The 247500-nt window shown below is 37.3% G+C and overlaps 6 protein-coding genes across 15 annotated transcripts in view; all 6 read left to right on the forward strand.

The window, feature by feature from the left end:
* The window catches only part of LOC141283014 (uncharacterized), an 81954-nt gene extending 66437 nt beyond the window's left edge, over positions 1 to 15517 (forward strand). Inside the window, exon 3 of the mRNA XM_073816278.1 lies at positions 15235 to 15517. Coding sequence (XP_073672379.1) covers positions 15235 to 15517 — 283 coding nt within the window. The remainder of the gene's footprint in view (positions 1 to 15234) is intronic.
* A 12011-nt stretch (positions 15518 to 27528) lies between these two features.
* Positions 27529 to 119819, forward strand: cacna1ea (calcium channel, voltage-dependent, R type, alpha 1E subunit a). Of its 4 annotated transcripts, none has more exons than XM_065248445.2 (46): positions 27529 to 27629; positions 28107 to 28246; positions 52268 to 52371; positions 52466 to 52624; positions 55645 to 55835; positions 58471 to 58574; positions 59522 to 59637; positions 59834 to 59887; positions 61457 to 61546; positions 61734 to 61943; positions 63836 to 63948; positions 74110 to 74222; positions 74364 to 74495; positions 74954 to 75023; positions 76573 to 76690; positions 76900 to 76967; positions 77054 to 77145; positions 85592 to 86395; positions 87017 to 87270; positions 87440 to 87548; positions 87651 to 87780; positions 90136 to 90195; positions 91981 to 92087; positions 92406 to 92417; positions 92523 to 92619; positions 93897 to 94057; positions 94246 to 94380; positions 94514 to 94715; positions 94842 to 95006; positions 95219 to 95332; positions 96766 to 96855; positions 98290 to 98406; positions 98572 to 98637; positions 99207 to 99298; positions 99390 to 99561; positions 99771 to 99898; positions 102064 to 102160; positions 109978 to 110083; positions 110171 to 110278; positions 110395 to 110495; positions 110615 to 110721; positions 110830 to 110953; positions 114533 to 114649; positions 115091 to 115235; positions 117312 to 117487; positions 118169 to 119819. In XM_065248445.2, the coding sequence occupies exons 1-46, from the start codon at positions 27537 to 27539 to the stop codon at positions 118658 to 118660; spliced, it is 6555 nt and encodes a 2184-aa protein (XP_065104517.2). In that variant the 5' UTR covers positions 27529 to 27536; the 3' UTR covers positions 118661 to 119819. The 4 variants fall into 4 exon arrangements, with proteins under 4 accessions (XP_065104517.2, XP_065104523.2, XP_065104518.2 ...); XM_065248451.2 differs by lacking the exon at positions 102064 to 102160 and adding an exon at positions 106716 to 106812; XM_065248446.2 differs by lacking the exon at positions 102064 to 102160 and adding an exon at positions 106716 to 106812 and having other exon boundaries at positions 115094 to 115235.
* A 5299-nt stretch (positions 119820 to 125118) lies between these two features.
* Positions 125119 to 157463, forward strand: LOC135730484 (uncharacterized). 4 transcript variants are annotated; one of them, XM_065248453.2, is made up of 65 exons: positions 125119 to 125347; positions 128530 to 128631; positions 130580 to 131564; positions 133445 to 133515; positions 134144 to 134197; positions 134309 to 134428; positions 134695 to 134733; positions 134822 to 134875; positions 135605 to 135658; positions 136228 to 136335; positions 136635 to 136688; positions 137204 to 137257; positions 137344 to 137388; positions 137957 to 138010; positions 138101 to 138145; positions 138239 to 138292; positions 140117 to 140161; positions 140281 to 140334; positions 140592 to 140636; positions 140741 to 140794; positions 141891 to 141935; positions 142085 to 142138; positions 142229 to 142336; positions 142411 to 142464; positions 142529 to 142582; positions 142679 to 142723; positions 142991 to 143044; positions 143242 to 143286; positions 143506 to 143559; positions 143643 to 143696; positions 143767 to 143820; positions 143962 to 144015; positions 144152 to 144205; positions 144575 to 144619; positions 144708 to 144752; positions 145572 to 145679; positions 145752 to 145805; positions 146414 to 146467; positions 146645 to 146698; positions 146800 to 146907; positions 147000 to 147053; positions 147130 to 147237; positions 147332 to 147385; positions 147490 to 147543; positions 147766 to 147819; positions 147894 to 147947; positions 148288 to 148395; positions 148805 to 148858; positions 148952 to 149005; positions 149089 to 149142; positions 149366 to 149419; positions 149561 to 149614; positions 150143 to 150196; positions 150295 to 150348; positions 150427 to 150480; positions 150563 to 150616; positions 150734 to 150787; positions 150867 to 150884; positions 151082 to 151144; positions 151300 to 151362; positions 152034 to 152187; positions 152486 to 152592; positions 152708 to 152776; positions 155206 to 155415; positions 155589 to 157463. In XM_065248453.2, exons 1-65 carry the CDS (start codon positions 125306 to 125308, stop codon positions 155736 to 155738), a joined length of 5190 nt encoding a protein of 1729 aa, XP_065104525.1. In that variant the 5' UTR covers positions 125119 to 125305; the 3' UTR covers positions 155739 to 157463. The 4 variants fall into 4 exon arrangements, 3 of the variants coding, with proteins under 3 accessions (XP_065104525.1, XP_065104526.1, XP_065104527.1); XM_065248454.2 differs by lacking the exon at positions 136635 to 136688; XR_010525982.2 differs by lacking the exons at positions 152708 to 152776; positions 155206 to 155415; positions 155589 to 157463 and having other exon boundaries at positions 151300 to 151366.
* Positions 157464 to 158058: 595 nt separating this feature from the next.
* On the forward strand, positions 158059 to 170785 carry soat1 (sterol O-acyltransferase 1). Its single transcript, XM_065248456.2, has 16 exons — positions 158059 to 158207; positions 158612 to 158739; positions 159769 to 159827; positions 162255 to 162397; positions 162488 to 162547; positions 162762 to 162869; positions 163898 to 164180; positions 164883 to 164961; positions 165031 to 165112; positions 166123 to 166168; positions 166468 to 166597; positions 166732 to 166829; positions 166933 to 167031; positions 167548 to 167683; positions 169316 to 169461; positions 169558 to 170785. The coding sequence occupies exons 2-16, from the start codon at positions 158619 to 158621 to the stop codon at positions 169633 to 169635; spliced, it is 1668 nt and encodes a 555-aa protein (XP_065104528.1). The 5' UTR covers positions 158059 to 158207; positions 158612 to 158618; the 3' UTR covers positions 169636 to 170785.
* A 602-nt stretch (positions 170786 to 171387) lies between these two features.
* Positions 171388 to 201936, forward strand: abl2 (c-abl oncogene 2, non-receptor tyrosine kinase). 2 transcript variants are annotated; one of them, XM_065248457.2, is made up of 11 exons: positions 171388 to 172095; positions 192445 to 192609; positions 193601 to 193896; positions 193973 to 194245; positions 195618 to 195702; positions 195786 to 195963; positions 196889 to 197073; positions 197151 to 197303; positions 197407 to 197496; positions 197763 to 197909; positions 199378 to 201936. In XM_065248457.2, exons 1-11 carry the CDS (start codon positions 171867 to 171869, stop codon positions 201090 to 201092), a joined length of 3516 nt encoding a protein of 1171 aa, XP_065104529.1. In that variant the 5' UTR covers positions 171388 to 171866; the 3' UTR covers positions 201093 to 201936. The 2 variants fall into 2 exon arrangements, with proteins under 2 accessions (XP_065104529.1, XP_065104530.1); XM_065248458.2 differs by lacking the exon at positions 171388 to 172095 and adding an exon at positions 191479 to 191687 and having other exon boundaries at positions 199378 to 201933.
* Positions 201937 to 207717: 5781 nt separating this feature from the next.
* The window catches only part of fnbp1l (formin binding protein 1-like), a 58313-nt gene continuing 18530 nt past the window's right edge, over positions 207718 to 247500 (forward strand). For 2 of the 3 annotated variants that reach the window (XM_065248460.2, XM_065248459.2), the window contains exons 1-4: positions 207718 to 207902; positions 240095 to 240210; positions 244828 to 244878; positions 247468 to 247500. The exon at positions 247468 to 247500 is cut by the window's right edge and continues 115 nt beyond it. In XM_065248460.2, coding sequence (XP_065104532.1) covers positions 207879 to 207902; positions 240095 to 240210; positions 244828 to 244878; positions 247468 to 247500 — 224 coding nt within the window. In that variant the 5' untranslated portion in view covers positions 207718 to 207878. The remainder of the gene's footprint in view (positions 207903 to 240094; positions 240211 to 244827; positions 244879 to 247467) is intronic. The other variant, XM_065248461.2, reaches the window with a different exon arrangement.

The raw sequence follows: 247500 nt of genomic DNA on the forward strand, positions 1-247500 counted from the left end.
CAAAGCATTCACATAATTTGTCTATTAAATATACTTATCTCGCAATAGTTAGCCTGTATGGAACAAAGCATTCACATAACTCGTCTGGGTAATATACTAATGCCGCAATAGCTAGCCTGTCTGGAAGATATTAAAATTAACAACACTGATATTAAACACAGATATTAAACCACAACACTGTGTGACACTTGCATTACATGCGAACGGGTTTTTACCCTCCTAGGACTTTTTTCCCTCCTAGACTTAAAAAGTCGGGAGGTTTTTCTCCTATGGGGTTTTTCAACCCCGGGAAGTCAGCAGACATTGGCTAAAGTTAGCACCCTCTTCTATACGTAACATTATTAATACGCTCGCTTGTACAGTTTATTCATAGCCCCTGTATTTTGCTACGTATGTCTGTCGATTTTTCTGTGTTTTCCCTGCTTCTATTAATGTAAAGCTGCTTTGAAACAATTACCAATTGTGAAAAGCGCTATATAGATAAAATTGAATTGAATTGATGTCCAACTAACAATAAGAGGAACTTAGATGCAAAAGCCGCTAAACGCCATCTCTGTGAAAAATTAGGTAATGATATTAACCGAATGCTCACGGCACGTATTATACATTTATCAAATACCTTTGCTTTAAATCCGCATAATCCTGGCCTCAGGCCATTCAGAAATACCACTATGTTGTTAGCGTCTGCTGAATGTCGATTTTTCAGCAAAATCCTCTAAGTGCGCTATAGATATACTAAGATACATAAGAAGATATACTGGATGAACGATGACGCACGCGAAATGAACATGGATCACATTTACACTTGTGTCCCTTGTTAGTACTTTGATCTGAATACAACCTGAATGTGGCAGTCAAATGGATGGCAGTGCCCCCTAATGTGTGGTTCAGTTTCTTCATTTTACATTCTGACTTTCATAATTTGCAATATTTCTAGTTGCATCTTTACTGCTTTTGCAACTGTTTACTGTTTAACTGTGGATTTTCAGTGGATTTTTTTTTTAAAGTGACTTAGGGGCTGTTTACACTTGGTTTTAAGATGTGTTTTCATCGATCGGATCACAAGTGGACGAGAGAGATACATTACGTTTACACCTGGTATTTAAATCCGTCTCTTTTGTCCACTTTCGACCGCATCTGTCCTGAATACTGTGAGGGGGTGGTCTGTGAGACGGTGGGCGAGTCTCTCTGCTGTCATTCAAACGCGAGCGGGAGTAATTATGAGTTTATATGGACGCAAACTTAAATTATGTCGGAGCCCGCTGCTTGTTTAGCAAGTATACATGCTGCACAGTGTTTTGTACGTTTATTTGTTGGAGCTTTCTCTGAATTTTCAGCGCAATTGATGAAATAGGATCGCGCAACTTTCACGCTTTCAAAACGAAACTACGGAGAACACCCGCAGTAGTTTTATCAATGAAAGGCTAAAAATAGCGCTGTTCACCGTATGTTCACGGTAGAAGTAAAAAAAAAGACGTAAAATTAGTGTTTAATACCTCAGATTAGATAAATGGGCGGAGAGAAGGCGGTCACGTGTGGCTGTTCGAACACATTCAACCACATGTGTTCCGCAACTCCAAAGCGATCCGATCGAAAGTGGTTTCGACTACCTCTGGATGTGGTTGAAAGTGGTCGAAAGTGGACGCGTTCAAAACGTTTTGAACACCGTTTACACCTGGCATTAACGTCGTCCACTTGTGATCCGATCGACGAAAACGCATGTTAATGCCAAGTGTAAACAGCCTCTTAGAGGGTTTTGCATCAAAAACAGTCAAATTACTAAATGTTTATGCATTCACAAAACATGATCTATAAATATTAAAGTGCATTGTCGAGTCAAGTTCATGATTTTAATACATTTTAATATTTAATATTTAGGACATCATTGCGTATAATGTGCAATGATCGTTTTGTGTTGGGTCGCTTCAAATCAAGTGTAAATCAGGACACTTTTTGGTGCAGGGTTACTTACGAGCAAGTACAAAGCATGGGACAATGGTGGGGGAGATGGATACAGAGAGGGGGGGGTGCGGACCTTTTTAGGAGCAATGCATCATAGGAGATAAAAGTGGTGAGAATACAGCAGGCCAAACGAATGTCAGATCTTTCCTTTGCTGTGGAATCATTCACACGCACGTTCGCACATCATTTAAATATCAAAGGTAATGAGGTGTCCGGAAACCCCCGGCATACCAGGGACACGGATTTGGGAGAGGTTTGACGAAAGCATTGGCATTAATCTCTTATATATGGTTTTGAAAAGTAGCTCTCTCGAGTAGTCATCACAAATCAGATCTTAATTAATGTGGCTGACCTACCTGTTGTTCACCTGGGATTTTTCTTCGTAAAGCCTATATAATTCATCATCGTGATTCTTTATACCTCTGTTGGTAGGCTACAGTAATTGCTGGTGTGGTGAGTAATGTTTGTTTTGAGAGCTCATGGATAGATGGAGATAGCTCATAGGTGCATCTCGCACCTGCTTCATCTCAACATTATAACAGCTCATCGGTGCCCCCTTGTGTTTCATTCAACTGATGCTTTCAAATATTTATTTGTTACTTAAAGGGATAGTTCACTTTAAAATGAAAATTCTGTCATCATTTACTCATCCTCATGTTGCTCTAAACCTGTATGAATTTCTTTTTTCTGATGAACACAAAAGAAGATATTTTGAAAAATGATGGTAAACACACAGCAGATAGTGTGCATTGACTTCCATAGTAGGAAAAAAATATTTTGGAAGTATTGTGATAAATGATAAAGAAAATATTTTGATAAATGATGGTTAGCACACAGTTGACGGTACCCATTAAATTCCATCATATTTTTTTATTCCTACTATGGAAGTTAATGGTCACTATCTGCTGTATGTTTACCATCATTTCTTAAAATATCTTCTTTTGTGTTTATCCGAAAAAATAAATTCATACAGGTTTAGAACAACACGACGATGAGAAAATGATGACAAAATTTTCATTTTAAGGTGAACTATCCCTTTAACCTTAAAGTGGTATTTTAAATCGTTTTATTACTTTTATGAAACAGAAGTAATAGGTTTTGTGGAAGAATGTTTATTTCCATAGAAAAAAAACATTGTATAGATCTTAAGAATTTACAAGCACCATAAAGCAGTGGTTCTCAAACTGGGGGCCGTGCCAGGGAGTTTTGAAATGTTTTAAAACTTTCTGTGAAGCAACTTTATATTTTCTGAACATCCAAAACGAAATATTATAATATAAATAACAAAAACATTCTGGGTGTTATGCCGTTAGTAAAAACTTCAAAATGAATAAGGACACGGCACCTTATCAATTTTAAAATCTCTGATTCACCACCGTATTTAATACCCAAAAATACTGGCGAAACGCACAGAAGTGAGCACAAATGGACAGCTGTAATTTAGGTGATTTTGGCGATAATGTAATTGTTTTACCTGTAATTGTAATCCCGATTAGTTTTCGATTTACTGTACAGTATAACAGATATAGAAGTTTGGTGCATGAGACTCTATTAGACAGGCATGTATTGGTGTTTTAAATTCTTAGTAGCACATTTGTTTTTCTTTTCTATATTGAATCAATTTCTATCACATAAATTTCTTTCTGATAATTTAATTACATAAAGTAACTCTCCGGTTACAGGTATGATCACACTCTTGCAACCAGAAACATTGTCCCAGACCCTGTGACCCACTAAGATCCTCTGTAGTGTTGCCCACTCTTCCAAGCCCTTTGAACACAGGGACAGTGCATGCACACATGCATATATGCTCACAACATTGCCAGGTTCCTCCACCTCATCTTCAGCCCCATCTGTCAATACCCTGAATCTATGCCCCCGTCACCCTTTTCTCTGCCAGCGGAGTGAGAGCCAAGCGTACTATCCATCCTCCCCGCCATGTGGGTTTTAAACCCTGCCAGAGCCGTCTCTCATGGGGACCTTTGAATGTCTGCCGTACAGGATCTGTAATTTACAACATTGCTTTGTATTATTGATATTCTTTGTAGATGCCAATATGCATGGCCACATTAATTTAACTTCATTAAAATAATCAGCACAGTATTTTATTTTAAGATGGATTAATCAATCGCAAAAATAGAGGGGGCGTACGGCTTTGATCAGAAGATTTGGCCAGCTTGTTAGAATTTATTAGAATTGCAGATTACAGCTCATTTTAACCATAAGGTTTCTAAGCAGTAATTAGAAATTGCCTCAACTAATCTTGCTTTATCCAGTTTTTCCCCCACTAAATAGTTTAACAAGCCAGAGGGATGGTAGTAAAATCAATTAGTTATAGATTTGTGTCTGAGAATATTTTGTTTTTGTTGTGTAATTAACAACTAAGTATATGTAGTTACAATAAAGTGTTTTGGAGGTATTATGTACAGGGAGGTGGTAATACCTTAAAACTTTGATATATTGCACATACATTTTTTCATTATTTTGTCTGCGTTTTCCAAATAGGTTTATTTATAATTATTTGAATAGTTTGGTACTCATTGGCATGGATGTTTACTAACTTTCAATAACAGTGTTCACTGGAAGTTTCTTTTTTCTGTGTTGTTGCAAGCTGCTACCACTAGATGGAGCCATGCATTCATCCACTACAACACCCATAGAGAAAAAGGTAACAGGTGTTTCATAATAAAAGCAAATGCAATGCAAACAGAGACGTTAGATAGACATGTATTATGTTAAGGTACAGAAAATGATAGACAAGATATTAAATATTCTTATTTTTCTCCTGAATACTTAAACAGTTCACAATGTACATTTCATGCCACGTATAGTTCATTACAAGGTCTACATTGTATCAGTACTGTATGTGTGTTCCCTAAACATCAAACTCATGATGTTTGTGCTGTTAACCAGTTAAACCTTACAACACAAGATTTTACTTTGAAAACATCAACAATTTAAGGACAGGAAGATGGAGCAATGCATGTAATGTTCGACCTGCACTCACAACTTTCCCCTGATATGTTTTTAATTTATTGTAAGAAAGCATGGAAAAGCTTTTTTGGGAATGTAAACAGCACTTCAAGTATAGATTACAGTTGTCATACTGTATCTGTATATAATTATATGTTTAAGGATTGATGTACGCACTGTGTACAACAATTATTATCCTGTTTGATGATGTTGTTGACAATCTTTCCTCTTGCTCTGTGTAATTAAGTTTTTCTGCATCAATGCATAAGGTGACAACTTCAACCTCAAGCATAACATGAAAATAAACAACACGTTTATATATTTATGCCGATTTGAGCAAAACAAACAGTGTCGTCTTTCGAGCGACGATCGATAATACATACACAAAAGTAAAATTGAGCTCATTGTCTGAATATGCGGTTTATGTAAGGCTGAGTTATGGTTCCAGCCCAGTCGGCTGAGATGAGAAGACGAGCGATGCGGTTGCTAGGTAACAGAGCACAGAAAACACAAGCCAAATCGCTTGAATTAGGGCTTGGTTGAGATGCCGCAGTGATCCCAAAGATGGGCTTTATTTAGTCTCCGACTTGTGATCAAGTGCTCTCGATGGAGCGTTGTGTCTCTGACATTTTCGTGGTAACAATTCTCAGGTGATTCTCATAGCTGAACTCATTGTGCGAAAGAGTTTAGATTGTCCGAGATAGCAGAGGGGTGTGTGTTGTTTCTCCTAAAATAGCGTTTCTCCAATTACAAGAGATTTGCAGTATTACAGACGATGGATGGAATTTTTAAATGGAATAAAGAAAAAAAACTTTAGAAAGTAAATGTGTGAAATTTTCAACGGATACAATTGTTTAAAGGTGGGGTGCATGATCTCTGAAAGCCAATGAGAACATTTTAAATCACCTAAACACACCCTTACCCCAATAGAATCTGGACATTCTTTTGATAGACCTGCCCCCCACATACGCAACAATGTTGGTTAGTAGACACGCCCCTTACTGCTGATTGGCTTTTAGTGTGTTCTGCCCTGACTCCCTTTGCCGAAAGTGTTTTTCAAAAATCATGCACCCCGCCTTTAATGTGTGTTATTGGGCCCTATCTTGCACCCAGCGCAATTGACTTTGTCAGTGACGCATGTATCATTCGTATTTTGCAGCGGCGCACAGTGGGTTTTTCCCTCCACAAACGCACGTCGGCAAACTAGGGAATGAACTTGCGCACCCTGGACGGTTCAGCGCAAAAAAGGAGGCGTGTTGCGGCGCAAACCATCCCTGATGCTATTTTGCAGTTTCAAAAAACAAATGCGCCACTGACCAGAAAAAAAAGTTTAAAGTCAGTGGCGCGTTGCGCGTTGTTCATTATGCTATTTTAAGGGCGCATGCTTGACCATAATGTATAGCGTGCACAACGCGCACACACTTTGCTTATCTAATCTACACAGATGCAACAGTTATTTTTGCAAATCATAAATTGTTACAATAAAAAATATTAACACATGAGATAAGGGAAATCATAGTGGTGAGCATTGTGCTGCTGGCGTCAGGTCCTGAGGCAGATCCACCTCCCGGTACACGGCGTGCCCGATTTATGCTTGCAAGCCTGGGATTCCCCCGTCTCCTGACATCATTGTAGCGCTTGGCGCAACGATGGGGATGCCAGCTGATGAGACTATTGTGGCTATTTCCTCTCACGCCTGTTTCACCTACGCTGATTTGGGCGGATTTCTCCCATCCCCATACAAAACAACTTCTCTGTCTTTGACTGCTCTTACAAGAACGTGGTTCTCCTCGGCTGTGAACCGCTCCTGGCGTATGCCTGGTAAATCTATCATAATAATAGCAACCCGCCATGGAACTTGCGCCCTTGCATTTAAAGGGAATGTTGGATAGCGTTCTGATTGGCTTATTTGATGTTACGCCCAAACCACACCTATGAATAATGAACCTACTTCAGACCAACCCCTTATTGATTTGTGCCCGGCGCAAGAGTTATTTCTCCCGCCGGGAAAATAGCAACAGCGCCCAAGATCCGCCCACAAAGTCACTTGCGCATTGCGCTTCACACTTACGTTTCAGATCGTTAAAATAGGGCCCCTTGTGTCATGCCTCTCCTGCCAAGTGTCATTTGAGTTAAACTGCAAACACATTTACATTTAAGCATTTGGCAGACGCTTTAATCCAAATAATTAACAGTGCATTAAAGACACCATTATAGGAAATAATAATACTATGAAAGTCAATGGTGCTCCAGATCTGTTTTGTTACAAACATTTTCCAAAATATTTTAATTTGTGTTTAGAAGACCAAAGACATTTATACAGAGTTCGTATGTAAGTTTTAGCTCAAAATACCATATAGATAATTTATTATAGCATGTTAAAAATGCCTCTTTTTAGGTGTGAGCGAAAATGTGCCATTTTGGGTGTGTCCTTTAAAATGCAAATGAGCTGATCTCTGCACTAAATGACAGTGCCGTGGTTGGATAGTATAAAATAAGGGTCTGTATTATCTCCTTCTGACATCACAAGGGGAGCCAAATTTCAATGACCTACTTTTTCACATGCTTGCAGAGAATGGTTTGTCAAAACTAAGTTATTGGGTTGATCTTTTTCACATTTTCTATGTTGATAAAAGCACTGGGGACCCAATTATAGCACTTAAACATGGAAAAAGTCAGCTTTTCGTGATATGCCCCCTTTAAGAACCTTTATAAAACTGCCCCAGTGACAGCTCGGGTACATATTTTAACCATTTTTATTAACAGTGCATCTGTTTGCTCATGTAGCTTATTATTTTGGTGTGTTAGTTTTTTTTAATATCACTTGTTTTAAAAATGTATATGCTGCTGTTATGGGAAATATACTTTGTGCTTTTGATATGCCTGACAAATTAAGATGTTTAGTATTGTCAATAAAATGTGTAAATAAAAGTGTTACACCTTGTTGGGTGCTTAAATATGAGGGTCAAGAGCAAAAACAGCGATCTCTGTGTTTGACTGTGAAAGATCACAGTTGCTAAAGGTGTCGTTTGCCGAGCGAACCCGGAGCAGCCAACAACGGGAGGAACGGATTAGAAAATCAAGGGTGTATAGTCACCATGGAGACCACTATTAGGATGACAAGGACACTGCATTATGTGGGAGCCGAGATGTCGCACAGGTTCATGTCTCATAGTTCGCTTTTAATTAGTGGAAGATAAATACAAACTTAAATGGAGAGGTCAGAGTTCGCCTATTAATATTAGATTAAGTGCTAAAAGAATTAATTTAGTATGCTCTATGATCGAACAGAGACCTTTGGGAGAGAGAGAGAGAGAGAGAGAGAGAGAGAGAGAGAGAGAGAGAGAGAGAATTACTCAGTTTTCCTAAAAGACAAAAACTTATGAATTATAAATGTGTATATATTTTAATTAAAGTAAATGTAAAATGTAAGCTGAACTTCTCACATGCTCACAATTTGTTGTTTTCTAAGTGTCTGCGTCCATATTATTATCACCTTGAGGCATTTCTCTTTGAAAAGGGAACTATAAGACTTGATTTCACTCCCTGAACACAGTCGAGCAAGCTGCCGATCTGACTCCTCCCATGCTTTCCATAGGGCTTATTCAACAGATTATTATGAAAAAGTGTTGACATTTGATGAATGCATATGCTATAGTAGTTACTCCCTGCTTTTCTCCATCCTCCATTGTCTCTTCTCTTTTTGTGACACACGTTCACACTAACAATTTTTTTCACTCTGTCACATACACACGCGCGCACACACACTTTTTCCACCCCCTCTGTGAAGCCAAACTATACTTTAACATTCTGTGGTGTAATTGGCCATTGAAAAAGGACTTTGGCAGCTCTAGAGGGAGTGTGTTTTTTGTGTGTCTGTGTGTGCTTGCTCTGTCTTATTTATAGTAGTTCTTTATTTAGGGCACCTTCCAAAGTCTTCTTCCTCACCTACTCATCTCAGCTGTACTAACCAAGCATTCCTGGATTCAGGGTAGGGTTTTGAAGATGCTCAGAGCCATCAAATCATTTTTCATCATTTTATTCTCTCTGCTTCAAATCTTCTGTTTTCTAAACCATTCATTTCTAATTACCTTTAGGGAGTGAGAGAGAGAAAGTGGAGAAAGGCGGCTATTTTCATCCATCTTGCTGTGCTGATGATTACCTCAGTCTGGAACGATCTACTGGGTCATTGGACTACTGCAGTTTACATCATTTATAGCTTCATGTATATTTCCCCTCTCTGCGTGAGATCTCTTATTTTGCAGTTGGATATTATTAGCAGACCCTTTCTGGCCCCTAAACCGTTCTGCTCATTAATTTTAAACAGATTAAGTGACAGTAAGCAGAGCCTCATTGTCTCGCCTCACATTTCTCGAGTGAAGTTTTCGTGAAAATGTTTTGGGGAGTTTGGTTGGGTTTGTTGTCAAATGCAAAATGTTGTTTGACGAATTCTACCATTCAAATTATAGAAAGGATAAAGAACACTATGCTGAAAACTTAAAGAAAAGTTTTTGATCAAATGCACTTATTGGTACCAGTATGCAGCTTTGAGATATGAACTATTTAGGTGCAATGTTGCACCAAAAAAAGGGACCTTTTTTGACTGTTTTTTTTTTTGGACAGTGTACTTAAACTTCACTCAAGTCCAGAAAGATTGTTCAACTGGTCATGTTTTTGTTTCTTTGTGTCAATTAATGTTGTTGGCTAAACGGTCTAATCCAACATGGGCTGCTACGGTGACTATAAAGCACAAATTATCTGAGATGTCAGTGCTAAACAAGCCTATTCAGTATTTTTTGCACTTGTTGCATGAAATCAGTGTTTATTTTGAATAATATATATTTTTTTACTGCTTCAAAGAGAAAAATGCATTGGTATTCCTCATAAACCTCTGGGTTGAGTTTAGTTCTGAAGTTAGTTTGAAGTGGAATAGAAACTTATACATGAACACTCATAAACAAATATATAGGACAAGGCTTATTTTCTATCTGTTGGTAGCCTATTTGATCTTTTTATTATACATTTAGTCGAATGTATTGTATTGATATATATGCTTGGGGGGGATGAGTTAACAAAATCAAAGGTTGGTGACGTCAGCTTAAAGGAAAGTCGTCGAGGCGGAAGTTATAACGTTTTCATGACAGATTACGCAAACTTTTTTTTTTTTTTTGATAAATACTTCGCGTCGATGCATCTTTTATAATAATATTATTAAATATAGCTGCAAGCAGCAACACGGGGTCAAGCACCTTCGGCGCAATGCACACACAGCACAGCAAGCACACAAAGCACGGCAAGCTCACAAAGCAGAGCAATTACACAAATCACAGCAGGCACACAAAGCACAGCAAGCTCACAAAGCACAGCAAGCACAAAAAGCACAGCAAGCACACAAAGCACAGCAAGCACACAATGCACAGCAAGCACACAAAGCACAGCAAGCTCACAATGCACAGCAAGCACACAAAGCACAGCAAGCTCACAATGCACAGCAAGCTCACAATGCACAGCAAGCACACAAAGCACAGCAAGCTCACAAAGCACAGCAAGCACGCAAAGCACAGCAAGCACGCAAAGCACAGCAAGCACACAAAGCAAAGCAAGCACACAAAGCACAGCAATTACACAAAGCACAGCAAGCTCACAAAGCACAGCAAGCACACAAAGCACAGCAAGCACGCAAAGCACAGCAAGCACACAAAGCACAGTAATCTCACAAAGCATAGCAAACTCACAAAGCACAGCAAGCACACAAAGCACAGCAAGCTCACAAAGCACAGCAAGCTCACAAAGCACAGCAAACTCACAAAGCACAGCAAGCACACAAAGCACAGCAAGCTCACAAAGCACAGCAAGCTCACAAAGCACAGCAAGCTCACAAAGCACAGCAAGCTCACAAAGCACAGCAAGCTCACAAAGCACAGCAAGCACACAAAGCACAGTAAGCACACAAAGCACAGCAAGCACACAAAGCATAGCAACAAAAAAGCACTGCAAGCACACAAAGCACAGCAAGCTCACAAAGCACAGCAAGCTCACAAAGCACAACCAGCACACAAAGCACAGCAAACTCCCAAAGTACAGCATGCACACAAAGCACAGAAAGCACAGCAAGAACCACCACAATGCAGAGCAACAACAGCAAACATGGAAAAATAGAACACATTTGAACTACAGACAGGTTGAGAAGAACTGATGAGGAAGAACAAAATACCTGACTCAGGTGGGATTCAAACCCAGGAACTCAGAATCTCAATACATATGATTAACTTGATGCGCCACTCAGATGACACAGCTCATGAGGCAGCAGAAAAGAGATTAGAGAGCTACAAGGATTAACAAATGTCAAATTAGTTTATAAATCCTAGGTGGCGCTGTACTTTGACTTCACAGGTACATTCAGGATATCATGTCAAAGCTCCTTACCAATTTTTGTGCGGATATGTCCAATAGTTCAAAAAATATAACAAATTATGTGAAATTTTAAAATGGCGGACAGGCGGTTTGGTTAAACCTGGCATAATACACATCGACAGATGCGGCATGAGGTAAGCAATCCATAGACATCAAGATAATAATTTTCTGACAAACAGTTCAGTAGTTATGGGCAAAAAGAGCCTTTTTTATATCTCATGACCCATAGGTGGCGCTATCACCAAATTTGGCATGGACCCCAAGTTCATGGTCCACATGAAGTGTACCAAATTTCATTTCAATTGATCAAAGAATGACCGAGCTACAGCTTCAGAACCAATTTTGCGTCAATCTCGTTAAGTTCACGCATTTATTACTTTTGAACAAAGAAAAATATCAAAATTCTGTTCAGTCATTTCTATGCGGCTCACTCCAAAGATCACTTGTGCCAAATCTCATAAGAATTGAACCAAATTTGAAGGAGGAGTAGCGAAAAATCGAAATACTGTACATTTCAAAATGGACGCTACTGTAATGGGTGGAGTCTTACTGTAAAATATCAAATTTAATAAGCGAGATGAGAGCAATCACATGTACTAAATAGAATTTTCATAGATCTAATGGATCACGAGTTATAACCATTTGAATATTGAATTTTTGAGATGATGGTGGCGCTATAGAGTTACTGCTAGAGACCCCATTTTTGGCCAAATGACTATTTATGACCACCACTACAACTGTGCCAAATTTCATCATTTTCCTACCTACGGTTCATAGGGCTGCCATAGACTCCCATTGGGGAAGAGGAAAAATTTACTAACAGAAACAATGACCAATATAGCTGCAAGCAGCAATTGCGGGGTCAAGCACCTTCAGCGCAATGAGCACCCAAAGCACAGCAAAAACCACACGACGCAGCAAATGCGCAAAGCGCAGAAAGCGCGCAATACAGAGCCCGAACCCGAAGCAAAGCAAATGCAGAGCAGAACCACTGCAGTGCGGAGCAACAACAGTAAAGATGGCAAAAATATAACACGTGTGGAAAACCAGACAGGTCGAGAAGAACGTGTTAAAGGGAACACAAAAGGAAATCTCAATAAGTGAAAGTAAGAGCTGGGATTCGAACCCATGACCTCAGGTTCCCAAAGCAACGCACTAACCGCATGCGCCACTGAGTAAACGATTAAACCACTGAGTTGGTGTGTCCAAGCTATAGAATAGAGATTTAGAGCTGTAAACATTGATATCCAGCAATTACCAAACGTGCAGAAATAACAACAGAGAGCACAAATAACTGAAATACAATGTATTGTATGAAAATCACAAAACTTAAGTGAGAAAAAAGTTAAGACAAAATATCACTGCACATGGGGTTTGAACCCATGACCTCAGAATCTCATGGCATGTGGTTAACCAGATGCGCAACTCAGCTAACACAGCTCAAAGGGCAGCAAAAAACAGCTTAGGTGCTTCAAGGATTGACGTGTGCCAATCAACACAGATGCAGAACTGACAGTGCAGAGCAGAACTATCAGAAATACAATGTATATGGGAATCAAAAAGCTCAAATGAGATTGAAGACAAGAACATCATTCTGTATAGTAATGCTATACAATGTAATATACAGTCACATTAATTTACTATGACAAATAGACAACGTCACAGGCACGGTCAACTTTGGAGTGGTATTTCTAAGAAAGAGAACAGAATATCAAAAATCTGTTCGGTCATTTCTGTGCGGATTGCTCCAAACATTATACGAGCAGTACCTGGCATAAAATAAACAACATTTGTAAAAGGAGTAGCGAAAAAATAATCTACCATATGCTTTACAATAACACATGAACAGAATGTTGGAAAATGACAAACGAGGCATCGTTGCAATCGGCATAAACCAGTGAATACAATTTCACAAAGAAATTAATATCAGACAAAGTATTCAGAAGTTATAAGCAGTTCCATGAGAACTGTTATAGTTTATAACCCCTAGGTGGCGCTGTACTCTGACTTCCCAGGTACCTTCAGGACATCATGTCGAAGCTCCTTACTAATTTTTGCGCGGATATGTCCAATAGTTCAAAAAATATAACAAATTATGTGAAATTTCAAAATGGCGGACAGGCGGTTCGGTCAAACCCGGCATAATACACATCGACAGATGCGGCATGAGGTAAGCAATCCATAGACATCAAGATCATAATTTTCTGACAAACAGTTCAGAAGTTATGGGCAAAAATAGCCTATTTTATTATCTCATGACCCATAGGTGGCGCTGTCACCAAATTTGGCATGGACCCCAAGTTCATGGTCCACATGAAGTGTACCAAATTTCATTTCAATTGATCAAAGAATGACTGAGCTACAGCTTCAGAACCATTTTTGCGTCAACCTCGTTAAGTTTGCGCATTTATTACTTTTGAACAAAGATAAATATCAAAATTCTGTTCAGTCATTTCTATGCGGCTTACTCCAAAGATCATCTGTGCCAAATCTCATAAGAATTGAACAACATTTTAAGGAGGAGTAGCGAAAAAATGGAATACTGTACATTTCAAAATGGCCGCTACTGTAATGGGTGGAGTTTTACTGTAAGGTATTAAAATCAACAAGCATGAGGAGAGCAATCACGTGTACTACGTAGAATTTTCATAGATCAAGCGGATCAGAAGTTATAACCCTTTGAACATTGAATTTTTGAACTGCTGGTGGCGCTATAGAGTTAGTACTAGAGACCCCATTTTTGGTCACATGACTTTTTAAGACCACCACTACAACTGTGCCAAATTTCATCATTTTCCTATGTACGGTTCATAGGGCTGCCATAGACACCAATGGCTAAGAAGAAGAAGAAGAAGCAGAATAATAATAATACTAACAATTCCAATAGGTGTCTCAGCACCTTCGGTGCTTGACCCCTAATAATAACTTAGTAAACAGGGTCACGAGATTTCGTTAGTTAAAAATCATCAGTCGTTCTTTTTTCCTCACAGGATCATATGCGGTTTAGCCTACAGACATTTTAAAGCTGCTGTTCATCCTTTACAAAGATTCGTAATCTTACAAAAACATGTTTCTACTTCACCTTTATTACTACAGTAAAACCATGATTAATTTTATTTTGCCATGACATCGTTTTATGTTGTTTTAAAATAGAGAACTGCTATAGCCTCTATATTGTTGTACGTTAGTTTTAATAATACGCGTAAAGCAGTTTTTTTATTTATTTTAGTAGGTACACAGTTTATTCGCTTTCCACAGTCACGCTGCAAATAACGGTCGAAGTGCGCGGAAAAGCCAGCGCGCGCTTTGGCGAGGGGTGGCCAGGTGCGCGTGCCAAGCTTAAACAAGCCACACGCGCGCCTCCCGCGTACACACAGTGATGATGGAGCTTGTTGAACACTGTGGTTGATGCTCGGAAAAACATATCCAACAATCAAAGATTAAGTGAGACGGGAAGAGTAACGAATGAAGGAGAGAAGCACAAACAATGGAGTTTGTAGTTTTACCGTGATGTTTTAGAAAATTAAACATGGACAGTGCCGATTCGTACTGTTCACCAGAAAAGTGTTGCTCTCCTGTCTTAAAGAACACCTTCATGGGATGTACGACTGGATATTGGGATTAAAAGGAGTTTTATTCCCTATTTTACTCTCAGGTAATGATACTTCTGGTGTTTTAAAGGATGTCCGTTGGAATAAACTACGTGTTGCGCGTGCTTGGAAGACGCGAGCGTTTATTTACTTCTCGTTAAAGGAAAAACACCGGACTTGTGAGATCACGACAAACTCGTGCAGTTTGGATAAATATTTGCAGCTCGCCATGTGGATGTGATCGCACTTTTTGTGAAACACCGGGCTAAGCTTTATTTGTTTTTGCCTCACACAGAATGGCTCGGTTCGGAGACGATGTTCCCGGTCTGTTGGGAGCCGGGGATGGGGGATCGGAGCGCAGTCGGAACCGGGAGGCTCCTGCGGTATCCACAGGTGGAGTTTCACCAGTCTTCAAACAGACCAAAGCGCAGCGAGCTCGAACCATGGCCCTGTACAACCCAATTCCCGTCAGACAGAACTGCTTCACCGTTAACAGGTCTCTCTTTATCTTTGGAGAGGACAACATCGTTAGGAAGTATGCCAAGAAGATAATAGAGTGGCCATATCCTTTTGTCTGAACGGTAAAACACGCCCTATCCCATTCAACACACGCACGCACGCACGCAAACAATGCTGAGAGCAAGCAACACTCTGTTGTCAACATGTATTTACAAAAGCACATGCAATTCTTTTACTGTTTTCTTCGCTTTTGAAATGGATCAGGATTGGCTAATGTCCAAGTGTACTGTACTGTATATAGACAGGCATATTTATTAAGTCTCCAGAAAATCCCAACTTGTTTTGGATTACATTAGATACAAAGTTGAAAGTTGGTTTTGTCTCAACTAGTTCTGTAAGTTGTTACAAACAAAGTTGCAAGTTTTTGTTTGTGTGCTTTTCACCTTAAACTTTCCAAATCCTGCCACGTTTACACAACATAATTAAAGCACCAACATACTTTCAGGACCATGGACAGGGACACAATGATGGTTTTTAGAGAGGTGTATGCATTCCCCATAGGAGGAGTTTGGCTGCGTGCAATTGATTATAGACTTTAATGTGCCACAGATAGCTTTTCTTTAAGATGAATCAGTGTGCAACACAGGAACAATTGTTGGTTTTATGCCACAACGGACTTTCCTTTGAATTTTTTTTTTTTTAAAGAGCAAATTTGATGCTATGGTATAGTTAAATGAGAACGGATTGTTATGTATTAGATGTAGTGCAGCAAGTTTTCAATGGTGCTTGAAAATCGTTGTCAGGCAGATCATAGTGTGTGCATGTGCATACATTCACTTTTAACATAGCTATGAGAAACATTTGCATTTACACTTGAAAACCCAAAACAATTATAGTCTGTAAGATTGTTTATGTAATTATTAAAATGTTTAAATTTGCTCTGTGCAAAAAAATGTAATGTCGAAACAGTGCAAGTAAATGTTTTAAAGCTATGACTTGCTGAAAAATCTATTAAAGAACATCTTTCCTTTTTCGCTGAAATGCCAAATGAGTATGCATGCTAAAAACAGAAATTTCTCGCGCTATGCAGGCGAGGGCTGTAAAGTGTGAACCAATCTGAGCCTTATACAGAGGCGTCAATTCAAACGGAGAGAGTCTTTTGAAAACGTGTCAGCGTATGTTTATCCCTGTTTTCACATTACTGAAATCCCTTTCTTGTTTTGCTATTTCTAATGCAATGAAGGGGAATTTAATTAGAGCAGCCCCATGCAATCATCATAAGAAGTTTTTTTGCATACAAATGCCTGTTTTTAGAGACCAATGTGCTAAATATGACAAGCTGTATGTATAGCAACCCAGCGCGAACAATTCAGGGCAGTGATATCATGGAAACCTGCCCTCCCATGTTGATTGATATGCTTTTGTGCGTTCCCTCTTTCAGTCGCGAGAGCGTGACTCAGTGTGCCCGCGTGTTAAATTCAATTACAGCATCTATCTGGACTCAGCTCTCCATTGCTCCTAATGGCTCTTGTGACATAATGCAGGTGTCAGTGTCGGCCATCACTTTAGGCAGATTTGAGGCATATGGTCAGTCACACATTTCTAACTCTTAGGCGGGGAGCTTTAGGGAGCTGAAGAGACGAATGCCCCGCTAATGGTACTGTAATTACTTGGCATTGCCCCAGAACAAATGCAACTGCAATCTGTCCCATAGAGAATAAAGAAAACCACGTCCCTATGGGAGTGATATTCAAGTGTACTACAAAAGATTAGTGTAATTAAATGTATATTATAGACTCATTATTGTTCAGATTTTATGTCAGTAAGTATGTTAGATGCCCAAAAGAGCTAATCAATAAATCATTGTGAAAATGTCACACGAGGTGAATAAAACATGCTAGTATGTCTGTAGGTAGCCTACATCATTTAATTCAGTACGTACTAAATTATTTGATATAGGTATAGGTCAGTCGTATAGCATTGTGTTAGTAACACAATCCACAATGGGTTCAAATTCAATTTATGCTATACATAAAAAAAAGAAGTAAAACAGACATATCATATATTCATCGCTTCTTTCATTGAAATCTGTATTGTAAATCACATTTTCTGTCAGGACATGAGCAGCACTTGAATGACACAGATTTACAGCAAAGGTGAGTTTAAGATCACTTATGCTGTTGTTTTCATTAGTAAGTTGCCTTGGATGGTACGAAAGCTATAAGACCTTCCCAAGGGCAAACATGCTCCCATGTCAGTCACTTACCAATGCTTTTTGAGTGTTTTTATAGATGCTGTTGACTTGATGACACAAAGACGTTTAGGATGCTGTTTATGCTGCCATGGTTTCACCAAGGTTATTCTGAAGCTGTCACTTAGGGTATTAGTTTTGACAATAAGACAGTGCCATCCTTGTCAATCAAACAGAATTGTGTTAAGAAAGCTACATCTTGTTCTCATTTAGATCTATGTCTCCCACACAGTGAACAGAAGAGCATTTACTGGTGGTGTTGTCGGTGGGTAGTTTGTTCAAAAGTGTTGTTTCTTGAACATACACTGTCAAAAAAATGCAGCATGAACTTAAAAAAATTGTCAATTCAACCTACTTTTTTAAGTTTTTACCTGCGACTTAACTCACAATAAGGTGAAGTTGTTTAACTTCTGTTAAATTTTGTAAATGCTGCATTTTTTTTACAGTGAAAATAAACTTTCCTCTAATAGATCAACCAAGTACCACGAAATTACGTACCTATGGTCACGTAAATTTTTTATCCTTTTTCGTAACACTGTCACGTATTTCCACGTTTTTGCGTGACCCTATCACGCATTTTTGTTTAAGTGTCATTTTTCATGTATTGGTTACTCAACTGTTTTGTCCTATTTTTTACCATTGTCATTTCGGTTTAGAGTTAGATTTACATAAAATGACATCCTTACCCAAACCCAACTCTTAACCCTAACGCCAGGCGACAATGGTTTAAAAATCAGAAAATATAAAAAAATAAATCTGAAAAAAATAGTATAAACCAATACTTAAGTGACATCCTAACGCAAACAGCAAATCTAACCCTAAACCGAAGCGACAATGGTTTGAAAATAACCAATACGTGACAATGACACGTAAACAGAAATTTGTGATAGGGTCACACAAAAACGCGGAAATACGTGACAGTGTCATGAAAAAGGATAAAAAATTTACGTGACTATAGGTACATAATTTCGTGATACAGAGTTGAATAGATTTACTCACACGACACCTAATTATTAAGGTTTAATCCTTAATTTCAAATTGTGGGAGTTAATATTATCTCACTTTGTTACAGTCAAGGAGATTTATCATTGGATTATGAAATAGATTGGAGAAACTTAAAGGGACACTTCACTTTTTAACATAGCTTAACGGAAAATTAAAAGTTGCAATTTTCTAGGCCGATATGGCTGGGAACTATACTCTTATTTTGGCGTAATAATCAAGGACTTTGCTGCCGTAACATGGCACCAGGAGGTGCAATGATATTACGCAGTGCCCGAAAATAGTCCCCTGCCATTGAAAGTTACTAAGGGGACTATTTTCGGGCACTGCGTAATATCATTGCGCCTCCTGGTGCCATGTTACGGCAGCAAAGTCCTTGATTTAATTTTCCGTCTGTCTTAGTACACGATGTCACTACAGAAGAGTTAAGTTTTAAATAGGAAAAATATTGAAACTCTTTGGTTATTTTTGAGCGCGATGCTAATGGTCTAATCAGATTCAATGGATTGTGCTAAGCTATGCTTAAAGTGGTACCGCCAGACCCGGAGATCAGCTGGAGTCCAAAACAGTAAAAATCAAATGTTTAACTCTAGGGGAGCTGGAAAATTAGCATATTTTTAAAAAAGTGGATTGTCCCTTTAAGCTTGTTAATATGGCTTTCCTTGGATTTGTGTTATATCTTCAGTACATTTATAATAGATTTTAAGTAGCTCAGTAGCTCCCTTTTAGCCCTTTTAACCCGTATTTACTTGAAAATGTCTTGACATGTTATCCACTCCATTTACTTGACAAATTTACTTTTGAATTGTATTTGTTGATTTTAATGGAATCCATAATGTATAGATAATAAGTTAAAAAGACAAACCCCTTTACATTTTTAACACACACTTACACCTGCAAAAGCCTGTGGCATAACCAAAGGTCACACCAGTTTGCAGAACAGCATGTTCACAAGCCTTGCCTGGCGCTGCATTGACAACCTGCATGTGAGAGCTGTAATTTAGCATTGGTTTGTTTGAAGTGCTGGGGAAGATGGTCAGGCATTTGGTGTATTGGGTGACTTGCCATCTGAGAAGATCATGTGTGTTAGGGTGCGCAGTGGATGTTGCATATAAACTGATGATGTCATGATTTGGCTTCTGGGCCAGATTTTGCGGTAGGTCAGTTGGACAGGTGGATGTAGGGAATCGATGGAGTCTGCTGGAGGGACAGGGGCTTAATGATGCGAGAGGGCCGCTGTGCCACTCGGCCGGGGGTAAATCTGCAGCTGCTAGTCCCTCTGATCCCCACTGTGTGGCGGAGAGAGGAAGTTCCCCACCGCGCTCATACTTACTCAATAATTGATCCTGTCACTTGGCACTATGACTCCCCCTAAAGAAAAGGAGAGAGAGAGAGACACAAAGAGAAAGAGGATATGGGTGGGAGGTGTTAAGGACCTCTTTATTTACCTTAATCAGGTTGGGAAACCCCGTGAGGTATGAGAGCTTTAAAATGCTTGGTCTTTCTTTATTAGATTTTTTTCCGGCCATCATGGTATAGTAAGTGTCCATCCAATGCATATTACAGTCTTGGCAGAAGCAATAAACCATCTGTATGTTTTTGCATACTGTTTATTTACATACTGTGTAGTATGGAAGTAGGCGATTTCGGACACAGTGCATGCGTTTATAGTTCATTAGTTCCCTGTGTGTGTTATTGGCACGAGTTACGAACAACATACAACTCTTACTATTTTTGCAGTCTGTAGGATTATTTACACTGCAAAATGTGCACATTTCTTTTTTCCTGGATGTTTGATGTGGACCAGGAAGTTGTATTAAGAAAGTTAATGTTAATCAATCCCAGTGGCGGCCGGTGACTTTTTTTGAGGGTGCTCGATGCGAAGTTTGTCACAACATGTATGTAGCTCGTCATGTGGGTGGTTCGTAATTTCAAAATATATGTTCTGCTCGTCAAGCGATCCTGTGTGCATCAATTCAATTAAATTTGATTGATATAGTGCTTTTCACAATTGGTAATTGTTTCAAAGCAGCTTAACATTAATAGAAGCAGGGAAAAACACAGAAAAATCGACAGATAGCATAACATAATACAGATAGAATAAGCAGCATAACTAATGTAACCTATAGAAGAGGGTGCTAAGTTAGCCGGGGAAAAAGTCCTGGGAGGACAAAAACCCTTTATATATATATATATATATATATATATATATATATATATATATATATATATATATATATATATATATATATTAGTGATATATATATTAGTGATGCAACAATACACTTATTTTAGCATCAGGCGCATTCTCTTCTTGAGTTGAACCTTTTCAACTTGCGTGGAAGATGTGTTTGAGGCGAATAACGCGCGTTTGCATCAATAACAAGCCCAATTTGCTTAATTCCCATTGCCCCACGTGAATTTGCATCTTTACATTGATGTTGTATGTAATCTACACGCGCAAATCATTAATCCACACCTCAGATTTAAAAAACATTCATGCTGCTTCTTTTTGTTGTCGTACTTCTGTTGGGTGTGGGCCTGCGCAAATGAAATCTGACACCAGCATTGCAAGAAAGGTTCAAGCAGAGTTAAAGCAGCTAGCGCACATTGACTGGATATCAACTTGCTGTGGCGTTTATAAGCGTGCAGATCACGCGGATGCGCACATTAACAAAAGTGCAGGGAATATAAAACCGACAGATTTGGATGGATAAACCGAAAAACCGCAATTCACATGCGCGTATTGGACCGTGGGTGTCGAACCGAAAGGTTCAATAATGTATTGAGAATTGTGGCATCCCTAATATATATATATATATATATATATATATATATATATATATATATATATATATATATATATATATATATATGTAAAAGAATAAGGAGATTAAACAGGTTCTGCCGGTGGTCGTTGGTCAGGCATCAAGTTCCGACCTTTACATTTACCGGAACTGGGTCTGTATGTCTCATTTTCCTCGGGATCAAGAAAGAGACAGGGAGAGAGAAACAAAATCCTATTAGTGTAGGGGCCATTCACATGTAATGCAAGTGTCACACACTGATGTGGTTTAAGTCAGCTTGGTTCCAGACAGGCTAACTGTTGCGGCATAAGTATATTTCCCATAGTTGAGGATTTAGCAAGTTTGTGGGCCCAGGGCAAATCTATGTATGGGGCCCCCCATCTGATCTTTAAAACAGAAACAGAAACGCGTTTGACTAAGGCCAGAAGCCCCACTGTCGTCGTTAATACTAACGTTCAGTGGCAAACGGTTCTGTATGATATACTATTCTCAAGAACATGGGAAAACGCCAAAATCGCAACCCGACCATACGTGCCAAATTAAGACTCAACCATCTACTAATTAAAAGTTTCAACATATTTCTTAAAAATATTAATAAAATTTACCATGCTTTGAAGTGTTGGTGATAATAAGGTTTTAATTTATTTATTTTATTAGGTTGTACAAGCTAGCTTTTGTGAGATAAGTACGATTACTAAACGAATTACGTGAATGCTTTGTTAAAGAGAAAAGTCTTAAGTCTAGATTTAAAGTTATCGACTGTGTCTGATTCTCGGACATCGGTTGGTAAATCTTAGGGGCTTAGGGGCTAACTAGGAAAAGGATCTGCCACCTTTAGACACTTTAGATATTTTAGGGATAATTAAGAGACCAGAATTTTGTGACCGCAGTGCACGAGATGGATTGTATTCTGATAGTAATTCTCTAAGATATGAGGGTGCTAGGACATTTAAGGCTTTGTAGGTGATTAGTGTTGGGTGCATCACATCAGACATTACAATTTTGACAAGACAGTGCATCACGTGTCTTGTCAAAATAAGTGCCTTCTGCAGACGCGTCTAAAGGGTTTATGATAAAAGAGACGATTGCGTTTGCCAAATAATCACATAATCTCATGCGTAATCAGAGTTTACTGTTAAGGGAGTGTCTTGCATGTATTTTGTGAACATGAGCGTCTCTTTTGTCATAAATGGTTTTGACGCGTCTGCAGCAGGCACTTATTTTGACAAAACACGTGATGCACGTAGGATCACTCGACGCGCAGAACACATATTTTGAAAACACAAGCAACACACATGACACCCCAAACTTATTTTGAATTTGTGGCCCTCCTCATGAGCCGCCACTGATCAATACCCAAAAGCTATTTAGAGATGTGTTTCGACTATTGGTGTGTATATAATGCAGCCTTTCTTAAATGTCAAAACATTAATTTCATAAAGGTTATGACTTATATAAAAAAATGATAGATTTGAATAATAAGATCATGAAGGTGAACTTAACCTTTAGCTTTCATCTGCCTTCTCAGAACCGCCAGTGTTGGTTATGTTTTTTCACAGTTGATTCTGTCGTGGAGTGTACAGTTTTAACAATCCAATCAGTTCCCATACTGCATTTTTTTCTTTGTGATTTTATTTTACTTTAATATACATCACATTTATTGAAGTGGAAGGGATTGTGTATGCTTCATTGTAATGTTAATTGCTGTGCTGTGTATCGGTGCACTGTATCTATTTCTGTCTCTCTTTTTCTCTGGCTCTCATCTGCCTGGCTTTCAATGAAATGCGATTCATTTTTTCACTCAATGAAAAACAAATTATGTTGCATAATGTGAACTGCATCACGTTTCATTGCAACATCTTTTGCACAGCTATTTTAAAATATATAACAGTAAAACATGAAAAAGAAGAATAAAAGAATATTATAGAGAGTTTGTGACAGTGATGTAAGATGTTTGTGAACAGAAAAACTATATGATCCTTTATACTTATTCAGCATCACCCATTTTTCTTAAAAAAAATTGATCTGATAATTTATGCATTCCATGTATTATTAATAAATACAATGTATACAGACATAGTGCATAGATTGAATAGATGTTTGGGTTGATCAGCTAAATAAATCATATTAACTCTGAGTATCGACTTATGGCAAAGAGGAGAGAGCCTGTTGCCACGGATACCATTCTCTCACTTTCTCCCTCTTTTGCTTTCTCTCAAACACTACCTTGTTTTAAAAAAGCCAATTTGTCTCGGTATTAAATAACTACAAATTAATCATTTAGTGAGACAGTAGAGTGAGAGAGCGATTTATTCTGCATCACAGGCCTGTCATATAATTTTTTAGGTTGACGACTGTTTTTAAAAGAGAACATCATGTTATGAAGTTTTTCTTGTTTTTTTACAGTCATTGTATGGCCTACTTTAATCAGCAGCCTTGAATCAGTATTAATATTTTTTCAGTGGCCCTGACATAATACTTGTTTGGCATGTTCTCTTCTTGGCCTTTTGGTTTGTAACCTGAAGGTCGCCGTTTTGAGTCTCACGATCAGCAGGTAGTGACTGAGTTGCCTTTTAGCAGTGGCGGCCGGTGACCTCTTTGTTTGAGGGCGCTCGATGCGAAGTTCGTTACAACATGTATGTAGCACATCATGTGTGTGGTTTAGGGGTGGGCCGATCCAATACTTTGGATCGGATATCGGGTCAATACGGACCTTTTTTGCTGGATCGGGTATCGAAAAAACGGGGCTGATCCAAATCCGATACTGTGCATTACTTGTGGTTGTTACTGTCATGCTACAGAAAAGTCAAACTATTATAAAAGCACCATAAATGTTATTATACACTATATATTCAAAATCTTCCTAATATATTCAACAGCCTTATGCGAAAAACAAATGCAAATATGAAGATATTTAAGGTCACAAAAACTGAATGGTTTGGTGCTCGCCGAGTTAATACACTGGAGTAGCGTGAATTAAATATGTCATACACACACACACAAACACACACAAAAGCCGTATTTTAAACATCTGATTAAAAAGTCTTTCATGTTGTGACAGTTTGCGCAATTAAGTAAAAATGTACTTGAACTTTTTATTTGCTCAGTCGTATGTCCACTCAAAAACAATTATTAAATTTGTAAAAACACTTAAATTCTTTTAACTTGTATCTCATTAAAAAAAAAATTCACTTGACATGATATTCTCTTGATTTTGTGCAACATGTTTTGTGTGTATATGTGTGCGTATATATATTTATGTGTTTATACACACACAATTCTAAATGGATCAAGAAAAATACTAGTATTGGATCGGGATCGGTATCGGTCGATACTCAGAATACAGGTATCGAAATCGTATCGGTAATAGAAAAAGTGGATCGTCCCAGCCCTAGTGTGGTTCGTAATTTCAAAATATGTGTTCTGCGCATCGATCGATCCTATGTGCATCACGTGTCTTGTCAAAATAAGTGCCTGCTGCAGACGCGTCTAAAGTGTTTATGATAAATGAGACGCATAATCTCATGCGTAATCAGAGTTTACTGTTAAGTGAGTGTCTTGCGTGTCTTTTGTGAACGTGAGCGTCTCTTTTATCATAAACGGTTTTGACTTCAAATTTGTTCAAATTTGAACGAGTAAAAAAACACCAAAAAAGTTATACAAATCAGGGAGGATTTCCTGTTCTAATATGCTGGGGGCGTGTCCGCTGACATCGCTGAAACCACGCCCACTCGTGGGAAAGCTGCCGTCTCTCTCAACTTTCAAATTCGACTACAACCTAAATGTATGCTCTAGGGATGCTAAACAATTAATCGCGATTAAAATTTTTGTTTACATCACATATGTGTGTAAACTGTGTATAATAAATATGTATATATATATATATATATATATATATATATATATATATATATATATATTAGGGGTGGGAATCGCTTGGACCCTCATGAATCGATTCAGAATCGATTCTTAGGGTCCCGATTCGATTCAAAATCGATTCTTGACGTGCTAATTTGCATATCTGTGACGTCATAACGTCGCATTTGCTTTCAAAGCCAGGTTAATGTTTGCGCTTTTGCTAGTCTCTGAACTGTCATATAATGTACTTTAATGCAACTAGGGATAAATAATGTCATTCTTATATACATACATGTCCTGTTTCTGTTGTAAGACATTAAAACCAGTAAAAATATTAATTTAACGTGACATATTAATTCTATATGTTAACCGGCATTAACTTCCACGAATGTTAAGCGTCTAATCATCATCATTATACACAGTGATTGGCAGTATTACTGTATTTATATAATGCAGCGCACCCAGCGACTGAATAACAAACTATGTGCATATTTTTACAGAAGTATATTCATGTTATATCTAAACAGTCAGCGGATGGTTTAGGGCATGGGTGTCCAATACGTCGATCGCAAAGGCAATGCCGGTAGATCGCACAACTGCAGCTCCACGCGCAAAATTGTCATTATGGTCTTTTGGAGTAATTGTGAAACATGCAGGTCTTTTTGAGTTGCTGCGCCTTTCTTCTCAAATGTGTTTTGCCAGGCCACTGCAGCTCAGTCGTCTTTAACTTCCAAAATTCACATGGATGCGCATTCTTGTCTCACGCAGTTCCTGATTCACACGCACGGTGTGTGTGAGCGAGCAAACGAGAGGGAGAGAGAGGCAGCGTGAGGCAGCATAGCGCTGATTTGTATGCTTCTGATACAGTTGTAATTTTCTAGTTTGTTTCACTAAACCGCATCTCCGCTATTTTAAGGAGTACTCGACATGTACTCAAGGATTTTTTAAAAACTCCTCAAAAAGAAAAGAGTAATGGTGACAGCACCAAATTAAATGTAGAGATATATGCAGTATAGTCCTACAAGCATTTAAAGCGTTCTTTCTCTTCTGCTCTTGTAAGCTCCGCTATGCACTCTTGCAGGGCGCGCTCTCTTAAGTTGTCCGTGTGCATCACCGCTCCCCCAGTTGAGTTCCACCTTTTGGTTCTGATAACGTGACGTTATTTTGTAAACTAACATTTAAGAATCGATTCTTGACATTTGTGAATCGATTCAGAATCGGCCCACGTCCGAATCGCGATTCATCTAAGAATCGATTTTTTTGCCCACCCCTAATATATATATATAAATATGAACACATTTATGTATAATTTTAAGAAAAAAATTATATATTAAGTATTTATATATAATATAAATTATACATATGCAAATGTATATACACATGTAAACATTTCTAAAACATATACATGCATGTGTGTACATTTATTTATACAAAGTTATTATACACAGTTCACACACATATATGATGTAAACAAAAACTTTTATTCTACTAACGATTAATCGCGATTAATCGTTAAGCATCCCTATGCTCACAATTGTTTTTAAGGGTGGGGTCATGCTCGGTGGCTCATATGCGTCACCATTTTAGCCCCATCCAAATGATCCTGACACAGAAATGTGGAAAAACTTTTTAATGGTGTAACTTGAACGTTTTTAACATTTATAATGTGTTTAGAGACAATTAATAACGGTACACAGACTGTTTTTTATAAAAAAGGTACATCAGAAAATATTAAATGTAATGTTTCTGATTATATTTGCTCAAGCCAAGGAGTTGAAACTAGAATTCTTTAACTAGAGCTCACCCAAGTCTATTGAGCGGAGCTGAATTTAATTAAATGAAGAGAGAGAAAGCGACTTCCCGAGAGATCTGCCCTCTATTTGCCTTTTCGGTTTGTACTAAAATCTCTCTGTCTTAAACAGATTTGTACTCTATTATTTACTTACACTGTTTTTCATCCACGCACACACTGCCCACGCTGCAAAATCTGACGTATTTCTGCGTACATGCAAACCAGGTACCTGAGCAGCTTGTAAATTCGGAGTTAGTAGCCTCGTTCTTTCAGTTGTTGGGACAATGATATTCCCAAACATTTGATATGGGTTCAATTTCACACTGATAAAATGCATACTTTGTATTGTAATGCACTGTAAGTCTGCCATATGCATAAAAAAGTGTGTGTCACTTTCTTAACTTTTCTGTTCAACTCCGTTTGAGTACATGATCCTGGCCACCATCATTGCCAACTGCATCGTTCTGGCCTTGGAGCAACATCTGCCCGGAGAGGACAAGACGCCCATGTCAAAGAGACTTGTAAGGACCTACAAACTGCTCAGTTATTCTTTAGAAAAGAAAATATCTAACTATAGCATTTATTATAGACAAAATCATTTTGGTTTCCTCATCCACTTACAAATGGATGTTTAGCAATTTGTGTAACTTAAAAACCTAAAGTTATTCTGGACGAGTCTGGGGAATTTAAATGGAGCACAACCTTCTCTCACCCGTCTCTGTTTCTCCTGTTCTTTTCTTTTTACTCTTTGTTCTTGACAACCTTATTCAGACTTCAGTTTCCTTTCCAAAGACTAATTATTCCCATAGAAAGCATGTCAGTATTTTATTTCTATGACATCTATGTAAGAAATGCTTGTTTTAACAAAACATTCATACTTTGGCCTTTATAAATATAACTTAATTGGCTGTTAAGACCGCATGCATTCCTTTTAACACAGTTTTAAATAACGTCTGTCACAGTTCTTATTCTTATGTGTTCTGTTATTTTTCTCATAGGAAAAAACAGAGCCCTACTTCATTGGAATGTTTTGCTTCGAGGCTGGAATAAAAATCATTGCCCTGGGATTTGTATTCCACAAAGGCTCATACCTGAGGAACGGCTGGAACGTCATGGACTTCATTGTCGTCCTTAGTGGGTGAGTGACAGGTGGCGTTCTCTTCTAGTGATGCTGTGCAAGCTACGCAGATGAAAATCTTTCAGTGGTTGGACAATCTTTCTTGTTTAATTTGTCAAACGGCTTGAGTGACATTTGCTCCCATGTGTGCTCCCAGTTTTGCTGAAATTTGCAGGACTTTTGCCTTATTTCATCAGTTAAACTTTTGATTTAATCATCTGTGGTAACTCCCAGACCAGACTGAGTGGACAAATGAACAGCACTTTTCAAGCACTCTATCACCAAAGCAGATATTGCTTTACCGCGGTCAAAACAGCCATGTCAAGAGGAGCTCTCCTCAGGGGAACGACTTTTGCTGCTTTCATTTCTAGAGTAAGCCTCAATTTTTCAAGCCCGAGTCAGGAGCAGAGGCCAATCAAATCAGTACCATATTGTTCTTCACCTGTGTTTTTTAGTGATGAGAGTGAACAAATGGGGTTTTAATATTGAAATTAATAGAGGATTACTCTGCATGATCCTGAAAAGTCGCATTACTCTGGGTTAGTGATTATTCTTAAGGGGACGTCACACTAGACTTTAAGCATACAAATATTTTTTGGACGTTTCTGCGAATATGGGCGGGGAGCGCTTTGTCCATCTTTGCTTTACAGTAGAGAAAAAGGTGACGCCGTGATGTCTCTATGTGATACAAGTACAAAGTTGACCAGACTTTAAAGGAATATTCCATTTTCTTAAAAGAAAAATCCAGATAATTTACTCACCACCATGTCATCCAAAATGTTGATGTCTTTCTTTGTTCAGTCGAGAAGAAATTATGTTTTTTGATGAAAACATTGCAGGATTTTTCTCATTTTAATGGACTTTAATAGAGCCCAACATTTAATACTTAAATCAACACTTAACAGTTTTTTTCAACGGAGTTTCAAAGGACTATAAACGATCCCAAACGAGGCATAAGGGTCTTATCTAGCGAAACGATTGTCAATTTTGATAAGAAAAATAAAAAATATCCACTTTTAAACCACAACTTCTCGTCTAGATCAGGTCGTGATGCGTGATGTGACCCCACGCAATACGTCATAACGTCAAGAGGTCACAGAAGACGAACGCGAAACTCCGCCCCAGTGTTTACAAATGTGTTGAAAGAGGACCGTTCCTACATTGCTGTATGTCAACTGATACTAATTAATGTCTTTGTGTCAGTTTATTGTTTACAATGGTCTGCAAATTTGCGTTTTATATATGTAACACGTGACCTCCCTACGTAGTATCTTAAAGGTACATATTGGCACCAAATATATACATATTAGGACCTTTTTAAGGGGTACAGCCCGGTGACAGTGTGTGAGAGAAAGCTGGAGAGAGAGAGAGAGAGAGAGAAACACACACAGATGTTCACACAGCGCAATGCAACGATATACATCAAATATTAATGACTGTCATAGTGTTAAAGTACAAAGGGAGATGGGCTTCTTACAGAATTTTACATGATTCCAGTTCACTTTCATTATTGATGAGCTCTGGATCTTTGTCTGGTTTAAGAGAGAAGAAAAACGAAAGGAAGATTTTAACTTCTTCACCTGAATGTTATAAGCCGGTGAGACAAATACACCTGGTGATAATGCACGTCATTGGCCTTGTGAGTACATACAGTCGTGACCGAGTTGGTAATGGACTTCATAAAAGAAACTAATCATCAGAAGAGACCGCACAGGAGTAGCGCTGAGGTCTCGTAATCGTAAAAAATTGAGTTGGCAAGGACAAAGTGTGTAATTAATATAATGATTGAAGGACGTTTTTATCAGTTGATGCACATCATAGCTCATTGTGTCTTTCAACACAAGTGACGAGAGGATGTTATAATGTGAATGCATCATTTTCAGCAATTTAAGTCATGATTTACAAATTTGTAGCAGTTTCGTGTTTCGATTAGTTTCTACTTTATTTTTAGGCATTTTTGGATTTATTGGCTAGGAAAGAGTTGACGGGGAGTATAAAGGTGAGCAGGACTGGGAAAAGACTTTAAACTAGAAGTTAGAATTTAAACTTGGCCTCCTACTAGGAGAGATGTATAGTCTTTAACAGAGTATCAGTCTGTCTCCTAATAATATATCATGCAATTTGTATTCTGGACGGGTTTGGAAAGGTCAAAATGCTTGACTTGACTGTAACACTGTAACCTGACATTTCACTTTGCTTTTGGGTTTAATGCGTGGGAAAAGACTATATGAAAACAGGTATTCAAAATGAGACATTTCTTTTTAAAGGGGGAAGATGTGTATAGTTTAAGTTTTTCACACCTGTTTTCTATTGTTAGTTACAGTGAACTAACGTTGTTTCATTAGGAAAAGATTATAAGATTTGTGGGTATCAGAAGATGAGTCATCATAACTTATTAGATTTTAATGAAGTCATGTGCACACTAAGATCAGAGAGAAAGAACGGAGAATTAGAGAGAGACGAGGACAAAATGTTCATCATGTGTAACATCATTCTTACTACAGTACATTTAAAATTATGCTTCCTCTTTACCGTAACATTGCATACTGTTTGTTCAAATGTATTAGATGACCCAATATTAATATAAACTCACAATGAACAATACTTTTACAGCATTTTTTACTTTTAATCTTATATTTAAAAATATTCCTCTGTTACATTAGAAGTAAACATTTGTTATTTGTCTAAGGCAGGGATTCCCAAAGTGTACACGAGCTGCCACCAGGGGGTGCGCGAAAGGAAAAATGTTATGGCGGTCTATTTCTTTAAGTGGGATTTTTCATTTAAAACTTGACTCTTCTGTGGTTACTTTCAATAGCAGGGGACTATTTTCTGCTAGTGCGTAATATCACTACGCCTGTTGCAGCCATGTTACAGCAGCAAAGTCCTTGATTATTACGCCAGAATTAGAGTATAGTTCCTAGCCATATCTGCCTAGAAAATCGCAACTTTTAATTTTCTGTCGCTCTTAGTACACAATGTTACTACAGAAGAGTCAAGTTTTAAATAGGGAAAATATTGAAACTCTTTGGTTATTTTTGAGCGCGATGCTAATGGTCTAATCAGATTCAATGGATTGTGCTAAGCTATGCTAAAAGTGCTAGCGCCAGACCCGGAGATCAGCTGAATGGATTCCAAAACTGTAAGATTCAAATGTTTAACTCTAGGGGGCCATAAAAATTAGCATATTTTCAAAAAAGTGGAATGTCCCTTTAAACGCATGGAAAAAAGAAGATAGAAATTTCTACATCACTACGCAATTACGTGAGGTCGCGCTGGCGCTTCACAGGACCAGAGATAGACGAGTTGTTGTGGTTTAAAAGTGCATATTTTTTATTTTTCTTGTAAAAATGACAATCGTTTCGCTAGATAAGACCCTTATGCCTCGTTTGGGATCGTTTAGAGTCCTTTGAAACTCTGTTGAAAAAAGTTGTTAAGTGTTGAGTTAAGTGTTAAGTGTTGGGTTCCATTAAAGTCCATTAAAATAAGAAAAATCCTGGAATGTTTTTCTCAAAAAACATAATTTTGTCTTTACTGAACAAAGAAAGACATGGTGGTGAGTAAATTATCTTGAATTTTTTTTTTTTAGGAAAATTGACTTATCCTTTAAGAACGTAACTTATATTGTTCAAATATAAATTGGTTGCAAAGCAAATAGTTTCAGAACAATATTTAATTAAAAACAGGAAGCTTTATTGTGAAAAGAAATATGATACTATTTCGATTTCATGTTGTCTGTAAATATACATCGGCTAAGCCTCCTCTTGCTTTTGGCAGGCATATTTGTAATTGTGGCATTGAAGCATTTGTGCTCATGAGCTTTCAGCTTGTCCTGGTGTCATTTCCAGTGGCACGGCATTCAGTGTTATCCAAGCTTGCGGGCGTGCTTTTGTGCTAGTTATCGTTCCTCTGCTCTTGAGTGAGCGTTAACAGCGCTTTGTACAGGAAGTACAGATTAGCGCAGTATGGTGGTGTGGTGCACAAGTCTGATTGTATAGTCACCGTGAGTAGGTGGATAAATGGGTTGCCAGTCCTTCCTTAAAGCCTATTATCGGCTTGCTCGGGACTCTAGTTATTTACATGCAAATGGAATCTTTGCAATCCTTGGTCTGGTTGCGAGTCAACATCCAGCTCCCAGAATCTTGGGGAATGAGAGCGCCTCATCCACAGTGGCGTTAATAAGCACTGGTGTCTACTAGTTACCCGCCCCCTCTTTAAGCTGTGGGCATAGTGTACTCCCCTCACACCCGCAGTGTATGCCCGAGTGTCGGTGCCAAATATGCAGTGCTTCCTTCAAGAGCCTGATAAGCACCGATGTCAGCATGTGCTGCTGTTTTAAACCTCTTAATTTTAAGCGTAAATTGTATTGCATTGCAACAATTTATGTCCGAATGATTCAGTTTTGTAGATACTTGTGTAAAAAAGGGCCAATGTTTGTAAGCAATGCATTATGCTATCTGTTTGGACCAGTGGCGTAGCATCTGGGCATGCAGGGTATGCACGTGCAAATGGGCCCGTGCCAATAGGGGGCCCGACCCAGCTTTTAATAAAACATTTTTTTTTTCAATTTAATTTTTATTTGTGGCCCCAATAAATATATTTTTGTATGCATATCATGTGCAGTGATTTCTTATTCCTCCATAATGTCTAATTTCTCCGTCATTTCTTGTTTGCGTTTATTATTTTTTGCACTCCACAGCTGCCGTAAACTACTACGCCATCAATTTTTTAAATGACGCATCGCCGCGCCAAAAAAAAAAAAAAAAAAGAAAACACAGTGTGAGAGGTTACTATCCACATGAACATTAAGGATGGACTAATATAAACATAAAAGTGGGGCCTTAAAGAGAAGGCGGAGAAGTTAGTCACGAGTCAAAAACTAGTTTTTCTTTATTTAAATCTACCCTTAAAAGTAAAAAAGTAAAGTAAAAATATTTGACTACCTTATTAAAAGTATATGTTGTTAACAGACCTGCGTGCCACAGTTAACAGTGCCAACGGGGAAGATTGGGGGGTGCTTTGGCTTAAGGGGGCCGTACATTTTTTTGCATAAGGGCATGGGACTGACTTGCTACGCCACTGGTTTGGACCCATATTTACTGTAGCTATTGAATCCATCTGTTATAATTATTGAAAAAACACGCTTGAGTCTAATTATTGCTATCTATGCCTGCCTGGTGAAAGGCAGTAAACAAGCCAATGAGATTGGCCTGTTTCAAATAAACCCAGCGGCAGCATAATTATCATAAACAGCTTTTGATTATTTGATTGATCAGTTTAAACGGCCACGCCCCGTCTCCCACGGTTGTTGACACTAAGAAGCCGTAGCACAGGGCTTTTGTAATTTCTACAGCGGAGCCCTGGGTTCTGACAGGAGTTACAATTTCATCTGCCGGGAGCCTGCCGGAGCACCGCGGAGGTGTCCGTGCTTTAACAGGACAGACAGCTGTCATCCGTTCACGGCCCCCCCCATTGTTCTAGCAGGGCTTTACACCTACACTATTTTTAAGATGTGCAAGGCTAGAAGGGACAAGGCGGAGAGAAAAGATCTTGCCTTAGTTTTATCGCAGCACAACTGTGACAGGCTTGCTGGAGGAAATCCAGCTGATAGATTCATAATGAGAGGCATCCAGAGACACCATCAGCTGGACCAGTAGATAGCTTCTGGCTTGTGTTTTGGGAAACATATGGGCTGCATATTCAGATAGACACTCCACACTAAAATGAATTCAAAACACTGGTGTAAAATATTGTTTGTGTTCCTGTTAAAAGACTCCAGAGAACACGTATAATAATAAAATATAATCTGAATGCACTGTAAGTTGCTTTGGATAAAGCATCTGCCAGATGCATGAATATAAATATTGCAAACACTTTAATAAGGCTATAGGCACATGATATTGGGGTCACCCACATGCTTTTTGCTCTATTAATGTCTAATTGCAATTCTGCTAGCTGGGTCTGATGTTAAATGATGACAGTCAATATATAAAATGCACTATATTCAAAGTCTTTTAATACACTCAGTAGCTTCATGTGAAGGAAATTTTTTTTAAAGATATTTAACTTCACAGAAACACTGTAACTTACTTGCAAACTGGGTTGATATATACACTGGTGAAGCGGAGGGATGAAACTCGTCATTCACACACGCACACATAAGATGACTGTAGGCTATTTTAAAGATCTGATTTTAACAAGTCTCAGTAAGCCGTTGGATGAATGCAATTCACTATGTGCTAAGCACCTGACGCATCTATTCTCTTTGTGTTTTAACAGTTATGAACTTTCCATTGCAGTGCGAGGATTTTCATGAGAGGATGATTCAAGGGCATCATTTCTGCGCCCAGGAAGCCCATAATCGTAGTGTACAGAATGATTTAGGCGCGTTGATTCTGTACCCGAAATGTGCATAAGTCATTTTTCCCAAAATAACCATCTGCTTTTTTTACTATGACAGTTTAAAAAAAAAATTAAGCATACTTAATTGATCAAATGATTAATAATTACTAATGTTTCATGTAACTTGTAAATCATTTTAAATTATTGATTTTTACATTTAAAATTATATTAGATGTAGCACAAAGCACTATAGACATTTAATTACAGTAGTATCAGGCAGGTATCGGTATCGGCTGATATTCAAAATTATCGGATCGGAAATGAAAAAGTGTTATCAGTACATCCCTACCTTAATTCAGCCCAGTAATTGTATGCCATCCATTTTTGATCACATTATGATTTGGAACACACTAATGCAAATGTGGATTGCAACTTATATGAGAACATAAATGTGAATACGCACGACCCTTTTATTTGTGCGAGTTAATTACAGTGCCTGTCTGCTAGCTGCTCTTTTATTGCACCACGTGACTGTGCATTACAGCTTCTTGTGTATAATGCGATCACACAGTCTATCATTACCTCAGCTGCTGATGTAAGAACAGCAGGCTACAGCTTTGACTATGAAACACAGATGCAACAGTGAGCAGGAACAGGGTGAACCTCACTGACACTCGAATTTCAACCATGTTTTATCTAATTTTATTATAATTGTGTAATTGTGGCACTTAGTCCACTGCATTGATAAAGCTACTATTTTAAAGGGCACCTATTTCATTGCCAACAACATTATTTTGTGTGTTTGGTATAAAACAATGTGTTCACGTGGTTTATGGCTCAAAAACACATTATTTTCCACATAGCGTTCATTTTTGTAACTCCATATTTCCCTGTTTTCCTTAAACGCATTGATTTTGAAAAGCGCTGTGTCCCTGATTGGCCAGCAGCTAATCTGTATGTTGTGATTGGCCTGAATACCTCTGACGTCAGCCGGAAATGTGACGCTCCTTACCATGTTTGAAAGATTCGCTCACGATGCAATGCTAACAGGAGTTAATTTACAGGCTGCGTCCTAAGCGGCAGGAATTATGATAATGTCGGTCTTGCCTGCATAACCAATCCCAGGAAGTAAACTGTTGCCTACAATCTCGCATCATCGTTTACTTTGGGGTATGTAACTTAAATACTAATATACACTTTTGCACCAAAGGAAATGTAAAATAGTGAATCTGAAGATATGCTCTTTAAGTTTTGGCTTGTAAAAAGTTGATTTTAAAGTTAAAGTTACTTTTAAGACTTGTTAGTGACCTTATGATTGGATCACCTCCGCCTACCAGTTTAAGTCTATATATCAGAGCATACACTGTTAGATAAAAGATAAAAAGCTGTCACTGGGATGTTAGCCTTGTTGGTTTTAGCTGGACGGTTGATTCTTAAGGACTGGAGGCAACCTGCTGTCAACCAAACAGCTGTCAGCTTGATTGATGTGTAAGAAGGGTGCAGGGGCCTGAGCTTGAAGTTCATGTCCTAAGGTTGTATTTTGATGTATTGGATTATGTTTGTTGTGATGCTGGAGGATTCAATCTGCTGTTATTATTAAAGGAATACACCACCGTTTTTTTTATATTTTACTGTTCTTACCTTAATTTAGACAAATAAATAAATACCTATCTTTATTCAATGCATGCACTTAATCTTTATACAGTGTGTCGTGAATGTGTTAGCATTTAGCCTAGCCCCATTCATTCCTTAGGATCCAAACAGGGATGAATTTAGCCACCAACACCATGTTTTCTCTATTTAAAGACACTTACATGAGTAGTTACACGAGTAAGTATGGTGGCACAAAACAAAACTTGGCGTACTTGGAGTAACACATATGGAGTAACATCTTCACTTCCGACTCCTCCCCCTCTTGCTCAAACTTCCGTCAATATTACTGCACCCGAGGTCGAAGTGCTGCAAACTAAGTGCTCATCCCCCATACAATATAGTTCTCAATTTTTATCCGCTTAAAAAATCGTCACGTTTTATTTTGTGCCACCATACTTACAGGTACAGTACTCTTTCAAAAGGAAAAACATGGAAGTGTTTGGTGGCTTCAAAATTCATTCCTGTTTGGATCCTTAGGTGTTTTCCTTTAAATGCATCTGATAAAATAAACAGAAGCATTATCTACCATTTTTGACCGTGTTTTCTGATAAGTATTAACTTTGTCTCTGATTTTCTCCTAATATTTGTTGAAACATTAATATGGTTGACATAAAGAATATATGGCTGTAAAATAAATGTGGATGAATCACCTGTTCTTGGACCAATTTGATACATTTAATAGTTTTTTAATGAAATCTGTCTTTTGATAGTATTGTGACTTGGAAAAATATAATATCTAGACATACATGGACAGTTCATATCCATGAGTCACTGTGAAACTGAACATATTCAACGCCTTTTTATTTAATAGAAAAGAAGTGAATGAATGGTTGTGAATTCATGCTGAATTTGCTGAATGCACCATGGTCAAGTGTGAGAGCGACTGATAGACTGTTTGCTTCAGCTGAAGTTGTTCTGTGATATTGTAATGGGCTTGTGCCAGCGCTGTTGTCTAGAAAAGCGCGTAGGCTGGTGTTTCTTGCCAGCAGCTGTTACTTTACTCCTGTATAAGCTGTGTCATCACATAAAAAAGAGAGTTTTTAATGAATGGCTCCGTTTTCAGCCATGGTCAACACTCATAGTTCACAATATCTTCATATTATTTTATTAAGCATCAAAGATTTTCTGTTTCTGCTTTTATTTATTCTTAAGATAACTGATTTGTAAAGGTGCACTTAAATACATTATGTGATGTATGGGTCATATCAGTAGCATAATTATATTTTTTTATTTAACACAGAGCACGAGGACTTGGGGGTGGGTCTTATTTTAAACTGTTTTATTTGGCTTTGAGCAAGAGTGCATTTGCACCATCAATGCAAGTATAACACACTGTACTAGTGACACCTGTGCACTGTACTGTAGGTAGTTATCTTCCAAAAACATAAAAAATGGAAAATTTGTTGTTTAATCATGCTTTAGCATGAATTCGCTTTAAAGACTTATTACTTAACTGACTTAAGTATGAACTCTGTACTCCGTTTCTTCACTCTAAAAATTTCTGGGTTATTTTTTACCCATGCTGGGTAAATATTGGACAGAACACATGCTTGGTTAAAAAATGACCCAATGCTGGGTTAAAATTGACCCAATGTTAGGTTGTTGTTATGCAACCATGGGATATAACAACCCAGCAGTTGGGATAAAACAACCCAGCATTGGGTCAATTTTAACCCAGCGGTGTGTTCTGTCTGTAAAGTATTCCCTGGCATCTACAGTACCCTCACTCAGCAGACTCCACTACCCATAATCCTTTGCACCCTGTCAACCACCATCTTTGGTTACCGTCTTCACCTGTTCACGATTACCTGGACTCTATACTAACCATTGTCTTTATTCTTTGTCGGTTTTCATAAATGTTATGTGTATTATTGACTGTCATCTTGTTCATCGTTCCACATCTTGTAACAAGTCCAGTATTTACCCAGCATGGGTAAATATTACTCTACTGTATGTTAAAAGGCTCTGCACTTTCCTTTTAGCAGTAAAACTGCAAAGGTTTGGTAATAGTAGCTGGTGTGATTCTGCTCTTTGGCAGTGTTAAAAGTATCGTTTCTGGTGATTTTTTTATTACACCAGTGGGTGGTCTCCACTGCCTTTATCATCAACAGAACCTCCACTTTTATTTCTGCTTTAATGATTTGCTAGCATAGCCAAACTAAATCTGATGGTGTGAAACCTTTATAAAATCATTAAATCAACATGTTGTACTGTGAATCAGCTGTAAACAGTCTAAAGTGTTAGCAGTGCAGTAAAAAGAAAGTTGGTTTAACTTAAAAAAGTAAGTTATCTGGTTGCCCTAAAAGTTTGAGTTAATTAAACTTAATATTAGCTTTTTTGAGTTAACTAATGTTTTTAAGTTAAATTAAGTAAAATGTTAAGGCAATCAGGTAATTTACTTTTTAACTCTTTCCCCGCCATTGATGAATTATCTTGTCAATTAAGAGAAAATATTTATCTGCTAATGACGCTTTCCTGACAAATTTTTATGGTAAAATGGTAATGTAATTCTGCTATCATTCCCTAGATGGCGTTCTTACACAGTTTATAAAAAAACTGAAGCAAAAACTAATTTAATCCATTTTAAACTCCATGTATGTTTTGATAATCATTCTGAGTCTGATCTCTAACAAAATTCCTTTACAAAATTGCACATTTTTCAGCTTTTTGCTCAAAATTTGGTATTTTTGAAGAAACCTATACCCATATTTAAGAGGTTATAAAAAATAACAAATGAAGATATGATTTGCTGTTTGTTTGTTTGAAAGCAGAGGGTCTGTTCTTTTATTTGATATATTTGTATGTTAATATATTTATAGAAGAAAATTTTCCTGGAAGGTATTTTGTGAAACTTTCATGAAAATCACAAAAAATTTAATAACTAAATAAAGCCTGAATGCAGGGATTTTTCCTCATGCTAACCTCTGCTCGCTATTTTAAGTCATTCTGGGCGATGACCTGTTCTGAGGCCTGCAATTTTTGCATCACTGGCTTGGCACACTGACAGGATGGGTAATCAGAGGCTTAGACACTTTATCTCGCTGTCTGTCTCATCTTTCTCTCGCTTTGGTATCTGTCATATGCCTCCATCTGGTAAAGTAAACCTTTCTTGAATGGTCTGTCGATTACCCAGTTTCATATGAAAAAAAAAATTCATTAACACTTTAAAGTGAACCAAGATTTCTTACACTTGCTTTTAGTGCCTTATCAATTAAACAGTTCTTCTTATATCACATCATTATGAGGTCACGACTTACAGCATTAGCTAGCATTAGGTAGGGTACCAATACGTACCATTGGGGTACTAATATGTACTCTTTAGGTGCAAATGTGTAATTTCTGAGAAGATATCACAACAGTGAAAGTTTTATACCTTTTTTCTGAGAGTGTAGCAGTGAAATTATATAATATTAACCTATCCAGTGTTACCATGGTAAATACTGTACCTTTAATCATCAATACGGTATTATCGTAGAATTCTAATAATAGTACTAATGATAATTAGATGGACATTTTGTTTGTTTCAAATTATGTTCACTTCAATAAAAAATAAAGCTAATGAGCGGCAATTCAGATTGGACCTGGGGGTTGCTATGGTGAGATCAGGGGGTGTGTCATGGAGCCAGATGGAGGGAAAATTTCGCCTGCTGTTGTGTGAAGTTGATTTTAAAAGAAACGTTTCAACCTCATACGAAGAGATAACTGACATACTTTTAAGTCAGCATAAGGTTGTTACCCAATGATGGTATAATCCAAAGGATGGGAATATTGTCAGTTTAGCAAATTCCAATAGCATGGACACACATACAGTACACTTTGAATACTGGATCAGGATCTGATGATCTGGTATACCCTCACACCAGTGTCGATGAAGACAGAAACACTGTAAAAAATCCCTGCCTTTGATATTTAGCACGAGGACATGGTGCTGAAACATTAGTGTTACAAAAACTGTGATATCCTCGCGTTGCTGCTGGATGCATCCTTTACTTTGTTGCTTTGCATATTTGTGTTGAACCATCCATGGAATGCATGAGTCTGTATATTAGTGTCAGTCTGAATATTTACGAGAATGAATGTCAAATATTTCTGTCGTGAGTATCTTTCTGTGCCAAGCAAGCAGCTTCTGTTGCTGTTAAATGATTGATATTGAAAAACACAACTAATGCGATAAAAGTTGTGCGTGTGTCTAAATTGTGAAATGTGCAGAAATAGGCATGTTCAAGGGAATGAAATGCAGATGATGCACACTAGTCAAGTTCTGTGCCAAATTTCTCTGTTGCTAGGCAACAATATACAGCTGACAATTAGGCTTGAAAAAAAGATTGTTGTATTATTAATAAAGTAATCTGTGAATGATTGCACTTTAGTAACTGTCATCATATATTGCTCCACCTCTTTTAACCATAGTAAATTCACTGTATGTGGTCTCCCGTACAGTAGGTTTTTTAATGCCAAACCGTAAGAGATGTGTTTAGCGCTCTATCATTTTATTATCGGCTGCTTTTTGCCGAGCTCAATCCAGCAGCTTCGGTCAAGGGTTAAAACGCTCTGATTTGGCGTCATTAGCTCTCATTTGTAATTTATTGCGACTTCAGATGTCTTGACACTGCCTCTCTCTGTCTTTATCTCTCTCTGTCGTTCTCTCTCTTTGTCTGTTTCTCTTTGCCTGTTTGACAATTAGTTAAGTGTTTGCTCTTTACCCATGATGAATAATTGATCTACTGGTGTCTTAATGATTCATATGCCATCTGTCACAATGTAACGGCTGCATGTGTGAGTCAGGGAGCCATCAAACAGGCGTGGATCTATGGCGGACGGAGAGGGATAATTATCCAGCAATGTCTGGCTAATATGAAATGTTATTATATCAACAGCGTACAGGCTGCATGAATGCAGTGTCATCAGTGTCAGTACCTTGAAGAGTGATTTTCATTGGCATATTAATAATTGGCTTGCGAACTGAATGCGGTGTTATTTTATGCGGTGGCACTATTATGTATTTTACATTTACAGTACATTTACTGTAGGTCAGTAGCTACGTAAGATTATGTAGGCTGACATGCACACACAGGGTTTATACTGTATGGCTTAATTGCTTGCTAAGGTGAAAATCACTATTACTGTTGCTCACCGTTATGAGTTGAGTTAGTATTCGTACAGATCTCTTTCTCTTTGCTTTATTAAAGGATTTTCTTAAAAGAAAATCCAGATAATTTACTTACCACCATGTCATCCAAAATGATGTCTTTCTTTGTTCAGTCGAGAAGAAATTATGTTTTTTAGGAAAACATTCCAGGATTTTTCTAATTTTAATGGACCTTTATGGACCCCAACACTTAACAGTTTTAATGCAAATTAAATAGCAGTTTCATGGCAGCTTCAAAGGACTCTTAACGATCCCAAACGAGGCATAAGGGTCTTATCTAGCAAAACGATTGTCATTTTTGACAAGAAAAATAAAAAATATCCACTTTTAAATCACAAATTCTCATCTTCCCCCAGTCCTGTGACGCGCCAGCGCGACCTCACGTAATACGTCATTATGTCAAGAGGTCACAGATGACGTTACGAAACTACGCCCCAGTGTTCGACCGTTCCGACACTGTTGTATGTGGAATGATACTAATTATTGTTTTTGTGAATTTATTGTTTAAAGGTAACATAGAATGATTGAACGGGGTATTTATCCTTGTTCTGTGATGTCACATGTAGACAAACATTTTTTTGTTTGGGTCTGTATTGTCTTAGAAGCTTCCTAAAAACCTCTCTCAGATAGCTCTATTAGGGTGGGGGATTTTAAACAAGTGGTTTTGCACCTATTTGGCTCCCCCTACTGGCTTAACTTGCAATCTCATTACTGATTGGCTGACTTTGCTGCCACTCAAAAATTGTAGCCAATTATTTTAAAGTGGAGGGGCAGTGAGATGCCTGTGATGTCATAAGCATCAGTTTTTCAGATTGGGCCGTTTTCTGGCTGACATTTCTGAAAGAGGAATTTCTATGAGACTGAGATGTTTAGCATGTCTAGCACTTTTTGTATGTTCGTGAATGCGGGTAGACTACCATTATTCAACAAAGACAAGGTAAAAATGGTTTTTCATTCTCTGTCCCCTTTAAAATGGTCCCTAAATATACGTTTCATATATGTAACATGTGACCTTTCGAGAAGTTGTGGTTTAAAAGTGCATAATTTTTATTTTTCTTGCCAAAAATGAATGACAATCGTTTCGCTAGTTAAGACCCTTATGCCTCGTTTGGGAACATTTAGAGTCCTATGAAACTGCAATATTAAACTGCATAAAAACTGTTAAGTGTTGGGGTCCATTTAAGTCCATTAAAATGAGAAAAATCCTGGAATGTTTTCCTCAAAAAACATAATTTCTTTTTGACTGAACAAAGAAAGACATCAACATTTTGGATGACATGGTGGTGAGTAAATTATCTGGATGTTTTTAAGAAAATTGACTAATCCTTTAATAAATGAACTAGAGATACACTGATTGCTATTTTCTTGATCCATTTCGATTTTCAATGTTTCTTACTTACAGTAAAATAGTACAACTAAATGATTTTATTTTGTATTCATTTGCGCTATAAAGTTAAAGTAGCTTTCCTCTCTAGCCAACTAGACCCATCAGAAGGCTTGCAGGAGGCAGGACAACTTTTTTAAAGGAACATGATGTTACACGAATGCGTCAGTGACAGCTATGACCAGGACAGTAATCATTCTGCCACTTTTATAAATAAACCTTTACACATGCATGTTGACAGATATCTAAGTATCAAAACGAATCCATAGATTTATCAGTTTGCATTATGAAATATTAGCATTCTGAATGCACCAATTGTGGCTGGTTTCTCTGAATCTCGCACATCCAGGCCACTATCTCTATAACCTGTTGTCCTCCAAAATAACCATGGCCCGGTTCCCCGATAACGCTCACTCTTAGCGTGCTAAGAAGACTCAAAAAGATATATCTTACCAAAGTTGTTGATGTTCCTAAGTGTGTTCCCCGAAGTGTCTCTTAGGAAGCTTCTTAACACGCTGCCTCTAAGAACGACGTACAATGGCGCTGTCCCAAATGAAGGTGCTGAATTATTTGCGATCGATCACTCAGGGATCGATTTTCCACTTCACGCGAAGGTTTTTATAGCATTTTTATCACATTATACGTTTATTCTTTATATACATTGAAAGTTTTAATGGGTACTGAGATGTATATGTGTGCATTTATGTAATGTATCTTAACTATTCTTGATTGTAAGTCATTTATTTTTACAGTATTAATCATATTATATGTATAATATATATTTATTATGTTTGGAAACATAACAGTTTTAAAACAAACAGTAGAGAAAAAAAGAAAAGAAAAAGAAAAAGACAGGCTATGTTAAAAGACATAAAACTGTCACATATGAAATATTTAATAAATTGTATAATAGAATACATGATATTATTGCTTTTTAGTATAACCAAATCTTGAAATCTTTAATCTTTCTAAATAAATTATAAATGTAACGTGATGAAAACGCTATAAACATAGAGGGAACAGACTTCAATGAGGAACAAACACCGGCGCCGTCTTTGATTCATTAGTTCTGATACCAAATAAAGTGAACTGCATAAATAGTCCTGTATCCATTGCAAACATATTTTATTATAAGTCTTAAAATGTCCATAACATAAAATCATTGTTAGCATACCATACAGTAGTTTGACTTGTACTGCGCTTTGCTGATTTCTAAAGACTGCGGCGATAGCGTTTTGCGCTCAAACAACGCTAAGAGAGAGCTTACGAATGGTCCAGACCAACCTTACGAAAGTGTGACTTACAGAAGATATACTTAGCGTACGAACGTTTTGGGAATCGTGCCATAGAGTTAAGAGAGAGGTTAAGGAATAGGTTAAGAACTACTTAGCGATAAGAACGTTTTGGGGAACCGGGCCCAGACCTATTTTTCTCTGAGTTCATTTGTGTATCTCCAAGTATCACATCTACATCATGTAGCACTTTTCGTACAGTGCACTTCTTACATTGTCATTTTACTTATGTATATTTATTACTATTATCATGATCATCTGTATTTTTTTTTTTGTATTACCTGTGCACTAGAAGCTGTAGTCACCGAGCCAAATTCTCTGTTAGCACAAAAATCTGATTCAGGTTCACTCACATTTAAGGAGTCACAGACATGAGCTATTCTTTCTTTAGCAGCGCTCCAGTCTTTCATCTCCTGCGCTGCTTCTATTTTTATTTCTTTCTCAGGTCCTAATTATAATCTCTGACATCCTGACACCCCAAATGTGACTAATGTGCAGGACAATCTGGTTTTATTAATCTGCTGTTATTAAACTCACCTGAGTCAAAATGGGAGGTGGGAAATATGCATGATGTAATAAGTTGGGGGGTGCAAATTAGTAAAAATAGCAAATTCATGCAGCATGCGCACGCGGAGACTTGAATATTTGGATACACACAGTGACAGCATGCTTAAAGTTTCATCAGTTTGAAAATGTATCTGTCAGTTCACATACAGCATGCACTTTATGTATGCCACAAAAGATAGATACTTTTCTTAAATGCATTGCAATGTATAAATATATCCGCTGTGAGACGCTGTGTAATATTTTACAGTACATTAACGTTTTTTTTTTTTGGTATTTTTTCTTGATAATGTGTGCACTGTTTATACGGTTGTATTTGAGCTAGAGGTCGAATGTCAATGTATCACATCTGTTAATTTATTAACGTTTCACTTTCCTGTAGGTAAATATACAGTAGCATTGTGATGTAGGGCAAAGGTCATGGGTTTGATTCCCAGGAAATATACATACTGATAAAATGTAATGCGCTTTGAATAAAATCATCTGCCATATGCAGTAAATGTATCCAAACTTAATTTTAAGGATTAACTCATTATTCAGATGCTTTAATATTGGTTAAATGTGACATTCTTTAGGCATTTTGACTGGCTGATGACCTCACATAGCCTTACCAATTTGACACTTATCTCCCTGCATGAAACACCTTCTGGCAGCTAAAAGAACTGGACAAGAAGTGTGCGCTTGAAGGGATAGTTCACCCAAAAAAGAAAATTCTGTTTTCATTTATTCACTCTCATGTTGTTACATTATGGTTCATTATAAAATGCTAACAGGAAGCCACCTGATAGGGAACAGAATGCTGAAAGAAATACGCATATTATGAGGAACCGTTCATGAGCCCCATTGACTTCCATAGTATTCTTTTATCATACTTTTATCAAAATATCTTTCTTCGTGCTCATTGGAACAAAAACAAATGCATAGAGGTTTGTAACAAGACGAGAGTGAGAAAATAATGACAGAACTTTCATTTTTTGGTGAACTATACCTTTAATTGTCATGAAAATGTCTTATTGGTCATAAAATAGATTTTATGTTCATTTAATACAAGGCACTTTCTTTTGGTGGTTTATTAGGTAATAGCAAGTTTGTAATTCATTAATCTTTAAGCATCTGTTCAAATTTTGGAAATCAAGAAACATAAATTCCCAATAGCTTCTGATGAAGCCAAATTCTGTGTACACAGTCGATCCATCTAGATTTTCATCCAAAGAGTCATTCACATTGGCTGATAACTGCAACTATAAAGTAAAAAAAATAATTCTAAATTTAAAAGAATATTTGAGTCCAAACCACAACTATAGCAATAAATATACAGAGGAACCATATTGTTTAAATCAATTTCAAAGCACTTTTTTCCAGCTAATGAATGATATAACATACTGATCTCGTGCGACGAGATCTTGCGAGATTAAATGTGTTTAATCTCGCGAGACTTCTTTTGGAGGTGAAATGCTGGCCGTTTCTCAAATAAAAGACTGCATCCTTCGGAGGTCGCATTTTTAAACCGGATTTACTTCATAAAGACTGTCTTATTAGAGACTATTAACAATTATAAAGTTGACTAATTATTTAGTTAATCGCAAATTGTTGTAATATGCTCATGACTTGCGAATGTAATGCTCAGATAATTAACTGAAATAACCTATGCAGCCTGCATATGCGACCTCCGGAGGATGCAGCTTTCTGTTTGAACCTTTTACAGTGCATGCTTTATATTCTGTCTTTTACTGCGTTTGCTTTTTTGTTTGGGTTTCCAATAATGTTCATTTGGGAACTCGTGTGAAGTCTGAGACACGTTGTGTTTGTCTGTTGATCAGTGTCAGATAAGTCTCATCAGATTTAACCCTCACACAAAGTTTACATTATTTAATGTCTGCACGTTCTTGCTCAAAATATGACAGTGGCTGTATCATTTTTAGTGTAAAGAAATGGACATATATGTGACCCGTCACGGAAACCAGGGACTCAAGTCGGCAGCACAAGTTTCGAGAAAATGAGAAACAAAGTTTTTTTTTCGAAATTTGTGATTTTCGTTTTATTGCAGAATCTGTTAGTTGAGATCACGAAGAAGCCTCTCCATGTTTGAGATAGCAGTTTTTGTATATTTAAAAGCGTACATTTTGCGGTTAAAATAGGCTTGTTTTTCCGGAGATTCTAGCGTGCAGCGGGGGGCGTCATTGTCTGTGTGTATATTTACATACTGTATAAGCTTGTGTTTTCGCCTCCGCCCCCAAAGGGAACAGCGTGACTACTAAATAAGGATAGTTCGCCCAAAAATGAAAATAATGTAATTAATGACTCACCCTTATGTCGTTCTAAACTCGGAAGACCTCCGTTCATCTTCGGAACACAGTTTAAGATGTTTTATCGTTAGATTTAGTCCGAGAGCTTTCCCCTTCATTGAAAATCTATGTATGGTTTCCATGTCCAGAAAGTTAATAAAAACATCATCAAAGTAGTCCATGTGACATCAGTGGGTCAGTAAGATTGTGTTGATGCATCGAAAATACAGTTTGGTCCAAAAATAGCAGAATTACGACTTTATTCAGCATTGTCTTCTCTTCCGGCTCGAGCGTGAAGTCACGTGACTGTAGTGACGCGCTGCCCTGTTCCTCAGACATGTTTGCTAAGTTTTTTTTTTTTTTCAAACTTATAGCCTGCGTCTCCCCAGACTGTAAAGCTCGGGCGCACAAAACAAAAGAAAAATAAAAGAAGCTGGGGCGGAACAAATAACAGTCAGCCGCATCGTACGTCAGTCGCGTCACTGACTTTATGCGGCGCCGCAGTCGGATGACGTCAAAGTACCGCGAGAGCTCTTTAAGAAATCTTACGGAGTAGTGTAATTTCGACTCGCTCTCGCGGTACTTTGACGTCATCTGCATGTCAGTTCTTGCAGCACAGCATGAGTCCAAACACACAGAAGTTACACAGATATAGTTGTATTCTTCATATAATTGGCTACATGTTTTGTCTATCAATATTTTCCATGAAGTCATTGGCTGATGGAGGAACGAGCGAGCCATTGGTAACCTCTCTAAAGGATGTCACGTTTTCGACGGCGCTGTTTGGATGATCTATTATACTACTTCCCTATTTTAAATACAAACTTTGAAGGCGGGTTCATGTGTTTAACGGAGTGGAAGCTCATATACCCTTACATGTTACGATTTAAATAGTCTTCAGATTATATATTATATTGTATTACCAGACATTCATGCGAAATCTGATGTAAACAATCTATATTTCACGGATTATACGCATTTGTGGACAAATATGGTCATTGGATAATCTGAAACAGACTGGATTCGACTTGTGATCCCCACAAAGGTAAAAGAGTCATGTTTATTTTTGCGGGTTGTCATTTGGTCATAAAATACTACATATGATGCTAGAACATCTCAAAAAGGGTTTTACAGGGGGCATGGCTTAGCTAAATGAGATGTAAATGAGCCCTATTGTCTCCCCCAGCTGAAAAGAAGAGTCCCTTTCGTCTCGATTTTCTCGGTTTGAGAATTTCTGAGTTCCTATATTCAAATGGCCACAACTTCTCCAAATCTTATCAGATTTCCATGTGTTACACATCGTTGGAAAGCTTAGAAACTGCACTTTCAGAATCCGTGAATAACTCAAAATGCCCAGATCCGACTTGTGTCCCTACTTTCCGTGACTGGTCACATATTTAATATTCAAATTGCTTTAAACATTGTTTGGCTAAAAATAAGCGTTTCTCTCCGTCTAAAGTGAAAGTGAAAGTGAAGACAGCGTCCGTGAGACGAGTCTTCTATCGCCCCCTAGGCATTTGTTATAATACATACATAATGCTTTTTATTTATAGGCCACAAAATGTTGTTTAATGTAACTTGGTTTTAATACTTTATTTGAACCAATTATTATTGCATCTTCGTTATTATGTTATTTTAAATGCTACTGCTCACTTGGGTCTATTTTTATTACCCCAAAATAACAAATTACTTCATTATCAGTTAGCAAAATGATTGTTAGGGCCAGTCCTTGATTAGTTAAAACATTTAAAAATAATGTGATTTCGGTTTCTTATTCATTTATTTTATCATTGAGGGTTTCTTAAAAAGTGTAAAAATATCGTCTTGTCTCGTTCTTGTGAACCCAATCTTGTGTTTCGTCTCGTCTCATGGATTAAGTGTCTCGTCACACCCCTACTTTATAGTTATTGTAATCATCCATAGTGTGAATGACCCTTACACTTCCTCATGTTTGTGTTGTTCACACCCATACACACACATTTCTTTGCCAGTATTTCTCATCTCGGTAGGGTGAAAGGGGGCAGAGTTTAATAAGCCAACAAGAAAAGTGCCAAAGGAACCAAAGTCTGCGTATTTCTCTCAGCGTTCTGTTCCCTATTAGATGGCTTTCTGTTAGCATTTTATAATAAACCATGCCCTTGATGTGTTTTCTTTTGTGAGAAGAGAAATTTAGTTTATTCAACTTGGACAAGATGAGATGACACTTGTTCTGTCTAGGCTCTAATGAGGGTATTCACCCAGCATCGATTGGCAGATATTAAAAAGTGACGGCAGGAATTCATTGGTCAACCAGCTTCACTATGCTGGTCCACCAGCTTTACCAGTTAAGTTTTGCTGGTGAACAGCATGGCTATGCTGGTCCACCGACTACCAGCACCAAACAAAAATGACAGATTTTAATGCACAACCATAAGGCACTTGCTCTCTTTTCAGCTTTTACATTTCTGCCTACAGGAGCTTTATATACTATTGTGATGTACTATTTGTTATAAGTGCTGTTGCATACTGCTACTATTGCTGCCTCTTATAATGAATTGATAGTGATGTTGCCTTAATTGTAAGTGTCTTTAAATAACAATGATTAAAGGGGTCATATTATACCTATCATAGTTTTCTTTTATTTTTATTATTATTTAAAGGGACACTCCACTTATTTTTGAAAATATGCTCATTTTCCAGCTCCTTTAGAGATTAACATTTGATTTTTGAATCCATTCAGCTGATCTCACGGTATGGCCTTACCGCTTTTAGCATTTTATAGTTACAAAGGGAACTAATTTCGGGCACTGTGTAATATTATTGTGCCTGCTACAGCTGTGTTACGGCAACAAAGTCCTTGATTATTACGCCAGAATGAGCCATATCTGCCTAGAAAATCACAACTTTTAATTTTCCGTTGGTCTTAGTACACGATGTAACTACAGAAGAGTCAAGTTTTAAACTAGAAAAATATTGAAACTCTTTGGTAATTTTTTTAGCGCAATGCTAATGGTCTAATCAGATTCAATGGATTATGCTAAGCTATGCTTAAAGTGGTATCGCCAGACCCAAAGATCTGATGGATGAATTCCAAAACGATAAAACTCAAATGTTTAACTCTAATGCTGCGTTTAGACCAGCCGCGGTAGAGCCGTGAAGCGCGATTGATTTCAATGTTAAGTCAATGTGAAGACGCGTTGACACGCGTCTGGAGGTCTCGCGGCGCGAATGAGGTGTTTAGTGCGATAGACACGAATGGTGCTTTTTGTGCATTTTGCGTTTGACGCGAATTTGCGGCTCACGACCAAGTTGAAATATTTGACTTTGGCTGATTTTCGCACCGTGTTAACCAATCAGGCACCTGCTTGCTGCTGTAGTGGGAGCCCGCCCCCGCCCGGAGTCACTCATTCAACATGAAGGAACGCTTGATATTGTCCGTAAGCAGTCACCCAGAGCTATACGACACAAGTTCCTATTTCTATAGAGACAGGAATAAAAAGGACCCCGCTTGGAAGAGTGTCAGTGAGGACATTGGGCAACCTGGTAAGTTGTAAATACACATTTCACGTTTGAGTCTGTGGGATTTTTATGTTGTTTTATTAATCAGTATGTCATGTTATAATTCATATGTGCCATTATGCTTTCTGTGCTGAGTACAAGAAAGTTGTCTGTGTGGTTTCGGTTGGGGGAGAAACAGCATATGCTGAGGAATGTACGTCTGGAAATTGTTAAGATAAGAGAGAGGCCTGAGGGAGAAAAGCAAACAGGCAACCATGTTATTAACCAATGCATTAATATTCACAGGATAAAATATGCAATGTATTTCTTACTTAATCAGTATTAATCATTGAATAATTGATGTAATAAATATAAGATGTTGTCTTTGATAAATGTGTATTAACCAATGAAATGAAGGTTGCATATAGAATAACTTAATGGGGGCATGGCAGCTCAACCTTGAAGAACAGAATCTCCTGTGCTTGTTCTTTGTGTGTGTGTGTGTGATATGCAACCCCCACAGGTATGTGGTGATGGAATCTGATAAGGAGAATAGCCAGCTGGGGGAGGAGAATTCTGAAGAAAGAACGGCGATAAATACTCATGTTTTTGTTCTGAGCGGGGAGTTTGTCAAATCCTGCTGTAGGACTTGAGACACTCCAGCATGCTGTAACTTTTTCATATCTGATCAATAAATATTCAATTTAGATATTTGTGTCTTTCTCCATTGATGAACATGCTTTGGACGCCTTAAAGTCCAACAAGTCACGTGACGTTTATCGAGCCCGCACTGTTTATTTTCCCCCTGTAGTAAGGTGACAACAAACTGGTAACTCTCTCGATAAATGCACAACCAGCATCAGCCATCTTGCAAACAGACAACCGCAAAGCATTTGCCCCTCCCACAAGAAGCGGATTTCGTCTAGACGCGCAAATGCATTCAAACTGTTCCAGCGACAAACTAGGCACGGTATACGCGATTTTGACGCCTCAAACGTGGTTTGTGTAAACGCAGCATAACGGTACATTCATACGGGGCGTCAGCGTTAACGCTTAACGGAAGGCTTGTCTGAAGCGTGGCCAACAGCCAATCACTTTGGCCGCAATGCAAGCTCCGGTCTTCCATAAACGTAATTGGCTGGCTCTGCCTAGGTTATTTGCATAAGGCGGTATGATTGGCTGATGAACGCGTTGCCGCTTGAAAAGTTGAGAAATGTTCAACTTCTGCCGCGAGCAACAGCACTGACGCGGCGCCGACGGATCCACAATTCAGTTCGCCAACGCTTGATGTCACCCATTAAAAGTGAATGGGAAGCATCAACGCTTACACCCTGTGTGAATGCGCCGTAAGGGAGCTGGAAAATGAGCATATTTTAAAATAGTGGAGTGTCCCGTTAAACAAACTTAAAGCTTTAACACATTACACATTGTATATTGCTAGTTACTGTATTTTGTTCAATACCGTGCAGCACTGCTTATACTGTCTTACAGTATTTCACCTCATAATAAAGTTGTGTACTTCTGTATGAGTATGTGGCTATATGAGAGCATGTGTGTATGAATGAATGACTCATTGGTCAAGCCTGATGAATCTCACATCTGAATCAGAAGAAAGCTGTGAATCAGAAATGTCTGTTATTAGAAAGTGGAATCACCTCATTAATGCCCACTACTGCATTAATTACTAAATTTTTACATACAGGATTACGCTCCACTGTGAGTCAGCACTGTAACAACCATTAGCATATTACTAACCATAATTGATGAAGCATCATTATTAAAATATTTGTGAAATATGCATGCACAAATATGCCAGATGTCATCCATGCTTGTTGGTTTAGTTTAACTGGCATTTACAAGGTTAGCCTAATCTCATTTTGTTGTTTTTGTTTGCAGGATTCTGGCTACAGCCGGAGCTCACATGAATATTCCAGTAGACCTGCGCACACTGAGAGCTGTGAGGGTTTTACGGCCCCTTAAACTGGTCTCCGGCATCCCCAGTATGTCAACGCATTTTTGTGAAGTGTTTGGAAATAATTTAGTTGTGCAATATGTTGTTTAATCTTTATCTGGTGTGGTGTTATTTAATTTCAGGTCTGCAAATTGTTCTAAAGTCCATCATGAAGGCCATGGTTCCCCTGCTGCAGATCGGCCTGCTGCTGTTTTTTGCCATTCTCATGTTTGCAATCATTGGACTGGAATTTTACAGTGGAAAACTTCACAGTCACTGTGAAGCTGAACCAGACATCAGTGGTAAGCATTAGCCTATAACACACTTACACACTAAGGTGCACAAGGGCAACAGCATGCACAGAGGAGATGTGTTATATCTGGGGAAAGCTTTCTGTTAGTATTCCCATTTATATGTTGATTGCAAATGTTTAGTTTTATCTGAATAAATGTTAAATGGCCATCAACTGAGAAAGAAACCAGATGGTGTAGTAGCATCTACCAGCAGGAGTTAACAGGACCGTGCTACCCAGCCAAATCTTGACCTACTGATGCAGATCCACATAATGAAAGAATATGCATACAAAACCAACCCAGTCTCACAAAATTACGTACCTATAGTCACGTAATTGTTTTATTCTTTTTTGTGATACTGTCACGAATTTCCGCATTTTTTCGTGATTGCTTCACGAATTTCTGTTTATGTGTCATTGGTTAATCGACTGTTTTGTCCTATTTTCTTACCATTGTCGCTTCGGTTTAGGGTTGGATTGACATAAAATGACATCCTTACCCAAACCCAACTCTTACCCTAAGGCCAGGCGACAATATTTTAAAATTTAGAAAATATAATAAATAAATAAGAATTTTTTTTTATAAACCAACACTTAAAGCAGGGGTCTGGCTTGGGGCCATTTCTAAGACAGACATTTCATCGGGGGGCCTCAAAGCTTTTTTAACGTTAAAAAAAGTATTATATTTCTTTAAATGTCATGTTTATTTTCTATTATTTAATGTATAATAATACTTGAAAATATATAAGCAGTGGTCTTATCTTTTAAATATATATTATTTTATAAAAGTAAAAAACTTTTGAATGGGTAGTCAATGTTACATAAGCTAGTTGGACAGAAAAAATAATAATACTGCTGTATGTGTAATTGTAGTAAGCTACATAATAATATATATTATACTTCATTATAAATAGCAGTATACATACTTTTATCTTCTGTACATATCTCCTCACCTTTTCTCTTTTCTTAACCTGGGCACTTTGATGGCTCTTTTCTTATCTGTAGTTTAAAATGTGTTGCATTACATCTACCTGCTCTGCCACCCTCGGTGTCTCCATTAGAAGCTGTGACTTGAGGGGGACCCCACCGCAGCTCAATCTTCTCTGAGTAACAGCTGATATCCACCCGGAAGTAACAAATCTTCCCTGACAAACGCTACAAAGTCACGACCAGATTAACTTATCACATGGTAATTGACGCGAGGTTCAGTTGAGGAATTAAAATCCGATCGTGCATTCCGTTATCCTCGACATCACGGAGCGCGTGGCTCATGGCTGCGTGCATAGCAACGGGTGACGCGACCCACGCCACGGAGGGCAACTTCCGCTCCCGAGCACTTTGGAAAGTAATGCTTTGACTCATTTTAAAGCGTTTGTTAAACGCGACATGTGAACGAACCCTTAAACGTTTAAATCAAAAACCAAACGAATATAAAACACAGTGAATAAAAATCTTTTTGCAGGCCAGATTATGTTATATTTTTAAAAGGTGACGCGGGCCGCAGAGAGGGGGAGGGCGGGCCGCAAATGGCCTGCGGGCCGGGAGTTTGAGACCACTGACTTAAAGTGACATCCTAACGCAAACACCAAATCTAATCCTAAACCGAAGCAAAAATGGTTTGAAAATAGGCAGTTGAGTAACCAATACGTAACAATGACACGTAAACAGAAATTCGTAATACGATCACGAAAAAACGCGGAAATTCATGACAGTATCATGAAAAATAATAAAAAATTATGTGACTGTAGGTACGTAATTTTGTGAGACTGGGTAGCACAAGACATAAACATTTTATTAGTATCAGGCATAAAACAATATTTATATTAGTCTAGGATGCAAATAAAATATTTAGAGTATGTAAAGAGAAATGGAAAGATGAAAGTTCAAAAAACAACAAAACCAATCACTGTTATTACATGCTTATTACAAAATTCTTCACTTAACAATAGAGCAAACAAGTGAATCATTTAAATTTACAAGAACATGTTGTAATTTTACCAATCATAGGTCCATGAAGACCTTTCCAGTCCATTAGAGGCTCGTGCAGTTAAGCATTGTTGGACAATTTTACCATGGGAGTACTTGATAGATCAAAAGCAACAGTAATTCAACAAAAGACACAAATCAGGGGCTACATCATCCCTTGGTACTTAGATGGCAAATATAATTGTTTTGAGCACAGAAAAAAAGTCAAAATTACTATGCACTTCATAAAACCAGAGTTGCTTGATTGCAAAAGAAAAAACTATAGCAAGAAAAAAACAGCTTTGGTGTAATAAAATCAAACTACGAGCAATAAATGGCAATACGAGTGAGAAAATCTGTATATTTTATAATGCGATTGCAGTTTTATGTATTATGTTCTGTAATTTCAATTGCTGCAATAAATTTGGCATGAAATCGGCTTGATAGCACACATTTATTTTCAGCACTCACACTTTTAGAACAAATGTGTTAATAACAACACAATTAGTGTTGATTCTGGGACAACACACTAAATGTGTTGTCCCAGAATCCACCCATCTCTGTGATATTATTGAAACATAACATTTTAACACAACTTGTGTTATATTTCAACACAAAATCAACACAATATGACACATAATGTGTTAAAAGCTTTACGCACAAAGATGTGTAAATCCTTTCTAAGAGTGTAGTTGCACCTGTACTGTTATATAAAACATTGTCATTTAAAGGAACAGTATGTAAGAAATTTATATCAATTTATCATAAAATGTCACTAGACATTAAGAAATAATTTTCATTTCAAATACTTGTATCACTCACAACAGTGGTCTGGCCAGGATATTGGCATTTAGAAAGTGGAGTTGCAGCTCTTAACTGATATTTATGTTGTGTATTGGTCACCAGTTGTGTGATTGCAGTACCAGTTTTAGCCACAAGTATTGTGATTGCAATACCAGTTTTGGCCACAATCCTACATACTCTTCCTTTAATTGTGAATCCTCAACTATGTGACTTCCTTACATACTTAACTTATGTAATTTCTCTTCTTTGTCTCATCTGCAGGCAATGAGACTGTGGATTCATCTGATTCTGAATACCCATGTGGTTACAGGAAATGTCCTCTTAAATATAAATGCGCTGGCAACTGGACAGGACCCAACGATGGCATCACCCAGTTTGATAACATCTTGTTTTCTGTACTTACCGTCTTTCAGTGCATAACAATGGAAGGCTGGACGACGGTACTTTATAATGTAAGTTTATGTGTCGATTTACTGTTTACATTTTTATTGGTGCAATATTTGAAGCCTGCTTGTGTTGATTATACTGCTGTATTGTATGACCTTATATACTTATATAAAGGTCCCGTTCTTTCTGTGTTTTTGAAGCTTTGATTGTGTTTGCAGTGCGCAATATAACGTGCTAATGTTTCACATGTAAAAAACGTGGTATTTTTTACACAATTTACTTAGCTGTATGCCGCTGTTTTCACTGTCCTCAAAACGGGCTGATGTCTTCCTTGTTCTATGAAGTCCCTCTTTCACAAATACGTATCGAGTTCTGATTGTGTAGTTTGTTTAGTGTGTTGTGATTCGACAGCTGCTTAGCTTGCCGTTAGCTTAGCTGGTGGCTGACGTATTCCTGTGGGCGGAGTTTAGTCAAAAATCTGTTCTAGTGACGTCATTAAAGCAGGAAGTAGAGGACTGTAGTCCAAACCGGCCATTCGCTGTAGGCTTTAAAAGGCGAATTCTGTTAAGGAATAAATATCGCCTGGCAGTGAATTTTGAGCTTTATAATTTTACAGGTATTATTTATGTTATTATAGCAACATTACACACTAACTAGGGTTTAAAAAATGGGATCAGAAAGATAATAACCTTTGTAATGCTGTGGCAAAGCAGTAACCTATATTTGAAGATCTTGTTTCAACATTTAAGCTCTTATATTTTGACGTCAAAGTAAGGTTTTTGGCATTTCGTGTTTAGCTTTCTAGGGAATCACAGCTCTCTTTTTGGGACTTGAGTTGCTTCTTGGTTGTTTTCTGTCCTCTCTCGCTAAAACATTTAATGGCAAAAGTTCAAAAATGTTGTACCAGTAAATGACACTGATAGTTGGCACAGTTTCAGATTGTGGCCATTTTTGCACAAATAGATGTAATTTCAAAATAGAGAATGTGTATGAATGTTGCACACATTTTTATGAATGTGTACTGTATGGTGTGCTTCTAGTTGGATGGTTCAGCTTTTCTTTTAGGCTTTTCACCTTTTGTAATCACCTTTTTACCTTTCTGTGTGACAGATTAATTCAGCAATGCCAAATTCATTAGTCAAAAGGCATTTGTTAGTATTTTAATTGTACCTGTTAGTATAAAGCAGACAATTTAAAGGGCACCTAATTCATTGCTAAAAAACAACATTATCTTATGTATTTGGTATAATACAATGTGCTTGCGTGGTTTATGGTTAAAAAAACATTATTTTCCATTTTTGTTGCTCCAGATTTTACTCTCTTACTAAAACGCATTGATTTTGTACAAAACTCATCGATTTAAAAAGCACTGTATCCCTGATTGGCCAGCTAATCTGTATGTTGTGATTGGCCTGAAAACCTCTCACGTCAGCCGGAAATGTGACGCTCCTTACCATGTTTGAAAGATTCACTCACAATGCAATGCTGACAGGGGTTAACTTACAGGCTGTGAGTCCGAAGCGGTAGGAATTATGATAATGTTGGTCTTGTCTACATCCCCAATCCCAGGAAGTAAACTGTTGCCTCCAGTCCGTGGGTTTGTTGTAATCCAAAAATAAGGGATTTACATTGGAGACGATAACTCGCATCATCATTTACTTTGGGGTTTGTACCTTTTGCATATCGTTAACATGTACTAATACACACCAAAGGAAATGTAAAATTGTGAATCGGACAATAGGTGCCCTTTAAATAAAAATAATCCAAATTGCTAATATAGAAATCTGAGGTAAAACCTAAATTAAATCAATGGTACAGAAAAAACATCCAGATCAAACTGGGTCTTCACAGCGCACAGTACGTTTGGTGAGTCACACAGTGTCATGCGTTGATGTGACTCATGAAGACACAGTTAGAGGTGTTTTTCTCACTCACGACTGGACTGCTACAGTGGATTTGGGACATGGGGAAATCCTTCATAAGCTCAGTTAGGCCACGATGTCCCCTGCCAAAACACTATTTACAGCCTTTGTGTGGCAGAGCAGTACCCTGGTGAGCTCACTGGTAGTTTTACACTGTACAAGGAAAGAGAATATATATATATATATATATATATATATATATATATATATATATATATATATATTCTGGAATTCAGAAATGACACAAAACGCATCAAAACGAATGATGTGTGGTTATTATGAATTACAGTTTGTATGGTCTCCTCTATAAGGATTTAATAACAACATAAAAAGTAAATATAAAAAGTAAATAGGGGCGGTCACACTAGACTTTGAGCATGCAAATATTTTTCAGACGTTACAGAAATAAAGGGCGCTGAGTGCTTCATCCGCCCTTGCTTTTCAGTACAGAGAAAAGTCACACCATGACGTACTGGTTTTCTACAGGTGACATCATGTCTCCTTGTGATACCAATTCTCAGGTCAGAGTTCACCAGACTTGAATTTTGGTAAGCAACGAAATGCAAAATATCTACACACGAGCTGGCGTTTCCAGTCTGACACATTCGCGTGAATATGAATGGAAGTCAATGGAATGAAAAGTGTAGTGTGACTGCCCCTTAAGGCTAAATTTGTAGGGCAGGGGACACACATGCTGATAAAAAAATTACATGTTGACTGCACCATAAAAAAGCATAAATAGAAATTTAAATACAATTCCCGTTCTGTTTTTGCACAGACCAATGATGCCTTAGGCCCTACGTGGAACTGGCTGTACTTCATCCCACTAATAATTATTGGATCCTTTTTTGTGTTAAATCTGGTATTAGGAGTTCTGTCAGGGTAAGTACTGTGTTTCTTACTGGTCAAAACACAACTGAGTTTTATTTAGGCTAATGTTTAATGTAGAGACCTGCTAATCTTAAAGGGACATTCCACTTTTTTTGAAAATATCTCCCCTATGTTAAACACTTGATCCATTCAGCTGATCTCTGGGTCTGCACTTTTAGCATAGTTTAGCATAATCCATTGAATCTGATTGGACCATTAGCATAAAAAAATGACGAAAGAGTTTTGATATTTTTCTTATTTTGCACTGACTATTGAAAGCTACCAAGGGGACTATTTTTGTATGCGGCGTAATATCATTGCGCCTGCTGCAGCCATGGTACGGCAGCAAAGTCCTTAATTAATACGCTGGAATGAGAGTATAGTTCCTATCCATATCTGCTTAGAAAATTGCAACTTTTAATTTTCAGTCGGTCTTAGTACATGATGTAACTACAGAAGAGTCAAGTTTAAAATAGGAACAATATTGAAACTCTTTGGTCATTTTTCAGCGTGATGCTAATGGTCTAATCAGATTAAATGGATTATGCTAAGCTATACTAAAAGTGGTACCGCCGGACCTGGAGATCAGCTGAATGGATTCCAAAACGGTAAAAATCAAATGTTTAAATATAGGCGAGCTGGAAAATTAGCATATTTTCAAAAAAGTGGAGTGTCCCTTTAAATTTTCATAATTTCTGTATTGGTATATCTGTGTATCTGTTTTTTATACATGCATAAATAATTGCATTTATTTGTTTATGAATAGTTTTATATTTTGCCATTGGTTTTGTTTGGTAAAACTGGTGGTCCTGTTACAGCAGGATCATGTAAATGATTTAGCCTTTCTTTTATTTTGCCTTTAATTCTTTCACTCAGCAGGTAAATCAGATTGATAAATTATGTGGTCTTATCCTCATGGTTTCTCTCTGTGGGTTATTGTATTTTCTTGGCTCCTGTAGGGAGTTTGCTAAAGAGAGGGAGCGGGTGGAGAACCGCAGAGCCTTCATGAAGCTCAGGAGACAGCAGCAGATCGAGAGGGAGTTAAATGGGTATCGGGCCTGGATCGACCGAGCAGGTACACAAACAGGCAGCAGGGACATCTGTCGCAGAGCTGACGACGAGCCATGCAAAACAAATAAAAAATAAATCAATCTGTCAAAGCGTGTGCCACAGTGTCACCAAATTCTTCAGCAGAATACCATCCTGCGGGTTAACAGCCTGTAAGTTTTGCTATTGTAAGTTTTAAGCTTAAAATGTTTGCTATTTTGCAGAGGAGGTTATGCTTGCAGAAGAGAACAAGAATTCTGGACCTTCTGCTTTAGATGGTAAGATGTTTGACCTCTGCTGCTTTTTTCTCTCTGGTTTTTCCACATAAAAAATAATATACATTTTTTTGTATTATTTAATGATTTGTTAGGGTTAAGGTCATGTGTTTATTTTTAATGCCCTTGGGAATATGTGCATCTCATCAATAGTTCATGTTATTTGGACAAATGTTTTGGTGCAAAGGTCCAAAAAGCAGCATAGAGGTCATATATATTTTATGTACTGATATTGTAATACACAAACCTCCACAATCCTGCTCATTGTGCATTTGTGATGTGTGACTAAAACCTTTTAAGTAGAGACTGTTTTTGTTCTCCCAAAAAACAAACAAGGGTTTTTCTTTATTTTGACAGCTTTCCAAAAAATTAACAGGCAGTTACCACAGTTCATATGTACCTGTGTAAGACCCCCATCATTTGGTTATACACTCACCTAAAGGATTATTAGGAACACCTGTTCAATTTCTCATTAATACAATTATCTAATCAACCAATCACATGGTAGTTGCTTCAATGCATTTAGGGGTGTGGTCGTGGTCAAGAGAATGTCCTGAACTCCAAAGGTGATTTAAGCAATTTTGAGCGTGGCATGGTTGTTAGTTGCCAGATGGGTCTGAGTATTTCACAATCTGCTCAGTTACTGGGATTTTCATGCACAACCATTTCTAGGGTTTACAAAGAATGGTGAGAAAAGGGAAAAACATCCAGTATACGGCAGTCCTGTGGGCAAAAATGCCTTTTTGAGGCCAGAGGTCAGAGGAGAATGGGCCGACTGATTCAAGCTGATAGAAAAGCAACATTGACTGAAATAACCACTTGTTACAACCGAGGTATGCAGCAAAGCATTTGTGAAGCCACAACATGCACAAGCTTAAGGCTGATGGGCTACAACAGCAGAAGACCCTACCGGGTACCACTCATCTTCACCACAAATAGGAAAAAGAGACTGGAAAAATGTTGCCTGGTCTGATGAGTCTCAATTTCTGAGACATTCAGATGGTAGAGTCAGAATTTGGCGTAAACAGAATGAGAACATATATCCATCATGCCTTGTTAGCACTGTGCAGGCTGCTGGTGGTGGTGTAATGGTGTGGGGGGTGTTTTCTTGGCACACTTTAGGCCCCTTAGTGCCAATTGAGCATTGTTTAAATGCCACGGTCTACCTGAGCATTGTTTCTGACCATGCCACTCCCTTTATGACCACCATGTACCCATTCTCTGATTGCTACTTCCAGCAGGGAAATGCAACACAAATGCCCCCCACAGTCACCAGATCTCAACCCAATAGAGCATCTTTGGGATGTGGTGGAATGGGACCTTCGTGGCCTTCGTGAAAGAATGCTTTCAGCACCTTGTTGAATCAATGCCACATAGAATTAAGGCAGTTTCTGAAGGCGAAAGGGGGTCAAACACAGTATTAGTATGGTGTTCCTAATAATCCTTTAGGTGAGTGTATACTGTACAGGTTAATATAGTATATGGAAAATTATTCTAATTACATTGTTAATCTATTTAGTTCAGATAGCAAAACAATAACACATAGTAAATATTTGATGCACCTGTTATCAGTGCTTAAAAGAGCCACCACCATAAAGAGACGAGGCGTGGATGATGTCCGGAGAGGTCCAGAAGAGCCGTATGCAGACATATCATCTGTAGGTGAGTATCTTCCATACAATACATTCATGTCCTTCATGACCCTCAAAACACATTAAACATTCACCCACAATTTGCTACATCCAAGTCTTCTCAGAGCTGAAGTGGATCAAACCCCAGCTTTCTTTTTCTGTCAACAAATAAGGACTTGAGTTGATGTGCTGTTTTATAAAATGTTACATTTTACCAGGCATGCAGTTAAACAGAGCAAGCATTCGCAGTGCCAAAAGAGGACCGACGTCGTATTTCCGCCGGAAAGAACGCATGCTACGGATCTCCGTCCGCCGTATGGTGAAGACTCACACTTTCTACTGGACCGTTCTGGGTCTGGTTGCCCTCAACACCCTATGTGTGGCCATCGTACATCACAAACAGCCCCATTGGTTGTCCTGCCTCCTCTGTAAGACCAAAGCAAAATATTTTTTTTTCTAAATCCTCCCTTTTGTGGGCCAATCTAAATAATTTTATCTGTGCTTTCTTAGAAGAAAGGTACAAAAGCTGTCACTGGGGCGATGTCCTTTCAAAAAGTGTTAAACCCGTTGTACCTAAAGGGTATTATTACCTCAGAGGTGCACATTCATAGCAAATGTATACATATCTCTACCTAAATGATTCATATTAGGACCTTTTTAAAGGGTACAGTCATTTAACTCTTTCCTCGCCATTGACGAGTTAACTCGTCAATTAAGAGAAAACGCTTCCCTGCCAATGACGAGTATTTCCGGCAATCCGCATAACGGCTATTATCCACCAGGTGAATCCGCAACTTATACAACCCGGTAGCAACGCCTCACTTGAAAGAGTAAGAACTCCGTGTATGTTTTGATTATTGCTCTGAATCTGATCTCTATCAAAAGTCCTCACAAAAATGGAATTATCTCAGCTTTTTGCTCAAATTTTGTGTTTTTTAAGAAACCTACCTATATTTGAGAGGTGATAACAAGAGTTAACTATTCACGGTAGGATGAAACAGAGTTTTTTTGTTTGAAAGCAAAGGGTTTGTTCTGGCGGGGAAAGCGTTAACAGTGACAGCTTTTATACCTTTTGGTGTGTGCTAAGTTTGTCAGACTGATAATGAATATGCATTAAGTTTACAGAGTAAGACTGGAGACCTATACATTGTAAAAATAAAATAAATAAAAATGTTGGTTTAACATAAAAAATTAAGTTACCTGCTTGCCTTAAAATTTTGAGTTAATTTAACTTAAAAATATTAGTTGACTCAAAAAATGTTGTGTAAAAAAATGTTGTGTCAACTAATAATAACAAACAATTTTAAGGCAACCAAGGCTGAGTTTCCCAATAATGATTGAACTTAGCACTTAAGAGTGCTTTCTACGAGCTACTTTGAATGTTCGTTATTCTTTCACGTGCTTTTTCCAAAGATGCACTTAAATGCGATCACACGCAGTGTGCTTTAAGTGCTACTTACAAGTTGCCATCCGTTTGTCAAGTACTGAAATGTCAACTTTAGAATGACTCGTAATTGAAGCAGATGCTTGTTTTTTATGTTTTGCCTAATGATCTTCATCTGATGTGCACATAATAATATTGTTTAATATTGTTAAATTACTAATTAAATGGTTTACTAATTTGTGCCATGTGAAATAATCTTTTCCACATTTAGTTATGACTCATCCCATTGTGCAATGCCTTTTGCAGTTTATATTATTAGTTATTATTGGTTTATATTCATATTTTTTGCCTTTCTATGTGCAAAATATTTATTGTACACTTACTTTACCAGCACTGATTTATACACTGTTATGCATACTGCACACATTATCCCATATGGCAAAAATATATATTTCTCTGGCCAAAAACATATTTTAAAATATACAAAAAATATATCGGTAAAAATATATTTTTCTAAACATATTCCAAGACATATTTGAGCAAATATGTTTTTTGGGAAATATTTAAAAATATATTTTTGCCGTATAGTAAGCACAACCTTTGGTCATAATTAACCTCACAATCAGAGAATGAATTAAGGTAAGAGCTTAATAATACAATGTCTTTGCAAAACTTAAGTCTTTTAAAGTATTGCCTTCTAAATTTAAGATGAAAGACAGTGAGACACATGTGGACATTTTCACAGATTGAAAAACTTGCAAAAGAAGTGTTTTAGCTGCATACTTCAGTATCTTGTCAAATTAAGCATTTTTTTCATACTGTAAGTTTGTGCTGTGAAATACCACAGAAAATAACATGATTTATTTCATTGCTGTCTAGAAAAAAGCTTGTGGGCATTAGCCTGCCCTAATTCACAGCTGTTTCTTTTTACAACAGACTATGCAGAGTTTCTGTTTCTGGGTCTGTTTCTCACTGAGATGTTTTTGAAGATGTATGGACTGGGGCCCAGACTCTATTTTCACTCATCTTTCAACTGCTTTGATTGTGGGGTAAGTTACCCTCTCATAATCCTCTTTGATATAAAGATAGCACAACAGGGCAGATGTCAGACAGGATCAAGGTGGTGACTATGAAAATTCAAAACCTTTTTCCTCATGAAAGTTAACGAATGATAAAAGACATGCAAAGAAATAAGCCCTGATGAAACCGAAGACGTTTTTTGAAGTTGCTCCTCGCCACTCTAGGCACTTTTAACACGTTTTTAATTTCTATGTAAATTTAAGGAGCCGGCTCTGAATATCAATATGTAGCTTTATTCGATTTAAAATTTAGTTTTTGTTTTGGACTGCATCACTTAGGGCCCTATTTTAACGATCTAAGCGCATTGTCTAAAGCGTACATCGCAACATCTAAATGGGTGTGTCCGAACCCACTTTTGCTAATTTAACGACAGGAAAAATGATTTGTGTGCAGAGCGCATGGCCGAAAAGGGTTGGTCCTATTTTTTAATGAGTAATGGGAGCATTTTGGGGGCGTAACGTGCAATAAACCAATTAGAGTCTCAGCTCTCATCCCCTTTAAAAGCCAGTTTCGCTGGCGCTATGTCTAATCCCTATTTAGATGACGGACTTTGTAAACTGAAAAACTAAGCGGAGGAAGAAGATCCCCAGTTTAAGATTAATGTTAAATAATTGTGTTGTTTTTCACTTGTATTGAAATTGTAATTTTTTTATTAAAACCTTTAAAACCTGTTTTCTTTTAGTCATGGAAGTAAAAGAGCAAGCTTTTAATTGCTGTAAATGTATGGCTATCCAATATCTAAAAAACTTTTTTTGTAACAAACAGGAGATAAAGAATTTACAAACGGCTCTCCGCACGTTTCAGCACTTGGACAGCGTCAGTTTTTTTAAGCATTACTTAAAAATGTTTCTCATCCCACCATATCCACAGGTACAGAGTCATCATATACAATAAATCCATGAGGTAGCATTTAAAAAACATTTAAAAACAGATGCATTTGTTTAAAGCAAAGCATTTATTTACTTAAAAGGCTGCAGGTGAAGCATCTCTTTGCGCCTTCTAACGTCTCATAATTAGTCCTCATTTATGTCCAAGAGACTCAATAATAATCTTTTACATTCAATCCTTTAACCTTTCATATTTAAAAGCGTTTTTGTGCTGCTGCGCATTCATGTATGTGATAAGAAAACCGCGGTGTCGTCCAGTTTATAGGGACATATTACTAATGCGCTCTTTAAATAACAAAAAACACATTGCGCCATTGACTTTAGACTTTAGACCAGGTTTTTGTTGGTCGATGGCGTAGTCTATTTTAGTTGCCTCAAAATATCAACGCGCCAACAATGCGCCTGAACACACCTCGTTTTCAGACCAGAACGCCCATGGGCGCGAAAGGGGGCGCAAATGCATTTGCTATTTAAACAACGTGGCGCTAAACATGAAAATGATAATTGAGCAGGGTAGAAACTAGCAAAAGACAATTGCGTCGTGCTGCGCCGGGTGTAAGATAGAGCCCATAATGTGTAATGATTTTGGATTGGCTATTAAAGGTCACATAGCATGAACACCTGACTTTTCCATGTTTAAGTGCTATAATTGGGTCCACAGTGCTTCTATCAATTTAGAAAACAACAAAAAAGATCAACCCAGTAGCTTAGTTTTGGTAAACCATTCTCTGCAAGCACATGAAAAATTAGGTCATTGAAATTTGGCTCCCCTTATGATGTCATAAGGGGATCTTATTATAATAATACCACCCCTTAATCTGCACTATCCAACCACAGCACTTCCATTTACTGCAGAGAGAAAGAGAAAAAAGATTTTAACAAACCACCATCATTGTGATCAGTATTTGCATTTCATCAGTTAATTACAGATGTGGCCTTTAAAAATGCGCGTCTCTGAGAACAGAATGCCGCGGAGACTTCCGAAATTCTGCGAGATCCCGCAGAAGGGGAGTTCGGTGGGGGACGCAGGAAATATAAAAACCTGTAGAGGGCAGGCGTGTTTCATGTAGGCCATACTGACGACAATGTGTGTGCTCGACTTCATGCTTAGCGTATACTGTATGATATTGAAGTAACATGACACGGATTATCAATGTTTAGGCGATAGACTTTGATGTCATACAAATGCATGCTTTTTGGCAAACATTTTGTTGGCGAAGTTTTCTTTTGCCAGTTACATAAACAGTCACATATTCTTCATAAAAATCGGACTCAAACGCGCATCATTTGTCTAATTTTTTCCGTGTACTTACAGTAGAAGAGACGTGATGTATGATAATCGAGTCTTATAACAAAATAATTCGCGAAGACCTTTGAAGAGACCGAGCGCATTTACGCAATATCATTAACTAGTTTATCTAATTTTACATTTAGTTCATTTTTGCATCTGAACGTTTTAATAGCTTTAACATGGTTGTGTTGCACTTTTCTGCATTACTGAACAGTAGGCTACTTTTTATATTATTATGTTTCCCTTTACATGGTATGAAACACGATAAAAAGTATGCAATGGTGTTTAATACATTTCACTGAGAATTTGTATAATATGTTATACTTTTGTACTAAGGAAATAAAATCATATTGTGAGTGTAAATATTCATAAATTGGAGGAGTTTCTGAGGTGTTTGTCATCGGCAAAATGTGCAGTTTCTTTGTTGCTGATTAAAAACCGTTGGCTATGTGATTGTTTAAAATTGACATTTTTTCTACTTATTATTAATTTATTTTTTGCCTACATTTACTCAAATAATATCAATGTGAAAATATGAGTAATTCATACTTCAAGTTAGGCGTAAAACTTACACATTTTTGATGTCAAATAGAAATAATAATAATTTGAAATATGCAATTATTACAGTTTAAAAAACTTAAATATATTACTCTGACCTTTTTAAATATATTGACTAAAATCATCTGTAAATGTAATACTTATATTATTAAGGCGTATACATCAAATAATATATGTACATTTTACACAAAATATCTGTTCTATTTTAAGTAATTTATTTTCCAACTAAAAAAATCGCATAACTGCATTAAGAGATTTTATTAAGTTACTTTAATCATTTATTTTAGAGATATTTACAAAGCCACTGAATCATTTTTAACAGTGTGTACATTATGACCTTACGGTAGACTATTATTAAATGCATATAAATAAAAATATGTAAAACTAAATAAAAAATATATCATACACGGACTGTATGTAAGCATACGTTTTCTTGTTCGGTGCACGTGGGTTTAAATGCCGTTTTTCTAAAGAAGAATTTTAAAACTTTATTGGTGGTAGTTGAGAAGAATTCCTTTTTCCATTTCTAAATCATTTTGAGCGCAATATAAATATATCATATTTTTATTCTTATTATATAAGAATACGCAATTTTTACAACATTTTTAACATATGGAAAATATACGTTAAGCATGTTGTGTGAATTTTTCTAATTACAAGCTTTTGATGAAATTGCACCAAAACTAAACGTGCATAAAAACATAAAAAAGTAATTTAAATAAGCGAAAAATCTTTTTTATGAGCTCAAAATGTTGAATATAATGTGCTATTGCTGAAAATTGCCCATCTCTAAAGGAGAATATTCATCTTTAAAGTTGAAGAAACAAAAAAGTACTGACAAGCATTCTCAAATATAGCCTATATATTCTGCAAGCACTCAGTTGAGAAGAATTCCTTTTTCCATTTCTAAATCATTTTGAGCGCAATATAAATGTATCATATTGTTATTCTTATTATATAAGAATACGCAATTTTTACAACATTTTTAACATATAGAAAATATACGTTAAGCGTGTTGTGTGTATTTCCTAATTATAAGCTTTTGATGAAATTGCACCAAAACTAAACGTGCATAAAAACATAAAAAAAATCATTTAAATAAGCGAAAAATCTTTTTTATGAGCTCAAAATGTTGAATATAATGTGCTATTGCTGAAAATTGCCCATCTCTAAAGAAGAATATTCATCTTTAAAGTTAAAGAAACAAAAAAGTACTGATAAGCATTCTCAAATATATATATTCTGCAAGCACTCATTTATCCATAATTACGTAATTTATTTTTTAATAACATATTGTCGCTGTCGGGCAAAGATACTCTCTGGACACCAAGACCATGTCTATGGGTTCAAGAATAACAAAATATTGGCCATTTGAAACTCGAAAGTCATCACTTTATTTTGTCCCATTGTTTTCCATTTTGCGGGTGATAAAACTCCTGTGCGCGTCGTTCAAATTCATTGAAATTTTGTTCACTTGTAGTTTAGCAAGTATGTATAATACAATTTCAATAATGTTTTTACACTGCACATCGTCTGAGGAAATCCGAAGTTGCGTCGAGGGGAACCAAGCTGACAGCCGCGACAGCAGAGATTGTCACGTACCTACAAAAGGGTACCTGCAGCGATATCATTCTGGCTTGGTGGGATGTCAGCCAGCGAGAGTCCTCTGATTCTGACCTTGTTCTTTTACTCCTCAGAGTCTAAAACCAGGAGGGCATATTAAGTATTCATTGTATTTTCATTTTAACAGAGCAGCTATGGTTGCGCGTTTCACACACCTCTCCAAACCACGTTGTTAACACTATGCTTGTTCGACTTCATGCGGCGCCACAAGAACCGACAGCCGAATGACGTCAGAGTACCGCGAGAATGATTCAAGAAATCATATTTCGCCTCGCTCTCGCGATACTGTGACGTCTTCCGGCTGTCGATTCTCGGGGCGCCGCATGAAGTAGAACAAGCCTATTGACAGCAGCAAAAGCTACGCATGCGCTTTTAACTTGTAAAACTCAAAGGTGTATGGGTAATGTAGTCTCTGCTCTCGGTGGGACGAATTAGGTAGCTTGCATTGTGAAGGGCGCTTTGAAAAGCGGCAGCGCAGCCAAAGGATTAAATTAAGCCTCTGATTTAAACAGATGTGCAAATGAGCGTTCTGGTACGCTAGAAGTACGTTCTGGGCGCAGGGAGAGGTGGTGGTACGCAAGAGCTATATTTGGAAGTGGCGGTACTGAGTACTGGCGCCTACCGGCCCACATTAAAGCACTGGCGGTAGCAAAGGTAGACGGCCCTTTGAAAAGCAAAAGAAAGCTGATAAAAATGAGAAACCCACACTGAAATAAATTGGAGTATTAGGCTACTTAACAAAATCTAAACATTTTTCACTCAGAAAAGGCTAGTAAATATAAACAAAATTATCAGCAGCTTTAACTTTATTACTTTTTTAATTTTAATTCACTCTTTGTTTCAGCGATGTTTATAAATATACTATATTTTTGCATTTTGATTACAAACTGTTCTACACTGAAAAGAAACTAATGTAATCTTCATGATTTAATCACGTAAAACACAAGTCTAAACACAAGCACCACTTTTCTGAATGATGATAATCACAAACATCCCAGAGTTTGTAAACCAATTGTTTGTAAACATATTTAATGCTAACTACTTAAAAATTCAGAAAATATTTTTTACAGTGTATAAATAAAAAGACATGAAGGAAGTTAATTCCAAAATGTAATTAATTGTACATGGTTTAGCTGCTTGTTTTAGCAGCTACCAGTGACACAGAGTCAAGAAATTAAAAACCACCCACCCCTAGGTCTGCCAATTCTTTGCCAACCCCCAATGCTAATCGATCACCTCATCAAAGAAAACCGGTTTATCCAGTTTTCACCAGCGCGTTTCACCAGGTACTCTGATGTCATCCACTCATGTTTGAGTCTGTATCAGATGAAAATACAGATTTTGAGGAACAACTTATTGTTTGGAGATTGTCAATGGACGTTTCTGAGTGGTATGTTTGTTTTTTCAGTGTGGACCTGCAAAACGCCAAATGCATAAAAATTAATTAATATTGTAATGTCTTAGCATGATATGTTTTCTAAAATGTTTAAAAATGAACAAATCAGTTGTGCGAAACTACACAGAATTTTTTTTTGTTATGAAACATGTTCAATGGTTACAGTGCCTCATGGTGGGGTTGAACCCCTGGTTCAGTTTACCCCATCTGGTTCACTTTGCCCCACAGCCACCGTTCTGGGAAACTGCCTAGCTTAGTAATTCAGGCTAATCTTTAGCTAAATCATTCACATGGTTTTATACATTAGCCTATCACCAATATTTATGGTATAAATATTTAGACCTGGATAAATCTACTTTGACATAACAGCCATTATACCTGGTATGTATACATTTTACTTTGATAGGATAAAAACTGTTTTTTTTTTTTTTAAATCATACTTTAATCATAACTCTTTAATTTGTCCTTCTCTTTAATATAGCCAAATATAAATTATGGTTGCTACCTGTATTTGTGGTCACACGGCTACAAATCTGTATGTTTGCCTAGATAAAGGGGGTGGGTCAACTTACCCACTGGCTCACTTTGCCCCACTCTCCCCTACTTGGTATTGAGAAACGGGCATTGTTTATCGAAGCCGGAGCGCGAGCTACAAACTACAGAGCGAGTGCGCGGGTGCACAATGGTGAAAGAGCAACACACGATGTAAATAACTAAACCAGTGCTCGCAGTACAGACACTTTATATTTTAGCGTACTGCGTACCTTCACTTTCTTTTGCGTGCCACCACTTCTCATGTTGCTGGTACTTTGCCTTAAAGAGTCAAAGGGCGTTTCTATGTGGCGCTGCGCAGACAGTTCGGCAACGAAGACATCAAAGTACCGCGAGAGCAAGTCGAAATGTTACAAATGGTCCGACTTTACCTTTGCTCTCGCGGTACTCTGATGTCATACGCCGACCAGTCAGCGCCGCACCATTTAAAGTCGAACACACAAAGCGTCAAGGCAGGGCCGCTGGAAGTCATTTTGAACAGGGGGTGCTGTGAATTTTTTTAACCAAAAAACCTATGAGCCTATAGGCCTATTTAAAATACATTTTAAAAATAAATACATTGAGATTTACTACTTTATTGTCATATACACTTCAGGGCACACAGCCAGGGTCTGAAACACACAGACATCATCAGTTCTCAGATGAATATGCGCTATTAATCAGAAGCAAAAATACTTATCCCAGGGGGGATTACTTTCGTTACAATTTACATACAACATATAATATTATAACAACATATAATATTAATTAAACTTCACAGTTTTCAATGTCCATGCGGACGAACATATTTTACTTTCGTTTTTAAGTTAAGATCACACGTCGATTAACAGATGTAAAATATTCTCACATTAACATACCTAGTATATTTTTATATAGATCTTTTTTTACTAAATAGTACTATTACTGTCTTTTTTAAACATATAAATAATTCATAATTTGAACAAAAATAATGATGGGTTTAGTTCTGATATTGTATACTTTTATAAAGAAAAACATGGTGTATAATTACATTTTTAGAATAGGCTTTATATAAGGTTTGTACTGTAAAAATACTTTATTTGTTACAAACAAAAGATAAAGAATTTACAAACGTGTGGAGAGCCATTTCAGCACTTGGACAGCGAAATGTTTTTTTTAAAAGCATTACTTAAAATGTTTTCTCATCTCACCATATCTACAGGTGCAGAGTCATTATATACAATAAATCCGTTGGGTAGCATTTAAAAAAAAAAAACATTTAAAAGTAGATGCATTTGTTTAAAGCAAAGCATTTATTTACTTAGCTACAGATGAAGCAGCTCTTTGCGCCTTCTAACGTCTCATAATTGGTCATCATTTATGTCCAAGAGACTCAATAATAATCTGTTACATTTTAATCCTTTAATTTTTCATATTAAAAAGCGTTTTTGTGCTGCTGCGCATCCATGTAATAAACAAACCCGCGTTGTCATTCCGTTAATACGCATATTATCAACGCGCTCTTTACTCGAACAGAAAAAACTCGCCTCGCGAATTGCGCCGGTTGTATAATAGAGATTCCAAAGTCTCTCATGAGCTAGAGGACTAATATCCAGGGAGTTCAGTATTTCTGTGTGGGCATGCATCAGGGAAAGGTGTGTGAGTCTTTTCTGGGTCATGGTGCTGCATACCAATGTCTTCAAAAGATGCAAGGCGGAGAAAGTGCGCTCGGATGAGGCCACGGATAGGCACAGTAATGAAATTAAAATCCAAAATACACGTAATAACCTACGTGTGTCAAAAATAATTTCCTAAAATATTCATAAGTAATATATCAATTGTGCAAAATATTTTAACTTAAAAAAAATATATTTCTCGCCTTCCCGCGACCATGCGCCAAGGTCTGGAGGAAAATGATACCTGCCCGGATTCCACGCACGCATCTGCAGTTATATACATTTTACAAAACCAGTATTCATTAGATTTTAAGAACTTTTTTGCCACTTTTAAAACTGTAAAACTAAATAAAAAAGATATCATATGCCGAATAAGCATGTAATCATATGTTTTCTTGTTCGCTCCACGCAACACGGGTTTAAACGCCGTTTTTTTTCTAAAGAATAATGTTTACACTTTATTGGTGGTGGTTGAGAATAATTTATATTGCTTGCAGAATAATGTATATTGCATTTTAGCGCAATATAAATGTATCATATTGTTATTCTTAAATTAAAGAATACTAATATATTTTTTACAACATTTTTAACTTTAAAACATACATATAAAGATGCTTTGTACAATAGCTTTGCTTCTGACAACAATTTTCTGTAATAAATCAGTAAATGAATCACAAAATGTGTTGAAAGTGGCGAATAAAATGCTTGTCAATTCAAACAAAGGTGTATAAAACCGCTTTAATTAACAATAACTAAACTGTGCTCTTTTGCATACCTCTACTTTTCTCATGTCTTTCTTTATACCACCTTTATCTTTTTAAAATCTTGCCACTTTTAGAAATAATTTGTTTGCATTTTTTGTATACTGCACACTTTATTTGCATCAACTATACCCATAATAACATTTTCTACGTTTTTCTTTCAATAAGGAAATCCGTTTATTGTTATGAATAACGGCTGAAAGGATTAAAAAAAATCATAACACTGACTGCCTATATGCGCAAGAAAGGTATTATTAAAGTTTTAAATATGTAAAACTAAATAAAGATATCATATGCCCACTGTACAGTATGTAAGCATAGGCCCATGTTTTCTTGTTCGCTCTGCGTGGGTTTAAACGCTATTTTTCTAAAGAATATTTTTTTAACTTTATTGGTGGTGGTTGAGAAGAATTCCTCTTTCCATATGTAAAGCATTTTAGCGCAATATACATGTGTCATATTATTGTTCTTAATATATTAAGAACAATAATACTAATATATTTTTACAACATTTTTAACTTTAAAACATGTATTTTTATACCACATGAATCTCTTTAAAATATTAATACTTTTAGAAAAACGGACATAATTATTAATATTATAAACAAACAATGAAACGGTGTCAAAATTCGACAACACAAATAATTAAGATATTCATTGTAAATAGAGTTAAGGGTATTAGGCTCACACTAAATTCTTTGTTGCACTTAGTATAAATGCCCATTGCACGTACAGTCATCTTAATATATGTATGCGCTGTTATGCTGGCAAGAAGGGGTTGACGTCACTTTGCTGTTTTAATAGAAATATTAAATATTCAGCAATGCCCTTATTAACTTCTGGAAACAACCGCAATGACAACGCATATAAAAATGTAGATTTTTATGCGCCACCTGGTGGATTTTCTGTGAAGCGAAACACATTAAGGGAAAAGGGAAAGTAGCCCCCCCGAAAACACTTGCAGAATTCTGCGTGACTCCGCGAGACGATTTGGCGAATGCCGCGGGAGAAAACGCGCGTTTTTAAAGGCCACATCTGTAGCATTTTTAAGGACACACCCAAAATGGCACATTTTTGCTTGCAGCTACAAAATGGCAATTTTAACATGTTATAATAAATTATCCGTTGAGTATTTATCCCTTTATTTTTATCTTTAAAAAATTGTGTGACATGGGACCTTTAAGTATAAGGAGGAAGTAGTCTGTTTGACCTTAATAAGGTAATAGACCTCCTTAACAGACCTGATCAATCACAGTAGACTTTTTTTGAAATAGCATAAAACAGTTAAAGATGATGTTATAACTTAATTTCATAATATCAGCACCCAGAGAAATGCTCACCAATGTTCCCACCACAAAAGCATCACAATCAAAATTCCACCCATAATGTTATAAAATCAGACCTCAGATTTGCCAAAATTTCTTACAGGTGATAGTCGGCAGCATCTTTGAGGTGCTCTGGGGATTCTTCAGACCCGGCACATCTTTTGGGATAAGCGTTCTGCGTGCCTTACGGTTGCTGAGGATCTTTAAGATTACAAAGTAAGTGCAGGCTGGCCTGAAAACACAGCCTCCTGGGTCTGTTTACCTCTTTACTGGATAATAATCTCTTTATTAACCTCAGTGCTCGGTCTCTGGATGTCCTCAAGCTGAACTCAGAGAAGATGTTTGTGTGTTGGATAGGTACTGGGCGTCTCTGAGGAACCTGGTTGTGTCTCTGATGAACTCTATGAAGTCTATCATCAGTTTGCTTTTCCTGCTCTTTCTTTTCATTGTGGTCTTTGCCCTTCTAGGCATGCAGCTGTTTGGTGGGAGGTAAGATTTTATCAATATCACATATGCAAGACAGCATAGCAATAGCATAAATGTAAATATGGGAAATGTTGTAACTGAATAATCTCAATTCAGATTATCTATTCATAATCAAGCAAAAACATTTCAAGTGACTCTAAACTTTTGAATGGTAGTGTAGTGTTGAATCTGCTTTTTAATCAAAATTTATGTCTGCAGATATATGCATGCAAGATTTTGATGCTGAGCTCTTATACAACCAACCAGCGTCAAACTCTATTTATAAACAAGATCAAACATCATCAAGTTTCATTCTAAAAAGCAATTTTTGGTTAAACAATAACTGTGTAGCAGGTGCAGGGACACTATTGAAAATGTATGTCAGTGAAAAGCAAATAATGTATTATTCAGTAACCTGCTCAGACTTGTTTTGAATGAAAATGACTTACAACAGATGGCAGATTTTCTTTTTCCCCCCACAGGTTCATTTTTGAAGACTACACCCCAACTAATTTTGACACTTTTCCGGCAGCTATTATGACAGTGTTTCAAGTAAGACTTTAAATTGTAATCTGAGTACAGTGCATGACTCTTAGAGGGCTAATTATTTAGTGAAATATTAAACTACAAAGATTCAGATGAAGAGGTAATTAGGATCAGCAGGACATAGTAAATTTTACTGTCTATATAAACATGCCTGTTGGTCAGAAATGTGGCTCTTTTTAAGTTCTATTAATTAAAATGCATGAAGTTATAGTATACCTTTTAGAGAATAAACACTCCTCAATATACAAGTAATTTTTATGTGACTCTGGACCACAAAACCAGTCATAATTCACACATAGGGGTATAATTTACAGTTCGGATCACATTACATTTTTGAGGCACGGATCAGATCATTTTTTTAGATTAGCACTGCCAAAAATGATTTTCAAAAAAAAATTCTTAGTATTTTTATCTTGTTTCAGGTAAAAATATCTAAAAATTCTTAAATTAAGATGCTTTTCCTTGATGAGCAAAACGACCCAAGAAAATAAGTCTAGTTTTTAGACCAAAAATATCAAATTAAAGTGACTTTGTTCATAAAACAAGCAAAAAAATCTGTCAATGGGGTCAAGAAAAAATTGCTTACCCCTTTGGCAGATTTTTTTGCTTGTTTTATGCACAAAATCACTTAAATTTGATATTTTTGGTCTAAAAACTAGACTTATTTTCTTGGGTCACTTAGCTCATCAAGAAAAAGCATCTTAATTTAAGAATTTTTAGATATTTTTACTGAAAACAAGACAAAAATACTAAGAATTTTTTTCCTTGACAATAATTTTTTGCAGTGAAAAATGGGTGATAAAAATCTAACAAGAACAAATAAAGAAATTACAAACATTTATAAAAAAAGAACAAAAAGTTGGCATAAGGTACAGAAATCGAATCAATAATAACACTGTTTTCATTGAATAAATTAAATTTATTTGTATATATTTTTTTAGAGCTACAGAGATGATTTTTGCTTTGTCTTGGGTTGTTTGACTGACATGAATGGCACAGACTTAAGTAGATTAATACTTAAGACTTAAGATAAGCACGGACTGGTTTCTGCATCTAATCTATACATACACTTAAGACATAAACAAATGTTTTTATTAAAAAAAGAATACTGTGGAGATAATTTTGTTTGTATGTGTCCTGTCAAGAACAGAAAGATTTTACAGTATGTTGGCTTGCTTTTTGAAACGTGTCTCTCCGTGTATGCACTTTTGAGTGAACTTACACCCGCACACACAGACAGATAGTGAATTCCAAACGCAACTTCGGGAAGGAGATGCAGCATTCGCTCACATAAAGAGAAAACTACGTTGCTCTTCAGTGCTGCGATTCATTACACCCCATATTTGGATTTTCTTGCACCCTCAGATTTCAGATTTTCAAATAGTTGTATCTCAACCAAACATTTTCCAATCAAACCATACTTCAATGAAGAGATTTTTATTCAGCTTTCAGATAATGTATAAATATCAATTAAAAAAAATGGACCCTTATATCTGGTTTTACAATCCAGGGTCACATATACTTTGTAACCTAGTTAAATATACTGTGTTTGCAGATTCTTACTGGTGAAGACTGGAATGAGGTCATGTACAATGGCATACGCTCTCAAGGCGGCGTTAAGTCAGGGATGTGGTCGTCTGTGTACTTCATTGTTTTAACCCTGTTTGGAAACTGTATCCTTTTTTCATGCATCATCTGTGATTTATATTTATGCATTTGCCAAGCATTCATGCTTTGATCAGTCTGTCTTTCCTGGGAATCTAAGCAATGAAGGAGTACAGTTGTTGACTAAGCTGTGTGCTGATAATATCCATGCTTGTATTGCATCTTGGGTTCAGTTTTTAGAGCTCCAATTGAGTAAAATCCTTGACAAAATGGTCAGATACGCTCCTCAATGTCTTCTTGGCTATCGCTGTTGACAATTTGGCCAATGCCCAGGAGCTCACAAAGGTAAATCCAGTTCTAGCTCTCTTACCCTATACGTGCAGAAAGATTTCAAATGCAATTGAATGAAACACAGCCTTGTTGCTCCGAAGGATGAAGAGGAGGAAGAGGAGGCATTTAATAAGAAACACGCACTACAGAAAGCCAAGGAGGTCGGACCAATGTCGTCTTTTATGTGCTCAGAGTAAGTGAACCAAGTACCCCCTCGCCTGCTTTATTTACCCCCTCGCAGGCTTCTTGCAGCATAATGCCCACTAACATTACTAACAACAGTCTCTTGTCTGGAAATGTTTTCATTGTTTCAAAGAAATCTAAATTGGCATGATCCTTAACCGCTTTATAGGGCAAAATACCCAGTCAGGTTGTTTTGGATTCACAGGCTAGTCAGTTATGACACAAGGCCTGTTACTGATATTAATATACATTTTGGTTGATCGGATCACAAGTGGACGACATTAAATACAGGTGTAAATGGGGTGTTAAACGTTTTGAAATTCAATCTGAACGGATTGCTTTGTGGTGTAGACCCTCATGTGGTCGAAAGTGTTAGGGGTGGTTTACATTTCACGAATGTCATCATTGTCACTATATGTGGACACCTGGAGCTGTACAACATATCTTCGTACTTTTATCGCTCTTTACTCAATTTGAGCCATATATATACACTCACCTAAAGGATTCATAGGAACACCTGTTCAATTTCTCATTAATGCAATTATGTACTCAACCAATGACATGGCAGTTGCTTCAATGCATGTAGGGTTGTGATCCTGGTCAAGACAATCTCCTGAACTCCAAACTGAATGTCAGAATGGGAAAGAAAGGTGATTTAAGCAATTTTGAGCATGGCATGGTTGTTGGTGCCAGACAGGCCGGTCTGAGTATTTCACAATCTGCTCAGTTACTGGGATTTTCACGCACAACCATTTCTAGGGTTTAAAAAGAATGGTGTAAAAAGGGAAAAACATCCAGAATGCGGTAGTCCTGTGGGTGAAAATGCCTTGTTGATGCTAGAGGTCAGAGGAGAATGGGCCGACGGATTTAAGCTGATAGAAGAGCAACTTTGAAATAACCACGTTTTACAACCAAGGTATGCAGCAAAGCATTTGTGAAGCCACAACACGCACAACCTTGAGGCGGATGGGCTACAATAGCAGAAGACCCCACCGGGTACCACTCATCTCCACTACAAATAGGAAAAAGAGGCTACAACTGCACAAGCTCACCAAAATTGTACAGTTGAAGACTGGAAAAATGTTGCCTGATCTGATAAGTCTCGATTTCTGTTGAGACATTCAGATGGTAGAGTCAGAATTTGGCGTAAACAGAATGAGAACATGGATTCATCATGCCTTGTTACCACTGTGCAGGCTGCTGCTGGTGGTGTTATGGTGTGGGTGATGTTTTATTGGCACACTTTAGGCCGCTTATTGCCAATTGGGCATCGTTTAAATGCCACAGCCTACCTGAGCATTGTTTCTGACCATGTCAATCCCTTTATGACCACCATGTACCCATCCTCTGATGGCTACTTCCAGCAGGATAATGCACCATGTCACAAACCTCGAATCATTTAAAATTTGTTTCTTGTACTAAAATGGCCCCCACAGTCACCAGATCTCAACCTAATAGAGCATCATTGGGATGTGGTAGAATGGGAACTTTGTGCCCTGGATGTGCATCCCACAAATCTCCATGAACTGCAAGATGCTATCCTATCAATATGGGCCAACATTTCTAAAGAATGCTTTCAGCACCTTGTTGAATCAATGCCACGAAGAATTAAGGCAGTTTTGAAAGCGAAAGTGGGTCAAACACAGGATTAGTATGGTGTTCCTAATAATCCTTTTGGTGAGTGTATATATACATTAAAACTACAAGCAAGTTAAAGCTGGCAAACTGAGCGTATTTGCGTCTGAATTTCACACACGAATGACACAAATTTTTAATACGCAAATGAAGCAAGTTAACTCAAAATGTCAGAGGCGCCCAACTACGCACGAATAGCGCAATGTTTTTGATTTATTTGCGCCTGGTGTTAACGCACAGTTAGACCACTTACTGTCCTAATGCAATGCACTGAGCAAGCCTTTGAAAGTTGTGTGAGCCTATTTCATCAATTGCTCTATAAGAAAGCTCTTACATATACATGTACAAAACATTTCACAGCATGTTTACTATCAGTGGTACATAATATTAGTGTGCTTCAATTTAAACCTGTCAGTTCTCCCACTTGCGTTTTAACATCTCGCTCAAAGTAATCATGACAGCAGCAGTCAAAAGTGGACAAAAGAGACACAAGGTGTAAACGGACATGCATCTCTCTCGTTCACTTGTGATCTGATCAACCAAAATGCATTTTAATACCAGGTATAAACAGGGCCACAGTTGTATGTAGTAGACATATGTGCCATAAATGCTGATGTGAAATGAGAGTTAGTGCAAGTCGAAGTCTGTGTGGCAACCGACCTTATTTCAGTATTGTGACGTATTTCCAAGTGAAACAGAGAAGAGTAGAGGTTAATGGCTTGTTAATTCACTGCAAATTTATTGGATCCAGAAGTCAAAAATGAGTTTGCAGCAGACAATGAATGTAAAACGGGTAGAGTCTGGAAGCTATTTTAATTTTGTGTCGACTTTAAGCTAAACAGGTTTGCTTTGGTTTAGCCGAATGAGATTTTCCAAAGGGACCTTATTCCTGTACTGAGTAAAAAAATCATGTAAAGTGTTTACCGTCATTGAAGATGTGCTTATTGAAAGATTGCACAGGGATTTTATTGAAGCTCTTGCTTATCACAGCACAATAATTCCCTTCGAAATAAACAGCATGTTGTCATAGCAACCGGCAGGCTTCCCAGTCTATGCAGGGATGAGTCTATTATGTTGGCATAGAGATGACATCGTTGCCATCAAAGGGAGTATTACAGAGTTTAAATGCTTTCGCATTGGTCAGGCATGGATATGAATGCATATGCTGTTTCCTTTGTAAAGGCAATGAAAAGGCGTCCTGCTGTTGTGATCTCAAAACAGAATCTGCACTTTGAAATGGAGATTAGCTGTGGTTTTCATAACCAAAGAGAACATAGATGCATCTTCCCGTGGATTTGAGAACTTTAACACTGCATGAATGTGATGCCAGATACTTGGACCTGAGCATGTGCAAGTTGTGATGACAATTGAGTGTGTCCTCAACAAAGCAAGCCAAATTTACATCTCTTGATTGATCCTCGATGCATTAAAAGCTAAATTTACTTCTCTTTTTTATTTATAGCATAATGTATTGATAATACAAATTATAGCTGACATTGCAGAGACAACTTAGGAGTGTGCACCTAAACAGACAGTACCTCCAAGACTAGTGAATTTAACTGATTTGAGAGCAATTATGCAATTTTCTTGAATTCACCCCTGCAAACGTTGTTAGCAGACAGTAGCAACATATAGTTCACCCAGAAAGGAAAGAAAGTTGAGCTAAGTTGTCAGTCAAGAAATGTAAAAGAAACAAAGAAAGAAACTTTTGGCAACTGTCTCTACGTCCCGAATAACTAGGCCCACACAGAATCTGTGTGCCCACATGAATTAGTTTTTTGTCATTCCTGAAATGTTATGAATGCTAGAAATGTCCTGAAATATTTTAATTAAAGGGGACATTTTTAAGATGTCAAATAAATCTTTGGTGTCCCCAGAGTACGTATGTGAACTTTTAGCTCAAAATATCATATAGATAATTATAATTTATTATAACATGTTTAAATTGCCACTTTGTAGGTGTGAGTTTTGGGTGTGTCCTTTAAAATGCAAATGAGCTGATCTCTTCACTAAATGGCAGTACCATGGTTGGATAGTGCAGATTAAGGGGCGGTATTATCCCCTTCTGACATCACAAGGGGAGCCAAATTTTAATGACCTATTTTTTCACATGCTTGCAGAGAATGGTTTACCAAAACTAAGTTACTGGGTTGATCTTTTTCACATTTTCTAGGTTGATAGAAGCACTCTTGACCCAATTATAGCACTTAAACACGGAAAAGTCAGATTTTCATGATATGTCCCCTTTAATTTAATACTTTTTTAGTTTTCTATAAACAATATTCTCGGATTCTCTCTGGGCCTACAAATAACCAATGTAGTTGGTGAGTGCAGAAAAAAGCTATGCCATTACGCAATAGTTTAATTTAATCCTGAAAACAAGCCCAAACAAATAATGTTTTGTACGAAACCCATGCCTCTGTCAATGCGCATTGGTATGGTGTGAATACCACAGGGTCTACAGGATTTTGGGAGGTATTGAGACAGACAGTTGCATTTGTTGCTTGTCAGCGAACTTGGTCTGAAAATTGAAGCCCGTGGCATTTGGATGTATACTTGCATGTATACGTCATAGATAAACAAAGGCTGTTGAAGCATGTTGGAAACTGCTTGATCAGATCTGAGAAATGAATGCATGTCTTCAGTTAGCATGACAATATGGACGTCTTTCCCAGAAAATGCAAATGTATGAGTAGATTACTAAATAAATGATTTAGGGTGCTCTTTCTATCTTTCTCTCTCCTTCTCTGATATTGTGTGCTTATGCATATGGACCCCATTTATATATGTCTTATATCTGTGCCATGTTTCTTAACGTCTTAACATTTCAAGATCCAGAATACTGTATTTGTTGCCTCTGATCTAATATATCTACCATCATGTTGTCATGTGACGCTTTGCTGCCCTGCTACACAGCCCAAAACTTTTTATATTTCTAAAAAAAATAAAAGGTAACCAGTACCATTTAAAGGGGTGGTACACCCAAAAAATCTGCCTTATTTACTCACCCATTTAGTCATCTTTTATGGAACTTTAAAATTACTTTAGGATGAATAAATAATAACAGATTTTTGTGGAGGTCTGTCCCTTAAATTGATGCCTTCATCCCAAAAACATGTTTTTGTAGATTTGGGCTGTGATGCTTGGCTTGTTTTGTCCTTGTTCTCAAAAGCACTAATGTCTTGTTTTCAACCAATCGCTCATTGATAACACGGACCACACAAGAGTACAAGTGCCAGTAAGTAATAGTCTGTTTATTCCAATTTCAATATTCAGCACTGCCTAATTTTCCTATCTGGGTAAAGCTTTCTGTTCTGCCATCCTTATCCAATGTCTGATTTCACATTTTCAAATCTAATCTTTGGTTAATATTTGATTTGTCACTTTCTTACAGTAACATTTCCTGCATACATTTACTCTCTCCATTCTGAATCAGCTCTATTTCCAGTTTTGCTGTTTAGTTTTCACTTTGATATTGCAGTTCTGTCCAGTTGGTTTCCATCTTTGCTGTCCTAACAAGCTGGACCATGAATTCAAGTCACAAGAAGTCACAAAAACAGAATTACTGCACTTTTCTGCTATGTTCTGAATGAAAAGCAGTTATTTACCACATATTCTTCATATTTTCCATAGCTTCAAAACCAAAGTCAATTTTAGATATTTCTACCCTGTTGAACAGACCAGTATACTTGCTCATGTATTTGACAGTGGTCCCTAAAAAGGTTTCGTATCTACTGTACTGTAGCTGTATTTGGTTTTGATGGAAAATTTTACCTAAAGTAGTTAAAGGAATATTCCATTTTCTTAAAAGAAAAATCCAGATAATTTACTCACCACCATGTCATCCAAAATGTTGATGTCTTTCTTTGTTCAGTCGAGAAGAAATTATGTTTTTTGAGGAAAACATTGCAGGATTTTTCTAATTTTAATGGACTTTAATAGAGCCCAACATTTATTACTTAACTTAACAGTTTTTTCAACGGAGTTTCAAAGGACTCTAAACGATCCCAAACGAGGCATATGGGTCTTATCTAGCAAAACGATTGTCATTTTTGACAAGAAAAATAAAAAATATCCTCTTTTAAACCACAACTTTTCGTCTAGGTCCGGTCCAGCGTGACCTAACGTAAATGTGTAGTGACGTAGGGAGGTGACGTGTTACATATATAAAACGCACATTTGCGGACCATTGTAAACAATAAACTGACACAAAGACATTAATTAGTATCAGTTGACATACAACAACGTAGGAACGTTCTTTTTTTAACACACTTGTGATCACTGGGGCGGAGTTTCGCGTTCGTCCTCTGTGACCTCTTGACGTATTGCGTGGGGTCACGCTGGCGCATCACGACCGGATCTAGACGAGAAGTTGTGGTTTAAAAGTGTATATTTGTTATTTTTCTTGTCAAAAATGACAATCGTTTCGCTAGATAAGACCCTTATGCCTCGTTTGGGATCGTTTATAGTCCTTTGAAACTCCGTTGAAAAAACTGTTAAGTGTTGAGTAAAGTATTAAATGTTGGGCTCTATTAAAGTCCATTAAAATGAGAAAAATCCTGCAATGTTTTCCTCAAAAAACATAATTTCTTCACGACTGAACAAAGAAAGACATCAACATTTTGGATGACATGGTGGTGAGTAAATTATCTGGATTTTTCTTTTAAGAAAATGGTCTATTCCTTTAATACCTATTTTAACTATATTTGAGTTAAAGGAATACTCCATTTTCATAAATAAAATCCAGATAATTTGCTCACCCCCATGTCATCCAAGATGTTTATGTCTTTCTTTGTTTAAGTCAAGAAGAAATTAAGTTTTTTTAAGGAAAACATTCCAGGATTTTTCTCCAAATAGTGGACTTTATTGCACCTCAACAGTTTACAGTTTCAGTGCAACTTCAAAGGGCTCTAAACGATCCCAACCGAGGCATAGGGGTCTTATCTAGCTAAATTAATTGTAATTTTTGCAAAAAAAAAGTACTTTTAAACCACTTCTCATCTTACACTAGTCGTGACGCGCCAGCACGTCGAAAGGTCATGCGTTCCATATGTGAAATGCACACTTGACACAAAGACATGAATTAGTATCATTACACATACAACAGCGTTGGAATGGTCCTTTTAGTTCACAATTGTAAACACTGGAGCGGTAGTTTTGCATACGTCAGTCATGACCTTTTGACATGATTAAGTACTTAAGGTCACGCTGGCGCCTCACATGGCTAATGCAAGATGAGAATTTGTGTTTTAAAGGTCCCATTCTTCCTGTGTTTTTGAAGCTTTGATTGTGTTTACAGTGCGCAATATAAAAGGTGTTTATGTTTCTCTTGTTAAAATATGCTCACGCAATTTACTCATCTCTATACCCGTTTTCACTGTCCTAAAAACGGGCTGATGTATTCCTTGTTTTATGGAGTCCCTTCTTCAGAAATACATGACAAGTTCTGATTGTGTAGCTCGTTTAGTGTGTTGTGATTCAACAGCAGTTTAGCTTAGCAGAGCCGTTTGAGCCAAAGCTGGCGACTGACGTATTCCTGTGGGCGGAGTTTAGTCAAAAATATATATTTTTTTATTTTTTTATTTTGAAAATGACCATTGTTTGCTAGACAAGACCCTTATGCTTTGGTTGGAATCGTTTGGAGCCCTTTGAAGCCGCATTGAAACTGCAATTTTTAACTGCATTGAAACCGCAAACTGTTGAGGTCCACTAAAGTCCACCATTTGGAAAAAAAATCCTGAAATGTTTTCCTCAAAAAACTTAATTTCTTCTTGACTGAACAAAGAAAGACATAAACATTTTGGATGACATGGGGAGTAAATTATCAGATTTTTTATGAAAGTTGAATATTCCTTTAAAGGGTTAGTCCATTTTCTTAAAAAATAAATCCAGATAATTGACTCCCCACTCAAGTCATTCAAGATATCTATGTCTTTCTTTGTTCAGTTGAGAAGAAATTGAGTTTTTTGAGGAAAACATTCCAGGATTTTTTTCATTTTGGACTTTAATGGACCCCAACACTTAACAGTTTTAATGCAGTTTAAAATTGCAGTGTCAAAGGACTCTAAACGATCTCAAATGAGGCATAAGGGTTTGACACAAATGGGTGTGTGACAAGCGAGCGCGACCTCACGTAATTGCGTCGAAAAGTCACGTGTTACATATATGAAACGCACATTTGCGGACCATTTTAAGGAATAAACTGACACAAAGACATTAATTAGTGTCATTTGACATACAACAACGTCAGAACGGTCCTTTTTCTCCACACTTGTAAACACTGGGGCGTAGTTTCGATACGTTTACGTATTACGTTATATTACGTGAGGTCGCGCTCGCGAGTCACAGGACTGGAGGAAGACGAGAAGTTGTGGTTTAAAAGTGCATATTTTTTATTATTCTTGCCAAAAATGGCAATCGCTTCACTATATAAGACCCTTATGCCTCGTTTGAGATTATTTAGAGTCCTTTGAAACTGCAATTTTAAACTGCATTAAAACTGTTAAGTGTTGGGGTCCATTAAACTCCATTAAAATGAGATAAATCCTGGAATGTTTTCCTCAAAAAACATAATTTCTTCTCGAAATAACAGCGGAGGAAACTTTTATAATTTGAAAATCCTATCACACCAAAGACATACAAGAAACTAGGAAAACTGGCTACAGTAAACTGGTCTTTTCAGCAGGGTAGAACGGGTTGAATACTAAACTGTTTAGGAATACAAACGTGCACGTATTGCTTGCAATATATCGTAAACAATAGTTATGGAATGGTTCGACCGTCATCCATCTTATCGTGGTTCCTCTCTTTCTCTCTCTCAGGAGAAGACGACGCCCCTACCTGTACAGGAAGCGTGCAATTCATCGGAGCCGTGCAGCTTACTCCTTCGAGGACTCTGAGAGCCTCGCTAATGCTCCTCCGCTCAATGCCTCTAACTCTTTCATGTCCAGGAGGGAGAGAAGGCGAAGGTTGACCATGTCGGTGTGGGAGCAGAGGACCAGTCAGCTGCGCAGACACAGGCAGATGTCCAGCCGTGAGATTCTTTTCAACAGCCCGAGTGAGGAGCAAGATGGACCACCTGGTTGCCAGCTCAACCAGAAACCCGGTTTGACCCCCTCCAACAGCAAGAAGCGAGCCAACGAGACCTCTGCCACCACCACCACCACTCTACCAGAAGGCACTTTAGAGCCGACCATGCCCATGGACATGCCTTTGGATGATCAGTCTATTCCAGAACCCCCTTTGGCTATTCCAGAGCCCCCAGTCACAGAGGACACGTCCCTCCCAGAGCCCCCAGTGATGCTGAATCTACCCCCACCAGAGCCCCCTGAATCAAAGACCTCACCTGAGGCCACCCTAGATGTCAACAACCATTGCTCTAAACTGAGCGGGAACAGGCGACAGCGGGCAGTCCGTAAATACAGGCCACCTGCGACGGGGGACATGCTTACCCCAGATATGGGGCCCAGGCCCAGACGGCTACGCCACCGCGAACCTCACACGGATGCTAGGGGAAAGGAGATGCAACAAGGTGGCACTGATCAGAGGCCTGTGACCGAGGGAGATGAAAGAGAATCAAAGGATGATAGAGAGATCAGCACTGAGAGCAGAGTAGCTGAACAGAGGTGAAACATAGCGATTTGTTGATTTTTTATAATATGTTATATTTTGGGGACTACTGTAGGACATTTAAACATACCTTACAAAAAACAATACTGGTCTTGATACGAAACAATGGGATTAGTCTATTTTCTTAAAAAAAATCTAGATCATTTACTCACCACCATGTCATCCAAAATGTTGATGTCTTTCTTTGTTCAGTCGAGAAGAAATTATGTTTTTTGAGGAAAACATTTCAGGATTTTTCTCATTTTAATGGACTTTAATGGACCCCAAAACGTAACAGTTTTAATGCAGTTTAAAATTGCAAAAGGACTCTAAATGATCCCAAACGAGGCATAAGGGTCTTATCTAGTGAAATCAAGCCTCAGCAAAGAAAAAGTAACACAAAAGTAACTAAAACGTAACGTAAGAATTACTTTCCATGAGGAGTAACTAAGTAACGGAATTAGTTACTTTTTTTGGAAGTAACTTAATATTGTAATGCATTACTTTTAAAAGTAACTTTCCCCAACACTGTTGGTGCTCCATATCATCATGTCGTTCCACACATGGTTGGAGTGGTACATATGGGATCCAAAATCATTATTTTCTGCTTTTTTTAAATGCTATATTTTTAATCGCAGGCAGAACAAACCAGACACCTCTGAACCATCCGAACCGAAATCAACCGTTAATTCACCCCACAAAAAACAAGATTCTGAGCCTGCAACACTTCAGCTCACAGATACACTTCAGCAGTCCCCACAGACCACTACTGGTGCCGGCGAGACAGATAAAAACCACCACGGGTCCTTAAAGGAGAAGACCTCTCTCAATACCAGCATCGCCATAGAAATGACAGATACTCAAGCACCCATGGAATTGATCTCGATTACGGGTTTGAGAATTTATGCTGGTTTGTGGTGACCTTGCTAGTTTAATTTAAGTTTATTCTCGTTTAAATTGTGCCATTATTCAACATGATCAGTAGTGGTAGGTGTTGCATGTTTCAGTATTGACTATCTTTCGCTAATTGCTAATACATAGGCCATGCATACATTTTGCAGGTAATAGCAAAGTCATGGAGGCATCTAAACTGGAGAAAGAAGAGGAAAACCCAAACGCACCCAAAGCCCCTCCACCCGTCAGCATGTTCATCTTCAAGCCCGACAACCCGTAAGGCTGGACGTTTGTTGAGCCAAAGCTGTATTTAATATTTTATATATCTGTCTCTCTTGTTCTCTTTCTGTATGTCTCTCATCCTCATCTCTTTCACAGGGTCCGCAGGGCCTGCCACTACATTGTCAATCTCCGTTATTTCGAGATGTCAATCCTTCTTGTGATCGCCGCCAGCAGTATAGCCCTGGCTGCCGAAGACCCAGTCAACACAAATTCGGAAAGAAACAAAGTAAGAATCTCCCTCTGCTATGGCAGTGTTTGTGTATGCGACTGATATTTGGGAATATTTGTTAATTGTTTGGTTCAATAGCCCAATTCTTACACACTTAAAAAAATATAGGGCCCTATCATACACCCAGCGCAAAGTGTTTTTTGCTAGTTTGAGCCCGACGCAGTTATCTTTTTCACTTTCAGCGTCACGTTGTTTAAATAGCAAATGCATTTAGGCCCATTTGTGCGCCCATGGGCATTTTGGGCTGAAAACGAGGTGTGTTCAGACGCATTGTTGGTGTGTTGCTATTTTGAGGCAACTACAATAGACTACGCCGTTGACCAACTAAAACCTGCTCTAAAGTCAATGGCGCAATATTGTTTTTGTTATTTAGAGAGCGCGTTAGTAATATGCGCCTATAAACGAGACGACAACATGCGTTTGCTTATCACACACATGGATGCGCAGCAGCACACAAACGTTTTTAAATATGAAAGATTAAAGGATTAAAATGTAAAAAAAAATTTATTGAGTCTCTTAGACAAATGAGGACGGTTTACATGATTTTAGAAGGCGTGAATAGCTGCTTCACCTTTAGCCTGGTAAACTGATTTTTTTTGCTTTTAAAAGCTGATAATATTGCATTTATTTTGATTATTTATTTTAATGCTTCCCCATGTATTTATTGTATATGATGACTTTATACCTTTGGATATGATGAGATGAGAAACATTTTTAAGTAATATTTTACAAAACATTCACGGCGCTGTCCTGAGTGCTGAAACTTTTCCGCTCTCCCCATGTCAGTCCTTCCAGAAAAACGCAGAGTTTTTTGTGATTGTTAAGGGCAAAAATCCTTGATCTTGTGACACATTTTCATAAAAAATACGATGGAATATGCAGGATATTTATGCAATTTTATGCAATAAAATTGCGGGAACTTGCAAAAATTGCAGGAACTTCCAAAAACCTGCGGGAACTTGCAAAAACTGTGGTTGGATTAAAAAGAGATGAAAAACCGTGTTCACGTCGCGTAATTACGTCACTTCATAACGTTCCCATGGCAACAGGGGGCATGGCTGCGCTTGTGTGAAGTAAATGCAACAATTTTCAACTTTCTACTAAGATATATGTGACTTTTTGCTACGGAAATGTGGGGATTATGAAATTATGCAAGCCCCCCATATTTTGCGCACAAAAATCTGCAATTTATGTGAAAGTGTGGCGTATTTGAAAAAATGCTTCCCCCGCATAAATATGCAGACTTTGGATGATAATGCATGGAATCATTCGATCACATAATTGCATTTTTCTGGAGGGACTGACATGTTTGTAAATTCTCCTGTTTGTTACAAATAAAGTATTTGTACTTATGCATTACAACATTTTTTTGAGTATATTTGTAAATTATTCTGATAACATATTTTTTTTAGATTACAGTGATCATGCATCATACTTTATCAGCAATTAAAACTGCTTAATTTACTGGAGTATTATCATTATCATTACTAAAATAATGACTTTTAAAGAGAACCAAAGCTTAAATTACAAAAATGATCATTTCAATAAATAAAACACAACGCAATTTTTTTAACATCAATCTTACACTGGTGGTCCTCTTCCTCTTCTTACAGTTTTTCTGCGTACAAATTCCGCCATGTAAATAGGAATTTCACATTGGCACAAATGCAACTGGCTTTTAAAGGGGATGGGAGATGATTTTCATTGGTTTATGCATGTTACGCTCAACACACACCCATTACTCATAACGAGAATAGGAACAACCCTTTTAGACTGTGAGCCAGGCACAAAGACCATTTTTCCATAGTTAAACTAGCAAAAGTGGATTCGGACACGCCCTAAGTGCACTTGCGCCGTGCGCTTTATACCATAAAAACTGAATTGATTTCTGATTGTCTGATTTAAAAAAAATTATTTTCTGGCAGCAAATCAAAGCAATCAGAATCCAAACCTGTCCTTCTGATATTGTTCCCAGAGGGTCATGAAGTGTTTGCTGTTGTTTGCAAGCAAATATAAATACGATTTTTGTTGCAGGTTTTACATTTCCCCAGTGACAGTGTACCAGCTGTATAAAACCCAGAAACTAATTGCTTGCCGAGTCTCTTTTAGAGTTCTTCAGATGTTGTATGCATATAATATAAACTATGCTGTTGATTCAGAGAGTAACTGCAGGTGAGAGTGATGTCACTACTGTGATGTCATCAGGTAGACTTATCATGTATCCTGAGAATAGTTGCGTTCCTGTACACTTGTTTAAATTTATGACGAAGTCTAAATCCTATGTGTGCTGTAGTCTCAGTGTGCATGTTCACCAGGGTTGATCCTGTTTTTTCTTTGCTTTATGTTCAATAGGTGCTGCGGTATTTTGATTATGTGTTTACTGGCGTCTTTACGTTTGAAATGATAATCAAGGTGAGTTTTTTTGTCTGTCCTGTGTGTTTTTGTTTACGGTCTCAGCTCAGGGAAGGGTGATATAGGCATGTCAGGAATTCGTGTACACAAGAAGAAACCAAACCACAAATCTACACATCTTTTCTAAATGTATAAATATAAAATAAATAAATAAATATTTGTATTTGGAAACATAGCACAGATGTTTAGACCCAGCAGTCTGATAAAATTTGGTAAAGGTGTGACAGAATGTACCTGGTCAAGTTATTCTATATCAACAACAATATATTTGTATTATATAATTTGATTTACAAATTGCATGAGTGGACTGAATAATAAAGCCGCAGGCAATAAGAGACCAGAATACAGTAGATGGGAGCTTTTTCAATACTGTTCAGTACCAAAACATCTCAGGTGAGATCTCAAAAAGCTGCTTTAAAATATGCAAATGACCGAGGACATTTTTAGGCAAAATCTAGTAAAAGAGAGACTATTGAGATGCTGAATTATACAGCATGGTTTTGTTTTTTAATTATTTTTAGTCATAATAACATAAATTCAAATATTACATTTGTGTTACTATTATTGTTTTATATTATACACTATTATTTTAAAATGTGAAAAGTATTACAGTAGTAAGTAACCCCTAAATATTAAACAGCAGTGAATGGTATTATATTCTATTTTAGGGCTTTATGTTATATTATATAATGCAAACAAATTATATAGTATATAATGTATAGTATATTATTTGCAATGAGGTCCAATTAGAAGCACGTTTAATTTTATATTTGTTTTATTTTGTGATCATTTGTGACGCTGGACCACAAAACCATTCATAAGTAGGATGAGTATATTTGTAGCAATAGCCAACAGTACATTGTATGGGTCAAAATCGTTGTTGTTTTTTATGCCACAAATCATTAGGATATTATGTAAATATGAAGATATTTGATACATTTTCTACTGAAAAAATATAAAAAATTGTTTATTATTAGTAATATGTGTTGCTAAGGACTTCATTTGGACAACTTTAAAGGCAATTTTCCTCAATAGTTTTATTTTTTTTTGCACCCTTAGATTCCAGATTCTCAAATAGTTGTATCTTGGCCAAAATATTGTGCAATATAAATCTCAATTTTTAAAAAATGGACCCTTATATCTGGTTTTGTGCCTACACTGCAAAAAATGACTTTCTTAGTTAGTATTTTTGTCTTGATTTAAGCACAAATATCAAAAAATTCAAGATGCATCTAAAATGTCAAGATGCATTTTCTTGATCAGCAAAATATAAGAAAATAAGTCTAGTTTTAAGACAAAAAAATATCAAATTTAAGTGAATTTGTGGATTAAACAATCAAAAAAATCTGCCAATGGGGTAAGAAAAAAAATATTTTTTCTTAAACACTTAATTCAAGAAAAATTCAAGGAAAATTTGCTTACCCCATTGGCAGTTTTTTTTTTTTTTTTTGCTTGTTTTATACACAAATTCACTTAAATTTGATACAATTTGTCTAAAAACTAGACTTATTTTCTTAGGTAATTTTGTTCATCAAGAAAAAACATCTTGATTTAAGAATTTATAGACATTTGTCCTGAAAACAAGACAAAAATACAAAGTAAGAAAGTCATTTTTTTGCAGTGTAACAGAAGACCCAAGTGAGTAAATTGAGTAAATTATGACAGAATTTAATTTTTGGGTGGACTTTAAAATACCTGTAATTTAATGAATGTTGGAATAGGAAAGTCTGTCAGTGAAATCTTAGCTAAAACTCAGATAAACTGAATGTCATTTGTTTTCCTCAGATGATTGATCAGGGCTTGATCCTTCATGACGGATCTTATTTCCGTGACCTGTGGAACATATTGGACTTTATAGTTGTGGTGGGAGCTCTAGTAGCCTTCGCTCTCACGTGAGTCAAGTTCATCCAAACACAAGAAATTACAAGCTGTTTGTAATTCTGTAAAAAAGGGAGTTTTAACCGCAGTGTTTATTGTTGTGTATTCATTTATGAAATCCCATAATGCTGTGTGACAATGCCATAAGTTACCGTACATGAGTAAAATCATTTCAAATGAGAAATGACGCACATATTGATGTTAGCGATTGCTTTCTTTTCTCTGTTGTGAGTTTATTTATGTGCTCATTGAAAAGCTCTCTGGTTCAGAATGCTCGTCTGTTTCTTGTTTGTTTCTCTGTCGGTCTTCTTGTGGCTCACCGCATCTGACAGGAATGTGATGGGGTAAAAACACTCTCTTGTGATTTTGTGTGACTGATGTATAGTAATGTGTATGTGTGTGTGTGTGTTTGTTTTTATAGTGTTGTAACATGTTTTTATTTGATGTAGGAGTAACACAGGACGAGACATTAAAACTATAAAGTCGCTGCGTGTGCTCAGGGTTCTACGTCCTCTCAAGACAATTAAAAGACTTCCCAAACTTAAGGTAACATTAATGTAAAATATCGCTGACCAATTGAATCAATAAACAGCAAATAACTTAAAACCAGTTGTAGAAATTATGTTAAAAGACACACAGCAAAAAACGACTTTCTTCCTTAGTATTTTTGTCTTGTTTTCAGCACAAATATCAAAAAATTCTTAAATTAAGATGTACTTTCTTGATAAGCAAAATAATTTAAGAAAATAAGTAGTTTTTAGACCAAAAATATCAAATTTAAGTGATTTTGTGCATAAAACAAGCAAAAAAATCTGCCAATAGGTTAAGCAAAAAAATCTTGAACATTTTTCTTAAACACAAAATGTAAGAAACATTTGCTTACCCCATTGGCAGATTTTTTTGCTTGTTTTATGCACAAAATCACTTAAATGTGATATTTTTTGTCTAAAAACTAGACTTATTTTCTTGGGTCATTTTTCTTAAATTCTTACATTCTTAAATGAAGATACTTTTTCTTGATGAGCAAAAGACCCAAGAAAATAAGTCTAGTTTTTAGACCAAAACTACCAAATTTAAGTGATTTTGTGCATAAAACAAGGGAAAAAATCTGCCAATGGGGTAAACAAATTTTGTCTTGAATTTTTCTTGAATTTAGTGTTTAAGAAAAATGTTTAAGATTTTTTTGCTTACCCCATTGGCAGATTTTTTGCTTGTTTTATTCACAAAATCACTTTAATTTAATATTTTGGTCTAAAAACTAGACTTATTTTCTTGGGTCATTTTGCTGATATTTTCTGATATTTTTACTGAAAACAAGACAAAAATACTAAAAATTCGTTTTCTTGAAAATAATTTTTTGCTGTGTAATTTTATTCTTTGTATTTTTATCTTGATTTCAGTAAAAATATATAAAAATTCTTAAATCAAGAAAGCTGAATTATCTTAAAGCAAAATGACCTAAGAAAATAAATCTAGTTTTAAACAAAAAATATAAAATTTAAGTGAATGTGTGTTTAAAACAAGCAAAAATATCTGCCAATGTGGTGAAAAATCTTTTTTGAAATAAATGTACTTTTTTCTTAAATGGTTAATTCAAGAAAAAAATGTTCACTCCATTGGCAGATATTTTTGCTTGTTTTAAGCAAACATTCACTTAAGTTGTCTATTTTTTGTCTAAAACTAGATTTATTTTTTTAGATCATCTTAATTTAAGAATTTTTAGATATTTTTACTGAGAACAAGAAAAAAAAACGAGGTAAGAAAGTAATTTTTTGAAGTGTACTTAACATTCCTCCATCATATTCTTACTGAATTTTTCCCAGGCTGTCTTTGATTGTGTGGTCACGTCGCTGAAGAACGTCTTCAACATTCTCATCGTCTACAAGCTTTTTATGTTCATATTCGCCGTCATCGCCGTGCAGCTTTTCAAAGGGAAATTTTATTACTGTACAGACAGTTCCAAGGACACAGAAGAAGAATGCAAGTAGGTGCCTATTAAAGCTGCAGTCTAATTATAAACATAATGCTCAAATTTGTACCGAGCGGTACCACCTGCTCTGAGACCTCAAATTTTGCTGAAATGATGCAGAAAATGTCAGCTGTGCTGTGAATAGAAGGATGACATTTTAGGAGCACAGAATTGTATAAAATGTTTCTTCCAATGTTCTGCAGGGGTTTCTACATTGATTATGACAAAGAGAAAAAAAAAGAGAAACGAGAGTGGAAAAGACGTGATTTCCACTACGATAACGTCATTTGGGCCTTGTTGACTCTCTTCACCGTGTCTACTGGGGAGGGCTGGCCGCAGTAAGAACAAACTGTTGTTTGGTTAAAATACATATCATTTAAACATAGGACACATATGAATCAACACGCATCAATGTATAAGTCATCGTCATATATAGTTTTGCTGGAAACTGACTAATGTTTGGTATTGTAGAGTTCTGCAACACTCTATAGATGTGACGGAGGAGGACCGGGGACCCGTTCAGGGGAACAGAATGGAGATGGCCATCTTCTACGTCATTTATTTCGTGGTCTTTCCCTTTTTCTTCGTCAACATATTTGTGGCCCTCATCATCATCACCTTCCAAGAGCAAGGTGATAAAATGATGGAGGAGTGCAGTCTGGAGAAAAATGAGGTGAGATGCACACTGCTGTTGTGTTTTGAAATGGATTGCCATTTAAAATATATACAGTGAATGACATTTGAACCTTTGAAAAGAACAAGTTTCGATTCCTGTCTTACTGTATTATCTCTCTCTTAGAGGGCTTGTATCGACTTTGCTATCAGTGCTAAGCCTTTGACCCGGTACATGCCCCAGAACAGGCAGTCCTTGCAGTACCGGCTGTGGCACTTCGTGGTATCGCCCTTGTTCGAGTACACTGTGTTGACGATGATCGCCCTCAACACCATCGTCCTCATGATGAAGGTCAGTCGTTCTGTCACAGGTCCATGTGATTAGGAAAGTCTGATGTATGAAATGTTTAGCAGAATCAATGAAATCAATGCTTTTCGTCCATGTCTGTTAGCTTTGAGCGCATTCCTATTCAGTATGATCTGTTCCAGGAAGTAATGGTATCCCAAAAGGAATGAATAGATAGATCGATTAAAATGACACATTTCTCTATCTCTGTTTGGTAGCACCACGAGCCTCGTCCTGAAGGTTATGAAGATGTCCTAAAATATCTAAACACTGCATTCACTGTTATTTTCTCTGTGGAGTGCGTTCTGAAGATCCTGGCCTTTGGTTTAGTGGTAAGCACGTACTGCAAATGCACTATATTTCATATATCGGCCATAACATTATGACCACCTGCTTAATATTGTGTAGGTCCCCCCTCCACTACACCTTTCTACAGTATCTGAACCAGCATTGACTTTTTCAGCAATTTTAGCTGCAGTAGCTCCTCTGTTGGATCGGACCACACAAGCCAGTATTCGCTCCCCACGTGCATCAATAAGCTTTGGCCGCCCATGACCCTGTCACCGGTTCACCGGTTTTACTTTCTTGAACCGCTTTTGATAGGTACGGACCACTGCAGACCGGGAACACCCCACAGGAGCTGCAGTTTTGGAGATGCTTTGACCCAGTCGTCTAGCCATCACAATTTGGCCTTTGTCAGTCGCACAGATCCTTAAGGGGACCGAGGAACTCGGAGGTATTGTAAACCGGAAGTGCACATTGAATAGCGCCAGCTTCGTCAGATAGCGTCTACTTCAAAATGCAAAATATACGTTAGCAGCCAAGGTTAATCCTTAATGATTTGGCACAAATATGATGTTATTTAATTTTAAACTATGTGAGTGGCGCTGTGTGGCGCGACAGGGATTTGAACAACTTCCTGAGTCACAGCTGGGCGGCGCCGGTGTGCATATACTCATAGAAAACAATGTGTTCAGTTGATTTAGAACGGCGCGGCGCTGAGCGGCGCGGCCGGTGTGCGATCCCCTTTACGCTTGCCCATTTTTACTGCTCTTACACATCAACTTTGTGGACAATTGTAGTTGATGTGTTAAAAGCAGAAAAAATCGTCCAACAGAGGAGCAACTGTAGCTGAAATTGCTGAAAAAGTGAATTTCTGATAGAAAGGTCTAGTGGAGTCCATGCCCCAGATGGGTCAGGGCTGTTTTCATGGCAAAAGGGGAACTACACAATATTAGGCAGGTGGTCATAATGTTATGGCTGATCAATGTATATTTACTAGGGCTGTCAAAAGATTAATCGCGATTAATCGCATCCAACATAAAAGTTTGTGTTTACATAGCATATGTGTGTGTACTGTGTATAAATATTATGTATATATAAATACACACACATTCATGTATATATTTAAGAAATATTTGCATTTAAATACTGTATATACATTTCTATAATTTATATTATATATAAATATAAATATTTTATATATAAATATAACATTTTTTTCTTAAATATATACATGATTGAGTGTGTATTTATATATAAATAATAATTATACACAACACACACATATATGTTATGTAAACACAAACTTTTATTTTGGATGCGATTAATCGCGATTAATCTTTTGACAGCCCTAATATTTACATAAATATAAATTGTTTATTTACATAATATATATATATATATATATATATATATATATATATACATATACATGCAGTTGAAATGCATTTTCGTAATTCTGCATCACTTTAATGTCTTTCAGAATTATTTTAGAGACACATGGAATATATTTGATTTCATCACGGTTCTAGGAAGCATCACTGAAATTTTGGTTGACCAATTTTCTCAAAAGGTAAAAAAAAATCTAATCTGCATCTTTTCTGATTTGTACACGATGTAAAATCTCTTGCGCACACTGCAAAAAATGACTTTCTTACTTAGTATTTTTGTCTTTTTTTTTCAGTAGAAATATCAATTTTTTTTTAAATCAAGATGTATTTTCTTGATAAGCAAATGACCTTAGAAAATAACTCTAGTTTTTAGATAAAACATAACAAATGTAAGTGAATTTGTGCTTAAAACAAGCAAACAAATCTGCCAATGGAATAAGGCATTTTTTTCTGGAATTTACTTAATACAAGAAAAATTCAGCAAAAAATGTCTTATTCCATTGGCAGATTTTTTTGATGTTTTAAGCACAAATTCACTTACATTTGACATGTTTTGTCTAAAAACTAGACTTATTTTCTTAGGCCATTTGCTCAACAAGAAAATACATCCTGATTTAAAGGAACACACCCATATTTTGGGAATTAAGCTTATTCACTGTATCCCCTAGAGTTAGATAAGTGCATACATACCTTTCTCATCTCCGTGCATGCTGTAGCTCTCTCTGACGCAGCCTCCGCTAGCTTAGTTTAGCACAAAGACTGGGAGTGAATGGCTCCAGCTAGCAAACTGCTCCCAATAAGTGACAAAATAACACAAACATTTTCCTATTTATGTGTTGTGATTTGTATAGTCACACCGTGTACAAATAACAAGGTCATATGAGAGACAGCCATCTTTTAACAGTATACATACTGGGAACTATATTCTCAAAAGGCGAAGCACTGCTACATGGGCGGAGTGATTTGCTCGCAGCACCTGAGAAGCCCCCTGGTGAGGAGCAGAGAGTTCGGTCTAGGGATCCATAACGATTGCGATTAATCTATTGCAGAATAAACGTTTTTGTGGCAGATGGCAGTGTCTCATATGACCTTGTTATTTGTATATGGTGTGACTATACAAATCACAACACATAAATAGGAAAATGTTCGTGTTATTTTGTCACTTATTAGGAGCAGTTTGCTAGCTGGAGCCATTCACTTCCAGTCTTTGTGCTAAGCTAGTGAGGGCTGCGTAAGACAGAGTTACAGCACGCACGGAGATGAGAAAGGTATGTATGGACTTATCTAACTCTGGGGGATACTGTGAATAAGCTATTATTCCCAAAATGTGGGCGTGTTCCTTTAAGAATATTTAGATATTTCTTCTGAAAACAAGACTAAAATACTAAGTAAGAAAGTCTTTTTTTGCAGTGCAAATAAATACTACCCACAAACTAATGCAAAAACCTCAATTATGTATTATGTTTGTATCTAGTAATTAGTTTTGAGCGGAGATAACTGGGATATGCTCTAGCACTTCACATGACCTCAAAAGGGAAAAGTGCTTTGGATAATTGGATGGATGGATAGTTTTTATTCATACAGTAAGCAATCACTGTCTTCTGGTTGGTTTGCAGGCTGGCCCTTTTAACATGAGCTTCCTGAAGCTGTTCAGGGCAGCTCGGCTTATTAAACTTCTGCGTCAGGGCTACACCATTCGTATTCTGCTCTGGACATTTGTGCAGTCCTTCAAGGTTAGACCTAGATTTCTGTAATAAATTCATCTCAAACCATTTAATGTGCAGACAGCACTCTCTGTAATGTGGAGACAGAGTATACTGCTTTGGCCAAAGTTTGTACATCTACCTTGTGTTCAATAAGAGTAACAGAGAGAGTTTAACTTGAGATTTGTTTTGCAGGCCCTTCCATACGTTTGTCTGCTCATCGCCATGCTGTTTTTCATCTATGCCATCATTGGCATGCAGGTTAAGATACTCTTGTCTTGTCTCACTCTCTCAAAAATATTTTAAAATATACAAAAATGGCCCAAAATTGAATTGCTGAAATATATTTTCCAATATGTTTACAAAATATATTTTTCACCGATATATTTTTGGCCATATTTTAAAAATAAATACATTTTAAAGCATTAAAAATATCCATGTATCTAGCCTACTAAAATGTAAACATAACAGTTTTAAAAAGATTAAAATTTCATATATTTTCAACTTCAAAAATATACTTTATAAAATTAACTTGTATTTAGCATAATTAAAAAAATATTTTGGCAACGAGTACTTTTTTGCAATAATATTGGATGTAAAATTAGAAATATATTTGCTTGCCCTTGAAATACATTATAAAATATATGTTGATTTATGAAGGTCAAAACTAAATATATTTCCAAATTCAAAAATATATTCAATTGTACAAAAACATATTTAGCATATATTTAAAATATATTTCTAGCCAGAGAAATGTATTTTTTGCCAGATGGTTCTCTTTCTTTATCTCTCTTTTAAAACGTTTTGTGTGTTTCATTATCCCTCTGAAGGTGTTCGGCAATATCAAGCTTAATGAAAAAAGCCAAATCAACCGTCACAATAACTTTAAGACCTTCTTTGGTGCCCTCATGCTGTTGTTCAGGTACTTTATGATCAGTGCTTTGAGAGTTTTACTCTTCCAATTTCTTTACTATGCTTCTGTTTTTAATGTCATTTGCACTTTCCATAAACAGGAGTGCAACAGGTGAGTCATGGCAGGACATCATGTTGTCGTGTTTAGGAGAGAAGGAGTGCGAAACAGACCTGTCTCTGAACAACTCCACAACTAAAGACATACGGAGAGAATGCGGTACAGACTTTGCATACTTCTACTTCGTCTCTTTCATCTTCTTCAGTTCATTTCTGGTGAGAAGCAAAACAGCGGCACCGCAAATACCCAGGTTTACTGACACAAACATGCAATACTACAAACCTGCAATTACTGTACATACGACAGATTCATGTTTCAAAACTTTTGGCTTACTTTCAAGCATACGATACATGTTGTCCAGCAATTTCTGTGGAAGACAATTTACACAGTCTTATCTCTATTCCACTGTCTTTTATTTATTTAGATGCTTAATCTGTTCGTGGCTGTGATCATGGATAATTTTGAGTATCTGACACGTGATTCGTCCATTCTGGGTCCTCACCATTTAGATGAGTTTGTACGGATCTGGGGAGAATATGATCGGGCTGCATGGTAAGAGACGCAGTTTTATTCTCTTAAAAGTTAATATTATTGATAATATACAAACATGATTATAAAACATGATTAATTGGCTTATAATGTTTTGACATTATGCATGAATGTTGAATTTGAAAGGTTTTTTTTTTTTCATTTGCCTTTCAAAGTTTATCATACTACTAAATGAAAACATACCGTCTCTTTAAAAAGTAAAAGCATCCTTCTCAGTCAAAAAAAGTTAATTTACTGATGTTATTTTAATTCAGACAGTGATGCAATACTGTGAAGACAGAAGTATAGTTCAGTTTATACGCATACGATGGGTCACAGAGATTCGACGAATGCGCATTCCGACAAATTGTAAAAAGTATGTGCGTAAAAATTTGTCAGTGCACGTACAGTACACACATATTTTTCTGATAAAAGATTTTTGGGCTAAATTTGTGTCACTGTACACACACCACCAAATTTTTGTAACCGTGCGTATTTTGTACGGGTATGTTGCGCATACGCTTACAGGAGTTTGTATTATGTAGCCCTAGAGAGGTTTTGCAATTTGTCGCAATGCACAGGCGTCAAACTTTTGTGTCAGTGTACGAGTCAAATTAACTATGCTGTGCAATAATGTGCGTTCGACTGTGCATGTACGTATAAAAAACAACTATAATTCAGGCTTAAGTCACAGAAAGAGCCTGGAAAACAGGTAACTGTACTGTATTATGCTTTCTAATGACGTTTATAAAACATTGCTAAAATTTTAAGTGGACCTTAAAGGAAAACACCACCGTTTGTCAATATTTTGCTATGTTCTTACGTCAATTTAGACGAATAAATTCATACCTGTCTTTTTTTAATGCGTGCACTTAATCTTTGTACAGCGCGTCTTGAATATGTTAGCATTTAGCTTAGCCCCATTCATTCCTTAGGATCCAAACAGGGATGAATTTAGAAGCCACCAAACACTTCTCATTTTTTATCTGCTTAAAAAATCGCCACATTCTCATGTAACGGTCTTTAAATAGGGAAAACATGGAAGTGTTTGGTGATTTCTAAATTCAGCCCTGTTTGGATCCTAAGGAATGAGTGGGGCTAAGCTAAATGCTAACACATTCAAGACACGCTGTGCAAAGATTAAGTGCACACATTGTATAAATATAAGTATGTATTACAAAGTAAAATATTGAAAAACTGTGGTGTTTTCCTTTAATTTAAATATTTAATATAAAATGTATGATAAGACCCCTCTAATATGTATGTAATAAAAATGTAGGGGAGAGCAAGGGCAAAAGTAAAATTTTTCAGAAAAATGTCATTTAAAAAGATAATGTTTTAGACAGATATATGTTTTTGCTCTGGTCAACAACTCACAAGTGTGGTATATCAATACCAGATGAAATTTAGTAAAAATGTAAAAATGACTTCAGTATAATTTCACTTTGAACATAAGTAGCGCATTGTTACTTAACACAACAGAACAATATAGATTTTTGTGTTACACTTTTTAGTAAATATACATGACTATGACCTTGTTAATATGTAGCTGCAAACATATTTTGTTAGTGATCTTTGCAAAAAATAATAAAATTACATTTTTATTTAAACTTTCAGTTGTATCAAATGTTTCAGAAGCAATTCGACATTACAAACTTGAATTGTTTAGAATAAACATTTTTTCAACCGTATGAACACTATCAAATTTAAAATAAATAAAATAAGAATAATATACATTTTCAAAATAATGCAACAGTATTAGCAGCGGGAACTCCTGAGATTTAAACACAATTTACTTTTATTTTGAAAACTCTGAAAAGGCAAACTTCAGGATGTGTTACAGCAGTAAATAACCTGTAGATTGATCAGTGCTGTAACACATGAAATGAGAAAAACAACGCAAAATTTACTTATCATGGTTGAAAGCAGCTTTCTGGACCTATACATGCAAAACAGTGACGAAATAATGCAATACGAGTCAGCTCTGTCACGGGTTGCATGCTAAACATGCTGTCATAGTTTGGAATGCAAATTTTATCACGGCTCGGAGAAAATCGCTTTGTTACTTTCATCCCACATTACTTTCGCCCCGGTTCTCTCCTAATATGAAAAATACCTCACTTATACTACATGTATTCTCATCCTGTACTTGTCTGTCTACTGCTAACAGCTAATATTTCCTTCTTCAGTGGAAAACTGCACTATAAGGAGATGTACAAAGTAGTGCGCTCAATATCGCCTCCTCTGGGCTTTGGAAAGAATTGCCCATACAGGGTGGCGTGCAAGGTTTGGCTCACCCTAGAAGAACTACCCCACTGCCTCTCTTCTCTTATCCCCCCTTTCCTCATCTATGTGATCGTATCCAGTGTTACTATTCACCGGGTCAAACACTGAGAGACAAGAGCTCAGCGCACAGAGAGAATGCTCATCCCTTTGGCCCGCGTCCCGCTCCTAAAGTGTAAATAACTGATGCAGTTAATGACACTCAGAGCCATCCATCAGTGAGCTCCATTAGATCACACTGTCAATGGATGTCAGTGGGGATTCAGTCTCTCTCTGTGTCTGAATTGGATTTGGGGCTTTTATTAAACATAATTTCATAAATGTGGGTTTTAGGTTAGAAGAGGGCAGACTACTCGGGCTCACCACTGGATCAACTGTTTGCAATGCATGAAAACAGTTTGACCAATCTCTGTCTTGGCCTACAATAGTCAGTGTCAGAAATTAGAGGGGTACTTCATTGCTGGCAGAATGGGCTTTCGGGCGCTAAAGGCTACAAAATGATGAATTTTAACTGTGATGAAAAAAGTGTTTTAGGTGAAAAAGAGGGGAGAAACTTTTGGAAGAAGAGGAATCTGTCCATCCATGGGCGGGGCTAAAAATGCAGATGTAAAATTTTTAGTTTTACGAAAACTTCTGTAGACAGATATTGACAAACATGTATTTCTCGGTCCAGGTAACAGAGAAATAATTTTTTTACATAAACTGCACAGCAAAAAATTCTTAGTATTTTGTCTTGTTTTCTGTAAAAATATCTAAAAATTATTAAATTAAGATGCTTTTTTTTGATGAACAAAATGACCCAAAAAATAAGTCTAATTTTTAGACCAAAAATATCAAATTTAAGTGATTTTGTGCATAAAACAAGCAAAAAATTTTGCTAATGGGGTAAGCAAAAAAATCTTGAACATTTTTCTTAAACACTAAATTCAAGAAAAAATTGCTTACCCCATTGGGAGATTTTTTTGCTTGTTTTATGCACAAAATCGCTTAAATTTGATATTTTTGGTCTAGAAACTATATTTTAGTGGGTCATTTTGCCCATCAAAAAAGCATCTTAATTTAAGAATTTTTAGATATTTTTACTGAAAACAAGACAAAATACTAAGAAATTTTTTCCTTAAAATTTTTGCAATACAAAGCAGGTTAAAATTCAAAGATGTTGCACTTTAACTTGTTTTTACACTGCAAAAATTACTTTCTTACTTAGTATTTTTGTCTTGTTTTCAGTAGAAATATCAAAAAATTCTTAAATAAAGATTTAATTTCTTGATGAGCAAAAATGACCTAAGAAAATAAGTCTAGTTTTAGACAAAAAAATATACAATTTAAGTAAATTTGTGCTTAAAACAAGCAAAAATATCTGCCAATGGGGTGAGAAAATTTTGCTTCAATTAAGTGTTTGAGAAAAAAGAAATCTTATTTCAGGATTTTTTTCTCACCCCATTGGCAGATATTTTAGCTTGTTTTAAGCACAATTTCACTTAAATTGTATATTTTTTGTCTAAAAACTAGACTTATTTTCTTAGGTCATTTTGCTCATCAAGAGAAAGCATCTTAATTTAAGAATTTTAGATATTTTTACTGGGTGGCACGGTTCATGAAAAAAATCCGAACCGTTCGGTTCGCTTGTCTCTGTTCGGAGCGCGTGTTTGTCGCACGGTTCAACGGTTCATGGCATGCGCAATGTAGCCTCATGCCCTGTATGTGACCTCAGATAGCGTGTTTCCCTTTCGCGCGAAAGAAGAGGGGACTGGTTTGAAGTATTAAGTACTGCAGGTTATGTTACGTGTAGAAATGGCAAGTGGGAGAGAAAAGGAAGTCTGCCTGCAGTTGGAGGATGCGCCAGCGTCGTATGATGACAGCGGAAATAAAACAATAGATAGAACTGCAGTCTATGGGTTGAATGTGCTCGAACAGCCACTGGAGACCGCCTTCTCTCCGACAATTTGTCTAATCTGAGGTACTGAACACATTTTACGTCTTTTCGTATTCAGCGCTATTTTTAGCCTTTCATTGATAAAACGAAAGCAGCTGATTTCCACGTAGTTTCATTTTGATCGCGTGTGAAAGTTGCGCGATCTTATTTCATAATTTGCCTCTCAAAGTAATCACGACAGAAGTAGTCAAAAGTGGACAAAAGAGACGGATGTAAATATTACAGGTGTAAAGGTTATGTTTCTCTCTCGTCCACATATACTCTCAGTATTAAAGCAGCCTCTCAGTGATAAATCTAAGAGCTACACTGAAGTTGGCATTTTAATAAATGCAAGTTATCTTTGTGTGCTAAAAATGCACATAAAGTTCATGTAGATGGCAATACACATTCTCTTTTTTGCCAATTAAATGAAAAGCATGTTGAAATCATCAATGTCTTCCCTCTTGCTGTATCAAAATCTCATCTGGCTTTCCTCAGGGATGTCCCAATACTGTGCATAAAGTCAAATTCAGTTTGTGCATGATTACATGATATAACTTTTTTTTAATACTGTATCCTAAATTATGGATAATTAATACATTAATAAGATAATACATTTTTGGAGTGTTAAAAATTAAAAGAAAAAATAACAACAAGAACCGTACTGAACCGAGAACCGTGACCATAGAACCGTGATACGAACCGAACCGAGAGTTTTGTGAACCGTGCCACCCCTAATTTCTACTGAAAACAAGACAAAAATACTAAGTTTTAAAGTTATTTTTTTCAGTGCATTAACTCTTTCCCCGCCATTAATGAGTTATTTCGTCAATTAAGAGAAAACGTTTGCATTAAAAAACTTTTTAATTAATTAAATTAATTTTTATGTTAATCTGCAATTTCGCAATTATCCACTTACCCAATTAATGCCAAAACTGAAGCCAAAATGTTATTTACTAATTTTAAACTCTGTGTATGTTTTGATAATCATTCTGAATCTGATCTCTAACAAAATTCCTTCACAAAAATGCAATTATTTCAGCTTTTTGCTAAAAATAATGTATTTTTAAAGAAAAATATCCATATTTAAGAGTTTATAAGCAGAGAAAAAATATAGATAGGATTGAAAAGTTTTTTCTCGTTTGTTTATTGTTTGTTTGAAAGCAGAGGGTCTTTTCTTTCATTTAATATTTTTGTATGTTTATATATTATTTGAAGAAAATTTTCTTGGAAGGCATTTTGTGAACATCACAAAAAACGCTGTCCGACAACTTTTCAATAAAAAAGGCTGGCGGGGAATGAGTTAAGTAAGGGATAATGTAGAGGCAGCCGGTAGTTATTGGGAAATAAGCCCCGACAGTGTGATCAGGACCCGACGCGAAGCGGAGGGTCTTGTATCACACTGAAGGGGCTTATTTCCCAATAACTACCGGCTGCCTCTACATTATCCCGCTTATTACACGGCTACTTGCCACATAAGAAAAAAAAACTGGACATGAATATGAATTTGAAACATTTTATTGGCATATTTGTTTTAAATTAACATTTTTATCCTTCCGCGAAACTTTGCACAGATGCATAAAATGATCGTAATACCTTATTAAGATCCTCTGCTTCATACTTGTCTCCATTTTTTCTCTTTTAGCCAGTCTTTGAGAAGTTTTAATGCCCATTCTGTATTTTTTGTGTGTTGGCTTCGTAGCTGTCATGCTCTATTTTGTCAAGTTCAGTCTCAGTAAGCTCTCTGTGTCTTGTCGTGGTTGTCGAGTGTTTGTCACAAGATGGCGCCAAACAGACAGTAATCTTTATTGATCTTTATTGGCGCGGAACGATTTTACTTGTTCAAGTAGTCCGGCTATGCGTTATTATTTTGGAGCGGTTATTATTTGAAAAGAACGAACCTGCAAATGTCTCAACTGACCAATCAGAATCAAGCATTCCAGAGAGCCGTGTAATAATGGGCACTAACCACCTGTAATGAATTTTAGGGGTGTATTATAAAAACACAAATACTGTATGCGTTGGTTGTCTGCAACTTAGGGTAATTTGCGAATAAGACAAGTTTTTGCACTGAAACATAAGGTTTAGTGTTATCCTTTTATGATAAATACTTAAATTTAACAAGTTTATTAAATTAAATTATCATTCATCTGAATAAGAAGATTAATTAACAATGTCTAGAATAGATAAAAAAATGAAATTCAATACAGGGCCCTTTTACATTACATTAGGAATCATTCAGTTATTTTTATCGCTTTAAAACACCCCTGTTAATTTCTGAACCTGACTATGATTCAATCTGTAGGTTCATGTACTGTATGAAAACAACATAAAGTCATGTTTAATACGGCCATCCAAATCCTCAGATCCACTTGCTTGACTCATCAGATCTTTGGCTGTTGTAATATTTTCTCTCCTTAGCATCTTCTATGCCAGCACTGCATAGAAAACCCTCCACCTGGCTCCACCTCTTTATTTAAACTGATTTAATTTTCCCTTTTAACTGTTATTTTTCTCTTATCTTATGTAGGAAACACATTAAAATGTCTTCCTTCTCCCTTTACCCTTTCTGTTCTTCCTCTCGTGCCCTATTCTTCCTCCTCTTGATCCCATTGCCCTTTGGTGACTGCCCCCCTCTCCCAGTGGTCGTATTCATTACACTGATATGTACGAGATGCTGACCTGCATGTCACCGCCGCTCGGCCTCGGCAAGAAATGCCCCTCCAAAGTGGCGTATAAGGTAGTCTGCACTATTACAGTTTACATAAAGTCTGCTTGTTTGCAAGGGACTCGTGTGAGGTGGACTCGTACCTCACTGTAAACTTTACTGTACTTACTTAGCTTTTTTAATGTTAAGTTTTTAGTGTTAATTTTTTTGATATGTAGTGCATTATTTAGATGTAATGCATTTTGCATTAACTTATTTTCTGACACATTTTGAAACCTGAAAAAAAATCGCATTTTAACAAATAGAAGATCTAAAACAAAATTATTATGGTTGCATTACTGACATCTCAGGTGGGCAATAGTTACTAGTCATTAGTGTCATGTGAAGCAGTTGTATTAATTTTCGTAGATTATCAGTGATGTTATTCTGTGTTTGTTGTCAACTGTTTCTACATATGCCAGTAACAATATGAGGAGTTCAGATCCAAAAGCAAGATGCATCTGTTTTCTTGGAAATAAGATCAAGCTTTTGATCAAGCTCTTATGTTTAGGTTCTGCAGTTTCACTCTAAAGGAAACGAAAAGGTTATTAGTCAGTAATTAAAATGCTTTGTTTTCACAAATGTCACTTCATTGATATTTAACAATTTTGACTGGATTTTGCTGCAAAACCCTCTATGTGCCAACTTCTAAAAAATGCACTTCTTTGGACAATACACAGTAAGCTGTAGTAAAGTCACTGAAGATTACTAAGTACTTCATCCAATTCATCTTTCGTGCAATTTCCTGAAAATTGACATGGACGGGTTTTGCCAACAAAACAGTACTATTTTTGAATGGCCTGAGGCCAAAATTAAGCAGATTTGAAGCGAAGGTATTTGATAAACATATTATTCGTGCTGAGACCATTCGGTTAATATCATTATCTCATTTTTGACGTAGGTGGGTGATTCTCGCGAAATTAGACTTATGTGGTGTCATGAAACATTTTGATAAATAAAAGTAAATGCTTTCAAAATAAGAAGCATACAGTTACAAACATCTCTTCATGTACTGTTTTGCACATGATTTCAAATGACATCATACAAACCAATTTTGTTGTTTTGTCCACATTTAAAGGGAAAATTTTCATTACTGCAACGTGTCCATGACATTTATAATTAAAAAATCTAAAAAATAATAACAAGCTTCAATGCATGTTATCCTATAAACATTTACAGTAAAGAAACATGTGGTATTTGGTGATCATTGGTAAATGTAGAGACAATAATAAGGACTATAAATGTGTCTAAGACCAATTTTCTCATCCTCTGCAACAATTTTCAATCATTTTTTAAGCCCTCAAGGAACTAACATTTAAAAAAAATAGTTGGAAGTGACATAATTGACAGTGACACTCAAGATGGCTACCAGGTAAGCAGTTCTTATTTTTTCTCTCCAGATAAAAGTTAAAATTTTGTTTGTCATAGTACCTAGATAACTTTTTAGTTCTCATTAAATAATAATAATAAACTTTATTTTCTATAGCGCCTTTAAAGTGCACATCTCAAAGTGCTTTACAAAAACAATTAAAACAACAGAGATACAACACATAATAGAGATTAGGATTAAAGAGACATTATACAATATAAAACAAAGATAAAAGCATTCAATCAATTAAAAGCTAACATAAAAAAATGAGTTTTAAGCTGAGATTTAAAAATACCAAAAGAAACACGAGTTTGAAGCGTAAATAATTCTATAGGCAATATTTTTTAAATCGTCTAAAAAATAATGGTTATAGTAAGTTCAGACCTTAATCTCATATGTGCAAAAAATTGGCTTCAAGGGCTTTTAAAAATTCTGACGCTGGACTAAATCTGGATTTCGTGAGAATCACCCAGGGCCTGGTTTTTCAAAAGGTTTAATCCGGATAAAATTGATCCGGATTTAGTAATCCTTTTTTTTGCGATCCGTGATCACGTAATTCATCTTACTTTTGAGCCAGTTTTTTCAAAGCAACATCGGATTGGATCGAACTTTTCAGGATCACCAAATCTGGATAACCAGTGCTTAAACAGGATAGGAAATCACAATGTAGAACTATAGATATGTAAAGAGCAACAAGTAGAATTGCCAGTGTGGGGTCAACATAAGTTTATTTTTATTTCAAATGAAAACACACACATTTAAAAAAATAAAATAAAAACAAGAAAAACCCCACCCCATCCTCTTCCAGCAGTCCGCTCATCTGAGACTTACAACACAAACACTGAATATATATATATATTATATATATATAATATAAGTTAGTTAGTTAGTGACAGAATAAAATGTATTGTTTTTGGTCAATTTTGACAGCTGTTTGGGGGATTATTTTATGAGGCCAAACTCTTTCTACTTTGCTGTAGCCTGACAGACAAACAAATAAAATTAAAACCTTATGAATAAATAGGATATCTTGTAAGATTCTGCATGATCCAAATATAGTATTATTTGATACATTTTTAAAGTTTTCATTACATTTTGGGCATAAAATTCACGCTGAATCCACCCTTCTGATGGGATCAGTTTAATCCAGATATTTTGGATCAAAGTGATCCAAATCCTACAAAAAAGTTCTGAAAAACCCAAACTACAGGTTTGATCCGGATCAAAACCAAGATTGGATTACGTGATCTAATCCGAACATGTAATCCGTTTTTTCTTTTGAAAAACCCATTTTCAAGATTTGATTGCAGCTTTTGTGCGCTCCTCATATATATGTTACTTTAAAATCTTCACAACACTGATCTCATCTTAACTCTATCTCTGTGTGATACACAGTATGTTTCATCCGTGTGCATGGGTTTGTGTGTTTCTGATTTCTTGGTTCGTGCATTATTGATACTGTTGTGACTGGTGCATCAAGGTAAACTGTTTTATGGGTCCCAGTCAGACGTTCTTACATTATTGATGCATTTTTCTGGTGAACATTTCCCATGGTACCTCAAGACCTCTTAAGTGTGTCTTTTATTTAATTATTAAACAACCCTGAAATACAATCTTTGATTATGGTCTACTAACACTTGAAATCCGCATTTATTAAATGGATGGACCTTCAAAAGACACATTTAGAAAACGCTTAAAGATAAAGAAGCTAAAAATCAAAACATATATTATATGCTCACCAGAAAGGTGCACTTAGTTTTGCTCAAACAAGACATGCGACCCCTGTATTTCATATGTCTGTTCTCGTCTCCGTGGTGAAACTCTCATAGCGGTTGGTGTTGATGAATATGCCGGTGGATGATGAAATGACCGTCCACTTCACCTCCACTCTGATGGCGTTAATACGCACCGCACTGGACATTAAAATCGCTCGAGGTCAGCATCACTTCGCATTTCCAGATCTTTTGAAGTGTACTTGGGTTTGTATGAGATGTTGATGACATTATGTTTGTTGTGTGGCAGGAGGAGATGACCGGGGGCAGATGGACGTAGAGTTGCAGAAGGAGATCAGTGTCATATGGCCGCACCTCTCCCAAAAAAGTCTTGACCTGCTTGTACCCATCAACAAGGGTTAGCCCTATGTTTTTTTTTTTTTAAATGAGAGAAGCATGTCTCCTTATGTATATCTACTTATTGTGATGTGCAAAATTATGGATTTGATAAAAGAAAACTAAAATTTCTTCCAGCCAGTGATATGACCATTGGAAAGATCTACGCAGCCATGATGATCATGGATTATTACAAGCAAAACAAAGCAAAGAAGCTCCGTCAACAGCTTGAGGAACAGGTATAGATTTAATTTAGGCTCTTAAACTGAAGTAGGTGGTTCTTGTCCTTCAGTAAAGTGCTCAAGTCTTCATTTCTTTAATTGTGGAGAGTCACTAACCATCTAATGTTGTCTTATAGAAACACGCACCGATGTTCCAACGCATGGATGCGTCGTCCCTGCCGCAGGACATTCTGTGCAGTGCCAAAGCTCTACCGTTTCTATCCCACAGTGCTGGATCTGCTCTGTAATTTTGAAGCTTAAATTTGGTTCTGTTAGCACCCACCCCCCTTAAATTATTTGTCATTTCGTCTTCACACATATAATATTGACTAGTTCTCTGTGGTCCCCTTAGCACCAGAGGTGGCTTTGTGGCACTGAGTCCCATCTCCCCACAAGATTTCTTCATGCAGCCTGTAGCACAAGACAGCATGGAGGAAAGAGAGGAATACCAGAACCATTATCTTCTTCATAGCGCGGTAGGTGAATACACAAATGAGTATTGGCCTTAAGGTGTGCTGTTTTGTTTATTTTTCTGGTTATGTATGTGCATGAAATACCTGGTTGATACTGGTTGGTTTTGCACATTTATGACCCTGGACCACAAAACCAATTTGTTTTTAGATTATTGTATATGTTATTGTTCCAGAAATGTATAAAATATCTTCATGGAACATGATCTTTATATAAAAATTTATAGTTTTGACCCAGGGACACATTTGTTTAAAATTCTGAAACAGTACAGTATGTGAAGTTGGCAGTTTATGAATAATTTATATAACAGATAAACAGGGTAACAAGGTCTGAATATTACATTAGCGATGTTGAAAGAATTCAGTATTTAACTTGGAAAACTGCTTAACAATGTACTGACTTTAATTGACAGCTCTAATTCCCCGTTTAGACCGCCATCGTCTTTCTCGCTGGGTGTCGCCCACCTCTCAGGTTGTTAAAGCTAGTTCGGCCAAAAACGATATTAAAACCATGATTTACTCACCCCCAAGCTGTCCGAGTTGCATATGTCCATCGTTTTTCAGACAAACACATTTTCGGATATTTTAGAAAATATTTTAGATCTTTCAGTTGATTAAATGTAATGTTACGGGGTCCAACCATAGTCCACGACCTTCAAGTCCAAAAAAGTGCGTCCATCCTTCACAAGTTAAATCCAAACGGCTCCAGGATGATAAACAAAGGTCTTCTGAGGGTAATCCACCCGGTGTTGTTGTAGAAATATCCATATTTCAAACTTTATTAACGAAAATAACTACCTTCCGGTACCCTCCTATGCAACTCGGACAGCTTGGGGGTGAGTAAATCATGGGTTTAATATCGTTTTTGGCCGAACTATCCCTTTAAGAGGCATTCCTAATTCTGTTTGTCATAAAGAAACGTGTAGTGTACACTGGAGTAACTGACAAGAGACTGATGACGTGATCTCTAATGCTTCACTCTCATTGGTAGCCTCTCCAGAAAGTTTTTAATGATTTGGATAATTTTGTGTCGATGGACATGCCTACTTCCTGTCGCTGCTGCTGGTGTCGCCGAAAGTCGGCAAGCTTTCATTGAAATAAATGAGAATAAATGAGTTACATCGTGTACTAAGATCGACGGAAAATTTAAAATTGTGATTTTCTAGGCAGATATGAATAGGAACTATACTCTCATTCTGGCGTAACAATCAAGGACTTTGCTTCCGTAACATGGCTGCAGGAGGCGCAATGATATTATGCAGTGGCTGAAAATAGTCCCCTGCTATTGAAAGTTACTAATGGGACTATTTTCGGTAATATCATTGCGCCTCCTGCAGTCATGTTACGGCAGCAAAGTCCTTGATTATCACGCCAGAATAAGAGTAGTTCTAGCCATATCTGCCTAGAAAATCACAACTTTTAATTTTCCGTCGGTCTTAGTACACGATGTAACTACAGAAGAGTCAAGTTTTATATAGGAAAAATATCGAAACTCTTTGGTTATTTTTAGCGCAATGCTAATGGTCAAATCAGATTCAATGGATTATGCTAAGCTATGCTTAAAGTGGCACCGCCAGACCCAAACGGTAAAAATCAAATGTTTAACTCTAGGGAAGCTGGAAAATGAGCATATTTTTTAAAAAAGAGGAATGTCCCTTTAAGACCCCAAAGCCCCCCCCCCCTCGCAACGCCACTAACTCTGCCCCTGCTAGAATTTGTGTGTCAAGAAAGGCACACATCAAGGAGTTTGCTGATTTTAATAGTAGGTCTAGTCACCCTAATTAGAAATGACTTGCCAGCATTAATCGATTGGTTTCCACTCCCGAATCTGTCCTCTGATTGGATCATTCCCACTCATTGCGTCTTGATTGATTAAAAGTCAATCACTTCCTAGTTCACAACCCTACATATTGCATCAACCTTTTCCGATCATCTGCGGCTGTTTTGCAATCCTTGTATCACTTGTTGGCCTTTTAAAGGTGGATTTTAAATAAAGTTTTTGAAGGGTATATTGATCGAGGTTACACTGCCAAGTCCAGGCCTATTATGAGTGAGCAAGGATTAGCTTGAATGCTTTTTGGTGCTCCTTTTTGGGTTTCTTTTCTCCTTCTCTTTCTCTCTCATTCTAACCTTGGCTTTTTCATTCGCTTTTTTATCTTGCACTGCACTATACACCACCGAATGTTTTTGTGTTGAGGCTTTTTTAATGGCTATGGGGTGCACACCAAGCGTGCCGCACAAGCCCTGAAAAGTGAAGCCAAAACATCTCGATCGCCCCCCAGTGACGCGTACTAGTAAAGACGGTTTCAGCAAGAACAACATAAACAAGCGGCTGTCGCGGTCCGCACGTAACTTCCGGTAAACTCCGCTAATAATAAATAACAACAAAGTTCTTTAAACATAGTTTATTTATATAACAATCAAAAAAACAACACAGATTACCTAGGAAACCAAAACATTTGTTATTTTCGACGAGGCATTTGTTCAAGAGATCAGTTTAGCAACTAGTCAAAACGAAACCGGAAGTAAAGTTCGGATCCAGACGTGTATCACGTGCGTCAGATGAAACCGTCTATAGGTCATAAACCCCGCCTCCCCCATGTTATTTAATGGGACTTGAGACCAACTGAACAATTTAATTACACTTCCGAAGCTGGTTTCTCGTCGTTTTTATCATGCTGATGTAAATTCAAGTATTTGATTTTTAAACTAAGTTTGTTTTTTAGTTAGTTATTTAATACCATAAAAACGGTGGTGTCACGTCATGTTGACAGCTGTGATATCCGCATTCGCTTTATCGAAACTTTCTGATAACGTACGAAAAAATGAAGGAGGAGTTATACCGCGGGAGGAGCGAGTAGGAGTCATGCAACACTACACAACACTTATAACTTATGATTCACTTCATGTTCGTGTCATTTATATAATATGCACGCGCATATTTACAACATAAGACAGAAGTCTTACTTACCGCGTGCAACTCATGACCCGGTTGGGAAAATCCAGCGCATCAAACACACACGCAAAACTCCGCTGCTACCGCGCATAATAAACTATATCCATTGTTTTCATAAGGCTGGATTTCTTCTCCTTACATCCAAAAACACATTTCTTCATTCGTGCCATTATTGAGTTTTGAAATTAAACAGAGCTTTCGCGTTATGTGAATGTTTGTAAGTTCTAGCGTCTCCCGCTGATTGACGGGTGGGCGGGGTTTTCCGGGGGAAGTGCCCATATAAAGAAGTGATACGTATAGAAAACCCCTGAAACGTCAGTTAGAACTGTAATCGAAAAAAAAACTTTCCGAAACTTGTACGAACCCTAGCGAAGTGCATTCGGCACAGAAATGTTACTCTGTAACATGTCCAACTGCTTTTTTGACACTTTGCCTACGTTTAGCATGAGGAAACAACTCTATAACTGTGTTAATAAGTCAGAATGCTTGAAATACCATTGAACCCCCCCTTTAAGCACCTTTATTTTTAAGAGTGTGGCGATACACACTGATAGCGTCTCTAAATAACTTTGCACATAAGGACTAAATGTCTCTCCCTCCTTCCCACTTTTCTCTCTCTGATTGCGTAGGTGCCAGAGCACAAAGTGTTGGTCCCCACTAGCATGCAGTCTGATCCTCTGCAGGTACCAGGGAGAGGCGTCTCTATCCGAGCCTCTTCCATGCCTCGGCTGGCAATAGAGCCACAGGTACGACTGCCTGTGTTACAGATATTGTAGCATTAGTGTTGTTATTGGTGCAAGTGAAGAAGTGAGAAAGAAATGTGTTTGTGATGATTACAATAGATTGAATGATAATGGTTAATCTTTTTGGATAAAGGGTGGCTGGTTTTGCACAGTATCTGGTGGGTGTAAAATGGGTCATGTAAAAGAATAATGGTTGTGGCTTGTGGAGACAAACTAGCATAAATTAAAGTAGGCTGGTATGGCCTGGTTGCTCCAACAGGGAGTGTGAAGAGGTGGTAGATTTTTTTTAGATTTTGAACTGAGCTGGAACAAACAATTTACATTATATTCATATCACTATGTACATTTTCACAGAGATAAAGAGCAACACTGTTGTTGTGTGCATGTGTTTGCTTGCGTGTTTTGTTCATTATCTGCATGTTTGTGCATGTTGCTCTTGTACAGCAGGTGTGTTCAGAGAACAAACTGATGAAGCGCTCGTTCTCCACCATCGGCGATCAATGTGTGAACGGTGAATGGCAGGCAGAGTTCTCGTTGGAGCGCGTGAGCCCTGATCGACTAGAGAGACCCAGGCAACGAAGCTTCAGAGGTAACTTTGCCATTGAAGTGTTCATTCGAAATATATTTCTACAGCAATTAAACAAAAAGAGGTAACACTTTACATGAAGGGGTGTTCATAAGACTGACAAGACACATTTGTAATCATGACATGACACGTGGCATGAACATGAAAGAGATTTTATGCACGTTTATGACAACTGTCATAAAGTGTCATTTGTTCAATTATGGCTTTTTTAATGCAAAGATGACATTGTTTGAGATGTCTTTGTTATGAAACTTGACATTAACCAATACATCATAACTTGTTATGAGAACTTGACATTACCAAGACAACATAAATGGCCACTTTTTACCAGTGATACAAATATAATTTGTCATTAAGAGTTAATAATCTGTCATATAGTCATGAATATTTTTCTTGACCTCATCTACAGTGGTACAAATTGAATTTGTCATTAAAATGTCATTAAGTGTTAATACTATATCAAATAGTTTTATAACAGCGTCATGAAAATTTTTCTTGACCTCAGCTACAGTGATACAAATTGAATTTGTCATTAAAATGTCGTTAAGTGTTAATACTCTGTCAAATAGTTTTATAACAGCATCATGAATATTCTTCAGTTCATAATGTTTTTTTTAAGTTTCCTCCATGTGTTTAACTAACACAGTCTCACCCCATTTCGTCAATATTTGACGACACTTGACCATTCGTCATATGTTGACGTGAAGGGTATACCTTTCGCGTCATTTTTTGACGAACTGGGGACTTCAATACTATTACGTCCGTTGCATTCTCTTTCCTATTTTATTACTATTTGCGCGTCGGTTTAGGGTTAGATTACGCAAAATTAAACAGTGTACGCGAAATTAAACAGTGTACGCGAAATTAAACAGTTGTCACCTGGCGTTGGGGTTAGAAACAGTTGTCACCTGGCGTTGGGGTTAGAGTTAGGTTTGGGTTGGGATGTCATTATGTAAATCTAACCCTAAACCGACGCGCAAATGGTAATAAAATAGGAAAGAGAATGCAACGGACGTAATAGTATTGAAGTCCCCAGTTCGTCAAAAAATGACGCGAAAGGTATACCCTTCACGTCAACATATGACGAATGGTCAAGTGTCGTCAAATATTGACGAAATGGGGTGAGACTGGGTTGGTTTAACAAATAAAATCAATAATTCAATAATAATAATAATAATAATAATAATTAAAATGTATACAATTATATTTTATTGCATTTGTAGTTCGATTCATCTAAAATTAAATGAAAACAGTACAATAATGGGTTGCAATGCGGCGCTAATTTAATTACATTAAATTAAATTAATTAAATGTTTGTGAGGAAGAACAAGTTCTGTTAGTTCTCAGTTTTTAATGTATTGTGCACATACATAAAGTGAAGTATAATATTTTGACTTGCATTTTGTTAAGGTATTAAAAATTATTTGACATAGTATTAACACTTACAGTAATAACATTTAAATGACAGTTTAATGTTAACCCATAAAGCTAGGTAGTTTCTTAAGTTTGATAATTATTCTACTATGTCATTTTTATGACAGATTTATGACAAGTTATGATATATTGGTTTATGTCAAGTTGTAAATTTGTTATTCTTTTTCGTGATACGGGCACACATTTCCGCGTTTTTTCGTGATCGTAACATGAATTTCTGTTTTTTTGTGTTTGTCACATATTGGTTACTCAACTGCTTTTTCCTATTTTCTTACCATTGTTGCTTTGGTTTAGGGTTAGATTTACATAAAATTACATCCTTACCCAAACCCAACTCTAACCTAAACGCCAGGCGACATGGTTTAAAAATAGGAAAAAGCAATTGAGTAACCAAAACGTGACAATGACACGTAAGCAGAAATTTGTAATACGATCACAAAAAAAAACGCGGAAATAAAAGAATAAAAAATTTACCTGACTATAGGTACATAATTTCGTAAGACTGGGTAGTTTATTTCAAAAGGTCTCAAAAAACACATATGCATTTCTGACCATGTGTGTTCTACACGGTTTTGATCTTGTTTGATCTTTATTGTCTTTGCATGCACATGTATCTGTTAATGTGTATGTTTGTACACGTATCAGCTGTCAGGTCAAACCTGCGGGAGCCGGTGGACAAGGAGAGGGGACGATCTAAAGAGAGGAGACATCTGCTGTCTCCAGATGTCTCACGTTGTAACTCAGAGGAAAGGAGCCAGTCACAGGAGAGACGCCACTCGCGATCACCTAGTGAAAGCAGGAAACATATGTCACATAGACAGGTGAGGACACAAACACACATAAACACATTCTCTGTTAGACGCCCTGACATTGTGCCACTGAGTTCATTCACAAGTTACATTTTCTGTTTTCCGATTGTATTTCATTCATTGACTGTAAAAAATATAAACGTAGTGTCTGTGAAGTCACCCATAAGTTTGTAAAGCGCTTTCATCAAGCCAATAGTTGGCGGATCCTGCCGTTGCCACCTTGACCACGTGTCACCGCGCATCACTTGCGGATAACCAAAAAAGAAGCCACGCCCACCTAGCTCGACGGTAGTGACCGCAGTGGCTGTTTACGCGTCACTCAAGTGGCCACGCCCTTAATTATGCAAAACTTTAAGGCTTAATATCATTTAAACAGATGCGTTTTAAAAAAATTCATCCCCACACAGTTGACTTGAAGGGGAAAATTAGCTATATAGACCAAAATCACTTTTTGTACCAGGCTGTAAACATATTATTTTCTGCTGTAAAGTTGGACATTTTAAAATGGAGGTCTATGGGAATTGAGTCCCTTTTGGAGCCTCTAGTGGCCAGTCGATGAATTGCAGTTTAAATCACTTCTGTATTGGCTTCATCATTGCCCCTCAATTTCACTTCATTTTCTCCATATCACCTTTTTGCTCCTCTTTCCTTCTCTCTATTTACCCACAATCCTTTACTTCATTTCTTCTATAGGGAAATAATTCGGTCAGCCCAATTCCCTCCACCTCTGAATCAGGGACACCTCGTGGGCGCCGGCAACTCCCGCAAACGCCTTCTCGCCCTCGGCCTCACATCTCCTATTCTCCTTTGGTGTGTCGAGCCCAACCAGCGCCAGTAGTGGGCGGTTCCCTGGCCCGGCCCAAGGAGGAAGGGGAGGAGCCTTCTGGGATCGGTCAAAGCACCGCTATCGCCCACTCCACCCCGCACCGGTACATCTCGGAACCATACCTGCCACTGCAGGAGGACGTTAACAGTCCGGACTCCAGCGGAATTGAGGAGACTCTTACTTTCGAAGCTGCCGTTGCAACCAGCTTGGGTCGCGCCGATGCCATAAGCTCCGCCCCACAATTACGTCACAGTTGGCAGGTGCCTAACGGACATTTACGAAAACGATTAGCACAAGCCACGTCGGGAACGTCAGGCTGTGAGCTTCTTAGTGACACGGATGAGGATGACCGGTGTTAGAGGCATCCAAAAGATCATGGACGATCCTAACAAGTGGCATCCTGGATAGAACGGTCTAAACTTGTGCCTCGACCCCAGGAAATAATATGCCCACGTGTGTGTTTATTTGTTTGTCTGTGAATGTGGAAAAAATCAGAGATGTGATTTTTTACTTTGGTAAAATAACAGATGCATATCGATTGGGTGTGCACGCTGTTCTCAGGCAGGTTTTGCAAATGTACTGGAGGTTTAAGATCAGGTATGTGTTACGGTAAGTGCTTCTCTGAATCCACCCCACAGATGAATCCAAAGCAGACCACAAGCTCTTCATCAAGATTTGGGCCGTAACCAAATGCTCTCAGGTTCCAAAACCTGCCTCAAGAGACATCAGGGATAGCTGATGAAGCTCTCGGAGATACAGCAACACGCTGAGATCTGTGCACGGATGCCACACCATTGACATGGAGTCGAACAGTTTGATAAGCAGATAATAGATGCATAATGGATGCTCTCTTACATTTAAGACATACACATGCTTACCTATAGGCAATGACGAGAGGTAAATACCCCTTTAAGTGCATATCTTAATAATGGTTGACATTCCATGCAGGTACAGGAAGGAAGCAAATTCTGAACAGTGCATGACTTTTAATGCAACTGGACCCAGGTGGCATCCTGGCCTTTAACGCTGGAGTCTATACAAAGGACTCGTGTATCATATGTAAACATATCACTGAGTCTCCAAGCCATGTTTGATTGTAAATAAGTTCAGTTGTCTAAAAGATGTTATCTTTTGTGAAGCAATGATCAATTCATGTCCGTTCTACAGGTGCAGACTAGTACTAGTGGATATGGTTGACATCCGTCATGTTATGTTTGATAAGACCCAGCGTCTCTTTCTGAATCAATTCTTTTTGACCCAAATGAATCAACACATCATGAAACCTGTCAGGAAATATCCGCCACAAACCTATTGTGCACAATTCAGTGATGCAAATAACAACAGCAGCGAAATAACGTCCTTCTCGTTTACATGATACATTTACATTGATTGTATCATTTTGGTATTTTTATTACAAATTAAAGTTAATGGTAATTTGGGGGAATATGTGATTCAGGTATATGTTTCGTGTTTCTTTACCCCTTAAAGGAACACTCTACTTTTTTTGAAAATATGCTCATTTCCAGTTCCCCTAGAGTTCAAATGTGATTTTTACCGTTTTGGAATCCATTCAGCTGATCTCCGGGTCTGGCGCTACCACTTTTAGCATGGCTTAGCATAATCCATTGAATCTGATTAGACCATTAGCATCGCGCTAAAATTAGCCAAAGAGTTTGGATATTTTTCCTATTTAAAACTTGACTCTTCTGTAGTTACATCAGGTACTAAGACCGACAGAAAATTAAAAGTTGTGATTTTCTAGGCAGATATGGCTAGGGACTATACTATAATTCTAGCGTAATAATCAAGGACTTTGCTGCCGTAACATGGCTGCAGCAGGCGCAGTGATGTTACGCAGCACCTGAAAATAGTCCCCTGCTATTGAAAGTAACCAACGCCCAACGCCCTATCCCAAATGACTTGTGGTCCTCCTCAGAGTCCACACTTTGATGACATCACGTAGTCCAGACTTTAGGGACCCTTGATGCGAGTCCATGTGGGTGCACCAGAGTCTTATTTTGGGACAGAGTTGAGCATCACACCGGAAATAGGTAGAGAAGTTGCCCGTCAGTGTGAACTCCTCCCTTCCGTCGTCTGATTGCCCTTTCGCAAGGACTTCTGGGTTGGCAAAGTGCGCGAAGCCTGCTGCAGTGTGGGCTTCGCTGAAGACCGCATCAAGGGGGCAAAGGAGGCGCTGATGAGCACACTTCAAAGCGTAAAAATGACAGATGGGACACCCTATGGACTCGTAGACTAAGCGAGAACGTGCAATTTAAGGCCACGAGACCGAAAGTCCACATGAAGTGCGCCATTTGGCACAGGGCCCGAGGTGGCTATTTTCGTGTAGTGTGTAATATCACTACGCCTGCTGCAGCCATGTTACGGCAGCAAAATCCTTGATAATTACGCCAGAATAAGAGTATAGTTCCTAGCCATATCTGCCTAGAAAATCGCAACTTTTAATTTTCCGTCTGTCTTAGTACACGATGTAACTACAGAAGAGTCAAGTTTTAAATAGGAAAAATATCGAAACTCTTTGGTTATTTTTTAGCGTGATGCTAATGGTCTAATCAGATTCAATGGATTATGCTAAGCTATGCTAAAAGTCATACCGCCAGACCCGGAGATAAGTTGAATGGATTCCAAAACAGTAAAATTCGAATATTTAACTCTAGGGGAGCTGGAAAATGTGCATATTTTCCCAAAAAGTGGAGTGTCCCTTTAAGTTCCTCTAATAGAGATGATAAAGCAATTATGATTAAGCGTTCATCACTCGGGTCAGATGTAATGTTTAAAGTGAATATCTGTTCATAGTTTGGCTTAGAAACAGAACGAGTCCTGTAGTCTGAATTGGTGAGAGCTTCGCCCCTCTCATGTGCTTGACCCAGCAGAAACGCTGCACTCGACTGAGGTCGATAATCAGCTCTCATAAACGCATTAACTGAAATTCAAAATGTACGTTTAGCCTGAATGTGGGTGAGACGCTCTTGAAATGTAGCTGTGCAGATCTGCCATATTGTGAAATTAGTCTAGAAAATTTTTATGAAAGTATGGATGTGGTTGATAAATGCCGGTGTTGCTGCATACCTCACATGGCACAACAGATTTCCTCTGAATTTATAATAGAAACAAAGTGAACAAACAAGAAGAATTTGAATAAAAACACCTCTATTCATTTAGATTTACTTTGCCAAACAAAATGCTCTCTAAAATGGATAAGTTGCCCCCTCGAGAGAGAAGTTCTGTATCATGTGTTGTGTTGTAATTTGTTTTCTTGACACGTTTCAGAATGTGAATAGAAAGTATTTGGTACTTGTTCTTAATGACCTGCTGGGGCTCAATGCCTTGTGAATTATATGAAATAAAACAGATTCCTATTCCACCCTCCTGTCTCTCCTGTCAAAATCTTATGGTTTATGTTGCATGTTTTGTTTAACGTATTTGTCTCATGCATTAGATCAGTGATACTTAAATAGCTTTTTTCTGTTATATCATCATGGCCGCCTCAGCTGCAGCGTTTTATCTTAGCACATAAATCATAATGTGATGCAATGCTTCGGACATACTGCATACCTCGCTTAATCTACTTGCATCATTTATATAAATCAAATGTTATAAATGCTTACACGTGTAGTGCTTAATGCTAGGGATTCTGCTTGCCAATGGTTAACCTTGATTTTGTGCCAGCCGTTTTCAGTCAACTCTGAGGGTGTTGAAAACACATGTCTATATGCCGTTCGGTATTTCCTCTTATACGGTTCTGTTGGCAGTTTCAATGTTATTTTAATCCCAAACTGTGAGATTGTGTGTCGCTTCAACAGTGGGTTGCTGATGATAGACTGCTGTTGTCTAAATCTGGCCTGTCCCACTTTCAAGGGAGTCTTACCATCTGTTTTTCTACAGAAACAAAAAATGAGGATACCCACCCCAACCTGCAGAGTTATATAACAAAAAATTATGATATTTATCCAAAATTCCTCGTATAAATTTACAGACAGATGCAGATTAGTTTGATCACCACCTGGATTCGTCAGACTGATCTCACGGAAAATTTGTGTTGCACGACTTTCTTTTTCATTTTTTCGTATTTTCTTACCATTGTTGCTTGGGGTCGGGGTTAAAATAACTTTCTGTTACATTTTTAGACATCCTAACCCAAACCCCAACTCCAGGTGGAAGAAAAACATGTAGAAACTAATACATAAAAGTACATCCTAACCCCAACCCCAATCGACAATGTAAGAAAACAAATAAGAATAACAATACATAAAGTGACATGAAAAAGAAAGTCATGGACACGAGAAACTATATATAGAAATTTGTGCGAGTGTCACGAAAAAGACATTCGTGCTCAAGGCACGAAAAAAGCTGAATTTCGTGCCATGGACACAAATAAATGTATCAAATTTTGTGTGACTATATCACAAATTTCCGTTAGATCACATTGCAATTCACAGGTATGGATAAGTCACAATTTTATTTTACATTTATACATTGAAAAGGATGTCTAAAATGTTCTGTATTCATTTCTGGTACTATGAGGATCCAAAAGCCTCTAAACGCCACCTCTGTCAAAAATGAGATGCAATGTAAATCGGAAGCTTTAGACACATATTGCTCTCCGCACATATTATACGTTCATCAAATACTTTAGCTTAAAATCCACTTAATCCGGCTCTCAGATCATTTAGAAATACCTAATTTTTTTTTAACCAGAAAACATTACAGGGTATTGCATCAGACCTCTTCATATACAGTATACTATTGTTCAAAAGTTTAGGGTCACCTGCTTTCAGATGGAAAGCATTTACTGTACACAGAGCCGTATTTTACCGAGAAGCCAGGCAAAATCGAGTTCATAATCATGGACAAACTGCCTGCGATAGTAGCCTATGCAATTTTGTCGAGCTTCTCTGTGAATTACAGCTCTGTGTAGTAAATAAAGCTCCATCTAAAAGCCCTGTATGGCAAAAAATTGCCAAAAAATATATTTGCTGAAAAATATTTTGGAATATGTTTACAAAAATAAATTTTTTACTAATATTTGTTTGGGCATTTTTTATACATTTTAAAATACATTTTAAAAGTAAATATATTTTAAAGCATTTAAAAATATATTTAGCCCTCCATATATTTCAATCCAAGGAAATATATTTACTTCACATTGGAAGAAAAACCTGTAAATATGAGAGTTTTAAAAAAGTTAAAATTAAATATATTTTTACCTTCAAAAAATATATACTTTATATATTAACGTTATTTAGCATATAATATTTATAAAATAAATTTTTGCCATATGGGATGTAAAATTAGAAATGTATTTTCTAGCCCTTGAAATAAGTTCGAAATACATGTTGATATATAAAAGTTAAAACTAAATATATTTCCAAATTCAAAAATATATTTAATTATGGGCATAACATTCTACAAAATGTATTTAGCATATATTTAAAATATATTTTTGGCCAGAGAAATGTATATTTTTTGCCATTTGGGGCAGGTGATTGTTACTACTAATCACGAAACCGGCTTTACTGATGAGATATGCATGAGAATCGCAGAAATTAGGAAAAAAAACCTAATCTGAGGGCATTTTGTGAATGTTTGTACTGTAGTTATTTGGAAACAAATATGTGAACATCATAGTGCAAAACTTCTACATAAAAAAATTTAAAGGCCAAAAAAGCAGCCGATAAGGGACTCAGATTAGATGGCAACTTTTATCAAAACTGAATATAAAGCATGAAGATTCCTCAAGAAGTTGCTTGATAAAATGCCACGGGTAGATTGTGGAATACAATTCTAAGTAAAATGTCTAAAATGCGACTTTTTAATTATTTTATTATTTAATTCACAACATAATTCACAATAAATTGATTCCATAATTTTAACGAGTTAACATTTAAATATAAATATATGAGGAAATGACTCTAAACTTTTGTGTGTTTGTGCATTTGAAGGCATCACATCTGAATAAGACCCAGTGCTCTCAGTAGTTGTTTAGTTGTTGAGACTGTCTTCTGATAGGCCGAGGCCTCTGGGAGGGGCTCCGGAGCCTTGCATCACACCCTTTACCGTAAGTTACACACCTCGCCACATTCCTCACGAGGGTCATGTGAATATAACACAAACAGACGCACACATATACTGCACAGTACTTAGGAGAGAGGAATATAATAATAGCAGGGGTGTCCTCCTGATGTGGCTACAAATCGAATTTTATTGTTTTCTGTGGAGACCGAATATTTGGTTTATATGCTACTGTCTGATGTGACAGGTGATCTGTCACAGCAGAAAGCCCTTTTCAGGGCAACGTCCTGATTTAAATCCTAAAGACCTTGCTTAGCTTCGTCAGGAATATACAAGGTATTGTCAGGATGCAACCCTAAGTACAGAATTGACTAAATTGAGTTTTGAATGACAGGAAAAATGACAAAAATCTATTTTGTTGGCAAGCTATAGAGATGTGGGTCTTAACTGATAGATTCTGGATCCAGATTTTACATTGAACCAAATTGTTTATCATATTATCTTGGCTCAAAATCATTGACTTATTAAATCCTAAAGGCTAGCTGGCCTAATTATAATGCTTTACACAATTATTGGCTAATTGCATTTCATCATTTGCATTGTTTTCCACCCTGTCCATGACTTTATCAGAACCCATCAACCTATCACATTTCTCTGATATTTTCTATAACTTCTTTCTCTGTACTTTCCTGTAATGGAAAGAAACCATTGGCATGTACACAAAAACACACAGACTCCCACCCGCACTCATGGGTACTGTTAGTCTACATTGGCTACTGTTAGTCACTTTGTAGTCGCTGTGGTGAGATCTATATTGCTTGTGATCTATAGCTGTACCATGCAGTGTGCGTATGGCACTTGCCATCTTTGGGTCATTTTTTTAGGTTCTGTGCTGTTTTAATATCACCTAGAGGTCCAAGACTGACCAGACCTGCTTCTGAAGTTCTTACGGACTGAACTGCCACACTGAAACCATGCAAGATACCGAAACTCTACTCCAACTTCTCTGCTGTGTCGTAAGTGTCTTTCCTCATTCAAGAAATGTTTGATCGTGAATGTACATTTATAGTTTGCATTTGAGCTATACATTTTGTCTTATGAGGTTGTGTGTTTTGGGAATCAAAGCCATAATTTTGATATTGTGCTGTACCAGCTGTGCTATAGGACAAAACCCAAATTTGCAATACATTGGGATACTTAATGATTATTGTCGAATTTCCCTGCTAAAAAAAATCACAGAAGTCTATTAGTTTCCATTAAAATAACAGTAGGAATCATTCGCTTTTACTATTAAAACCACTGCAAAATTCCTTTAGTGGAGGCGCTGAGTAATGAAACCTAAAGGTCTGGGTTTTCAAGTCAGCAAGGAAACTAATATTATGCTTTCTTGTGTAATTGTTGCCCGGGACAACCACGGTTGCCATAACCACAGCCCAAGTTCAATGTCGACAACAGCGTTAACACCAAACAGCTAATTCTTCCTTTCAATGCAATGCGGTCGGCTACACTGTAGCCCAGATGACATCACCGGCTTTATCAAATGAAAGGGAAGTTCACAGTTTCTGGAGCCCAAGTGAGAAAAGCAAATAGAGGGTATGCAGTCGCCGGCCAGTGTTTGCCTTTAGCTTAAAAATTAAAATCACCCTCATGTGGTTTCAAACTTGTATACATTTCTTTGTTCTGGTGAACACTAAGAAAGATAGTTGTAATCAAACAGGAAGCAGGAGCACCACTCACTTCCATAGTATTAAAAATGCAATGGAAGTGAATGGTGCCCCAAAACTGTTTTGGTTAAAACATTGATTTGTGTTCAGCAGAACAAAGAAATAAATACAGGTTTGATACTGGGTCAGTAAATGATCACAGAATTTTCTTTTTTTTAGGGGGGGTGAGCTATCGCTTTAATCCTCAGTGCATGGAGTGAAATCATAACATTGGGTTTTCTAAGACTTTAAACAGTAACGTTTGCTGACCTGCACTGATTTATCATTGAATAAAATCCTCAGGGAACACCCATACTGATTCAAAAAATCTTAAGCTTGAATTGCTTTGGATCAAAGTTCATTTGGCAGATATGCATAAATAAATACAATAAAATGAATGTAAACAACCAGTGAGAATAAATGTTTGATATATGCATTGTATAGTACTGTATGTCACAGGTTGCATATTTGACTCATAAGGTTAAGACGGCAATGAAAACAACGCATTATTATCATATCAGGGCTTTCATAATAAGGCCATGCGACATTGTCATGGCAATGAGGGATGTGTCTCATGCAGTCCATCTCTGCTAATGTAGTAAATCAATAAAAGGTCACTGAAAAAAATACTTTTCGTTCTTCAGCATTTTCATTGTGTATAATATCTTCATGATTTATGCTCATGGCTCATGTAGTACATGTCTCATCCGGTTATACCAGGCCTCATAGTTTTCACTTAAAATAGAAAAATAGCATTGTTAGGGTCTGGTTTTATGGTATGACCAAGTGACTTACAGCCACTTATATACAGCTTCATATTTCCAGTTGATTTGGATTTCTAGTGAGCTATGATCAGTTGTAAATGCCAGGGATAGCAATCGTATTGAGGCAGTAAATAAAATCACTTGTTTTTAAAAGATTCACAGTGAACATCAAACATGCATTTCTGTTTTATTGGTCTTGGTTTAGGAGGTTAATATATTACACAAATACACACATATTTGTGCCTAAAATTATTGTTTAAATGGAGAGGGAGGGTGGGGTGGTCCCGGACCTCCTATATGGATACACTCTAAAAACAAACGGTGCTATATAGCACCAAAAGTGGTTCTTTGCTCGTAATCATAGAAGAACCGTTTTTAGTGCCATATAGCACCGGTGAAGCACCAGTGAAGCACCTGTGTAGAACCAAATAGGGGCCATATAGCACAACATATGGTTCTACATAGCACTATATGGTTCTACACAGTTGCTTCACTGCTGCTTCACTGGCACTAAAAATGGTTCTTCTATGATTACGAGCAAAGAACCACTTTTGGTGCTATATAGCACCGTTTGTTTTTAGATTGTATAGGGACCACCTATAAAGCACAAAAAAATTAAATTAGGTGGTCCCCTGGCTTTTAATAAAATTAAAATGCTACATGAATTTAAAATTCTCGTGCTGCCCTGCCACAAAACAATACTGTCCATTATTTGTCCCAATTTCGCAATAAACTAATCCAATTTTTTTTCTTTTTTTCAGAAATAAATTCAAACTCTCAAGTGCTCCTCACACTGTTTTCTGGAGGAAATTCTTCTCAAACTATTATTTACACTAATTCACACTAATTTGAGGGGTTGATCCAGGACGTTGATCCAGGACCTACAAAAAATTTTGATCCAGGATCACATCTTACTTTACGAAATCACAACGACCCTATAATGACTGGTCAAATAATCTTTAGACACTACACTCTAAAAACAAACGGTGCTATATAGCACCAAAAGTGTTTCTTTGGTCTTAATCATAGAAGAACCGTTTTTAGTGCCATATAGCACCGGTGAAGCACCTATGAAGCACCTGTGTAGAACCACATAGTGCCATGTAGAACCATATTTGGTGCTATATGGCCCCCATATGGTTCTACACAGGTGCTTCACCGGTGCTATATGGCACTAAAAACGGTTCTTTTATGATTACAAGCAAAGAACCACTTTTGGTGCTATATAGCACCGTTTGTTTTTAGAGTATACTTGAGTATTTTAGTTACATTTTCCAAGCATCTGAGTGTTTGTCTTGGGAAAAAATTACTTTACTAAAAATTTTTTAACTACATTCTAAAGCATAAAATCATACTGTGTATTCCTTTTATACTGCATATTAAAATTGATTTAATACCTATAATTACATAAAAAATGTGTACTTTACTTTACTTGACTAAAAGTACAAAAGTACTTTTTACTTAAGTACAAGTAAAAAAACTAGATGTTTAATGTCCTTAAATATTAAATATAAACCAAAAACTAGTAAAAATTATGATAATATGCTTTGATATATGTTAAATGTTAAATAAAATACAAATACTTGAAAATGCACTTTTATGTAGAAACTAAAAATACTAAAGTAGTGTTTGTCTCTGTCTTTCACATAATTCAAACGCTGCTTAAAATCTTTCTTTTATTATTAAAAAAGACATTATCTGTTGGCTCAACATGGTTCTCACTCTTGACAGGTTATCATGCATCAATTTACCGTAGTAATCGGTGACCCCACAACAGCTTATAACAAATGTCAAGATCACCAATCACTCTGTGTCCAAAATACAACGAAACAGGTAAAATATTTATTATATCTTGCACTACTGTATACAAATAGGGGAGAGCGGGGTAAGTTGTCACACTTTTCACACTGTCTAACATTTACTAGACACAATACATCACAATGATATAAATCTCACACCAAATGAAAGAAGGAAGTTTTGGGCACATATATTGTATTCATTACATTTTCATATCTTATCTCATTACAGAGTTGTAGACTGTTGAACAGAGAATGTTCACTTGTGACAATTTGCCCCATTGGCGGGTAAGTTGTCACCCTAGATTATCTAAAAAGAAGAACACAACTTAATTGTGATTATTGCTTTTCATTTTTTTATTTAAACCAGAACTGGAAATATTAACTTTAGGGCTTTTCACATGGCACTTAACCCTTAGTTATTTTTGTTCTAAACCTGGGGTTAACTATTTCCAGTGTGGAAAGCATGTGACGACTTGCCCCAAAGTCATTGAGAGAACTTGCCCCAAACCAGAGGTGGAAAAAGTACTAAAATATTGTACTCAAGTAAAAGTAAAGTTACTTTAATAATATTTTACTTAAGTAAAAGTAAAGTTACTTGTCTAAAAATCTACTCAAGTAAAAGTAAAAAGTAAGTCATTTTAACTTTACTCAGAGTAAAAGTTACTTTTTTTTACAGCGGGGAGAGGTGGAGGATTCTAGTATAGTTCAAAAACGACAAGGGAATATAAATCTCAAACTAGTTGTTTTTAATTGTAGGAACATCTTTACAATTAAAGTGCAATAACAAAAAGTTAATAAAACAAAAAGCTTTTTTAAAGTAAGAAACATTTATGGAATTGTTTAATGATTTTTACATGTGAGTTATGCACTTTTGAAGGTGGTCAGCAGCTTGTAAATACAATCACTATAGTAAGGTTGTAATTGATGTATTGCAGGTAACATACATTATTTTATTAAACTATATATCTAGTTTAAATGAGCATATAATGAGATGAGTGCCATGTCTATATACATTTGACACGTTTATTATCTTCTTACTTCCCTGACCTGGGTACCTGACATTTATTCTTCTCTCTCTCTCTCTTGCACGCGCTCTTTTTCTCTCTCGCTCTCTCTCTCTCGCGCTCTCTCTCTCTCTCTCTCTCTCTCTCTCTCTCTCTCTCTCTCTCTCTGCAATGTCTAATGACCTGCGCATTCTCGAGGACGTTTTGAAGTTGTGTTTGACTTGACGCGAAGCTGCTAGACCTCGGAAGATAATGCGCATGGTATTAAAAACGCGTCGTGCAATTTCGTACTTAAGAGCATGAATCCTACCTTTCATAGAAATGAAACACTCACTTCGCGTCAGTGGAAAGTGGTCGCTTAAATATGACCAGGTGTTTCTTTCATAAGATTTGAACTGAGGCGGGTCTGCATTTTGTCTCGTCCGTCTCCATGGTTCTTTTTGCGCGTTCCCCGGGCCCCGCCCATTTACATCCGTTTCGCGTCTTTATCACTTTGCTTTTTAAAATATTTTTTACTCAGTAACGGATATGATTTAAAATGTAGCGAAGTACAATACTTTAAATAAAACATACTTAAGTAAAAGTAAAAGTACAGATTTTAAAAACTACTCAAAAAAGTAAAAATACACAAAAAAACTACTCAATTACAGTAACGTGAGTAAATGTAATTCGTTACTTTCCACCTCTGCCCCAAACTGACATGTGTGCTAATGTTGGCTAAATCTCAGGGTTAACTCAACATAGCACGTCAGTTAAAGTATCAAAAGACACGTTATTGAAATAATATTTTTTAACTAACAATATTGCATAAAATTTAAAGTGCACATTTTTACTTTTTAAGCAAGTTGTGCTAAAGTCAGATTGTAGCGATCTTGACCACATGTGATTATAAAGTTGAGTTAGATGAATAAAATCCCATAGTATATTAGGATTAGATGTTTATTTTAATCATATGTTTCTATTGAATCTTATTTAAAGAAAGAAGATCTGGGGACGGCTGCAAATGTTGCCCAAAACATCTCCACCTCACCTAACGTGGCGAAAAGAGATAATCATGATGTAGCTGTCGAGATTGACACTGTAAACAGCAGTTATCAGTGCCTTCATATGATGTCACTTCCTGTTTCACCTGTTGATTCAGCTGGGCAGCAGAGCAGCTTCACAGGTGGGGCTGTGTCATCAGACCCTGATCAGGGAAATGAACAAACCTTTATAAAACAATCATGTTTTTTTGATGCCACGTATAAAGCAACATCCGAATGGACCAAATCTTCTGATTCAGTTCAGACCACCAAAACAACTCAGTTGTTTGTTTTTCCAGAGACCACAGACAGACTTGACTCTGAACGGAAGTCTGAACCTGTCATGAGTGTGAGAAATACTGATCTGACGGCCCGTACTTATCATGTTCCTGAGATGAGTACTGATGTCAGATCAGAGGTCAAAGATCAGACCTTCAAGGAACCATTGCCGACATCACAACTATCTGTCTCTGATTTAAGATATAGAACAGAACATACTGTGACAAATGTCCATCCAACTCATAACGTCTCACAGGATGAATCCACCGAGGGTTCAATCTCACCGGCAATAGGTTCGCCTCAGAACTGGACAGCCGTAACCATGGAAACCAGCACCGGCAGCACCTCGGTCAATAAAGCATCATCACAAGAAAAGCAAGCAGAAATCAGAGCGACTCTGGGACACTCGACACTAAAGCCAACACAGCCCGTAGCAATTACTCAGCAAATGTTGTTTTATCAGCCTGAGAGTCCAGGAGATGAACGAGAGGAACTTGATTCTGCACTGACAGAGAAAGAACAAAAGATTAATACAGATGGTTCTCCACAGGTGAAACGAGAGGATCCCAAAACTATTCCTGAAACAAAAACACACAGAAGTGACAAATCGGAGACTGTTTGTGGCCCTGCTGCATGTCCAGAAAGTCCAAGCACTGAACCAGGTACAGTAATAGAGTCTGCTTATACTGTACACTATCAGAAAAAAATGCTTAATAAAAGGTCCCAAGTTGTCACCTATAAAGGGACACTCCACTTATATGCAAATTTTTCAGCTCCCCTAGAGTTAAACAGTTGATTTTTACCGTTTTGGAATCCATTCAGCCGATTTCCGGGTCTGGCGCAAGCACTTTTAGCGTAGCTTAGCACAATCCATTAAATCTGATTAGACCATTCGCATCGCGCAAAAAAATAACTGTCTAGGAACTATACTCTTATTCTGGCGTAATAATCAAGGACTTTGCTGTAACATGGCTGCAGGAGGCGCAATGATATTACGTAGTGCCCGAAAATAGTCCTCTCCTATAGAAAGTTACCACGGGAACTAGTGGCGCTGCATAATATCATTGCGCTTCCTGTAGCCATGTTACAGCAGCAAAGTCCTCGATTATTACGCCAGAATAAGAGTATAGTCCTAGCCATATCTGCCTAGAAAATTGCAACGTTTTATTTTGCGTTGACCTTAGTACACAATGTAATTACAGAAGATTCAAGTTTTAAAAAGGAAAAATATCGAAACTCTTTGGTTATTTTTAGCGCGATGCTAATGGTCTAATCAGATTCAATTAATTATGCTAAGCTATGCTAAAAGTACTAGTGCCAGACACGGAGATCAGCTGGATGGATTCCAAAACAGTAAAAATCAAATGTTTAACTCTAGGGGAGCTGGAAAATGAGTATATTTTCAAAAAATTGAGAGTCCCTTTAAAAAGGTCTTAATGTGTACCATTTAGGTAATACATTTGGTACCAATGTGTACCTCTGAGTATGTAGCCCTAAGGAAATATATGAACTCTTTAGGTGCAAAGGTGTACTTTTCGAAAAGGGTACTGCCCAGTGACAGCTAGGGACCATTTTTTGACTTTTTTTCTGTCAGTGTGATTCTGTACCTTATCATATTTTAAAGGTACTGTGTGCACATTTTAAACAAAATGCAGCTGTAAAACTGCAGAAACATGGCAGCGCAAAATAGCGATTTCCATAAGCAGCCCCGCGGTGTATGTAGATAAAAACCTCTCATTCTTAGGTAATAAAAACAATACAGTGAGGTATTTATACACCACTTCATTTCTGTCAAGAGATCTTCCTAAACTTTACCCAGTGCACCTTTAAAGGTTATGTGCCATTTATTCTGTATCAAAATACTTTTGTTTCACAGTTTAATTTCTATGTGAAATTTCCCCTGAATGCTGTGTCTGTGTGGTGCTCTGCTTATTTCATAATTGCAGTGTAAGGTTGAGTCTGTTGAAAGGTACTTAACGTTGACTTGAAAGGTTTTTTGGAGAAGCAAAAATGGTTAATGACAGGCGAGAGCGTTTGGGATAGTATATGAACTTTTTTGACATTTGGGTATAAAGTGTTTTAATGCTACAATATATGGTGTGAAAATGTCTGAGTGCTGCCCTCTTCAGGTTGAACGTTGGCTACTGCAGTTGAATTTTCATGTTGGATGTTGCGGTACTGCGTGATGTAACCGGTACGAACATACATAAGCAGGTTCAAGCTCACCACGCCCTTCTTACGATCTCACCACACACACCATCTCAGTTCATCCCCTCTATCTCCGTTGGGATCTGCCCACTTTTCTTGCATTTTTCCAAGTATTGCCAGTGGAGTCAGGCTCTGACCATGGGTTTAGTTACTCTTTAAGCAGTAATTATTTCCTGTTTATTACATTATTTCATTTTCTTTTTGTAAATCTGTAAGATAATTTCCCTTAGGAGATTAAACATCCCACACAAAAACAGCCACACTTCTCTAATAACCAGTGCAGATGAATGATAAACGAATAGTGGGTAACCTATACGTCCATCTGTCTCCTCAGCCAATCAGATGCACGGAAGCATCCACACAGAAGACCCTGTAGTACACAGACCAGGCTTAAGAGGACCACGGGTAAGAAATTTCATGCAATATCTTATTGTTTGGATGGTTGTTTTGTAGAAAAATCTTTACTTCTGTCTAATGCTGTGCACACGTGGTCATCTCAGGCCCCATTCCTAGTCTGAGCCTCTACAGGAAATTGAGTTTTCTGATGGATTATTCAATTAGATTTGCAGTAGAGGAGAGGGAGGGTCATTTACCTCCAGTGAGTAAGGTTTATGAACAAGAAAGGACTTATTGAATGACATTGAGAGAGAAATATTATCCTAGAAAGAGAAAAAAGCATTGCAGGAATTATTTAATAAAGCCAGCACTTTTCTGTGAGTTGGAGAGAGGGAATCTGTTTTTTGTGGGATTTTGGGTCTTATACATAAATCTAATTATTTTATACAGATGTTTCAGTGTGCAATCTTTAAAGGTTGGATAAAATTTTCATTCTTTACAATTATAAATAAGCTTTTTGACTGACACTAAGTGAAAGAGAGAGAGAAACAGGGTGGTAGGCTGGATACAGTAGATTTGCCCTGCACTTGCGCCCTCTTGTGGTAGACAGGTTTATATACAGTACTTTGATATTTTTGCAAAGCATTGCCCATAGACATTTTCTCTTTTATCATACTGAAACATTGACTCTTTTCAGGGGTATCCAGGCCTACGTGGGTTGCCAGGTCCTCCAGGTGTAAAAGGAGATAAAGTATGTTTTAATAATCAATTATTTTACATATTAAATGAATTATAAGCATACATTTTGCCACATTCGTTCTTTCAGAGCAAGTCATTTAATGAGTGTTTGGGTGTCATACAGGGTTACGCAGGAGTCATGGGCCGAACGGGTCATACGGGATACAGAGGACCAATCGGACCACCTGGCATGCCTGCAATTATAGTGTGGCAAACATCAGAGGAAGAATGGAAAGCATTCAAGGTGCATGATTGCTGCTGTCATTTCTGTCACATATATATTTTCTGCCATTTAGTTTTAGCACTTAGTATAAATGCAGTCGTTTTGTGATCAAAAGTGTCCAATACCAAGATAAAGTGCACTTCGTGTAAAATGAAATAGCTTTTATAAGCCTTTTTATCTTACAGTATTTAAACATGCAATAGTTTTTAAAGAAAATAGTCATTTTATTTTTAGATGTAAAACTGTATGGTTACACATTCACATCTCACTTTTTGTCTTCCTTTTAGAAAAAGAAGTACTACAAGAAACTTGTGTCATTGTGGCCGGTAACTAACCACTTACAGCAAACTTAAAGTAGCCTAATTGGGGTAGCATGAAATGCTGCAAATTGAAATCATGTCTTTTTTTACTTAGAGAGTAAAGGGATTGCGAGGGCCTCTGGGACTACCGGGAGATCCAGGACCACCTGTAAGAAATAATATTAAACTTTTTTTTTTCACTTTTTTTGAAAATATGCTCATTATCCAGCTCCCCTAGAGTTAAATATTTGATTCTTACCGTTTTGGAATCCATTCAGCTGATCTTCGGGTCTGGCGCTAGCACTTTTAGCATAGCTTAGCACAATTCATTGAATCTGATTAGACCATTAGCATCACGCAAAAAACCCCAAAGAGTTTCAATATTTTCGTAGTGATATTACGCACTGCCCGATAATAGTCCCCTTGGTTACTTTTAATAGCAGGGGACTATCTTCGGGCAGTGCGTAATATATCACTACGCCTGCTGCAACTATGTTACATCAGCAAAGTCCTTGATTATTACGCCAGAATTAGAGTATAGTTCCTAGCCAGATCTGCCTAGAAAATCACAACTTTTAATTTTCTGTCAGTCTTTGTACACGATGTAACTACAGAAGAGTCAAGTTTTAAATAGAAAAAATATCCAAACTCTTTGGTTATTTTTTTGCGCAATGCTAATGGTCTAATCAGATTCAATGGATTATGCTAAGCTATGCTAAAAGTGGTAGTGGTAGTGCCAGAGATCAGCTGAATGGATTCCAAAACAGTAAGAATCAAATGTTTAACTCTAGGGAAGCTAGAAAATGAGCATATTTTCACAAAAAGTGGAGTGTCCCTTTAAGTATTTAATCAATATGACTCAATATGACTCTTAAGTTAAAATGTAATCTTTTTATAGGGACTTTCTGGAGTTCCAGGGAAACAGGGGAAGAAGGGAAAGCCAGGGAAAATTGTAGGTATCATCTCTGGCACTAGATAAATGTCAATTACATAGAGACACATGATGTGTATTTATACTGAGTGTGATCAAACCACATGGAGACATCAGACTGTGTATAAAGAATTTGACAACCTCGTTGGGTCAACAAGCTTCAAGAAGCATGAAGTCAACAAGGGACACTTTGTTCAGACTCTAGCTGATTCAAAAGCAAAGCCATGCCGTGAGCATTTGTATCATAAGCAAACAGACCGGTTGCCATTTGTATCATAAGAGCAGTTTTATTTTCGGGATTAAGTGTGTCAAAAGAGAAAATCTGATCAAGATGCATGTTCACAGAGCTTTTTTAACAGTGACGCAGGTTTTATAAATCACAAAAACATGTCATATCAGTACTGGATAAAGATATATTAGCAACGGCAGTATGAGCTTATGTACTTGTGAAATTTACAGTCTCAAATTGATACCTCAGTTTTGCAGGGTTGTGTATACTTTACATTTTTGTTCAATAAAATGCTTAAGAATTAAACATCAGATATCAAATGTTGATGAACTGTACCTTTTCTGTTCTTGTCTTGAATTAGGGAAGAATTGGACCTGTTGGAATGCCAGGCACACCCGGTATGCCAGGCCAAGAGGGCACACATGGGGAAAATGGGGAGACGGGCCCACCAGGACCACCCGGGATGAATGTGAGAACTATGAAAATCTATTTATTCTAAAAAAGACAGTGTTGAGCCAAAAAGAGACAAACCCAACCCCTAGCTGGGTTGTTAAAACCCAAAATGCTAGGTTGTTTAACCCATTGCTTGATGAAATGTAAACATTTTGTTGGGTTGGCTGGGTTTGTCCCTTTTTGCCCCAACTCTGGCTTGAAAATAACCCAGCATTTTTTCTGTGTTCTATTCTGAATTGTTTCCGCGTTGTTTTAGATTTAATATTTGCATTTGTTTTTTAGTATATGCATGTATATGTGTGTGATTTTCTGTAGGGTCTGAAGGGTTATGAAGGAGAAAAGGGATTTAAAGGGGAGCTGGGTGAGTGGGTAAGAATGGCCAGAGTTACTCTGTGAATAATGCTATAACTAGGCCCACATGGATTTGTGTTCAGTTTGTCATACAGTATGAATCCCCCCATGCATGTGTGTTTAAAGGGGACATTTCACAAGACTTTTTAAGATGCCAAATAAGTCCTTTGTGTCCCCAGAGTATGTGAAGTTTTAGCTCAAAATACCATATAGATCATTTATTATAGCATGTTAAAATCACCACCTGGTAGGTGTGAGCAAAAATGTGCTGGTTTTGGGTGTGTCCTTTAAAATGCAAATGAGCTGATCTCTGAACTGTATGTACACTACTCAGTAAATTTTTGCAGCTTGTCTCATAAAGTCTGCTTGCTTAAAAAAATTTGAATAAGTTCCATCTGGACCTCACCGTAACTAATCCAACTGATTCAGAGAAACATATCCAGGGCCTGAATAAGAATACACAACACACTGACAAACAAGTATGTACTGTAAAGTGCCATGTATAACTAAAATGTGTCTTGTGTTGATCTCAGGGGGAACTTGGAGAACCAGGACCACAAGGAACCAAAGGATTAAAAGGACAGAAGGTATGATAGTGTTCCTGCTCTCCAGACCTGCATTTGATAAGCATGATGGTACTTATTTTTACCAATTGTTTCTTCTATTTATTAAGGGAAATAAGGGGGAGAAGGGCCAAGCAGGAGTAACAGGGTATACTGTAAGTAACACACCATAGTCCATTTTATTGTTAATGATTCTGTGTTATTTCTGATAGATTTCAGTAAGCAAACCACAAACAATGATGCATCGTATTATTTAATTTGCATTTGTATTTTAATATTTCATTGTATTTAATAGGCTTTATGCCCAGCTGCACTACTTCCTGAACTTCAGCCAGCTCCTTGTTTCCTGTCCGCCATTATTGGACAAACTGATTAATCCAGGTGTGCCTGACCTCAGTAGTCACAAACAAACTGATTAATCCAGGTGTGCCTGACCTCAGTAGTCACAAACAAACTGATTAATCCAGGTGTGCGTGACAACAACAATAATCAGACACAACTGGATTAATTAGTTTGTTTGTGACTACTGAGGTCAGGCACACCTGTATTAATCAGTTTGTCCAATAATGGCAGACAGGTAACAAGGAGCTGGCTGAAGTTCAGGAAGTAGTGCAGCTGGGCAATAAAGCCTATTGAAACAAAATGTGTCTGGGGCTGCAACAAGTCATAATCGCAATTTTGACGATGTCATCATTTGAATTTACAACAAGTTTTCTTACACAGGGACCACCTGGACCCACAGGAGCACGGGGTTTCATAGGAGCATCTGGTCCACGTGTATGAGTTGAAACCACCATCATCATCATTATATCAGACTTTATCATACAAAATAAACCTGTTAGTTATTTATACAAATTTCTTACTCAGGGAGAGCCGGGCGGACTTGGGTTCACTGGATCACCAGGACCCCCAGTATGTTGCAAAGCTTTATTCCAATTTATTTCATGCCATCTCTCTATTCTTCCATGTTTGTTCAGTAAATTGACCCTTGACCTCTCTTTACAGGGACGTATGGGACCAAGAGGGTTAAAGGGAGTTCCGGGTGTCAATGGACCGCCTGTAAGAAAAATCATGAAGAAAATTCTTGGTTTATAATAAAGTCCCCACGGTTCTAGAAAAACTTCTGAAAAAATATCAGGGAATTCAAAGAGACGTTTGGGTTTCAGGCCTTTAGGGGCATGGAAGTGCCTATTCTGGGAAAATTACTTTTCCTAATTATACATTAAAATATTTTAGCTGGATATCAGCACAGTTAATAAAACAGTTTTATTAAAACATTTGTGCACTATTATACCATGGTGAAAGTGATTTCGCCAATTATGATGATCCTGGATCAACACAATAGGTTCTGGATCAACATTTTCATTAACCAATAAGATTGCAGGATAGGATTAGGGTGTATGTTAGATTTAAGTTTATGATTGGGTTAGGGGCATTTAAAAAAAATGTATAAAAAAAATTCACACTTATTTGAGGGATAAAAATTTATGGGATTTGAGTTAAGGGTAAGTTGGGGATTCTTTGATTAAACGTTGATCCAGGACCAACAAAAAATTAATTTTATTATTTGTCTTTAAGACGCACATCTTGTCAAATGTCTTAACATACACTGCAAAAAATGATGTTCAAGAAAAAATGTTCTTAGTATTTTTGTCTTGTTATCTAAAAATTCTTAAATTAAGATGCTTTTTCTTGATGAGCAAAACTACCAAAGAAAATAAGTCTAGTTTTTAGACCAAAAATATCAAATTTAAGTGATTCTGTGAATAAAACAAGCAAAAAAAATCTGCCAATGGGCAGAAAAAATCTTGAAATTTTTTCTTAAACACTAAATTCAAGAAAAATTTGCTTAGCCCACTGGCAGATATTTTTGCTTGTTTTATGCACAAAATCACTTAAATTTTATATTTTTGCTCTAAAAACTAGACTTATTTTCTTGGTTTGTTTTGCTCATCAAGAAAAAGCATCTTAATTTAAGTATTTTAGATATTTTTACTGAAAACAAGACAAAAATACTAAGATTTTTTTTTCTTGAAAGTCATTGTCATGTAACCACTGCAAAAAATGACATTCTTACTTAGTATTTTTGTCCTGTTTTCAGTAGAAATATTTAAAAATTCTTAAATTAAGATGCTTTTTCTTGATGAGCAAAATGACCTAAGAAAATAAGTCTAGTTTTTAGACAAAAAAGATCAAATTTAAGTGAATTTGTGCTTAAAACAAGCAAAAATATCTGCCAATGGGGTGAGAAAAAAAATCTAAATCTAAAAATAAGATTTTTTTTCTTAAACACTTAATTTAAGCAAAATTTTCTCGCCCCATTGGCAGATAATTTTGCTTGTTTTAAGCACAAATTCACTTAAATTGTATAGACTTATTTTCTTAGGTAATTTTGCTCATCAAGAAAATACATCTTAATTTAAGAATTTTTAGATATTTCTACTGAAAACAAGACAAAAATTCTAAGTAAGAAAGTCATTTTTTTGCAGGGTAGGGCAATGTTTGTGGTAACGGTGGTATAAGCGGATGACTCTGTTCCTTTGAATTATTGTGTATTATTTTCGAATAATTCAATGGCCCGCCCCTAACTATTCCTTACACAGAATAATCATTAAAAATATCAAATAAAGTCAGAGCCGATGGTGTAGTGGGCAGCGCTCCGACATGTGGTGCTTTCGCACTTCCTGCAACCCGAGTTCTATTCCTGACTCGTTGTCAGTTGCCGATCCCATGCACCTCTCTCCTCCCTGTACTTTCTTGTCCTCTCCTCACTTACTGTTAAATAAAGGCAAAACTGGCCAAAAAAATCACAAGCTCTGGGAACCCTGAATGGTTTATAATGTTGACTACATATAGGGACATTTACATGTTGTCTTTTTATAGGGACAACTTGGTGAAATTGGACCTAAAGGACTCCCTGGCAAAACAGTAAGGTTTTTAAGTCTGTATTTTGTTACCTATACTTCTAAACAGATTGCATAGTAGTTGATGAAATGGGTCATATGGGTCAAAATGCAGTCCATATGTTGTTATACTGTATATTACAGGGAGAAGAAGGTCCCGATGGTATTGTTGGTGTTTTTGGACCTCCTGGATCACAGGTGCTGTCTGTACATTTAAACTTTTTTTACATCAAAATGTTTGGTCCTTTGACACTCTCAAACTGAGGCCGTGTCAGTTTAGGCCATCTGAGTCATTTTTCCCACCGGTCTGAATCATACCCCCTCAAAATTCTGACTGAAAGCTCAGAGAGACTTACAAAATTGGTTTGATAGATTCATATATGTCAGCATACAGATTGTATGTCTGTATTCTGTTCATTAAACGTGTAATGGCCATAAAATATGTTCTTCTCCAGGGCAAACCAGGGGGAGATGGACCACCAGGTCCAAAAGGAGACCATGTATGTGCATTTCATAAAACAATTTAACATTTCTTGCATATGCTGTATGGATTGTCCTGAGTGATGCTAAGTCCATGACTTCTTTTTGTATGTTTCATAAACAGGGTGATGTGGGAATTGAAGGAGCCATTGGAGATCCAGGACCACCGGGCATTAAAGTAAGCTTGCAGCTCATTTCTAAGAGTTATAAATGAGTGATGGATTTCTTCAGGTATCTTGTAAATGTATTTAATACTATCGTATATGGTGCTTCTATAGAAGGGTCGCACACTGGATGCGCAGCTCAGCGCCACGTCGAGTCGCATCCAGGACAACTCGGAGGTATTGTACACCGAAAGTGCACGTTTAATACCGCGAGCTTAGTCAGATAGCGTCTACTTCAAAATGCAAAATAAACATTAGCAGCCAATGTTATTCGTTAATGATTTGGGACAAATACGATGTTATTTAATGTTAAACTATGTGAGTGGCGCTCTGTGGCGCGACAGGGATTTGAGTAACTTCCTGAGTCGTCAATGGGCGCTGCGGACAGGCGCCACCTATCGGCGCCGGTGTGCGTATACTCCAACCCAGTCTCACCCCATGGCGTCAATATTTGACGACACTTGACCATGCGTCAACATTTTTGACGAACTGGGGACTTCAATACTATTAAGTCCGTTGCATTCTCTTTCCTATTTTCTTACCATTTTCGCGTCGGTTTAGGGTTAGATTTACATAATGACATCCCTACCCAAACCTAACTCTAACCCCAACGCCAGGTGACAACTGTTTAATTTCGCGTACCTAACTCTAACCCCAACGCCAGGTGACAACTGTTTAATTTCGCGTACCTAACTCTAACCCCAACGCCAGGTGACAACTGTTTAATTTCGCGTACCTAACTCTAACCCCAACGCCAGGTGACAACTGTTTAATTTCGCGTACACTGTTTAATTTTGCGTAATCTAACCCTAAACCGATGCGAAAATGGTAAGAAAATAGGAAAGAGAATTCAACGGACGTAATAGTATTGAAGTCCCCAGTTCGTCAAAAAATGACGCGAAAGGTATACCCTCCGCGTCAACATATTGACGCATGGTCAAGTGTCGTCAGATATTGACGCCATGGGGTGAGACTGTGTTACATACTCATAAAAAACAATGTGATTTTTTTTTGAATGACGTGGCGCTGAGCTGCGCGTCTGGTGTGCGACCCCCTTATGATAATGTAGCTGCGTATGTTTCTAAACATAAAGTAATATCCTTGTTTAAGGGTTCCAGTGGAAAAGCAGGAATACGTGGGCCCACAGGTGATCCAGTAAGATTTCTTAAACCAGTTCATGAGTGTTGTAGGACAAATATGGGATTGTTGCAGGAACTTCTGGAAAAACAATATATTTTTTTTCATTGTGTAGCTAGAGAAAAATATCTAACAGTGTGGTTGACTCGTCTGTCTGTAATCTTCAGGGTCTAACAGCACATCGTGGAAGGAAAGGTGATTTGGGCGAAAAGGGAGATCGAGTGAGTTACCGAGGTCCAGATACACTGTTCACAAAGATTTAGATCTGGAAATGGAAGGAGCAGAAATAAGTAATTTCTGGTTGTTGTCAGGGTCCTCCAGGTTTACTGGGTGAACAGGGTTTCAGAGGAAGAGGAGGTCAGTCTGGTGTGCAGGGAGAGATTGGCCCCATTGGTCTTGTTGGTTTTGCAGGGCCCGTAGTAAGTGATTGTTTTTAACTATCTGAAAACTGGCTACTTTAAAAGTACTTTGTGACATATGGCTTTTTGTTTAGGGCTATGACGGAGCTATTGGAGATTCTGGAAGACAGGGACAAGATGGACTTAAGGTATGGTAGAGCAGAATGTAAGTTCAGTGAGTTGAGAATTAAATTAATCAAATGATATCTTCAGGGAGAGAGAGGTCCTCCTGGTATCCATGGTGTTCCTGGACCACGAGGTGATAAGGTGATGAAATGTCACTTAAAATGGATTTGTAATAGATTTACATTATATCACAAAGTACTGTACAAAAAATAAGAGCATAATATTTTACCTCAAAAGGGTCGGATTGGCCAAGGTGGATTTTCTGGTTTTCCAGGACCTTTGGTACGTAACCTTTTTTTTTGGTGCATGCACAAATGACATAAATATTTTATGGTTGAACCGATTTGCATAGTCTTATCACTCTAAGTGTTGATTTCCGGAGAAGTTTTTAAGTCTATGAATAGATGTGCCATTATCTGCAACATTTATGTGATGTGACAGCCTCACTTCCTTTGAAGAATAAACTAACAGACAACCTGGACCATTCCTAAACACTGTTATTAATTAATTTAGATAATTAATTAATTGTAGTTTAATCTTGTTTTATAGGGCGAGATGGGCAAATCAGGAGAACAAGGACCCGAAGGAGAGCCCGGTATAAAGGTTCCCTTGTACATGAGATTATTACTACTTAAAAGCCATTTTTTCATTTGTATCCAAGTATCCAAGTATTATGCAATGTTTGCTCTTCTTTTTCTCGCTGTTTTGATTATAATGATCTCATTTGCATATTCAGAAAATAATTGGACTAAATAATCCAATATAACCCCTTGATGACATTTTATTTTAATGTGGGACAGGGTAGACTAGGGGTCCCAGGAGGAACTGGATTTAAAGGTCAAAAGGTAGGCCTACATTTACAAGTTTCTTTAGACTGTAGCATAGCAAACTACTGGATCCTTTAGTCAAGCATGGCTTAACATCACAACAAACTTAGCCTTATTGTTTAAATGTTGTTTAGCATGGGTCATGACTCATGTTAGTTTTTTTTTAAGTTTAAAGGGTTTAGGTGGGCATCTGAGCTAACTCACTATGGTTTGCTTCCATGTTCATCATTGTTTTAGGGACTCCAGGGTGATTCTGGGAATCGAGGGCAGGATGGGATTGATGGTGCACATGTAAGAGCTACTTATAAATATTTACACTTTAATGAATGCTCATTTGTCTCATTCATTATCCACAAGAGTCATTTGTGTTACAGGGAGCTGTTGGACCACCAGGATCAGATGGAGATAAAGGAGCTCAAGGACCCCAGGTAAGACCTCTTTCAAAGCAATGAAGACCTGATCAGACCTAATTCTGGTTTTGTATTAATGTTTAAACAGGGATTACAGGGAACGCCGGGTGTACCGGGAATCCAAGGTCTTTTTGGAAAAAATGTGAGTTTCAAATTTCCCACATGATTGATATGATTTTCATTCTCTTCTGTCTCCTTGTTATGTTATTCACCATTGGTATAAGCTCTTAAAAACTTGCTTTGCCAGTCTAGTAGAACGATGCTTATAAAATAACTTTTAAAGGGGGAAGTAGGGAGCCGAGGTCTGGCTGGCAAACCCGGAAAGCCCGGAATCAAGGTAAGTTAGCAAATAAAGTTCTAACCAAATGTTTTATTAGAAACTAAACATGGCAGCCAGTTCTCAGTTCCGTTTAATATTGTTTTATGACATTTTATGACATAAATTGTAGACGTACACTTTGTCTGTGTCTCAGGGTTTTAAAGGCACAGAGGGTTTGAAGGGGCTTCCTGGCAGTCCTGGAGAAAATGTGAGGGTTTTCATAAAAACTTCAGTGACGTCATGTGACAACATTACATACACTGTTAAAAAAGTCCTATTATGTACAAATTTTATACAAATATACATTTGGTATACATATAATAAACATTTGAGGTCGTAATATGCACTCTTTGGTAACAATATGCACCTTGGAGTTATTAACATTAACTTTTTAGTTGTTAATGTGTACTTTTTAAAGGGTACCACCACCCCAGTGACAGCTAAGGGCCCATTTATTTTGTAACAGTACTCACAAACAGGTCTTATCTTGTCCATCAAACCAAACACAGATCTGTTCAATAACCATGTGTTCATTTACATTTAAATACATTTCTACAGTCTGTTCATTTGTGTTTAGGGTAAAAAAGGCCCAGATGGACCAAAAGGAATGCCTGGTTTGCCAGTAAGTGGTTTATATTTCTTTTTTATGATTAATCTTTCAGGTTGTAGAGCTGTTGAAATAAATTGAATTTCATTTATTTCTTATCTAGGGTTTGCGAGGAATACCAGGCCAGAAGGGTTACCCTGGTCCCCTTGTAAGGATTTAATACACATGCAGTTGTTATTAGTTGTTATTACACGGCTCTCTGAAATGCTTGATTCTGATTGGTCAGTTGAGACATTTGCAGGTTCGTTCTTTTCAAATAATAACCTCAAATAGCTCCAAAGTAATAACGCATAGCCGGTACTACTTGTACGATTAAAATCGCTCCGCGCCAATAAAGATTACTAGCTGTTTGGCGCCATCTTGTGACAAACACTGGACAACCATAATTTTAACATGTACGGAAAAAACAAAACATTTAAACAGTGGATAGAAGAACGAACAACGACAAGACACAGAGAGCTTACTGAGACTGAACTTGACAAAATAGAGCATGACAGCTATGAAGCCAACACACAAAAAAATACAGAATGGGCATTAAAACTTCTCAAAGACTGGTTAAAGAGAAAAAAATGGAGACAGACAAGTATGAAGCAGAGGATCTTAATAAGGTATTACGATCATTTTATGCATCTGTGCAAAGTTTCGCGGAAGGATAAAAATGTTAATTTAAAACAAATATGCCAATAAAATGTTTCAAATTCATATTCATGTCCAGTTTTTTTTTTATATGGCAAGTAGCCGTGTAATAAGCGGGATAATGTAGAGGCAGCCGGTAGTTATCGGGAAATAAGCCGCTTCGCGTCGGGTCCTAATCACACTGTCGGGGCTTATTTCCCGATAACTACCGGCTGCCTCTACATTATCCCTTACTTACATCATCTTTCATTCAATGCTGCAATAACAATATTTTACAGCGTGCTTGCTTATTAAGTAATAATAATAACTTTTTAAATGTCATGATCTAAAGGGCCTACAGGGAAACATTGGCCAATGGGGTCAGATGGGACAGTGGGGGCCAGTCGGAGAACAAGGACCCCAAGGGCTCCCTGGGCCACATGGAGTGCCAGGTTACCCTGTAGGTTTTGTTTTACCTTTATATTTATTTATTGGAGATAGGGCAGATCCCATCATGTGTGATTTCATGCAGGGCAAAGATGGACCACCTGGACCTTCTGGGCCACCAGGAGACAAAGGAATTAAGGTGGGCCAATTTCTTCAAGTATAACGTTCATTGACTATGTAACCTTTGCATTTGTTTTATAATAAGACCCAGTTTTGGGGGTTACACGTAACATGCGTTACGTAATAATATTTATTTTCTGAAGTAATGAGTAAAGTGAGCCAAAACGCATGACTTTTTAAAAGTACACATTAATATTTTATTTCCTTTTTTTTTTTAAAAAGTAATGCAAGTTACTTTTTTAGTTGAATTAATTTGCTAAAAAAATTATGTACTGAATTAAACTAAACATAGTCACATTATGCACTTTATGCGTACACGCCTGTATGGGGACAGTTTGAGTCAAAAACTCAGATGGCAGGCCGGAGCTCAACATTTTTGTGATGAAATATGCAATTTCTGAATGCAGAAGTTTGCAGTCATAAAAACACCTGCAAAGCCTGAAAGAGATCAAGCCTCAGCCAAGAAAAAGTAACTCAAAAGTAACTAAAAAGTAACGAAGCATTACTTTCCATGACAACACAAGTAGTTACTTTTTTTGGGAGTAACTTAATATTGTAATGCATTACTTTTAAAAGTAACTTTCCCCAACACTAAAGACCTTTTCATTGTTCCTGTATTGTCTGTAGGGATTAAGAGGATCTGTTGGATCAGAAGGAGTTGCTGGTGTCGATGGTGAGGAGGTAGATTGCTTAGAAATTTTTATTATATCGATTTCTGTAAATCAATTACGTACAGTATGAGCTGATGGTATTCTTGCTCTCGATACAAAGATACTTCCTGTAACTTCTTCCAAATGTTTGGCTTGACTGTAACCACCATTTCATAGTATGCTAAAGATGAGTACTGCTTCACCTTAGGGCCCATTGGGGGGAATTGGGCCAATCGGAGAAGCGGGAATTAAAGGATTGCATGTAAGTACAGTATGCTTTGCTATTGTATCTCTTTTGCATACATTGTGTGAATGTTATGGGGTTTTATATAAATGATAAACAGGACAGTACTGTTGTTAAAGGGTGAGAAGGGTAAAGCAGAATCTCATGGTGATCAAGGCCCAAAGGGCTTCCAAGGAGAGATGGGAAATCTAGGAAAACCAGGACTAAAGGGACCAATAGGAAGAGATGTATGAAGATCTCGAATAAGTTGAATAACATTATTACTTGTCTGATTACATTAAATGATCAAACATGATGTTTTGTTTTATTGTTTTGTTAGGGTTTAAGTGGCTCTCCGGGGCATAAGGGAGACCCTGGATCCCCTGGTGAAAAAGTGAGTTTTTAAATGGAGTTTGTGCAGATGTTTGGGAGAAGTCAAACATATATATTATCATATTGTATCTGCTCAGGGTCAGTCGGGTGCCAGAGGTCGCTCGGGTTTGGCAGGAAGATATGGTCCGGGTGGGAACATGGGTAAATCTGGGGGAAAAGGCAACAAAGGTCTACATGGACTTATTGTGGGTACCACTGTATTAAACACAGTCAGTTTAACCAATAGTGATAGAGAAAATGAATACATCTGTATTTCTTATTTTTATTTGGATATTATAGGGTGATGCAGGAACAAATGGGCCTCAGGGTCCAAATGGTGCTCCTGGATTACCGGTAAATGTTTACCCATGCTGTTAATTTTTTGAAAAAATTCAGTATACTGTCCTGTATGTTTTTGAGGTATTTGCCTGAAGTACATACATTTTATCCCAATTTAGGGTTTACCCGGAAATAAAGGAGTTGTTGGACAAATAGGACGATTTGGGTCGAAAGTATGTTTAATTTCTTTTAAATGCTTTATTTGACCCATTTAAGATATAACATAATTCGTTGCCAAATCATATCATCTGCCATGATAAGTTAAATGAAAACATATTTTCCATGGACACGCTCAAAGCCTTTATTGTGACAATAGGATATGCTCTTGTGGTTTTCCTAAAACACAAAGTTTTCTGTTATTATAAAGGGAAGTGCTGTTGTTTTTGTCCCTGTAGGGAGAGACTGGAGATCAAGGGAATTCAGGGACTCCTGGGAGGACAGGACTAGTTGTAGGTTTTTATCTCTTAGGATTTATGCATTTTTACATATAAGCTGTCTGGCACATCAAGTCTATTGTTTACAGGGAGCTGCAGGTGTACGAGGAATGAAGGGAGAGTCTGGAGTACGAGGCAAACCGGTGAGGTCATACTTTACACCCAGACTTGTTTCCACACCCAAACTATGAAACAATGTTTCATCTAAAACCAAGGTTTGGCATTTAAAATACAGTTAAAGTTATGCAACAATATGCAAGATTATATATTAGAGAAAGGGAATCAACAGGGATCATCTGAGTCATTTAGTGTATATTTATTTAAAACTGTAAAGTCTTGCAGTCTTTTGCTTTTAATTGTTTCTCTTTCATCTGCATTAGATTTAAGTGCTCTGTGCAGTTATATTCATAAAATAAATTAAAACAAATGCATGAAAACATCAAAGTATTGTGAGATACCCAATTCATATATGCATGTGTTTAGGGGCCATTGGGTCATCCAGGATCTGTGGGTCCTCATGGAGTAAAGGGGAGACCAGGACCTTCTGGACCTCCAGGGGGAAAAGGAGACAAAGGTCAACAAGGACCAAAGGTCAGTGGGTCAATATAATACAAAGATCACATTTAAATTTCAGCACATTTTTAATAACATGGCATGTTACTTGTTCTTGGGATCTTTTGAGATTGTCAACATTCCATAAAATATGCAGCTGATTTAGATAAGAATGAAATTGTTAATAGGTTTTTTTTTCTTTTCAAATTTTATTTTCTCAATTTAAGTGAAAATGTAGGTTCATAACGCTTATTTTTGTAGGTATTATCAACTGAAGTAATTTTTTTCACCTTAAAATTTTCACCTAAAGTGAACAAAATTAAGCTGCTAAAACTTTTTTAAATGTTAACAATTAAAGTAATTAAGTAGATCTTACTTAGATCACTTTTTACAGTTTTAATACATTTTAATAAATATAAATGTGCATTTGTATTAACTTTCCTTACAGGGAACAGACGGTTTTTCTGGAAGAAAAGGAATTAAAGGTGTTGCAGGAAAGCCAGTGCGTCATACGTTTCAATACTAATTACAGTTTGTCATGCTTTGCCAACACCAACAAATAGGACAAAAATGCATATTGTTTCTTTTTCTTAAGGGACCTCAAGGCAATAAAGGGAAACTTGGCAATACTGGTCTCCGTGGAAAGCAAGCAAGTATCCCTATTGCAACCGTATTTCTAAATATTTGACTGATTATTTTGCCAAGCCTGACTATTTTTTCACACCATTTAAGGGACGCAGTGGAACAGATGGACTGCTGGGAGTTGTGGGAACTGAGGGAGATCCAGTAGGTATCTTTCAAGGCCTTATGAACATAATTCAGCTTTTTTTACTGTCTTGCTTATGTTTTGGAATCCATTACCATTATTCTATATATTACATACAATATATCTACAATTACATACAAATCGCCAAAGACTAGATTCATACCTTACAACTAGATTTTTATATTTTTTCTTAAGAAAATTTTAGTAGAGTGGTTCACTACCACTGTTTTCATTAACTTCCAGGGTGATATTGGATTTAGAGGACCTCCGGGTAGAGCAGGTGAACTGGGTATTGCTGTAAGTAAACATGATTTGCACAGACTGATTTATTATCATGCATGTGCTTAATATAATATATGACATTTTAATTTCTTATTCTTTATTGTCACAGAAATACAATTTTGGTTGTTTGACTATTTAAAATCCCCATATTTACAGGGTGCCCCGGGAATACCAGGTTTGCAAGGGAAGCAAGGACTTTCTGGACCAAAGGTAATCTTTACTAACTCTTAAACTCTAATGACTTTTTCCATGTTTAAGTGCTATAATTGGGTCCCCAGTACTTCTATCAACCCAGTAACTTAGTTTCTGTAAACCATTCTCTGCAAGCAAGTGAAAAATTAGGTGTTTGAAATTTGGCTCCCCTTGTGATGTCAGATGGGGATCTTATTGTAACAATACCGCCCCTTAATCTGCACTATCCAACCAGAGAGAGAGAAAATAATTGACAGCACAATTGAGTTTCAATTTCAACAAACCACCATTATGGAAATTAGTGTTTGCATTTCATCAGCTCATTTGCATTTTAAAGGACACACCCAAAATGGCAAATTTTTGCTCGCACCTACAAAGTGGCAATTTTAACATGTTATAATCAATTATCTATATGGTATTTTGAGCTAACACTTCACACATGTACTCTGGGGACACCAAAGATTTATTTGACATCTTAAAAAAGTCCTGTGAAATGTCCCCTTTAAAGGAATAGTTTATTAATAGTTTATTGTCTTTTCACCACAGGGCCTTATAGGATTGAAAGGTAAACCCGGACCCAATGGGCCTGTAGGGCCAAAGGTACGGTTGTGACAGTGGCTATCAAATCAAAGACTTTTACCTTTCAAGTTTTACTTCTGGATAGCTTTGGGACTGATTCACCTTATTCATCTTTATAGGGACTTTTAGGACTTACAGGTGAAAAGGGAGATGTTGGTCAGAAAGGACCACAGGTTTCACCTTATTCACATTACTTTAGTCACGAATACAATATAATTCAATTGCCTTAACGTGATCATTATGATCTACAGGGCTCTACTGGTATCATAGGATTGCAAGGGCCTGTTGGTCCACCAGGAAACAAAGTGAGTTCAAATTAATCAGTAAGATTGTAAGAGTCTGCTTTTACTTTTGTATCACATATGAATCCATTTATACATATTCCAGGGAAAACAAGGCGCTCCAGGGCACAAGGGCCAACCTGGGCCCAAAGGCATACAGGTAAATAACAGCCTGCAGTATTGTGCATTGTGTAGTAAATTTTCTTTAAAACAATATATTGTAAATAAAAAAACTATTCAGTAAAAATTACTTATGTTTTATAAATGTTGCTTGCAGGGTGAACCTGGTTCTCGTGGTCCTCCTGGTGGTCCAGGATCCCATGGTTTATCTGTATGTGCTGCACATTAACGTTGTTTATAATCTTAAGAATGATGTCAGAGATCAAACTGATTCTTATTTTGCTCCACAGGGTCCTTCTGGAAAGAAGGTGTGTGCTCGCATGAGTAATTATGTCATTTTTAATCTGTATGGTATAGCTCTTGTTATCTTTAACCTGTATATGAACCAGGTAGGTACTGATTTAAATCACGGTCATCGTTATCTGACATGTACTTCTTGAAAGACTATACATATGACTCAGACATTGCGTAAATCGGATTTTATAATGAACGTTCATATCAACAGGGTTCAAAAGGTGTTATGGGATTACCAGGTAGAAAAGGCGTGAAAGGTCAGCGAGGACAACCTGTAAGTCAGACATTTTTACCGCATGTCACTTTAGGTTATAATGTCTCACTTGTATTTTAAATAAAAATACATTTTATGAAACATTTCATGCAGAATGTTGACTATGAAGTCGACTACAGAATAATGTGGTTATATTTTGTTTATCTCTTTACAAGGGGACACCAGGCATTGGCCAGAAGACACCAAGGGAACATATTCCACCAAGAGGATCACAAAATGTTGGTACAAACTGAAGCAATCAGCCTTGGGTTGTTCAGAATTAAAACACATTTTAGCAAGACAATTGTAATTGTTAAAAAAGTGTCAGGAAGAGATAAATCATTTCCAGGCAATTAACAGATGGTTTCAGCAGTAACAACATAAACAAGTGGCTTTCGTGGTCAACACGTAACTTCTGGTAAACTCTGCTAAGAATAAATAACAACAAAGTACTTTAAACGTAGTTTATTTATATAACAACCAAAATAAACAACACATAGATTAACTAGGAAAGCAAAACATTTGTTATTTTCGATGAGGTATTTATTCAAGAGTTCAGTTTAGCAACTAGTCAGACCATTAAAAGATGAAACTGGAAGTAAAGTTCGGACCACACGCGTCTCACGTCACCGCACGTGCGTCCGATGAAACCGGCTATATCAGTATATTAAAGATTACAGTATCTCTATCAGCTCTAAAGATAAACTTTTACAAGTCATATTCATTTGAATGAATGGAAAAAGTACATGATGACCCTATAGTGGTGCACAGCCATCTGTTTACACACGATGTTTAAGAAACGTGGCGCCTCTATGGCTTCACCGCCAAGGTTAATAGATCTAACTTTTATCTCTAATACATTTCTCTCTTACATATGATTCAGATTTTATATTATTGTGTCTCTTTGCAGAAAGCAACAATGTTCTCCAGAAAGCCTCGCTTTGATGAGAATGATCAAGAGAATGAGGAAGATAGCAGTGCACACAGCTGGTCTCTGGGTACTAAAAACAACCCTGCGACAACCTGCAGAGAGCTGAGTCTCATCCACCATCCTCTGAAAGACGGTGAGAATGATGTCCTGTCACACTGAACATGATTCAGATTTAAAAACGCATGCCCAGGGTCTGAAATGTTGTAATCGAAGCATCGAGCAATATCATGTTTTCTGTTTGTGTCTGGTCTGCAGTGGCATTATTACAGTGTTTTGTTTAAGCCTTTACATCTGTATTTGCAAACTAGGTTAAAGTACAGAAGCTACAGTATGTTTTCTGGCTTTACTCTGAGGATGTCATCCTGATACATTGTTTTCTTGAACTTTGTGCCCCTTAAGTAAGGTCTTTTACTGTGGTATTTTATTTATAGGTCATTACTACATTGATCCTAACCAAGGATGTCCAGCTGATGCTCTGCGTGTCTTCTGTAATTTTACCGCTGGTGGTGTTACCTGTGTGTCTCCTGTCCAGTCTAATGTAAGAAGTCAATCAAACTCCCTTGGTTATTCTGACACATGTAAAAAAAAATTTGCTTTACCATCTGTGAGAAAACAAAATGCATATGTTTTTTTACTACATTTGTTGTCTTAAGATTTCAGGAATAAGGCCGTCGGTGGACGGATCTAAGAAGTGGTTTAGTGAACTTCAAAGAGGCTTTAGGGTAAATGCACTAGACTGTTTTGTCTAAACTGAATTGTCTGTCATAATTAGGGTTGCAAAATTTGGGTAACTTTCCATGGGAATTAACAGGAACATATGTGAATTAACAGGAATATATGGGAATTAATGGGAATAAACTGGGAATTTGAAAAAAAATGCACAAACTTAAATGTAGTTAAAAAATAATATGGTTTAAAAGAACAAGATTTAATGCAATTTTAGTTGAATTTCTGCCCTGCACATTCCTCAGTCACATGACCATTGAGGCCACACCCCTTGCATGTATCTGCATTCTTCCATAAGATGCACAAATGTTTTCTTGAAGCAAGTAAATCATGTAAGTTAGCACTATTTCATACAAAAAAGTGTATAAGGCGCTATCATGTATCTTAAGCTGTTGTGCTCTTTCTTTTACATTCTGCTAGCCAGTTTTCTGTTATCATACAGAATTACTGTACCACCCAATTACTAATTTTAATATTTAACTATTTTTATTTTATGTTTTTAAAAGAAGTCTCTTATAATTCTCAAGCCTGCATTTATTTAATCAAAAATCCTTCATAAATCATTAATATTAGAATGATTTCTGAAGGATTTTTGATTAAAAAATCCATGGCTTGATGAGTGTAAGTATCAGAATTCTTCAAACTTTGTATTATCTTCACTGAAAAAAATGATTCATTCAATTTACTCAATTTTTTAAGGTGCAATTAATTTATTTAAGCTACATTGTTTTTCTTTTTTTAATGTAGTTTAAATAAATTGATTGCGACCACTTACCTTAAAGGGATATTTCGGCCAAAAATGATATTAAACCCATGATTTACTCACCCCCAAGCTGTCCGAGTTGCATATGTCCATCGTTTTTCAGACAAACACATTTTCGGATATTTTAGAAAATGTTTTAGATCTTTCAGTTGATTAAATGTAATGTTACGGGGTCCACGACCTTCAAGTCCAAAAAAAGTGCATCATCCTTCACAAATTAAATCCAAACGGCTCCAGGATGATAAACAAAGGTCTTCTGAGGGTAATCCGCGCGGTGTTGTTGTAGGAATATCCATATTTAAAACTTTATTAACGAAAATAACTACCTTCCGGTAGCGCCGCCATCTTAGACTCCTCTGTATTCAGGAGAGAGTATTAGCGTAGTGTACGCACTTTTCTTAGTGATGTATGACAAATTCTGAGGGCGGGGGCACAGAGCAGCAGCAGAGTAGCCTCCGTAGGCTGCGTAAGCTCTCATCCTGAATGCGGACGCGACTACGATGGCAGCGCTACCGGAAGGTAGCTATTTTGTTTATAAAGTTTTAAATATGGATATTTCTACAACAACACTGCACAGATTACCCTCAGAAGACCTTTGTTTATCATCCTGGAGCCGTTTGGATTTATTTTGTGAAGGATGGACGCACTTTTTTTGGACTTGAAGGTCGTGGACCCCGTAACATTACATTTAATCAACTGAAAGATCTAAAACATTTTCTAAAATATCCGAAAATGTGTTTGTCTAAAAAAACGATGGACATATGCAACTCGGACAGCTTGGGGGTGAGTAAATCATGGGTTTAATATCATTTTTGGCCGAACTATCCCTTTATAAAAATTGAGTAAATTGAATGAATTTTTTCAGTGTTGCATGCATGTCTGCTTATGACCAACCAAAATGTTTATTTATCTTATATAGTTTATATAAATTTTCCAAAATGTCCACATAATTCCTAGCCTGGTTAGCCAGACCTACATCAAGATGTAAGGTCTGGCAACTCTTCACACAAACGGCTCAATGCAAGGGGCGGGATATAAGGTTGTCCCTCAAAATGCCTCTGCACGCAATAGGATAGCGCTATGACGGATCAGAGCAACGAAGAAGGTGACGTAGTTACCGTAACCAGTCGGCAAAACTCCAAACACATCTTTCTTGCTTAAAAAGGACTTCAGTAGGGTTATTTGCTCTTCTCTCAAAGAAAAACATAAGTCTAAGTCCTCCAGAGTCGCGGCCAAAGCCGCTTCAAAAGATAGCTGTTCGCCAGCAGCAGCAGCCATTCTCTGTTTTCAAGTAGGAACCGTTGCAGCTCTGTCGTCATCATGTTAAGCCCGCCCCACAGACGCTACACACGATGTGATTGGCCTGACCAAATTTAGGTTTTTGGACCGGTTAAGTGTATTGTGAGTGCCTAGACTAAACCCTGGCAGCAAATATATTTTGCGGCCGCTAGGGTGCGTCTAGATTTCTAGGCTACATAATTCCCATAAATTCTCTCAAGGTTCAAATTTGGAATATTTCCAAAATTCCCCAGATTAAGTTCCCATGGAAAGTTACCAGAAACTTTCTACCCCTTTGCAACTAGTCCTAATGCACTTTGTTGGTAAATACTCAGATGATGTAAATTGTATTTGTCCTTATCTATTGATTGGTGTGTTTCACAGTTTGAGTACAAGGATCTAGATGTAGTCCAACTGCGATTTCTGGTCTTACACAGCAACTCAGCCACACAAAGCATCAAGTTGTTGTGTCCCAAAGATCACAGGATCACCGCTGAACACGGTGGTCAAATCAAGAAGATGTTACACTTACGCGGAGACTCCAATGAGGAAATTGATCCATCCCACATCATCATATCAAAACATGACTGTGAGGTATAAAGCAGTCTATTGTAGGCATGATATTAGTGCAAAAATGAGTATATCTTTGTTCCCCAAGACAGTTAGTCTCATATTTTTTGACAGTAACAGCTGTGGTAAATAAGAAGCATCAAAAAATACATCATTAGAACATAATTGTATTAAAACTTGTTGCCTTTTCTTTGCAGGTAGTGATGCAGGTGAGAACTGTGTGTAATTCGGAGCTCCACAGGGGAGACATGACACCTCTTCCAATAAGAGATGTTTCTGTAGAAGTCACAGGAGAGAACTGGGAGAAAGATGTAAGCATTGTTCTGGGACCTTTATGCTTTTTATAGTCTTTTTCCATAATAGACGACACTCATAGAGCAAACATGAGGAATGTGCATTGAAATGATTGTGTGTGTTTACATTACGGTCATGGATATCCTGAACAAACACAATGTTCTTTATGTTTATTATGGCATTCTAATAAATTTGTTATACATTGAAAGTGGTTCACTCGTTTTGTGAAACGAGAATGTCAGGTATTTAGTCTTGTGTGTCAATTGGTTGTATTTATGATATTCATGTGTTATTTGTGAACCTGTCTGTGAAAACCAGGGTAAAATCTCCCTTATAATCTAATTATGAGATTAGGAGCATCAAAGTTTGATTTCACATTGGTTTCACATAGGTTTCAATCTTTGACATGGCCTTACTCAGACTGTAGTAAAGATATCATGATTATATTTTACAGAATGTTCTTTACATTATGTAGGATGAGAAAACAGTAAATCACATAAAAATTACCTTTGCTGGGTTTTTACACTGGATCTCAGTTATGCAAGATTGTATTGGAATCGCATACAAAATAATTTTTTTTTTTTTTGCATAATGTATGTGTGTGTATTGTGTGTCATTTTTATGTATTTTTAACCACACACACATTCATGTAATAATTTTAGATTTTTTTTTATTTATATATCACTTTTTACATTTGTGTGGTGTGTGTGTGTGCGTGCGTGCGTGTGTGTGTGTGTGTGTACACACTCATATATTATGCCAAAATCCCTTTTATTTTGTATCGATTAATCGCGATTAATCTTTGCCCAGCACTAAAGATGTATTTTTAGATTTTTTTTATTTATACATCACTTTTTACATTTATATATAATATAGAATATATATAAATACATACGTGTGTGTGTGTGTGTGTGTGTGTGTGTGTGTGTGTGTGTGTGTGTGTGTGTGTGTGTGTGTGTGTGTGTGTGTGTGTGTGTGTGTGTGTGTGTGTGTTGTGTATTTATATATACATAATAATTACACACAGCACACATTCATATATTATGGCAAAATCCCTTTTATTTTGTATCGATTAATCGCGATTAATCTTTGCCCAGCACTAAAGCTGTATTTTTAGATTTTTTTTATTTATATATAACTTTTTACATTTATATATAATATAGAATAAATATAAATACAAACATGAATGTGTGTGTGTGTGTGCGTGCGTGCGTGCGTGCGTGTGTGTGTGTGTTTTGTGTATTTATATATACATAATAATTACACACAGCACACACTCATATATTATGCCAAAATCCCTTTTATTTTGTATCGATTAATCGCGATTAATCTTTGCCCAGCACTAAAGATGTATTTTTAGATTTTTTTTTATTTATATATAACTTTTTACATTTATATATAATATAGAATAAATATAAATACATACATGAATGTGTGTGTGTGTGCGTGCGTGCGTGCGTGCGTGTGTGTGTGTGTGAATTTATATATACATAATAATTACACACAGCACACACTCCTATATTATGCCAAAATCACTTTTATTTTGTATCGATTAATCGCGATTAATCTTTGCCCAGCACTAAAGCTGTATTTTTAAAATGCTGTTTTTTTGGCAGTCTGCAAAAATTCTTTTAAAAACAAAACTGATATAAAATATTAAATGAGCATTGGTATTTTATTTATGTTTCACTATTTTGTTTCTTCTAAGAAATGTATAATGTAAAAATACCCCTGTTGTATTTTGCCACCTTTGTCAATACTGCAATAAACAAACCATGAATCACAAAAAATCAATTCTTATTCATTTTTAAAAACCAGAAAATATTTCTAATGTTTTGTGGGTAAATGAGGCATCACTTAACACACACATTTGTAGTCTTTATTGTCTCTTAACATTGTCACAGCCATTTCAAATGAACACTAGCAAAAGCACAGATTTCAAACAAAATACACTTACAAACAAAGCTTTAATCTCATAATGATGATTAAAACTCCCAGGCACACAAATTGTTACGTTAAGCTGTTATGTTAACACCACAATACATTTCTCGATATTTCATAAATATGACAAATATCATCAAACTAGATTTTCAAGACTTACAACTATAAAGCAAGAATTTCTAGTTTATTCTCACTTATAATGTCAACATAAAACTAGCCTTATACGTCACAGTTTTACTATAATATACCATGTGAATGTTTTTATCCCACATTTCAAATATGACAAAAATGAGATAATCGATTATTATTGAATAAATCAGCAACATTGTAGCCAATTATTGATTCTGCGCTCTTTAAGCTCATTTACATACTCGAAGCAATTAGGCCAATCAGATTGTGTTCTGGAACAGACTCCGCCCACCCGGCAGAGGAAGGCGCTTGTTGTTTCAGACGGCTGCTGCTGTCACGTTTAACTCATTCAATCACACAATAAGGGGAGTGTTTGTATTTACTGGATATTTACTGTCCTCAAAACCTCAACTATCTGTCAAACACGGACGTATTTTGGAGGAAAACAGGAAGTAAGTCGTATTACTGTTTTTTGTCTTACCTAAAATATACGTCAACTAAGATTTCCTGGTTAGTGAACGCATGTCACTAGATTATTTGACTATAATATATATTTGACCATTGCACATGTTAATTCCAAATGCCGAAGAAAGCATCAAGCATCAAATTTTCTCATTAGAAGTATACAGCACAGTGTTTTTGTGTTTATATGTTACGTTTCTTATAGGTGAATGCCTGTTGCTATTTGTAAAAGTATTCACATACAGTAATTCCCATGAATCTATTTTCATGTTGTGATCCATAAGTTAAAGCAATTATGTTTTACATAACTACTTTTTAGGTCAGTTAGTTGAAATAAGTACTGTCTATTTTTTAAGTTGAAATTGGTAAAAAATGATCATTGTTTTGGATTCAGGGTCATTATGGTGAATGAGGGGAAAGGTGGCCCGTGGAGCCGCAAAGCTTCACAAAAGTCTCCATCATCAGAGCAGGACAGCAGAGGGTCCGAAAGAGCCACAGGAGAGTCCCCCTGTCCCAGTAATGGTAAGAGGAAATCTTCTCTTATGGTCATTAAAGAAGTTAAAAGTAATTGAATATGTTTAAATCTATTTTCAAATATTATTATTTTATTTCATTTTGAAGTGGAACTTCAAATTGTGTTATTAAAGGGTCAGGCTTATTCTGTGAGGTCTATTTTAGGGCATTGAACTTTCACCCCTGCAATTATGCCTGTTTACCCTGAATGATTGCTCAACTTGTGAATAACACCAATTAGTCATTTGTGTTAGATGTCATTATATGGCTTTGACAAAATATTTTTCTTAGAATAGTTTCGGATGTAAATAGACTTGGATCTAAATAGATAAACCGTAACTTTAGTAACATTATGATACGTCCTTGTTACAAATACAACTTATTGTAATCTCCTCTTTCCTCATGGTTGTCCTGTAATGGATGCAAGCATTCTGATTGCATTATGTTGGATTAGTTAAATATTAGTTGTGAGTCAAAAGTCAGCAGTGCTATAGTACACTCTAAAAAACAAACGGTGCTATATAGCACCAAAACAGTTGCTTTGGATCGTAACGATAGAAGAACCATTTTTAGTGCCATATAGCACCGGTGAAGAACCAGTGAAGCACCAGTGAAGCACCAGTGAAGCACCTGTGTAGAACCATATAGTGCTATGTAGAACCATATGTGGTGCTATATGGCCCCTATATGGTTCTACACTGGTGCTTCACTGGTGCTTCACTGGTTCTTCACCGGTGCTATATGGCACTAAAATGGTTCTTCTATCGTTACGATCCAAAGCAATTGTTTTGGTGCTATATAGCACCGTTTGTTTTTTTAGAGTGTACAACATGACCTTTATCTAACTGTATTTAGATGTGATTACACAGATTAGGATGGAACACCCATTTGTTAGGGCGTATTGTTTTATATGAATGAAAATAAAAATAAAAATCACTGTCTGTTATTGTTTACAATGTGTGGGGTCGTGTGCATTGCATATGTTGCATATCAATATTTTTCAAACAGGTTCTCATAAATATTAATGTCTTCTTTCAGGACCTGTGGAAGTGGAGCAGATTATAAGCAGGAAACTACAGTTGAAGAAGAAAGCTGAGGTACAAAAATACAGATTTTAAAGAGATTTATATTTTTTATTGAATCGCTGTCATGATAAGTTTTGCAACACTAAATGTTTGTCCTGCTTTGTGCTGGTTTATCTGAAGAGATAGATACTGTCAAATCTCATTCATCAGTTAATCTTGTCAGATGGCCTTTATCAGAGATTTTGCTTTCGAGCACAGTCTCTGTTAATGTTTAAAGGATTAGTCAATTTTCTTAAAAAAAATCCAGATAATTTACTCACCACCATGTCATCCAAAATGTTGATGTCTTTCTTTGTTCGGTCGAGAAGAAACTATGTTTTTTGAGAAAAACATTCCAGGATTTTTCTCATTTGAATGGACCCCAACACTTAACAGTTTTAATGCAGTTTAAAATTCCAGTTTCAAAGGACTCTTAACGATCTCATACTAGGCATAAGGGTATTATGTAGCAAAATGATTGTCATTTTTGGCAAGAAAAATAAAAAATATGCACTTTTAAACCACAACTTCTCGTCTTCCTCCGGTCCTGTGATGCGCCAGCGCGACTTCATGTAATTGCGTAACGAAGTGGAAAGGTCACGTGTTATATATATGAAACGCACATTTGCGGACCATTTTAAACAACACACTAATTAGTATCATTCGACATACAACAACGTCGGAACGGTCCTCTTTCTCCACACTTGTAAACACTGGGGTGTAGTTTCGCATACATCATCCGTGACCTCGTGATGTGATGACGTATTGCTTGAGGTCGCGCTGGCGTGTCACACAACCGGAGGAAGACGAGAATTTGTGGTTTAAAAGTGTCTATTTTTCATTTTTCTTGCCAAAAATGACAATCGTTTCGCTAGATAAGACCCTTGTGCCTCGTTTGAGATCATTTATAGTCCTTTGAAACTGCAATTTTAAACTGCATTAAAACTGTTAAGTGTTGGGGTCCATTAAAGTCCATTAAAATGAGAAAAATCCTGGAATTTTTTCCTCAAAAAACTTAATTCTTCTCGACTGAACAAAGAAAGACATCAACATTTTGGTTGACGTGGTGGTGAGGAAATTATCTGGATTTTATTTTAAGAAAATGGACTAATCCTTTAAAACATCTGAGTAATTTTCATGATCAATGACAAATAATCATGTCGGATATTGAAGAAATCTTCAAAAATCTTGATAAAAATGCAAAAATTAAAAAAATGTTACATTGAAAGTCTTTGAATTGTCAAAAGTAATCCCAAAAACATTATGGGGCAGACAGGGTTTATCTTCAGCCAGGATTTGGCCTTACAAAGCAACATTACTGTTGTGCATTTTGAGACAAAACAATGGCACTGATATATTTTTAAGGTCACATATTATGGCCTTTTTACAAGATGTAATATAAGTCTCAGGTGTGTTTAGAATGTGTCTGTGAAGTTTCAGCTCAAAATACCCCACAGATCATTTATTATAGCATGTCCAAAATGCCCTTATTTGAGTGGGAGCAAAGGTGCGCTGTTTTAATGTCTGTACCTTTAAATGCAAATGAGCTACAACTCCTCACTTCCTTACAAACATACAGTCGCTTTCAGTTTAAATAGATCTGAATAATACAGTCTGAGACAATAGTATCTAGTGGACAGAGTACAACTTGCTGAGGGTGGAAATTATGGTAATGCAGGACTGTAAGTAGGCGGGGCATCATCAATGTGACCTCACATTGAGGTCACAAATATATTTTTTAATTACAAATATTATATCTTATTATTAAAATTTAATAAATATTATAATTTTCTTGGGGTTAGGTAAATGCAGGTAAATTCAGACAACAATTTTTTTACATCTTAAGAAATCAAGAAGAGATCATACAGTGGTTCATACCTTAAAGTAAAGGATCATGCAATGAAAACTGAGTCAGGAAAACTGGGACTATCTTTACTTTGTTTATAACAGATCAACTTATATCCCTGCATTGAGAAAGTGCTTGTACAGGAAGTCTAGCTAGATAAAAAAAGGATGTGGTTTCTCAGCCGGAGTCTCATGAGGATCTTTAGCAACAAACTGGAAAAATATGACGTCCTTGTGTGTGACGCTTCAAAGTACAATCTGTCAAATTCATCATAAACTTCTACTGTACATACACTGCACTCACTAAAATCAAATATACTTTTCAAAGACTTTTACATACTTTAAATGTAAATCCAGGTCTTTTACACAAGGCAAAAGAAGTATTGCATCTTTAGTATGGTTAAATGTATAGGTAAGATTAAAGGTCACGTTCTTCCTGATCCCATTTTTTAACTTTAATTAGTGTGTAATGTTGCTATACTGAGATAATAACTGTAAGTCGCTTTGGATAAAACCATAATGCATAAAAATGAAAAAAGTTGTTACAAGTTAATGGTTGGTGGGTACTTTGTGACATATTTATCAGATCCTAACCTATCGTTGCTGTTTTTTCAGCATTTGAAGGCTGATCTGATGCGTCAGTTTGACACTCAGGTTAATGAGTTTATGGACAATCTGATTGAGGAGTCTGCCGGTCTGAGTTCATCCAATGTCAACACAGTCTTTCATCTGTCAGATAAGGAGAGAAGTAAACACAGGTACTGAAATCTCTCAGTAGCACAGCTGACTTTATAGCTCAGCTATGCTCTTTGTAAATCTCTTTAATCTTCCTCTCTCTGGCCCCGCAGGCACCCGCAAACATCTCAGAGCCAAAGCAAGCAGTTTGTGATTCGACGATCACTTTTAGAGTAAGTCATACTGATAAGAGTCTGTACTAAAATATAAGTGAAATCCAAGATTTGTTTCTAAAATATGACATGGATTTAATTTGATCAGCTGACCTTTAAAAAAATCCCCTTTTGTAATAATATTATTTATGGATGGAAATGTGATTTGGCGCATCTGTTTATGTACTGCATATGAATATTTAAATGCTTATCAAACCATGTTTTTGTTCTGCAGTGATCTGTTCGAGGTGAACCACATCCGTACCATCTATCACATGTTTATTGCTCTTCTCCTCCTCTTCATCTTCAGCACTCTCATCGTGGACTTCATCGATCAGGGCAGGTCAGAACAGTTATTATCTAACCAAACATTGTGATGGTTAGTTAGGTGAGACCTGACTGAGTCAGGTGTGATAAGGGTTTCAGTTTAATTATGTCCCACTTGTTTCTCTTAAAGGATTAGTCCATTTTCTTTAAAAAAATCCAGATAATTTACTCACCACCATGTCATCCAAAATTTTGATGTCTTTCTTTGTCCAGTCGAGAAGAAATTATGTTTTTTGAGGAAAACATTCCAGGATTTTTCTCATTTTAATGGACTTTAATGGACCCCAACACGTAACACTTTTAATGCAGTTTAAATTTTTTTTTTAAAGTTTAAAAAGTTGCCACCTAGTGGATAATAGCGGTATTGCGGAAAGACGGAAAAACTCGTCATTGGCGGGGAAGCGTTTTCTCTTGATTGACGACATATCTCGTCAATGGCGGGGAAAGAGTTAATATGGTCCGTTTCATATATGTAACACGTGCCCTTTCGACGTCATTATGCAAATACGTGAGGTCACGCTGGCGCCTCACAGGACCGGAGATAGACGAGAAGTGGTGGATTAAAAGTGCATATTTTTTATTTTTCTTGTCAAAAATTACAATCGTTACGCTAGATAAGACCCTTATGCCTCATTTGGGATCGTTTAGAGTCCTTTGAAACTGCAATTTTAAACTGCATTAAAACTGTTAAGTGTTGGGGTCCATTAAAGTCCATTAAAATGAGAAAAATCCTGGAATGTTTCCCTCAAAAAACATAATTTCTTCTCGACTGAACAAAGAAAGACATCAACATTTTAGATGAAATGGTGGTGAGTAAATTATCTGGATTTTGTTTTAAGAAAATTGAATAATCTTTTAACAAGTGCTGAGCTATCACTGCCTCATGTATTTATTCATTTTAATTTTATGTATGGTTTTTATAGCACTAACCAAAATAACACAATTTTGCTTCACACAAACATTTTAGCAGAAATACGAGACATAGGAAAAAAGCATTGCACTTTTTATTTATGTCACTGTTGTATTCTGTCCTGCTTGCTTTAGATTGGTGCTCGAGTTTGACTTGTTGGTGTATGCATTTGGCCAGTTCCCTCTAGTGGTTGTCACATGGATGTGTATGTTCCTTTCTGCCCTTGTGGTTCCTTTTGTACTGTTGAGTGGCTGGGCCAGCGTCTACACGACATCAAACCATGGAACCCTGTGGACGGTATTGGCTGGCTTCGTTCTGCTGCTCTATCAGGGGCTGTGTTTGGGATTGATGCCCACATATGTGGTGCTGAAAAACAGCCTTCCCCCTGCATCATGCTTCATTCTCATTCTAGAGCAGGTACTCCGTCACCATGGCAACAGGTGCTTTTATTTGCTCTGTTTGCCACATTGTGCGTCTGTATTTTCCATGGAGATGTTTATGTAAATTTGTTCTTATTAGTATCTAGAAAAGCAAATTATACGTGAAGATTTTAGTTATAATTTTACTGATAAACTGATTAAAGGTGTAAAGAATAAGCTTGATTTCAAATGTTTACAAGTGGATTTATTTGTGTTATTAAAGGGATAGTTCACCCAAAAATGAAAATTATGTCATCATTTACTCACTCTTATGTTGTTACAAACCTGTATAAATTTCTTTGTTCTGACTAACACGAAGGAAGATATTTTGAGGAATGTTTGGGGGACCCCATTCACTTTCATAGTAAGGTAAAATAATACTATGGAAGTGAAAGGGGTCCACCACAGGTTGGTTACAAACATTCCTCAAAATATCTTCCTTCGTGTTAGTCAGAACAAAGAAATTTATACAGGTTTGTAACAACATAAGAGTGAGTAAATGATGACATAATTTTTATTTTTGGGTGAATTATCCCTTTAAAGCAATTGCTCAGTAACTCAGGCATGTTTGTGCTATGAATCATTTATTACAGAACAGTTAAAGAAAAGGCTCACCATACTTTGAAATAGGAACCTAGCAATGCAATAGTAAACATAATTCAAATTATTTCATTGATAAAAATGTAATTGTTGTAAACAGGTTAGATTTATAATGAAGACTCACTCCTTCATCCGAGAAAATGTGCCAAGAGTACTGTCCTCAGAACGAAACAAAACAGGTAAGATCTTCAATTAGATGCCATAAGATCAAATAAATAAACACTTACAATCTCTTTTTATTTTTGCAGATTTAGTAGCTGTGCCTCATCTAAACCAGTACATTTATTTTCTGTTTGCCCCCACCCTAATATACAGAGACAACTATCCAAGGTAAGATCTTAAATCTGCTGGTCTTAAAGGGGACAGTTCAAAAGAGGACTTTTTTAAGATGTAAAATAAATCTTTGGTGTCCCCAGTGTACATATGTGAAATTTTAGTTCAAAATACCATATAGATAATTTAAGATAGCATGTTAAAATTGCCACTTTATAGATGTGTGCAAAAATGTGCCATTTTTGGGTGTCTCACCTTAAAATGCAAATGATCTGATCTCTGTACTAAATGGCAGTGCCGTGGTTGGATAGTGCAGATTAGATTATTTTTGACATCACAAGGGGAGACAAATTTCGATGACCTATTTTTTCACATGCTTGCAGAGAATGGTTTACCAAAATTAAGTTACTGGGTTAATCTTTTTTACATTTTCTAGGTTGATAGAAGCACTGGGGACCCAATGATAGCGCTTAAACATGGAAAAGTCAGATTTTCATGATATGTCCCCTTTAAGAATATTAAATATATATTTTAGATGTCTATTTAATTAGATTTTATTTTTGGAGTTCTTTATTATATTAATTATATAAAGTTAACATGAAATGCTTTTTGCAACACCAGCAAACACAAAGTCATTATATTTTAGATCACAGGTTTATAACAGGGGGTTCATGGTGATATTTGTGGGTGTTTGAATTCAAAATACTTTTTGGAAAAATTAAATCAGGGATCAACAAAAATTCATTAATAAGCTAATAATAGAAATGACAAAAACTTGATAAAAATTTCCCCATTAAAATCTATTCAGTAAATGTAAAATGTTATGTAGTATGTTAATAGTATGTATCTGTATATACAATCTGTATCTGTAATGTCACCATCATAACAAAAGTATGTAAATCCAGTCTTAGTTTGATATATGTAGGCCTAGTCCTGAAGACCTCTTTTTCTGATGAAAAATTATGAATATAAACATATTTATGTTTGGAAAGATACCTAAACATACATTATATTGGGTCCATTTTGATTTCATCTTCATGTTAAGAGAACCTGTTTTGTTCTTGTAGAAATCCATATATACGGTGGGGCTATGTGGCTACAAAGTTCGCACAGGTTTGCCCTTTAAAAGCATTCATTTTTCAAATAAGGCTGTAATTAACACTTTTTAAATAAGTGACCCAGTCTGTAAAAACCCAGCTAAAGTCATTTTACTGTTTCCTACATAAAATCATCCTACGTAATGTAAATAACATTGTGTGAAAATATAACCTTAATATCTTTAGTATTGACTGAGTAAAGTCATGTTAAGATTAAAATCAAAATATGAGACTTTAGCCTGGATTTCACAAACAGGGTCACACATATTATATATTAAAATACATTCTTAATATAATGTTTTTCTGTCATTCTAGGTTCTGGGTTGTTTGTTTTATGCCTATTATGTATTTGTGCGGCTGTGCATTCCTCAGTTTCATAACATCAGCATGCAACTCTTTGACCTGAGGGTCATGGTGTTGTGTGTCTTCAACTCTATATTGCCAGGTACACCGTTACCACATTTAACTTGCGTTCCTTCCTACAATTTTCAGATGTCATAGAAAAGTTTGTGGATTAATATGAGAGTATATAAAAAGAAAACAGAAAATGAAGATGTTTGTGTGATGTGATTTCTGCAGGTGTACTGGTTCTCTTTCTGGCTTTCTTTGCCTTTTTACACTGCTGGCTCAATGCATTTGCAGAGATGCTACGATTTGGAGACAGAATGTTTTATAAGGTGTGACGCATTCATATTATCTTTGCTTTTATTTAGAGCAATAGATGTGTTGAATTATGTTCCTATTACGTGAGTGGTTGCTGAAAATATGCTTTTCCTTTAGGATTGGTGGAACTCCACTTCATTCGCCAACTATTACCGTACTTGGAATGTTGTAGTACACGACTGGTTGTATTACTATGTTTACAGGGACTTCCTGTGGGTAAGTCATCTGATGAAAATGTATGTACAGTACTGTATCTGTTAGTTAGTTGTACTGATCAATCACCTGATATCTGTTCAATCCCGGGGTCAATTTATAAAGCGTGCGTACGCACAAAATGGGGCTGGAAACATGCATACACCAGTTCCCACGCAAAGGTTGTGATCTATAAAAAATAAGAACTTAATGGCAGAATGGGCTTGCAGGGTGGGATCTGAGGATGATTCATGTACGCACACTTGCAGGTGATCTGTGATTTATAAAGGAAACATTACAAGTTTTAATATTTGTTGACGTATGCAATTTTTGGCTTTTGTGTGTACGTAGACTTTTAGTAAGGATCCCATGCACACGTTTTATAGATGCGACCCCAGGTATCAAGTAATCAACTGGGAATTAATTTGTTCATGTGTGAGAGTCTTCCTGTGCTGTGCTTGTTATTTTCATTGTCAAATCAAATTCATTTTGATAAAATCTTACATCAAGCTAACCAAACCAAATCTTCCACTTCTGCAGATGACACAGAAGCGTTTCCGGGCAGCGGCCATGTTGCTCGTCTTCACGGTGTCTGCTGTAGTACACGAGTATGTACTGGCCATCTGTTTTGGCTTTTTCTACCCTGTCCTGTTCTGCATCTTCATGTGCTTCGGAAGTAAGAACCTCACTCACTAAAAGAAATTGACATATATCACAGCTAGCCAAATAGTCTAAACCATTTTAAAGTTGTTTACTGGTCTCAAGTGGTTAGTTTACAGTAGCTAGTGCAAAATAGAGCAGCTTTACCAGTTGGGCCAGACTGGAAACTACCTAACCACCTTAGGGGCCGATCACACCGAACACAGTAAATGGCTTTTTTGGGCACTTCAAAGACATGAAGTGCGGCGTGGCTTTTTTTGTTGCTAGGCAACCACCAAGACAGCTGTCCTGTCAATCAAAAATTATAGTGTGAGTGCTCTTTTGCTATTAACTGTAAACTTTTCCCCTCGGAGCGCTCCTTTAAAAATGGGTGGTGCGGTCAAAACGTTCGCTGCTGATAAACAGTGTGCATAACGCCTTATAGAAAATCATTCAAAATAAATAAACCCGTTCTGTGGGATCGGCCCCTTATGCTGCGTTCACACAAAACGCGAATAGAGCGTTAAATTCGCGTCTACCTTGTCTAGTTTGCAACTTGAACATTTTGAATGCATTCACGCGTCTAGAGCGAAATAGACGAGCGTAAAAAGCAAGCATTTGAAGCGAATTTGACGCACGTTCGAGGCGAAATCTGCTTCTTGTGGGAGGGGCAAGTGCTAGGCGGTTGTCTGTTTGCAAGATGCCTGATGCCTCCGGAGGCGTTCCCAGTTTGGCGAGTTTCATCATTTCCTGTCTTTATAGAAATATGAACTCATGTCATATAACTCTGAGTGACTGCTCACTGACAATATCAGTTGTTCCTCCATGTTGAATAAATGACTCCGGGCAGGCCTGCCACCACAGCTGCAAGCAGGCTTCGGTTGGTTAACGCAACGCGAATTGACGCTAAAGTAAAAAATTTTCAACTCGGGCGTCAAATTCGTGAACTAGAGGCAAATTTGCGTCTACCGTGCTAAATGCTTCATTCGAGTCGCGAGACGTGCGTAAATGCGTCTTTACATTGACTTAACATTGAAATCATTTGCGCCATACGCTCTATTCGTGTTTGGTGTGAACGCAGCATTAGGGTGTTTTATTTCCAGCATTTCCAGCAAATTTTAAGGTACAGGGTACTTACCTTTTTCATCACTTGTCAATACCAGTGGCCGGTGACTTTTCTTCCGAGGGGCGTGAATTCAAAATATGTTTTGAAATGTCATGTGTGTTGCTCGTCATGTTAAAATATGTGTTTGTTGCATCATGTGAACCATGTGCATCATGCATCTTGTCAAAATACGTGCCTGCTGCACATGCGTAGAAGGGGTTTATGATAAAGAAGACGCTCATGTTCACAAAATACTCGCAAGACATTAACTTTGATTACTCTGATTACACATGAGAATATCTGGCACACACTAGGGTCTCTTTTATCATAAACCCTTTAGACGCACCTGCAGCAGGCACTTATTTTGACAAGACACATAATGCACATGGTTCACATGACGCGCCGAACACATACTTTGAAATGACGAGCCACACCCATGACGGGCTACATACATGTTGTGAAGAGCTTCGCATCGTGCGCCCTCGAAAAAGAAGTCACCGGCCGCCACTGGATTCAAAAATCTGTACTTCACTCTTATTTGTCTCTCTTGATGTTTTCTCCCAGTGGTGTTTAACTTTGTCCTTCATGACCGGAGAAAAGGGCCAATCTGGAATGTAGTTATGTGGACGTCACTGTTCTTGGGTCAGGGAGTTCTCACCTGCCTTTACTCTCAGGAGTGGTACGCACAACGTTACTGCCCTATAAAAGAGGTAAACAATTTGCTGGCGTCTAATGGGTGAGGAATTACTTGTTTTGGATGTATTCATTTATTGTGTATATTTATGCTTTCCTTTTCATTCCTACAGCCCTCTTTTATTGACTTGCTGAAGCCACGATCCTGGACGTGTTATCCACAGTCTAACACTGCTGTGGATGCTAACTAAGCCACACCCCCAGCCAATTAAACGGGATATTAATTGGAGAAAAGGAGAGGAGGTCAACCTGTTCTTGAGTTGTTTAAAACATTGCACAAAGACCAAAATCAAAGTGACTATTTTATTGTACACAGAGGCCTAGGCTATTTTATGTGTTGAGATCTGAATTAACAATATTTTTGTAAGTTAACAATGTCCCTCATGAATATTTAATGGTTCGACACTTTGTTATGATTATGATCATGAGCTGGCTGAAATGGATTGTATTTTTAAAGCATTTGTGATATTATTAGGTTGAGGTCACATTATCTCTCAAGTCATATCACTGTATTCTTATAATTTGATATTGGTGTTAAATATTGAAAGAATACAATGTATATTAATGCGGAAGACAATACTGAGGTTATAGATGAGATGTTAGCCTTTTGACTGGTTTTGACTTGAACTACACAACATTTTGCAACGTAAACAAAGCTGCTAAAACTCTAGCAGATTCCTATTTTATTCCATACTGCCGTGAAGCACAAACATTGTCTTTCAAATGACCTTGGAGATTTTGATGGAGGGAATGCCATTTTAAAGAGCAGAAGTATTTTTAAAGTGTCAATGATATTTACTTTGGTCATTTTAAAGTTTGATGAGTTTAACAAGCCTGGTGAAATATTTCTGTATACTTATTTATTGCACAGTAGGATATGATGTATTTCTACTTGTTGAGGTGTTGCAGCTGGCTGCACTCAAGTAATCTATGTTTTTACACTACTTGTCTTGGACCATACAGGGGTTTCACTAAATTTGTTGTCATCTAAGACGTTTGAATGTCATTTGTTAATGCAATGGTTTTCGAGTAAATATTTTTTCCAGTTACAAGGTAAAAACATTTCTGAAATACTGCGTGACTGTAATACCTGTGATGACCGGCAGGTGGTGATAGAGAATTGAATGTAAGGAGTGTGTCTGTAATGGTATTTACCTTTCCTAAATGGCACGGGTTATGTAAATACTTTATTATAATTTACAGAATAGTCTATTGTAATTTTTGTGACAAAACGTATCAATGTTTTCTAACAGATGCCATATTTTCTAAACCTGGGGACTGTTTTGAAATGTTTCATGCACAACATGCCTATAAAAGACAAATAAACACAATTTAACGGAATAGTTTATTATGTTTTTTTTTTGTGCATTACATGATTGCCACAAAATGCAATGCATCACAGATTGAGCGCCACCACATGTTTAATAAATGTTCATAAGGTTTTGAGGAACAAATCAATTTGTATTTTTGGTAATAAAGTAGGTTGCATGCATGCAAAGCCTGAAATACATAATTATATTTTCAGTTTCCTCATACTAAGTTCTGCATTGTACAATAAACAGATACAGACTGCTTCATAACAAACTATGTTTTATCTCATTACAAAAAAAAAGTTCTTGTTCCCACTTGTTCCTGTTTTATCTCAACTTCATATTTAAGATATCATAAAAACCGTTGGGATATTATTTCCTCATGCATAATTGTATGTATTATTTTCTCAATTATTTTACACGTAACGCATAGAAATTTAGTTTTGTTAAATGTAGCACGCTTCGCAATATTGCGTTATATATGCTTTAGAAATACATTTGTGCGATTACAAATATACACGGAAAAAAACAAGCGAGTAAAATAATAAAATAACCCCCTCCACAATTTATATGCGTCCTAACGTTACGTCAAAACATCCTATGCGCACGTGACGGAGGCAGTGATTTGGTGAATCGGATCTTTTGCATCACTGCGATGATGCGCTGCGCGTTCTCCGTCACTGGATCGTAAGCGCACGCCACTGATTCTGCGGTAAAGATGGCGGCGGCGGAGGGGGCGCGCAGCGGCTGGAGCAGAACGATACGACCCCAAACGGGTCCGCTTTAAAGCAAACAGTCCCGGGGGGCCAGAGGATCGTACATTCCCGTTCAACGCAGCTGCTCGTCCGGTGCCGTTTTGCAGAACTTGACGATTTGTTTGCGAGCCGTTTGGTGGTGGGTGGGTTCTCACACATACACACACAGAGTGCTAAGCTAAGCTAGCGGACCTCGGTCCGGTCCGGTAGAGGAGGGGTGATCGAGAAGAGGAAGACCATCATCCCGAGCGGATCAGACCGTCGTACCGCGGTATCGTTGGGGGATGTGAGCGATCCAAACGGACGGCGGGTCTTTCCACGGATCTGTGTTATTTGCCCACCCAGAACACTCGCAGGATGGGACAACAGGTAGGCCGCGTGGGAGAAGCGGCTTCCGCGGGGATACAGACCCCACCGCAGGGACAACAGCAGCTGCAGCAGGTTAAAGCGAACCGAGCCGGCGGCTCCGGGAGGAGACCGCGAGACTGCGGCATCCCCGGTACTCCACCGGGCAGAACCGCTGCGTCTGCAGCCGCTGCTAACATCATGACGGATCCTGCGGTTAATATCTTCACCCAACACTCAGGTGTGTATGCAACTTAGTTGTGCTTGGTTTGAAGATTTGTTTATTTATTTCATAGGGGTAACTCATACCGTTGTCGGTAAAGAATAGAGTTGCTGTCCGGTGAAACGGATGCATAGGGTTAGCGGAAACGAATCCCATGCATTTTAACTACATTTTGTGAGCTGCCTACATACGTTTTGGGCATCGTTGGTGATTTTCGAATCAAACTTTTTAGGCATCGTTGATGATGTTAGAATCAAATATTGTCAAATGTTGACAATATTGGAATTGAATATTTTGGCCATAGTTGTTGATATTTGTATTGAACTGTTTGGGCATCATTGGTGATGTTCGTATCAAAAGGTTGGGGCATCGTCTGTGTTTTGACGCATCACATTGTCGATGATGTTTAAATTAATTGTTTTAGGCATCTACTGAGATGCTTATACATTTTTTGGCATAGTTGTTGATGTTCGTATCAAATGTTTTGGACAGTGTTGGTAATGATCAAATCAAGTGTTTGGACAATGTTGTTGTGGTAATGATTAAATCAAGTGTTTTGGATAATGTTGGTGATATCCGAATCGAGTGTTTTGGACAGTGTTGTTGAAGTTCTAATCAAATGTTTTGGACAGTGTTGTGGTGATGATCTAATCAAAGGTTTTGGACAGTGTTGTTGATGTTTGAATCAAGTGTTTTGGACAATGTTGTGGTAATGATCGAATCGAGTGTTTTGGACCGTGTTGTGGTAATGATCATCGAATGAAATGTTTTAGACTGTGTTGTGGTAATGATCATCGAATGAAATGTTTTGGACTGTGTTGTGGTCAGTGTTGGGTAAGTTACTCAAAAAAAGTAATCCACTACAAATTACTAATTACTACTTTAAAATTGTAATTTGATTACATTACTGATTACTACATGCAAAAAGTAATCTAATTACTAATTACTTTACTTGTAAGTTACTTTGACAACATCAAATGTAAAAAACTACAAAGTGAAACTGTCAGAAACAAGGACAGATAAACCCAAACGCAGTGTTAATGTGAAAATGTTTCTTGTAACATTTGAAAACAGTAATGATTACAGTGCATATTTGAATGCTTAAAGCTATTTTTGGTTAGCCTGGGTGCCAGCCGATCTTAGCCCCGCCCACAACATTTTGAGGAACGGGAAGATCGGTCTGGAGTTTCACCGTTGAGTTGCTACTATGCTCGACCCAAAGCTGGTCGAACCAATCAAATTGTCAGGGCGGGCTTTATATGATGATGGACAGATGATCAGTAACGTAAATCAACCACGTCACCAAAGAGCGCGTGTGTTGAATCTGTTGTTTACAACGAAATGGCTGCCGCGGTAGAAATCAGATGTGTGGACTCTGACATTGAGTCTGTTCTAAAAGATATCGACAGAGCATTGATTTTAAAAGAGGAACAGAGAAACGCGAGCAAGGCATTTGTTGATGTTTTTGCCGTCCTACGGGATTCGACAAAAGTTGTCGCACTTATGAAAGATCAAGTTAAAGAAGCAACTAAAATGGGTATCACGGCGATGCAACTCGGTGTGCACGACGAGATGGATATAACAAGCAAACGTAATGGGTATCGTCGTGGATGAAGTTCAACTAATGTACAAATGGTAAGAGATAGTCTTACTGTATGACTTAATGTGATATAAATGAAATGTTGTAAACATAGTAGGTGTTGATGTACGTTCGCAAACTCAGACTTGTAGTGTGTGTCGTAGCGAAATAACTAGCAGTTCGGTCAAGCTGCAAATACGTCATTTCAACATACGTCTCACACCCCGTTGCTCTGATTGGTCGTAGGTCTATCCAATTGAGTGCAGAGGCATTTTTCGGTTGAGACACGCCTCATAATTATAGCTCAATGGAGCGGTATCAGACTCAAATTCTGACTAGAATTGAGTATGACAACGTCAGGCTAATTTTTGGTGTGATTTTGCCCCCTCCTAAAATTACTGGTCATATAGTGATCCAGAAATATTTGTAGCTTTTATTATAAGTTACAGATGTTTAACATTTCTCATTAAACATTCTACATTCATTAACATCTATCTATCTATCTATCTATCTATCTATCTATCTATCTATCTATCTATCTATCTATCTATCTATCTATCTATCTATCTATCTATCTATCTATTGTAGCAGTGTTTAAAATGATGTTCTTGGATGTTTATTACAACTCTGTTCTGTAAGGGTTAACGCTGAGTTTCTGTTCTCTTTGCCATGTATTCCCTGAAATGTGATTGGTTAGTGCAACGAGGGGAGGGGTTTTTTGTTTTTGTTTTGGGCTATGATGTTGTGCACGCTCTGGCGCGGGCGCGCGACTGGATGTGCGTGAGCATCGTCCTACGCGTGCTCTGTTAAAATAAAGCCAGCAGTTTAGTTAAACTAGTGTCTGTGCATTTCTCTTGAATGCTACACTATCTACATTCATTCGCGGTCGCGGAGACAGAAACTATAGTTTTAACACGTCGTCGCATTCGCGAGGGCTTTTTGGTCAAGTTAAAGAATGTTAATATTCATGTTAGTTCGTTAAATATAACAATAAAAAGTGTTTTTGGTAATTGTTTAAATAAACATATGATTACTTAATGCAGTGCACGCATTGAGCTCATGATAAAATAACATAGTTAAATAATGTTAACAAATAAAACATTAGTGATTTAAAAACACACCTGTACGACCGCTTCTAGCAGACCAGATGTCATCGCGCAAAGCCCACTCTGAAATGCCAAGGTTTTGGACATGTATTGTCTGTATTCCACTTGAAGGATCAACCACCGCTCACATAGCATCCATTTGCTTGCGTCTCAGACGAGTGAGTAAGCATATGCTCGTTAACTGACGCTGCGCGCATGCTCGCAGACGTTGCCGTGCAATGGCAAAACGTCATTTTAAAATACATTTTAATTAATTTTTCAACACTTAATTTGTAACGCTAGTAACGTAATTTTGTTGTCATTGGTAACTGTAATCAAATTACATACATTTAAAATGTAAAGCGTTACGTTACTGCGTTATCAGGAAAAGTAATTAGAGTACAGTAATGCGTTACACAGTAACGCGTTATACCCAACTCTGGTTGTGGTAATGATCATCGAATGGAATGTTTTGGACCGTGTTGTGGTAATGATCATCGAATGGAGTTTTTTGGACCATGTTGTGGTAATGATCATTGAAGGTAGTGTTTTGGACCGTGTTGTGGTAATGTTCATCGAATGGGGTGTTTTGTACAGTGTTGTGGTAATGATCATCGAATGGAGTGTTTTGGACTGTGATGGTGATTCTCGAATCAAACGTTTTGGACATTGTCTGTGATATTCAAATGCAAAGGTTTGGGCATTATTGGTGAAGTTTAAATTAAATATTTTGAGTAGGTCAGCGAGGTCGCTCACCTAGCTTTCATGAGCAACACTTGGTTTGGCATCTTAAGTAACTTGGTATAAAATAACATGGGATTTGTCAGGTCACTGTCCATTATTATCAACTAGTCTTTCTTTGTATAATGTGTAAAAACATGACAAATGATGACTAAATTAATGTATCATATTTATACACGATGCACGTTAAACACGCACGTTTTTGGACTGTCTTCGGGGGCATTTTATTTTTCAGACTAGTCGGTTACAAAATTTTCGTTTAAACGACTGCTAAATTAGAACCAGAGCACATGCTTAGTGCAAATGCATTTGTTGATTTTTGCCTGTCACAATCGCATTATTGTTAATCTTGAATTAGACGAATAAGGTTATTTACAGGATGAAGATAAGAGTGAATGCTTTCCTCACTGTATAAATGCGGTTTGATGTCTCTGTTATTCGATAGGGACTGGCATTTATTGTCTTTTATGAAGCAGGGGCTGGTGGGAAAGCTGCCGGGTTGCCCACACTTTCTCAGATTTCGCTTGTGAATGATTTTACCAACTCACTGTTCAGACAAGAACAAAAATGCAAGAGTGAGTGTTTGCATGGTGTTGATTGCAAGTTTATCTTCACACAAATCTCATATTCCAGGGTTTGTTAGGATTCTATATTGCATTTGCTGTGAAGATTACATTAGATGTTTTTTTTGCTGTAAAGGAGATGAGACATTAGCACCACTCGGGTAAAATTGGTTTTCTAAATAACATTTGAGTTTTTATTATTTCTGAAGGATGCCAATGATTTAATCTACTAATTGGACCTTGATGTTTTTACTAAGTGCTTTTTTTTTGCAGAGTGTCTGTTGTCTGGATGTGCGCTTTATGTATTAACAATGTAGAAGATTTATGTATTTGTGAGATATATTGTTTCTTTATTTTGGGGTGGTCTCACATTAATGTTGGAGCTTGATGGCCTCTTCTGCATTGCATGGGTTTGACTAACTCCAAAGAAGATCTTCTCACATCTAGATGGTGAAGCCCTTTGGCTGGAAACACTGACCAACGGGATCTGTGGATGAGTTATTTTTACTCGTGTCCCCTAAAGCCAGATGTATAGCTGTGGTTGAAAGTCATCAGGATAATAATTGTAGGGTTACTTATTACAGTGGTGTTTTACTGCTGTGCCAAACATGATCAGACACCATGAGTTGAAGCCCTGTGGACGTATAGGCAACCTGAATTGTATCTGTTTAATAGCGGTTTAGAGATGCACTAGGGACGTTGACCAGTTCTTCCCATGGTTCCCCAAATTCTATCAGCCTAACAGGGAATTTAGGACATGGCTGGCTGGCTAACTCATCTCACACTTTATGAGAAATATTGTCAGATCTTGAAGTATTTCTCACTTAAATAAAGAGCTGCCACAACTAATCGAATAGTCGATAATATTCGATAATGACAGTGGAATGTCATTATTGATTTGTTTGGTCTGTGATGTCACAAGCCCACCGTCCATTGCAACAGCGTGAATTATGTGGTTATAAAGTCAGGCGCATCTGCTCCCAATAAAGATAAGTTACTTATATTAACTTAAGAAATATAACTTTGCCTTCGCCATCGTCCTGTCAATCATCGCGCTGTCTCACGTCATCATGTAATCTGTATTATGCAGGCATGCCGCTGCACAGTTCTTGCTTTTGCAATGGTGACATCACAGACCAAAGTAATAGAAAATGACGTGCATTGAGCACTATTGTTATTATCGAATACTATCGACTATTCGATCAGATGTTGCAGCTCTATATTACAATAACCAGTGGAATTACATCTGAAACAACAGTGATAATTTGTTCGTTATTGGTGGGATGAATAAATGAGAGCTTCTGTTTTCATCTTTCCATCTTTACAGACCGTAAGAGCCAATGAGTCACTCTACTTCCCCTCTGAGGTCACAAACAGGACCGGTTCCTTTTCATTTATTTATCAACCTGTACGAGCATCTGTAAAGTGCTGCCCGCAACTTAATGCAGTCTAAATGACCCAAAATTGATTTTTAGCGCAGAGTGGAACAGAATGGAGCTTTTGTTGTTCCTCAGGATACAGAGATTCTGGGAAACTTAGAAAATCTGAAAAAAAATAATGTGTTTGAATGATTTTGTAGAGAATTGGTTTGAATTTATAAATTTTTAAAATCCTTATACAGTAATTGCGAAGTGTCATAGAAAAGCTCTTTGATGTTTCTTTCATTCATAAATATTTGATCCATGATTTTTTTTTTTTTACGGGTACATGTAAGTCGCTTTGGATAAGGGCATATGCATAAATGTAATGCAAGTGTAAAAAAGTTTTTTCTGACTGTCCCATGATTGTACAAGCTTGATATAAAATTCCTGGCCCATGGTTCAATTTACCCTACATTGCGCCACTAGAGGTCAACAGAACGCCTCATTATGCTTTGGGTTTAGGCACCAAAGCAGAACATCAGTGTTTTAAACTTTTTTTTTTAAACTGATAGATCAACACAGTGTAGTTATCAAGTTGTGTGAATGGATGCTTTCTCTTCATCTATGTGTGGGAAAGTGTATGCACTCATCTGATGATCTGCACATTTTGGTTGTTTTAAATGGCTCTTATCTGAAGACATGCTGGAGTGTTAATAAAAAAAATATTTTTCTATTTCTCATTTGATGTTCTCAATAAATCGGTTCCTTTCAGGGCTCCTTTAAGCAGAACTTTGCAAAGATTTGTCATTAAACATCTTAAAATGTTTTATTATTATTATCAAAAACCTGACCTTGCCTTGAAAACCATAGAAGCTGGCATGTTAAAACAGACTCTGTAGAGTTGTGAGATGATATCTCTCTCTGTTTGCTGTCCTTTTATAGTTCTGTTTTAATGTAATCCGGTCTGCATTGGACTCACGGGTCAATCGGAGCCCGGCAGGCTGGAGTTTAGTGTTATCAGTGCTACTGGCATCAGCAGTCATGAATGAATGTTAAAGGGATAGTTTATCCAAAAAGACTCATTGACTTCCATAGTATTTGTTTTTCCTACTATGGAAGTCATTGGGTACCGTCAACTGTACCACAACACAAAGTTTTTGTCTTTTATCATCTGTAGCACACAGTGCTATGGGTCACGTGATATTTATGACTTGGCTTAAAAACGTGCAAGGCAAAGATGTCAAGTGTTGGTTCACACTGTTTATTTGTTTGGTCGTCATGTACATTACAAAGGGAAGTAAAGAACTATGCGTACTGTTTTATTGACGGCTTGCTTTGATTACAATTTGCCGCACCCTTTAGCATTTATTCAGTCCCGTTAAAGCGTTATTGGCATTGTTAGGCTTAGTATGTTAATTATTATCATTCGTGAGTGTATTGGCATTATTGTTAGAAATCATGTTCACCTTATCACTCTTACCTCATACGAGTTCCCATTTTCGTTTATTTTGAATTTGAAACAACAGTATTTTAATATAATTTTGCTTTACTACAGTACTATTAATTACATCAGAACCCATCAAATGTCACTTCACACCTACATTTTATCATACAAAATCATAAAATGAATAATGGATTAATTTGGGTTAGTTTCAATGGTTTCAATCTTTGCGGAAACGCCACAGGTTACATTAGCATCAAGGATGCCAGTAGGTTCGGCTGGTGTAATTTCTTAGGTGGAGAACCTTAACTGTACCCATGCGTTTTGTCATGCCCGCTCTGTTATGGCAACCGAGGACAGCAAGCAACGCTGTAAGCCAAGATGATGATTGTTCAGTGGTGGGAGCAATCAAAGGTTTGGATGCTACCTTTAAACAGGAAGTATGAGTATACTCCGAGCAAAGAGTGGGTAGGTAGATAAGTAGATTGATTACTGTATTCTTGACTGTTTGGTCAAGGTCGTGTCTTCGTTTGTGTGCGTCAGCCCCCTCCAGTCATTTCATGCTATTGTGATTGACGCAATACCCCTATTACATCACAAATGCATGTGGTTGTAAGCATGTACAACATCTACACTTGTGCTGTCCTCACTGCTACCATTCACTGGATTTACAGTACCTGGAAAAGTGAATCTGAAATATGAAAACATTACATTACATTCCTTTAGGGAAAGGGAACTGGAGAACATATAATTTGATGGGGCTTGTAAGTGTCTTGCGGCTATGTTTGTTTTGCACAAATCCTTATACCTAGGCTACCTTTGAAGCAGTAGGGGTGTGCGTGATTTTCATACTGGCACAGTATGCAGATTTTCATGCTTGTACATGAAAGCAAAACAATTATAACATTTGCATCTGTTCTATCTTTTATCTGTCGTACATCACTGTTTTATGATTAAATTTTTTTTAAGAGCCACCAAAAAGTTCATGAAGGTTCTTCCTATGGTGCAAAAAGCAGTTTGGCTTTACATAATATTTAAAGTACCTTTAGAAAAGTTGCGCCACTAGTTAGCTGTGTTTGCAACGCCTCCAGGCAGTTATTTCAGTCATGCAAGACTAAAGTCAGATATAATTGAATGGGAAAAAACTGATATCTTTAATCTGGTGTTTTTTGCTCGTATGAGATGGAAAGTCTTGACACCACAGTGCAGAAGTATCGATCAGCTGTCAAAACAATGTTCTGTCAGAAAAACTTTATTTAATAAAGTTTATTGTGTTTGCACTGACCTCTTGAGCTTGGTGTGCCGGTTCTCTGATCCAGATTAAAGCAAAAGAGGATTCCTGGGAGAAGCTTTAGCTGCACAGGGAACTCCATAATCACCTCCTGTGAACGGGTAAATCATCGGACCCAGGCCTGTAACTGCTGTGTAAGCTGTCAAAAATAAATAAATGGCACCCATAATTTCACACTGGTTTGTCAGATTAATGGCCATTCAGTTCAGAAGTCCACTCTGTACAGATGCAGGAGTTTACTATCTGGGGGTGAGGGATTGCATGTTTTTATAAAGTAAACTAAGTAAAAGTTAGTTGAGGGTTTATTGGCTTTTATGATAGCGTGCTAATTCTTGTTTTTTTTTTTTTTTTTTGTAGCTGAAATACAGCTGTTATGTAGCATTTTCTGGTTACAAACTATGGGGCTGTTTACACTTGGTATTAAGATGTGTTTTCATCGATCGGATCACAAGTGGACGAGAGCGACACATTACGTTTACACCTGGTATTTAAATCCGTCTTTTCTGTCCACTTTCGACCGCTTCTGTCCTGAATACTGTGAGTGGGTGGTCTGAGAGAACGTGGGCGAGTCTCTCTGCTGTCATTCAAACCCGAGCGGTTGTATGGACGCAAACTAATATTATGTTAGAGTCCACTTTTTGTTTAGCAAGTAAACATGCTGCACAGAGTTTTGTACGTGTGTATGTAAGAGCTTTCTCTGAATTTTCAGCGCAATTGATGAAATAGGATCGCGCAACTTTCACACGCTTTCAAAACGAAACTACGGAGATCAGCCACTTTAGTTTTATCAACGAAAGGCTAAAAATAGCACTGTTCACCGTATGTTCACGCCAGAAGTCAAAAAAAGACGTAAAACTTGTGTTTAATACCTCAGATTAGATAAATGGGCGGAGAGAAGGCGGTCGCGTGTGGCTGTTCGAACAAATTCAACCACATATGCGTTCCGCAACTCCAAAGCGATCCGATCGAAAGTTGTTTCGACTACCTCTGGATGTGGTTGAAAGTGGACGAAAATGGACGAGCTCATAACGTTTTGAACACCGTTTACACCTGGCATTAACGTCGTCCACTTGTGATCCGATCGACGAAAACGAGTGTTAATGCCAAGTGTACACAGCCTCTATGGCTTTGTTTACATTAATGCGGTTATCCTTTAAACGCGTTACTTTTGCTACGTTTACGCCTTTCATTTACACTACACCACCGTTTTCGACCCTCATAAATGGATTTGTTCGCAAACGCTGCAGACCCTGTTTTAGTTTGAGAACTCAGACGTTGCCCTGCAGTGTAAATGAACGTAGACAGAGTCTTATGTAAACGAGCAGCTGATGTTAACATAATCATTTTCAAAGTAAAATTTATTTTTATTCAGGCAATGAAGGTTTTGGCAAAAATAGTAAACATCTACCAACCAGCTATTATAAACGCTATAGTTTTAACATATATCCTTATAGATAATGTCTGTTTTATATTTATGTTTAAGTATTGTTGGGTTTGAATATTGTTGTAATGTTGTTTATGTTTTGTTTAAATTTAGTTAGCTTATTACTAAAGATAGACTGTAATTTTAAACGCCATATAGGGCGTTGTAAAGGCCAATATGAAGGGAGAATTGTAATGGGTCAGACATTATTTTCGAGTTTAATTTAACTTTTGTTTGCTACTTTAAAATGAAATTCGTTTCATATTATTTGTCTCTTAATTTTAATCGATGTTTTGTTGATAAGTTTTGTGGATATAAATTATTAAAAAAAATAAAATCAACGTCAAATTTATATTTAATGCTCGTTTAGCTGATTGCGCTTTTTGCTATTTCTATGTTGCTAGCTAGATTAGGACGTTCACAGACCTCGCACACTTTTAAAAATTATTATGAAATTATTATAAATTTTTAATACTTCAGCCGGCCATACTTTTTTGTCGGAGAACGCGTTTGAGGGAACACACACACGCACTGAACAGCGACAGGTAATGGAAGATAAGTTATTTGGTGTTTTTCTGAAGAATACAGTCAGTTCTTATGAAAATCTTCAAATGGACTATAAGATCATAAATATAAACTGTGAACAATGAACTATTATAAATATTACAGCCATACATGCGTTTATGGGCGTGTATAGTTAGGATGAAGATTATTTTTCAAATGCCAGTATATAAACGAGGATCGTTTTCATTTTAAAATGCAGCTCTAAAACGCAAATGCTCTAATGTAAACAGGGCCTATGTATGTGATGTAACTATTGTCTTCTGTTGCTTTTAAAATAATACTTCATTGACTTTGCATGTGCTTCATTGCTTTCCCTTCTTTTGTATAGACATTTATTCAAAATTGATCTGTATAACGCAGTGTAGTTTTTTCACCACCTCAACTGGAGAGCCATCGACCAGTAAAGTGGACATTTATTTTTGCTGAGGGCTCTTACTGGATCCTTATCGTTGTGAATGAACAGGATCTGTTCTTCATAGTGTCCCATTGTTTGAGGCATCATTGTTCACCAGTTCCTCTCTCTGAGCTTGTACACGGTGTGATCATTCTGAAAGTATTTATGGGTAGATAGTTTTGTTTTGTGTTGGATCTAAAAATAGGGTTCGTCCTCCATCACACGCCCCCTGCTGTGACAGGAACCAGCGATGTCCTCACGTGTTGAGCACTTTCAGATAAACAGGTGGACTCGTGCATCTGTAGCCCAACACTTTACCACTGGGGTGTAAAGAAAGTTATAATGGCTGTTAAAGGGACAGTTCAGCCAAAAATGATATTAAACCCATGATTTACTCACCCCCAAGCTGTCCGAGTTGCATATGTCCATCGTTTTTCAGACAAACACATTTTCGGATTTTTTAGAAAATGTTTTAGATCTTTCAGTTGATTAAATGTAATGTTACAGGGTCCACGACCTTCAAGTCCAAAAAAAGTGCATCCATCCTTCACAAAATAAATCCAAACGGCTCCAGGATGATAAACAAAGGTCTTCTGAGGGTAATCTGTGCTGTGTTGTTGTAGAAATATCCATATTTAAAACTTTATTAACGAAAATAAATACCTGCCGGTAGCGGCGCCATCTTAGTCGCGTCCGCATTCAGGATGAGCGCTTACGCAGCCTACGGAGGCTACTCTGCTGCTGCTCTGTGCCCCGCCTTCCGAATTTGTCATACGTCACTAAGAAAAGTGCGTACACTACGCTACTACTCTCTCCTGAATACAGAGGAGTTTAAGATGGCAGCGCTACCGGAAGGTATTTATTTTCATTAATAAAGTTTTAAATATGGATATTTCTACAACAACACTGCACGGATTACCCTCAGAAGACCTTTGTTTATCATCCTGGAGCCGTTTGGATTTAATTTTTGAAGGATGGATGCACTTTTTTTGGACTTGAAGGTCGTAGACTATGGGTGGACCCCGTAACATTACATTTAATCAACTGAAAGATCTAAAACATTTTCTAAAATATATGAAAATGTGTTTGTCTGAAAAACGATGGACATATGCAACTTGGACAGTTTGGTGGTGAGTAAATCATGGGTTTAATATCATGTTTGGCCGAACTATCCCTTTAAGGGTCATGGGTTTGACAAAAAATGTATACCTTGAATGCAGTGTAAGTCACTTTGGATAAAAATGTCTGCAAAATGAATATATGTAAATGTCAACGTTTGTAGTTTTCTAGTTTTAATTCTTGTTGTGTGACATATCTTGTATTGAAACAAGAAGTTTGGGGTAATCAGTTTGCATACCAGTTTGGAAATGTTGGTGGTGCAATATTCACCTGCAATCTATATAGGCATTAGTAGCTGTATCAGCAAAATCTTTTTTGTCCTGTCCCATCATAGTGTGTGTGTATAAGCGTGTTCACATCATTTTGGCAGTGCATGATGCAGGCAATAAATATACCGGCCTGGATCTAGTGTGTCCACCTGTCGACTCGCAAAGGCTTTACAATGCGGCTCTTGAGTCCAGAGAAAATACTGCCATATCAGGGAATGTGTTTGTCCTTCACCAAAGCTGTTCCTCTGGTGAGAATGTGTGTCGTAATTCCCTCATGACAACATGTACTTGTCTCATTCCATTGTAACATTAGGGGGCTTTTCTGTGCATTGGAATTTCCAGAGCTGGGGTCTGTTTTGTTGCATTTGGGAGGAGTCAGATGATTAAACGGTTGCAAAAAAATTCCCTTTGGGGGCTGTTGTCACTTCCTGAGGTTTAAGACAACACATAAAAAGTGTGATTTTGTTGGAAGAATTGAATGTAGCAATGAAATGCAATGTAAAAAAATGCAGCAGTAAATCAAAATTTAGGCTAATGGTTCTTTTACATTCATGCATTTGTCAGATGCTTTTATCAAAAGTGGCTTTTCATAGTGTATTTAAGGTATGGGTGTGTTCCCTGGGATTCGTACCCATGACTTTTACACAACGGTTAAATCATCAAAACTATACACCATAGCATACTCACCACTGGTGTAATATTCATTTACTATTGAGCAGATTTAGGCATCTTTATTGTTAAGTTTTAACATTTGCTAGAGTGGAGTAAACATAAATGTTTACAAGGCTTAGAAACACATTAAAATTTCCTAGCAGTAGCATCTCACTTTTAAGGTGGTCACACTGGTCAACCAGTTCAAGCTTTGCTTTGGGACATGGTTAAAGTCCCCTGGTAACCACCTTGGTTAAACTGTACAACCCTAACCAAAGTGGTGGTGACCCAGCCACTTCAACCATGTTGACCAAGATGGTGTACCAGATAAACCTAAATTAACCAGCTAAACCTAGAGTACTGCTGATAGCAGAGGTCTAAAATTGTATGCATATATAGTTAAATAAATAGTTGACCCAACTTAGTATGAAAAATCCCTCAAAATTGACTTACCCTCATACCATCCCAGATACATGGCTTCCTTCCATAGTTGAACACACAAGATTAACTATATTTTAAAATACAATAATTTTATCATTTTATTTTGTCTTTTTATACAAAAACCACATACATACATCATAAAAGCAAAGAAAGAATTTTATTTTTTGATAAACTATTCCTTCAAAGAGCAACTATCGTCCGATTCATGATTTTAAATTTCCTTTGGTGTGTAAGTGTGTATTAGTACATGTTTACGAAATGCAAAAAGTACAAACCCCAAAGTAAACGTTGACGTATGTTATCGTTTCCAACTTAAATCTCTTTTCTTGGACTACAACAAACACACGGATTGTTGGCGACAGTTTACTTCCTGGACTTGTTGACGTAGACAAGACCGAAATTATCATTATTCCTCCCACTTGGTCTCACAGCCTGTAAGTTAACTCCTGTTAGCATTGCATTGTGAGCGAATCTTTCAAACATGGTAAGGAGCGTCACATTTCCGGCTGACGTCAGAGGTATTAGCTGGCCAATCAGGGACACAGAGCTTTTCAAATCGGTGTGTTTCAGGAAGAGAGTGAAATCTGGAGCTACAAAAATGTACGATATGTGGAAATAATGTGTTTTTGAACCATAAACCACGCAAACAAATTGCAATATACAAAATACACAAAATAACATTTTTTAGCAATAAAATAGGTGCTCTTTAAATGGCTGTATTTCCTATTGTATCTTCAGAAAAAAACATATTTTCTATTTTTATGGAGTTTTTAGTAACCACACTGGCATTGACAGTATTTTGCCCCTGTACAGAGGTGCCGGGGCAGCTGTTGTGAGCCCGAACTAAGCCCAGTGAAACAGCTGCTTTAGACTCCCATCGGGTGAGGTTAGACAGGTTAGACCGTTCAGTGTCTCCATTCACGCTCCACACATACACACACATTCTCCCAGCTGTCTCACTGGAGCATTCACACACAAAGACACACACAGATACTACATGTGTGCCGAAGAGCACAAGCAGGGAGACACATGCGGGCACGCGACGTGCCTCATGCTGGTCAATTGTTAAATCAATCAGAAGCGTTTCATGAGAGTGGGTAGTGTTTGTGAATGCAATGAAATTTATTTATTAAGTATAGTTTCCATTAAATATGAGGTGAAATGTCAGTTCATAAATTGGATCAGTTAGTGTTTCTTCATTACATTACATTTTTGCATTTGGCAGATGCTTTAATCCAAAGCGATTTTGCTGTACATTGTATCCGTATGTCTGTTTCCTGATAATCAAACCTATGATATTTTGCTACGTAAATGCAGTGTTCTACTAATTGAGCTATAGGAATGGTACATAAACTGTTTTTATATACATTTTTTTTTATAATTTCCCACAATGCTGCTGAGAGGTTTTAAAAGTAGCTGAATAATTTATTCTCGCACCTTATTGAATATTTCATGATTCTTTAAAACTCTGGGGGGTGCACTTAATGCTCCACAGGCGTTTTGTAGTACAGTTTCCACCCCTCCAAGCTTTCCCTGTTTCTCCCAAGAGGAAGTTGGGTAGGCAGAACACATGGTGTAGAAATGGAACCATCTGCTGGTTGAAATCCTCCCTACCCCCTTCCAAAACCTACCGGCCCCACACATGCCTCCCCACACAATATACCCTCCCTCAAAACTTCCCGCAGCCCATATCTCACTCACGTGCTCACACGTATGTGGACATTTCTTACTCCGGGCAGTTGGCATGGACCGCCACAATCAAGTTGGAATGGCATTTCGACAGCAGGATTGGAAACTCTGAGTTAAAACCCACACCGGGGACTCTGTCTCAATGCCTTTGCCTTTTTTGAAATGACTCGACTGAGAGGAGTGCGTCCGATTTTATGCTCATTTTCGTAGCGTGAATAAAACCCAATTTCTGAGGATTTAGGAATACAGCATTTTCCCATCAGCCATTGGGACCATGTACTGGGAACTGTGGCTCAGCCAGGTGACCAGGAGTGGGAAACATTGCATGCTAGTCAGGAACAAAGGTGGGGCTGTTTTTTGTGTTTTTTGTGTGTATGTGGTTCTGTGTGGCATAGTTGGTTTTAACATTAAGGCCTTAACCAGCTCACTGGCATGTTCTAGCAGGTTTATTGTCTTATGTAAGATCAATGTGATGAAAGACTACCAGTCTTTGTGTTAGCTTGGCTACATTTTTGTGTGATAATGGTGATAGTTTTTTCCAAGTATGCTGGTTATTACATTAGGCCCTCATTTTATTGAATGTTTTATTGTCAATATTTGTTTAATTTATGTTATCGGTTTCTCTGTTTTTTTTTAGCAATGAGTTTTTTTTGTGCATTTTCTCATGATGTGTCATGTTTGGCTTGGTTGTGCGGTTGTTGGTTTTATTATGCAAGTTCAGAATAAATAATTTAACTATTGCACATGTCAGGCGTTAAACTTTGGGAGAAGATGAAATTTGCTAGACAAAATTTATGTTTACAATAATAATATGTTTTTTACATCAACATCATGGTTTTATTAGGCCCTTGGAGTACCATCCTATACAAAAGAAATTCTGTTAGAGATGTTCCAACAAATGTCCATAAATGAAAATTACTCCATTATTTACTTGCCCTCAAGCAATTCGAGATCCATATGTCTATCATTTTGTATAATCAATATGTAAAACTTTAGAAAATATAATAACTAGCTTTTGGTAGCATCCAATGCGCATTTACCAGAGAGTATCAGCGTAGGTTATAGTTTATGATGCGTAATGACATATACCCCATTTACACAGCACTTCTTGTCCCAGAAAATTTCTTAAAATTAGCAGAGGTTCTGTGTGAACACACACACGTCCCGTAAATCTTCTGGGATCGCTCCCGTAAAGAGGACCTAGTTACATTGTTGTAACATTCACGATAAGCATTCTGTGTGAACAAGAGGCAGGAACGATGCCATAAGGTGCGTGCTATAGTAAGGACACGCGTGTCAACGCAACAAGAAGTTTTGGTTAAGCTCTTTGACACCGGGATTTAAACGCAGATGAAGATTCACGAAAAGAAATCTGCAAACTGGACTGAAGCAGAGATCAGGGAGCTCATCACTCTTCGCGCTGAAGCTGAGGAGAGAATTAGGTGTACCCATATATCGGCCGATGATTCTTGCTATGCATCTCAATGAATTATGGTGAAATGCCGCTACATCCAAAAGCCAGAGGGCGCTCTCGTGCAGAAACTCAATATGCACTGTAGATGAAGAACCATACACCACAGTTATGACACGCAGCTCTAGGAAATGGCTTAAGGATATATTTATATTGCTGTTCTTCAAACCTTTTCAGGTATTTTCATGATAATAAAGAATATGTATAATGATTAGGTTTGACAAGTGTTGCTTTTTCAAATGCATGTTATACAACTCAAACTAACAGTGATTTCTGTGCGATTCAGAATAGATATTGGCCGCGTATTATAAGTGTATATCGCATTTATCGGTGCACGCATAACTGAAATGCACGCGCGTTTCCAATGGATAAATCACTTACCAAAAACCTATCAAGTGCAGGAATTTAAAGGACAAGTTCGGTATTTTACACTTTGCAGCGAGTTTTGTGTGAGCACATCAGTGAACACCCCTAACCACTCGGTGAGTTTCACGTCTTTGTAAACGAAAGTTTAATGCATTTTAGGAAGGATTGTTCCAGTGCACCATTAAACCCATTGTAGAGGTGTGAGGCGAAACACAAACACCCGAAAATACTCAGGGCAGCCGCATATGTCGAAATTTCTGTCAAAACCGTTCCATTTCACCATAAACAATCTGAAAACAGGGCTTTAAGTGTAAAATACCGAACTTTTCCTTTAAATACATCACGTTTCTTTACAGGATCTGTATGGTATGTGTGTGAATGTACGCACATATTCCGGAAAATCATTGCCGGTGTGGCAAACGATCCCAGACACATTTTCCATGTATTTTCCATAATCTCTGTTTGAAAATGTCTTATAGTGGCATAGTGATAGTGACAAACACAAAGGCACAGAGGAGATAACAAAAGGCAGTCACAAATAAGAAGTCTAAACCAAGGATTTTAAAGAAAATGGTGGAGGATTTTGATAAAAGACAAAAGGGTATTGAGTTATCCGTGTCTGTAGCTAAAACAACTCACAACACGTTTATCCACACTGGATCTTACGAATCGTACGCTATACTTAATGTCTATTTTCCACTACAGCAAGCTAGTTATTGTAGTTTATAAAGTTTTAAACATGGATTTTTTCCTGAAAATCAGAAAGCCTTTATTAACCCCTTGGAGTAATGTGGATTACTTCTGACTAAAGGATGCACTTTTTTGGGCTTGAAAGTTGTGGACCTTGTTTTTTACAATTATAAAGCTTGGAAGAGCCAGGACAGGCACATAATGAATATGGTAATACTGTGGTACTTTAATATAGGGGAGAGCGGGACACAACCTAACGCTTTTTGGTCTTGGCTCAATCATTAAAAAAGTTTGATTTAATTTAGGGATGCACCGATAGGATTTTTTTGGGCCGATACTGATTTAAACAGACAACTTCTGGTCGATACCAATGCCGATACTGATATTAAACACTTGTATACAATACTATACAGTTGGTCTATTAGCTAGTTTATTTCTGCATCAAATAATTTTTACTGAACATGGATTGGATCTAATTAACATTCAACTGACCAACATAATAAGAGAGGCACAAATTAAGCTAAAACAAATATAATAAGACAGCATGACAACCTTCAAAGGTGGTTTTTGCTATTCAGCAATTATTTTATTAACAACATTAACTAATTTTTTACATATAATGGATTTTTTAATGAAGTTAATTAATAAACAATCGGTATCGGCCTTTCTCGTGCTATTGGCGATATGCCGATGGTTTCAAATTCATCAAAAATCGGCCGATAAATATCGGCGGCCGATACATCGGTGCATCACTAATTTAATTTTATTTTTTTACATAAGCAACACACACACATCTGCTACAAATGAACATTTGAAGTTTGTTTCTATTACTAACCATTCTTGGACAATTACACCAAATGTTACAACTTACCTCATAGATGGGGTTAATGGTAACAGGCAGGGGGTTAGTTGTAACACTTGCTAAAAATTAAGTTTGCAGGCAAATATTTCAATACTATATATACTTGAATTAGATATTATTTATATATCTGTCTATAATAAACCGGTATCCACACTGTATTCATTCATCCAGCCCTTTTCTAACAAAAGTTCAATTATAAATGGATACAAATGTCTAAATATGTAAGAAAAAGCAGCACAATTATGACAAAACATTTTTTTATATGTGACCCAGTCTGTAATAACCATACTACAGTTTCAAAAATCAAATTCTGAGATAATGAGCATTAATGTCTGATTTTAGTCATTTATTTCATTATGATTTCAATCTTTGATGTGACCTTATTCAATCAATATTAAAGATATGAACAAAAATACATTTGACACAAGATTTTTGATAAGACAGGCACATTTATTTTGTTGGCAGCCAGCAATCATTCGTGTGTAGCCTATTTAAAACAACGGCAAGAATTACGATAACGTTAGCGGTTTTCATATCGTAAGTGCTGAGGGGTTAGTTGTAACCCGCAACCCGCTGGTCAAAATATTTTCAAGCCCACCAAAAAAGTTGCTAAGAGCTGCAAACATATTTCAAAACGATGCTATGTTTTAGTCAACAAGACACTGATTAATATGACATAGCATTAGATTTGATATCTTACACACCCAACGTAGAAAGTAAAAAAAACATATGATGAAAAATGTACTTACATGTCACCAAAACACTCGTTCATCAAAAACTCTCTGGAAAAACATTATACATGTTCAATAATTTGCCGGAGATCGTCTTTTGGCAGCGTGAAAAAAAATATCGGAAAAACAAAACGCTCAACCTTGTGCAACAATGTAAACAGTCTGCGTTACAACTAACCCCGCATTAGTTTTTGCCCCGCGCACCCCTACACTATGGTACTGAAATGTATACTGTACTATGTTTTATACGTTCTCAAAACACTTTCAAAATACCATGGTAGTATCATGATCATGATACTTTTTGATAGTATTTTGTACATTAAGTGACATCAATAAAATCACGGTATATGAAATGGAATTCAGTAAGTACTACAGTATATGCCATATCTAATGCATCACTGTTTCATCATACAACCAGACTGCTTTAGTATGATGCAACGTATAGTCTGATCATAAATCTTGGAGGCAGGATTGCTTTCTTTAGTGTGAGTTACAAAAGTCTCTTCTCTTTGGTCTTCAGTGAAATAGGGCAGCTGCCCAGACATGCTGTGTTTGTGCTGACAGCTGTAGAGGAAGACCAGTAGACACAGGCACGCTGAAGGCGTGGAGTCTCTCCCACCCTGTTTTTTCCACTTAAATTTTGACACGCTCCTCCCCTCCATATAAATTTTCTAAAGAATCAGACTCTCACAGATGTAGAGACAAGAGTTGAATCAGCACATCAGCTTTCTGTATCTTTTCATGTGAGATCAATCTAGCACTGCCACCGCTAGATTATGCCTGTGAAGACCCTGCCGACCAGCAGCAGTTTTGATGAAGAGAGGTCACAACTGAGCAGTGCGTCTTATTTACAGGATGCTGATCACTATTGCATTACAGGTAGAAGCTTTTTTTATAGGTTTAATATAGTTTTGTATCGGTGAAGGTTTAAGATAAAGGAAGATTTATTTGTTGGGTTTTGTACAGTCAGTGTGGCTTGTAAATACTTTACCAGGTCGAATTATTTCTCTTGGTATTTCTATTGAATATCTACTGTTGTGAATGAAAGATTGTAATGTTTTTTTTTTTTTTAGGAATCAGTGTCATTCAAATTTTATTTAATTATTAATTGGATGTTAATGTTAATACCACACAAACTGCATGAATAACTTGTAATATATTGAATTAATGCATAAATATAATTCAAATATATAATACATGCAGTATAATGTTTTATTACATATATATTAATTAAATAGAAGTATATTTAACCTAATTTATGTGACCATTAGGTCTACATTATTACTTTAAATAATAATAATAATGTTTAAAACAAATGCACATGTGACACTTTTTCCAATAAACAAAATTGTATGCATTCATTGAAAAAAAAAGAGTGTGACATAAAAGAAGTCATTTTTGTTAAGCTGGGTGTGTTTGTAAGTATGGGCATGATTCATCTTGAATCACCCCCTTTGCTTACGTTTATTCTGATTCCTCATCTCCTCCTACCTTGACGTTCCCTTGCATTCCCAACATTAACCCCTCCCGCTCATTTTGAGTCAGTTCGCCCATTCCAGAAGCCCTGCATCATTGAACACATGGCATCCCATTCATTTTCACTCATGGAGACTGTTCTTATCTCTCTTTACAACAGAAGCATTGCACAGACCCTTCGGATTGGACTCGTCTGCGCTGACCGAGGCGGTACGCTGGAGCTCCAAAGAGAATCTGCTAGGTGCTGCTGAGAGCGACCCGAACCTTTTCGTCGCGCTTTACGACTTCGTTGCCAGCGGCGACAACACGCTGAGCATCACCAAAGGTATGACCCTTGAAAGGACATGGTGGTTGAGCAATGCACCGTGGAATCACTACCATTATGGACACCATGCCATTTTCCTTACTTCCTGTCATCGCTCTACTTCCTTTTTACTTCCTTCTTCCCATTTTCCTTCTTCTTGTTTGTCTTTCATGTAGGATCAACGCTCAATGCTAAAAACCAAACGGATGCTACACCTTGTTTTATTAAAATTATGAATTATCAACCCCAAGGCCCCTTAATAGAAAACAGCAATGGCCGCCAACTTTGATTTTCTCAGTAGACGGACTTGACTTGACCGGTGGTGTTAAAATTCAATTTCTCTGTGGGAATTTTACTTCCGCTACTCTTCCAGCATGCAGTACAAGCCTGAAACATGAGTCAGATGGTTCAATGCTTGCACGGTCCATGCTTGGCAACTACCCCCATCAGCTAACTATTAATCCCATCAGCTGGGTGAAAAGCAGGTGGGTAAACACAGACTAGCCAGAGGGGACAGAGTTCAGAGACGGGAGGTTAGTGGTTACCAGCTTCATCTATGCAGTGCTTGCTAATGGCTGGTAATGTCGTCTAGTTGGCATTGAATTGCCAGTCCTGTGTTGTGTACCCATGTGATGGGTAAAATTCAAGTTAGGATTTATGAAAACCACTTGTTGTGTGACTTCAACTTGACCACTAGATTATCTCCAAAAGGTTTTTATATTATAAAAAAATTAAAAAAATATACTGGTATATTGCCCAGCCATCCCTAGTTTTTATTATATTCAGACGAACTTGACTGTGTTAGCATTACTAATGATAACCAAATGGCTGCATGCCAACATGTTGCGCAAAATCGCTTCAAGTTCAAGTCCTGGCTCATGATCCTTTTCCGACTCCTGTTTCCTTCTCTCTCACCCTGTTTGATTTCTTGTCATCTCTCCATTGTCCTGTCCAATAAAACAAGTAACTTAAAAAACACTCAACTCCTTCTCTCACCTCCTCTGCATCTCAGGAGAAAAGCTGCGTGTGTTGGGCTACAACCAGAATGGCGAGTGGAGCGAGGTGCGTTCGAAAAACGGTCAGGGTTGGGTGCCCAGTAACTACATCACCCCTGTGAACAGCCTGGAGAAGCACAGCTGGTATCATGGGCCCGTGTCCCGCAGCGCGGCCGAGTACCTGCTCAGCAGTTTGATCAACGGCAGCTTCCTGGTTAGGGAGAGCGAGAGCAGTCCGGGACAGCTGTCTATCTCGCTGCGCTATGAGGGGAGGGTCTATCACTACCGGATCAACACGGCTTCTGACGGAAAGGTAGAAATGAAGGGAGAGAGGATATGATGAAGATTATTAGTTGGATAGTTTTGTCAGTTAATCTTTCTACGTTTAGGTCTACGTAACGGCCGAGAGTCGCTTCAGCACGTTGGCCGAGCTGGTTCATCATCATTCCACAGTGGCGGATGGTCTCGTTACCACACTGCACTATCCCGCCCCAAAATGCAACAAGCCTACGGTCTACGGGGTCTCACCCATCCACGACAAGTGGGAGATGGAACGCACAGACATCACCATGAAGCACAAGCTGGGTGGAGGGCAGTACGGAGAGGTTTATGTCGGAGTTTGGAAAAAGTACAACCTCACCGTTGCCGTTAAAACACTAAAGGTTTGTGTTTTACATGTGTAGTTAAATTGCTGCTGTTAGTGGTGATCTCCAATCCTCATCCTGCAGAGTTCAACCCTAATTTAGACAGAGCTAAACTCTGCAGTAGTCCTGCGGAGACCCCTGGTTTATTTCCTTAAAGGGATAGTTTACCCAAAAATAAAAATTTTGTCATCATTTACTCACCCTCATGTTGTTACAAACCTGTATAAATTTCTTTGTTCTGATACACACGAAGGAAGCTACTTTGAGGAAAAACCATTTATGAGCCCCATTTACTTCCATAGTATTCTTTTTTCCTACTATGGAAGTGAATGGGGCTTATGATCGGTTTGGTTACAAACATTCCTCAAAATAGTTTCTTTCATGTTCATCACTACAAATAAATTTATACAGGTTTGTAACAACATGAGAGTAAGAAAATAATAACAGAATTTTCATTTTTGGGTGAACTATCCCTTTAAAGGAATAGTTCGGCCAAAAATTATATTAAACCCATGATTACTCACCCCCAAGCTGTCCGAGTTGTATATGTCCATAGTTTTTCAGACAAACACATTTTCGGATATTTTAGAAAATGTTTTAGATCTTTCAGTTGATTAAATGTAATGTTACGGGGTCCACGACCTTCAAGTCCAAAAAAAGTGCGTCCATCCTTCACAAAATAAATCCAAACGGCTCCAGGATGATAAACAAAGGTCTTCTGAGGGTAATCCACGCAGTGTTGTTGTAGAAATATCCATATTTAAAACTTTATTAGTGTAAATACTACCTTCCGGTAGTGCCGCCATCTTAGTCGCGTCCGCATTCAGGATGAGAGCTTACGCAGCCTACGGAGGCTACTCTGCTTGTGCTCTGTGCCCCCGCCCTACGAATTTGTCATACGTCACTAAGAAAAGTGCGTACACTACGCTAATACTCTCTCCTGAATACAGAGGAGTCTAAGATGGCGGCGCTACCGGAAGGTATTTATTTTCGTTAATAAAGTTTTAAATATGGATATTTCTACAACAACACCGTGCGGATTACCTTCAGAAGACCTTTGTTTATCATCCTGGAGCCATTTGGATTTAATTTGTGAAGGATGGACGCACTTTTTTTGGACTTGAAGGTTGTAGACCCCAATAACATTACATTTAATCTACTGAAAGATCTAAACATTTTCTAAAATATCCGAAAATGTGTTTGTCTGAAAAACGATGGACATATGCAACTCAGACAGCTTGGGGGTGAGTAAATCATGGGTTTAATATCTGTAAAGATTTAGTATAGCTATACTGTTAGGGTGACCTTATGCGCCACCATGTGGCCATTAATTGTTCTGCACCCACAGATTTCACAGATGGTTTGTTATTTCTTGTTTTATTAATTAAAGGAGGACACCATGGAAGTTGAGGAGTTTTTGAAAGAGGCCGCAGTCATGAAGGAGGTGAAACATCCCAATTTAGTGCAGTTACTTGGTGAGCTATAGAAAACAATACTTGGTTGGTTTTGGTCAGATTATGCTTTTGGATCTGTTGCTGATTGGTTGCTTCTGCTCTAGGTGTCTGTACATTGGAGCCTCCGTTTTATATAGTTACTGAATACATGCCACACGGTAACCTGCTGGACTACCTGCGCGAGTGTGACAAGGAACAGGTGAACGCTGTGGTGCTACTCTACATGGCCACTCAGATCTCATCCGCCATGGAGTATCTAGAGAAGAAAAACTTCATCCACAGGTAAGAAACGATCTTCAGAGGTAGATGGTATATAAAGTCAGGTGTCTGAAGATGAAGGTTTAACTATTTGAAGTTCATTGAAAACACCAGTGGTAGTTATGTCATTATTAATGTTTCTTAAAGGGACATTACACTTTTTTTGAAATTAGGCTCATTTTTCAGCTCCTCTAGAGTTAAACATTAGATTTTTACCATTTTGGAATCCATTCAGCTGATCTCTGGGTCTGGCGGTCCCACTTTTAGCATAGCTTAGCATAATCCATTGAATCTGATTAGACCATTAGCATCGCACAAAAAAATAACCAAAGACTTTGGATATTTTTCCTTTTTTAAACTTGCTGTAACATGACTGCAGCAGGCGCAATGATATTTTACGCAACGCTCAAAAATAGTCCCCTTGGTTACTTTCAATATCATTGCGCCTGCTGCAGCTATGTTACAGCAGCAAAGTCCTTGATTATTACGCCAGAATGAGAGTATAGCTCCTAGCCATATCGGCCTGGAAAATTGCAACTTTAAATTTTCTGTCGGTCTTAGTACACAATGTAACTACAGAAGAGTCAAGTTTTAAATAGGAAAAATATCCAAACTCTTTGGTTATTTTTTTAGTGCAATGCTAATGGACTAATCAGATTCAATGGAATGTGCTAAGCTATGCTAAAAGTGCTAGCACCAGATCCGGAGTTCAACTGAATGGATTCCAAAACAGTAAAAATCAAATGTTTAACCCAGGGGGGGGGTGGAAATGAGCATATTTTCAAAAAACGTGGACTGTCCATTTAAATTTCACACTGTGAAGTTTGAAACCCATGTTCTGTAAACACTATTCTGACTTTTGGTAGTCAATTCCGTTGTAGACGGCACTTTGGAGTGACAACCAAATTAAAGTCTCTTGTTTAACCATTACAGTTTCTCTCTCTTTTAGAGACTTGGCGGCTCGTAATTGTCTCGTTGGCGAGAATCACGTGGTCAAAGTGGCTGATTTTGGCCTCAGCCGACTGATGACAGGCGACACCTACACCGCTCATGCAGGAGCCAAATTCCCCATCAAATGGACGGCACCGGAGAGTCTGGCCTACAACACTTTCTCCATCAAATCGGATGTGTGGGGTGGGTTGCTTATGTAATTATGTATATTTATCTCTATATTTGTTAGTTTGCTTACTTACATTTCAAATATTTCCCAGCATTTGGAGTGTTACTGTGGGAGATCGCCACGTACGGCATGTCTCCATACCCAGGAATTGACCTTTCTCAGGTCTACGACCTGCTGGAGAAGGGCTACCGTATGGAGCAGCCCGAGGGTTGTCCTCCTAAAGTGTATGAGCTCATGAGGGCCTGTGAGTACCAATAGGAAATAAATTACTTCTGTACAACATCATTTAGGCAAGATTGACATTGATCGATCATTAGATGAAGACATATTTTGTTGTGTTTTGACAGGTTGGCAGTGGAGTCCACTGGATCGGCCCTCATTTGCAGAGATACACCAAGCCTTTGAGACCATGTTTCATGACTCGAGCATTTCAGAAGGTATCACAGCATTATTCATACTAGACGTCAATTTGGCCATGGTTATATTACCCTCACAAATTGTATTTTTGATTATTGTATATATCATTACCATGATTTTACTATTTAATAATATGGCTGTACCACAGTGTTATCACTGTGTTTTGGTAAGCATAGTGTTGGGTGAAGCTGCAAATATTCTTATAATTTAGTGTTAAGTTGAATGTCACTTAAAGTTACCATAAAGCACTCTTATAACCAGTTTTCCACTAAAATTTGTTCTTCAGAGGTGGCAGAAGAGCTGTGTAAAACTGCCTCCGGTGGGCATTCCTCCGGCCACGATATGCCACTCTTGCCCTCGAAGTCTCGTGGGCAGAAGAAGCACTCGGAGAACAAAGAGAACATGGATGAGTCGGGACCCCACGGCCCTGCAGGTATACAGGCTCAGCTGCGGCTCGCTCGCCTCAAACAGAAGCTCAAGAGAATGGGAGTTGTGTTCCTTGATTGACTAACACAATGTATAACCCTAAAACAAGCATGCATCACTACAGAAAGATAAATAAAGCTGAGTTTTAAGCCTGCAAACGTTTATTCACATGCAAATGTATCACAGTCTGAAGACATTTCTGATGTGTTCATCAATTTTCACAACAGATTTTATTGTCTTGTGATTATCTTGTATAAATGCATCTCATTTCATTTCATTGACTGCTGTTTTATTTTTTTTTTACATTTTTTGCATGTCACTAATCCCCCACCAACCCCAAGTATACACACAAGCACTTTACCAACTGCACGTGTTTAATATTATAATTAATAAATAATAATATAATTAATACTGTTTAATTCACCTTACTCACAATTAAAGCATTTTTGGTGTATTGTACCATATTGTTTTTTATTTGAAAATATTTATGACATTTATTTATTGAAATAATATTTATGTAAAATAAACAATTTCATTTATTTATTTATATTTTATTTACAAAATAATATTTTTGTTTAAGCTGCATCTTTTTTGTGTGTTTTTAAACCTTTTTTGAAACCTTTTTGATTTTTTTTTGTTTTTTTGTTTTTTTAGGTCAGCACCTTCACAATATCATCATACTTTAATTTTATTTACATTTAAAATATAATTAAATTTAGTCATTTAGCAGACGCTTTTGTCCAAAGCGACTTACAAATGAGGTAAACAGTAGAAGCAATATATTAAATAATAGTTTATATTATTTTGTTTGTACTTGCATATATTTACAAATATGCTAAAGAGTGCTAAACCACAACTTTTACGATTCAAACAATTATTCATACTTCATAAAAATAAATCCTGTGATGGAGGCCCATTGAGTTCATCTATGGTTTAGTTATCTCTTTGGGCCCAGGAAGGGGGTCCATCTAGGGCCTATATATTTAAGAGCCACTTCCTGACCCATTGATATACATTTCTATTTTTTTTATCAGAGAGTAGCTCACGAAAACAAATGACATATATCCTTGCAGGAAAAGATATGTAAGCGCAAGTAAATGTAAGTTACAATGAGGGTCAGGTGGAGAATTGAAAAGATGTCAGACAACTAATTCCTATTACATTATGTGTGACCTTTAATATCGCCATACAGCCTCAATTTACACCATAGCACTATAATGCATTAAATGATCGATCTTGATAGTTTAGTTTCATTTTATAACTAAACACTCACAACCTGGCACACTTAATAACATAAACAGTTTATTAATGGTAATGATAAGATCTAATCACTAAATAATGTTGTACTGTTTCCGTTTGTGGGATTGTGGTGCATTCTTTTTAAAGTAGCACATATCATTTAAAAGTTTTAATGACTTGAGTTTTATCTTTTTTGCTGTTCTTTGACCTCGGTCCTATTCTCCCCTTGTGTTCAGGTCTTGCATCATCACTGTTTGCTGGTGATGGACGATCCAGCAGCTCTCCGGCCCTGCCACGTAAACAGAGGGATAAATCTCCCTCTAGCCTTTTGGAAGACTCCCAGGACACCACATTTACCCGAGACCGCAAAGCTGGCTTTTTCAGTTCTTTCATGAAGAAGAAATCTATATCCTCTTCATCCACCTCTTCTTCACCTCAGCAGCAACAAAACCTCCCCATGCCTCCCAAGAGAAGCAGCTCTTTCCGGGAGATGGAGACCCAACCTCATAAAAAGTATGAACCCACAGCAGGGTTTGGGGGCCCTCCTCCACCACTGCCTCAGAACGATGGGTTAAGTTTTTCTCCATCCCATGGAGAGGGAAACCAGGTGCAGTCTCGCTGCTGTGGAGCCACATTTGGGCAGAAGCCCTCCGGTTCCAACTCTAGTGCAACTTCGGGTCAAGTGGGAGGTAGTAGTAGTTGGGGAAGCTTAGCTGGCTTTTTTACCCCTCGCCTTATCAAAAAGACCTTGGGGTTGCGGACTGGTAAGCCCTCTGGTGTAGACGAAGGGGGTGGAAACAAGCCTTTTCCCCGTTCCAATTCAACTTCATCTATGTCTGCCGGATTGCCGGACTTGGAACGAATGGCATTGACGTTACCGAGAAACCGCAGCAAACCTCCATTAGAACGCACGGCTTCCACCACATCACAGCCGGAGAACGGGGCGCCACGACCTTCGGACGCAATCCTGAGGAAGCTCGACGAAGGTACGGCTCAGATACGGGATCGTCCCAAAGCTAAACTCTTGCCACGAGGGGTGACCGGTGGGGCAGGTGGAGTGAGAGCTCCAGGGGTAGGCGGAGAGGCCGATTCAAAGGAAGGACACGACGATCGACCCGGCTGGTCATCTCCGTCAAAAACCTCCACACTTGGGTCTGTCAATGTGCACAATCACAAAGTTCCAGTGCTCATCTCACCCACCCTAAAGCACAGCTCAGCTGAAGCACATCTAGTCGGCGTGGACTCTCAGGGCAACCGATTCAAACTGCTCTCCGACAGCATAGATCGCGATCGCCCGCGGCTGGTGAAGCCCAAATGTGCGCCACCTCCCCCACCCATGCTCCGCTCCCTTCAGCACGCCTACAGTGCCGACGCCGCCGATGAAGCGGTCCGGTCGACGGAGGTCGTCGAGGTCAACGGAGATGGGCTCAAAAGGTCAGGGAGGGAAGCGAGAGGGGCACGTCCATCCATACCACCGCCCCAAGTGCCTCCAGCCCCCACAGTTCCCTCTGGTAACTACACCACCCAGACTAAAATGGCCAACGGTGCTTCTGGCGGACCTGGCCCCACTTCCGCCAAACCCACTCTTAGACGGACTCGACAGCAGGCGGAACGGATCCCCCTGGAGAAGATTAGCAAGGAGGCTCTTTTGGAATGTGCCGAATGCTTGAGTAGTGCCATTCAAGGCAGCACCGAGCTCTCCTCCAGTAGCCAAGTCCTGGATGTGGGACACCAGCTTTTGGACTACTGCTCTGGGTATGTTGACTGCATCCCACAGACACGTAATAAATTCGCTTTTCGTGAAGCGGTGGGGAAACTGGAGTTAAGTCTGCAGGAGCTTCGTGCTTCCTCTACAGGGGGAGGAGCAGGATCAGGGGGACCTGGGAGTAGCCCTGCCCTTGATAACTTGCACACCTGCATTAGAGAGATCAGTGATGTAGTGCAAAGGTAGCCTCTGGGTCCACTGTAACTCCCATCTCCAGACGTTATTTCCCCAAAATCAATCTAGTTTTATTTGGGGGACAGAGAAGAATCTCTCAGAAGTACCTCAGAATGACTACAAATGCTCTCTCCATTTATTGTTTACAGGTGACTTTCTCTTTGAAAATGCCAGTTGGGATCAGAGTTTTTTGTATACAAGCTTTTTGTCACAGTTTTGTTTTTGGCCATTTACTTTTTAACTATTTACATTTTTTTCACAGACAGGGAGTAAGTGTTAGGTTAAGACTAACTAAATTTATAGAGAACATTGCAAGATTTCTGTCCACTGTCTGGATGTATCTGATTTACAATAACTGGATACTGTGTCAATGCAAAAAATGGCCTGCTTTTTAAGACATGAATTGTTTTTTGGGTTTTAAAAGATATTGCCTGTTCAGAGCATACAGTAATAATGAATGTGGCACACAAACACAGCTCGAATGCACATTGGTTTTTACACATTGCAAGTGCTTTACTACACATCTCATACTGTCAGTTTTATTTGATTTTTTAACACTAAAGTATTTGATTACCATTGGTGGTTTTGTAGATCTTTTTTGGAGGTCTGGGCATTCATTGTTATTAGTGTTTTTTTACTGTGTTATTGTGAAGATGGTCTGGGGTCAGTCATGACATGGATTACATTTGGCCTTTGTATATCTGTGGCCTTTTTGTTTTTTTGCCCCAAGCAGCCAGATAAAACAAATCCAAACCCAGCTGTTTCTACACTGCAAAACTTCTTAGTATTTTTGTCTTGTTTTCAGTAAAAATTCTTAAATTAAGATGCTTTTTCTTGATGAGCAAAACGAACCTAGAAATAAGTCTAGTTTTTAGACAAAAAATATCAAATTTAAGTGATTTTGTGCATAAAACAAGCAAAAAAATCTGCAAATTTTTCTTGAAATTTTCTTGAATTTAGTGTTTAAGAAAAATGTTCAAGATAGATTTTTTTGAAGATTGCTTACCCCATTGACAAATTTTTGTTGCTTGTTTTATGCACAAAATCACTTAAATTTGATATTTTTGGTCAAAAAACTAGACTTATTTTCTTGAGTCATTTTGCTTATCAAGAAAAAGCATCTTAATTTAAGAATTTTTAGATATTTTTACTGAACACAAGACAAAAATACTAAGAATATTTTCTTAAATCATTTTTTTGCAGTGTAGCCTTTGTGTATCATCACTTTAAGAGTATCATCACTTAATGTATAAATGCAAAATCTTTTGCTTATTTGCTGTGGAAATGGTTAAATTGTGAATTTGTTTAGCGTCTAAATGGTGTACAACGTGGACCACAAATACAAATGTTGCCACGTTCATTTGTACACACTATCTTCATTTAGATTTAACTGTAGTAAACTTGAATTTTAAATTATTTTCTATTAAAAGCACAGACATTTTGATGATATTGTAGATATACCATGTAATTTTATACCCACAAGGTCATACTCGTAGAATGCAGTGGGATTGAAATGCAGAATCTGGCTTCCATCTGTGCATCGAATGTATTCATTTGTTTAAAACAGGAATGTTGTCTTTTGTGTATGTTTCCATATCACCACATTCAAAAACAAAACTTCTTCTGGCCACAAACAGTTACACATGTTGGTTCTGATTCTGTGTTCTTAAATGATAGATTTATATTAGAATTTGCATCAATGAGATTTTTGTGGGTACCCTGCAATGTCATAATATTAAGATGATTTGTACTGATTACACTGGAGCACATTTATAAAGCAAACATTTTAATTGCCTTGCCTTAATTCACTATCTAAGGTATGTAATATGAAAAATTTTGGAAAGAGAAATTGTTTTTTGTTGTTCTTTTGCATATACATGTATTTTTGTCACAAATTACACAACAAACATTATTTGTCTGCATTAACTTTGTGTTGCCAATATTTTTTGATATACATGGTGCCTTTTGTGAGATATTTACTGTTTTGTGCACTGCTGGGTCATGATATAGAACTGTTGTACATATGTTTTACTCTCAGATGTATCAGTTTTTGGGTGGCAAATGGGAATTCGCAAGCCTTTATTGTTTAATATACCCTGTTCAGGCATCAGGGAAAATGAGGTGTCCAACTTGAAAAGAAAAAAAGTGCAATGATCTGTCCTTTATGAAGACAGTGCTTGAAGTCTGGTATCATTTTACTGAAAGAGCTCATCGGTTTGTTCGTTTTTGTCAGTAATAGCTCTCTTAATATACGAAATATAGTAAGCATATCAGAACAGAGAAAGAAATGTTTTGTTTTAATGTGTGATTTACCTTTCAACACTTTCAAACATTACAGGTCCATCTATTCCATTTATTGTTGTGTTTGAAAATAGTTTCGTAAATTAGTTTCACATGGTTGTCAGGGAGCGGTTGGCATTTCAGCCTTTTAGTACAACATCAACGTGTTATCTCATACATTGCCAATGTGCTTATATATATTTATATAAAGATGTTTGGCCAAAATCCACTTGATATCATGAATATACTGCTATTGTTGCCACAGTTTATTTAATTTGTCTCATAATTCTGTCTTGTAACTATAGTTTAACATCTCTATTGCATATATACAGACATTATATTGGTAAAAATACATTTTATATAAGTCAATTGCTGAATCGCCTGTGAAAGGTTGTGCATTACAGATATATTTGATAGTATCTCATTGAAAAGTGAGTACAGTAAGAACATTTCAAGGAAAGGATCCTGTCATAAAGTTTATGCTTTATAATCTACAACAGTTCCTCTAAGCTGCAAGCCATTGTACTGTATGTCTCACAGGCATATCCTTCATTATTCACTACTATTCAGTTTCGTTTTAAAATTGCCCAAATTTGTGCTTTTTATTTTATACTTTTGTTTGTCACTTTTATTTATTTTTTAGTTTATTTATTGTTCTACTTTTTTATGTTGAATCCTGGAACTCACATTCTTTGCAGACTGTCTTTTTGTAAGGTCGGATTTTAAGTGCTGAAGAAATTTATATACCAAAGGCCACCTCTCTAGTCCTTCAAGTGCAATGAAAATATAACACTCGTAATTTTGAATATGTGAATTTAACAGGGATTACAAAGGCAGAGGTTGACAAATTAACAGTATTTTTTCTGTTTTGTAAAAAGTATATTTTGTGTGATTCTAATTTAAAGCTCACTTTTAATAGTATATTACTGTGAAGTCTTTCCTCGATGTTACACTTGATGTAAATAATTAATAAAGAAAACTGTTGAACATATATATATATATTTGTGAGTTTACTTTGTCTTAATTACAAACCTCACTGAACCAATTTACTTTAATCATGGTTGTGTTTTTTAACCCTAATGTAATTGGCTCAAAACTTCTATATAAGATCATTATTATTGTGGCAATTGATATAATTTATGAATAAAGAGCATGGTGGCTGGTGACTTCTCTTCCTAGGGGCGCATATTCAAAATATGTGTTAAAGAGTATTGTGTGTGTTGCTCGTGATTTCAAAATATGTGTTTGTAGCATCATGTGCATCACGTATTTTGTCAAATTAAGTGACTGCTGCACACGCGTCAAAACCGTTTATGATAAAAGAGACGCTCACGTTCACAAAATAAACGCAAGACACTCCATTAACAGTAAACTCTCATTACGCATGAGATTATGCGAGTATCTGGCAAACGCAAGTGTTTCTTTAAACCCTTTAGACGCATGTGCAGCAAGCACATATTTTGACATGACACGTGATGCACACAGGTTCACTTGACGAGTCAAACACATTTTGAAATGACAAACCACATACATGTTTGGCTACATACATGTTGTTTCCCGGGCATTAAATGCATATTTGAGCTACCTTCATTTAGAAACACCTTGTACTGACATATCTTCCCCCAGATTAACAGACAAGGCTTAATCCTAGACTAAAACACATGTTTGAGCTGTCTCAACGAAAAATATCTTGCACGTACAGTACAAATCTTAAAATATGCCAATGCCATTGATTTGTCTTAAGATACACACCACTAATGTATTTTTTTAAGGCATGTTTACAAAAAAAACATAAACGTCTTGGCCTTGTCCTGGCATTAGCTAAGCCTAGTCTGTAAAACGTGGCTCATATTTCACAAACAATAAATGTTTTTCTTATAAACACAATGAAGATATTTTAATAAATTATGTAATAAGCACACAGCTGATTGTAACTATTTGTAGAAAAACAAATATAATGGAATTATTGTGATAAATGATGAAGAAGATATTTTGATAAGCACACAGTTGATGGTACCCATTGAATTCCATAATATTTGTTTTTCCTATGGAAGACAGCGGTTACAAAAAGCTGTGTGCTTACCATTATTACTCAAAATATCTTCTTTTGTGTCCCCTGTCCGGGAAACCGCCCATAAATGTTAACAATTTTTAAATCAATGTTATCTTTAAATTAAAGACATGATGTACACACTGTCAGTTGTACATAGTGCTGGGCGATTTGGCCTAAAAATAAAATCTCTGATTTTATTTTTTTTAATTCGACTTCCGATTTTTTCCGATTCCCCCCCCCACTTATTAAGAAAAGCAATAAGTACAAACGGCAGACAACTTAAAGCTAATTTTGCTTTTATTTAATCAAAAGCAAGACAAATGATTTTATTCCTTTCTTTGGAACAAACTTCCCAGTCTCGCCGGTAGCCATGTTGTCGCTTGCTGTTGCCGTTTCGTGTGTTTGTGCTATGATGATGATGTTGTCGCTTGCTGATGCTGTTTCACGTGTGCTATGATGTTGTTGATGTTGCTATAATAACGCTACGGAAGCCCCGGGCAGCCAAAAATGCGCCATTACAAAAAATCAAATTAATTATTTTTTAAATCACCCACAACAAAAAATTCGAATTAATTCATTAAATCGATTTTTCGCCCAGGCCTAGTTGTACATTATAAAAATGCATGAACATTATGCCTATTAGCAGAGATTAAAGTATTAAATGCTTATATCTACTAAACTTTGTCAATGTTTTTGAGTACACTAGTTTATATCTTAAACATAAACCCAGTGGTGTGTTTACCCACCACGCAAACCACACAATTGCATGGGGCCCCACAGGCTCGAAACATGATAGGCTATAAAGACACCACGCAGATGTTTAAATCACGCAGAAAATACATAAATCATATTCTGTATCTCATCAAAATCTCATCTTTAGTCTTTGTCCTTGTTGTATCTCACAATAAGTTTGTTTCTGCAATATAAACATAAGAGTTTGGCGATTCCCATTGATAAATCCAGTCAATTACCAACATACAATGTTGTTTTCTGGTATTTGTTAGTTCAGTTGGTTAGATCAGTCTGAATCATAATCTAATGCTTCCCATTTTTTCTCAACTTTTTGATCATACTGAAGTTGCAGTACTGTTTTATTGTTTAAAATTAGAGCTGGGCATAAATTAATCTAGATTAATCTCATACAAAATAAAAGTAAATTTTTGCATGACATATGAGTTTGTGCTGTGTGTAATTATTATGTATATATAAATACACACACACACATTCATGTATGTATTTAAGAAACATTTACATGTGTTGTTATATGTATTTATTTATATTTTATATATATTCTAAATTATATATAAATAAAAAACTATATTTAAATAAAACATTATATATATATATATATATACATATGAGTGTCTGTTTAAATATACATAATATTTACACACATCACAAACTCATATATGCCAAAAATTACAGCCCTATTTTAAATTCAATTTGTAAGCAAATTATATATCTGAGAGGGGCTTGAAAATATGTATCTGTGCAAAAGGGGGGCCCAGTGGAAAAAAATTTGGGAACCACTGGCTTAAAGGGATAGTTCACCCAAAAATAAAAATTCTGTCATCATTTACATCATGTTGTTACAAACCTGTATAAATGTCTTTGTTTTGATGAACACAAAGAAAGATATTTTGAGAAATGTTTGTAACTAAACCATTTGTGGACCTCATTTACTTATAAGGTATTATTTTTTCCTACTATGGAAGTGAATGGGATCCACGAACAGTTTGGTTACAAACATTTCTCAAAATATCTTACTTTGCAATCATCAAAACAAATAAATTTATGCGGGTTTGTTACAACATGAGAGTGATTAAATGATGACAGAATTTTAATTTTTGAGTGAACTGTCCCTTTTATGTAAAACCAGGATCTTTATTTTTTTATACAGATAATGATTCTGTATCATTTTAAATGGATAATGGACACTGTTTTTATTTTTAAACCAATATTTGTTGTCTTATACCAAATTTTTTGTTATGTTAAGCAGTTCAAAATAAAATAAATCCGGTTTATATATGTCTTACTTAATTCAATATACTTAATATTACTGTTGTGTAATTCAAATGAAAAAAAATAAGGCAATATTGGGTTCATGGGGTCCCGGTACATGGACTTTACTTAAGGCCCCCAAAATGGTAAACACGCCACTGCGTAAACCTAATGTCATTTGATTTCATGTGGACTTTAAGGTGCTCAAAATCTCCGCTTGCACAGTCTGACGACTAGAGGGCGATATTGGACGCATCCCTCCATTTCCCCGCGGCGGAGGCGCATTGTGTGAGTGTCGGAAATGGGAAAACCCTGAGCCGTGAGATTTTCGCTGCTTGCTTCACTGACTGGAGTAAAGCAGGGTTACGACAGTCGACGGCAGAGCGAGGGAAGGACGCGCAACCCTGGAGTTTTAAACAGGAGACGTTAGTTGCTGGAGTTTTTCCCCTTCTGAAAAGGACGCTATGAGCTGGGGAACGGATCTTTGGGTAAGCGCACTTTTCCACGATTCCACGTCCCCGTGGCCTTTTGTTCACTCGCAAACAACTCATGGCAGTTTTTGGCATGACTTCAGGAAAGGTGTCCTATTAAAGCTGTCTGTATACAGGATATGTCCTGCTGGTTAACTGTGACGATACACTTTTGCCGCCAATAACAAAGCCAGAGTTCGATATATCGTATCATTGTTCGCGTGTACAAAGTATTAATTTTTAAACGTAATCCCGCATGACGTTCCATTTGATTATAGTGACATTGAGTAACCAGATTCAATCTGAAGGTTTCACACCCAGTTTCGATCACTACGAGGTGGGGAGGGAATTATGTTTAACTCGTTTTTCACATATACAACCGATGTGTTGAATTATAGTAGGCTAAATGTTTACATACCGTACTGTTATTAATTTTAGACAAAAACAAGAAAACCCCCCGGTGTCCGGACTCCCATTGTTGCTTGTTCGTAACAGAGACAATGCCGAACATTAACATCATGCTGCGGTACCACCAGAATAATATAAGATGAAACCTTAAATACGGCGGTTTGTTGGTTAGATTTAACTTGACAAAATCCAGTCGTACCTATTTCAAGCTCTGTCACGGTTAGTCATTTAGAAACATGTCTGCAGTTTGAACCCAGATCTTTCATTGTCTGGGTTTCAAGTTTTGTCTCCCATGTTCCACGTACAAAACTGGCGACTTAAATAATAAATGCGTCCGTTTGGCATAAGCTTACCTATCAGAGGACAATGAACCCGTCGAGTATGGATCGGTACAGGGGTGTTGCCCTAAACACATTGGGCTACTGGACAAAAAGCAAAGGATGTAGGCTCGTGCATCATTTTCAGGGAATACCGTATTACAGCCTTAATTGTTTTAGTACATATTGTTTGTACATTTGTACTTGTTAGTGTGTCATAAGTTAAGTTGCGCATTTATTGTTGGCGACAACAACAACAAGTTTGCTGGTTTCGGTGCTCTCGTGACTATAACTTGTTTTATGCTGAGTAGGCTTAGCAGTGAATAATTCAATAATATATATATATATATATATATATATATATATATATATATATATATATATATATATATATATATATATATATATATATATATATATATATATATATATATATATATATATATATGATTTGTAGGAATGACCAGATTTGGCTAAAGGTTTAGTGTTGGGTTATGGTTTCAATAGTGTCTGTTTAGTCCAGATTTGGCTTGAGTGTCCTTTCATGTGAATCCCTTATCGCCATAAAATCTTATATTTCAATGGGAAAGATCCCATTGTTGATTAATGTTCATTTGTAATCCTATTGCAAATTCCTTTGTATGTGGATTCGGAACATGCTGAATAATCATGTTGTCTGGTCGTCTTGTGGTGAATGACTTTTTTAGACATAGGAAAAATTTTCCATCCCTAGCTTTGCCTCTGAATGAAATTTAAATCTGTCACTTCTGTTTCTTGGTGCACTTTCCTCAATTGCACTGTGTGTGCGTTATAATAATTTATGAGTTATTAAGTAAACTCAATGGGCACGTGGAATGTCTATCATTATCTTTCTAGTGCTAATTTGAATTCCAAGTGAGTGACGTTACATCCTGGATGGAAATGACTTGCACCATTTTTGTTTTATAGTGAATGTGCTTTACATTTTAATCATTAACTTCTAAGCAGCCTACAGGACATTTGTGTAATTGTACTATTCAGTGCTTTTAGGAGAGCAAATTGTGTCTGCACCTTTACTTGCATAACTTAACTTGTAGTCATAAAGTAGGGTACATCATGTATGCCAGCTATAGGAATATTATAACCATTATTGTTTCCCATATGATCAAAACACATCTCGTCCAATGAGATTTGAGGAGGAGTTCCAGTTCAATCTTGTATAGCAAGGGCCAGGAGAGATGTCTTTCCTGCTAAAGTTGCTTATTTGTATGAGAGAAAAAGTTTTTAATGGGAGCCTGTAATCCAGTGTTGTGTAGACACCCATATGACCATCTGCAAATGTGCTTAGTAAACTGTTTATGTTGTTGAAAAATCTAACAGGGCTTGTATGTGACGATTTAGTTCTTGTTAGATCAGACTGGTTAGACCTGTTTGAGTTTTTAAGCATGGATTCTGTTTGTTTTGTCCTTATGTTTGTTATGGATTGAATGAATTGTCTATCACTAATTGCACATTTGTTTAATCAGTTAAATAAACTTTTTTAACATTTATATATTTGCTTTTTTATTTGTTATTTTATGTTATTGTTTAAATTTAATTGTAAATGGGAAAACAATAGTCGTCCTCCAACAACAGGGTTCCCACAGGTCCTTGAAATCCTTGATAGTTTGTGAATCTGGGGAAAAAATTTCAAGGCTCTGAGAAGTTTTTGAAAATATGCATAAATAGATACAGGTCATTGATAGTGCTTGAATCTATTTTATGCAAGTTTTCTGGAAAAAAATCCATATTATTCCATGTATAGTGTAGGATAATATTATAAAAATACTAAAAGTCTGTTCGCTTTAAATGCTTATATCTTCTGTATGCAAATGTTGATTCATACCAAAATGCTTTTTTGCATAGTTGTGTTTGACACATGAAAAAGTCTCGGGTTGCATATGTAACTCTTGTTCCTTGAGAAGGGAACGAGACGCTGCATCTCCCTTGCCACACTTCCTTTGTCTCTATAACGCCGTCTTTGGCAATATTTCAGATAGCGATATACTTCCTGGCTCCTGCATTACCCTGTCTTTGTCGTAAAGCCTCACCATTGGTTGAATTGTTATACACATTCAGACGTACTTACCCCTGGAATCATCCCCAAAGTGTCACTGCAGTGACACAGCGCAAGTTCCCTTGTAACCTTGCTCAAACTTGAAATGTGTCTTCACATTTAGTCCTTGAATTTGAGGGTATTGGACCTGGAAAGTCCTTGAAAGGTCCTTATAAGTTAAATAAGGTGTGGGAACCCTGCAACAAGCATGTATATATAAACTCTTTCTGGTCCTTGAACTGTTATTTGACCATATCGGTCAAATAACGAAACATGAGTTTGTTTACATGTACAACAAAAAGTTAAACTAGAAAAGCATGTAAAACCTGGACATTTTATCAAAACATGCACGCAGAACAAATTGGTAATCCTGTAAGACTGTAAGGTAAACACACTCTGTATAAGACTTTATGTAGTATATTTGCTAGGGCTGTGTATCGCCAAGTATCTGACAATACGATATGTATCCCGATACAAGGGTCCCAGTACGTCACAGTGCGATATGCTGCAATACAGTAAGGGTGGATATACTGCGATATTTCTTATTTTGGGAATAGAATAGGATATAATTTTAGGAAAGCTGTCATAAAGAATACTCCATCATATGCAAACCATAGCAAAAAATATTTTCCATGTTGTCTGAACTTCCATTAGTTCCAGATTGAGTTAAGAACCGACTCAGACCCATCTAATGCTTAAAAGTTGGATAAGGACACATGCAGAACCATACATTTAATACCCCATGCCATAAATCTAATACCCAAACACCTATTTTTTAATAGCTGGACCAGTTTGGCATATATTGCACAGCCCATTACTATTAAATCAGTAAACAAGTTGTGAAAAAAAACATTGTCTCTTACCTTAACAGCATTTTCCTTTGTAAATTGCCTTGCATTGATGCATACAATCCATATCCATATTATTTCTCTCTAAGAGCTTAATCCACTCATTTTTCCAGATTAAAAAAGTCTATGTGCTATCACTGTGACTTTTTGAGTCAGCTTGTACATAATAAGGATTGTTTTCCCGTTTTAACTATAATAATGATTGCTCGTTCAGTGCAATAGGCATGACATTAGCATTGCTCATTTGCATTTTAGATATTAAAATATGGTTAATTCCTAAAAAAAAATGGGAGAAACAGTGCGTGGTCATAGAAACTAGAGGACTGATTCATGGCTGGTCGTTTTTTGATGGACCGGTCTGGATGTTAACTGAAAATGAAACAACTGGCATGAGTCTTATATGGAAAAAATCAATACTGCGTTTTTGAGAATCGATACAATATCGGTTAACAAAATTTTCCGATACAAGCGTGTATCGATATTTTCTTGCACCCATAATATTTGCATTGTTTACAATATATGGATGTAAAGAAGATGAGGTCATCCAGATTTTTGCCCCTGCATCCAAATCAAAGGTCATCTACTTTTCTTGAAACAGTTTTGTGAAAATTCGACTAATGCCGAGTTCAGACTGCGTGATTTTCAAACTAGTCGGGTCACCTGTGGTTTCACACTGTGTGATTATCTGGGGTAGCGTTCAGTCGCTGCTGTTTTAGACTGCATGATGGATTGGCGACAGGTGTTTTCATACTGCATGACTTTACCGTAAGAAGAATCGCCGATAACTTTGTCCCTGTCCGCAAACTACGTCTCACAACCAAACGCACGCGATAAGTGACGCGAAGGAAACAACGCGAGGTCACGAGTGCAAGACCGGAGCTCTCACGTGAGACTGGGATTATTATTAAAAATAGAAGCTCGCAAGAACCTTACCATACAAATTGCATGTGCGCTCATTTGCAGCAGAAAGAAGAAGAAATAAAGATTATGAAGGAGGAAATGTTTTTAAAGAGACTACTCCCCAAACTTCCAGCTGCCCTGTATGTTGCTCTCTCATTGGCTGTAGGTCATCGCCGATGCTATTGTCAGTCAAAACACATTTCACACGGCATGATTTTGAATCGCCGACCGGTCCAGATATTTAGCATGCCAAATATCTCACGGGTGTCGGCGACTCGTCTGCGATTCTCTCAGAACGCGTCTTTTATCATTCACACTCTGTGATTGTCACTCGCGTGCACGAGCATAGATTTGCCTATGATTTCGGGCATTTGTCTGCGATTTCTCAAAACCTGTCGGCGAGTCAAAACCAGGGCTAAAATCGTGCAGTCTGAACTCGGCATAAGAGAAGCTGATTGTAAATCAGATTAAAGGCAATTTCTGTCTGCTGTCGCTCAGTGCAGTGGCTAAAGATACAAGGCAGTTGTTGGCGATCCCGTGCTTATGTCAAGACTAGTTAGAATGGTATGTGATGTTGAATCGCTGGCATGCTGCTACTTGCAAAGTTTTTTAAATATTAAAAATTGGCTGCCAGTAACCCTTTTACAATGTTTAATTTGACCCATACAGTCATTTTCTGTTGCCGTTCACTGATGTCTTTCTTCAACAACAATATTCAGAGCACCACAGTTATTAAGGTGTGTAGATTAAGTAGGGCTGGCAATCTGGAATACCTGTAGTAGGATCAGGTGAGATTCTGCCAGGCCATTATGAGTATGTGCCAACACTGCTGTCGCTGCCAATATACCAGAGGGGCATTAAGACATAAACACACGCTTCGAACACAGCCGTGGGAAAGAGTGCGTCAGGAAACAATTAGTTTGAACCCTTGACCCTGCGTTTAGTATGTCATTGCAATGCTTTCCGATGTTTATTGGCGTGTGTGAGTCATGTATTTTCTTCATACTTCATGTCGCTATGCATTAAGGACCAATTTGCAACCATTGTCAGAAACTTCTTTCTATTTTTGGTGGCATTTTTTGCCCTGTCATTAATTTTGGACCCTGTTGCTATCGATATGTGTAAGTATTCAGTTATGGATGTTTTGGGTGTTGTGTAATAGCTCCTGGCACTATGCATCAGTAGTTTTAGAGATTTCTGCAGTGTTCCAACTCTGCTAAAATAAACCCCAAAAAGATTTTCACAGTATCCTAGTTAAGCACAAGCTCTTGGTTCTGTCTGGTAGCCGAGTGAATAACCACTCACAATTGGATCTTTGTAGCGTGTTAAGCCCACTCTTGGCTCACACTTCGGTCCCTGGCGCTCTTTGAAAGACCAACAGCTGGGTGCAAACGTCCATCCTCCATATCAAACAACAAAGATTAATTTCGGTCAATGTTGTCATAACCAAGGGTGCGTAACTTATTATTCTGCAGGATTCGGCTAATTGGACCATCAAACTTTGGTCAGCAACCAAATAATTTTACAGAGTCTGTATTTAGGCATCAATCTCTTGTTGACTGAACCTCTAGATGATGGTAGCCAAAAATAGCTGTACCTTAAAGGTCTGCTTTGTCTTCTGGCATATCTGTAGTGGCTTCTTATTACAAGATAATATCCTGGGTTATAAACCAGTTTTGGATATATGTGTTATATGCCTATGTGGGCTGCTGCCCAGATCATGAATTATTGTTTTTACCTTTCTTTTAAATGACTCGCTGCTTTCAAAGCTTACTTTGGCTTGGAAAATTACCAGTAGCATTATGTCTGGGGCATTTATGTCAAATTTGCAGGTAAATTGGCCAGTCAAGTGGGATTTTTTGCTAAATGAGTTTAATGCTTACTTACTAGAGAAGGCAATGATTTGGCATAAGGGTCATTTAATTTGTAGGTATATGGATTTATGATTTTTTTTCTGAACAGGGTTTAGAATAATCAAGTACTAGGCCTTAGTTATATTAGGATATTTAAGTAGTTTTTACAAACATACTTTACAAAAAACAATACTGGTGTGAATCTTAAGACAAAACAATTGCACTGATATAAGTTAATCCAAAATACTTTTAAATTAGGGCAGGTTAATCATGCATTTTATCTTATATGGTAATCAAAATAGGGGTCGACCAATTATTGATCTGGTCTATTTTTGAAAGCTGATTTGCAGATAAAGTAATGTAATTTTGAAATGCACTCTGATGCAGCCAAGGAATTGGTGATTGGCGTCGAAACACTGAACAGGGCACTCTAGTCAGTTATTTAGAGCAATGCCCATCTGATTTGTTGAGAGTCACAAGTACGGCCAATCAGCGCAGAAGGCTAAAGACACTGCCGAAAGCACTTGCTAACTGGAGCTGCTTGCAATGATTTCGCTCTGCAAAACCCCATTCACACAGATCTTTGGTCCCAGAAAATACCCGTAAAATTGCCAGACAAGCGTCTGTGTGATCACAAACTCGTCCCGTTAATCTTCTGGGATCGTTGCCGGAAAGAGGACCTAGTCAGATACACGGATAACCCTCTGTGTGAACGAGAAGCCGAAAGAATGCCGTAATGGGCGTGTTGTAGTGAGGACGCGCGCGTCATCACAACAAAAGTTATGGTTCAGCTCCTTAAAACGAAGGATAACATGCATATAAACATTCACTACGAGAAATGTTGCAAACTAGATTAAAGCAGTTATCAGGAAATGATAAATGAGACGCATAAACAATGACGTACGTGCCGTAGTGAGGACGCGCGTGTCATGGCAACATGAAGTTGGTTCAACTCTTTAAAATGAGGGATTAGCAACATTCAGGATGAGAAATGTCAGCAAACTGGACTGAAGCAGATATCAGGTAAGTTAGCTCGTCACTTACTGTGTTGAAACGGAGATCATTCAACAGCATAAAAGAATATCGCGTCACATGCTCATTTGAGCTATAATAAAGGAAAATACTCGCGGGTCATCCCAACAAGATATATCATTCAGCTCCTCAAAATGCGGGTTTTAAATGCATATAAACAATCACGATGAGAAATGTCTGAAAACTGTATTAAAGCAGAGATCAGGGAGCTCGTCAAATATCCACTCAAAAGCTGAGATCATTCACCAGCATACAACGGTGCGTTCACGCGCTCCTTTATAGTCTTATCATAAACAAAAATGCACGGGAGTGGTTTATGGAGAGAGGAATAATAAATAATTTGCAAACTTCAGACGCTGCGTAGAAGAGAGGGCGGGACTTTTTAACAGGTCACGTGTCTTTCCGGGACCATCAGATGCCGGGTAATCATGGCAGTGTGAATGAACAAAAAATCGATTGATTCCGGAATAATCCAGGATGCCTTTCCCGTGTATTTTACAGAATGTCTGTGTGAAAAGGGCTCAGGTGAGCTGGACACTGCAGTACAAGAGTTTAGCACGCGTTTCTGGCAGTTGACAGAGCTGGCATTTGCACGTCATTGTAAGTCAATGCGATTTTCCATTGCATAGTACCCCACAGTTTGGGTCGGGTCAGCTTACATTGGGGGCTTTTTCACCGGGTGCAGTACGTAGTACCCAATACTTTTTTTAGTACCACCTCGGTCGGGATTCCAAGCGAACTGATCTGATACCCAAACCTGAAGCGAAAACACTGTAGATCACTGATTGGTCTGAGAGAAACATCACTACCAGCGTCATCGCTATAATGTAAAAGATTAGCTTTATCCTCATGCTAGCTTGCGCTGTCTCGAGTAAACATATTGTCATCTGTGCTTTGCTGTAAGTTCTGTAAAAACTTTTTTCCAGAATTGCAGTATGTGGCGATGTGCACGTCTGCATATATGCTTAAATGCAACTTAAATGAGGCTTAGCAGAGCGCGTCGACCGACACCATGGGTGTTTGTTTGTACAGAAACTGTCATGTGAGACAGAGTTAGTGATAAACGTAATGTGCAAACATCTATTTGTGGTGGTCAATTTTAATTTTATGGCGGACTGAGAAATTAATAAATCTATGGGAATTTACAACGACACTCTCAGATGATCTCACAGCAGTAGGCAGCACAAATACAACGACACGCCTATAATCCCTCCCACTCCGAAGTGTTACTTAACTCGATGGAAAAGCTAACCAAGCCAAAGTGAGGTGAGCTGACCCAAACCAAACCGTGGGGTACTATGCAATGGAAAAGCACAATAATATTGATGGTCAATTTGCACAGGATTAGGAATTTCAGTAAAACATTCAAAAGTGGAAGGAATAACTTGATTAAGCAGCGCGTCACCTCCCTTGTCTTCATGTGCACATTACCTTGCAGGGTTTCCCACAGAAAATGTGTTAGTTAAGGTGGTAAGGTTGTGCCGGTGGGCGGGCTGGGGGCGTGGCAATCAAAGTACGCGTCATGATGAAAAATTTTTATTTAAACACTCAAATTAAACTCAATTTTGAAGAAACTATGACAGAAAAGGAACACATACTAGATTATTAATTAATTAAATGTTTTATCAACAGGCTAGTTATCCTCCAGACAGTGACGGACCATGTCTTTCTCTCATTTCGGCCATGTGGTGCGTGCCCGCTCGCGGTGTGAAGCGCGTCCACCCTATTCTCCGAGATGCACTTGACAGCCTTTTGTGCAACAAATTATTTTTTTTGGACGACCTAGTTAAGGTGGTAGGGTATCCCAGCTTAGGTGGGCCGCCCGAACTGAAAAGTGCTGCGGGAAAGCCTGCCTTGCTTCCTGAAATCACATATGTGCAACATGATCCAGATGAGAAAAACTCGAAATCAGACCAGAGAGGAAACACTGTGTTTAATTTTGGTTTGGGGAGAACGTCAGTTTCAGAAACAGAACCGTGTCTCTGAGAAGTGATTTTGACCTTTTTTAAGTCTGTGTCTTGGTATGCGGGAACTGAGTATTACATCAGGTAATTTCTCTGGACCCTTTTACAGAAGGTTAAAGTTGGCGTAATTTTTACTGACGTTGTCCGTAATGATTACCGACATGGAGCATTCGGACGGAACTAAAATCACTTCTCTGATTTATTTTATTTGAATTGATTTACCCCACCTCCCTAAAGCTGATTCCATCCACATAGCACTTAAGAACGTTTTAAATTGGGGTGAACTATTTCTTTGATTCAGGGTTTTTAAAACTACTTGGGAGAATGTGTAAAAAATCCTACATAAATCCCCTGTGTTATTGGTCTGTTATGTAACCTACAGAACGAAATGGAGCTACAAAATGGACCGAGTCACCTCTCGAGTTTGCCACATCAGCAGAGAATCCCTCTATACGGATTCCTTCAATTAATAAACGCTATATTTGTTCACTTCATTGTTTGCAACCCTTGAATGGAAAATGAGTTTGGGTTTTGCACAGGCAGGCTCGATGGGAATTGGCCGTAACTCCGTAACCGTGGATTGGGGTAAGAGAGTTCATTGTTTACAGACAGCCTCTTTCACATTTACAGGCCCCTTCAGGTCCCCTGGCACATCACTCAAACCTGTTTACAGAACCAGAGCGAGAAAACACGGCGAACCAGACTGGCTGTGTCGGCATCTCCCACCCTTTGTTAAATGACATGTTGTTTTATGGCTTGTGGAAATTATCCTGGAGCCATGAGAGAATGTTTCATGGAATGGTCAGAATGTACTGGAAATGTACGTTTGCTCTTTAAATTGGAATGGTGGGGACAGATTTACAGCATTTCACCCGGGACACCATAGTGTATCAAAAGATCTTAACATTGTTTTGGTGGCTGGTTTGCTATCGTTTCTAATGAGGGAGTCGTGGATTTGCATAGAGAGCCTGTCGGTTTCCAGGGTAGTCTAATGTTATGCACAAGTCCGTGAGCGTGTTATGCTAAGTCGGCTCTGAGCTGAAGTAAACTGCTGAAGCCTCTTTTGTTTTTCCTAGTTATGCATGTCAGGTAGCAACTCATTAATCTGTATGCTTTTATCAGGCTAAAAATCTTGGCTCCATGATTTGAAAACCCCTCTTTTTAGTACAGTCTGGAGTGGACAAAGGTGGCGTGAAGGAAGATAAAGGTGCCCGGCGCCTCAGAGTTAATCATTAAAATGAGGTGTGCTGCTCTGGTTGTTAAAGATCTGTGCATAGCAAATTATTTTACATGCCTTGTGCTTTCTGGGTTAATTGTTACATCATGTATACGTAATCATCATTATTGATAGCCATGCTGTTGTTTAATTATTACATGTTGCTCTGGAATGCTTGATTCTTATTGGTCAGTGGTGACATTCCAAGATTTGCTATTCCCAGATAACCACCACCTGAAACTGATATCACAGCCACATCCGAGTTCTGCTCGTCATCTTGACAGGTGCACTTTAAAGCTTACAAATAAATGAAATATAAATATGCATAATTAATAACCTTTGAGATTATATCTTGGAACCATATTGCAAGTTCATCTTGTTTGAACTTCGTGTCTTGGTTTAAAGCCAACAGGAAATGTTTTTTGTCTCGCTGAAAGCATTTGTTACATTTGAGCTAATAAAACATCTTTCAATATTTTGTGTCCAGTAATTTACTCGTATGGCAAGTAGCCATGTAATAAGCATGATAAACTACATCCAGCATGTTGTTACTGCAAATAAACTCCTTCAGGGCGAAACAAAACCCCTCCGCTTTATTTCTGGGTGTAACAACCGGCTGTATAGATTATCCAATACTTCGCATTCACAATTCCAAATAAAGTACTGCTTTTCAAATAACTGACAGACAGCACAGTTAACCAACTAGAGATGGTTTTATTAATGATGAATAGGCTTTGTTACAAAACCTAGTGAGCTTATTTTACAGTCAGCATTGATGACACAGCAAATATATATAGGCCTTCTGGTATCTAATATACCATCTTCTTTACCCATAATGCATTGCAATCACAGTATTTGTGTTTGCTATATACATGTTATGTTATGCTATGGACCAAAAAGATTCAAAAGAAGATGTTTTGATAAATGATGGTACGCACACAGTTGATGGTACCCACTGACTTCCATAGTAGGAAAAACAAATACAATGGATATCAATGGGTACCGTCAACTATGTGCTTACCATCATTTATTTACATTAATTCTCTGTAAGCAGGGTTTCCCAAACTGGGGTCCGCAAACCACTAAGGGAAATTGCAGGGGGTTTGTGATTTGATAATAAACTATAAGTTATTATTTTAGAATAAAAAAATAAATAAAACGCTTAACAAATATATAACAAATAAACAGGGTTCCCACATGTCCTTGAAATCCTTGAAAGTTTGTGAATCTGGGGGAAATAATTCAAGGCCCTGGGAAGTTTTTGAAAATATACATACATAGATACAGGTCATTGAAAGTGCTTGAATCTATTTTATGCAAGAAGTTTTCTGGAAAAAAAATCCATATTATTCCCTGTGTAGTGTAGGATAATATCATACAAATTCTAGACTTTTTAAGCACACGTGCTAAACTGTTAGCTTTAAATGCTTATAACTTATGTATGCGAATGTTGATTCATACCAAAATGCTTTTTTGCAAAGTTGTGTTTGACACATGAAAACGTCTCAGGTTACGTATGTAACTGTTGTTCCCTGAGAAGGGAACGAGACGCTGCGTCTCCCTTGCCATACTTCCTGCGTCCCTGTAACGCCGTCTTTGGCAATCTTTCATATAGGGATATACTTCCTGCACTTCCAGATGCACTTACCTCTGGAGGCGTCCCCAAAATGTCACCGCAGTGACGCAGCACGAGTTCCCTTGAAAGGGAAATGTAACAATGTATCTTAAAGTTAACTAAGGCGTGGGAACCCTGAATAAATGCATAATGGTCAGATATGTTTTATATGTACCAATAAAAGAAAATTACCAAATCTGGAAATCCAATAACATGAACTATGTAAAATAGTACTGATAAAAACTTCAAAATGGATGAAAAATTTACTTTTTGTAAGTTAAACATGCAAATGTTTTATTAAATTGATGAGAATTTTCCTTTAAATCTTAGGGGGTAACTTAAATAACTTGGGTCAAGGGGGTTCAGCTGACAAAAAAGTTGGAAAACCCTGCTCTATAGGATACTAAGAAAGCAGCCATGTGCATTTGGTTCCCAAGACCCTCTAGAAATTTCTAAATCATTGTGATGCTTTCTGCTAATGATTTCCAAATGATGTCCCCCTGTGCTTTAACTGAGGAAGTGAACCCCTATTTTTTTTACATCGACTCGCATGATTAAGTTCCATTGAAATGTTAATGCTGATGTATGGTGCGTTATTGCTTAATACTGCTGGAATAAAATTATGTTTCTGGATGTTTATGTGATTAATAGTTTCCTCATTCTCATTTTCCTTTCTCTTGTACATTACAATGTTTCAGTTTCCAAATTTATTTGGAGGATAATGTTTTATTATTAGCATTAAGGAGTTTACTTGTTAGCATTTTTCATGTATCTTTGTTAGACAGTGAAATGTGTACAGTTTCTTAAAATGAAAGAACTAAATACTGAAGCTACCTGCAGCTGACGTTCTTTAACCCATACTGGTGTTGTATAGGAATGCGTACTGACGTGGTGAAACATGACCTCAGGTGCATACATCTCTGAAAAATCAGTGAAAGTTGGGTTTGTTTGACAGCTGATAATGCTGAATGTCATAAGGTGTGTTTATTTGCTCACTGGTTGTGTTAGGGTTAGTGTTGTGTCTCTTCACATGACAGAATGGCACATCTAGACCTCTGTCCTAAAACGCTTATAGGCTGATGGATATAAAGTATGTGAAGAAATTACAGGCTTTGCCTTTAAATACCTGAAGTGAGAGTGGTTTCCTTAATAACGAAGTTGACTTGATTAGTCAGTTTTAAGGTCTTCCATGTTCTCTGTTCTGCATCCTCGTTCTCCGATGAAGGAAGGAAGCTTTTCTCAATCTCAACCAGCAGGCCGGAGATTTAATTGATTACGGATGTTTGGAGCTCCTTTATCTTCTTTGTGTTCACAAAAGAGGATCTGTAAAAGAGTTATGTGAGTTCTCTGCTCCTTCTAGGTTATGGTGATTTGCTGATATGCTATCCTTTGTGTAGTTCTGTAGTACATACGAGGAGTGTTGCACCCTCCTTTAACACATCCAGTGAAGTGCGTTCTGTTCCAAACCACATGCAAACTTCAAACCTTGGAAATGCACGTGCACTCGAATGTTCTGGGGTTATTCAGAGTTTTGAGTGTTGCAAATCTGTGTTTGATTTATTACTTTAAAGGAGAAGTGTGAAATTGCGTGTGTGTCTACAAATGGCTGTGTACTTGAATGGTTTCTTGAAAAAGATTAGACAATAGAAAAATTACTAACCGTTTATAAATATTATAATCATTAATTTACACATTTGTTATACACTTTTACACGTAGTGACCTTGACCTATATGTTTTAATGTTACCAGTATGTGTGTGTTTCTAAGGATTTGAACCTATAACCTTTGCACTGCTAACGCAATGCTCTACTGAAAAACAAAAACACTGCAGGTGTTGTTTACACATTCTTTTGATTATTTATGTTTAAATTGTGTCTATACACTGTAAAAAAAATTAAGTTAAACTTAAAGTAAGTTACCTGGCTGCTTTAAATTTTTTAGTTCAACTTAAAAATATTAGTTTGCTAATATTATTAGTTGTTAACTAATATTTTTAAAGTGCACCTATTTCATTCCTAAAAAACAACATTATTTTGTGTATTTTGGATAATAGAATGTGTTTGTGTTGATTATGGTAAAAAAACACATTATTTTCCATATACCGTACATTTTTGTAGCTCCAGATTTCCCTCTCTTCCTGAAAAGCATGGATTTTGTGCAAAATTGATTTTAAAAGAGTTGTGTCCATGATTGGCCAGCCAATTTGTACGTTGTAATTGGTCTAAATACCTCTGACATCAGTCGGAAATTTGGCACTTCTTACCATGTTTGAAAGATTCGCTCCCAATGCAATGCTAGTCCAAGCAGGAGGAATTATCATAATGTTGGTCTTCTCTACATCATTAATCCCAGGAAGTAAACTGTTGCCTACAATCGGGGTGTTTGTTGTAGTACAAGAAAAAATATTTACGTTGGAGACGATAACTCGCGTCATTGTTTACTTTGATGTATGTACCTTTTGCATATCGTTAACGTACTAATACACACCTACACACCAAAGGAAATGTAAAAACATGAATCAGGCCATAGGTGCTCTAAGTTAAATTCACTCTAAATTTCAAAGCAGCCAGATAACGTACTTTTTTAAGTTGTTTTAAATCTTTTTTACAAAATTGAACTATATATTGCATTATCTCAAGTGTTTTGTAACGGTTAGCGAAAAATCGGCCACATTTTTAAATGATTTAACAGTAATGCTATGACTCTGGTATTATTCACTGCACAGTGGATAGTTTCGTAGCGAGACCACAAATAAAGCAGCCCTCAGTGGAAAGTATAAACAGTGTCAGTGTCAGTCTGCTGTAATGGTGCTGAATACTGTCTGAAAAGTATGCGTCAGTCTTAAGTCACAAGGTAATGAACCAAAAACCTTGTTACATACACATACAAAAAAACACACATATTTTCTCCAGACTGGCATGCCTTTGAAGGCCTTTAATTTTGTACATCAGACTGTAGTGGAGTCTCCTTCCTCAGGGTATTAAGGAATGGGAAAGTGTTTGAAGGTGTTGTAGGTATTGCTTGGTTTATTTTAACATGACCTCAGCAGAAGTAAGATGAAAGAACTTTGATGCGAGGTGTTGACCGCAACGGACAGATTGTTAATTCACTGAAGATTAAATATGACAGGCACTGCTTGTATAATACTGTCATAAAGTCTGCAAATAAACCCGGGACCTCGACTGTAGGACATTTAGTGAGAGAAAGCCATCAGATTATTTCTCGATCTACTGCCAATGTAGTCATTTTGGAAATACTTGTATTCTATGTTTAAAAAAAATGTTTTCACGTCCCAGTTTTTTGGATTTGGATGTCATATATAAGTCGTTAACACCAATGACTTTCTTACTGATCGGGACAGTGACAGTTCATTGCCCAAGCATCGTTCACATTGGCCCCTGGCTATCCTTATTGTTGAGCCCTGCACAGGAAGTTAATGTTAAACACACATAGATATAAAGAGTCAGTTTTCAGAGTAATTGTTTAGGGTTGGGTCACTACTACTCAGATTTCATCTAGTCAGACTTAAGTTTTTTTTAGATTAGAGTGAGCTTTAGTGAGTCTGAGAAGGTTACCAAAAAGTTAGTTTTTTTTTCATCGACTCTGCTTAATTCTATCCAGGACAGAAACTCTCAGTGACTTGCATAAAAAGCTGCGTTACCATGGCGACCAGCCACTTCACCAACAGCATGAAAAGTCCTCGTGTTTAATGGTTATTTGTCGGCTTGACTTATATACGGCACCAGGCAGGGGTCCAACACTTCGTTTCTGATTGCATTTCGATTATATTCTGTTATAAGCATGTCTACGCTAACCCACAGCAGTGAAATCTATCATGCTAGCTCACAAATTCAGTTCATTATTATACATTACACACCCAGACCAGGTGAAAACCAATGAAGTGCACTCTCTGCTTGTGGTTGTATGCAAAGCATGCATTGTATGACAAACCTGACTGAGAGCTGGTATGGACGGCAGGACTATCAAATGACTTTCTTGGAACCTGAGCCTTGTTTGTTTTGATATTGTTTTGGTTTGTTTGTTTCGTCTGTTTTGTAAGGGGGTGGACACAGGTTTAGTGGGTACTGTACATGTACTAATAATTGGTAAACAAATCCCTTGTTGTCCTAACTTGGCTCACCATTGTATCGTGGATGAGTTTCTAAGACTTCATGAAACGCAATCTTGGAATATATTGCGATGCTATTATTTCTCACGACTCTGTGGTGCTCTAGTAGCTAATTTCTCAGTTTGATTTCCATACATACTCATAAATGTATAGTTTGAAATGCCATTAAAGTCTTATTGGATACAATGACTGCCAAATGCATAAATGTTAACATGGATAAAAACAAAATCAAAACTAAATTTTGTTTTTCTGTATGCATGAGATTTACCAAGGTTAGGGGTCAATCATCTATGAATTTTTACTATGAGATATTTAATAACTGCTATAATAACAAACATTATTACCATATACAGTGTTTAACTCATTAAAGTCCTTCAATAGAGTTTATAAACTATGGATTGGCACGAGTACTTGGTGGCATTGTTGATCGATCACGAAAACGATGATCATGTGGGCTTATTTATTAATTTTTTTTGTCGTTATGGTGGCATTTGGATGTCTGGTTAGCATTACAAAGACTGGGTACGTGGTTGACGTTGTGTTGAGCTACGCTGACCAGCATATATGACATCCGTAACTTTACAATGCATGATTCAAAAGCAAACAGAGAAAGTCCGCGCACCCACGCAGCAGAAACTTGCCAACCGCGCAATGCTGTGGAGCATTTTGTGCAGATAGATGAACGTTGTATTATACATTTATGTTGTATAAAGGCTTAATATTATGTAGAGTGTATCATATAGGAAGTGCATCAGTTTGTGTTTATTAACCCGTTAGTTTCACTTTATCACGCAGCTTTTTTAAAATAATCTAGTATGTGTTTATTTTTCTGTCATAGGTTCTTCAAAATTAAGTTTTATTTGAGTGTTTTAATAAAAATATTTTTATTTTCACCATGACGTATATGCCCCGCCCCTTTGATTGCCCCGCCCCCAGTTAAGAGTACTCGTTTTTCAGACCTATGTTTTAATCAAAATAAAAAAATGACATAAATGCACATCCCTATTATAAACGAATGATCAGTCATATTGTTAGTTGAATACTCTTAAACTGCTCATCTGATGTTGGTTCATGAATGACTCATTCATGAAAGCTATTTTTAGGTGTTAAAATGTATAAACCTGTTCTTTAAGTATCTTTCGATGAACAGCAGTTTACATAAGGTGCCAATGCAGAAACGTTCCCTTTAACTCATGTTGGTTTCATTATGAAACCAACATATTATGCTTACTATTGTTCAGTCAGAATTTAATAAAGCGACTCCCTGTGACGTTATCGGATGACTTCTGGGCTGGTTTAACCAAGACTCACCCAGGCCGATCCTGACTGGTTTCATAGTGAGCATTAGGTGGAATTGTTTCTTCCCACATTGTATACTAACATAGGATTTCTCATCTGCTAGTGTCGTGTCAAAGCCATTTTTTGGCTTTTTTAAATTTAATAATGTTTTCTTTTTTTGTACACTTGTATTCTTGAGTTAACATTCACTATTCTTTTGAACATATTCGTATGTGTATGTGCCTGAGCGGAGCATCACTCTGTTCTACCAAGGGAGACGGGAAATGTTATTTTCTGGCTTGGCATTACCGATGACCTCATTGGCCCAGATGGCGTAAGGGTAAACTATACTCTTAGCTGCTTTTTTACTGCCAATGAAATGATTTTAGGCTTCAAAAACCACCCACATGATATTTTACTGCTATCGCATTTGTGTGCCAAACATTTCTCATATCACTACTGTAATGAAGGAGCTACGTTTTCTATTTCTGTATCACCATGCCAGCCTGTTGTGAGTCTGGATAGGGTCTTTAATGGCCTCCGGGTCAGCTGTGTCATTTGATTAGCCATTATAATTAGTTTTCAGTGGGTAAATCTGATTTATGGATGTTCAGGACATCTTGTATCTTTTAAGAATGAATAATCCCATGCTCATGGACTCTGAAAAGCAACCTTTTCCTAACTATTTTTTTTTTTTTTGAAATGTCTCCAAAACATCTGCACAATAAAATAGCCTCATTTAGAGTTTTAATAAAATGTCCAGTTTGTTCTGTATACATGGGTTAAAGTTTATGTTAAGAGTTTCTGCTTTATGAGAAAAATGGACACTTGGCCGGCTGCCCCCTGACTCAACAGGACGTTAATTTGTCCAGTGTTACAGTCTCTCTTTTGTTTGATGAGTGAGTTTTCTAGGGACATGAACTATCCAGGCACCCCGTTCACCACAAAACAACAATTGTTCCCACCCGCAGTGCTCCTTGTGTTAATGACCTCAATAATGTGTAGTTTTGCAAACTTGCCCTGTGACCTGTAATGATTCTGGCCCCAACCATTTCCTCCGTAGAAATGTTTCCCCTGATTCATAAAGCATTCAGTGAAGTCTTGTTCATAAATAAATCTTAAAAATATTGCGTTGTCGTTCCCTCTGCATTGAACTCAATGGACTAAAACATTGGGCTACAGTCAGTCGTACCATGGAAGTAATACTGAATAAAATTGTGATAACTCCACTGTCAGAAAAAGTAGGGCCCTATAATTTCCGCGATCACGGAATCGCGGACGGAATCGCGGAATTGGTTAATTAACACGGTATCTAGTATTAACGCGGAATTTTGCGGAATTTTACATATTTTGAATAAATTATGTTTTTGTGTGGGAGACGAATGTATGTCTGGGGGAAATGCAGACCAGGGGAAGTAAATCTGGGCGACACGCCCCCTCCCGTCGTTTCAGACCCCCTCCAAAACACTGAAACCATGGCGAAGCGGCTCTCCACGACTCTGCTTTCGTCAGCGAAAAAATTAAGAAATTCGACGCTAAGCACTTAGTTCCGAGCAGGTCTCACATGACTTTTATGTGACCGTAGAACTGTAATTTTGGAAGTTTTGTCAACACTCTGTTCACGGTGAGCGCAAAGATACATGCATTCTCTCATCCACGTCTGTCTCACTGTACCTCTCTCACGTGCACGCGCTCACGCATCTGTCAAAAGTGCGAACACAAATCCTCATGTATTGTTCAGTTTTATGCATTTCAAGCGAGCTGAGGCAAACTAACTATCCCTCGCATTTAAAATATAATCACCTGCATCATGGCGCCGCTTTCTGTCACTCTTTCGCTCGCACGTGCAAAGAGCGGCGTGCTCATTCTGTCCTAATTCACTATCCTGTGTATTTTTGTAAAGTTATATGCATTTCAAGCGATTGTGTATAAAATATTCTGCTGGATTGATGTGTTTAAGGCACTTCTGAAGGTACCACTGCTTTGACACCTTGTTGTAGCCTCCTGCAACAACACTAAACAATGCATTGAATTGAGTTGTGTGTGTGCGTGTGTAAATGCATCTTTTATAGTCATTAAGTAATCCTATTATCCAGATTTCCCCCAAATCATTTACATTTTAATCATTAACATTAAAGGCACACTATTTTTATGACATAAAAAAGTAAAGGGTAAAAAATATAATTGCCAAAATTTAAAACGGATAAAACGGAATTTGCAAAAATTAAAACGGAGAAAACTGAATTTGGGAAAAAATAAAACGGAATTTGGGAAAAAATAAAACGGATTTTATAGGGCCCTAAAAAAGGACCAGAAAATGTCCCTAGCTGTCACTGGGGCAATAACTTTTCAAAATGTACACCGTTTCACCGAAAGAGTTCACATAAGTACCTCAAAGGTGCATACTGGTTCCAAATGTATGTATACATATCTCTACCTAAATGGTAGGACCTTTTCATTGGAAACTGCTCCAGTGACGGGATTGTGGCTGGAAGGGATACAGCTACGGCCAAAATCTTGTGAAATCTCGCAGGATGAGAGCTGTTTTCATCCTAATTCTACCCCCAAACCTAACATTACACGTGATTTGGCTGTAACGATATCCTATCTAGCCAGAACCGCTGTTTTTCATACTAATTCTACCCCTAAACCCCAACATCTTGCAAGATTTTGCCGTACCTGTATCCCTTCTAAACAGAACCCAGTGATGCTTGGAACAATTTTCTGACCATTTTTCTGACAGTGTAGTGTACCAAATTTTTATTTAAATGGGTATTAAATCAATTTTATTATGCAATATTAAAGGAATACACTAGGGATGCTTAACGATTAATCATGATTAATCGTTAGCAGAATAAAAGTTTTTGTTTACATCATATATGTGTGTGAACTGTGTATAATAACTTTGTATAAATAAATATACACACAAGCATGTATATGTTTTAGAAATGTTTACATGTGTATATACATTTGTATATTTATGTATAATTTATATTATATATAAGTATAAATACTTAATATATAAAAAAAATTCTTAAAATTATACGTAAATGTGTTCATATTTATATATATATATATATATATATATATATTTATTATACACAGTTTACACACATATGTGATGTAAACAAAAACTTTTATTCTGCTAACGATTAATCGCGATTAATTGTTTAGCATCCCTAGAATACACAGTATGATTTTATGCTTTAGTAAAGATTTTTTTGTAAATTATTTTCCCAAGACAAACACTCTGATAAATACAGAGCCCCTAAGGTGACATTAGAGTAAAAAAAATCTAAAGTTTAGTTTTATGTGCTCACGCGAAACCTTCATGTGCAGAATTTTTTTTAAAAGTTTAGTTTCGCCTGCTCACGCTACAGTTTCACGTGAGCACGCCATAGTTTCACGTGGGCACGCAAAACTAAACCCGATAGTTTCACATGATTTAATTTTTGCTCCATGTCCCCTTAGGGGCTCCGTAGATAAAGCACAGATGCTTGGAAAATGTACTTAAAGTAGTGTCCGCCTCTGATTACGGAAAATTTCTGTAATTTATTTAATTTATTGTGCTCGTTATTTTACGGTATTTTTCCGGCACCTCAGCTGCCGGGATTTTACCGGGTTTTTTTCAGTGTATATATATACCTATTGTGACTGTGTGACTTGCACGTTTGCGATTGTATTTCTATTTATCTTCCAGCCATACTTTAACGCAGGAGTTGTTTGTGATCCAGACAGCTCTAATGTGCCTTCCCTTTTTTAAACAGGTTTGACTGAGTCATTAAACCCTTGCTCTGATACTCAATACTGTGATTTCTCTGTCTGTCTGTCTCTTTCGTTCTCTTACATTCTTGCTTTCCACCAGCAGGAACTTGGACTCTAAGATCATAAAGAAAGAATTTATGTCACAACCTCTCCCTAGGCCTTTCCGTATGGTTTCCTTTTCCGGCTCTTCTGCAGTCAGGATGATCACTTTCAGACTCACCCATGATTCATTGCCCAGACGTTCAGCGGACGGTGTCATCGGCTTTCAACAGCTGTATCTCACTTACACCACTGGTCATAATTGGCTAAATGTTTTGTGGTAAAGCAGCAATGCTAGAAAAGATAGAAGTGTTTAAGATATTTAGCATTTCTCTTCAGCGAAACTGTCTAAACAGGTTGATGACTCATACTGCACTCATTTATTTTGTCCAATGAAATGTGTTTTAGAACGACGAGGCCCCTCCTCCTTATTCTCTAGCTCTTTGATATATCCCACTTACTGTTTTAATAGGAATTTTAAAAGTGTTCACATGAGGACTTTTGTTTAACAGCATCACTTTTTTAGTTTGCCAAAATGCTGGAAAGGAAATGGTGACCGATCAATATGGCCAGAGAATCAATTCATAGAGACAAAGATCGAGGTTTGTAGTGGTTAAGGCTGAAAGTGATCTTCCAGTCATCCTTTGTCTATGATTTCCCCACCCCCCTTGCATCTTCTCCTCATCTGATCCTCTCGATGGGCCGACAGACTCGAATTTCCGCCACCACAGGACTACTGTCCTGTTCTGGCTAGTCAGCTTTTGCCCAACACAATACATAGGGATCGGCTAACAGTGGCTGTAAATGTTTCACTACTGCTGGCAAATATGAGACCAATACTTTCTTTTCCATGGCATCAAAAGAAGTGCCATGTGGAGGCTGAATTAGGCCTCATCCCTGGTGAGCCAGACAGGAAGGATGAAAGGGAAAGATGATGCCCTCGGGCATCTCATTAGGCACAGCAGGTTGTTTTGAGGATGTGGTAAGGATGGAGAACCCTCCACCCCTTAATTCTGCAAAGAGGACATTTTGGAGGCACCTTAAAACGAACTATGTGAACACTAATGTGTGAATTAAAACAATGTGGACTGTAATACTTGAATAGTTGGCATGATTAAATTAACTAAATTTTTGCTATTTGAAGAAGTTAAGAGATTAAATTCACTGAGCTGGATTTCTATAATTACGCTGTGGCTGCACAGTGCTTAAACTGATATAATGTAGCAGAATTCTGCCTAAATATTCATATCACCCAGCGTTGGTGTACTTGATAATATTTTGGTATTTTAATTGTTATTGTTGTAACATGATAAACCCCCACAGGAAGTTGACTGATTCCCTTTTATGTTTCATGTATAATTCATGAAATTAAGATGGAGTGCGGTAGATTTTTTTGGAGGGTGCCTGAGCTAGATTTTGGGTGCAAAGTGAGAACTGAGCCAGGCATGTTGAGCCCTTTGATTTGAGTAATATAGACATGGTGACTTTCCACCTCCCGGTCCCTGCCCCCCCAATAGGTTGTGGGTGTAACCTCTGTGTTTTTATTGACCGTGACTTACCTCACTTTTTTCTTGCTTAGGCAAATTTAACAAATGCTAAAATCTGGAATAATTTGCATCACTGAATATTTTCAATTTCTGCCTAAGAAAAGACGCCCATCTCCCAGATCAAAGAAGCACATGCGCAGATTTCTTTTCCTTCATGTTGGATTTCTGTGAGGTTTTCATGTTATTGTTCATGTGCTGACCTCACTTCCTGTCATTATTTCAGGAGCACAGGATGTTTGTCTTCTAGGAGATGCCTCTCATGAGACGTCCATTGTATTTAAAGACCCCCATTATTTGATTTTAGAAACATTATGTTCTTATTAGGGAGTTAAAAACCTTTGTACTTGGCATGCGGTCTTTAAAAGTCTTGTTGTGTTTAAGTAGTGACTCGTGAGGTTAACTCTTTCCTTACTGCTGATGAGCCAAAAAAAGTTGCTTCCTTCTCATGTGCTTGTTGTTCCCAAGGGCCACAAGAAGAGTTGGGCCATTAACTCTGGGGCAGTTAAAAGGACACTTCACCCAAACCAGGGCTTCAGACTGCCACCAAAATTTGAGAGTGTGCCCCTGAATTTTACATTCAGTCGCACATGCGCGACCAGTAAATTTGAACTTTTTTTTAATGTGACACTGAATTTGAAACGGCACATTGTACTTTATGCATCTATTATCAAAGTATTTATTAGTAATATAGTGGAAATTAGTAGAAATGTGAATATTTGATTAGCATGTTGATTTACGGTGTGTGCCCCTAAATTTTCTTGTTGCGCCCCTAAAATTATCAGTTGGGGGCCACTGTGCTCCTAGTGAAAAATGTTAGTCTGGAGCCCTGAAACATAAAATTTTTCTCAATTTACGTAACTCTAATCAGATTATGGATGTATATGGCTTCGTTCAGTTAAACACGCATCATTTTAATGTAAAAATGCAGTCATGTTAGTCTCAAAATGTGAATGAATCGTTAAAGTCATCCATATGACTCCAGTAGGTTTATATATTTCTCCTAAAGTGAAATGATACGTTTATGAGAAAACTTTTGATACATTATAATGCAAACAAACAGTGATTCTTTCAAATGTAATGACACATTGATACTTCAGCTCTCATTGACTTTTGTGTATCTTGTGAGGAAACATGCATATGACCACCACCAATTATATAATTATGTGAAGGTTTTACCTCCCTTTTTAAATGTTATTGCGTTTGTAATGTAACCTCTAACTTGCACCATCAGTTTCCCTGTAATTTAAAATCAGGATGACATCGGTGTGTATTTTTAGGTTGAAAGCTTTTAGGTCTGCAGCCTGTCTCGAATCACACATCATTGACATACTGTATCAACAACCTACAACACACAGTCATTTTGATAGATTTCACTTCTTTTGTTGTTGCTACCTCTTTAATATATTGAGGTTAGTCTTACCTGGCATTTGCTTTGTCAACAGTAACATTGCCAGTCTTGTGATCCACTGTCACAAGTTTGTCCAAAAGTTATCAAAACATTACTGTAATGATTTTATGATTTAGCTGACATCACCAAGCCCTCCTTGATATGACACATAATACCATTTACAACAATTCATAAACTGTTTTGTTGAAATTTTAAGACTTTGTTTTATTTGTACAGTTGTGGTATAGTGTTTTCCCGCAGGGGGTAAAAGTGGCAGAAACAGACACATTGAAAAGTATCCTGGAAAATTTGTCAATTATAAATGCGGATATCATTACAGAAATTTGTGATTGATGATTGTGTGAACCAAAACCAACCACTTGTCAATGTCTAGCGAGGCAGGAATCGTGTGAGACGGGATGTCTGGAAAAATATTAAAGTAGCTTGGCTTGGTATCACCTTGTGTTAGGCCTCGTACACACTGCAATGTGGGAGTAAATCTCTTAAATGAACGTTCCATGTTTGTACGGAACAAGACTCATTCCCGAAAATGTGATGATTGACACAGAGATAACCATAGCAATGTTCTGCAGTCTCGCATGCTTAATGCTTATCATTCACAGCTTTGACAAAAATAAAATCGCAGCGTTATGTTTTGCAAAAACCTCCGTCTTGGCATTGTGTGTTGTGCGCTGTTTTGTAGTGTTGCCAGGTTCTTGCCTTTTTTTGTACCTGCATATTTTTGAGACCCTTAACCGTTTATGGCTTTTGGCTTGTGAAGCAGTCAAGTTTTTTGTGTTATTAAAGGGATAGGCCAAAAATGATATTAAACCCATGATTTACTCACCCCCAAGCTGTCCGAGTTGCATATGTCCATCGTTTTCCAGTTATTTTAGTTAATAAAGTTTTATATATGGATATTTCTACAACAACACCGCGCGGATTACCCTCAGAAGACCTTTGTTTATCATCCTGGAGCCGTTTGGATTTAATTTGTGAAGGATGGACGCACTTTTTTTGGACTTTAAGGTCGTGGACCCCGTAACATTACATTTAATCAACTGAAAGATCTAAAACATTTTCTAAAATATCCGAAAATGTGTTTGTCTGAAAAACGATGGACATATGTAACTCGGACAGCTTGGGGGTGAGTAAATCATGGGTTTAACATCATTTTTGGCCGAACTATCCCTTTAAAGTGTGAAGGTGCTGGTCCCAGTATTTAGATTTTTGAGGTAAAACATTTGGATTTAGTTTGGTTTATTAGTCAATTTTTTTTTCATGCAAGATCTGGCAACACTAGTAAGCAAATGCTCGTGCCTCTGTCATTTTCTGCATTTATTTTTTCAGAAGAGAGACCTGTCATGTCCATGATGCACATTTAAATACTTCATCAACAACTAAGTTGTTCAGTTATGTACACACTATGCGCAGTTTCTGGTAATCTGGTTGTCACTCACTGCAGTTTGCGTGAGTTATATCAGTTGTGGAACGTAGTTGTCAGTCCCGTAAATCATTGAACTGTGTGTGTACAAAACAGAATTAAGCATTAAAGGTGAAGTGACAACCGAATTTATATGCAGTGTGTTCGAGGTCATTGAGACCTCATTTTACAACAGTTTAAGGAAATCTAATCTCCTTCTGCAAGGATGACAAGAAATTCTCAGGAGGCCTTTTATTGAAAAAGTTCACCCTCTCATTACTCTTTGCCAATTCTTATTAAAACGACCCTCAAATTTTCTTGGTTGTTTTTGTCTATATAAGATCAAAATATAATTTATCAAATGTTAAGTAACATATAGGTATTTATTTTTGCCACCGCCAGTCAAACATGGTGCATTTTGGTCACAATTTTTGCCCCAACCCCTGGTTACTTTATGATCATTTGGGTCATTCTTGACACTGCTGTGGGGGTCCGAGACTCCATTTTAAGATCTCTATCAGGTTTCTGGAAACCCACATTGACCCACCTCCTTTGTCTCCTAGCAACTGCTATTGCAAGTTAGCCTGTGAAGGCGGAGCCTGCGTGAATCATTGCATTAAATAATTCAGGAGCGTTTAGGGAGGGTGATGTAAGGATACGAAGCTATTATGCTTGTCCACCACTGGAACCAACGTAGAATAGGTTTTTTCTTTTTTCTTTAATTATTCTGTTTAATATCTAAACGGGCTTAGTTTTTAGTAAAAACAATGATGTGTGAAAGATTTTGACACTTGGATTTTGGTAGCATTTTGCATCCAAAGTTTTGGGATCGATAATTCAGCCAATAAAAGACTCCCAGAACAAGGTAACCCATAGTCCATTATTTCCATATTGTCAATGCAAATTGGCCAGTTAGAGAACACAAGCCACCAAGACCCAATGATCAAGCTGTGTGTTGGAAGTCAGATGTGTTAGTTTTGGTCTGTGTATGTGTGTTTAGAAGGAACCTGCTGCCTGACCAATCTGCCAGTTTGTGGTTCAAAAGCCTTAACCAGTTCCCCTTGTGTGTGCTGAGGCAGTCACCATTTAACTATTATTATTTGTGTTACTATAATGTGTTCGTCTTCCTGTAGTAGCTCAGTTGGTATAGCACTGCGTTCATGCAACGCAAAAGTTAGTGCGTTCAAATGGGTTTTAGGAATGTAAAAATTCTGTACCTTTATTAAGACTTTGTTCAGAAGTAAATAACAATAATGCAACTGTATTTGCATTTTGTCTCTGATAACATCATATTTAGAAACGTGTGGACTAGTTGTGCTTTGCTACGTTTTGTCACTATGCAAACTGCATGCAAAAAAAATAAAAGATTTTATCATTTGATTTTCCTGCTGATGGTATTTCGAGTTTTCTTTGGAAGAAATCAAGCAGCTTAGTAATGTTTTTGGGGCGTTTTTCAGTGGCTGCCGGTGACTTCTTTTTTCAAGGGCGCACGAAGTAGAACTAGGCACGTTATATAAAAATATCGATAAATTAAACAAATCATAATTGCATTGAAGAAGGTTTTTCGAAGTATCTACAAAAATTGCATCGCTGGAGATGGAAATCGATTTTGTTTCAAATCGTTATGAATTGCTCGATTTACACCCCTTTCAGTTACCTCTTATTTTATCTTTAACATTTATTTTAACTTATTCCATCACGGGCTGTTGAATGTTTCACGTGTATTTAATATTTTTCTATAAATGCACGCCTAACCAGTCGAATGTCTTAAAATAACCACCAGAGCGATGTCTTAGCAATATCTGTGGTAACCGTGGTATAAGCCGAAAAAAATTGATTCCTGTCCTTTGAATTATTTGATTTTTACATTATGTCATTTTCTACATTATTTTTTTACATTACATTATTTTCAAATAATTCAACGGCCCATCGTCAATTATTCTTTACTTAATATAACCAAGACCAATTTAAATTTAAAAAGGGGGAAAGTTTATTTTCGTTTTTTTATTATAAGAATTTTACAATAATATTAAAATTATTTGCAAAAATCATGATTTTTTTTAGACAAATTTGAGTTGAATTTTAGTCAAGTTATCCACATGGTGGCCTGTATGTCTTCAAGGGGTCTAATCAACATGACCACAAATCATCCTAGTTATACAGGGTTTTCTTAATACCAACTAATTTACTAGTTATTCAGATGACTTACTAACTAGTTAATATTCAGTGCGTGTAGTTCAGCAAGTTCATGTGAATATATGTAATCGTATCTCGGTACTTTCACTTTAAATGTGTGCGTAAAGGATGACAGATGGTGGGGGGATGCTGTTTTTCCACTCGAGTGAAGAGTCGGCGTGCTGCTAAGGTGATTTTCTTCGAATTCAGCATTGAACCAACCGGACTGGGTCTAATACTCCCTCACCGGCCCTCATGAAACACCCACATGCTCTTGCGCCGTGTGTTTTTGCTATACTCATCAGTTCTTGAAAGATCATTTGGATTTGAACCTCTCATCTCATGTGATCAGAGGCTGACTGTGTGTTAAAGGTGTCCAGCTCTTTGCCTGATGTGTGCAGTATTACAGCTCAGAGTAATGATTAACCACTGTTTGTGTGTACAAACAAGAGCATGAGCGAAGAAGAAATTTCCTGCTTCATCTTTATATTCCTCTCTCTTTCTCAATGGTATTGGTGTCATCTGTCAGTTTTAAAGGTTGAATATTTAAAATATATTTTGTAAGCTACATCGCCCAGCTTTGGTGTGTTACGCCATACACAAAGTAAATTCATTTACACAGTTACTCAACTGATGTCTTTGTTGTTGCTTGTGTTTGGGGTCACCGTGTTAAAGTACCATTGCCTTCCCGTCTCTGGTGTCACGTCACATGTGATTGTCAGGAATGTCCTCGTGTCTCTGGTACAGGGTTTAATTAAAGGTTCATCAGTGGTGAACTCTGTTCTTGATGATGTTCGTCACAAGTCCTCGGGGTGAGGTTGATTAAATGAGGTTGTCGAGGTCCTCTAGGTGCTGTAAAGAGGTTTGTTCATTGTTCTCCAGTGGAGGAAGTCTATTGGCTCCCGTCTCACAGAGCCGGTGCCAGAAGTCCTAAACAAATGCACTTCTCTTCTGTGGTGTGGGGGAAGTGTGGTCTTCTCTTTAGTGATCCAGGCTTACAACCAATAGGTTGGAGGTTTGATTCCTGATAAACGTGCATCTTGCTTATGTGGACCACTTGAGTCTTAGACAGGGAGCAAAGGAAGTGAGAATTTGTAATTATTGGTCAGTATTTGTGTTTTATATGGATATCCTGAGCTGTTGTGTCATCTGAACAATATTTATCTCTTTATAAATTTATAAAAGCATTAGTTGACTTCAATACTTAACTTTTCTGCTGTTGAACAGAGGAAGGATTGTTGTCTTGTGCCCCCTGTGAACAGACTGGCTCTGCCTCAGGGTGATACCCAGCATGCCTGTCTCTCTCTTTCTGTGTCATCTCTCAAAGATCATCATCTTCTTCATCATACCACCCGTCTGACTCTCACATGCTGGACTCAAGACAGGCTGAGACTGTACAGCCTGTGGCCACATTCACATGAAGTACAAAAAGTCACGAATTTGTTGCGAGATGCCCCGCCCGCTCAGAGCTCCGAATTGTTTTAAAACATTAATAATTGTTTAGTAATTTTACTTTAGGTAATAAAAAGGTATAAGATGGTGGAAACAGTGATGCATGATTGTACCATTCTGTAATTCGACAACAAAAAATAGATTTGGCACCTGACAGCTTTTGACTTCCAAGTACTCTGTTTTTTTACTTCCTCTCGGTCTGAATCAGTCCAAAGGCTTTACCATAAATAGGCCTGAAATGTAAAGCTGTTAACGTTGCTTACTCCTCCGTAGGGTTGTGTGTCATTCAGAACGCAGATGGATCGTGTCAGGATTCAGTGTTGTGTCTGTGTTGTTGGGTTGGCGCGTGGTGAGGAGTGTGATGTAATCGTTGTGAGCTGGAACTTTTAGCTCACCCGGTTTTCGTCCAAGCTGGCACCCCGCAACTATTTTAAAGACTGAGTCATTCTTGTATTTTCTGCTACACAAGATTAAAGCACTTTTATTATAACAATATATATTGCATTTCTTTATACAGTGATAAATCTGTGCACATAAACATTTGGCACAGATTCGATTTTGAACAGATACATGGAAATAAGGTTGATGACTTTTGACAGTTTTAAGATACAGGAAGGTCAGTGTACATATGTGACCCTGGACTAGAAAAACAGTAACAAGTGTTAATGTTTACAAATAAAGTAAACAATTATTTTTAATTCTTTCCCCACCATTGACGTGTTATCTCATCAATTAAGAGAAAACATTTGCATTTAAAAACATGTTCCTGATGAGTTTTTATGGTTATCCACTAAATAAGGCGCACTAGATTAGGGACACTTACCCAATTTATATAAAAAAACTGAAGCAAAACATGATCTGATCTCTAACAAAATTCCTTCACAAAAATAAAATTATTTCAGCTTTTTGCAAATTTTTACCCATATATAAGAGTTTATAAGCAGAGGAAAAAATATAGATAGGATGAAACGTTTTTTCCCGTTTTGTTTATTTGTTTGTTTGTTTGTTTGAAAGCAGAGGGTCTGTCTTTTAATTTGATATTTTTGTATGTTTATATATTTTTTGAAGAAATAAAAAAAAGGCCGGAGGGGAACGAGATAATAAATAAGTTTTCCATTGATGTATGTTTTTTTTTAGGATAGGACAATATTTGGTTGTGGTGCAACTACTTGAAATCTGGAATCGGAGGGTGCAAACAATCAAAATTTTGAGAAAATTGCCTTTAAAGATGTCCAAATGATGTCCTTAGCAACACATATTACTAATGATAAATACACTTGATGCATTTACGGTAGGAAATTTACAAAATATCTTCATAGAACATGATCTGTAATATCCTAATGAAATCCTAATAATATCATAATAATTTCTGCAACATATCCTCCAACTCATACAATTACTTTGATCGTTTGTCCATTTCACCAAATACGACCAATAGATGCATTTACTAAATAAGCGTCTCTACCGGCAGCAGGTGAAACTTAATATATTAGAATATAAAATGATATTTTGGGGTATAATTTTGCTATGATGACATACAGGGGTAACATTTTTAATTTAAACCGCCAGGATTAATTGCATTTTATACACTATTCAGGCATTTAGGGCAAATAACGTACCCATTTATTTATATGATATAAACACAGCATACAAAACAGTTACACCTTTTTAAAAATGAACTTAAAATATACCAAGTGTACCGAGGTCAAACAATCGATTTATTTGAAGAAAAGATGCAAAAGTGATGACAATCCGCTGTAAATATCAGATCCGGACGTACACTGATTCAAAAACTGCCGCCAAAAGCAGCGATGATACGTCATTTCATGATTGTGAAAAAGGCATTGGCTCTCATGTGTCTCGTGACCGATCACATCATTACGTCAGCTAAGAATGTGAAGCGCTATTGGCTCTTGAGACCGACTACGTCATGCTGGTTTATGTTCAAATGAGATCTGATTGTGCGTTTTGATCACAGAGTTTTTCATATAAAGTAATCGTATGGCTTCAGTTCGCAAGGTTTGCAACGCGAATAGTTTGTAATACTTGTAAACTGTTTTATGCAATAAATACCTGACTGTACTTTTACTTACATGTTGTGTTTATATGGTTGAGAAGTGGTAGGGTTTAGGGTAAGGGTGATGGTGGGGTGGGGTGAGATGCTCCAAAATATCTTTAAAATCATAAATGTTTATGAAACCATTTCTACATTTACAAATTCATAAAATTAAATGTCTAATCTGATGTATAAGGCAAAAAACTTAAAACGTAACGACAGGACACTAATTCCTTAATACGTCACTTTATGTCGTAATAAGGTGCTTGCACAAACGACTTATGAGGTCGTTATTTTTTGGAGGACAGTCTCTTTTTTTGGCTTAAAACAATCTATAATTTTAACCCATACAATTGGCTATTGCTACAAATATACCTGTGCGACTGGTTTTGTGGTTTAGGGTCACATATGATAAACAGTATTTTCTGCCTTACTGTAAATGCATTTCCAGTTCGTTTATGGACTGGGAGGGCACATGGAAGTTATTGTCCGGTGAACCGGACCGCTTACTTTAGATACTCTAAATAGAAAATATCCGTTCAAAGCAATCAACTGATCCTTACTTTGTCCATTACAGGGATGTTTATTTAGCAGCGATTTATATTCTGCACGCACCCAGCAAATGTTTAATATTCTTCAAACAAGTCTTTCCATATTTATGTTTCCTGTCTAGCAGCAGCAGGCCTGTAACAGATCAAACTTTCATTCACTGGATCTCTCTGTCTCTTTTAGGACCAGTTCGAAAATCTGGACAAGCACACCCAGTGGGGCATCGATTTCCTAGAACGCTATGCAAAATTCGTGAAGGAGCGACTGGAGATCGAGCAGGCGTATGCAAAGCAGTTACGGTGAGAATCCATGTACTAAATATCATAGGCTTACACCTTTATCTCAGACATTTGTTGACTTAATTTGTCAACAGAATGTTGTTATTGAAGCATTAACCCATGGTAAGGTATGCATTAGATTGATTTTTCATAGTAAAGAAGTGTTAAGCCTGATGCAACCTGTGAAACCATGGTAAAACAGTGCATCACATAGCGTTATTACTTATGAATGGATTATTAAAGGCAGGGTAGCTGATTTTGAAAAATGCTAGCTTTAGCCTACTAGCACTAAAATCACGATCCACCCTTCATTTAAATCGCCATCTGAAGTCACGCCTTCTCCAAAACACATGAACACGCACAGACCAGAAGCCCATTCTATCCGGATGTGAGGAGACTTTAACTAGCATAACTAGATGTTTCTGGATCAAATCAGCTAGCCTGGCTTTAACTGTAGTCACCCAAAATAGTATTCTGACAGGTAATGTAGCATATCTACTAGGCATGGGCCGATTACCGGTTTCAAGGTATACCGAGGTTTAAAACAGTCAAGGTTTCAAAACCACTAAAATGTTCTGTGATACCGTCTCCAAGGTATGAGCTGTGTTTATACAAAATTCATTAAATCATGAAGTCATGTGATTGATTTGATGTTTACATTTAATATATATTACGAAAATATTATATATGTTTTGAAAGCATATTATAATTTAAAGGCTTTATTGTACCTGGCATTTGAAAATAACACATTTTAGTGTTGCAATGGCAATACCGCAACACCGTGAAACCGTGGTATTTTTGCTAAAGGTTATCATACCGCCAGAATCTTATACCGGCCCATGCCTAATATCTACACATATTTTTACCACTGTGCATTATTATATATTCAAATGTTGTTTGGTTGAAAGTGGGATAAATTGAAGAAACCGTTTTAAATTGGTTAAGAATGCGGTTCACCCAGTCAGATAATAAAGCTTGTGCAGTCTGTTTTCTAATAGTACTTTAATAGTTTTAGTAAGCATGTCTTTTTTTCGACCCATGATATTCATTTTTTTATTGTTCCCTGCTTTTTGCTTTGGAAGTCAATGTGATGCTGAGTGACACATCAGAGGTCATAAACAACACTGCGTTATCTCCCCTGCAGGTTCCAAGTAGTGAGATTTGATGTGAGATCAAACTGAGAATAGACATGCTGTGAATTCGCCACAGGACATTGCAGATGGGGCCTCCTCTTTCTCCCATTCTCTCGTCCCTCTCCTCTTCCTCCCCACTGTCTTCAGTTCTTCTCTCTGTTCCTCTCTTCTTTGCTCTCATTTTTTTTCCTCTGCTATTCGGTTTTCTCCTTTCTCCCATCATCTCCTCTCTGCTCTTTTATTTCCTTTTTAGTCTCTCCTCCTTTTTCTCTCCCCCTTCTCTCTTCTCTGTCCTTTTCTCCTCTCTCCTCTTCTATCCTCTTTGCTTCCTCCTTTGCTCTCCTCCCTTAATCTCTACTGTACTCTCCTTTCTTTTTTCCTTTTCTGTCTCCTCTCTGCTGTTATCTTTTCTCTCTGCTCACATCTCTGCTCTTATCTCTTCTCTGCTCTTTAGTCTCTCCTCCTTCTCTCTCCCGTTTTCTTTCCTCTCCCCCCCTCTCCCTCCTCTTCACTCCTCTCTTCAAATTTCTACTTTGATCTCCCTTTCTCTCCTATCTGCTCTTCTCTTTTCACCTTTCTCTTGTAGTCATCCCTCCTGTCTCTTCCCATCTCTGCTCTTATCTCTTCTCTGCTCTTTTATCTCCTCTTTAGTCTCTCTACCTTTTTCTTTCCTCCTTTTCTTTCTTTCTTCTCCTCTCTTCTCTCTCCTTCTCTCAGCTTTGCTTTTCTCTCCTTTCTGCTTTCTTCTCTTTTCAAATCTCTACTCTCCTCCTCTCCTTTTCTGTCTCCTCTCTGCTTTTATCTTTTCTCCTTTCTGCTCTCTTCGCTCCTTTTTAGTCTCAATTCTCCCCTCCCTTTTCTCTCCTTTTCTCCTTCTCTCCCATCTCCCCTCTCTTTAAATCTCTCCTTTCTTCTCTCCTTTTTGTCTCCTCTCTGCTTTTATCTCTTTTCCTATCTGCTCTTTTCTCTATTTTTAGTCTCAATTCTCCCCTCCTTTTCTCTCCTATCCCCTCTCTTTAAATCTCTCCTTTCTTCTCTCCTTTTTGTCTCTTCTCTGCTTTTATCTTTTCTCTATTTTTAGTCTCAATTCTCCCCTCCTTTTTCTCTCCTCTCCCCTTTCTTTAAATCTCTCCTTTCTTCTCTCCTTTTTGTCTCCTCTCTGCTTTTATCTTTTCTCCTTTCTGCTCTTTCCTCTATTTTTAGTCTCAATTCTCCCCTCCTTTTTCTCTCATCTCCTCTTTTCTCTTCCCCTCTCTCCTTTTACCTCTCTTCCTCTCACCTCCCTTCAAATCTATACTCTCCTTTCTTTTCTCCTTTTCTGTCTCATCTCTGCTCTTATCTCTTCTCTGCTTTTTAATCTGTTTAGTCTCTCCTCCTTTCCTCTTCCCCCTCTTCTCTCCACCTCCTCTTCACTCCTCTCTTCAAATTTCTACTCTGCTCTCCCTTTCTCTCCTATCTGCTCCTTCTCTTTTCACCTTTCTCTTGTAGTCATCCCTCCTTTCTCCTCTCTTCCCTGCTCTTTTATCTCTTTAGTCTCACCTCCTTTTTCTTTCCTCTTTTTCTCTCCTCCTCTCTTCTCTTCCCCTCTCAGCTTTGCTTTACTCTCCTCTCTGCGCTCTCATATTCTCTCTTCAAATCTCTACTCTCCTTCTCTCCTTTTCTGTCTCCTCTCTGTTCTTATCTTTTCTCCTTTCCGCTCTTTCCTCTCCTTTTTAGTCTCAATTCTCCCCTCCTTTTCTCTCCCGTTTTCTTTCCTTTTCCCCTCTCTTCTCTCCACTTCTCTCCCTCTACTCTTCACTCCTCTTTGCTCGCTCCTGTTCTCTCTCCTCTCTTCAAATTTCTACCCTCTGCTCTTCCTTTCTCTCCTATCTGCTCTTATCTTTTCTCCTTTCTTTTGCCGTCATCCGTCCTTTCTCCTCTCTTCTCTGCTCTTTTGTCTCTTCTTTAGTCTCTGCTCCTTTTTTCCCTCCTTTTTTCTCTTCTTCTCCTCTCTTCTTTCTCCTCATCTCAGCTTAGCTTTTCTCTCCTCTCTGCTCTCTCATATTTTCTCTCCTCTTTAAATCTCTACTCTCCTTCTTGCCTTTTCTGTCTCCTCTCTGCTCTTATCTTTTTACATTTCTGCTCTTTTCTCTCATTTTCAGTCTCAATTCTCCCCTCCTTTTTCTCTTATTCTCTCTCCTCTTTTCTCTTTCCCTCTCTCCTTTTACCTCTCTTCATCTAGCCTCTGTTCAAATCTCTACTCTCCTTTCTTCTCTATTCTCCTTTCTGCTCTTTTCTCTCCTTTTTAGTCTCAATTCTCCCCTCCTTTTCTCTCCTCTTCTCTCCTCCTCTCTCATATCCTCTTATCTTCTGTTTGCTCTACTCACTGCTCTCCTCCTCACTCATCGCCTCTCTCGGGATGTATAGGTCTCTGTAGACATTTCGTTGTTGCCTGGATACAGTCATAGAGTCTCTCCTCCTCCCCCCTCTCAAATCTCATTGAGGGTTTTGGTGTAGTACCACATTCATTTTACCTGACAGATCCCACACTGCTCTCTAACCCCCGCCCCCGAGTTATGGGCCATTACACATAGCAAAACCCACACGCCGTTTCCGCTCATGAGTTGAATAGAGCTGATACTATTTACATTTGTATGATTTTTACTTATTATTAATTATTTATATTCGAAATACCAAATAATCTGTTATTTCTGAAATATCCAGTTTTTGGTCAGCACTCTTCTTTAAATAATGTACGAATTGAAGCCTTTAAAACACAAAATCAAGTATCTTTGTGATATACATTATCTTTTCTTATGTTCAATAACTTTTTTCCAGCCCACCTTAAACTGTATATACTCCCACCTGTAAGCACTGTTCTATTCAGAAAGATCAAACACTGAGGAAGTTATCAGGGTACAATCATAACCAAACTAGAGAGAGGGGAAGTGTGTTTTTGTTTGATCCGATTCATGAAGTGAATTTGAGGAACCTTCCATTCAGGAAGTGATAGACATCATTAATGCATACGGGTCGAGGAAAGAGGGCTCTCTCACTCCCGATGCGCACTAAACGGAACCCCGTCCCCCACCCACCGTCCCTCAAGAGAGGAACATGCCGAAGCACAGCAGCAGAGCGTCTTTCAACAGCTCCCACATCAGGATTTGTCTCCGCGTTCCTTCCCTCGAGTTTATTTTGTGTGGGATGAGGGAAGGCACATTTGCATACCATCACTTTTTTGCCTGTTTATCGTGGCCTACTTTAATTTTGTGATGCACAAAGCAAACACAGTGTAGACAGATTCTTGTTTTTCCTTCGGAGCTGTACAAATAACTGTAGTTTTAAAGTTTAGGGATGTTGTAAGCTTAAGTGTTGACATTTTTGTTTCATTTTATCTGAATTTCAGCTGGGGGATCTGCAAATGTTATTGATATATCGGAGTTGTTGGTTCATAGAGACTCGCTTCTTAATCTCTCGTGTCTGCACGTTGTCTGCATATTGAACATTTAATTTTGTTTCCCAACAGGAGTCTGGTTAAGAAACACTGCCCCAAGCGCTCCAAAGATGATGAACCAAGGTAAGTTGAAAGTACAGGATAAATAAGTCATACTTTTTACTTTTTTACAGTGATTTTGGGATCTGGAGACCCTGTTTTGTGATAAGCTCAAACTTATTCCTAACTTTATTTTATTGTACATTTTGGCTGTGGTTGGTCTCTTAAGCAGCGTGTTATGTTCTGTTGGCTGTAGGCTGAAAGCAGCAGGGGGGTGTATACTGGGTGTCAGTTCGAGACCCTCCCGCATCCCGTAATGAATTCCATTAGATAGGAATAATTTCTCCCAGCATGTTTCTGTCCCGGGACATTCTTCATGCAGTGTACAGACAGCTCACTGATTACAACTCAAGTCTGGAGGTGGGGGAGGTTTGTCTAGCAGAAAAAATCCCTCCTAATACGCACAGAGCTTTAAAGAGAAGATATGGGCGGCCTGGTGTGTTTGTAAGGGAGAGATTTTTAATATAGTGAGGCAGTCATGCCTTGTAGGGTGGCCTTTGGTCAATATCAACATACAGATGGACTGAAGTCTGGTGGCCCCCAGGGGCCGTAATGGCAAGCTGAGTAGAGCAGTGTGTCTGTGTGCGCGTCCGTGCACTGTTTAGCTGTGTTTGTGAGGGCCAAATGCCTTCACTAATATAGTAAAATATCATGAAAACCATTTAGGCCAATTCATTGGTTTTCACTACATTAAAAGGCTCATATATCAGCCAAATCATGTTTTGCTTTAAATTTAATGATGCACATATGTTTCTGTTAGGGTTAGGTTTAGGGTTAGAGGCAAGTATCGTTAGCCTGATGTAAAATCAATGGAAGCCTGAAATAATCACACACAAAAAAAATTTTTGACAGGGGCATAAACATGGGATTTTATACAAAAGGTCTTAATCATTATTTAAGTATTACAAAACATTTAACTGTTACAGTATATATGACTAATTGGATGTTTTGTGTAAATATATGACCGCATAAACTGATAATGGGGCTGTTTCCTGGAAAGCGTTTAAGTCTAAGTAACATGCTTGTTTGAGTTGTCTTAACTGAAATCAGCTTGCTCAGAATTATCTTTGAATATATCAGTGCCATTGTTTGGTCTTAACTCTTTCACCGCCAGCGTTTTTAAAAAAAGTTGCCAGCCAGCGCCAGCGTTTTTTATGATTTTCACCAAAGTTTAATGCCTTCCAGAAAATGTTCTTCTTTAAATATATAAACATACAATATACCAAATGAAAGAACAGACCCTCTGCTTTCAAACAAAACTGTTTCATCCTACCTTCAGTGGTTCTTTTGTAATCAGCTTTTGAATATGGGTAGGTTTCTGCAAAAACACCACATTTTGAGCAAAAAGCAGAGATAATTCCATTTTTGTGACCGACTTTTCATAGAGATCCCATTTAGAGCGATCTTTAAAACAGACACGGACATGCAGCCGCTTGTCTTAGGGCAATACTTCCGGGTTTAAAAAGTTGCAGACCTGGCCACCTGGTGGATAATAGCGGTATTGCGGAAAGACGGAAAATCTCGTCATTGGCGGGGAAGCGTTTTCTCTTAATTGATGAGATATCTCATCAATGGCGGTGAAAGAGTTAAGATGCACACCAGCAATGTTTTTGTAAGATGTGTTTGTAAAATCTACTTAAATGTCCTACTATATCTAAGACCTAGTTCTAACTTAATCTAAACCTTTTCTGGGAAACCGTACCTTTATGTTATACTTCTACATTTATGCATTTGGCAAACGCTTTTATCTAGCAATTTACAGTTTATTTAACATATACATTTTGTCAGTATGTGTGTTCCAGGGGTCCCAACCCATGACATTAAGGTGGATATTACATTTAAGCATGGTTTCACAGACAAGGCTTGGCTAAAGCCAGGACTAGGTTAAATTAGGATGTTTAAGCATCTTTTATGTACATGCATTAGAAAAAGACGTTAATGGTGTGAATCTTAAGACAAATCAATAGCACTGGCATATTTTAAAGAGCACCTATGGTCCGATTCACAATTTTTCATTTGTGTAAGTGTGTATTAGTACATGTTAGCGATATGCAAAAGGTACAAACCCCAAAGTAAACGATGACGCAAGTTATCGTCTTTAACGTAAATCTCTTTTCTTGGACTACAACAAACACACGGATGTAGGCAACAGTTTACTTCCTGGGATTGGTGATGTAGTAAAAACATATCATAATTCCTCCCGCTTTGACTCACAGCCTGTAAGTTAACTCCTGTTTGCATTGCATTGTGAGCGAATCTTTCAAAAATGGTAAGGAGCGTCACATTTCTGGCTGACGTCAGAGGTATTCAGGCCAGTTACAATGGACAGATTAGCTGGCCAATCAGGGACACAGCACTTTTCAAATCCTAGATTGGATTTTGTGATCCAATCCAAATTCAGAATCCATTTTCTTTTTTTTAAACAACCTATTTTGAAATTTTTATCTAATTCGAAGCCGAAATCCAAATGGATTACTTTTGTACAACTGGCCCCAGGGGATAATGTATAACGGCAACACGTCAATCAATAATACTTTTGTCATTTGAATGAACAAAAACGTTTGCATGATGGGACAAATTTGGTTAACATTATCACATTTTACCCTCCTATAGGTTTACTTCCTGTCTGTCATTCTACTCTATATT

This window comes from Paramisgurnus dabryanus, chromosome 11 (assembly GCF_030506205.2).
Source record: "Paramisgurnus dabryanus chromosome 11, PD_genome_1.1, whole genome shotgun sequence".
Classification (NCBI taxonomy): Eukaryota; Metazoa; Chordata; class Actinopteri; order Cypriniformes; family Cobitidae; genus Paramisgurnus; species Paramisgurnus dabryanus.

Bases quoted from the DNA above. Each gene is read 5' to 3' on its own strand.
- soat1 (XM_065248456.2), top strand. From the start codon at position 158,619: ATGGTGAATGAGGGGAAAGGTGGCCCGTGGAGCCGCAAAGCTTCACAA. The intron at 166,169-166,467 runs GTTTGCCCTTTA...CTGTCATTCTAG, and splicing joins TGGCTACAAAGTTCGCACAG to GTTCTGGGTTGTTTGTTTTA. The intron at 166,598-166,731 runs GTACACCGTTAC...TGATTTCTGCAG, and splicing joins CTTCAACTCTATATTGCCAG to GTGTACTGGTTCTCTTTCTG.
- LOC135730484 (XM_065248453.2), top strand. From the start codon at position 125,306: ATGCAAGATACCGAAACTCTACTCCAACTTCTCTGCTGTGTC. The intron at 140,795-141,890 runs GTAAGCTTGCAG...TCCTTGTTTAAG, and splicing joins CAGGACCACCGGGCATTAAA to GGTTCCAGTGGAAAAGCAGG. The intron at 147,238-147,331 runs GTGGGTACCACT...TGGATATTATAG, and splicing joins AAGGTCTACATGGACTTATT to GGTGATGCAGGAACAAATGG.
- abl2 (XM_065248457.2), top strand. From the start codon at position 171,867: ATGGGACAACAGGTAGGCCGCGTGGGAGAAGCGGCTTCCGCGGGGATA. The intron at 195,703-195,785 runs GTGAGCTATAGA...CTTCTGCTCTAG, and splicing joins CAATTTAGTGCAGTTACTTG to GTGTCTGTACATTGGAGCCT. The intron at 197,910-199,377 runs GTATACAGGCTC...CCTTGTGTTCAG, and splicing joins GGGACCCCACGGCCCTGCAG to GTCTTGCATCATCACTGTTT.
- cacna1ea (XM_065248445.2), top strand. From the start codon at position 27,537: ATGATCCTGGCCACCATCATTGCCAACTGCATCGTTCTGGCCTTGGAG. The intron at 52,372-52,465 runs GTATGTCAACGC...ATTTAATTTCAG, and splicing joins ACTGGTCTCCGGCATCCCCA to GTCTGCAAATTGTTCTAAAG. The intron at 99,562-99,770 runs GTGAGAAGCAAA...TTATTTATTTAG, and splicing joins TCTTCTTCAGTTCATTTCTG to ATGCTTAATCTGTTCGTGGC.